Raw genomic sequence first — 243,793 nt, 5'->3', positions numbered from 1 at the left:
GTCATGCTTTCTTTCTTCTGTCTGCCCATTTTCTGCTATAGCAAAAAGATACAGTTCACTGGTTTACAAAATGAATCCCAGAAAGAGAGAGAGAGAGAGAGAGAGAGAGAGAGAGAGAGAGAGAGAGAGAGAAAGAAAGAGAAAAAGAGAGAGATAGTACCAACATTTAGTAACAATTGGTGAATCAATCCATCATTTTTGCTGTCAATAAGTAGTGTACATCATGGTATTCAGTGTTATACTTTATTACTTAAATAACTTAAAATAAAGTACAAAGCTTTTTGTACAAGATAATGTATTACTGACTCCATATGAAAAAAATCACTTGAATCTGGCTATATATTTATTGTATTTCATTATGTATAAATATTAGGTATGGAGACCTTTGTTAGGCAGACAATATCAGTCACTACATTCACAAAAAATATATCATATTTTCAAAGTATTGAAGCAGTGTCTTACACACTTTCACACTAAAAGGGAGATTATTAAACTGAGTGGCTAATCTACTTATGTTTTCAAGTTTTCCAGGGTGTTCTGTAAAATCCAGAATAAACGAGAGCATTCATATTCCTGTTCTGTACCTCTTAAATACTATGTCAATGACTGTTTCTCTTGAGTATGTAAAGGAACAATGTTCTCTTTCCCATTATTCTCATTCTGTTAGAAGATTACCAAAACTTACCATCTAAAAACAAATGATGCATACTGGAGTTTAAGTATAATAAGCATTAAAACATAGTGGGTCACATGGTTCTTTACTGCTACAAAATCATTCTACTTTTGATAATCCCTTGGCAAGAGAGTGGGTTTTGGTTTATTTCCATCAGCGCTAATAATTTACTTTAAGAAAGAATAATAATGATGTTTTTTTCTACTTTCTCAAATTTAGACATACTCTTGATACTTAAGAAAATGTAATTGTGGGAAGCATTTCTTAATGTGTTCAATAATATGTGTCCTCGGTAGCAAAAATTCATTTTCTAGTGCTTCCAGATTCAGCTGTAATTAGTAATAACTGAATCAAACATTTGAAACACACATTTTCTGGCAGGGTAAGTAAATCACACAAATATCATTCCAATAGAATTATGGAATTATTTTAGTATAAGATTTCTTTTAAGAAAGTGATACTGTTACAAAAAACAAAGACCCCATTCTTGAACAGAAGACCACATGCCAATGTGCTCAACTTGATAACACATTTCAAATCAGTTTTGTTTTATTAATTATAATTGCATTATGAGATATGTGTGTTATAAAGCATGCATGTTGCTTCATTCTGAAACTCACACAATTCTCCAACTCAGTCTATAAACAAAATTTTAAAGAATTAAAGGCATGTGCACCACAGTCTGTTTCATTCATAAAATCATACACTTTTTGATAATCAGTCTGTCAAAAAGAAAAGCCATTTTCTGTATGAATCCAGTCATTTTCTTCCGTCAAGTCAAAAAGAGAAAGAACATTGTCAGTTTTTAATTACAGCATCTCTAGAGAAATAAAGTTGAGATTCATAGCACCACACAATGTTATTTACACACAACAACTAAAAAATATATTTTTCTTTCTTTATTTTACATTGTACAAAAACAGTAAAACAAAAACAAAAAAATAGGAAACGAAATGTGAATCAATGAAATACTTTTCCATAAATATCATAGCACTTTCCATCAACTTTTTGATTGGAAACTTCCACTTGCTGAGCTGATTATTGTTCAAGTTCCAGCTGTTACACCACATGATTTGTACTTATATGTATGTGTGGACATTGTTTCTTATCATATGTCAGACATCTACACACAACATTGCTTACAGTCCTTTAGACTCCACAACACACTAGTTCTTTTCACTGCACATCAGATACCCCATCAGAGTCACTTAACATATTAATCTGTCTATGATGGTATCATGAGTTTCAGAATGAAGGATTGTGACTATATGTAAAACTCAAATGGCCACTTTTTATTCAATTATGGTTACTGCAACTGTAGTTAAGTTTGTTGTGGTACACTCAAGAACACCATGAATTTTGGCATAATGGGCTTCTATGGCAGCAACAGCCTGCTCCAGCTCTGAACCACATACAATAGGATTCCCTAAAACAAAATTGACATATGAGGAAAAGTTCAAGTTGATCTTATATTTTTAGTTTTTATAGACAAGAGATGTAAGAATAATGTGACATGAAATTAGGAACTTAACAGAGTGACAATATTTTTTAACTTTATCCTTCCATGCTAACAATAATCTTCTCATGTACAAAAATGTGTAAATCTGTTTCTTAAATGCAGAAATTTTCTAAAACATAATACAAAAATTCCTTAATGTAGAAATACATGCACAGCAATTGAAGAGCAAACAAAGTAAGCCTAATTAAGATATTCATTAAAGCTGACATGCTGATTACTTTCTTATAACATAATACATTATGAAGTTATTTGATGATAATGAAAGCAAGAATGAGACATTAAAATGAGTTCCATCAATTACAACAGTGATATAATGTAAATACTTCCAGATAAAGCTACAGGTGGCAAAATAAATGCACCTCATGATTAATTTAGCATTAAAATTACCCCAGTATTTTTTTTAAATGCCTACAGAGAACCACTGTTGATTCTTGCTGTATGAACTACTACATGACTAGGCAGACATTTGAGACAGGATAATTAGAGCAAGACAAAGTAAGTTGTAGGGGGAAAAAGGCATATCAAAATGTAATCATATCCTTCTCGTGGATTTATGAAAATGTCTGTAGACATCAGCTCCTTTAATGTAAGGAAAAAGTGCCAATTGTATTGCCTACTAACAACAGGATCCCCAGTCAGGATAAAATATTGAAATAAAAGTCAACACACATTAGAAAATATAAATTTGCATGGAACAAACACATGAATCAGTGAACAAGTAAAATTCACATAAAAATAACATGAACAGAACTATCAACAGGATGAAACAGACTAAATAATGTTCTTCAGTTGTTAATTGTTAGCAAACAAACTTCACATTTCTGCTACTCAAAAAATGAAGTCCAGCAAATCTGATCTCTGTCAGTCCTCCCCCAACTCTGCAACCCCTCCCCCCTCCTCTCTCTCTCTCTCTCTCTCCCTCTCTCACACACACACACACACCTACACCTCTACATGATTTTGGATGGACTAACACTATTTTTTCATATGGATTGATTGTGGTGGAAGTAGTGTCGGATGGGTTGTGTAGAGGGAGAGGGAGGCATGGAGAGGGAGGCAGAAGGCAGGGAGAGAGAGACAGGTATGAGTGGCTAGTGTCTCTCAGGGAGGGAGCCAGTTTGCCAGCTAGGAATTTGAGAGGGAGGGGTGGTAAGTACATGGGCTCAAAACATAACACATAATTGTAAGGGCTGGTGGGGAGTGGTGCACACTGAAAGTGGTGCTTGCAAATGAACTGGGGTGGATGACAGGACAGCAGAAGGGTGCAGGATCAGTGTTACCTGATGTTGAGGTCAGGACAATTATGGGTGCGGTCAACCCTGTCCTTGGCAACAGGTTAATAGTGGCCGTCCATCCTGGTGGACAGCTGGTTGATAGTGATACTGACATAAGAAACTGTGCAGTCTTTGTGGCAGAGTTGGACTGTATATGACATGGCTGCTTTCACAAGTGGCCCAGTCTCTGATCAAGTAGGATAACCCTGAGACAGGTCTGGAGTATGAAGTGCTGGGTAGGTGGCTTGCACAGGTCTTACAACTTGATCTGTCACAGTGATATGATCCCTGTGGCCAGGGGTGGGATTGGAAGTGGCATAGGGATGAACTAGGACATTGTGCAGGTTGGGTAAGTGACAGAATACCACTTTAGGAGGGGTAGGAAGGATCTTGGGTAGGATATCGCTCATTTCATAGCAGGATCAGAAATAATCAAAGCCCTAGTGAAGGATATTGTACCGTTGTTCCAGTCCAGGGTGATACTGAATGACAAGAGGGGGACTCCCCCCTGGCTGAGGGTGCGTGACAACATGACACACGAAATCTGTTTGTGACTAGGTTTAGGGCTTATTGTCTGTCTATAAAGGCCTTTGTGGGGCCTTCAGCATACTGGGCAAGGGATTTCTCATAACTGCAGATATGCCAACCACAAATGGCTAGGCTGTATGGGAGGCATTTGTTGGTGTTAAAGGATGACAGCTGTTGAAATTCAAGTATTGTTGGTGGTTGGTGGATGTAATGTGGACATAGGTGTGGATGGAGCCATCAGAGAGATGTAGATCAATGTTCAGGAAGAGGACACCATTACTTAACCATACATCAGAGCTGCATGCCCTCAGGAAAAATAATGGCTGTAGTTTCCCCTTACTTTCAGCCATTTCAGTAGCAGCACAGCAAGGCCTTGTTGGTTGATATTACACAGCCAGATCAGACAATCATCTAGATTTTTGCCTCTGCAACTACTAAACTTCAGGAACCACTTGTTTGTCTGGCCTCTCAACAGATAACCCCCAATTGTCCTTGCACCTATGGTACGGCATTCCTCTATTACGAGGTGCATGGTTCATGGAGTGAGTGGTGAAGGGAGGGGGGGGGGGGGGGAGGGGGGCATGGGGGCATCGAGCATCAATGTGTATTGTGTATGTAAATGGTTAAGAGTTAGAATTCTCTGTGACGACAGATAGAATGACCAATGACATGCATTAGTGGTATTCACGTTCAGTGTTGTTACCAGACCCGTTATGGTATACAAAGGGCACGAACAACATCAGATGTTGACTGATCACTGTGAAAATCACGGAGATGCTGCATATTTGTTTGAGACAGTTTTATAGCATCTGATGGAGTTCGAAAAGAGCCTCATTGCTGGTCTCCATTTGGCCGGTTGGTCAAATCATGCAGTATCCAGATTTGTGGGAAATTTCTATGTCAGTGGCCAAAAAGTGGATTTCATGAGAATGTGAATGTAGGCACTCTCATTGTCAAGGTTCTGATAAAATATGTCTGACCACTAGAAGAGAGGCTTGCCGCATTATGCGCTAGGCCCATCATAACCCCTCCAAATATGCCTATCATCTGAGAACAAGTTCTGGACTCCATGAAACATTCTGTGTCATCCCACACCATTGCTCAGAGACTAGCAACAGCTATACTAGGGAATTAACATCCCAAGCACGGGCTGCCATCAACACCAAACAGCTGCATTTGGAGTTGTGCTATGACCAGGATGCATGGACTGCTGATGAACAGTGTTTGCACTGTGTTCAGTGATGAATCACAGTTCTGCACTACCCAGGATGGCTATGGTTGGTGAGTACAGCCTGGGGAGAGGTTCCATTCTGTAAATGTTTTGGAGGGCCACAGTAGTATAACTCCCAGTGTCATGTTGTGGGAAGCCATCAAGTATGACCTCCTGCTGGTAGTGACTGAGGGAAGTTTGACTGCACACATAAACTCTGTCCCATTGCCAGTATCTACTATATCAAGGACCATTTACAATAGTTGTGGGCCAGTTTGCACTAGGAGAGGATACACCAGCTTTATGACACCCTTTCCAACCAAATCAATACGTGCAACCACGTCAGTGGTAACGCTACATCATACAGATAAATGACCTCATACTTCCAAGTTCTTTTTAAATTTGAGTCAAATTCATAATCATTGAAAGAATTTTACACACCCTCTCAACAAATGTTAAATTTCATTTCTTTCCCTCCTCCCCTTCTAGGAGCACTCCATAATGAGACTGGCAGTGTGTACTTTTGCGTGTACTACATAAAAGTGCTTTCTGTATGTTGCTTGTTGATCTACATATACATACACACTCCACAAGCCACTGTGTGATGTGTGACTGAGGGTACCCTGTACTACTACTGGGGTACAGGATATTGTGTGAGAAAAGAGAAAGCTGTAATTAAGTGTAACCTGCACTCTTTCCAGGTCACTTGGGACTTTGTGCTGGGTGACGGATCTTTAATAAATACAAGCTAAGTAAGGGGCCAATGCTGAAGAGTATCCTTTGTAGAACTGAATTGGGATTCCATCCGGGCCTGGTGACTTACTTGTTTCAACTCTTTCAGTTGTTTCTCTACACCAGATATGCTTATTACTATGTCCTTCACATGGGAGTCTGATTGATGGTCAAATGACGGTATGTTTGTACAGTTCTCTTGCAAGAACAATCTCTTAGCATAAAATTTAAAACTTCTACTGCTATAGCAGACTGGTCAACAAGTGGCCGTATAGAAGTCTTAGCCCTACTTAACCATTTTACTTAGGGCCAGTATTATCTTCAGTTTTCACCTAGACCTTTTGCTGGCTGCTTTGCACATAGATCTTTTCAAAGATGCTCGAATCGCAACCAAACTTTGCCTGTCATCTTTTGTGCATTCTCTTTTGAACTGAGAGTACAACAGCCTTTGCCTCCTCAGCATTTTCTGAATTTCATTGTTAAGCCTTGGTGGGTCTTTTCAATCCTTAATCCACTTACTAGGTGCATAGTTTTTGAATCTTGAATCTGTTTAAACTTTGCCCATAATTCCTCTACATCCATCTTATTGAAACTAAGTTATGTCAGTTCACTGTCTAAGTGTGATGTTAACAACTACTTATGTGCTCTTTCTAGCAGAAATACTCTCCTAGACTTCTTGACTGAGTTATTCACTTTTGTAACCACAGTTTCTATAATGACATCATGATAAGTAATCCCGATCTCTAAACAGACACTGCTTATAAAGTCCAATCCATTTGTAGCTATAAGTCTAAGATATTTCCATTGCATGTGGGCTGCCAAACTAGCTGTTCAAGATGGTTTTCGGAAAAATGTTGAAAAATACTTTGCAACACAGTGTGTCTGTACCCCTGAAATGAATCCATAGATGTCCCAGTCTATATTCTTAGGTTACAGTCTCCTCCAACTAGTATTGCATAATCTGGGTGTTTAAGATGCTACAGACCATAGACTTTCTTTGAGTGACTCTATAACTGTCACAATGGAATCAGGTGGCTAATAAAAACATCCAACAATTAACTTGATTATATGCAACAGATAACTGCAATCAAGCTCAACTTTGAACTCAACAGAGACAATGTTTTTGTCAGTTCCAATGAGCACTATCACTCTGATGGCATCTAATCTGTCTTTCTGATATATGTTCCAAGACTCACTAAATATCTCAGAGCTTTCTACTTCAGGCTTCAGCCAGCTCTCGGTCCCAAGAATAATTTTAGCATGAGAACTTTACTGAGGGGCAGTAAACTTGAGAACTTTACAATTTACTGATAAAATTTTGGCAGGCAAAGTGTCTTTGCTCTGAAAACAGTCTGACTTCCCTTTCTGGATAATGACTATGAGTGTTCATCAGAGTGCCTCAAACTACTGCCTGGCCTAAAATATTACCAAGGGCACTCCACAAGTACTCTGTTACCCAAGTAACTGCTTCCGTATGTACTGCACCCATGACCTATCAAGTGGAGCCTGACAAATCCCCACCCTATAATGCAGGTCTAGCAATCTGCTGTCTAGACTGCCACAGAGTCAATGAAGCCTTTAGTTGAAATCATACACTCGACTCCAAAGCAAAGGACCTCAGTCTACTCTGAGAACAATGCTGAAAATTGTAAGCCATGCTAAAACCCTGTGCATGAGGCCAGCAGCTTTCACTACATCCTCCAGCCACCTGTATGAACTGAGGATGGCCTCAGAACCCATGCAACAAATGTCATTGGTTCAGACGTGAGCCACAACATGCAAACATCTGCACCTTGCACACTCAGTAACTGCAGGCAAGGCCACCTCCATATCTTAGATGAGGTTCCCAGCAGACAAACAGAATGCAGATTGTCTTTATTTCCAGATCTGAATGCTATCTTTGTAAGGAACTCGATAATGAGCCTAACATTGGAGCTGCCAATAATTAGCAAACCCCTGCCCACTTGTGCCTGCTTGAACTCTGCTGAAGTAATGGCCACATGTTCACTCACAGGGCAAATAGGCAAGGCCAGTCAGTCAGTCTCTACATTGTCCCTCCATCTCGAGTGATGCGAACAGGTTACCACCGACCATTCACTCTGCTGTGAGGGTGAATACACTGCAATGGGTATATTAGGAGACGCCTTACCAGCAGATCCTATGGGTAAAACAAGCAATAGCTGGGGTGTCCCATAAATATGCCAAGTTCTCCACTGCCCCTGCACCCTAAGGTAACAGCCTGAAGGTGGCTGACCATAGCCAAAAGCGCATAAAGCTGTTCACAAACTGCAGCCCACTCCTCTTGCATCTGCACACAGTATGCACACATCCTACCCATCGTAGCACCACTAATTGAGAAGGTAAACTATACAAGCCAACAGAACCTAGATATGCAACCCACCAGGTTAGCCATGCGGTCTAACACACTGCTTTTCAGGCAGGAAGGCATGCCAGTCCCAGGCACGAATCTGCCTGGAGGATTAGTGTCAAGGTCCAGTGTGCCGGCCAGTCTGTGGATGGTTTTTAAGGCGGTTTTCCATCTGCCTCGGCGAATGCAAGCTGGTTCCCCCTATCCCGCCTCAATTACACTATGTTGGTGATTGCTGTGCAAACACTTTCTCCACGTATGCTTACACCATAACTATTCTACTATGCAAACATTGGGGCTACACTCGTTTGGTGTGAGACTTTCCCGGGGGTAGTCCACTGGGGGGGCCAAACCGCACAATAACCCTGGGTTCGGCATGGGGCGGCAGTGGGGTGAGTGGACTGCTGTAGCCTGTTGTGGGTTTGTGAGCCACTAAGGGCTACAGTGGGGACGAAGCCTCTCCATCATTTCTAGGTCCCCAGTTCTGTACACTACAATACAATAGATATGCAACCTATTACCCTCCTGATGTGTCACTAACAGATGCTGATACATCAATGAGATGTGTGGCTGGCTGTTCAGAAGAAATGAAAATTGCACTACAGACTGCCTGAATGTACACTTATAGTTACAAAACATGAGATTACACCTCACAAATAGAAAAATGTGCTCAAAATTTAAGACCAACACTAGTAGTAAAATACAGGAAAAGCTGAATATGCAACTCGCTGCTCTGAAGATGTAAACAGGACACAGATGAGGGCTTGACTGACTGGCTTACTAAATGAACAGACACTTGGCTTCAAAACAAAACAAGTGAGTAACCACTGCACTACAGACTGAATGAATTTAGACTTATAAAATATGAGATTAAACCTCCTAGACAGAAAATGATTTTATTCTCCTAACTGGTATTCCATTTCAGTATATACGTTTTGCTAATGAATTTTAGCATGAAGACATCCAACATGTCTTTGCTGTGGGTACATACTATGAAGGCATCAATAAAATTGCAGTACCTTTTATTGGCTGTTTGAGGTCACCATAGGTCAAACATTTTTTCACACAAATTGGCAACTGTTAGACTATGGCCAGGAGCAGGGGACTATAAGTGGGTACCAATGATATCAATGAGCTTGTGGAAAATCACAGCCTAGAAATAATGACTGAAGAGCTAATGGAGTTGCAGTGTGTTTCACAGCAGAAAGTTGTGGAGAGGAGTTCATCAGAGGAGGAGGAGGAGAGGGAGGTGCTAACAGCAAAAAACAGCAGTCTTCTGGAACAACAAGAGAAATGATGAAAGCTTGGGAATCAGTTACATCGTACACTGAAAATTGTCACCCCAATAAAGCAGTGGCTATGTGCACTACAAATTAATTTGATAATAATGCTGTGTCATATTTTTGCCAAGTGTTGAAGCATCGGCTGAAACAAATGAGTACAGATAGCTTCCTAGTAATAAAGAATAAGTTATGTCTCATGAATAATAAAGCACATAATACTGTATGTATAATTTTCTTTGAATAAATGGTATGAATAAGATAAAACTTGCTGTGTCTGTGTATGTGCGGATGGATATGTGTGTGTGCGAGTGTACACCTGTCCTTTTTTTCCCCTAAGGGAAGTCTTTCCGCTCCCGGGATTGGAATGACTCCTTACCCTCTCCCTTAAAACCCACACCCTTTCATTTTTCCCTCTCCTTCCTTCCTTCCTGACGAAGCAACTGCCAGTTGCGAAAGCTTGTAATTCTGTGTGTGTGTTTGTGTGTTTTGTTCATGTGCCTGTCTGCCGGCGCTTTCCCGCTTGGTAAGTCTTGGAATCTTTATTTTTAATAGATAAAACTTTTAGTAACTTTTCTGCATGGAACACATTATCGTATTTTATATTAATTTTTATGAGATGAGTTGTTTTGCTTAACAAGTGTTCCAAACTGTGAGTAAGATCTTGGAATGAATTATGCTTGCTTTGTAGGGTTACACTGTATAAAATTCCTTTTAATTGGAGACAAGTAACAATAATTTGAATAAAGAAACTAACTGTTAATATCTGTTTAGCTGATCACAAAAGGAGTTGTTACATTGGAAAAACTGATAAGTCAATCACAGCATTAATACGCTTTACACTTTACAGGTCATGAAATAATGAAAATTAGCATTTTAGCCAACACATCACATGACAGCCAACAGAATGCCCTCTTGTAAAGTAACTGTGTCCTGTTATTTGTTCCTCCAGAATAACATGACTTTGCTGAACTACCAAATTTAAGTGTAACAATAACACACGAATGAGTACTACTCTGCTGTTACCACAAAACATTCTAAAAAAAACAAACAGTACTCATACCTACATCTCAATAAAAAAATTAGCAAACTGTGTGAACATGTCACAAGCATGTCAATCAGATTATTTAAGGAAAAACTGCACAGCTTCTTGTTAGCAAACCCTTTCATTCTTTAGAAGAATTTTTACAAATGCCAAGTACAACAATTTAAATAATGTAAATATGTATTTTGTAATACTAATAAGTACATGGACTGATGAAGTCTACTGCATGCATAAATGCTGAATGACTAATAAACAATCTGTATCTGAATCTGTGAACTGGTCATCCTGCACCGGACTGTACTAGAGAAACAAAATGTACCTTTTTTTGCTGCTAAACCATGTGCATGTCCCTATGACCATCATAGGTTATTTTATTTAGAGCAAAGAGATTAGGTGGACAAGTTCTGACCTGACCATCACTACATTCGGAATTGTCGTTGTTGTGGTCTTCAGTCCAGAGACTGGTTTGATACAGCTCTCCATGCTATTCTATCCTGTGCAAGCTCCTTCATCTCCCAGTACCTACTGTGACCTACATCCTTCTGAATCTGTTTAGTGTATTCAATGAAAAAGCTCAGGAAACACTTAAGCATGTATGCCAATGGATAGAGACTAATAAATTAACCCTAAATGTAAAAAAAAAACAATAGTATTAGCTTCCACTTAAACAGAACACCGAACAGTAGCAAGCTAAAAATTAATGACGAGCACATAGAATGTGTACCATCAACAAAATTTTTAGGCATGCATGTCGACTCTCAACTAAATTGGACCAAGCACACTGCGGTACTTGGAAAGCGAATAGCTTCAGCATGCTATGCACTTAGGATTATAAATTCAGTGTGTAGTAGCCGGTGTACTAGAACTGCATATTTTGCGTATGTCCACTCTATAATTAGTTATGGCATAACCTTCTGGCGATCAACAGAGCAGAACAGACAAACAATATTTAAGTTGCAAAAACGGGCCGTACGAATCATAACAAAAAGTAGCAGTAGATCCCATTGCACAGAGTTATTTAAATCTTTGGGTATATTGATAGTTCCGTGTGAATACATTTTGCAGACAGTAATATACATAAAAAGACACATTGACCAGTTCCCGATAAACAGTTCCATACATGTACATGACACCAGACACAGACAACACTTAGACCTCTATAGGAAAAACAAATCAAAAACTCAAAATAGCATGTTATATAATGGAATTAAATTATACAATAAACTTCCACAAGGGATCAAAGACATAAGCAAAATAGATAACCTGAGGAAATCGCTAAAAAAATATCTCTCGGAAAAGTGCTTTTATACTGTCAATGATTACTTGAGATGATGTGAATGCATAGAAATATGTAAAAATTAGCAACTGTGTCATTAAGTGGTTTAAAAATGCATCTTGTTATAATATTCATGAATTCCGATTGTGACAATTATAAATTTGTGTACCTATTGTATATACTCATGTTGACAACATCCATACAATCCTGATTGTCTACAGATGGATAAATAAATAAATAAAAATAAATAAATCTCTTGGTCTCCCTCTATGATTTTTACCCTCCATGCTGCCCTCCAATACTAAATTGGTGATCTCTTGATGCCTCAGAATATGCTCTACCAACCGACCCCTTCTTCTAGTTAAGTTGTGCCACAAATTTCTCTTCTCTCCAATTCTGTTTAATACCTCCTCATTAGTTATGTGATCTACCCATCTAATCTTCAGCATTATTCTGTAGCACCACATTTCGAAAGCTTCTATTCTCTTCTTGTCTAAACTATTTATCATCCACATTTCCCTTCCATACATGGCTACACTCCATACAAATACTTTCAGAAATGACTTCCTGACGCTTAAATCTTTACTCGAAGTCAACAAATTTCTCTTCTTCAGAAACCCTTTCCTTGCCATTTCCAGTCTACATTTTATATTCTCTCTACTTCAACCATCATCAGTTATTTTGCTCCCAAATATCAAAACTCATTTACTACTGTAAGTGTCTCATTTCCTAATCTAACTCCCGCAGCACCCGATTTAATTCAACTAAATTCCATTATCCTCGTTTTGCTTTTGTTGATGTTCATCTTATATCCTCCTTTCAATACACTGTCCATTCCGTTCAGCTGCTCTTCCAGGTTCTTTGCTGTCTCTGACAGAATTACAACGTCATCGGCAAACCTCAAAGTTTTTATTTCTTCTTCATGCGTTTTAATTCTTACTCCAAATTTTTCTTTCAGAATAAAGAATTTATTTATATGAGATTTTTTTGCTTCAGATTATCATTTCTGACATCTCAAAGAATACTCACCTTTCCTTCTAGGAGTCCACAGAGGTAGAGACAATCCAAAATGATAAGTGGCCAAATTAATAAATTTTAATAAGCTTGGTATGGTACTAGATATTGTTTCTTACGATGTGTAGATGACTGCCTTCTTAGTAAAATATTATATGCAGAGTCAAAGTTTGGGAAATATGAAGCAAATCATGAAGGAGAGGATATCATCATGTCAAAGATTGGTGAACTCTACACTTTTTTAAAGGTAAAACAAAGAGATTTTACTAATATGATCAAAAACTTTGAAATGTGTTTAATGCTTTTATGAACTAAGGGTGAAAAAATATAAACATATTGTCTAAATTGTCATCAATATGAATCAAATGATGATTTGCAGTAGACAATCTAAAATCAATAAATTTGCCTTGTTACCTGATATACATGTATAATGAAGCACGTATTGTTCTCTCTCTCTCTCTCTCTCTCTCTCTCTCTTTTACACACACACACACACACACACACACACACACACACAGGCACAGAAACACACACACACACACACACACACACACACACACACACACACACACACACACACACACACACAAAATCTTGTATATATAATTAAAAGTTTTCTTCTTACCATCAACATATATCCTAAGGGTGTCATAAACACCAAACCTTCGACACCTAGTGTGTGCTATAAGATCCTGGCCGACAGTTTGTATCTGGTTGTGTGATAAATCAGCCCAACACAGAACTGGAAGTCCATGGAAGTCTTTTTCTAGGGCCGTTAGCAAGTTATTTGAAACATACAGAAACTCCAAAGCTGGAAGAACAGTCTGAAATAATAGGAATTTGCATTTGATAAAATATTAGAAATAATGCATGATCTTTACAATCACAATTATGATAAACAGCACATCTATAATTTTTACAATAGAAACTATCATATCTGACAAAAAAAGTTGAAATGTTTCAAGCTGAGAGTTGAGAAAGTGTAAATGACTTTTTTTCCCATGACATCATTCATGAGACCATGGCAGATGAACACTCAGGAGATTTATTGATTATTCATTCATGAATTAGTCATGTAACTTTGTTTTAGGTCTTCAGTCCAAGGACTGGTTCCTTACAGCTTTCACTGTTAGTCTACCCTGTGCTTGCACCTTCATCTCTGCATAGCTACTACGACCTACATCCATTTGAACCTGCTTTGCATACTCAAGCTTTGATCCTCCTTGATGGAAAAGACAACACAACACATAATTTAAGCTTTCAGACAAAGTCCTTCTTCCATAGTAGAACACACACACACAGTCACGCATCTCACATATACACAAAGTGTCCACGGGCAATGGTCATATGTGAGTGAGCTGTGAGGATGCGTGTATTTTATCCACCCTGGAAACAGGGCTTTGTCCAAAAACTTAAAGTATTTGTAGTATTCCATTTCACTGTGCTGACTGTGATTCGATGCCTTCACTATGTGGTGAGGAGCAAACTATCCTTCCCAAATTGTTGTTATTCCATCATGAGATTTCCATTCTTTAATACCCCTTTACAATTTTTATTTCCCATAGTTTTCTTAGTGTTTTTTAATGTACATATATAGCAATCTACTGCACTGACCGTGCAGCTACCAAGGTGCACTTTTCCCAGTTACCAAAGTAACAATTCCTTGAAGCCTCAAAACGTGCCCTTTCAATTGATCTCTTTCTTTTAATCATATGGTGCCATTAATATCTTTTCTCCCAAATGCTATTCAGTGCTCCTCCAGTCTACCCATACAGTCTTCAGTGTACTTTGAAATCTTGTGTTCATTTTTGTCTGCACTGCTTATCATCCACATTCCACTTCCATATAAGGCTACACTCCATAACTCCATACTTTCAGAAAAGATTAAACTTATATTAGATATAAAAACATATCTCTTTTTCAGAAATTCTTTTCTTGCTATTGCAAGTCTGCATTTTATGTCTTTTTCTACTTTGGCTATCATTAGGTATTTTTCTGCCCAAATAGCTAAACTCATCTACTACTTTTAGGACTGACTGTATGAACATCTGACCGAAAGTCAATTTTAAACTTAGTTCAGAAATAGAACCCAGTTCGAGAATCCATGTTGTATAACATTAAACTTGCATCAACTGAACAAGGTTCAGTGTTGAGCTAAGTGAAACTGATTTTTCATAAAGAGTGTGATAATTTAAGCAAGAATATAAAAAATATTAAGTGTCTATCCTCCAATAAAATAAATCATCTTTCTGAAGTGTGTGAAAAAAATCATCAGTGGTGATTTCAGTATAGACTTTAGCAAACCCCATAAAGTAAGAACAGAACTACTGAAAAACTTTATAGATACAATTAAATATACAAGATCTGTTCACAACATTACATTAATCAATTTTTAATCATTAACATGGCTAATTTTTTAATACACATTAACCATTCATAGTTTCCTATAACTATCATAGTAGTGCAAAAGTCACAAATGCTAAACTTTGAATGTGCAATACAAAAATTTGTGTGTGTGTGTGTGTGTGTGTGTGTGTGTGTGTGTGTGTGTGTGTGTGTGTTTTAGAGAGAGAGAGAGAGAGAGAGAGAGAGAGAGAGAGAGAGAGAGAGAGAGAGAGAGAGATTTGTTTGAGATAGCATAAAAAGTTAAGTAAAACAAATAAGTTGTAGTCACCTTTTCGTTTGCATTTTGGCACAGTGTACAGAGACAATCTTATATAATTGTTTTCATTACCACATAATTAAGTAGAGTTTATACCTTGTTTATATTTTCAGAAGATGGTGTAAATTTTAATTTTTTTGGTTCAACAAATTTATGCACATAGTTTGTTGACATATGCAGCTGTCTATAGACCAGATTTTTGTAAACATGCTTTCCTATTTCTTAGTAATTTCATTAAATTATTCTTTTCAATTATTTATCATGTGTGAAAAATGACATATTTACCATACAACTGTTAGTTTTAGGGTGTGCTGTGATTAATACTGTCATTTTATCCATTAGGGTGATTGGAATTTTGTGGGAACTGGAAAGGTAAATGAGGTCCTCAACGGTTTTGCAGATTTTGAAATAGAGGTAGGAAGACAGCAGAACAGGAAGGGGAAATTTCTGCCCTTTAGGCTGAATTAAATAAGACTAGGAAGATCTGGACAGGTTAAGGAGACAGAAGGGTAAAGAGTGATATCAGATATTGCAACAGGTAACAGAAGGAACAGTCATTGATTTAATTTCGCTTTTGCCATCATTCTCAAAATTTTTAGAAAATGTAATATACAAGCTATTTCTTAACTATCTGATTGCAAATAATAATACTATTATAAAAGTAAAGTTTTAGATTTATAAATGGTTTCAATATTGAGACAGCTATTTACACTCACAGCAAAAATGTACTTAATTTGTTGTACAATAAATTACAGGCTATTGATATCGTATGTGATATGTGAAAGATGTTTGAGTGTTTAAATAATAATATCCTTTTAAGTAAATTAGAATCCTGTGGCGTAATGAAAATACCAGAAAACTGTTCAAATTGTATCTCTTTGACAGGAAATAAAGGATTTAAATTGTGTAAAAATTCCACTATTAAACTATAAATTATCATCCAACTGGAAACTAATTTCCTGTACATAAAACAAGTTTCCATCTTACTACCTGAACTTTTCTTCTGCATAAATGACTGATGTTTTCATCACTAACATTACCAGTTTGTTTTGTTTTCAGTTGATACAAACATTGCAGTAAATAACAAATAAAGTACAGTTTAAGAAAAATACTGTCAATGACATTTTCATGCCCATTAATGAATGACTCCTTGGCAGTTCTTTGTCGCTAAAATTTGAGAAGGTGTACTATATGCAGTTCAGGACCTGTAAAGGATTTCATCCATATACTTGTCTGAAATATGATGGCTAGTAGACAGAAAAGGCTGATGGTGTTAAATTCTTGGGATTAAATCTTGATGATAAATTCAACTGGGAGGAGCACACCACAGAACTGCTGAAGAGCCTAAACAAATCTTAATTTGCAATGCAGACTGATATAAAAATTTAAAAACCTCGTTCACTTTGCCTACTTTCATTTGATAGCATCATAAAGGGTCATCTTTTGGAGTACTTTATTAAATCAAGCTAAAATTTTCCAATTCAAAAGGTGTGTAATATGGTCAAACAATGGAAACACCAGGTAGGAATATCAATACATGTGGGTGTCATTTAATTGTGCCCATCTACAACTTGACATGTCTTTTTTATGGTATGTAATATGAATTATTTGTGGTATTAACTCAAGAATACCCTCCAGAAGCCTGATCAAAGAATTAGGGCTTCCAAATATATTTATTTATTAAGCATGAAAAATATATCTATTTTTCAAACCTAAAACTCAATTCATTGAATCAATATGAAATAAGACTGATCTTTAGAGAAATTTAATACAAATCATATGCAGTACATTTGACCAAAATGACCATATAACAGCTTGAACACAAAAAAATGTACATGATTCCAACAAAACAGACAGTCAGCATATCATGCTTGACAATAAAAGTGAAGCACACAAATCGGGAACAGGAAACGAAATAAAGTTTCATGGGTTGAGAGGGTATGTGATGTTATTCCACTAATCACAATATCTGTCAAATTTACAAAGAACTTGCCAATATTGGTAAGACATTGCACCCTCTCTGGCGTAGATGCATGCACTGTTTCAGTCGAGAAGTATGTCATAAAGCTGTTATATTCTCCCCTGAAACAAGCTGTGTCACACCTGTTGTAGCTGGTCCTTGATGTCCTGAATACTGGAACTGAGGTGGAGTTGACATCCAAGCTGGTCCCACACATGTTCTATCAGTGACAGACCTGGGAAACTTCCTGGCCATAGGAGGACCTCACCTTCATGCAGATGATTCATAGAGACATGTGCCCTGTGTATACAAGCATTGTCCTATTGAAAAATGAAACAATGATACTATCACATGAGAGGTAACACATGAGCACGCAAGATGTCCACGATGTGCTGTTGTGCTTTCATAGTTCCCTCAATCATTAGTAGCCATGACCTGAAGTCATACTTGATAGTTTCTCACACCATGATGCCAGGAGTAACATGGCTGTGCCCTTCCAAAGCTCTGGATGAATGGAACCTCTCAACAGATCACCACCATACTCACTGATGCTGGTCATCTGAGAGCCAATATAGTGCACAAATGTGATTCTTCACTGGGCAAAACCTACATCCACATCTATACTCTGCAGAGCAGAGGGTATGTCCCAATGTACCAGTTATTAGGGTTTCTTCATATTCTATTTATGTATGGAGCACAGGAAGAATGATTGTTTGAATGCCTCAGCGTATGCAGTAAGATTTTATCCTTGTGATCCCTGTGTGAGCAATATGTCATTGAAACTTTGTCAATAGACTTTTATGGGATAGTTTACATCTATTTCCAAGAGTGTTCCTGTTAAATTCCTTCAGTATCTCTTTGACACTCTCCCATGGATCAAAAAAACCTATGACCATTAGTGCTGTGCTTCTCTGTATATGTTCAATATGCCCTGTTAGTCCTGTTTGGTAGGTGATCCACACACCTGAGCAATAGATTATAGTCAGAAGAGGGGCTAACTCAGCTGTAAATTCAGTATAGACTCTGACAGAGATTCTGCCAGGCCCTGGACCTCTGTTCAGTTTTAACAATTTCAGCTGTTTCTCAATACCCCTGACACCAATACTTATTTCATTCATCTTTTCAGTAGTATGAGGATTAAACCGGAACAATTCTCCTGGTTTTTCCTTTGTAAAGGAACATTCACAAATGGAGTTAAGCATTTCAGCCTTTGCTTTGCTACCTTCAGTTTCAATTTCAGTTTCTGTCTCATTCCTTATGCTCTGTTTTGTACTTATTATACAGTAATCTCTGTTTCTTTAGAAGTTCTTTACAGTGACTGTGTACTATGGAGGCTCCCTCCCATCATGAGCTGTTCTACTGTGTACTCACCTATCCAATGCATGGTCAACTATGCTTTTAAACTTGAGCCATATTTCCTCTATGTGCTCCTGCCCTGTGCTGAAAGTCTCATGTTCCTCACTGTGATATGACATTAGTGATTTTTTTATCTAATCTACTGAATGTATATCTTTCTGCTTGTTTTAGTTGTTCTTTGCACTCTGGTAATCACTGTTCCCACAACTAGGTCATGGTCACTAATAGCAGTTTTGATGTGGACTTCCTCAAAGAGGTCAGGTCTATTTGTTGCTATTAGATCCAATATCTTCCCATCATGAGTAGGGTTCTTAGCTATCCATTCAAGATAGTTTTCAGAGAAGGCATTTACTAATGTTTCACAGGATGTTAGCAAGCCCAGAACTAACAAAACTGTAATTTTCCCAATTAAGTGCTGGGTGATTAAAGTCTCCACTGATGATTAAAGTATGTCTGGGGAACTTCATACAAGTGAACTGAGGTTTTCTTTAAGGTTTTGGTTACATCAGGAGACGAGTGTTGCGGATGATAGGAGGACCCAATTATCATTTTATTCCCACCCTTGATACTGAGTCTTGCTCAAACAATCTCACATTTAGCTTCAATTTCTTTCTCGTTGGTTTTGAGTTCCCAGTCTGCTGTGACCAGTATACCTCCTGCATTTCCCATTTGCCTATCCTTTCAGTATATACTTAAATTTTACCCACAAATCTTGCTGCTATCAATTTCACACTTCATCCCGTCATCAACAGTCAATGCTGTCCAGTCATGGCACCAATCCAAACACAGCCTTTTGTGTTGTGGTGTTAATAGCAGCCTACACATGGGATGGTAATTCCCTAATCAGCTACTGCTACTCTCTGACTAATGGTGTGAGATTGCACAGAATATTGCAGGAACTCCATAACTTGTTCTCAGACAACAGACACAGATGTGAAGATGTTAAGAATGTGCTTGGTGCACAATGTATCAATCCTCTCTTGTGGTGATCAGATGTAGTTGACCAGAATCTGAATGATAAGTATGCCTGTCCCCACATTCCCACGCAGTCTGACACTGGGCCACTGTCACAGAAAAATGTATCAATATTATGGATACTGCCTGATTTGACCAGTCAACCAAACAGACACCCACTATGATTGTCCTTTTGGGTCTATCAAGTGCTAATAATACTATCTTACATGAGTATGTGGCATCTTCATGTCTCTCACAGTGATCACTCAACATATGATGGTATTCATGCCCCTAATGTGACCTACCAGACCCAGTAACAACGTTTAACATGAACAACTGTTATGCACTCTGGTCGCTGTTCTACCTGGTACTGGGCATTCCTTTAATCTGCCAAAGTTATGAACATGTGCGAAGCTAATTTTATATCTAACCATGTCTTTTGGGTGCTTCACTTTTTTTGTCAGGCAGTGTAGTTGCAATAATGCTTCCTAAGACCACTGTAAGTTAAAGATAATGAATAATGCAGGAGATCAGGTGATTAGATTATGGTTTGCTAGAAAGATTTGTAGATCATAAGGCTACTGGAAAACAAGCAGGAAAATTATAGAACAAGAAAAATTATAAAATTTTAAATTGTGTAATAGAAACAAAACTATGCCATACACACAGAAAATTAGGTAATAAAACAAATGCATAAGAATCACATGGGACAGTATTATCTTACCTTTTATCCGTATCAGGTTACAGTTCATTAAAAGAAAACTCATTAATGATGTCTTCTGCAGACCCCTTGTCTAGGTCTCAAACAGAAGCCTGACAAAGCTTTATAACTAAAATATAGTACAGTAATTATATTTATTACTTATTAAACTAATTTAACAGTAGCTTCAGAGCAGATATATCTTGTTATCTATCTCTCTACTACAAGTAGTACCAAATCAGAGATCTGATGATAAATTTTAACACTTTGTTATCCCCTTTCCCCCTTTTCATCGTATTCCCCCTTGTCAACCCATGGCTGTATTTATAAATCATAGACTATACACATATATTCTCAGGTAAAAGTAGGACATACCTTAGACGTTTCTTCTAAAGTAGTGAGTCGATTGAATGAGATGTCCAATACTTTCAGTTCATCCAGGTTGATAAGATCATCAGGAGAAATGGTTTCAATTAAATTATGGCTTATATTTAATTTCTGTAGGCCATGAAGCCCCATCAGGGATCCATCCAGCGCTGTGAGTAGATTGTATTCTAACCTAAGTTCAGCTACTCTTGTTTCCAGCTCCACAAGGTTTTGCTGCAATTGTTATTTAGTTAAATAATATACTGTGGACAGTATACTGAATGGACAGTGAAATTAAAGTTCTCATCTTATTTGAATATATTACAGTTGCATTTTATTAATGATATTAGTTGAGTTAAATGAGTAAGAGAATGACATCTTATGTTCTCCCAAAGTTTAGAAGACAACAAAAATTTCATGGTTTTACTATGGTATTTTAACATAATCCCAACATTCTCAAAGGTCTGATGTAGTACTTATGAGTATTTTATTTGAAGCAACTCAAAAGAAGCCATTGGAATAATAAATAGAAATAAAACAAGGCATTCATGCAAACCCTCCTTCACAGCACATAACATACAAGTGGTGCATAAAAATGTGGGAATACCAAAAACATAACACTTTACCAGGCCTAATACAGCATAGAAAACCCACTGACATTCAGAACAGATTCCTGTCATCTCAGAAGGATAACTGTATGTACTGCTTGGTTTTCAAAGGAATCTTATACCATTATTTCCGCAAAATAATTGCAAGTTCAGGTACTGATGATGGAGGTGGATAGCAATCATGTGGCTCAATAATATTGAGATTTGATGACCGTGGTGGCCAGGAGAGGTGCTCACAAAACCAATCCTGGCCAATGCAAACTATGTGTACAGGAGCCCTATCATCTTGGAGCACAGCATCATTAACGAGGAACAAACACTGTATCATGGGACGGGTCTGATCAGTCAGAGTGGTCACATAATCTTTGGCAGTAATGCTTCCTTGCAGAACACCCATGGAGGCAGTGGAATATTGCTGCCAAACTCATCACCAAACCTCCTACATATTTCATTCTTGGCACATAAATTCAACCATAAGTTGGATACAGTGTGCAACATGCCTCATCTTACCAAATGACTTTTTTCTGTTGTTCCATAGTCCAGGTTTTATGACTTTCGGCACTACATTTTCGTATTCGGGCTTTTGTATCACTGATGCTTGCACTGCAATTCCCAGGTTTTGGAGCTCCCATCACATTATTTCAGCGCTGAAGGGATTCATGAGTGTGACATTCAGTTCTGCAGTGACCTTTGCAGCTGTCATCCTCTTATTTTTCATCACAATCCTCTTCAATGACCATATGTCATAATCACTCAACGCAAACTATCACTCATGTTGTAATTTAGCAGATGATGTGTTTCCAGTTTTCCTGTGTGCAGTGTAAATCTTTGATATGGTCCTTCTTGAAACACCAAACACTTTGACTACCTTTGTTATGGTAGCACCCACCATACCAGAACTAAAAATACGTCCATGTTTGAAGTCACTTAGTTCCAACATAACGCACTCACAATGACACAGAACACTGTTCTGTCCATGACTGACACTTACAACACATTGATGACATTGCACAGATGTTGTTTGTGGTCAATAGCTGTGATGTCCATGGCAATAACACCAGATTTAGTGAAAAATTTCTTACAAGTCCTACAAATAACAGAATGTGGTAGAAGGGTCTGTGACATAGAGGTTTGAAGCTTTTTAATAAGCTCCTTGTGAAAATAAAAGCTGTTTTACATGCAAAGTTGTTTAGACAGTCCCTAAAGTTGTATTTATAGTGTTGCTGTTTCTACTCATTGAGTGAACACATGGATATATAAATTACAATGTACAATGTCACACATTTATTGCTTTATATATGTGCTACCATAGTTTTTATCACTTTTTAGAGTTATTTATGTGTAACACAATCAATTGATGTATTATTATGTACTGTTTATATTTTTGCATATTAACACTGCATTGGTATTTTCATATTTCATAACCAGTGTCAATTTTGTGCAAAGTTTTCATGTTTATTGGCATTTTTTAGCTACTTAAGGGAAAAGATCCTACACATGATAAATACCAAACATTTTCTGTTGTTACAAGTACCTTATCTTCATGTATTTTTGTACTGTATATTAATCATTTTTTGGCATCAGCCCATGCCTTTGTAGAAATGCAATGTAAGATTTTGGGTCTGAATAAATCAATAAATCACACTTGGAAGTGGTAAATTTTGTTGCAATGACAAAATAAAGTTCTATGCAATCAACAGTTGTGGAAAGGATAGATTGCTACTCACCATAAAGATGACAAGTTGAGTTGCAGACAGGCACAACAAAAATACTGTTACACATTAAACTTTTGGCTTTAGCCTTTATCAGAAAAGAAAAACGCACACTCATTCACATAAACAAGCACATCTCACACAACAACAAGAACAACAACAACAACAACATCACACACACACACACACACACACACACACACATGTCCACTATCTCTGGCTGCTCAGGTCAGACTGAAAATGAAACCTGTCAAATAGGAGACACAATCCCTGGTGGAGTGGGAAAGGGGGAGAGATAGCAGGACCGAGGGGAGGGGGGGGGGGGACAGTGATCCTGGCAGAGTGTTCAGGGCGGACAAGGCTCTCTGATGTATCATCGGGAGGCAGTGAGAGAGGGAAGGAAAGGAAAACAGTGTGCGGAAAGGAGAGAAGTAGAAAAAGGGTGCAGTGGCAGAGAGAGCAGTGCAAAATGAAGGTGAGGGGACACGAGTTGGGAGGGGCTGATAGACGTCGTATCAAGCTTGTTGAACACTGGCATTCAAATTACCTTCTGCTTTCCATGATGATGTGGAGTACAGAACCAAAATGAGCTATCCACATACTCATGAGTGCTCACACTATGTTTCAGCTGAGATGTCAGGAACTGGTGTTGTCTCTGGCCAGTAGCGATGACTGTTAAAAGATACTGCTGGGTGTCAGAGGTGAGAAGGGGACCAATAATGTCAATATAGATGTGAGTGAAAACTCCCTGTAGCCTTAGGGAAAGTACTACCAGAAGCATGGGCATGCCAGCCAACCTTACTGCACTGACTAGAACACAACAATGGGCCCAGCTGTGGCAGGCTGAGTGGAAGCAGGACGCATGTAACAATGGGTAACAAGCCTGATAGTGGCCTTAATGCCAGGTAACACAGGTTGTGGATGCTGTCAACGGCCTGCTGGCAGAAAGTGAGTGGTAGGAAAGGTCAGGACTTGCCTTTGGAGGTGCCACAGAACAGTCTTGTATCTGTGTCAGTGATAGGGACATGATCCAGTCAGAGGTCAGTGTTTGAGGCATGGCACTAAGAGTCCAGCCCTGTAGCAGCCTCTTGTGCTGCAGCAAGTGTGGTAATATCAATCCAGCCAGAGATGTTAGTGACTTGTAATAGACTATCAGCAACATTCTAGAGGTATGCCAAATGTATGTGCTGAACTGAGGGATGTATTTGAATTCACAGAATAGTTTGGTAAGAAGTGATTGCTGGTCTGCTGAAAGGTGTATGTGATGGGTTTGTGATGAGTAGGTATCATAAAGTTCCTAGCCTCCATTGATGGGTGAGAGTAACAGATCACCTTGTAGGTGGCAAGCATCTCACTGTCATAGGCACTCCACTGATGTTTTTTAGGTGTGAGCCTCTTTGAAAACAAGGCCAGCAGTTGCCATGAACCATTGCATTGTTGCTGCAAGGCAGCATTTGAGGTGTTCTGGCTAGTGTTGATCACCAGTGTCAGCTGGGTGTCAAGTGTTGAGTGAACCAGAAGTGCAGCATTGGCGAGGCTGTCCTTGGCAGCAGTGAAGGCAGCATGAGGGTCTGCCCAAGGGGTAGGACAATTGCCCTTAGTGTTAGGACCAGAGAGAGCAACTGTAAGTGGCTCTTGATAGGAGGATGTGCCAAGGAGGTGATGGCGGTAGAAGTTCAGCATTCCAAGGAACCAGAGGAGTTCTAGAAAAAATTTTGAGTCCGTAATTTCCCAAATAGCCATATCATTTTCCAGGAGGGGAATGATGGAGTCTGCACAGATCTGGTCATCCTGAAATGTCCCCTGGGAGGCACCAAAGATGCATTTGGAAGCGTTAATGATAACCCTGAAATCGTTCAGCTGTTGAAACACTGCAGACAGATGCACACAGTGTTGTGGCAGTGAAGAATAAAATACCAATATATCATCAGGACACGTGAAGTAAAAGAGCAGGTCATGTAGCACACTGTTGATGAATTGTTGTCATGCCTATGTAGCATTCTGGACACCCTATGTCGTGTAAAATGATACGAAGAGCCAAGATGTCTTTGGGACATCTTCCATGATGACTGGTATTTGTGTGCATGTCTTTATCCAGCAAAAGACACTGAACACTTAAGCACCACTGAAGGCATGGCTTAAGTCATGAAGGTCTGCAATCTGATATCTATCTGGGATAATGCATGCATTAAGAGCAGGATGATCACCGAAGGGTCACAAGATGGGTCTTTCTTTGTTACAAGTTTGAAAGGAGAGGACCAGAGCCTGTGCAAATGACCAATAATGACATCCTGAAGCATAGCCTCAAATCTGGCTTTAGCAGAAGCAAGTCATTCCGGTGCACAATATCGTATTCTGTTGAGAACTGGAGGGCTAGTCGTTGTGTGGATATGAAGGACTGTGTTGTGCAATAGCTCTCATGGTGCTCCAGACAGACATGTAATGAAATGGAAAACAGTCAAGAAGCTCCTGGTACTGCCCTACATCAACAGCATGGATGACCTTCAGCACCAAGTATTGCACAGCATGGTGAAACTGAATAACTGAGCAACTGGAGTCCGTGATGATGAGACAAGAGCCACCAATGTCAGTGAGAAGCCAAAATGTGCTCAGAAATCAACACCAATGGTTGTCTCTATGACATCTGTGATGGTGAGTTGACAGCTGAAGATGCGGTGCAATCCTAGGTCCAGTTGCATTGGATAGACACCACAGATGGTGACAGATGAGTTGTTGGCAGCTGACAGCCGAAATGGTGTTGTTGGTCAACACACTGGTAGCAGCATGTATGGATTGACCTGCAGGTTGGAACCAGTGTCTATAAGGAAATGCTGACTACCTTTCTGTCTGAGATGAACAAGTGCTTTGAAGCAGCATGGCATTTGTGCACACTCACTTGTGGATGCTGCTGGCATTTGGGTTGTTGCCTGGAGGGCAGTAGCAGGAAGCTTGCTTGCCACATGTGTGGTGGTACCAACACATAGCAGTTTGGTCTTCTGCATTGCAATGGTTTAAAGTGTGCCGTTGAAGGTTTGGCAGTGTGGGAACAGCAGCTCATTGGGCGCAAAGAGCAGATACTTGACCATGAGGGCTTCAACCTGGGCTGAAAGCAGCTGAGTTCCTGGGGGGGTGGGGGGGGGGGGGTCATGGTGGGCACCAACACATTGCAGTTCATTGTGATGGTAGCATAGTTGTCATGTCAGAGGTGACACTGCTAGTAGCGACATGAGTTGAACCTGAAGACAGGGCCACAGTGAGGACTTTTTGACCACTGCGTTGCCAAGACCACTAGTTGTTGCAGTAAGAGTGATTCCTGAGTTGTGAGGATGGCACATGCCTGAATAGGCAGCCAATTCAGCCAAAGTACATGAAGCAGTTCATCTGGTACTGTGCCAGTGTTGACCATGCTGTGTAGGTGGCAGGGGTGCCGTGACATATTTCTGTAATTGGTTTCATTGCTAGTAATGACCCACCAACATATGCTCTCAACTTAAAATATGAAGAGGCAATGTATGAGCTTCCTTTTGAGATGATGGTGTGACTTGGTTGGTGAAAGTACAGTGATGATGTTAGCAACCTCAATAGCACAGCACTGTTCAAGTTGGATGACAACATTGACAACATAAGTGTACTTTGTATGTTCCAATATCATGCCAGGGCAATGGAAGCTGGACTCAACCTGCATGAACCAGAGGGCTGCGTGGGTAGGCCAGAAAGGTGGCACCCAGGCGGTGTCATGGGAAACTATATAATGCAGCTCACTGGATGACGATATGGCAGCAATGTCAGCAGCAGTGGCGTGATCAGCAGAAACGATGTTGATGTACCATGCATGCAAAACAATTGGTCTTTGCAAACCACTTTGGCATAATTTACATAAGAAGAAGAATAGGCATGTGCTGGTACATGAAAGACACAATTGTCGATTAACAGTTACTGATTGCATAATTAGTACAAGAAGCTAGACACAGAAATGTTCGCAGCACTGTCTCTGAACATTACCCATTGTGCGGGTGATCACTTAGTCACTGAACATGGCCTGGCACTTCAGCGACCACTGAAGATACTAAAAAGTCTGATGCTAGGGCAACAACTGAAATCACAGCATATCCCATCACACAAGCAACCACACTATTCATCACGTGGGTGATCACCAAATCATAATACGTCCTGTCACACAAGCAAACACCGATAATGTGGACTTTTGACACACAGCTATCTTAGCAATTCTGTAAGCCCCAAGCTTGCAACAGCCATATGCATAGCAGAAAGTTTCTCCCTTGACATGTTACTTCCATCCACAGCTGTCAATCCTGCCATGTGACCAGATACCTGCACACTACAGTCACCAGCTACTGGTAGAGAACAATAGCTAAGTCAACAGTGAGAGTTCCACTGAGCTAGCCTCAACCAGTCTCCTTCTCCTCGCAGCATCAATATCAGTTCCCAATCAGTGCTCACACCACTATGGACATGCCAAGCGGTTAGGCATACCATGAAATCCTGAGAGAGACCTGTGCTACCCTGTCTCTACCCCTGCTGCACAGCTGCGTGTGTAATGGTGGTTTGTATCACATCTTCTGCTGAAGACTATTAATTCTGCACCTCGAGTAGGAATATTGTTGCGCTGGTGAAACTTGGAGATGAGACTGCCACCTTGCTTGGTATCCTCCTGTTCTACGGCATCATGCCTTTTTCCATACCAAACATGCAAATGAGTGATTTTATTCAGAATTTATGAATTTCAAGACTATTTCATGTGTCTGTTTGTACTTGCATAATCAGTGATAAGATGTGTTGCTTGACCAAGTGTAAACATTATTCTTTCTGTGGTGCCTAACAAACATTTTGCATCACAAGCCATCTGTTATGTATGTTTTGGCATCCTTCATGCAGCCTAATGTCAAAGGCATCCCCCTCCATCCAAACTGATTCCTCACTGCAAACGGCAGCTGCTCTGACACCAAACAATGTAATCACCGACTGACCACGTGCCTCATGGAACTGGAATACAGCAACCTCAACCTGCAACGTGCAACTCCTGGCAATGCTACCATCACTGGCCCAGCCACCAGCACCCGAATCCAGGTCAACGCTCTGCCGCCATCCCTCCCTGCCTTCATACACTGACTCCCATTGCCTCGCATGTCACCGCCACTCTGTCTGGCCATGCCATGGCTCACATACTGCCCTTCAATTCACAGGACATGGACCTGTGCTTTATTTGGGTGGACATCATCTTCACCTATTGTGGTATCACCTAGGACGCCATCAAGTTCACAATGGTGATCAGTCGGCCAAGCTGACACATGCATTGGAGGTCTGTGACACCACAACTGCTACAAGACTCTCTGGTGCTACCTCTTGACAGAACACATTCCATCTTCCGTCGTAAATGTAGCATGTCCGGGTCCTCCTTTCCGTCTAGCTGTGCAGGGACTGGAAACTCTCACAATTCCTGCCTCACCTTCAAAGCCTGACAGAGCCACACATTGTCTCCAATGGTTTCCCATACAACTTCTGGCTGTCTCACCTCCTGGCCCAGATACAGACAGCTGTGGCATCTCACGCTGACCTCTCCCTCACTGAGCCGGCCACGGTGGCCGTGCGGTTCTAGGCGCTGCAGTCCGGAACCACGGGACTGCTACGGTCGCAGGTTCGAATCCTGCCTCAGGCATGGATGTGTGTGGTGTCCTTAGGTTAGTTCGGTTTAAGTAGTTCTAAGTTCTAGGGGACTGATGACCTAAGGTGTTAAGTCCCATAGTGCTCAGAGCCATTTTTTTTTCTCCCTCACTGATGCCCCCAGCCTCATTGCTCTGGTCCACAAGACGCTGGCCTCCCTACCTGCAACTGCCACTGCCACATCCCAGACTTACCCCCACCTGGCACAGCCACTCTGTCAACCACCCCATTTCGATCCCCTCCCCCCCCCCCCCCCCCCCTTCTGCTCAATGTACTGCTAATGACATCACCAGCCACTCCTGTCCCCACTGCCCTGCAGCACAGCGCACAGCAGCTGGGAGTATATGACATCCTCGCCCACCACAGTGCTGCCTTGATTCTGATCATTACAGCCCACACAGCCCCACAGCTCCAGCCACTAGCACAATGATGACTACCACAGCTGCAGCCAAAGCTAACCTGCTGTCCCCTCTCACAACACATTTGGACTCTGCTTGTATCAAGAGCATTTCACCCAAACACCAGCAGCCCATGGGATTAAGTGTGTTCAGTTGTTGCTTGATCTCTCAGCACTTGTTTGTCCATGATACTTGTTCTGTCACACCATTCCTGATCAATAGAGATTCTCAGTTGTCTATCTTCCCGTGGTGGCCTGTACAGCACCCTAGCACCGCCTCAGTCATCCTCCTTATGACAGTGAACAATTTCATGATTGCCAGCTATGGCATACATGACTGCTTCCTTGACCTCAGCCTGCAGTGGGACTTCCCCTGGACATTCACCATTCTTGACGTCACTGACTCGATTAGCAGAGCAGACTTCATCAGATACTATCTCCTGCTTCCTGATGTTGCAAGCTGGCACCTCACTGACAGTGACATAGGGAGGTCAACGAAGTGCACCACTCACTTTGCTATTCTGAAGCAGGTGGCATATTCTGGCCCCTCCACTACATCAACATCACCTCTGGAACACCTATCTTCTGCTGGCCAAGATGCTTACCACCACACAAATTCAAGTTCACCACGGCTCAGTTTGACAATCTGCTGCCATCAGGTAATCAACTTGTACGTTAGATACGGACAATTCGAACACTGATGACCCAAAAAAGGACTCCATCGACTTAATTTCCTATTTCAGCAAGGTGTTGGCCATCTCATTCTATTAGAATCATTCTGACTCTCAAGCACAAGCACACCCCACCAGCAATTTCAGTTTTCTTGCTATAGACAAAAGTTCTTCACATCATAATCCATTTGTCTTGCATGTTTTGGCAGCCTTTGTGCTACCTAGTGCCAATGGTATCCTCCTCCACCACAATCAATGTCTCATCAAATGCGGCTGCTGCTCCAGCACCACACAAAGTCATCAGGCTCAAAATGGCTCTTGGCACCCATGAGGAACTAAAATAATGCACCTTCCCCTACCGATACCTGATGCCATTTTTATGTGGCTGCAGCTGAACACTGGCTGGAGCTACAATTTTCAGCAGAATTGACTGTATCAAGGCTTACTAGTTGCACCCAGGTACATCCATCATCACACCATTTGGACTCTATGAGGGCACCTTTATAATGTTCAGATTACATAATGCTGTCCAAATGTGGCAGCGTTTCTTGGTTGGCATGTTGTGAGGCTTCCTTGCTGTTTCACCTATCTGGACAACATACTCAAGTTTTCAGTGATACCAAAGAGGCACTGCGAGCACCTCTGCAATATTTTCGAACACCACATCATCAACACAGCAAAATGTGTTCTCGGGGCTAGTGAGGTGGTATGCTTGGGCCATGTCATCTTCTCCATCAGCTCACGTCACCTGCCTGACAACGTACAAGCCATCCTCGATTTCCTGTGCCCAGAGACATTCAAGGGCCTCCTCTGCTTTCTCAGAATGTTAAACTTCCTCTGTCATCATCTGAGGGTTGTCACTGTTATGTAGGGGGAGCCTCACACCACTGCCCTCCATGGCGAATGAACAAAGGTGAACAAACTGGTGCCTTGGATGCTGCAAATGGAAGACAGCATCTCTACTGTACACCTTCTCCACCACCTCATTTGCCGTTGTGGTCAATGCCAGCCAGACAGCCATCAGTTCCTGCCTGCAGCAGCATGGCAGCATGCCTGATGGCTGCCAACTTTCTTCTCCAGCAAGCTTTCTGCTGCTTAAGAATTCTGGGGTGCATATAAAAGAGATCACTGTCTATGAGGCAATCAAATACTTCCGGTCATCAGTGGAGGTCTACTCCAAGTACAAGTCCATAAAGTTTGCCCTTGCAAAAGTATTCGACCAGTGCTTCCCATATCAATGGCAGCTGTCATTCATATCCAAATTTACTGCCGACATACACCGACTACCTCAGCTGCACCTGCACCACTATCTCACCCATGGATTAGGAGGCACTTAGCACCACCCAGGTGTGTGACCCACAATTCACCCACCTCTGCCTGGATGCCTTTCCTAGACTCCAACTTATGCCAGCTGCAAGCTCAGACAACAACATCTGGTGTGAATATTCACTGGCTCACTGAGTCCATTTCTGCCCACTACTGTCCACAAGATCCCATTCGAATGGCTGCATAACCTGGTACACCCCTCTGTGTGTGTGTCTGCTGCTCTGATGATGCAGTGTTTCATGTGTCCAGGTCTTCAGAGGGACTGCAGGACGCAGGTCAACACCTGCCTCAGCTGCCAATTACGTGCCCCGTTGCCACCTATCAAGATGCTTTGCCCATGTTCATGTGGCACTCCTCAGCCCTCTGACTTCTTCTGACTGCAGTCATTACCTCCTCACCATGGTAAACAGTTTCACCTGAGACCTGAGGCAATGCCAATACCCAACATCACAGCCACCATAGTAGCTGCCACCTTCATATCCACACTGGTCGCCCATTTCGGCTGCCCACACCACGTCACTAAGGGCCACGGACACCAGTTTACATCCACCAATTTCAAGTGGTAACAGACCTCTGTGGCACTGCCATAACAACAGGTACACCACTGCCCTGCGCCTGATATTCCACGGCCTACACGTTTCTCACAAGGGTGACAATGAGATGTCTGCCACTGACCTCATTTATGGCCAACTGCTTGCCATACCAGGGACTTCCTGGAGCCCACCACCTGCCCATGGATGATATCATCCCTGATTTCATTGTCTACTTGCTGAACTGCATGGCTCACCTGCAACCTACCCCGACCCAGTGCCACAGTGAACACAGAGAACTCATTCACGGCAACCTCACATCATGCACACACACAATGCTGTGCATCGGTGCTCACCAGTCCCCACTTCATCTGCACTACTCTGATTCCCACTGGGCTCTGGAGTGGGACTACAAGACATTTATGTTTCAACTCCATGGCATCCCTACCATCATTCAGATTAGCAGGCTCAGGCCTGTCTACACACTGCCCAGTTGCACACCACCCAGCCTGATCGCCATCCTCGTCAACATCCCACAGATGCACACTGCCACCACTGCTGACATCGCTGCCAGTGCCACCACCTCTGAAAATGCACCAAGCACCCCAACTGCTGGAGACCCCTCAATGCTGGCATACCCCACCATAACTGAGGACACATGGGGAACCCACCATGCTATACCGGAGCCTCCCTGACTGCCCGGCTGTTGACAACATAGATGCCAGACCCCCCCCCCCCCCCCTCGCACAGTGCCAGGCACGTGCACTTTCGGCTGTCAAATGTCAAATGAGGCCATCTCTCCTCACAGCCAATCAGCAATGATGCTGTGCCCTTGCCTCAACAGCACCGTGTTGGGAATAGCTCCCAGTGCCTGCCCACCACTGTGTGCATGGCATTGGATACAGGCTCAGGGCAACCTGGCCTGGGCCCCGCCCCCCCCCCCCCCCCAACCCATGCACACTGGTGGCTTACTCATCACTTACATCAGCTGCCAGTCCTGCACTGCTACTGGCTGCCATGCAGCAAACCAATGCTACTAACAGTTGGCTGCTCTGCCCACTTCACTCTCACCGCCCTTAAGTCTGCCACCTGCCTGCGTCACATGACGAGCAACCACAGCATCAACACCACTGCCTACATCCTTATTGCATGTACAAGACATGAAACCCACTGGTACCAGCCTTCAAGTGAGGGTGGGAAGGGGGGGGGGGCAGTGTGGTGACCTTTTTCCACATAACTATCTCAGCAGTTCCATGCGTCTATAGCTCACAACGGTCATCTGCTACGACAGCGAGTTTCTGCCCTCAGTATTACTTCTGTCCCAAGCTGTTGATTCTATCCTGTGAATAGATAACTGCACACTATGGTTGCTGGATAGCAGGAGAAAACAATATCTTGGGCCATAGTGAGACTTCCACTAACCTAGCCTCGACTAGTCTCCTTCTTCTCCTCGCAGCATCAACATAGGTTCCTGCTCCACACTCACACCACTACACACTCATCATGTGGCAACACATACCATGAAGCATTAAGAGACACCTGCACCATGCTGCCTCTACTCCTGTTATGCAGCTGGACATGTAAATGGTGTTTTGTGCCACTTCATCTGTCAAAGACTATTAACTCTGCACCTTGCATTGGAATATCGTTGTACTGGTGAAACTTGGGGATGAGACTGCCACCTCACTCAGTGTCTGCCTTTTCTACTGCGTCATGCCTTTTTCCAGCACCAATCATGCCAGTGAGTGACTTTATTCATGGCCCACCTGCATAGAAGCAGTGCATGCTACGGTTGACACTGTAAGTTCACAGGTTGGTTAAAGTGGTGGTAATGTGACTGGTTATTTTCCTCCAAGTACTCATGTAATGTTCCACAAATGTCATTAAATTTATTGGCAATGAGAAGGAGAAAGGAGTGAAAGTAGCAGAGAAGGCAACGGAATATGCAAGCAAAATGTTTTAGGTTCAGTAGCTCAATACAAGGAGCAAAGTGCACATAATAAACATTCAATTGGTGATGTGATAAATATTTTATTAGACAGCAATTTCTGTTATATTATGGACAACAAAAGAAAACACTATCTGTGAAAAACCTCCACAGCTTTTGTTACGCTGAGCTGGACTTCAAGGGTAGCAACGAAACTGAGAATAATTGATCTGTCTATGGGATTTGTTTTTAAATGGTATCAGAATAAATGAGTCATTATTTACAAATTAAAGGACATTGCTACATAAGATGTTTATCAAAAATGGAAATATCAGAATTAAAGTAAACTGTAGTTTAGATGAAATGTGGAGTTATAAATATTACCATGTGAATAAACATTTGCATGAATAAACATTTGCAAACAGGCAGTGTGTCTGCCATGCAAAAGTGCCAGTTAATTTTGAATTTGTTGTGCATGCAGGTAATGAAATGGGTCCTGTTATGACTCAAAAGCAGCACACTGAACTAACATTTAGAAATGGATAGCAAAAATTTTAAAAAAATATATAGAGGTCAGGCTTATTTCTCAGTTACCTCCCAGAAGTATAGTCTTTTTCATTAATCCCCATATTACAACAAGCAGAAGAATAAGTCACTTTTCTCTAGTTCTCTAAAAATGAAATACAAGCCTGGCTGGCAAGTCATCACAAACATTATAATGCATCTAATGAGAGTTGAATATTTGGTATGAGCTAAGTAATGCCAGCTTTCTCTTGTTTATTTCATCAGAAACATTTTGCAAGAGAATGGATTTTTTTGACTCCAATTGCCACTATATGATCCACAGTCGTAATATGTCAAGCGTCTAACTCTTGGAACTGGGAGAACTAATGACTGATGTGTTAACTGCTGTGAACTTAGAAGCTTAGAAAAGCGGTATGTCTCATTAAAAATGTGTGTGATGAGTACTGGAGACGAGACACTTTGACAGATAAGGAAATTTAAAATATAACATTAATTTGCATGGATTCACATGAGGAGTCATCATTATTGTCCATGCAACAAACCAGCATACACAGCTGAAGAAAGTAGCTCCATCCCTGTGGAAGGTAGTTAAACAGATACTGCCAGCAAATCATAATAAACTGCTAAAGAAATTGAATATAAATATACCAATGTCTTGTTGCTGTTCTTGTTCTAAATGGGAACTTAAGTCAGTGGCAGTATAGTACAATGCTCAATAGTGTTGATCTTTGCTGTACTGGCTGTGTTTCATGCACCATTTCTGTTCCAGAATTCATAAACTGTAATGCTCAGACAGAAAACACAGCACTAGCTAGGCAGTGTCAAATGTAGTATTAGGTACTGACAGAGTGGTTGGGTAGATATATGCACTTGCAGCTACCTTGTAGATGATCAGCAGTCATCTGTAAATGACAGAGATCCACAAAGGCAGTCACCAGCAGATGTGTATGACATGATAGTTTTGGGGAGTACCTAGTAAACGCTGCAGGAAAGCAATAAATAACTTCTATACCTCTGGCAATAGTTAGTTTAACACCATTCACAGCACTGGCACAAAGGCATGTAGCTTATGATACCATTCCACTTATGAGAACACTGTAGTGTACATTGTCACTTCCTTTGCCTCCTTTTTACTCAGGTGTAAATGCAATGGTATTACTACCCTGGAAGGCCTTCAGTTCACTTTGCTGGGTAATATAAATTTCATGATATACATTAATGACTTACCATTCCACATTGATGAAGATGCAAAGTTAGTTCTTTTTGCTGATGATACAAGTATAGTAATAACATCCAAAAACCAAGAACTAAGTGATGTAATTGTAAATGATGTTTTTCACAAAATTATTAAGTGGTTCTCAGCAAACGGACTCTCTTTAAATTTTGATAAAACATAGTATATACAGTTCCGTACAGTAAATGGCAAAACTCCAGTAATAAATATAGAATTTGAACAGAAGTCTGTAGCTAAGGTAGAATTTTCCATTGATGAGAGGTTAAACTGGAAGCAACACATTGATGGTCTGCTGAAACGTCTGAGTTCAGCTACGTATGCTATTAGGGTTATTGCAAATTTTGGTGATAAGAATCTCAGTAAATTAGCTTACTATGCCTACTTTCATTCACTGCTTTCGTATGGCATCATATTCTGGGGTAATTCATCGTTGAGTAGAAAAGTATTCATTGCACAAAAACGTGTAATCAGAATAATTGCTGGAGCCCACCCACGGTCATCCTGCAGACATCTATTTAAGGATCTAGGGATCCTCACAGTAACCTCACAGTATATATATTCCCTTATGAAATTTGTTGATAATAATCCAACCCAATTCAAAAGTAATAGCAGTGTGCATACCTATAACACCAGGAGAAAGGATGATCTTCACTATGCAGGGTTAAATCTGACTTTGGCACAGAAAGGGGTAAATTATGCTGCCACAAAAGTCTTTGGGCACCTACCAAACAGCATCAAAAGCCTGACAGATAGCCAACTAACATTTAAAAATAAATTAAAAGAATTTCTAGATGACAACTCCTTCTACTCATTGGCTGAATTTTTAGATATATATATAAAAAAAAAAAAAAAAAAAAAAAAAAAAAACTTAATCATTAGTGTCATGCAATATTTTGTGTAATGTAATTTCTTGTACAGACATCTTTTATTAACCTGACACGTTCCACATCATTACGAAGTGTCGTATTCATAATCTATGGAACAAGTATTAATCTAATCTAATGAGAAAAATAAATAAATAAATATAAAAGCTGTTTCTCTTTGGGATATGTGGTATTCCTGACATATTTTGTGGCAAGAACAGCAAATATTTTCAATTTGTTACTGGATGTAAGGTCTGCCTGTTATGCAAACACTGCTTTTTCATATAAACACAAACATGTGCCATCATCAGTGGGTATTCTTAATTCAGTTCCATAAAATGTAGACAGAACTGAAAGAAGAAAACCCACTGAGGTTGATACAATGGTTCTGGAATATGTCTGAGCTTATAAGAAAAAATGGTTGGTTGTGTAATGGATGGACCTTATATCCACTAATTTTGTCTACAAACACAGATACTAGAAGAGCAGGGTTTGTAAGTGGTTGAATCTGACAGCTGGCAGAGTTCTTCTGCCAGATAATCCTTGCAGTTCAAAAACAGCAGTGGTGGAACTATTGTCAGTAGGTAGGATTACAAGGTTGGGATGAAGTTTAATGTCGTGGATTGCGATTCTCTCTGCAGATGTAGGATTAGTTTACATGTTGGGGGATTTATGGAATGACGGTGACACAAGGTTTGAGGTTTAGAAATTCTGGAAAGTTAACAAAGGAATTTTGGAGACAGTGGGGGTGGATCACAGTTGGATGGAGGACTGAACTGAGTCAGCCAGTGTTCAACATTGGTCTTTGGTTGAGTGTGACTTGTACGGTTGATGATGAAAACATGTTTCCACTGTAGGGGTCAGGAGAAGGAGAGAACATCTTTAACAACTTTGTTACCACCAACCCTACCAATAAGACTCAACCAAAAAGCAATTTTGAGTCCTGCCTGACCCAGTTCACTCCTCCATCATTCCCACTGCCCCCAGATCACCCCCTGTTAACTTTCCCGAATTTCTTAACCTTGGATCTTGTCTCACCATCATTCCTCGAATCCCTCAACATGCAAGCTAACCTTACATTTGCAGAAAGAACCATAATCTATCACCTAAAAACTGACCCTGACCTGCTGACAATGGCTCCACCAATTTTCTTTTGAACTACAGGGATTACCTGGCAGAAGGACTCTGCCAGCTGTCAGATTCATCCACCTGCAAACCGTACCTCAGTGACACCTTTCCAGAAATCCAGCAGGATCTTCAGTCTCTCCTCAAATCCTTAGGCCTTTCCAAGAATGTCTCCCTGGAGTCCACTTCTCTCCTCACTTCTACTACTTCTTGCATTTGCACTTTCTACATGCTTTCTAAACTCCATAAACCCAGCCACATAGGGTGCCCCATTGTGGCCAGTTACTGTGGCCACACTGAGAGAATTTTTGCTCTTGTAGAGTAACTCCTTCAGCTTATTACCTAAATCCCACCCTCCTAAATAAATGATATCAACCATTTCCTCCATTGGCTCTCCACATTTCCTGTTCCTTTTGCCACATGGTGCCCTGCCCATCACTACTGATGCCAGCTCTCTTTGCACTAACACATTAATGCCTATGGCCTTTCCCCTCTTCAACGCTACCTTTCCCAGTGCCTGATGTATTTCATAACTACAACCTGCTTTCTAGTTGCCATGACCAACTGTGTCCTCAGCCACAGTTATTTCTCCTCTGAAGGCATCACCCACAAAGAAATCCAGGGTATAGCTATGGGAACCCGCATGGCACCAACCTATGCCAGCCTAGTCATGGGCCATCTAGAAGGATTCTTTCTATCCACTCAGAATCCCAAACCCCTCACCTGTTTCAGATTCATGGATGACATTTTTGTGATCTTTATCAAGGGTGTGGACACTTTATCCACATTCCTCAAAAACCTCAATAACTTCTCCCTCATTCACTGCACCTGGCTCTCCTCAATCCAACAAGCCACCTTCCTCAGTGTTGTCCACCCCCTTAAAGATGGCTATATCAGTACCTCTGTCAATGTCAAACTTACCAACCAACAGCAATACCTCCACTTCAACAGCTTTCACCCACTCCATATCAAAAAGTCCCTTCCACACAGCCTAGCCACCCATGTCCATTGCATCTGTAGTGACAAGCAGCCCTCTCAAAATATACCAAGGGTCCCACAGAGGCCTTCACAGAGCTTAATTATCCTCCCCACCTTGTACAAAAACAGATCCCATGTTCCTAATCCCTCCAGTCGCCCTCCATCTCCCAAGTCCCACTGTCTGATCACAGAGGAGCATTCCTCTTGTGACTCAGTGCCACCCAGGAGAAGAGCACCTGAATCACGTTCTCTGCCAGTGTTTTGACTACCTCTTGCCATACCCTGAAATGAGTAATGTCCTAACCATTATCCTTCTTACTCCAGAATTCTGCCACCTGCTGAACCTGCACAATATCCTCATCCATCCCTACACAACCTGTGATCCCAACCTCTTACGCCATGGCCCATATCACTGTAACACACCTAGATGCAAGACCCATCCCATACATCCTCCCACCACCACCTACTCCAGCCCACTCACAAGCATCATCTATCCCAACAAGGGCAGGGCTACTTGTGAAACCAGTCATTTGATCTACAAGCTGAGCTGCAACCACTATGCTGGATTTTATGTGGGCATGACAACCAACAGGCTGCTGTTTGCATGAATGGCCACCAACAAACTGTGGCCAAGAAGCAGCTGGACCACCCAGTTTCTGAGCACACTGCCCAGCACAATGTTCTTCATTTCAGTGACTGCTTCACAGCATTTCTGAATTTGACAGGTGGGAATTCTCCCTACAATACATCCTAGGTCCCCATAACCTTCCTGGCCTCAGCCTTGATTACTCATTGTCCTTTACCCACCTATCCCTCCTCTGTTCCTTTTCCATGACTACACAGTCCTCTATTCCACCAATGCACACACAGTCTTTTTATTCTCTCATCTTCCACTGCCCCCCCCCCCCCAATCTACCCACTCTCCATCTAACCTCCTGACTGGACCTACCTACCCCATCCCCTCATCGTCTTGTCCCCATATGTTCCCACAAGCAGCACTTTACCATCTCCCACTCCTACACACTGCTCGCCCCAGCCTCCTCCTTACCCACACCACCTAGTTTGCTTCCCTCATAATGCACTGCTGCTCACAGTCTGGCCTCAGGAGCCAGAGACTGTGATCATGTGTGTGGTAGCTGTATTTGCTTGAGTGTGTATGTGTGTGTTGTCTATTCTGATGAAGGTCTGTTTGGCTGAAAGATTTTTTGGCAGCCTTTTTGTTGTCCCTATCTGTGATTCACTCAGCATCTCCACTATATGGTAAGTAGTAACTATCCTTTTCCTATATTATCATTATTCCATCCTGGATTTTCCATTGTTTTATTAATATTACATTTCAAATAATGGCTGAAAGCAAGGGGAAACTAAAGCTGTAATTTTTCCCAAGGGCATGCAGCTTTACTGTATGATTAAATGATGATGGCGTCCTCTTGGGTAAAATATTCCGGAGGTAAAATAGTCCCCCATTCGGATCTCCGGGCGGGGACTACTCAAGAGGACATCATTATCAGGAGAAAGAAAACTGGCATTCCACGGATTGGAGCGTGGAATGTCAGATCCCTTAATCAAGCAGGTAGGATAGAAAATTTAAAAAGGGAAATCGATAGGTTAAAGTTAGATATAGTGGGATTTAGTGAAGTTCGGTGGCATGAGGAACAAGACTTCTGGTCAGGTGACTACAGGGCTATAAATACAAAATCAAATAGGGGTAATGCAGGTGTACGTTTAATAATGAATAAAAAAGTAGGAGTATGGGTAAGCTACTACAAACAGCATAGTGAATGCATTATTGTGGCCAAGATAGACACGAAGCCCAATGATGAAGAAATTGAAGAAATGTATGATGAAATAAAAGAAATTATTCAGATAGTGAATGGAGACGAAAATTTAATAGTCATGGGTGACTGGAATTTGGTAGTAGGAAAAGGGAGAGGAGGAAACATAGTAGGTGAATATGGATTGGTGGTAAGAAATGAAAGAGGATGCTGCTTGGTAGAATTTTGCACAGAGCACAACTTGATCATAGCTAATACTTGGTTCAAGAATCATAAAAGAAGGTTGTATACATGGAAGAAGCCGGGAGATACTGACAGGTTTCAGATAAATTATATAATGGTAAGACAGAGATTTAGGAACCAGGTTTTAAATTGTAAGACATTTCCAAGGGCAGATGTGGACTCTGACCATAATCTATTGGTTATGAACTGTAGATTAAAACTGAAGAAACTGCAAAAAGGTGGGAATTTAAGGAGATGGGACCTGGATAAACTGAAAGAACCAGAGGTTGTACAGAGTTTCAGGGAGACCATAAGGGAACAATTGACAGGATTGGGGGAAACAAATACAGTAGAAGAAGAATGGGTAGCTTTGAGGGATGAAATAGAGAAGGCAGCAGAGGATCAAATAGGTAAAAAGACGAGGGCTAGTAGAAATCCTTGGGTAACAGAAGAAATATTGAATTTAATTGATGAAAGGAGAAAATATAAAAATGCAGTAAATGAAGCAGGTAAAAAGGAATACAAACATCTCAAAAATGAGATTGACAAGAAGTGCAAAATGGCTAAGCAGGGATGGCTAGTGGACAAATGTAAGGATGTAGAGGCATATCTCACTAGGGGTAAGAAAGATACTGCTTACGGGAAAATTAAAGCGACCTTTGGAGAAAGGAGACCACTTGCATGAATATCAAGAGCTTTGATGGAAACCCAGTTCTAAGCAAAGAAGGGAAAGCAGAAAAGTGGAAGGAGTACATAGAGGGTCTATACAAGGGTGACGTACTTGAAGACAATATTATGGAAATGAAAGAGGAGGTAGATGAAGATGAAATGGTAGATATGATGCTGCGTAAAGAGTTTGACAGAGCACTGAAAGACCTTGGTCGAAACAAGGCCCCCGGAGTAGACAACATTCCATTAGAACTACTGACAGCCTTGGGAGAGCCAATACTGACAAAACTCTACCATCTGGTGAGCAAGATGTATGAGACAGGCGAAATACCCTCAGCCTTCAAGAAGAATATAATAATTCCACTCCCAAAGAAAGCAGGTGTTGATAGATGTGAAAATTACCGAACTATCAGTTTAATAACTCACAGATGCAAAATACTAATGCGAATTCTTCACAGACGAATGGAAAAACTGATAGAAGCCAATCTCGAGGAAGATCAGTTTGGATTCCGTAGAAATGGTGGAACACGTGAGGCAATACTGACCCTACGACTTATCTTAGAAGAAAGATTAAGGAAAGGCAAACCTACGTTTCTAGCATTCATAGTCTTGGAGAAAGCTTTTGACAATGTTGATTGGAATACTCTCTTTCAAATTCTAAAGGTGGCAGGGGTAAAATACAGGGAGCGAAAGGCTATTTACAATTTGTACAGAAACCAGATGGCAGTTATAAGAGTCGAGGGACATGAAAGGGAAGCAGTGATTGGGAAGGGAGTGAGACAGGGGTGGTAGCCTCTCCCCGATGTTATTCAATCCGTATATTGAGCAAGCAGTAAAGGAAACAAAAGAAAAATTCGTAGTAGGTATTAAAATCCATGGAGAAGAAATAAAAACTTTAAGGTTCGCTGATGACATTGCAATTCTGTCAGAGACAGAAAAGGAGTTGGAAGAGCAGTTGAACGGAATGGACAGTGTCTTGAAGGGAGGATATTTGATGCACATCAACAAAAGCGAAACGAGGATAATGGAATGTAGTCGAATTAAGTCGGGTGATGCTGAGGGAATTAGATTAGGAAATGAGACACTTAATGTAGTGAAGGAGTTTTGCTATTTGGGGAGCAAAATAACTGATGATGGTCGAAGTAGAGAGGATATAAAATGTAGACTGGCAATGGCAAGGAAAGCGTTTCTGAAGAAAAAAAATTTGTTAACATCGAGTATAGATTTAAATGTCAGGAAGTGGTTTCTGACAGTATTTGTATGGAGTGTAGCCATGTATGGAAGTGAAACGTGGACAATAAATAGTTTGGACAAGAAGAGAATAGAAGCTTTGGAAATGTGGTGATACAGAAGAATGCTGAAAATTAGATAGGTAGATCACATAACTGATAAGGAGGTATTGAATAGGATTGGGGAGAAGAGTAGTTTGTGGCACAACTTGACTAGAAGAAGGGATCGGTTGGTAGGACATATTCTGAGACATCAAGGGATCACCAATTTAGTATTGGAGGGCAGTGTGGAGGGTAAAAATCGTAGAGGGAGACCAAGAGATGAATACACTAAGCAGATTCAGAAGGATGTAGGCTGCAGTAGGTACTGGGAGATGAAGCAGCTTGCACAGGATAGAGTAGCATGGAGAGCTGAATCAAACCAGTCTCACAACTGAAGACCACAACAACAACAACATTTCAAATCACAACATTCACCTGTGCATAGGAGGTGCTTGCTTGTGTGAATGTGTGTGTGTTTTCTTTTCTGAAGAAGGCTTTGCTGAAAGCTAAATGTGTACAGTCTTTTTGTTGTGCCTATATGCAGGTCAGTGTGTCACCTTTACAGTGAGTAACAGTCTATCCTTTTCCCAATATTGTTGATATTCCAACCTGGAGTTTCCATTGTTCGATATTCCTGAACTGATAAGAGTAAGCCTACATGTTTCCTAAGGTGCTCTATATTTTTGTGGCTTCAGTTTTGTTTAAATATACCTGCAAAAGTGCTATGTAATATATGTAGAAGTAATATGTAAACTGAAGGTCAGGTGCATCAAGACATCTGTGAAATTAACGGTGATAAGTGAAAATGTGTTCCCAACCAGGATTCAAGCCTGGGATCTCCGCTTATTAGACAAGTGTGTTAACCACTGCACCATCTGGGACAAAGTGTTATTGCAACTGCGCGGACTATCTCAGTGTGCCTCACAACCAATTCACATTCCCATCAAGTGCCACCTATCCACAGTCCCTGTCCATTTCCTCCATGTTCACTACTCTGAGATTATCACTGGATGTCAGACATAGTTGTGCATCCACACTGAAGAAGTTGGATCCATTGTCCAGCTAGGTGAATCAATTGTATGAATGTGTGGTGTCTGTCCTGTTGGACATGTCTGGAAGAACAGACACCACACATTCAGGTAGTAATAGTAGCAGTAAATGAACTATTATAATATTATGTAGCATTACAGGTGCACATTAATGAACAAAGTTAGTGTAAACAAGATTAGTCTAAAAAACAAATAGAGACTGGGCAGTTGAAAAGTTTCACATTGTTAGCAATAGGACTGCTTTGTAAAGGAAACATACATGGTGATTATGATAAAGATCTGAAATAGCACGTCCATTTTAACTTTAGCAACATGTATTCACTTAGTTTTATCAACTTATGTAATGACTGAGTTCCAAGAATTCACAATACCCCTTAACAATATGAGATAAGCATATGGGAGACCCAAAAATAACATTAATGGGAAATAAGTACTTTGTTTTTACAATCAGACAACAAACATACATACTGAGATATATAACCTCCAATGGCAGTGGAACACAGGAAAGATTACACCATTTTGTAACCTGAAGCAAAATGCCATTGAAACAAATTTACTGAAATGAATGGTGTCAGTAGGTACAGAATCGATGAAAATGTGATGAAATTATAGCAGTGAAATCCACTAAGAAAAGCCATATCAGCAATGTAAAGGATATGCCATGTCTATTTAAATTCAGCAAATTTAAATCAGTTCCAAAAATTTTCAATGACAGGATAAGCAGTGGTCCACCACCACACACCCAATCACCAAATGATACTGCTGCTGTTCCCATGAACCTCACAGGGGAATCTCCAGTTGTAGACTTTGGAAATAACAGGAAGGAAATATCACTGACATTGAGAAGTCTTGCAAGTCATGCTAGGATTATGTAAATCAATAAGGCAGCTGCTCATGATAAGTAGGAGATATTTGTTCAAATCTTAGTCTGACAAAATTTTCATTTGCCATCAATAAACAATGAAAGATCTGAGATTGAATATCCCAATGTCGTTTGCTATGACATATTCCAGATATAATGTGTTGACAAATTAAGCACAAAATATAATTAGAAACAGGACACAAGTTGTCTCTTATATAATTACTGTAACCATTTTAAATGATTGCCACTGATCATTTCACCTGTAAATGCTTATGTACCAGGAACAACTCATTTACCTATAAAATGAAAATTATCGTGAGAGATCATCAACCACAAGGAGAAGGTGAAAAATAAAAAAATAAAATACCTACATTACTAATAGGATTATGTCCAAGTTAATGAACCTAAAATGCATAACAGAACAAGACCTCAATTTTGACCTTCTGTAGTTCCTAAGTAACATAAACCAGTGAAATGTCAGCAACTTTGCTAGTACAAAATGAAGGATGATTAGGGCTGAACATATCATTTTCATAAGGATCATTAAGGAAGAAGTATTTATTCAGTTTGAGAAAAATGTAGTATGAAACGAGCAGTGATTTTGTTGAAGGAGCTGTCCCTGCTTTTGACTAAAATGAGGCAAGCACAGAAAAAGTAAATCAGGATAGCTAAATGTGATTTGAACATCACTTTCCCTAGTTATAAGTTAAAAAAAAAAAAAAAAAAAAAACCACACAACCCTGTGCTAGACTGAAGCATTTGTCGAATCAGATGAATCCCTAGAGACATTTTCCTTTTACAACATTTTAAAAACCATAAAATGGCTCTGTGCTAAATTGAAGCAAACATCAAATCAGAACGAACTCCTTAATAAAGTTGTACCAGCAGGGCAGACTTTACTAAGGTCTCTATAGATTCATCTGATTTGTTGTGTACTTCGGTCTAGCATCCTGACCTGAGCTGTTGGAGTTGGTGATCATGTGTGCATGAGGTAGGCTCGCTTGTGTGTAGGAATGGTGTGTGTTTCTCTTTTTCTGATTAAGGCTGTGGCTGAAAGCTTTATGTAAGTGTCTTTTAATGTGCCTGTCTGCAACTTAATGTGTCTTCTTTATGATAAGTAGCAATCTATCTTTTCTTTCATTGCTGAAAATTCCTACCTGGAATTTCCCTTGTTCGACAGAGCAACTTTATGGTTTTTAAAATGTTATAAAAGGAAAATTTTAGGATAACTTGCACATGCCCCATGAAGAAACAAATTGTCAATAAAAGAATAAAGTACAACAAAGACCATTTTTAATTCAGATATTCTACACACAGTTGCTGTACCAGATGGGCTACTGGACTGGAAAACATTTATTAATCATACAGTTTGAAACAGCATTTTATACAGTAGAATATACTCATTCAATCAAACTAAGAATTTAATTGGAGAACTATTCTTGGACATGAACTAACATGCTACTTTTACATAAATGCTTCTGCAGGTCCCTGATATTTTAACATACGAGATGCACAATTGCAATAATGATGAATATTTACTGTGAACAACAAAAGTCCTCATGTTTCAGACTCTAACTTTTTGATAACAGAGATATACTGTGAACAGTGCATTAATGGTGTAATCTACAGCGGAGTTTGTTGCCTAGCATGATTCAGAATACATGTCAGATATGCTAGCTTATGAATATCATAAAGTAACTGGAATATTCATCTCTTTTTTCCCTTTTTGAGTAGCATTTGATAAAAACCGGAAAATGCCTGAATGGGAGAGGCATGTATTTGATGAGGTGCTTGCAGTACTTGCACTTTTGGCAGTTGAGGATGCAAACAAAGGGAACCCAGAGATAATATCATGTATGATAGTGAGAGCTGAAAAAACTGAAGTTTGTAAAAGTAAAACACAATAACACAATGTTATATATGGAGAAGGAGAGTGGGGGGAGGGAGAGGGAGGAAGGGAGGGAGGGAGGGAGAGAGAGAGAGAGAGAGAGAGAGAGAGAGAGAGAGAGAGAGAGAGAGAGAGAATCCTGCCTTAGATTTCATTTAATTGTGCCAGAACTTGTCTTGAGACTATTAAAGTGCAGAACGTATTGGCTTACCAGTAAGATCTCTTAACACTTTTATTTTCTAATTTGTTAAATTCTTCAAATTATTTTGTAGTACATGCAATTGTGTTAGAAGCATCAATATTTGCGTACTTACTGTCATTGGACCACTGCTTAAATGCCTTATTTGATTATGAGAGAGATCAATAACTCTGAGGTTTCTCAGACCTGTAATCTCCCTCAGTGTCATGTTCTCAAAAAGATTGTGTGTTAGGTTCACACAGCGAAGGGACCTTAGTGGAAGAAGTGATCCATTCAATACTGAAAGGCAGTTGTGTCCCAACTGCAGATCTTCCATATTTTCAAGATCCATAAATTCATCTGATGAAAGCTGAAAATTTTACCACATACAAATATAATAGAAGTATGATGCATAAGCATGTAAATTAATAAAAGTAAAAAAAAAGAATGCAAACAGGAAAATTAAGAATGATAATAACAGTGAAACTTCCTAGCAGATTAAAACTGTGTGCCTGACCGAAACTCGAACTCGGGAGAGTACTTGCCCACAAAAGTCAAAGGTCCTGAGTTTGTGTCTCTGTCCAGCAGACAGTTTTAATCTAACAGAAAATTTCATATCAGTGTACACTCCGCTGCAGAGTGAAAATTCCATTCTGGGAATAATACCAGTTTTGAATACAGTCAAAAGTGGGGCAGCACTGATAGATGTAATGAAGATGAAAAGGTAACAGGTGCGTAAATGGGTTTCAGCTGATTGAATGTAAGTCAGAATGTAAAACAAGACAGAAAAAGAGGCCACAGGGAGAATAAGGTAACTCAAGGCAAGAGATTAAGGCAGTCTGTTCAGCACAGGCACAGGTGGACTGGGGTGAGGATATGGTTGGTGGGCAAAGAGCTGACCCATAGGATTGAAATGTCATGACCACATGCCTGCAGGCATGAGTGGCCACTCATGCAGGCACAGAATGTGTGCAATAGAACAGCCTGCACCTGCCCACAGGTGAGCTGACAAGCACTCACAGGATTTCGTACCCCCATGAGGCAATGCTGGAACAGTCTGGCTTAAGGTGTTTCATTTCAGCCTTTGCAACTAATAAAAATGTGTTTATATGTTACCACATACAGTTCATTTCATTCACTTAAAGCATGGTCAGTGATTGAATTTTTGTCTGATTTTGCTTAAATTCAGAAGTGAGATCATCATGGATATGATTCAAATAGTCTTGCATTTGGCACCGGTGTTTATGATCTTATATCATTCTGACTTGTAGCATTACACATTTTCTGAAGAAGAACCTGACTGTAAACTCCAACATCAATGTTTATTTAGATTTTTTTAATTACTAGCGATTATCTTCATACACTGCGGAATGTTAGCAAATGTAATAGAATATTTTTATTCACTTTTCAGTATTTATCTTATAATTGGCTTTGTCGGAGTTTACAGTGATGTCAAGTTTTATACAATAATCAATTACATATACATGAAATGACTAGCTTTTTTAAGTACTAAGGGGTTTTCTTTGTCACTCAGGAAAAAACATGTATTACAATGATTAGTTTCCGGGAATTCTTCAGTTGAATAGAATTCACTATATTTCAGACGACTGTAATATGCTCTTATTATTATATTTATTTAGTGGTACTGTATGAGCTGAGTATGGTAGCTTATTGACAAACCTTATACCCAAGTATTTACAGTTATTATGGACTATTGCAATCCAGTTAGTGACTATTTCTGGTGTTGTATACATGCATACCATATCTCATTTTGAATTTTTCCGGATTTTCTCTGGCAGATATCACACACACAAGCTAGGTAATGTCATTATGCTAAGATATTTAAAGTGGTTCTTGCAGAACTGTCTGGGTGATAGTCTTACTAAATGTCTGATTATCTTCTACTGTCATCTGCAAATACACTTAGCACCTGAGGAATTGTCCCAGATCAATATTCCATACTGAAGATGAGAATGGAAGAAAGCAAAATATGACCGGAGCAGTAACTGATTGCTCACACTGTTCCTTAATATATACATTAAAAAAGTACAGAAGCTAGTTTGCTGCACAGATAATTTGTGTGTTCTTCCTAAGAATTTAATGTTAATGGTGCAATTTCTACTTACATTTTATTTCAGAAAATGTGTATTGCTGCAAGTCAAATTGATTTTAGGCAAAACATCAGTATCAAACATAACAATACATGGAAAATGTGCATGCCCATAACACATTTGGATGGGATGTAAGCAAAATCAGATGAAAAATGCAACCACTAATGATGTTTTAACTGAATAAAACAAATATGTATGATAAAATAAATATAGATTTTTAGTAGTTAAAAAGATGGATTTGATATGCCCTAAATAACTGTACAGCAACTATGGACATCATGGCCACACAAACGAAGAATATCATGCCAAGAGTGATACACAATATGCAGAGAACTGAGATGTAGTTAATATAACACTCATTCTTGCATTTTATTCATGTTCTCACTGTAGAATGCATCACTTGATCATGTTTCCCTTCGCCTTTCTTTTAAGCTCTTGTTTTTTTACACCCAACACCAGAGCAGTAAACATTTTCTCCATAGTTTTGAGATATAGTTTTTCTAATAAAGATATATCAGTTTTATTAGAATTTTATGAATCCCATGCATACAGCTGTTTCAACTATCACTGATCATATTCTAAAAGTATTTCTTAATATTCAGCTTACCTCTTTGATCTTATTGTGGTCAGCATGCAATCTTTTTAGTTTTCTTAGTTTCTGTAATGTTCCATTGAAGCTCTGTATTTCATTTTTTGAGACAAAGAGACTCTCCAAGTAAATATACTTTCGAAGATCTTGTGGCAATTTCTGGAGCTTGTTGTCAGATACATGTAACAGTATTAGTTTTGCTCCATCTGGTGGTAATTCATCTTCCAAAGAAACCAACTGATTCTGATTTAAAAAGAGCCATTCCAGATCATTCAGGTGCCTGTCATGAAAGTCAATTTGTACAAAGTGTATCAAGCTTAGGGGAATCATTAAAAATTTGTTTTCAGAATATATAAATCTATTTAAAAATTATCTTTGAAACTAATACTAATTAAACAAGTTCCTGAAGTGTTTCTGGAACTGTATACACTTGCAGTAGATATACCTATCCTTTACACAAGCAACATAGTTACTTTCACATATAAATTGTGATAAATTATACACAATGCAGACATTTGATCTCAGAATAACATTCTTACACTTACAAGTAACCCTTTGAAAAACTTGCCCCATGCACTCACCTACTACCACTTACTCCAGCCCCACTGCCTGTAAACTCTGAAACATCAAAGGCAGAACAACATGCTGAATGTGCTCTACAGTATGAGTGTGCCTGCTACACCACATGAGCCATTTTGATCTCTCCACCCATACTGGTTTCCACGGACATTGGAGATGGGAACTTATTCTCCAACATGTCCTCAGACACCGCTGCCCTCTGCCCTCCCAGACTTAATTTCTCTTAACCTACACCCCCCCCCCCCCCTCCCCCAGCATCGCTCAGTCTCTCTTTCTCTCTCTCTTTTGTAGTATTTATTTATTTGTTTACTCTGTGACTTTTCTCTCTTTTTTATCTTCATTTTCTCCTCTCTCTCTCTCTCTCTCTCTCTCTCTCTCTCTCTCTCTCTCTCTCTCTCTCTCTCTCTCTCTCTCTTTCTCACCTTTTTATGTTTAACTGTCTTCTGTTCCTATTTCCTCCTAACTTGAATTGCACTGTTCATTTCACTTTCCATTTTTTTCAATTTTATTCTGTCTTTAGCTCACAAACTATCCTTTCATTACATATGGACTTAAGCTGCCAAAGTGCTTATCAATGTATTATCTCTGACTTCCTACTCTTTCTATCCCCTTTATTTTCCCTTATACTTATGACAGGTAAGTCCTTCTAAACCTTGGGTCTTTGTGACCTGCCATTTATTTTTAATCTTACCCGACTTATTACCTTTCCTAACCAGGTAATCTTCCATCAGACTTCAGACACAAGCTACCTCTAATCAGTGTGACAAACAGAACTACTTTTGAACTGTGATGCATTTCATGTGACACCCATGTCAACTGTGTCACAAATGGTGGTTGGACAGTTGCTCACTTCACATCTGGCTCCACCACTGGCCACCCACTCCACACATGGCTACCAACTTCACAACTGCACCCTGAGTACAGCATGTCATTTTGCCTCTGACACTGTTTCGTTCAGCTGCAATTATGCTGTTACCACATGCCCATCATGATGTGCACTGACTGACCTCTCAACTTAAACAGTTGATGTTTCACCCAGAACAATCCACCCTCTGGTGTGCAGCTATGTAATGCGTTTCAATACCAGAGGCATTCTGGATGATGATACCCAAATTATGACTTTAATTTGCCATCTGGCAGAACACACAGACCACATCAGTGATGTCATACTCACACTACCCACTCAAAATAAGTACAAGACCTCAAAACTGACTCTTCTGCAGTGCATGCCACAGACACCAGAACAGCAATTAAAACAAAGCTGGAAATAAGTTCAGCCAAAATTTTTTCGAACAATCTAACAGTGTTCAGAAAGGATAGATTAAATACAGTTGGTGGTGGAGTATTTATTGCTGTCAGAGGTAGTGTGCCTTGTCGCGAAATTGAAGTAGATATGGGTAGAGGTTATACCTGACAATTGTACTAAACTGTTAATTGGGTCGTTTTACCGACCCCCCCCCCCCCCCCCCCCCCCCTCGACTCAGAAGATCTAGTTGCCGAACAGTTCACAGCACAGAAAACTTGAGTCTCATTTCAAATAAATACCCCGCTCATACAATTACAGTCAGTGGTGACTTTAATCTACCCTCAACATGCTGGAAAAATGATATGTTTAAAGCCGGCGGCAGGCATAAAACATCATCCGAAATTAAACTGAATGCTTTCTCAGAAAATTATTTTGAACAATTAGTTCATGGGCCCACTTGAAGTTTAAATGGTTGCAAAAGCATACTTGACCTTTTAGCAACAAATAATCCTGGCCAAATAGTGAGTATGTGACGGATACAGGGATTAGCAACCACAAAGCAGTTGCTGCTAGGCTGAATACCGTCACACCTACAACCATCAAAAAGAAACGCAAAGCATATATATTTTTAAAAAACTGATAAAAATGCTCTTATCGCCTTTTTAAGAGGCAGTCATCACTCCTTCCGATCTGATCATGTAAGAGTAGAAAAGTTGTGGAATGTTTTCAAAGAGATAGACAGCAATTGAGAGACACACTGCATGATAGCAATGGTGAAGTCACTGATGACAGTGCCACTAAAGCAGAGTTATTAAACACAGTTTTCTGAAACTCCTTCAACAAAGAAGATGAAGTAAATATTCATGAATTCCAATCAAGAACAACTGCCAAGATGAGAAACATAGAAGTAGATATCCTCAGAGTAACGAAGCAGCTTAAATCACTTAATAAAGGCAAGATTGTATACCAGTCAGGTTCCTCTCAGAGTATGCTGATAAAATAGCTCCATATTTAGCAATTATATACAACCATTCACTCACAGAACGATCCGTACCTGAAGACTGGAAATTGCTCAAGTCAAACCAACACCCAAAAAGGGAAGTAGGAGTAATCCGCTGAACTACATGCCTATATCACTAACATCGATTTGCAGTAGGGTTTTGGAACATATGCTGTATTTGAACATTATGAAGTACCTTGAAGAAAATGATTTATTGACAAATAGTCAGCACAGTTTCAGAAAATATCGTTCTTGTGAAACACAACTAGCTCTTTATACTCATGAAGTAATAAGTGCAATTGACAAGGGATGTCAAATTGATTCCATATTTTTACATTTCCAGAAGGCTTTCGACACCATTCCTCACAAGCATCTTCTAACCAAACTGCGTGCCCACAGAGTATCACCTCAGTTGTGCAACTAGATTCATGATTTCCTGTCAGAAAGGTTACAGTTCGTAGTAATAGACAGAAAGTCATCAAGTAAAACAGAAGTAATATCAGGCGTTCCCAAAGGAAGTGTTATAGGCCCTCTATTGTTCCTGATCTATATTAATGACATAGGAGACAATCTGAGTAGCCATGTTAGATTGTTTGCAGATGATGCTGTCATTTGCCGTCTTGTAAAGTCATCAGATGATCAAAATGACTTACAAAATGGTTTAGATAAGATATCTGTATGGTGCAAAAAGTGGCAATTGACCCTAAATAAGGAAAAGTGTGAAGTTATTCACATGAGTACTAAAAGAAATCAGCTAAATTTTGATTATGCGATAAGTCACTCAAATCTGAAGGCTGTAAATTCAACTAAATACTTAGGGATTACAATTACATATAACCTAAATTGGAAGGATCACATAGATAATATTGTGGGTAGAGCAAACCAAAGACTGTGATTCATTGGCAGAACACATAGAAGGTGCAACAGGTCTACTAAAGAGACTGCTTACACCACGCTTGTCTGCCCTATTCTGGAGTACTGCTGTGTGGGATACGCATCAGGTGGGACTGATGGATGACATCGAAAAAGTACAAAGAAGGGCAGCTCATTTTGTGTTATTGAGAAATAGGGGAGATAGTGTCACAGACATGATATGTGAATTGGAGTGGCAATCATTAAAACAAAGGCGTTTTTTGTTGTGACTGGATCTTCTAATGAAATTTCAACCACAAGTTTTCTCCTCTGATTACAGAACATCCTGTTGGTACCCACCTACATAGGGAGAAATGATTATCACTATAAAATAAGAGAAACCAGGGCCTGCACAGAAAAATTTAAGTGGTCATTTTTCCCTTGTGCCGTTCGAGAGTGGAACGGTAGAGAGATAGCTTGAAGGTGGTTCATTGAACCCTCTGCCAGGCACTTTATTGTGAATATCAGAGTAATCACGAAGATAAAGATGTAGATGTAGAAGCAATATATGAGGAGCAACTTGCAGACAATATGTCATCCCAGATTTCACATCCGATGCATACAACACTTGATCCAAGATGCAGCTCTATGGACATAGTGAAACTTCCATCGCAGTTATATATGGCAATGATCGCCATGAGGTAGATCCACTTGAAAAAGAAAATCAGTTCTGGCCAACAGGATGTTTACTGTGATGCAACACCATCAATGAATAAATGCCTCATGAAATTCCATACCATACAGTGGGTGACCACGGTCAAACAACCAAGATCACTAACTCACCGCAAACAGCTACAACAACATACAAGGACAACATCACCATGCCCCCTCAGGAGGCAACCTGGGCCAACTACTCACACTACTGCAACATCAGCTGGCAATGATGGGTCAAGTGCCACTGTCACCTCAAAGCTGGTACCAAAAGTCTGCTGCTGCCACAAGGAACTGCCATCAGCCTTGAGAATTCCCAGACTCCACACATGGGTTCACTAGACCCACTATTCCACATTAAATCAGCAAATGAGCTACAACTGCCATGTATGTATCAAACACATGCCTCACAACCCCCACCTCTGGGGGGTAGATTGTATGTCTACAAATAACAACAGAGGCATCTACTACCTGGTGGAACAATGGGACAAAGGCTTGTCCCACTATGCGTGAGGTTGATGTATTTATGTGCTCTGAATATGTTCAAGGAATGGGTAATGACAATGGATCTGTTGAGAATGCATCAGTGGTACCTTGACTGCCATTCAATTTTGAATGCTCTCCACACCAAAAATGCAACACTCCGACAGTGTAAAAATGACCTGTCTGCTGCTCTCACTCTGGCGTGTGAGCACTACTTGAACCTTGTGCATACCCACCACACAGCTGAGGACAGGTGGAGTGAGTGTGACCATACTCACCCTGCCGAGCCCCTCCCCGTTTTCAGGTGTCAGTGCACCCAACACCTGGACACATCTCATGCAACACAGGTTAATGAGGATGAGTAGGAAGAACAAAACCGTAATGTTAGGATACAGTATTACCAGTGTCCTGCATGACACAGTCAACTGAATTAAATATCTGGGCATAATGTTGCAGAGCTTTATAAAATTGAACGAGCATGTGAGAACTGTGGTAGGTGAATGGTTGACTTCAGTTTATTGTAAGAATTTTAGGAAAGAGTGGTTCACCTGTAAAGGAGAGTATATATATAGGATGCTGGTGCAACCAACTCTCGAGTGCTGCTTGAGTGTTTGGGATCTGTACTAGGTTTGATTCAAGGAAGACATTGAAGCAATTCAGAGGCAGACTGCTAGATTTGTTACCAATCCATTCGAAGAACACATAAGTGTTAAGGAGATGCTTCAGGAAAGTCAACTGGGAATCACTGGAGGGAAGGTGACATTCTTTTAAAGAAACATTATTGAGAAAATTTAGAGAATCAACATTTGAAACTGACTGCCAAACGATTCTACTGCCACCAATATACATTGCACACAAAGATCAGAAACGAGAAATTAGGAATAATATGTAAACATATAGACAGTTGTTTTTTCCTTGTTCTATTTGCAAGTAGAACAGAGAAGGAAATGACTAGTAGTGCTACAGGGCACCATGCACCATACCGTGGTGTGTGGAGCATCTATGTAGATGTTGATGTAGATGTAGCACAGCACACTCTGCATTACCAAGCAGTGCACGAACCCAGGCGCCCCTTTCATAGCAATTTCCTCAAAGTCAAAAGTGCAACAATGTGCAATCCACATGGCCTGGTGAACTAGATTCTAATGACTGCTAGCATACCATTTTGAGACAAAGTGTGCCATTTAGCCCCAGCCCAGTGGCTGACAGGCTGTTGAACAAAGGAATAGTCTGCCCTTTGGCAACATGTGGGCATCACTGATAAAGCTTGTGTGGAAGAAAGATGGAACCATCAGACACTGGGAACAACAGAGTTGTCAACTTCTGAACAGTGTATGGTAGTTAGCCAATAATAAATATTCAGGACTTCATGCAATCAGACGCAGGTGCCACTATCTTTAGTCTGATGGACTGTAAAAAGGCGAACCTCCAGCTTTCCATAAACCTAAATGACGTTGCAAAAACGGCAATAATCACACCATTTTGTTTATTTGATAACCTCTTCATGTCATGCAGTCTGAAGAATCCAGCCCAAATATGGCAGCACTTCATAGATGGGAGACTTTTTCAGTTCAACTTCTGCTGTACCCACTTAGATGATATCCTAATTTTTTGTTTTTTTCAGCCTTACCCCCGCAACACAACCAGCACCTCAAACAAGTTATCACTGCCTTTCAGGATGGTGGCATGGTCATTAATGAATAGAAGGCTGAAGGCTTCCTATGGCATATAGTAAATGCCACAGAACCAAACCTACAGCTGACCAACCTAATCTCATCAAACAACTTCCTTTAACTTTGAATTCCCCTGAACTTTGTCGCTTCTTAGGGATCTTTAACTTCTATAAGTGTCATCAACTGCAAGCAGAGCCAATAAAAGCACCCCTAATGGTCATCCTCACTAGCCCAAACAAGCAGGGGAAAAGACAAGTACTTTGGACCAATAAAATGAGGGATGCATTTGAACTTGCTAAGGATCATCTAAGCACAGTGTCACAATTACCAATAATGTGTCAGTAGTGGATGCCCATAAGGACACGACACTGATTTTGAACACAGCCTGCATACAGTGAGCTGAACATGTATGTGTGCTACCACACAATGTTGATAACACTTCTGTATCATCTAGTTTGTCACCAGACAATGCCCTCACAATCATCTGCTCAAGAGTTCTGACTTGAAAGATGCCACACCCAGCAGTCCACACGCTTGTGTGAATGCATCTCTTGATGTACCACTTCCTCTGCCATAGCCCATAGAACCACACACCTACTCCAAATCCTGGTATGGCCACATCAGATGACTCCCACACCACCTGCTACCTTACCGTCTATATGGCATTAGCATTGCAGGAGAACACCTCTCCAAGAAATGGTCTGGCCATGTCTCACTTATGCTCATGTCGGGGTATGACTCATTAGGCACACTTCTGCAACACTTATCTGAGAATTGATCCAGTCATGTCCTGCATGTGCACCTACCATGGCATGACCTGCATTATGCTTCTTTGAGTTAAGATCCTGCTGTGTCCAGTCCTTGCCCGAGTCACAGCACGGCTGGCACTCACAACTGCACACACCACACCAGACAGTTGATGACAGCTGCTCACAGCTGCTATGCATTACAGAGAGCAAGGAGGGCAGCCTTTGTGGGGATACTCACATAGATAGTGCTGCTTGGAAGTGTAAGTATCACTGGGCAGGGATAGTAGGGATGCCAAACAGGAATATCAGTGCAATAAACAAAGATTTCAGTATGCCGTGAGACTTGCACCAAGCAAACAAGACTGTGAACATTTACTCCACTCCCTTTCATGTAATGTGATTGCTTGGATCCCATACACTTGAACAACATTTCAGTGCGGGCTATAAATAAGTTTTGTGTAAGTTGCCCCTTTCACAGATGTTCCAAGTATCTCCAGGGAATCAGTAAATTATGTTTCAGGTTTTTGTTTTGTCATAATAAAAATCTCTTTGTTGAGTGTTAAGCACTTCAATTCTTAAAGGAGGCTTGTAATACTTGTAGCAAACTCCAGAAATTAAAACTGAACCAGAAAGATTAGTTTAAAATTATTTGTTTATTGTTATGCAACACATTGCATCAATCATAATGCAACAACAATGTGAATGCTGCTTTCAGGCATAAGATGAGTTAGTTCACTGTTCATAAGCAGCTAGGAATTGCCCAATTGCCCTGACTACTGTCATGTGGCCAGCAGAGACCGTAAAGGAATGTATTGGGGGGCTACTGAGACATGTGTACCAGAGATACTAAAGTTAGCTCAAGTACAACCCAATTATGTGGACACTGTCTGCTTTATGTAAGAAATGAGTATTCACATTGAGAAACTTTCCAGATTAATTAAAACAGCATGCATTGTGCCCCTGGTAAAGAAAGGGAGTGCAGAAGACAGGTAACCACAAGCTGATTTCTCTGCTGTCATTTGTCTCAAAACATACCTGTAGAGAGATTAATGAATTATTTGACTGGTGCATAAGTTCACCGCATTTTAATTTTGCATGGTACTCTGCTTGCTAAGGACCTATTTATCAATTTTATTTGTAGATCACTTTTGCTATTTAAGTTTACATATTGTCATATTGTCCCTTGAGGATAGTGAGTGGAGCTTTGGATGCTAGAAAGTGGAATGCCAAGTGGAGAAATCAGAACTTTTCCAACATATTCCTCTGTTTGCATTCAGTAGGGGGGGGGGGGGGGGGGTGACAGCAGTAGAGGCAGCTAGAAACATTTGTGCCATGTCTGGTGTCAGAAGGCACAGTAGTTGAATGTGCGCCAGGGTTTATGGTCCTGGATATCCACTAGGGGTCTCTGTGCTCTGGTGTGTTCCTGCATCGTGAGCCTCACAGTGTGAGTGTGCCACTCTCTGTACCATGTGAAGCCTGCAGCCAATTGCGTTTCCTGCAATCATGTATTCAGGCGTCCGCGTGGCTCTACACCGGCAGTCTGGTATTCGCTGTGGTTTGCATGTGCATCTCAGCTGTACTGTGTTCCAGTTCCTTGTGTGGAGGTACGCACTGTCATTGCTTGGATTGTTCCTTCATTGTTGTTGTCTCGCCACAATTCTCACCTCGTGTTATGTCCTGGTTGGTCACAGTGCCTGTCATCCCCTACTTGTTTGTCTGTCTCGGCTGTCCATTGTTAGTGATACCTCCAGCAGCTCCCCCGCCTGTTGGCTTCACATCTCCATTCTCTGCCGAGCACTGCTCACTGGTTGCTCGTGGCTATAACATCACGTTTGGAGATAATGCCATTGTGCACAGCACAGAGAATTGTTTTGACTCTTCACAATCAGGAAGGCCTTCGGCATTCGATGAAGTTTGTTTAAACACATCAATTCATAATGATCCATGTCAATGTACTCAAGAACTAGCCAATGTGATGAGCTGTGATCATTCCATAATCATGAAACATTTTCATGCAATGATGAAGGTTCAAAAATCATGTGTATGGATACCACATGCTCTAAGCCAAACTCACAAAAACCAATAATATGTCAGTAGTGGATGCCCATAGAGACACGGGACTGATTTTGAGAGGCCATATGGGCATCTCTACTTGCTCGTCATCAATTGGCTCATGAACAACAATTATCATTCATGTCCTGTATTGTTACTGGTGACAAGAAATGGTGACTTCATGCTAACATAATGAAAAGAAAGGAATGGCTGAGTCCAAAAAAAACAGCAATTCCCTGTACGAAGTCCTGTGTGCATTCGCAAAAGATAATGTTATGCATCTGGTGAAACAGCAATGGTTTGAGGTAATATGAATTGCTTCCCCAGTGTCATCATCACTACTGTTATTTATTGTCAACAACTGAGATGTCTCACAGATCCAGTCCAAGAACAACGATCAGGAAGACTGTGTGAATTGATGCTACTCTGCTCTAACACCCACCCACATTCTGCTAGACTGACAAAAAACGCTATAAGGAGCTGGGTTGGAAAGTCATTCTGCATTCATCTTATTAACTGATCTTGTGTCCTTAGGTTTTTCACATTTTCCACTCTCTATCGAACAACCTTCGAGGAACTTCTTTTCTAGATGAAAATGTGCTCCAAACATGACTTGATGAGTTCTTTGCCTCAAATCCATATTATTTCTATAGTCACAGAATCAGAAAGTTACCCCACCATTGGCAGACTTGTAAAAAGTGAAGGAGAATGTATTACTGATGATTTAAGTCTCTGTTATGTGTATCTGCTGTGTTGACTAAATGTATGGAAAAATCCTACGTACCTATGCACTAACCCAATACTTGAATCAATACAGCACCTTGAGACAGAGCTGCTCTAGTTGCATCCCTACGAATTATATTTTTCTGTTTTTAATTGCTATTTGGTTCCGGTTTTCTGTAACATGTATATGTAATGTAGCCACAAAAACCATCTAATTATTATTTGTATCAGATTTCATTCCACTTCATTATTGCAGTCATATTCTCAAATGAGCTGACTGCAAAAATACAATTTGTTTTCTCTAAAATCATGTTTATTGAAAGTTATGCTAATTAAAATTTCTTCTACAGTAAGTAACAGCAAATTTCATGTGAGTTAATGTGTGTTTATGGGCTTGGCAATGCCAATAATCAGAAAGACTGGTATTCTGACCAGTAATGTAGTTCAGTACTTTGAAACTAATTAACTTACAAAGCAAGGAACATTAAAGTTTGTGACCTGTTACATTTTCCATGGCAGATTTTGCCTCTGAGCTTGTTTGATCCTGACATTTGCTACTGTACTTTTGTGACTTAATTTTTATGCACAAAGTGCCATGCCTCACAAATTGATGAAACCATTAACAAAGATTTTTGTATAATTTATCATAATTTTCTATATTGTGCTTGTACGTGCAAATGAGGTATTTCCAATGCAGAAGGTTAAAATGGTTTGATAAATTTTTCTAATTTCCTGGACCACCACATATTTCACAAAAAATTACTATTAATACTTATAGTCCATTCTGAGTAGCAAACTCTAACAGTCTGTCTAATGATAATGTAGATTCAGATATCACAACATGTCCTTCTGCCAGTCTTTATAAGATCCATTCAACCCCCATAAAGTTGGTCTGTGGGAGCCATACCCTATGCTAACATCTCTGCATGACTCTTATAACTATTAACATGCGAACATTTCTGTGAAAGAACAAGCATTCGCATCCACAAAAACTTAGTAATATCAGTGCTTCAGGACCCAATGGTGAATTCTCTAATGCAGGTTTGTGATTATTTTGATTAAAATGTGTTGCAAATATTAGAAAAGTTGGACCTTCATTGTCAGCGGAACATGTGAATACTATAAACTATGAGTTTTATTAAGGACTGGACCAAGTAAAATAGCTCTTTGTCAATTTTTTTTAACAGATTACTGCACGCCACTGTGTTTACTGTAATGTATTATGCAAACATAACTTTAACCCCCCTCCCCTTACCGACCTCAATAATTTCATCTATGTGACTCTTAGAGCAACTATTGATTCCTGGACAGTATTTCTAAAAAATATGCTTCAACATTGTCATAATTTATCTAATAAACTCCACCACTGGACTGCTGTTGGATGTGAGAGCTAACCTGATTTATCTGCTACTTGCATTACAAAGCTAAGGAACAGGTTATCATCCCAACAAGATGACATTAAGTATAATAAGTAATGAACCCAAAATTGTGGAGTTGCATACGTTATTAAGTAAACACCAGCCACTATTCATTACAGTTCTCAGATTCATGACTACAGAATAGTGTGCTGCCAAAGATGCAAATAAGAAAAGAAGACAAAAATTAGGTTGGTTATCTTGCACCCTTTGTGAATCAGTTTGGGTTCAGCAGAGAAATACAGACTCAGCCATAGTAGAATTCACAAAAATGGCATTTAATGCTCTTGACAAGGATGAGCGTGTCACAAGCATGTTCTTAGACTTTGCCAAAGCTTTTGATACTGTTGACCTATGAAACAAGCTAGAATCATTAGGAATAAGAGGTGCACCTAATGCTCATTTCCTGATCATGACTAGCTTATAGAGAATGAAGGGTAAAGATACCACAAACCTCAAATAAGGTGAAAACTGGTTAGAACCAAAATGCACTGATACTAGGACCAATGCTATTCTTGATATACGCAGTTGGTTTTCCCAAAAGTGTCACTCAGGGTGAAAAAATTCTCTTTTCTGATGACAGCCATGTTATAGTCACTGATACAACAAGAGAAATCTTGCAGAGAAAGGAAACAAAATCCTCAAGGAAGTTTGCAATTTGTTGATATGCAATGAAGTTATATTGAACACACATAAATCTAAGATCATGTACTTCTATTTGAAGAGTGAAAATGACATAGTTAATTTAAATGTAGGTGATAGCTCTATAGCTCACACAAGAAATACAAAATTTCTGTGAATAAATATTAATTTGCAGCTGAATTGGTGTGAACACACAAAATACTTGCAAACAAATTATCACCAGCATGTTACACTCTAATAGTTCTGTCAATAGTTTGTAACAGCCAGTGTCTTTAGTTATGTACTATTCATCTGGACAATCAATTGTTAGCTATCAAATTCTTTTCTGGGGAACAAATGTACAATTTATGAACACAGTTTTCAAATTACAGAAAATGGCCCTAAGAACAACAATGAAAAATAGTAATTGGCATCATTGTAAAGATATGTTCACAACATTGGGGATTTTTACTACACCATGTTAGTACACCTACCAATTCATTTAGTACATACAAAAAATGTTGATAATTGCAGATGTTCATGGCCATGGAGGAAGATCTAGAATGAACTTACATTTACCTGAAAGGAATACATGTAAAACTCACAACAGCATTTTCTACCAAGGAATAAAACTGTACAATAATCTGCCCAAGAAGATTAAAGAGATCATTAAAACCATGTTATTTCAAAAGGCAATTAAAAAGTACCTGTTAAACAGCACATTCTATACATGGAGGAATTACACAAATTAGATGTTTGGTAAAAAATGTAATCCAAGTATATAACAACAATAAAAAATCTCTACACATAACAAAAATCTCTACACATAATATTCTCACATTATTGCACTGTTTGCTTTTTTCTTTCATGTAAAACATTCTCCAAAGCATTATACTGTATCATACCAAAACCATATCCTTTTACTGAGCTTAATATCTCACTCATACACTTGACTGTGAGTGCTATCTGAGTGGTAGATCTGGGGATCCTGTACAGGGGAGAACTCAGGATACACCCATCCTATTAATCCTTTACGCTCTGTGATGTAGACACAGGGCATCTACGTGCACTCTTATTTAAGTCACCGCTGTCCGGGCAGCAAGCATGCCAACTCCACCTGACACAGTCCTTATCCCACTCAGGCTGCAGTGACAGCCACAATATAGTTAGCCTGAACAATGTAACATGTAAGTAAATCTGTGTGTGTGTGTGTGTGTGTGTGTGTGTGTGTGTGTGTGTGTGTGTGTGTGTGTTTGTTCGTTTACTCTATAAACAAAATTTCATACAAAAGCTGGTAACATTCTCAGTCTTCTTGTACGCTTTTTGACAAATCAGCACCACAGCTATTTGGTGAGTTGTTAATTTTACTCCTTAAGTTATTTATATTCTATGATAGACTCTCCATTGATTACTTATGTAAGTATTACTATTATTATTATTGACAGTCCACTGAAATATTTAGGTAACTTCTTTCATGAGTACAAATAAAGTCCTTTACAAAAATTTCTCTCAATGTACCGTCAAACGGGATGATTTCGGACACCGGGGCGAATTCAGACAGTATGGCTTATTTGCTCTTTGCCACAGCATAGAAACAAAGAGTTACTTATTTTAACGTCTGTGCGCCAGTTATTTTAAGCACAAGATTGCATTTATCGTAAAGTGGAAACTTTCTATTGTTGCACCAAGTGGGAAGTTATTGTAACTGCAATTGTCAACGCACTCAGTAGCTAACAGGGTTGAGACAATTTCTGTACAAGTTTGTCGAGTTTCTCGTGCAAGGTTATAAAATAACGACGGTTTTTGTAAAACTGTGTACTGTGTGGGGTGATTTTGGACAATGCCAAGAATGTGTAAGAGCGGGAGAGGTGCTAGAGTACAGTGTAATTATGACCCAGAACTTTTAGTTAAAGCTGTTCATGATATTCATAGTGGTAAATTATCGTACAGAATAGCATATGATTTTTATGGTATACCTAAATCAACCCTACAAAATAAAGTGCAGGAAGTGCATCTAAAAAAATGGGAGAACAGCCAGTGCTAAATTACTAAGAAGAAGAAGAAATGTCAAAGGAAGGTATATTGAGGGCTGCACATTGGGGATTTCCCTTCACTAAATTGGATATTAGATATTTAGTTAAAGGTTACCTTGATAAATCTGGCCGAAAAGAGAAGAAATTTCATAATAATTTGCCAGGAGAAGAATGGGTGCATTTATTCCTCAAACGACCATCAGAAGATCTTTCCATTCGCTTAAGCAAAAATATTAAACAATCTCAAGCAGAAGTGAACAAAGAGACTGTTAAGATGTTTTTCTCCAATAAGAAGGCAAAGCTGGAAAATCTCCCCACCTAGCAACATGTTCACCTATGATGAAACCAACATGTCAGGTGATCCAGGCTACATAAAATGTGTAAAATGTCACCAAAATCAAATAAAATGCGTGTAGAACTTTAAAAAAGGCAGTAACTGTCCAAATTTGTCCTCTATATACTGTAACTTTGGACAGAGATTTAAAAAACATGTTTGTCCTAAATCACCCCAATCCATGGGGTGACTTCAGACACTTTATTTAACTGTCTCAGATAAATGTACCTACACATACATTTTCTGGTTCTGGGATATTTTATTCATTACATATATACCCTACTACTTCCATAACAATCAATTTAATCTAACAATATGTACAAAAGTTACAATCAAAATAATGACAAAGCCATCTGAAATCACCCCGTTTGACGGTACTCATAATGAAATGAATTCTTACCAAAGAATGCAAAAACTGGTAGAAGCCAAACTTGAGAAAGATCAGTTTAGATTCTGGAGAAATGTAGAAAACGGTAGGCAATACTGACCTCAGGACTTCTCATAGAAGATAGGTCAAGGAAAGGCAAACCTATGTTTATAGCATTTGTAGACTTGAGAAAGCTTTTGACAGTATTGACTGGAATACTCTCTTTCATATTCTAATGATGGCAGGAGGAAGATACAGGTGCAAAAGGCTACTTACAATTTGTGACAGAAACCAGACAGAGGTAACAAGAAAAGCGGTGGTTGAGAAGGGAGTGAGACAGGGTTGTAGACTATCTTTGGAGGAGACAAAAGAAAAATATGGAGTAGGAATTAAGGTCCTGAGAGAAGAAATAAAAATAGTGAAGTTTGCCAATGACACTGTAATTCTGTCACAGACAGTCAAGGATTGGGAGAGCAGTTGAACAAAATGGACACTGTCTTGAAAGGCAGATATTAGATGAACATCAACAAAAGCAAAAAGGATAATGGAACTAATTTGAATTAAATCAGGTGACACTGAGGGAATTAGATTAGGAAATGAGGCACTTAAAGTAGTAGAAGAGTTTTGCTATTTTGGCAGCAAAGTAACCGATGCTGGTTGAAGTAGAGATGATATAAAATGCAGTCTTGCACTGGCAAGAAAAGTGTTCCTGAAGAAGAGGAATTTGTTAACATCAAATATAGATTTACGTGTCAGGAAGTCTTTTCCAAAAGTATTTGTATGGAGTGTAGCCATGTATGGAAGTGAAACATGAACAATAAACAATTTAAACAAGAAGAGAACAGAAGCTTTTGAAATGTGGTGATACAGAAGAATGCCAAAGATTCAATGGATAGGCCCTGTAACTAAAGAGGAGGTACTGAATAGAACTGTGGAGCAGAGAAATTTGTGGCACAACCTGTCTAAACACAGGATCACCGACTTATAAAAGATATTTAGGTGACACATACTGGGCATCTTTCCCCAGGAAATTTTCTAAGTTTTAGATGAAAAATAGTTAGTTTTAAAGTTTTTTAAAGCATTTTAGAGTCATAAGATCAGTGAATATGTAGCTAGCTCTGAAAAGACTGAAATGATATTTAAATAAATACTAAACTATCATTAAAAAAATAAAACATAAAATATTGCTGTCACACAGTAATAGAACTTTGATTAATAAGTGAAATAGCTAATTTAAGCTTACTTTGAATAAGGCTCAGGGTTCATTAAATAAAAACAACATCTCAAAGTTAATGCTTTAATACGGTTAATAAAGTTAATACAGTATGCCTATTACTTTCAGTCAAAAAGTATGTAAATAGTAGGTTTTAATTGGGTCTTACACCCTAAAAATATTTAAGTATTTGAAAATAACTAATGACGTACTATAGTAATATAGTAATACAGTACTAAACTAGTATTAATACTTAAAACTGAAAATTTAACATTATGCATGTAATTAATTCCCTATTTTATAAGGATTTTTAATATTGCTCTAAATGCCATTATTAGGACTAGAGTGTCTTTAGAAAGGTGCAAATGTCAACCGCCTGACTGGTTTACTGAAGTTGTTGATGACTGATCGGATATCCAATTCATCCAAAACATCTTCGTGGGCATGAAGAACAGCCAAGTTGTTCAATCGCTTCTGTCCCATTGTTGATCAGAGATATGTCATCAGACGTCTAAGGGTGCCAAATGACCGTTCTGGTGTTGCTGTGTGATTGGAACTACTTGGAGAAGTTTAATGCACTTCGCTACTTCACATAACATTTCTCCAACTGCAGGCTCTTGCGTAAAGTACTTTCTTACATCACACATATTTTTTAAGACAAGTTGTTTTTTATTAGCGATACGGCTAACATACTCAAGTGTAAGCACAATGTCTCAATGTCTAAGACATTTTTGAAAATCAGTTGATTTTTTCAAATATCAACCATCTGACTGGTTTACTGAAGTTGTTGATGACTGATCGGATATACAATTCATCCAAAACATCTTGGTGGGCATGAAGAACAGCCAAGTTGTTCAATCGCTTCTGTCCCATTGTTGATTGGAGATATGTCATCAGACGTCTACGGGTGTCAAATGACCGTTCTGCTGTTGCTGTGTTATTGGAACTACTTGGAGAAGTTTAATGCACTTCACTACTTCACATAATATTTCTCCAACTGCAGGCTCTTGCGTAAAGTACTTTCTTACATCACACATATTTTTTAAGACAAGTTGGTTTTTATTAGCGATATTGGCTAACATACTCAAGTGTAAGCACAATGTCTCAATGTCTAAGACATTTTTGAAAATCAGTTGATTTTTCCAAATTTGTTTAATCTCTATCTACTAAAACAAGCACTCTTGTTCATGTAATAATTTCAAGTTGAACAAATATATTTCAAGGAAGACGCAATACATGCAAGTCACAGATCAAGTACACAGAGTAAGACGTGTGCACACTTTAACAGTTAAATAATAACTGAGTCCAAGTCTAGCGGCTGCTGGCTGGCAGGCCACTTAGGTGGCGCTGCTGCTGTATGGCTGGCAGACAGTGCCGCATGTAGAGGACAAGCGTAACTGCGCGGCGGCACTTTGAAAGATCGGTGAGTCACAACACTTTTCCCCCCTTTGAATTTGTTGCACAGGTCTTGATGGAGGTGGCCTGTAGATTGCTAATGTCCATAGGTGTTGTTGGACTGGCCGTAAAGTCGTGAGGAGGAGGCTTCCCGTATGGATGGAAGTGTCCCCAATGATAACGGGTCGAGATGACAGGAGACGTGGGGGTCAAACCTGCTGGGGCCCTGTGCACCAATCTGCCTGTTGCGGCAAGTCCGGTTGTTATGACAGGAGACATGGGCGATGTGTCTGTGTCCGTAGGAGAAGGAGGTGAGTAGAGTTACTCCAACAGTTGATGGTCATCTGGTTCCTGCATGGGCACGTCTCTTGGTGGCGTCAGTTCTTGTGCTGGCACAGATATGATGGTGAGAGGACTGTGTTGTGATTCCAGTATCCCAAGCATCAGGTAGAGCCGAAGGTGGTTTAGCAGCATCTGGAACAGGCGTTGCCGGCACACGAGTCCGAAGCTGGTCCAAATGACGCACTGCAACACCCGTGTCCGTCCGGATTTCACACAGGCGTCGGCCATGGTGTCGTAAGATGTGGCCAGGACTCCATTTTGGCCGCCTGCCATATTCCTGTACCCATACAAGGTCGTCGGCGGTGAACCGGTCAAGCGAAGGCACCCGTGGCCGTGAGGTGGAAGGCCACAGAAGATTAAGTAGCATGCAGGGCTGTCGGCCATGTAAGAGCTCAGCCAGGCTGTGGTTGCCCTTGGGGGTGAAACGGTAAGAAGCCAGAAATTGGAGAAGCACACCATCAGCAGAAGAAGTCAGGAGTTTCCTCATCTGAGCCTTAAATGTGCGGACCACTCGTTCAGCCTCACCGTTTGATTGTGGATGGAACGGAGGGGCCGTGACACCATGACGGGCACAAAAATCCGCAAAATTGGAAGAGGCAAATTGCGGATCATTATCAGAAACAAGAGTAGAGGGAAGGCCTTCAAAAGAGAAAATGTGAGCTAGAGCATTGGTGGTTGCCGCGGTGGTAGGCGACGTGCAATGGGCAATGAAAGGAAAGTTAGAGTAGGTGTCAGTAACGAGAAGCCAATAAGTACCTAAAAAAGGTCTCACGAAGTCAACATGATACACTCCCAGGGCTTCTCAGGCGAAGACCACGGTGACAAAGATAACTTCAGGGAGGCGGCCTGTGACGCACAAGGGCCGCAGGCAGCGACCATGTGTGCGATTTCTGAGTCAATGCTGGGCCAGTACACATGAAGCACGCCAGAGATTTTGTGCAAGAGACACCCCAGTGCCCTTGGAGAAGGAGGCGCAAGACCGAAGCACGCAAAGATGCAGGTACCACAATATGCGGTGAAGCATTTTCAGTGGAAAGGAGGATAACACCATCCCTAGCCATGAGGCGGTAACGCAAAGCGTAGTAGTTCCGCAACAGATCAGAGGTCTTAGCGGACCAACGATCTGGCCAACCCTTCTGAAGACAGCGTAAACCCAGGAGAGGGTAGGGTCTGAACCCGTAGCAGCTGCCAGTCGGTCTCCGGTGATGGGGAACCCGTCCACAACCCGCTGCTTGTCAACATCCAGGTGGAAACACAAAAGTTTGTCCCTATCGAATGCCATATCAGGACCCATGGAAAGGTGAGACAGTGTATCAGCATTCGCATGTTGAGCCGTCGGCCGGAAATGAATTTTATAATTGAAATGAGACAAGTAAAGAGCCCAACGCTGGAGGCAGTGTGCAGCCTTGTCGGGAAGTGACGTTCAAGGATGAAACAAGGAAACAAGTGGTTTGTGATCTATAACAAGATGAAATTTGGAACCATAGAGAAAAACACCAAACTTATGAAGAGCATAAATAATGGCCAAAGCTTCTTTTTCAATTTGAGAATACTTTTGTTGGGCATCCATGAGCGTTTTGGAGGCAGAAGCAATGCGTTGTTCAGAACCGTCAGAAAAACTGTGTGCAAGGACTGCACCGCCCCCCTTTCTGAGAGATGACCCTGGGAAGAACAAGATGTTGGTCAGGTTGATAAGTAGCCAGGCACGGGGCCTGTTTCAGCATAGTTTTCAATTTCTGGAAAGCCTCATCGCATGACGCGGACCAGTGAAAAGGCACGATTTCATGCAACAGGCGATGCAACGGCTGAACCATCGAAGCAGCAGACAGTGACAGTTTGCTGAAGCGGATGAATACCATCCCGAGTGAGTTGAAACCCCAAGTACGTGATAGACACCTGAAAAAAATTTGATTTCTGAAGATTACACTTAAGACCGGCAGTCTGTAAGACATGAAAAAGTGTGCAGAGATTTTGAAGATGTTTGTCAGTGGTGGAGCCAGTGACAACAATGTCGTCCTGGTAAGTTATACAACCAGGGACAGTGAGCAATAATTGTTCCAAGAATCGCTGAAAGAGAGCAGGGGCGCTGGCAACCCCGAATGGCAATCGTTGGTATTGATAGAGGCCGAAAGGCGTGTTAAGGACCAGAAACTGCCAGGAAGCAGCGTTAAGAGGAAGTTGATGATAAGCTTCTGACAGGTCAAGTTTAGAAAAATATTGGCCTCCAGCAAGTTTAGTGAACAATTCTTCAGGTCGAGGCATTGGGTAAGTGTGAATAAGGCACTGAGCTTTGAAATTGCCACAGAGACGAATATCATTTGGCTTAGCAATGACAATGACAGGAGAGGACCACTCACTGGAAGTGACAGGAAGCAAGACCCCTGAAGCAGTGAGACGATCCAGCTCCCATTTGACCTGATCACAAATGGCCACAGGAATGGGCCAAGCCCGAAAAAACTTAGGCCGAGCAGTGGGTTTGAGCATGATATGAGCTTCAAAGTCGTTTGCACAGCCTAACCCAGGAGAAAAAAGGGACAAAAATGTCGTCGACAAGGAATCCAATTGAGCACAAGGAATAGCATCAGAGACGATATTGACAGTCATCTATGGAGAACCCAAAAATGCGAAAGGCTTCGAAACCAAATAGATTCTCCTCCACTTTACTTACTATGGTCGACCACAAATATGGGAACAATGCAAACAACAGATTTGTAAGATACTTCAGTATCAAATTGTCCCAAGAGAGAAATCTTCTGTTTATTGTAAGTCCGTAATTGCCTAGTGACAAGTGACAGGATTGGAGAACCCAACTGAAGATACGTCTGAGAATTGATGGTAGTGGCAGCAGAACCAGTATCCAACTGCATGCGAACATCTCAACCAAGTATTTGGACAGTGAGGAATAACTTCCCCGAAAGGGAAGAAGTACTATTGACAGACAACACAGAATCAGAATCAGCATCATGTTCATAAACATCATGTATGCGGTCGGATTTGCAAACGGATGACACATGACCCTTTTTATTGCATTTGTGACACACGGCCCAACGTTGTGGACAATCTTCTCGTGAATGTTTCGTAAAACACTATGGACATGAAGGAAGTTGCCATGGGTTTTGCTGCAGTTTCTTAGAGGTCTGTTTACAGTTAGGCCGAGGCTGCGCTTGGGAGTGTACTGTAGCCACGTCGGCCGGTGGGGACATGCCACACGCTTCATCAACATTGCAAAGAGGTTGTATTTCCCCAACGTCGCCCCATGCCTCTATTTGCCCTCCAGCGGCGCGAGGAATTTCAAAAGACTGAGCGATGGATAGGAATTCATGTAGAGTCAGATTTGCCAACTGAAGGGCACGTTGCCTAACTTCTTTGTCGGGCGCCGATCGGATAATAGCATCCCGTACCATGGAATCGGCGTAGGATTCTTTGTGAACTTCAGTAACAAATTGACACTTTCTACTGAGGCCGTTAAGTTCAGCAGCCCAAGCGTGATAGGATTGATTCGGTTGTTTTTGACAATGATAAAAGGCAACACGAGAGGCTACCACATGTGTTTGCTTTTGAAAATAGACGGACAGAAGTGAGCACATTTCAGCAAAGGACAAAGATGCAGGATCTTTCAAAGGTCCCAATTGCGACAACAACCGAAACATTTGAGGTGAAATCCATGAAAGGAACAGAGACTTACATGTTTGATCATCCGTGACATGAAATGCCAAGAAGTGTTGTCAAAAACATTTTTCGTAATCAGACCAGTCTTCCGCCGTCTCGTCGTAAGGAGAAAAAGTAGGTAGAGACAACGACGAGAGACACCTCACATTTGATGCCATGACAAAATCATGAATCACATTTGTTGTGAGAAACGTTTGCTGTTCTATGAGACCTTGCAATATTTGCTCTAAAGTAGCCATGGAAACATGTGGGTCAACGATGGAAAAGAAAAATCACTACCTCGTCATAATAACTTCAAGTTGAACAAATATATTTCAAGGAAGACACAATACATGAAAGTCACAGATCAAGTAAACAGAGTAAGACGTGTGTACACTTTAACAGTCAAATCATAACTGTGTCCAAGTCTAGCGGCCACTGGCTGGCTGGGTGCTTAGGTGGCGCTGCTGCTGTATGGCTGGCAGACAGCGCCGCATGTAGAGGACATGCGTAACTGCGCGGCGGCAGTTTGAAAGGTCGGCGAGTCACAACAGTTCAACTGCATTGACCTATGTGAGTCCAGTTGAAGCAAACTGCTCAGTAATACAATATTGCACAGTTTCACGAACTTCAATATAAACAGCTTTGTAGTATTCCTTCGGGGTTTTGAAAGTGTGCAGTGAGCTGGCTTCATTGTTTTCATACTTCTTTGGTATACTTCGATTCCGAGGAAGCAAAGGATCATCAACTTGTGAAGGTTTTTCTTTTAAACACAATTCCTGAAAGTGTTCAAAACTATTATGCCTTCCATTCAATATACAAATCAAGCCCTCATATATTTTTTTCCAGATCAGCAACACTTAGATGAGGGCATTGAATTTTTTCATTGACATCCTCTACATGGGTTCATTGCATGGCAATAAAGATGTAAAAAGAAATAATACTTGAATTGTAACATTCACTCAAGGTAGACTGCACATTTGTAACCTGCCTCTGTTTTGTCCCCTGCAGAAAATGTTTTGGAAAAGCATTAGAAGACTGTCTACAATTGCTAAGTTTAAACAGTGAGCAGTGTGGTCCACATAATGTGCTTTTGGTTGTATATCTAAAACTAACTTTTTTAGTCCTTTGAACTTAGCTCTCATATTTGAGGCATCATCATAGCACTGTCCTCTTAAGTTATCCACTGACGAATCAAGATGAGCAAAATTGTCTTTTAAAATACTAAACAGAGTTTGTGATTCAGTGTTTGGGGTCGCATATAAACCAATAAAGTCTTCATTGATGATAAAGGAATCATGGAACGTATGAATACAAAACGACACTTGCTCATGAATCGAAGAATCACTTTTTTCGTCAACCATGATAGAAAAATGATCAGTCTTCTTGACTGAAGCCAATACCTTTCTCAACACAGAGTTTCCTATTAGATCAATTATATTGTGGGATGTCCACTTATACAATGAACTCTCTAACCAATCTTTAAACTCAGGTATGTTATTCTTTCAGAGTTCCAATAATTAAAAAAAAAATTCGAGTTTACAGCTATGTGCCCTCTAATTGCTAGTCCTTGTCAGCATAGAAATTGCACAGTAGTAAAAACTGTCTCAAGAGCTAAACAGCCTTTCTTCACATCACTATCTAAGTGTTCATTGAATTGGGAGGCCACACTTCGGTTAATGATAGAATTTAGTTTCAGAACACCTGCTTTATGTGTAAACGTATTTTCATGAATACAGATTTTTCCAAAACCTTTTTGCAGTTAGAAAACCATATGGATGTAAATGAATCTTCTTTTTTTTTTGAAGAAAATTGTAATAGATTTTTAGCATCTGCCTCTTTGCAGGTTTTGCAAAAACTTTTTCAGTAGGTGCTTCATATTCTAGCCATGTATATTTGATCAACCAAGACTTCTGACATGGTTTTCCCTTACCAGATTGTCCAGGTTTCAGCTGTGAACGATTCTCGCTGAAGACAACAAAGCAATTGATGACACAATAATTGTTGGAGGTTGGCTTGCAGTATCATCAACTATGAAGTTTTGGTAACAAACTGATCCATTGCAAACTTAATTCACAATGCACTAAGAGACTAAAATAAATGAATAAAATATAGTCATAGTTCCAGTCACTTCTGCTCCAGTCCTTTTGATGTCACTGTGACTGCAGCACTGGCCCGCCGGCAACAGACTTTACCCAAAGGTTCAAGCACCGGGACAAATTCTACGTGTGCCCGCAGCACCATAACAGTATCATGATTCATATCACTTGTTTTCAGTTAACCTGCTTACTACCTTGATAATTATTTGTTTTACCTCATTACTGGATGTTTTTTAAAGGGTAACTATCATCAGACAAGGAAAATAAAAAATTCCAACATAATTTTGTGAGTTTAAAAAGCATAATATAACTAGTAACTTTCTTAAAGCGAATTTTTGAGGGGGCTTGGGCTCCCTCAGGCAACATAGTGTTGGCACCTGCGCCAAGACATGAATACAGTAAGCAGATTCAGAAGGATGTGGGTTACAATCGTTACTCAGAGATGAAGAAGCTTGCACAGGATAGAGTATTATGGAGGGCTGCATCAAACCAGTCTAGGTCTGAAGACCACAACAATGACAACAATTAAATGAAATGATCATATGGCATTATTGCTCAGGAGACTTCTTTTGATGTTGTTTGGCTGTCTGGTGTGAGTCATTCTGTTTGATGCCAATTCGATGACTTGCGTCTCAATGAAGATGAGATGAAATGATGTGGACAACACAAACATCCAGTCCCTCAAATGAAACAAATTTCTGACATAACCAGGAATTGAATATCAGCTTAATGACTAAATAATATCTTATATCATGTAAATAAAATAGAAAGAAACTTCCACATGGGAAAAATATATTAAAAATAAAGATTCCAAGACTTACCAAGCGGGAAAGCGCCGGCAGACAGGCACAATGAACAAAACACACAAACACACACACAGAATTACTAGCTTTCGCAACCGATGGTTGCTTCTTCAGGAAGGAGAGGGAAAGACGAAAGGATGTGGGTTTTAAGGGAGAGGGTAAGGAGTCATTCCAATCCCGGGAGCGGAAAGACTTCTCTTAGGGGGAAAAAAAGGACAGGTGTACACTCGCACACACACACACACACACACACACACACACACACACACACACACACACACACACACACACACACACACACACATATCCATCCACACATACACAGACACATGTAATATACATATAATTAGAGAATATAAAGCAGATGTTGTATGGCATTTAATGATAAAATCTGTTTATCATTTTGTTATTTTAAATATCTGTATGGATAATTATGTACCACTCAAGAACTGTATGTATTACATTTGCTATTAGGCAGTAAATGGGAACGAAACTCATTACTCATTGTAAAGTGCCATTTGATTCCTACAAATACTATGTTGCTCTTGTTGCTACAATCATTGTTCTTTGTATTCAACATACTTGCCTACATTTATGGATCTATGAAATATGGGTACCATAACAAAAGTATAAAAATTAAACTTTGAATCAAATGAAGAATCAAAAATGACAGTGCTCTTCTTTAAGGACCATCACGGAATTTGCTTCGAACAATTTGGGGAAATAATAGAAAAACTGTCAGAATTGCTCAATGGGGATGCAGCTCATGCTCCTCTTGCATGCGAGTCCAGTGTCTTATACATGATGCTACATCAACTGGGTACAATGGAAATGACTGAGCTTGTTACTAACAGGACTTTTCAAATCTTTACAAAATACACATAGCTGACAGGATGGTCCAGTTACTTTCACTCATTTCAACAGATATTCAAAGTTTTAAGTCATGAAATCATAAGACCAGGAAAAGAAATTCTTGAAGTGGCCAGATTCAAAATTTATTATTATTTCACCTATGTTTGTACGAAGTCTAAAGTAAATATTTTGGAACAATTTTTTCTAGAAACACTTTCCTCCTAAGGAGCTAATTCGCCGGCCACTGTGACCAAGCAGTTCTAGGCACTTCAGTCCAGAATTGCGCTGCTGCTATGGTCGCAGGTTCGAATCCTGCCTCAGTCATTGATGTGTTTGATGTCCTTAGGGTTGTTGGATTTAAGTAGTTCTAAGTCTAGAGGACTCATGACCTCAGATGTTAAGTCCCATGGTGCTTAGAGCCATTTGAACCATTTTTGAGCTAAACTCACCAACAGTAATCAATACTTTCTACCCTTAATCTCTTGATAGAATTATGCATAATTTGTGAAGCTGCCACAGTGACATGAAATAGATAATCAGTTTCTAAGTAAAATGGTTTTTACAGGTAATATATTTCACACATAAATACTGATTTTCAATTTTTGAAATCTGACAGTTTACACGTGAAATAATAGTATAGCATATTGTACAAGGGGAAATGGGAATGACAAGTGAGTAATATACAGTATCTGAATCATCAGGTGAAAACAGAATTTATTTAATACCTGAGGCTTCCATTTAGGCTCTCAATTCTGTTCCGTCCAATATGTAGATGGCGAAGAATGTAAGGTATGCAGTTCTTTTCCAGTTTTGAAATCATATTTCCTGGAAGAAATAAATGCTGAAGCTCTGGAACACTCTGCAAAAAAAATTAGTACTGGTATATTACATTTCACTTCACTCCAGTTAGTCATGCAAAGAGCATAATATTGAGAAAACAATGTTACTGCAGTATTCTGTATGAAGAGTAGAAAATGAACAAAAAACAAATTATTAATCATTAATACGAACAGTATTTTATCAGTAGTCATTTCAGTATTGCTGAACTCCACGACAAAAGCTATTGTGTTCATCATTGTGACTTACAGCACACATAATTTCCTCTGTTTCCAAGACAAACTTGGTGAGTAGTATGAAGACTTAAAACTAAAATTGGCATTGGTGAAAATGACAAATTTTATAAGACTGAGTGCAGTGAAACCAAAATCTGTGTTCTCCAGAAAACAAAAGCTAATTCCATACACATAGATCAGTAGTTACAAAAATAACTGCAAAGCTAGTCAGATAATTTATGAAATGAAATCAACACTCCACTTCATAGCAAGTAAAACATAACAGAATGTGCAAGTAACTGACTAAGTGAGGAGAACTTCTTGAGTTTCCATCAGAAAATTCATTGACTAGTCTTACAGACTTTCTGAAGAACACAAAAATAACATAAATATGTAGTTAGATTGGTACCTGCATGTGGGATGGATCATAATGTGAAGTCTTGTTAGAGGAACAAGTCAGTTTGCAAAAATAATTCATAGTTTTTTTTTTAGTAAAGAATATGGTAACCTGCTAATCATTTGCATGATTGTAAAGCTACTTCTTTACACACACACACACACACACACACACACACACACACACACACACACACACACACACACACACACACAGTATCTCTGAGATGAAAGTGTCGCGACATTAATAATACCTGCATTCAATCATACAACAATGTCGTAGTATTTAAAATAAGAAAATAATTTTAAAAATTACAACATGAAAGAAATAAGGTCACCCTGCACCTCTATGCATATCTGTGCTAATGACTCACTCTACACACAGCTGTAGTATTGACTATTTAAATATCTTGCTTAATGTTTTCCTTTTACTACAAAATTATTACACTCACATTCCAGTGTCTAACAGAAAACTGAGAAGTCTAGTTTTAAAATAAAATCAAATACACATTTTTATTAGTCAATATTTGAACAAGTTATCTAATTATCTAGATTCTATGATTGAACATTTCTGCTAACTGCATGAAAGATAGACATGCACAATGTAAACAGGTCTGATAAGTATCAGTGTGGTCATGTAATTATAAAGCTATACAGAGGATACTTAATGCAAATAAAGGAGCAGCAGGGCTGTTCAAAGAAGAAACTTTCTTTTTAATTTTACCATAATTTATACAGTAGGAAAGTTCTGGTAGAATGCCAATAATTTAGGAGCGAAGGAGACCACTCATCAAATAGCAGAAGTTTGCTAGCTTTCGAAACAAATTGTCTGTCAAGTTGTGCTACAAAGACACACATCTACAAGAATATACAATTGTCTTTATATTGTGCCAGCTGGAAACACAATGTGTCTAACTGGCACCACGTAGGGGTGCAGGTTTGTGTGTGTGTGTGTGTGTGTGTGTGTGTGTGTTTGTGTGTGTGTGTGTGTGTGTGTCCTTTAGCTTGACAAAGGATTTATAAGCTAGGGAGTTTTCTTTCTCTTTCTCTTTTGTGCACACCTGTCAATTACTCAATGCTTCTGCTATTCCATGAGTGACCTCCTTTAATCCTAAATTATTTACAATACTTTATCGTATTTAGTAATAGTTACTTATTAACACAGATTTTAACAGCTGTTCCACTTTGTTAATGTACACTTTCAGTCTATCCATATCCATAGACCTTTTCCTTCATTTTAATTCATGAATGAATGAGTAAGTCAAGGAACAGTTGTTGCTGTAAGTAACCTCTAAGCTTAGAGTAAGGTGATACCTGTTATTCAAAAATATGTAATTGATAAGCATAGCTGATAAGCAAAACCTGCACAATTAACTGGCAGGGCAACTGATTTTTGAAGCAGCATCTATTATGTTAATAGTATTAGATTCCATCATAAACTTTCAATTCACAAACAGAATGTAATTAATGAAAATGAACTGTTGATAAAGCACACTGCAGTATTTTCTTCTTCATAATTTGCTTTTGTTTGATATCTTGACTAACTCAATTTTCCTGAAGTTTGTCTTTCATGATCAAAGATCAAACTCACAACTCAGTGAATGAAGGAAGGGCTGCATAGTGTGAATTGTGTGTGTGTGTGTGTGTGTGTGTGTGTGTGTGTGTGTGTGTGTGTGTGTGTGTGTGTGTGTGTGTGTATTTCTTTCTCCTTACTCCTGTATGCTTGTCAATCATTTCACACACTTCCACCAGTCCAGCTGATCTCATTTCATCTTCGGTTCTACAGTGTTTTCTTGATTTCATCTGCAAAGTACTTTTAAATTTTTCCTAAAATTGCACCTTGAAAACAATGAAAATTAACTACGGAAAGTCATTGCAGTTAACTTACCTTAAAATCATTTTCTAATACAGTACTGATTTTGCTTCGGCCCATATCAAGAGTTTTCACATGTGGCATACGTTTTAGCACATATTGTGGAATTTCAGGCAATGCATTGTCAGCCAGACTCAGAAATTCAACCCATTCAAGCCCATTGAAAGCTTCATCATTTAGCAAGCTGAAACAGAAAATGTAATTATTTGGATGTCATTAGAGTGGTAAATCTCTTTTGTAATGATAAAATGGCTCAAAAGGACTAATACATCAGCCAATAAATCTACAATGATTAAACAGAATATTAAGATGTCAGTTGAGTTTGGTGGCAAGATTGCAATGTCACAGATCTGTGTTCATTTTGTTCATAAGATACCATTCTCTAAAGGTTCTAAAACTACTTTTTTTATATATAAATGAAGTGATCCATTTCAAGACATACCATACCAGGCCACAAATACCAAATTTTATAGTTAATACAAAAAACTTATAATATCTCAAAGAATTATGGTTACCCAGTCACTTCTATGCTTGTATAAGAATTCTGTAATGAATAAGAACTTCATATGCCAGATGTTAAGGGGCAAGTCATCCTCTTGCTCCCACCCTCCCCCCATAGTGGACAACAGACAAGCAGCAAATATCTACCAGCCCATGAATTAGGGGCAACTGAACCACAGCTCATGTATACTTTTAAAAATACTCTTTAACTTTTAATTCCTATATCAGTGTAATGAAAATGGTGAAGTAATTTAAGGATGGATTTCAAATTCCAAACCTTTTAGCAAGAGATACACTAGTTACAAGGAATGAATGGGAAGTAACAATGGACTGACAGTGCACAAACAAATTTCAGTGTATTCTTAATAACATGCTATGAGAACTTGAGATGTCAGCCAACAGACAAGGTCACCCTGCACGCTTTTGTGCTGTACATGTCCGTTCACGTTTCCACTTCACTATCACATTGGAAACAGTGGCCCTGTGGATGTTTAGGAATGTGGACATCTGGCATACAGATGTATAAAACAAGACACACCCAATCACCTGACCACGTTCGTGGTCCGTGAGTTCCACGGAGCACACCATTCTGCTCTCTTACAATATCTAATGACTGCTGAGGTCGCTCATACAGAGCACCTATCAGTAGGTGGCAGCACAATGCACCTAACATGAAAAACGTGTGTTTTTTTTTGGGGGGGGGGGGGGGGTCCGGATACTTCTTTTGATCACATAGTGAATTGGCTGCTAGGCTGAATCAAAACTGACTGTGGAATTATTTTTCTAGAGTTTGAGGCCATGGTGCAGTCCAAAAAATTCCACAGAGGTCAAAGGAAGAAATAGGTTGCTTCTTACAGTACTCACTGGAAACGGGGACGCTATTCCTTTTTCTGAAGGTACTACAATTACTGAGAACAGAATTCAGTCAATTATCTCTGCTTCGGTTAACGTTATAACAATAGCAGGAGACTGCTCTATACAAAACGCTTTCCCTTTTTTATCCGTGATGTGAAATGCTGTGACAATCGCCTGAACATTATTGCTAACAGACTTACGTTCCATTCTATACTTCTTTATGACGTATGATGGCCATTAGTCTTCATTGTCAGGAGTTGTTTTCTGAGGTGCTCACTGGATTAGATTTAATATTTCTGGAAACGATAAAATATAATGTCCCGTGTTTTAGTGGCAATGTTGTAGCAGTGAGTGACAGTACAATTATGCTTGCTTTCCTTACTTCTTGGGCAAGTCAGTTCTCAGTAGAAAAGCAGCATTAATCGCACACGAAACCATTGCTACTTCGAGATTGCAACTAGGGACAGTGTCCGGTCTATGGTCATCTCTTCCCAGTGACACAGCGAGCATCCCTTGCTGAAAGCCAGAATACACCAACCTCTCATTGTACCAACCGAGCTTTGGGAGCAGCAGAAGAAGCGTCTGGAGGTGCAAGTAAATTCCACATTCCCCTCTACCTTTCTTGCTTGCTTCCTCCACAGGCGCTCCTAGTTACAGTACGAAATCGGTAGAAGAAGCAAGGCAGTTAATGGAAGAGGCCTTACCCACACCATTTGATACAACTGAAATTCCACCCATCACTACTTCTGAAATTAGGAAGATAATAAACTCTCTTAAGAATAAAAGCTCGCATGGAATTGATGGAATTTCCAGCAGGATGATAAAAGCTTGTTCCCAAGAAATAAGTGGGATTCTTAGCCACATATGTAATAGCTTTCTGAAGCAGGGTATTTTCCCAGATAGACTGAAGTATGCCATTGTTAAACCACTGTATAAAAAAAGGGATACTTTGATGTCAACAACTACCGCCCAATCTCTCTTCTGACTGCCTTATCCAAAATTCAGTAAAAAAAGTAATGTAATTGTAGAGTAGCTTCACACCTTTGAAAAATAAAGTTTTAACAAAATGTCAGTTTGGTTTCCAGAAAGGTTTTTCAACGGAAAGTGCTATATATACTTTCACTAGTGAAATATTAAATGCTCTGAGTAACTGGAAGTCACCCATTGTGTCACTGGTTTCTCAGATATCCATTTAAATGTTGAATTGACAGTGGTGTGCTTTAAGCCCTTATGGATCTCAGCTCCTCATCTGTATTCTAGTCAAGTGATCCTGTTGGTAGACATTACTACCTGAGTTTAATCATTTCCACTAACGGCACTTTGTGCTTGGAGTTGGTTGTTTACCATGCGAAAATCGGCTTTCGTATGTGGTGTAAACACGAACTACGTTGAATCTATTTTCAATGCTAACAGGAAAGTAAAGCTGTGAGGATGGGTCGTGAGTTGTGCTTGAATAGCTCAGTCGGTGCCGGCACAGTAGCTCAGCGTGTTCGGTCAGCGAGGAAAAAAAAAAAAAAAAAAAAATGTGAAAGGCTCAAGAACGGACTGAACTTCAACGGATGTCAGGATGTCACATGCTGTCCGCTACGACCAAGTACAGCGAACAAAATACAAGCTGGCACAGGAGCTCAGCGTGTTCGGTCAGAGGATCCTCTGTAATAAAAAAAAAACTGAGTTAATGGATGGACGACGAACTGAAAAGGGTGTCTTGCGACATCCGCTCCGAGCAGATGCAATGAACGAAAACAGACAAAATGAGATTATTAAAAAAATAAAAATAAAAAATAAAAACAACAAAGGAAGAAGAGGAACTGAAGTTGATAACGTAATCCTAGTCGGTCAATACGATTTAAAAAAATAATAAATAAAAAAAAGAGGGCTACATGCTCTCTGTAATAAAAAAACTGAGTCAAGGAATCAACGATCAAATTGAACCGATGTCTTGTGACGTCCGCCCAGACCAAACGCAACAAACTATATCGAACAAAATGGTAAAAAAAAGAAAAAAGTCGGTAGAGCACTTGCCACGTCAAGCAGCTTTCCAAGGATACGTTTTATGCTGTGCGTTACGCGCATGGCGACTGGGCGATAATATGGGACGACAGCTTTATTGGCGCATTAACTTTGACAGCACTGGCCAGCCAGCCAGCTGGTCCATTAACCTGCCGTGGATGTGAGCAGTTGCAATTCAGACGTAAAAAGGGACGTCCAGAGAAACAATATAGCTTCCAATGTCATTTAAATTTTCAAGAGAGTGAAATAATATTGACAAAACTCTAGCAACACTGTACGCTTCTTAATCGTGGCAAAACTCCAGCAACACCGTACGCTTCTTAGGGACCAGACGGAAAGCATAAGATTCTCTCTTTCTTAGTGTACATAGTATAACAAACAAGAGTGACAAAAATTCCTAGCTTAAACATAGTGTAATTTTTCTGAGCAAGCTATGTGTGTCGCAAAAGCACATTGCAAGGATTTTACCGTACAGTTAAATTTTGTAGACACTAAAGGTATAACAGTCGCGACACTCCGTCTTGTCTTTTGTTGCCCACTGCGATAGCAGCGCGCCAAGCGGGCAGTAAGAGACACTTCCAAAGCGATATCGCAAAGTGTGAACACTTTTGTTTATACTAATTTTAACTATAGTTTATACAATAGGGAGCGTATGTAGTGAAATAAAAATCGACAATAACTAAAAAATGACAGCACATTCGTCATTCCTTAGCTTCCTAAGGACGCTGGAAAGTCTGAAATGGCACTTTGAAGTAGTAATCAGCAGCAGACGTGACTTTTTGCAGAAAGACATCGTCCATCTACTCAACGTCGCCAAGTTTTGTCCAGACTGAAATACCTTCAACATTTAACATACACTATTAAGCCAACACACCTGCAGTTGAAGTAAAAGCCCCACAGACATGATAATAACATGTCAAATGAAATAAAAGTTTTCTCAGCACCGAAAAACTCAATTCCACAACCGGGAAGACTCTTTCAGCATATTCGCCTTTGAAGCAAAAGCAATTACATTTGCATAAATATTCTTGGATTACAAAGTCGAGTGAAGTGTAAAAATGGGTAAACCGTTAGATTCCATAAAAAGGTTTGAAGTGACAGCGAAAGTCCCTATCACAATAAGAACATACAAAAGAGAAATATATGCTTCTCATGCATGAAATGTGTGCTTATACTCTCTAAGCTGCAATTATACAAAAATTCGAAAGTATTTCTTCATGAGTAAGTAGTAGTTTATGTCATTTAATCAACAAGATTTGGCTCTTTTTACATTTCTTTCACAACAATTTAAGTCCGCTCCCGGTAGCTGAGTGGTATGCCGGCACGGTAGCTCAGCGTGTTCGGCCAGAGTGCTGGTTGGGTTCTGTAATAAAAAAACTGACTGGAACGACGTCCGCAACGACCAAACACACCGATTAAAAAAAAAAAAAACGCCGTGCGACTGGCTGACAATCCCAAGGGCCCGGGTTCGATTCCCGCCTGGGTCGGAAATTTTCTCCGCTCAGGGACTGGGTGTTGTGTTGTCGTAATCATCATAATTTCATCCCCATCGACGAGCAAGTCGGCGAAGTGGCGTCAAATTGAAAGACTTGCACCAGGCGAACGGTCTACCCGACGGGATGCCCTCGCCACACGGAAATTACATTTTTTTTTACAACAATTTATGTCTCTTGGTAATCTGCTAATGCATGGAATGCGAAACATAACACCTACTTCGTTAATTAAGTAGAAAAATAAATAAAAACAAGCAATGTCATTACGAAGAATGTAGCTATCTGCTTTCTCACCGCTTGGAGAGCTAATGTCGCTCCAGTTGTCAAATGGTAACAGCTTACGCACCAGTGTCGTGACTGTATTTAGTAGATTGTGCTGCGACTTTACACGATTTTCAGAATAAAAACTACATAGCTGAAGTGTGATTAAAAATACGTTGATTAGAATGTCTGAAAGTTTCATTTACTGTAACTTTGTAATAAGTTACCGAATACATAAGTAACATCCAAAAGTGGAGCAACACCAGCGTCGTGTGCCACAGCTTCTGACCAGTCACCGCATTTGTTTTTACTTACATCAGGTCCATTCTTATAGTAAACAAAGTATAGCGTCGTGGGGACGTCGAGATTCTGCATGGTGATGAGGATGGCTCTCCTGTACCTATCTATTCCATAATAGCGTGACAGTCGTGGGATCTCGACCAATGTGAATAGCAATATCGCGGCGCAATAAACCACAACTTCAATAGGGCTTGATATTGCCGTTGTCCTAGACGCGCTGGTAGACGTTTTCCTTCTTGCACGACACGTAACACAATCTACTCAGTAAATAACAAACATTCAAACGCGTTGACCCATGTGAAAATTCGACCGTCCCTTAACTTTGTCTTCTGCTAATATTTCGCATGCAAACCGTTACAGCCGCAATATTTGCAGACGACCAAGTTTGGTTACGACAGAATTCCTGCAATTTTATGGATAAAGTAATATGCCCTGAGAAACATGAAGATTAAAACTCAAATGCGTTTTTTGAATGAGAAACCTGATGTGTAATCTGTCATCATAGGCACAATGCTGTATGATTACTGCTACCTACTTTGTGCCGTTGTGTTCAAGTTCAAATCATTTGCACATCCAAGTACACTTCACTCCAGTTCGACGTTTGTTGCTTGCTGCCCCGTGGCTTAGTGAACATAACTGTCGCCCGGGTCACAACATTTCATTGCCGCCGTCCCCACCGTCCTCGGCACCCGAGGTACGATTCTACACTTTATTAGCGCTCCCTCTCCTCCGCCCCCTACAGAAACACATATAGTAAGACGGTATAACATATAGAATTTACTCTACTAATAATATATTTTCCGGAAAATCTTGGAGACCATTTCGCGCCCCTTTGCAAGTGGCGTCCGGGACATAATAGACCTCCTTGCCCCCCCCCCCCCCCCCCATCCCCACCCCCAACCCCTACGCCACTGATGGTGTCTTCTACATCTACATACATACTCCGCAAGCCACCGTACGGTGAGTAGCTGAGGGTACTCTGTACGACTACTAATCATAGAGCGAGGGAAAAACGAATATCTGTATGCCTACAAATGAGCCCTAATTTCTCGGCTCTTATCTTCGTAGTCTTTATGCGAAATGTACGTTGGTGGCAGTGTAATCATTCTGCAGTAAGCTCCAAATGCTGGCTGTCTAAATTTTCTCAGAAGTATTCCCCGAAAATAGTGTCGCCTTCCCTCTAGAGCTTCCCACCTGAGTCCGTGAAGCGTCTCCGTAATACTTGTGTGTTGTTTGAACCTAGCGGCAACAAATCTAGCAGCCTGTCTCTGCGATGCGTTGATGTCTTCCTTTAATCCGACGTGGTGCGGATCCCAAACACTCGAACAGTACTGAAGGATACATCGGACTAGCGTCTTATATGTGGTCTCCTTTTATAGATCACCCATACTTTCGTAGAATTCTACCAATAAACCATTTCATGTCGCTTTGCAACGTTACACCCACATATTTAAAGACGTCACTGTGTCAAACAGGACCCTACAGTTAATGTATCCGAACATTACGGTTTTACAGAATTAAGTTTTCCGTGATTTCCATAAATCGCTCCAGGTAAATGCCGTGATGGTTTCTTCGAAAGATCACGGCCGATTTCCTTCCCCATCCCTGACACGATCCGAGCTTGTGCTCCGTCTCTAATGACCTCGATGTCGACGTGATGTAAAATCCAATCTTCCTTCCTTCCTTCCATTACGTGTTTGCTTATCGTTTTCATCCACATTACCTTACATTTTTCTACATTTAGAGGCAACTGCCAATCATCACACCATTAAAAATTTTGCCTAAGTCATCTTGTATCCTCCTACAGTCATTCAACTTCGACACCTTGCCGTACACCACAGCATCATCAGCACAGCGCTTTCCCGGCCGTTTTGTCAGTATGCGAGACCGGAGCCGCTGCTTATTAATCAAGTAGCTCCTCGGTTTGCCCACAAGGGCTGAGTGCACCCCGCTTGCCAGCAGCGCTCGGCAGTCCGGATGGTCACCCATCCAAGTGTTGGCTCAGCTCGACACCGCTCTAACTTCGGTGATCTGACGGGGACGGGTGTTACCACTGCTGCAAGGCCCTTGGTGATTTATGAGGTCACTTGATAATTTAATCTCAGGTGCTCCCCGAACAACACTGTCCCAACAGCTTAACCCGCTCGCCAGAATCTCTGTGCTTATTCCACAGGATGACCATTGCCAGATGCGGCTGGTCCCGGCAGAGGTTCGAGTCCTCCCTCGGGCATGGGAGTGTGTGTTTGTCCTTATGATAATTTAGGTTAAGTAGTGTGTAAGCTTAGGGACTGATAACCTTAGCAGTTAAGTCCCATAAGATTTCACACACATTTGAACCATTGCCAGAACAATGTTCTTTAATAGCAGATCTGCTCGGCAATTGTAAGCGTGTGTGACGCTTATGCTCAGTACACCGGTCTCCGTGGTCATGATGGTCTGACCAATATACGACATCCCACAGCAGCAAGGGATATGGTAGATACCCGCCTCACGCTAACCCAGATCATTATTTACAGACCCCGCAGAACACAGTCAGTCGTATTGGAAATACTACATGCGTAAAGCAAAACGGTCGTAGACTTAAATGTCACCTCTTTATTTTCATCGTACACTCTAGTCACGGCTAGTCAGTAGCGCAACGCGCGTCAAATTCGTCTTTCTAAATATGAAGAAACCATTATGAAGAATGATCCCAATTGACACCGGAAAGACAGATTAGACGGGCGTTGCGCTGTAGATCAACCGTGAATCGAATTTACGGTGAAAGCAACGAGATGATACCTAAGTCTACGACTGTCACCTGAGATCATTCTTCATGATAGTTCCTTCACGTTTGCTCTATATTATTGCAACACCAGCTTGATGCTGTGTAAGGTCATTGTGTATGATAGATGGTCTTCTATACTTATTGTAGTGTTGTGGGCTTTCGAACCATCTAAGAGAAAGATGAATTGCTTTTTCATCTAACGTTTTCTCCTTTTCTTCCTGTGATGATGGTCTGAGAGACAAAACAGGTAGAGAATAAAGGTTTATTTGTACGCTGATAGTTAAAGATGCTGTTCTTTAAATACGACACTTTTCGATCTAACCAAAAGTTTAACCCCGTGATGCACAGAATCTAATAGCTAAAAAAATTAACTTCAAACACAAATTTAAATCATGAATGGTTAACAACTCCTTCAACTCCACAGAAAAAATTATGGATGCGTAATGTGTGTTTGAGTGTGTCTGGTGGAGGGGGAGGGGGAGGGGGAGGGGGAGGGGGAGGGGGAGGGGGAGGGGGAGGGGGAGGGGGAGGGGGAGGGGGAGGGGGAGGGGGAGGGGGGGAGAGAGACAGACTGAACATCCGTAAGTACGAAATAGTCGTACCTGATAGTCTAGCGGTAAAACCGAGAGTTTGCGTGATCGAATTCCGGCTGGACCAGGGATTTTTCACTTTGACTTTTAACTCATCCTACACCACTAAACGATGTGAGGACTCGCCGGAAACAACACGTGGTTCGGGTTCCACTGTAAACTGTGGGTCTCCTTTCCCCGGATTGTTAACTGGGGTAGGTCAGGGGCACGCAAGTCGCCGATGTGGCGTCCAATTGAAAGTTTTGCACCAGGTCAATGACCAGTACGAAATTATGGCTGAAAACCATATCAACCAAAACCACTAAAAATAAAAGCAAAACATATCTCTTTAAAACTGCAAATAAAACTTCGCTTGATGCCTTCCTAAGAGGGAGTCTCCATTCCTTCCGAGCTAATTATGTAAGTGTAGACAAGATATGGCTCAAATTCAAAGATATATTATCGACAGCAGTAGATAGATTCATGCCGCATAAGTTAATAAGAGGCGGGACTGATCCATCATGGTATACAAAACACGTCAGAACACTGTTGCAGAAGCAACGAAAAAAGCATGCCAAATTCAAAAGAACGCAAAATCCCCAAGACTGGCTAAGTTTCACGCAACCTCGAAATTTAGTGCGGACGTCAATGCGAGATGCTTTTAATAGTTTCCACAATGAAATATTGTCTCAAAATATGATAGAAAACCCAAAGAGATTCTAGTCGTATGTGAAGTACACCAGAGGCAAAACAAAAAACAAAAAACAAAAAAACAGTCAATACCGTCACTGCGCGAAAGCGATGGAAACGTTACCGATGATGGAGCCACTAAAGCGGAGTTACTAAATACAGTTTCCGAAATTCCTCACGAAAGAAGACGAAGTAAATATTCCAGGATTCGAAACCAGAACAGCTGTTAGCATGAGTGACATAAAAGTAGATATCTTAGGTGTTGCGAAACAACTCAAATCACTTAAGAAAGGCAAGTGTTCCGGTCCAGATGGTATACCAATCAGGTTCCTCTCAGAGTATGCAGACACAATAGCGCCTTTCTTAGTAATCATATACAACGGTTCACTTGGCGAAAGGTCTGTTCCTAAAGAAGCCGGCCAGTGTGGCCGAGCGGTTCTAGGCGCTTCAGTCTGGAACCGCGCAACCGCACGGTCGCAGGTTCGAATCCTGCCTCGGGCATGGATGTGTGTGATGTCCTTAGGTTAGGTTCTAAATTCTAAGTTCTATGGGACTGATGACCTCAGAAGTTAAGTCCCATAGTGCTCAGAGCCATTTGAACCATTTTTTTGTTCCCAAAGACTGAAAAGTAGCACAGGTCACACCAGTATTCAAGAAGGGAAATATGAGTAACCCACTGAATTACAGACACATATCACTGACCTCAATTTGCAGTAGGAATTTGGAACATATACTGTACTCGAACATTGTGAATCACCTTGAAGAAAATGACTTATTGATACATAACCAACACGGATTCAGAAAATATCGTTCTTGTGCAACTCAGCTAGTTCCTTATTCCCATGGAGTAATGAATGCTGTCGACAAGAGATCTCAGATCGATTCCATATTCCTAGATTGCCAGAAGACTTTTAATACCGTTCCTCAAAAGCGACTATTAATCAAATTGTCTGCATATGGAGTATCGTCTCAGTTGTGTGACTGGATTCGTGATTTCCTCTCAGAGAGGTCGCAGTTCGTAGTGATAGAAGGTAAATCATCGAATAGAACGGAAGTGATATCTGGCGTTCTGCAAGGTGGTGTCATAGGCCCACAGCTGTTCCTGATTTATATAAATGATCTAGGTGATAATCTGAGCAGCCCCCGAAGATTGTTTGCAGATGATACTGTAATTTATCGTCTAGTAAAATAATCAGATGATCAATTCCATTTACAAAATGATCTAGAGAGGATTTCTGTATGGTGCGAAAAGTGACAATCAGCACTGAACAAAGAAAAGTGCGAGGTCATCCACATGGGTCCTAAAAGAAATCCGATAAATTTTGGGTATACGACAAATCGCACAAATCTAAGGGCTTTCAATTCAACTAAACACCTAGGAATTACAATTACAAGCAACTTAAATTGGAAAGACCACATAGATAATATTGTCGGGAAGGCGAAACAAAGACTGCGCTTTGTTGGCAGAACACTTAGAAGATGCGACAAACCCACTAAAGAGACAGTCTGCATTACACTTGTTCGTCCTCTGTTGGAATAATGCTGCGCAGTATGGGAACCTTACCAGGTAGGATTGACGGAGGACATCGAAAAAGTGCAAAGAAGGGCAGCTCATTTCGTGTTATCGCGCAATAGGGGTGAGAGTGTCACTGATACGATACGCGAGTTGGGGTGTCAGTCACTGAAACAAAGGCGGTTTTCTTTGAGGCGAGATCTATTTACGAAATTTCAATCACTAACTTTCTCTTCCGAATGCGAAAATATTTTGTTGACACCCCCCTATGCAGGGAGAAATGATCATCATAATAAAATAAGAGAAATCAGAGCTCGAACGGAAAGATTTAGGTGTTCCTTTTTCCCACGCGCCTTCGAGAGTGGAATGGTACAGAAACAGTATGAAAATGGTTCGATGAACCCTCTGCCAGGCACTTAAGTGTGAATTGCAGAGTAACCATGTAGATCTAGATGTAGATGTACAACTGGTGGGAGGTAAGCGCGTATGTATCTGACATCATCAGATGAGGGAGACACAGCGACGCGTATTATCTCTTAAATATTTTAATGATCTTAATCACAACATAATGTAATAACAACTAGGTGACAATCGGCTTCGGTCGACTAGCAACCATCATGATATCATGCTTACAATGTAATTCGTATCTAAAAATAGTGTTAACAAGCACAACATCGTCACTAAGCGTAACTTGCCAATATACAAAAGCTGGTCACTAAGCGTGACTGTTAGCTTGTAAAAGCAGTAGGAGACTGGTTCAGACGACTGTTTTACTCTTTATATGTGTACATTGCATCAGAAAACGCTTTTTAACGGTACTGGACAACATGAAATATTGTTCTGTTTTCACACCATGTACCTGTTTCCTCTTCCGCTCTTTTTCTCGGCATCACCAAAGCAAAATGAGTTTCGTCCGAGCTCCACAAATTCGAATCACATACTAATATTTGTACTGATGTGGTTGGAGGCGAAAGGGGTTTGGCAAGTTTGCAGCAAAGACTTGATCACGCATGCGTGTCAGACTTGCAGCTATATGTATGGCTGCCTCAAGTAACCAAGTTTAAATCCATGTGCTGCCATATACTCTTTTCCATTATTTTCTTAATTATCCAGCAACTCATGAATTTGTTCTTCATGAAACACCACATGAGATGTTTTCAGCAATCTCTTTTTGAATCTTAGAAAAGGAGACGAACACCACGTCTCGCGCTGCCTGACGTTAATTCCAGCGCCGCAGTCGGCAGAATTTCCGTGGCAACCTGCGACTACGGCAGTGGTCAGACTGATAGCGACTGGGCGAATATACGGAGCACGTACCAGAGCTAACAACTCTCAATGGGGCTGGATCAGTTTCTCACGTTAAGGAAGAGCGAACGTGACATAACTACACATCGGATCCCGTCCTTGACTTCCACGTACCCAGGGTCTATCATGCGTCATGCACAGCGTCCAGTTTCCATATTCGTGTTCCAATCTTTTTGAATGCGCAACTTCCCTCACATACCAGCATCTTGACGTGGGAGCAGTGAAACTGTTTGACTGTTAAAATAAGTTAAGAGAGTATATAATCACTCATTACTTTGGTCTGTTGTGGACACACTATTTTTCACAACAATGTAATTCCACAGAAAGAGATGGCACATGGGCAAGCCATCTTCAGAGCTGTAATAATATGGATTACATTGGCTAATTCTCAAGGTTTGCATTAAATAAACACCTCATAATTGAGTACTTGTAAGCTACGGAGATGGCTGAAAGTAGCCGGTACCGGCCATAAACAATTCTGATTAGCACCCTATCACACTCACTTAGAGACCAGATCGTGGGGACCGATCTCAACCATAATGTAGACAGAGTACCTAGTGCGCTACATTACACTTACTTTCAGCGAAAAGAATACAAGCGACAACGAGCGCAGGAAACGAATAACTCAGCAGACAGTGTTAGCGAACAGACAACACTAGTAGTAGTAGAAGATGGGACAACAGCGGCACTGACGAAGACGGACCGACAGAGAATACAGACTAAATTTAAACTATTAACAGAGCATAGATGATATATTAGAATTGCTAACTTCTAACGAGGATGAATGCTATAGCTTAGGCATGGAACAGTACCTCCCACTACGTTATATAAATACACATATGGTAGATGTCTAAGGAACCTAAAATAGTATATTTATAAACATGGTTATGATTAAACGTATCCATGTATGCCGCCTAACAATAAAAATGATGCACTCAGAAGTAAAGGTATGTCAATGCAGCTTCGTAGACGTACAGACGATAGGAGTGTGTGTAAATGATTAGAATTGCAATTCTCTACAACAGGCAGAACGGCACCGGAGTGCATTAGCGTCTTTCGTGTTTAGTGTTGTTACAAGGTTTAGTACGTTATACTAGGCGCGTGAAAAGCATTAGATGTTGAGTAATCACCGTGAAGGACACGGAGATGCCACTTCTCGTGTGAGACAGCGTTACCAACACATGAGAGGGTTTGAACTGTGGAGACCTGACAGGGATTTCAGTCGACCACTTCTGAACACCACTAGGAGAATCGCGGTAGTGCCCACCAAACATATCGTAACCCGTTCACAACTGCGCCTGCTATAGAAGAAAAAGTAATGGCCTCCCTGCCCATATTTACGAAATAGATTCGCATTTTGCGAATCTCGACTGACGTCAGCTATTTGGGACACAAGAAAATATTGTTCCCGACCGGCAAACGAACGAGAATTCCTCACTTATCGCGAGTGGTCACCTTAACCACTTCGGCTATCCGTGCACGTCTCAAGAATATTATGGAATCCACAACCGTTACATTCGCGCATTTCGTGATTTCTGTACAGGAAGCGATAAATATTTTATCACCATTTCAACCCGTCGAGGCGTGGATACGTTATTGATGGTTACAGCGTCTGTGTTTGTAAGGCGTCCGTATCTTCATATTACATTGTTATGTGAAGATGCATACACATATTAAACACAGACTGATGCATTATCTCCATACTTAACAATCATATACAACCGTTCGCTATACGAAAGGTCCGTACCCAAAGACTGGAAAGTTGCACAGGTCACACCAATATTCAAGAAATGTAGTAGGAGTAATCCACTCAATTACAGGCCCATATCATTAACCATTAGAACTATTGACAGCCTTTGGGGAGCCAGTCCTGGCAAAACTCTACCATCTGGTGAGCAAGATGTATGAGACAGGGGAAATAAATACCCTCAGACTTCAAGAAGAATATAATAATTCCAATCCCAAAGAAAGCAGGTGTTGAAAGATGTGAAAATTACCAAACTATCAGTTTAATAAGACACTGCTGCAAAATACTCACACGAATTCTTTACAGACGAATGGAAAAACTGGTAGAAGCCGACCTCGGGGGAGATCAGTTTGGATTCCGTAGAAATGTTGGAACCCATCAGTTAATACTGACCCTACGACTTATCTTAGAAAATAGATTAAGGAAAGGCAAACATACGTTTCTAGCATTTGTAGACTTAGAGAAAGCTTTTGATAATGTTGACTGGAATACTCTCAAATTCTGAAGGTGGCAGGGGTAAAATACAGGGAGCGAAAGGCTAATTACAATTTGTACAGAAAGCAGATGGCAGTTAAATAAGAGTCGAGGAGTATGAAAGGGTAGTAGTGGTTGGGAAGGGAGTGAGACAGGGTTGTAGCCTAACCCCGATGTTATTCAATCTATATATTGAGCAAGCAGTGAAGGAAACAAAAGAAAAATTTGGAATAGGAATTAAAGTCCATGGAGAAGAAATAAAAGCTTTGAGGTTCGCCGATGACATTGTAATTCTGTCAGAGACAGCAAAGGACCTGGAAGAGCAACTGAACGGAATGGAAGTGGTCTTGAAAGGAGGATATAAGATGAACATCAACAAAAGCAAAACGAGAATAATGGAATGTAGTCGAATTAAATCGGGTGATGCTCCAGGAATTAGATTAGGAAATGAGACACTTAAAGTAGTAAATGGGCTTTGCTATTTGGGGAGCAAAATAACTGATGATAGTCGAAGTAGAGAGTATATAAAATGTAGACTGGCAATGGCAAGGAAAGCGTTTCTGAAAAAGAGAAATTTGTTAACATCAAGCATAGATTTAAGTGTCAGGAAGTCGTTTCTGAAAGTATTTGTATGGAGTGTAGCCATGTATGGAAGTGAAACATGGACGATAGATAGTTTAGATAATAAGAGAATAGAAGCTTTGGAAATGTGGTGCTACAGAAGAATGCTGAAGATTAGATGGGTAGATCGCATAACTAATGAGGAGGTATTGTATAGAATTGGAGAGAAGAGAAATTTGTGGCACAACTTGACTAGAAGAAGGGATTGGCTGGTAGAGTATATTCTGAGGCATCAAAGGATCACCAATTTAGTATTGCAGGGTAGCGTGGAGGGTAAAAGCGCAGAGGGAGACCAAGAGATGAATACACTAAACAGATTCAGAAGGATGTAGGTTGAAGTAGGTACTGGGAGATGAAGAACCTTGGACATTATCGAGTAAGATGGAGAGCTGCATCAAACCAGTCTCTGGACTGAAGACCACAACAACAACAATCGTTAACGGTCGATATGCAGCAGGATTCTGGAACATATAATGTATTCCAACATTATGAATTAACTCGAAGAAAACGGTCTATTGACACACAATCAAGATGGGTTTAGAGAACGTCGTTATTGTGAAACACAACTAACTCTTTATTCGCATGAAGTGTTGAGTAATACTGACAAGGGTTTTCAGATCGATTTCGTATTTCTGGATTTCCGGAAGGCTTTTGAGACTGTGCCACACAAGCGGCTTGTAGTGAAATTGTGTGCTTATGGAATATCGTCCAAGTTATGTGACTGGATTTGTGATTTCCTGTCAGAGAGGTCAGAGTTCGTAGAAATTGACGGAAAGTCAACGAGTAAAACAGAAGTGATTTCTGGCGTTCCTCAAGGTAGTGTTATAGATCCTTTGCTGTTCTTTATCTATATATAAACGATTTGAGAGACAATCTGACCAGCAGTGTTAGGTTTTTTGCAGATGACGCTGTCGTTTATCGACTAATAAAGTCATCATAAGATCAAAACGATTTAGAAAAGGTATCTGAATGGTGCGAAAATTGGCAGTTGACTCTAAATAACGAAAAGAGTGAGGTCATCCATATGATTGCTAAAAGGAATTCGTTAAACTTCGGTTACACGATAAATCAGTCAAATCTAAAGGCCGTAAATTCAACTAAATGCCCAGGAATTACAATAACGAACAACTTAAATCGGACGGAAAACATAGAAAATGTTGTGGGAAAGGCTAACCAAAGACTGCCTTTTAATGACAGGACACTTAGAAAATGTAACAGATCTACTAAAGAGACTGCTTACACTACGCGTGTCCATCCTCTTCTAGGATACTGCTGCGCGGTGTGCGATCCTTACCAGATAGGACTGACGGAGTAAATCGAAAGTTTCAAAGAAAAGCATCACGTTTCGTACTATCGCGAAATATGGGAGTGAGTGTCAATGAAATGATACAGTATTTGGGATGGACATCATGTGGTGCATTTTTCACTGCCCTGGTTAATCTCTCCTGGGTCCTTGAAATCAGGGAGTTTTGAGTGGGACACCCTGTATGTCTAGGTAAGAGGAGGTGCAATGTCTTGCAGATAAGTGGACCCATACTGCCATCTTCTTTGTAAATTTGACCTGACTTTGTAGTCACTGCAATAACATCACTTACTCTTTCGACCCGTGAAGTTTCATTTCGTTTCCTCCTCCCTTTCTGGGTGCTTCATGTTATTTGTCAGGCAGTATTCATTGGACAGTAACATTACATTGTAACGCAAGTAACGCAAATGTAGAATTGAAGGTCAACACACATTGCTGTGTAGAGTAGATGAAAGATGTAGAACAACAGCGAGGGGCTCGAAGTATTGCTGAGGTGCTTGCCCTTGGGTGACGAGTAGTTGTAGACTGGGCAGTGGCTGCCCAGGGGCAGCGTCTGTATGGAATGCTCTCTCCTGGGCAGTATCTGTGGTGGCAGTGTAAGAATCTTTCCTGTTTTTCTATCTTATTAATACATAAATTGTTAATTTTAAGCATTTTCGATTCGTAATTAATTTTGAGTTTCTAAGTGTATAAAACTGCAACGTTTGAAAGGTTTATGTAGTAAGGAGAAAGCCACCTACTTTGTACGATACTGGAACATTTTATAGATCACTTCAGCTTGTATATTGGAAGACTATTAGAAAAACACATTGTCTGCCACTTACATCACGAAGAAACTTTAATTATAAAAAATAGCTTGCCCACTGTATTTGTAATGTATCGATTTACTCTAATGTATCGATTTACTGAGATATAATTTTCCATAGCATGAGTTTATCAGTCGTTTGTGTAACAGATCGACTGCAAAGACGTTAACTCCTATACCTTCGTTAGTAATGCTTGGACACATGAAAGTATCAACAACAAAAAAAAAACACTCTTGAGTAAAATAGCTCGCTCTAGGCACAACAGCTGTAGAGGGGAGAGCAAGTCGTAGTCGAGTCTTGGGCGAGATGTATCGGTGATTGGTTGACTTCGTTGAGGAGCTCTGGATCAGAGCAAGAGGCTCCGTTTTCAAGATGAGAAATTTTGGGAAGTAGAGAGTAGCTAAGAATTGAATATTACTAGACAGAAGATTTGTGGAATTCGATTTTGACGTAGATACGACCCAGCAACCGAAAAGTGTTTATGGCATTGCTTTGCACGCATTTAGCGATTATTGTAGTTTGTTAATTTTCATTGTTAAGTAATTTCGAGTGTTAGGTACAGTAGACGATTTATCAGTCATATGTCCAAGGTGTTGGCAAGTTCAATTCACTTCTTTAACTAAAAGGAAATTTTGATTTAATAATTTAAAAGTAAAACTGATAGAAATTTTATACTTCAATATGCTTAGTGCCTGTGATAGGGTTAAAAAGAGTAAGTAATTTTATTAAAAGAGTTTAAATGTTAGCTTTGCAAGTTTGAGAAAATTAAATAAGTTCTGATTTCATTTTATTTTTCATTTATAATCAGCCTCTCCCTTTTCTTAAATGATATACATTTCGAATGCAATGAGTCCTAAGAGAATTGTTAGAAAATGAACAGAACGACGAGTGGATAGGGTGTTGCCTTTCTTGACAACTGGTAAATTATAGCACGCGGCACAGCGCTCTTGTCTTTCAGCTTATTATGTCACAACAGCCTTCTCATTGACAGATACGTTGATACAGAACAGAACCGAGCGTCCGTTGCAGGTAAGATATTATGAGGGCATAATTATAGGACTCAAATGGAAGGAAATTTCTTTGTTGCGTACAGTGAAATAAATTAGACGAGAATACCTTCTCCATACACAATGTATAACCACTGTGAATGAGCATTTCCGGTACACGGCTAGTTCATTTAATAGTGTCAATGTTCAAAATTTCTTTCATTAGAAATTTCCAAATGAAATTTTCATTTTATTAGATACTTCCCACGATTTACATCGTTAAATATTTTTGATTAGATACTTTCACATTGTTAAAACACTAAGAAACCTAATAATATTGTGAAAACTCGACCTATTCAGTCACTAGGTAGCATGCCAGATATAAATGGCAGCAAATAAATTAAAATAAAATAAAGATTAAGCCAGACTTGATTCTTTGATGTCTGGAGCTTTTCGTGACACGACTTATGCCCTTAGAAAATGTCGGCGATTGTTTGAAACAGAGGGTGAAACGTAGCAATCAACATCCCCATGATTTGGTCACTGTATGGGATCTAGTCATCGATGAGTGGTTCCAGCTGCTTGTGGCATATCTGAAGAAACTTGTGGACTTCATATCGCCAACTTGAGGCCGTTATGAAGGTTGGGCCGGCCGGGGTGGCCGAGCGGTTCTAGGCGCTACAGTCTGGAACCGAGCGACCGCTACGGTCGCAGGTTCAAATCCTGCCTCGGGCGTGGATGTGTGTGATGCTCTTAGGTTAGTTAGGTTTAACTAGTTCTAAGTTCTAGGGGACTGATGACCTCAGCAGTTAAGTCCCATAGTGCTCAGAGCCATTAGCCATGAAGGTTGGAGGTGACAGTTTCTTTGCCCAGGGTGCTTAGATTCACAGAAGTATACGGCAGTCTCACAATCGCACCACTCTGCAGCCAGATTCATCATCTCCCTTGTGAAAGGTACTTAGTTGTTTCGCATACCTAACTGTATATAGAGTCTCGCGTGCAACACAAGCGACGTGTTCCCAGTGCCTGGGAGGCAGCGGCAAGCTCTGACGGCCGCATCTGATTCGGCCCTTTCCTCGGACCGTCGCAGGTGGTGTATCGGTTGAAAGGGAAATGTATGATTTGTTCACTGCATTGGAAAGAAATTTGAGAAAATCGTTGCGCCACGGTACACTTCAGATTGGGCTGTCAAGAGCATCTCGTCACAGAGCTGTGCATGAACTTGGCCTCAGTGACCGTGGTTGGGGCAGCTGATCGGCTGCTTTTAATACGTTTTCCGACGATTTTAACACTGTAACAATAAATGCAATAAATTCGTGTGTGTGTCATTTGGAACGATGAAACCTGCTTTATCTTACCGTAGAAGGTGGATTACGACATAATAAAATCAGCAGATATACGAACAGTCATTCACCGTGCTATATCCGAGTACAGATAAGTCGGAGTTCAAACATTACACGGAGCACACTGCAGAGAGCCTATCTTGTGCTGTCTACATGGTCACCGATAGAGGAAAGGAAGCGCACTGGTAGCTGCGAAGCTCTGCGCATTGCGTGGGCGAGACTCGCGGCCGTCGCACGAGTCCTACTCGGCTTCCGTCGAGAAAGTGTTGATCCCTAGTGAAACACAAGTGGCTAGATTGAAAACAAATGTTCAAATGGTTCAAATGGCTCTGAGCACTGTGGGACTTAACTTCTGAGGTCATCAGTCCCCTAGAACTTAGAACTACTTAAACCTAACTTAACCTACGGACATCACACACATCCATGCCCGAGGCAGGATTCGAACCTGCAACCGTAGCGGTCGCGCGGTTCCAGACTGTAACGCCTAGAACCACTCGGCCACCCCGGCCGGCGAATTCAATGTGATTCGAGTGTTAAAGAACAGTTTTTCAATAAATGGGGTTGGAAGAATGTATGGCCACTTACCTTTTTGTTTATCCATGAGTGGCAAATGAAGCCTTAAAAATCCTCGTACAGTTCTCATTTACATACCTATGTGAGACCAGATCCTCCACACTAGCCATCAAGAAATTCGAATACCGCAGTAGCCAGAGCATTGAAAGAGACGTTAGATATGCTTTAAGTAGTTTAAAACAAACCATTCAAGTGCTGCTGGAAAAATAACCATTTCAACTGTCTCACTGATGCTCTGAATTTTTCTTGGACTTTCATCACATAAAAAAGTTGGATGTTGAAAGTGTTGTTCAAGTAAAAAACAATACCACTAGGTATTTAAGTCATCAAGACAATTCTATTTTGGCCATAGACTCCTTTGAAATACTATAGTTTTGTAGTTTTGTATTCCTCTACATTCTATAAAGCTCTTTTACTTGACTGTGGATTGCAGATTATTGTCAAATAATATTTTATCGAACATAGGGGCAAGAGACATTCTTGGTTGCAAAAAGGGGGGGGGGGTGGTACCAGGTAGAAAATGATGAGAAATACTGCCCCTAGGAAAGGGGTGGTTCCATTGTCGCCCTTTGTGCCAACACCTGAGCCCTTTTTATGTCAGTTCTGAACGGTGGTCTGTCTGAAATGTTTTCCTCCACACTCATACGAATACGGTGTATTTCAACGCTGGCATCTCTGTTCTGACCTCCATTGCAGAGGCGTCAAGACAAATGGTGAAGTATGGGTGGCTGATGTCCACAGTGTCGTTGGGCAGAATTGTGGTGAAATTTGATGCCAATGTGACATCACTAACCCACGTTAAACCTCACATAAACTTCTGAGCTCTGGTCTTTTTTCTGATGTGTCAACACATTTCTGTCTGAAACGTGACCGAGCCCACGGTAACGTCACAAGGCGCCACGATTTTGCACTATTGCAGAGGAAGGTTTGTAGGTACCTTTGAGGCAAATTTCAAACCGTTTACTTATACTGAGAACATTTCAGGTCCTATCACTCTTCCTTGGGGCACACACCACGTCATTTTCCTTTCTGTAGAACATTCGCCGTTCAGTATAAAGTACTAAATTCTAGCAGTCAAATATCCCTGAGTCAATCACGTATTTACGAAGATACTCTACATTATCTTATTTTGCTTAGTACGCTCCAATGTCGACGTACCACTGTGCTGTAAGGATACCGTGGATGACAAAAAAAAAGGGGGGGCGGTTCTGCTATGAAGTGAAATGGCTCCCTAGACCATCACTCCTGGTTGTCGGGACGTATGGTGGGCAACAGTGAGGTTGGTATCCCATTGGTGTCTGGAGCTTCTGCAGACAAGTTTTCGCTGGTCACGGGAATTCAGTCAGAAGCGGGACTCATCACTTAAGATGATTTTACTCCAGTCAATGAGATTCCTGGCCGTAGCATTATGGACAGGGCCCTCCAACCAGCTCGGGATTTTGTTCCAACCAGCTCGGGATTTTGAGGCTCTAAAGCGCCAATTGGGCAGAATGTGGCATGATATCTCTCAGGAGGACATCCAACAACCTCTATCAATCAGTGGCAAGCTGGGTGTCTACTTGCATAAGGATCAGAGGTGGACTAACGCGTTATTGACTTGTCCAGTTTGTGAAGCTCATTCTCTTGCATAAATCATCCATTTTTTTCTGAAATAGTAATCATTTATTTGTCTGCACTCATTAGCCAGGGCTCTTTTTTAGCCCCACAGCACTACTTGTTGTGCAAGAAACTCTCGATAAATGTGAGTTAGGAAAAGAACTATTTCCGCAGCGAATTCATTGTCAAAACTAACTGATATTCGAACAGGATCATGTGCCCTTTTCGCTTTAAGTAGTCTTAATTGCTTTTCAACGCCCAGGGTGCTAACATCGATATGTGGCCGATCAAACAGGGTTATGCGTTTCTTGACCACTGAAACGCTTAAGTGTGGTTCCACAGAGTCACTTACAATAGAAAATAGTTCTTCTGAAATAACCAGCTGGGAATTAAGACTGTACCAAATCTGTACTAAGCTGAACCAAGTACATCGTTGTGGCTTGAGAAGAAGGAAAGAAATGTATGGTTTAGCGTCGCTGGAGAGGGCCTACGAACTCGGATAAAGGGGAAGGAAAAGGGTCGGGTCTCCTTCAGTGGAAGTATCTGGTATGTGCCTTAACTGATTTAGGAAAACCATGCAAAACTTAAATCTGAGGGTGTCGGACGGGTATTCGAATTCCACTGCACCTGAATGCGAGACCAGCGTTTTAATCACTGCGTCCTAACTCTATCTCGATTAGCAGACGGTAGAAACGAACGTTAATCTTAAGTGCGTCTCAGAAAAGGGCAGAAAAATTTGCTTCTCTCAATATATGTAAGTGACTGAGCCGTAGCGGCTCGGTTTGCCGGCCTAACTACCTCTGGCACCGGGCTCGATAGTCACCTCCCTTGTGACTTATCTTGGGGTTTCCTGGTTGAGGTGTGGAGGCTCGGCTCGGAGGCAGTGAGTGGTGAACGGTAGGTGACAGAGGGAGGAGGGCTGGAGCTGCAGTGCCTGGCGGCGGGGTTTGGTTGGGCCGATTTGGGTTTGACAACGCACGTATCAGCCGGATTGCCGCGTGACTTGTCGAATGTTGGACAGCAGCTACAGAAGGTGACGAAGGTCCTGCCCAGGAGCTCTGGTGACGGGGGTCTCCTTCTGTTATTTGAAAAGGAGTTAAAAGGATGACTGACGGTGGGGAGAGTGCATTGTAACATACTGCCTGTTGATATTCTGACGCTGTGGTTTTATTGTTTAAAGGAAAATTGGGGCAATATTATTTTGTCTTGTTCAGTGAATAATATGTATTTGTTTGTTCTGCAGTGTGCCTTGGCTTGAGAGTGACCAATACCAATAGTTGTTGGTGCGTCTTCTTTGAAGCCATATGATTCTGTTAATTGGTGTGCACCGGCTTGGGGGGGGGGGGCGATGTTATGAATTGAAGTACTACCACCGGTGAGTGGCACTGTACCCGGTGGCAATGTCATGGTGCTGTATATGAACTTGAAATCTAATACTCATTTAATAAAGTGTATTTATTCTAACCGACGTTGATGTTTTTTAGTCATAATTGAATTACGTAGGGCTACTACTGAATGAAATTTTCTGCTTTGCTTAAACTCACCTTAATTAGTGTTTCTTAAGGCGTTTTAGCAATACTTATTCATGCCTCAGGGGGTTTAATTGCAACTGCTCTGTTTGTATCTGGTCCTTGTCAGTTATATGTACTCGCTTATCATCTTACCTAGACAGACGCGTATGTATTTATTGTATACGACCAAATCCATTCTAATTTTCTCTGTCAATCTTAGCAAGGTTTCAAGTTTTCCCTGACCTGACAAAGGCATTGTGGAGGCATATATATATATATATATATATATATATATATATATATATATATATATATATCCATTCTAATTATCTCTGTCAGTCTTAGCAAGGTTTCAAGTTTTCCCTGACCTGACAAAGGGCTTGTGGAGGCATAATATATATATATATATATATATATATATATATATATATATATATATATATATATAAGTTTGGCTTTAAGTACTTGTTTTATCTGAGGTTACGAGTTTTATTTATCTAGGTAAAGCGAGTCTCATCATTTGTTAGTGTATACTCTGTTATTGTTTGAGGGTACTGCCTCGCGTGTGATTTATGTTCACAGTTGATTCCAAACACGCGAGTCTACCTTAGTGATTGCAGCCGTGACTACTGGGCCGCTACCTTGGCGGCATCCTGCCCAACTCCCGACGTCGAATTATTGACGCTGGGGCGCTTTGCCGCGTCGTCTGCCATACCTAGCAAAAGTTGAGTAGTATTCTTGTCCCTTGGAGCTGTACTTGGGTTGAGCGACTGCCGCCAGAGTTGTAGGCTGTGCAGTTTAGCAGGATTAACTCATGATCTTCTGTAAATTATAATCAAGCCGTTGGTCCTCTTACTGTCCACAAAAGAGAGTGTTCAAATTCTCTACTAACTGTTCTTCACAAAATCGGATGTACTCTGTATTTGGTAAATGTAGTTTCCCTTCACTGAATGAATCACATTTCATTCTTACTGTTTATAAACTCAGATGATATGTGTTTACTGAATACTATTTTCTTTTGCTTATATTGGTAAATTTCAGTAGTTTGTCACTTTATATGTCACTATAATTATGATGATTTTCATGTTGTTATCAATCTGGAATTTAATTGATGAGTATGTTTTTCTTAAATAAATGTTAATTTGGTGAAAACAAAGAACTATCTCATGGGTCTCCCTTCCACGTGTTTATGTTTGATCCTTTCCATTGCTGAACCTGTTACTTGGGCCTCAATGACGTAATGGATAATGTCAACAATTCCGCGTGTATGCACAAAAAAACATAGTATCTCTAGCAATTAACGCGAAATCCTGAAAGATTAAAGATAATCAATTGACTGAGGTAAACTGAGACTTCTTATAAGCACGTGTAAAAAATGTGCGTAACTTGCTGACTGTGATAATTCACTAGAGTCACTCACAATATGCTACAATTTCGGTTAACCGACAAAAGGGGTACGAGATAACCACCAAAATATTGTTGTAGGGGAATCAAACATCAGAATAAAAAGCTGAACTTGCTTTTATTTTAGATAAAATCTGAGTACTGTTTTCTCACTCTCAGTTATACGCAGGGGCTTCAAAAAGTAAGTTACGCATATCGTTCCACGGTAAGACAAATGCGCAACAAGAGTGGCGCATTGTCAGCAGAGAACATATTCCGGGTTCCGCGTAGACACAGTTCTCCTGCGGGACGGATAACAGGTGCATCACAGCGTGCGTGGCAAATTGTGCAGCAACTGAAAACTTACTCCAAAGCTGAAGTACGCGGGACAGTTCGACTGTTGTGGACAAAACGTCTAAATTGCGCATAGATTCACCATGACATTCGGGCAATGTAAGTACCAAATACGTCGCGTCCAGCCGCAGTGACGTGCTGCCAACTACCGCGTCGTTATAATTAAACTTTCCCTATTTAACGCGTTATGACGCGGAATCTAATTACCGTACGAGCACCAAACTTGGTAGCATTAATTTCCAGAGTATGGGGTACATAATTACCATGTATCACGGCACGATCGTCCAGTTCGAATTATGGCCACCAGGTGCCACGGTCAGTCATTGTGATTCATAGTCTTACATACACCTGAGCAGTGCACTTGTTGACGTGTCAACATGAGCTTGGACAAAAGGAGCAGAGCATTATTAGTGAAATTCTATTATCAGATCAACAGTAATGCTGCAGCTGCACTTCGAGAATATCGCCGGCTGAAAGGATTGCGGAAGTGTCCTCTTTCTCCATCTGCTGTGCGGAGTATGCTGAAGAAGTTGGAATCAACTGGAGAACTAGGCGTTGCTCCGGAAAGAGGCCGGCAACCGGATGCACCACAGGTGGTTGATGAAATCGCTGTTGCTGTCTCAGACACCGCTGTGCAATTTCTGATCGTCAGGCATTGCGCGTGCTGTGTCGCGACAGTTAAAAATCCCGTGGTCCATTATACGGAAGGTGTTTCAAACCAGTCTCAAATGGTATGTGTCAAGATCCATACCGTACAGCAGCTTGCACCACAGGACACACAACGACGTGTTGACCTCGCTCTCCACTTTCTGGCAAGCATTGAAGTTGACGAGGGCTGGCCCTGGACCATCCTATGGACAGACGAAGCTCATCATCCTCTGACGAGTGAGGTGAACACACAGGATTGCCGTGTGTGGGATATTCACCTCCAGTCACTGTGCATGAAGTTCCTCTGTATGGCTACATTCGTCATTGGCCCATTCTTTTTTTAACTGGTTGGTGCTCAAGGACCAAAGACTCGTAGTGTATCTGGCCAACATTACTGCGCTATGCTTCGCCAGCCAACACGTGAAATAAATTTTGCTTGTTACTGTTTCGCCGGCCGGGGTGACATAGCGGTTCTAGGCGCTTCAGTCTGGAACCAAGCGACCACTACGGTCGCAGGTTCGAATTCTGCCGCGGGCATGGATGTATGTGATGTCCTTAGGTTAGTTAGGTTTAAGTAGTTCTAAGTTAAAGGGGATTAATGACCTCAGAAGTTAAGTCCCATAGTGCTCAGAGCCATTTGAACCATTTGCTATCTGAATTTGACACTTTCGTCGTATGGTCACTTGGGGGTAATAGAATGACAGTATGATCTCCAGAGAAACAGAAAGGCAATATCACCTTCAGCATAACTGAAAAAAATCGAAGGTTGAAATCAGGAGCCATAATGGTTCCCTTAGCCACAGGATTCCGCGACTGGTGCCTGCATGAGTGAAATACATCAGAATATGACACATGCAGATAGATCAGTACGTTTCTTCTCGACATCGGAAATGTCGAGACAATTGTATACTTTTGACTGAAGTGATATGTATCGGCAGCTCATATTTTAGGTTTAAGGCGCAGAAGAATAATTCACTATCTTATTTCTCAATCGCACTGTCGTTCACTTGCAGAGTAAGCACGCAGCACTGTGAAATTTATGAAAGTATAGCAGAGAATACCGTGCAGTGAGAGGACAGACTTTTAATTTCAAAGTAGTTTCTACACTTGGGTTATTTCTGTACAACGATGCTAGGAATACAACGCAATGCTCGGGTGCAAGGAACTCTATCGTAGATTATTTTTCGTTCTCAACTAACTCATAATTCATCACGTAGTAACCAATACCAGTTCATTGCTATCTATTTGTAGATGTTGTCGGTAAACAATACTCCACATGCCACTTCTGTGACATCGATATTTGCAGAATGGAATCCATTTTTGGACGGCCCTATGCCGATTTTCTCTAATACAAGAGAAAATGGTTACTTCAAGCTTTAATATTGTTGGCATTTCATCCATGGAACTGTATTGAATTTCAGGAACGAATTTTGATTTTGTTCATAATAAGATAACCAGTTACATGAACTGAAAACTTCGGAAGAGCGCACAACTCTAAGGTTTACTGTTTTACACCACACAATTGTCGTTTGGCGTCATCATGTGAGTTACCGTAGACTAAGATTTTCTCTCCACTGTAGCTGTGACGCAGAGAACACTAATAGTATCAAACTATGTTCAGGAAACGCTCTGCGCTCACTTTCTAGAGCGGCACTAGAACAAAACATCCAACGGGAATATGGAGTTATTGCAGCTAAGGTGGTGTCGAACGTTTGCAAAATATCTATTACATATGTTTAGCATCGTATGGGTGTACGACTGCGTCCAGTGTCAAATAAATTCATTGGAGCAATAGTTGCTGAGGTTATGTTGATATATTTTCAGGAGGACATCGACGACCCTTCGGTTCCACAGCGTTTTGTATAGTCGCGGTAGTGCTACGTGACGCCATACTAATTGCAGCATTAAACTGTAATTTTTGAGCAGCAATGAGCACAATCTGATATTTTTTATGAGCTATGTATGTTACAGCCTGCTTCTGGGTCCTGCTTCCCCTCGTTACGCCTATTACTTCAATATGCACAATTGCTTTGTGAGTCCGTATGTCACCAAATGAACTATATGACTTCTTGCGGTAATCAGAATTTTGTTCCAGCGGGCATCGCACGCCACGCGAACGTCTTCATCATTCTGTGATAACCTTCAGACTAAGGAAAAGGCAATCATTATATAACTCGGAAGTCCTTTTGACGGTCTATTCTGTCTTCAATGTGTGAGGGATGTAGAAACATTCCAAACCCGTATTTCCCAATAGTTGAAGTGTTTGATGACGTTAAAATATGCTGAACGCGAAGGTAATTGGCAATGACGAAGGCTACAACTAAAAATGTCGACATGTAGTAACAGATAACAGCTTAGCTGAACGATCTTAGTAAGCTTCAGCAATTTGTTTCATTAAACTTCAACCATAAATGATTAGAAAATCGTACATATGGACGGTTAATGTTGTCTAAACACCAGATTCGTTGAGATAAAGTTATTATATTCAACGTATGCAAAGAAATGTATTTGGCACTCTCCTGAAAAAGAATCTTCTTTAATGTTTTTATTCTCTGAAAGAGAAAACTGAGTGCCAATTCCTTTCTTAACCGAATTACAACCAAATGTTACACAAATATAGATGAGGCTAAGAAAGTCAAGACAAATGCCAAGTTTCTACATTCATTGTATTTTTATCGGTAACTGAGTCTCTTCCACACGCCGGAGATTACTCATGCCCAAGTCCGAAGAGAAAAAAGTATAAAAAAAGAAAGTTGTCGCTTTTGTTGAAATATACTGGATTTTTCGAAACAGGATCTGAACGTCAGAGGAATTTGTTGTCTTCGAGCAAGCAACAAGTAATAAATTCTGAGTAGCGAATGGAAAAAAAATGAGAAACTGGAACTGGTAATGGCTACAGGCATCCTATTTTACTCTGAAGTTCTGTTGTCGACTTTTAAGACTCGGAAGGAGTGCAGAAAGATTTTTTCGTGAGCGGAGAACATATCAGTAAATTTGGGTTTCATGTTGATACTGTAATGCTGTTAAATCTAATTGCCTAACTTGTGTCAAACGGAACGATAAGTTAAAATTATTTCAGTTTTTCAGTAAAGAATCTTGATGTACCAGGACGACATCCTAGGATCAGTAAATTCCAACACCGTTAAATGTTCATTGTTTGTCTAAATCCACACACAAAGTGTGTTAAAAAAGTATTCCATATTTTCAGAGGTGCTATGGTGGACAGAAACAAGACGAAAGTGTCATTAAACATGTGCTCTAAAACGCTTACCTTAACTACTATGAGCACTTTTCATCTTCGTTACTGTGAAACTCGTTTCTTTTACTGCAAGCTCTTTTGCGATAAACAAATGAGAACACACTGATCTGTTATTGTCTATGAATATGCGGTAAACATCTGTTAGTCTTGTTATTGTATACCGTATTGATAGTTCTGGCTAAGTACAAAGCATAAATTAGTTCTAATGGAATCAATTTGTGTTTTAATACGTTTGTGAAACACTTTACGTACTTTAGATTGTAATTTCATATTTCCGCTAACGAGCACAAAATTGCATCTACAAGAGCCTTTTTTCTGTTCAACTTTCGTCATGCATTTAAAGTTCCAAGACCGCAATTACGCATGCTCATTTATAATTTCCTCGAAATGGAGGGCGTGCATAAAAGCTCATTGCTTCCCGATTTCTGAGGGTATCTTTTGCGCTTGCTTGCAGACGACACACGACAGACACAGTGGGGGCCCATTTGTGACTCGTTGTGTAATGTGTTGTGGCTATGCTTTAAGGTGATTTAGATGCAACAATGTCTTTTGACTTCAATGAAAGAGTGCTGAAATTTGTAGCTGATTACAGGCAAAGAGAAGTCATATGGAATTGCACTATTAGAGATACGTAGAAAAAAATTTCAGTTGAACGTCAAGTGTTACATAAAAAGTCTCCAACCATATCATTGTAAAAAATAAGATAAGTTGTGAAGTAGGAAAACAGAGAGGAAGAAGCCTAGAAATTTATGAAAAGTGCATATGGAAACTGTGGACGAATATTCGTGTTAAGGCGACTTCATAGCACAACAGTTGGGAAGTCTAACATCTCAACAAAAGAAAACATGGGTAGTTGGAGTTCCTCAACAAAATACAAGAAATTGAAACGAAGGAGATTGATGATGCAAAAAATACACAATAGGAAAACACTGCCTCCGTACTATTGAATTCTGCAATCTATGGTATTACTGAATTGGTCGAGTACGAGGATTTTACTCTAGATATAATGTGTTTTGATTGAGTTTGCGTAAACAACTTTTTATAACAAAAATACAAATGAAGTATTGAAAGTCTACTACTCTTCACAAAACGTCCAATAACCTATTTTGTTTTCACGAACACTCGCCGAAATGCTTTGTATTGAAATGCGAAATAAATAGCTCAAACGGGCTTATAAGTTGCCAGCTATGGACATGTTATTGTTAACCTTATAGTTGCCCAAACGGAAAATCTGAAATCTCAGTGTGACCTTCTGAAATTTGCAAACCGGCACTTTGTATTTCTCATACTTTTGTTATTTAGAGACTGTTTTGCTCATATTCGTATTGTGTTTTTTTTTTCTTCTGCTGTCTCCTGTCACACACTGCTTGAATAATGAGGCAACATGTGGAACAACTAGCGTACGTACGTGCGCTCTTTCTTCTAATTTTCGTACGTGCGCTTTTGTTCCCGTGCATCAGCGTTGCGCATGAGGACAGAAGCACCGCGTGGACACAGTTCGACGGAAGCCTGTTTCCACACGGGAAATGGCAAACATGATCTTTAGCGATGTCTCACAAGTGCAGGTCGTATATAATAGCAAGCACATTGCATTAGAAGCTCTACTAACGACAAATAAATCGCATAATTCTCACCGTTGTTCTGCAACTTCGCTACTGTTGCAAGTCTTTTCCTCAGATTTAGTGGTCCACAAAGTAATTTCTGTTTCCTCTTGCATCCTCCTTTTGCCATTACAATTCTTTTCCTAATTTCTGTTGAGGAAGATGAAAGAAGATTGGAGGCACTAGAGATATGGATAAGGAGAAGAATTGAAAAAGTGAGATGGGAAGACCGAGTAAGGAATGAAGAAATATTAAGAAGAGTTACAGAAGAAAGAAACATGCTGAAAGTCATCAGACAGAGAAAACGGAATTGGATTGAACAATGTTTGAGGAGGGACTGTTTATTGAAGGAAGGAATAGAAGGAATGGTGGAGGGAAAAAGGGGAAGCTGAAAAAGATGATATCAAATGCTGGATAATATCAAAGGAGACAAATATTCAGAAATGAAAAGACTGGCTATGGACAGACAAAAGTGGAAGAGGCTTAACCCATGGCAAGACCTGTCTTAAAGCCCAAGTACAGAAGTTAACGCAATTCTCATAATCCGTTCTATGCAGCTCTTGATGGAGAGAGATGTGTTAGAGATAGAACCTATCTCGATGGAGAATGCGTAGGACACTTGCCTGACTCATAACACTCCCTCGTGAGATTTGCCGAGAGCTGACGTGCAAATCAACTGCAACAAATGCAACAATTAATTTAGTCCTCTTCTGTCGTCACTTGTTTCCCTGGGAGTGTCAAACACTAACTGACTAGCAAGTTGCAATGCACTCGAGGAAGCAAGCAAACGCTAAGCAAACCTAATAACATTGTACTAGTAACTATACAAGTTGAGTAGCACAAACAAATGTCGATGTGGAAACTTTTCAAAATACGATATCTCGTAAACGACTCGCACTAGAATCCTTCAACGAACACCGCTAACATTCTACTTTACCTTACGTTTAGTTTTTTAATGTCACTAGGCACTGTTATAGTTTAATAAGTCACAGGTGCAAAATACTAACGCGAATTCTTTACAGACGAATGCTAAAACTGGTAGAAGCTGACCTTGGGGAAGATCAGTTTGGATTCCGTAGAAATGTTGGAAGACGTGAGGCAATACTGACCCTACGACTTATCTTAGAAGAAAGATTAAGGAAAGGCAAACTTACATTTTTAGCATTTGTAGACTTAGAGAAAGCTTTTGACAATGTTGACTGGAATACTCTCTTTCAAATTCTGAAGGTGGCAGGGGTAATATACAGGGAGCGAAAGGCTATTTAAAATTTGTACAGAAAGCAGATGGCACTTACAAAAGTCGAGGGACATGAAAGGGAAGCAGCGGTTGGGAAGGGAGTGAGACAGGGTTGTAGCCTCTCCCCGATGCTATTCAATCTGTATATTGAGCAATCACTAAAGGAAACAAAAGAAAAATTCGGAGTAGGTATTAAAATCCATAGAGAAGAAATAAAAACTTTGAGATTCGCCGATGACATTGTAATTCTGTCAGAGACAGCAAAGGACTTGGAAGAGCAGTTGAATAGAATGGACAGTGTCTTGAAAGGAGGATATAAGATGAACATCAACAAAAGCAAAACGAGGATAATGGAATGTAGTCGAATGAAGACGGGTGCTGCTGAGGGAATTAGATTAGGAAATGAGACACTTAAAGTAGTAAAGGAGTTTTGCTATTTGGGGAGCAAAATAACTGATGATGGTCGAAGTAGAGAGGATATAAAATGTAGACTGGCAATGGCAAGGAAAGCGTTTCTGAAAAAGAGAAATTTGTTAACATCGAGTATTGATTTAAGTGTCAGGAAGTCGTTTCTGAAAGTATTTGTATGGAGTGAAACCATGTATAGAAGTGAAACATGGACGATAAATAGTTTAGACAAGAAGAGAATAGAAACTTTCGAAATGTGATGCTACAGAAGAATGCTGAAGGTTAGATAGGTAGATCACATAACTAATGAGGAGGTATTGAATAGAATTGGGGTGAAGAGAAGTTTGTGTCACAACTTTACTAGAAGAAGGGATCGGTTGGTAGGACACGTTCTGAGGCATCAAGGGATCACCAGTTTAGTACTGGAGGGCAGTGTGGAGGGTAAAAATCATAGAGGGAAACCAAGAGACGAATACACTAAGCAGATTCAGAAGGATGTATGTTGCAGTAGGTACTGGGAGATGAAGCAGCTTGCACAGGATAGAGTAGCATGGAGAGCTGCATCAAACCAGTCTCAGGACCGAAGACCACAACAACAACATATTTGCACAAGAAGTACACTTTCTAAGCATTATTACAACCTTTTTATTTGCTAACAGTACTAGCCCCTGACTACCAAACTATTCTGTGAAAACCGCACATCAATAGCACTTCCCGTTTCCGCAATATTTTAGGTCATTCGCCTTGTATACGTCACAATACGAACAATTAAGAAACCTGCGTTGGCTAAACGTTTCATATAACATGAGTTCAGTACGTTCGGATCATCGAATTTATTAGTGTTTTTTCACGCCACGATAGTGTGGCACTGCAACGGCTCTAAAATTGTCTGGTGTGATATTCCCAGTCGGCCGACTGATACGGCGTTAACAACAAACAGCCGCGTAATGTTATTGGCAACAGTCGCTGCACGTTCTTTAGCGGCGTGATTTCAGTCAGCTGAACGAGATGGTTTCGGTAGAGTGAAGTCATGCGCGGTCTGTATCATATGCGGGATGAGTCTGACACTCTTCTTCCGGCAGCAAGACGGCTACGTTGCTGGCCATTTTCCCGGTGTGGTCGACGCTTTTCGGCCATGGCGGCACAGCACGTCTCCGGCTGGACCAGGAGTCTTCTCCAACTGCAGATAGGCTGCAATTTAGAGAGCAGGTAGTTTTCAGGAACACAGGGCACAGATTTCACTGGGTGCAATTTTGATATAACCGTTCACTTTATCAAGTAATACTATTCTTTCGCTGCCGCGGCGCGTGATGGCATGGACACCACGAAACAATGAAAGCACAACGCTTTCCTTCACGAGCGCTCTACTGCCGCCACAATTCATTGAGGCTGGTCTGGCCAGCTGCATCACTCATTAGGAAAGGAAAGTCATACGCGCATCTTCATGCTCGTGCAGTGTTTAGGAAAGGAAAGTCAAACGCGCATCTTCATGCTCGTGCAGTGTTTAGGAAAGGAAAGTCAAACGCGCATCTTCATGCTCGTGCAGTGTTTAGGAAAGGAAAGTCATACGCGCATCTTCATGCTCGTGCAGTGTTTTTTAAACTATTCCACTGGAGGAGTCGACACAGAGGAGAATGCTCACGATTCTTCAGATAAACGCTGTGACATGTTTGAATAAATAGTGGAATCGTTAAAAAAAATTATAAGGAATACTTAGGACCAAGATAACCATATTTTCAGACGGGTAAGTGCAGCGTTCATTTTACATGAAACTTTAAATCCTTCAAAGCGACAAAAGATTGACATTAAAAATATTGTTACTGGAGGATTTTTTTACATTTAGGAAAGTGGAGAGAGATATTGCGAGTGGAACTTTTTTGTTATGTAATTTGGCAGAGATTCCCGTATTAACCGCTTATGTACAATTAATACTGTAATGATGTCGCTGTCTGTGCACTCTGAAATTCCTGTGTGTGAAGAAACAAAGGCACGTAACAACCTTAAGTTAACGGCTGTTCTGAAGCTAAATCTTTGCTATCAAGCTTTTCACGACAGTTTATCGTTAGTCTTCCAGACAGCTTCGACAGCAGTAAGACGGCACAACGACACTTTTGAGGCGTGTGTCTTTACGATATCAGACAGATCAAAGTTCAGGGCAGCCAACACGTGAAATAAATTTTGCTTGTTACTGTTTCGCCGGCCGGGGTGACATAGCGGTTCTAGGCGCTACAGTCTGGAACCTCGCGACCGCTACGGTCGCAGGTTCGAATACTGCTTCGGGCATGGATGTGTGTGATGTCCTTAGGTTAGTTAGGTTTAAGTAGTTCTAAGTTCTAGGGACTGATGACCTCAGAAGTTAAGTCCCATAGTGCTCAGAGCCATTTGAACCATTTGCTACTGTTTCGTACTTCCACTGGAACAAACATCAGCTTTGGGATAGAGTGGTGTAAACTGTAGTTTGTGAAACAATCTCTCTCGTGTTAACCCTTAACCGTAAGTCCTGCTACACTATTAGACTTGTTAGTTTGCACAATCCATAACATCAATTAAGATCGATTTTCTACTCTAAATGCGATAAGAAAATATCTCATTATTAGCGTAACTGACGGGAGCAACAATTATTTTCACTGTCTTGAAAAATATGCCTGCTGGAACTGCTGGAACGGAGCCAAGTTATAATTAGTAGTCTAATCCCTACAGATACAGTACTGATAAAAGAAGATTTTCGCAGAAGAATATGATAAATTATTATTTGCAGCTGACGTTCATGGGACATAATTTCTTTGAGAGGGATACTGTTGTCCGAGAATAGCTTACGGCAAAAAATGACAGCTGCCAGTCCTCGTACATCATTGTTTGTGCAAGTAATTGTGGACTAATTACACTTAATTGAAAAAATATTCTTTTTTATCAGAGCTAGACTGAACGGTCTACTTAAGGCTGCGGTTAAGGAAAACAGCCGCGTCAAAACTTTATTTACGTCGGCCTATGAAACTTCGCATCTTGAGAAATATGTCAGATAAGTAGGTCGGGAAGTTCCTATGTGTCGGTCTACCGACTGACTCAATGGTGAGTAAGCGACAATATTCGATTCCACTTCTTGTGGTCTTAAAGACTAACAATACGAGTGATCGAGAAGTACGCATTTATCAGAAAATTGCAGTTACGTGGTTTCACCTTTTAACAGCCAGAAAAGTCGAACTCATATCGCAAGAGATACTATTATTACCAGATTTTTCGTCAGAATATGGATGAGGAAATAAGCCAATTGTTCAACATCGTACATTGTAAATTGTAATTTTTACACGGAATGGCTAAAATACTGATTAAGGTAAACCTTCGGTTGGATAAAGAGTCAACTTCGGCGTACCCCTCCTACTTTCAGGGAGATGCATTCTCTTACTTTCTCTCGTTGCATGCTAATACACGATGAAACAAACACAACAATACAGGAAAAACTTAATCCACGCGTATAACGGACCAGGACGAACCGAGATATCTATTTCTCTCTTATAACACATAACACATAATTCACTTGTCGGATGATGACAACTGTAAAAGATTTTTGTTTAGACTTTGACAATAAACGAATGCGTGATTCCACACTGGTTTAAAATTCATAGCTGTGTGAACTGACGTAGTTGATGAAGAGCCCTCGCACTTCCAGCCCGTTTGTACCGTTGAGATACGGCAACGTTTCGACTAGAGATAACGATGTAGTTCTACATCTACATCTACATCTACATGGATACTCTGCAAATCACATTTAAGTGCCTGGCAAGGATTCATCGAACCACCTTTACAATTTTCTATTATTCCAATCCCGAATAGCGCGCGGAAAGAACGAACACCTACACTCCTGAAATTGAAATAAGAACACCGTGAATTCATTGTCCCAGGAAGGGGAAACTTTATTGACACATTCCTGGGGTCAGATACATCACATGATCACACTGACAGAACCACAGGCACATAGACACAGACAACAGAGCATGCACAATGTCGGCACTAGTACAGTGTATATCCACCTTTCGCAGCAATGCAGGCTGCTATTCTCCCATGGAGACGATCGTAGAGATGCTGGATGTAGTCCTGTGGAACGGCTTGCCATGCCATTTCCACCTGGCGCCTCAGTTGGACCAGCGTTCGTGCTGGACGTGCAGACCGCGTGAGACGACGATTCATCCAGTCACAAACATGCTCAATGGGGGACAGATCCGGAGATCTTGCTAGCCAGGGTAGTTGACTTACACCTTCTAGAGCACGTTGGGTGGCACGGGATACATGCGGACGTGCATTGTCCTGTTGGAACAGCAAGTTCCCTTGTCGGTCTAGGAATGGTAGAACGATGGGTTCGATGACGGTTTGGATGTACCGTGCACTATTCAGTGTCCCCTCGACGATCACCAGAGGTGTACGGCCAGTGTAGGAGATCGCTCCCCACACCATGATGCCGGGTGTTGGCCCTGTGTGCCTCGGTCGTATGCAGTCCTGATTGTGGCGCTCACCTGCACGGCGCCAAACACGCATACGACCATCATTGGCACCAAGGCAAAAGCGACTCTCATCGCTGAAGACGACACGTCTCCATTTGTCCCTCCATTCACGCCTGTCGCGACACCACTGGAGGCGGGCTGCACGACGTTGGGGCGTGAGCGGAAGACGGCCTAACGGTGTGCCGGACCGTAGCCCAGCTTCTTGGGGACGGTTGCGAATGGTCCTCGCCGATACCCCAGGAGCAACAGTGTCCCTAATTTGCTGGGAAGTGGCGGTGCGGTCCCCTACGGCACTGCGTAGGATCCTACGGTCTTGGCGTGCATCCGTGCGTCGCTGCGGTCCGGTCCCAGGTCGACGGGCACGTGCACCTTCCGCCGACCACTGGCGACAACATCGATGTGCTGTGGAGACCTCACGCCCCCCGTGTTGAGCAATTCGGCGGTACGTCCACCCGGCCTCCCGCATGCCCACTATACGCCCTCGCTCAAAGTCCGTCAACTGCACATACGGTTCACGTCCACGCTGTCGCGGCATGCTACCAGTGTTAAAGACTGCGATGGAGCTCCGTATGCCACGGCAAACTGGCTGACACTGACGCCGGCGGTGCACAAATACTGCGCAGCTAGCGCCATTCGACGGCCAACACCGCGGTTCCTGGTGTGTCCGCTGTGCCGTGCGTGTGATCATTGCTTGTACAGCCCTCTCGCAGTGTCCGGAGCAAGTATGGTGGGTCTGACACACCGGTGTCAACGTGTTCTTTTTTCCATTTCCAGGAGTGTATATCGTTCCGCACGATCTGTGATTTCCCTTATTTTATCGTGCTGATCGTTTCTCCCTATGTAGGTCGCTGTCAACAAAATATTTTCGCTTTCGGAGGAGAAAGTTGGTGACTGGAATTTCGTGAGAAGATGCCGTCGCAACAAATACGCCATTCTTACAATGACGTCCAGCCCAAATCTTGTATCATTTCAGTAACACTCTCTCCCATATTTCGCGATAATAAAAACGTTCTACTCTTCTTTGAACTTTTTCGATGTACTCCGTCTTTCTTATCTGGTAAGGATCCCACACCACGCAGCAGTATTCTAAAAGAGGACGGACAAGCGTAGTGTAGGCAGACTCCTTAGTAGATCTGTTACATTTTCTAACTGTCCTGCCAGTAAAACGCAGTATTTGGTTAACCTTCCCCACAACTTTTTCTATGTGTTCCATCCAATTTAAGTTGTTCGTAATTGTAATTCCTGACTATTTAGTTGAATTTACGGCCTTTAGATTTGACTGATTTATCTTGTAACCGAAGTTTAACGAATTCCTTTAACCACTGATGTGGATGACCTCACACTTTTCGTTAATTAAGGTCAACTGCCAATTTTTGCACTATTCCGATATCTTTTCTAAATCGTTTTGCAATTAGTTTTGATCTTCTGATGACTTTATTAGTAGATAAACGACAGGGTCATCTGCAAAAAACCTAAGACGGCTGGTCAGATTGTCTCCCAAATCGTTTATATACGTAAAGAACAGCGAAGGGCCTACAACACTACCTTGGGGAACGCCAGAAATCACTTCCGTTTCATTCGATAACTTTCCGTCAGTTACTACGAACTGTGACCTCTCTGACAGGAAGTCACAAAACCAGTGACATAACTGAGATGACATTCCATAAGCACGCAATTTCACTACAAGCCGCTTTTGAGGTACAGTGTCAAAAGCCTTCCGGTAATCCAGAAATACGAAATCGATCTGAAAACCCTTGTCAGTATTACTCAACACTTCATGCGAACAAAGAGCTAGCTGCGTTTCACAAGAACGTGTTTTCTGAACCCATCTTGATTGTGTCAATAGACCGTTTTCTTCGAGGTAATTCATAATGTTCGAACACAATATATGTTCCAAAATCCTGCTGTATATCCGCTTTAACGATATGGGCCTGTAATTAAGTGGATTACCCCCTTTACCTTTCTTGAATGTTGGTGTGTCCTGTGCAACTTTCCAGTCTTTGGGTACGGATATTTCGTCGAGCGAACGGTTGTATATGATTATTAAGTATGGAGCTAATGCATCAGCTTACTCTGAAAAGAACCTAACTGTTATACAGTCTGGACCAGAAGACTTGCTTTTGTTAAGTGATTTCAGTTGCTTTAATACTCCGAGGATATTCACTTCTACGTTACTCATGTTGGCAGCTGTTCTCGATTCGAATTCTGGAAAATTTACTTCGTCTTCTTTTGTGAAGGCATTTCGGAAGGCTCTGGCAGCACTGCCTTCGATAGTATCTCCATTGCTATCCCGCAGAGAAGGCGTTGATTGTTTGTTGCCAATAACATACTTCACATACGACCAGAATCTCTTTGGATTTTCTGCCAGGTTTCGAGACAAAGTTTCGTTGTGGAAAATTGTTATAAGCACCCCGCATTGAACTCCGCTCTAAATTTCGAGCTTCTGTAAAAGATCGCCAATCTTGAGGATTTTGCGTCTGTTTAAATTTGGCACGTTTGCTTCGTCGTTTCTGCAACAGTGTTCTAACCCGTTTTGAGTAACAAGGAGGATAAGGTCCGTCGTTTGTTAATTTGTTTGGTATAAATATCTCAATTGTTGCTGATACTTATTCTTTGAATTCAGTCACATCTGGTCTACACTTATATATTATTAATTTGGAAGGACTGGAGAATGACTCTCAGAAAGGCGCCGAGTGAATTTTTATCTACTTTTTTGAATACGTATATTTTTAGTTTATTTTTGGAAGACTTAGGAGTTACAATATTCAATCTCGCTACGACAACCCTGTGTTCACTAATCCACGTATCCGTTTTGATGCTCGTTATTAACTCAGAATTATTTGATGCGAAGACATCGAGTGTGTTTCCATAACAGTTTACTGTTCGCTTGGGTTCATGAACTAACTGCTAGAAATAATTTTCAGAGAATGCGTTTAGCACAAATTCGGATGAGTTTTATTCAACATATATTTTCGCCGACATATCGAGGGTAAATTAAAGTCACCACCAACCATAATCGTATGAGACGGGTACGTGTTTGAAATGAAACTCAAGTTTTCTTTGAATCTTTCAGCAACTGTATCATCTGAATTGGGAGGTCGGTAAAAGGGTCCAATTATTATTTTATTCTGGTTGCCAAGAATGACTTCTGCCCATTCTAACTCACAGGAACTATCTACTTCAATTTCGCGACAAGATAAACTACTTTTAACAGCAAGAAACCCGCTACCGTCAACATCGTTAAGCCTATCCTTTCGGAATACCGTTAACTTCTACGCAAAAATTTCAGCTGAGCTTATATCCGGCTTTAGCCAACTTTCAGTGCCTATAACGATTTGAGCGTCAGTAGAACTGATGTCAAACAAAAATAATCAAATTTTGTTTTCTAGGGAGTAATTATTCTGTGTTCAACTTGACGTTCGGAGAGTTTTCTTTTGTAGGGACACATTTATATGTGGAACATTCTAGGCATGATGACGTGGGACACATAATTTCGTTTCCAAACCCACGGTTTGTCTAGCTGTCATATCAGATTTACGTAAAAGTAGGACAAAACGCTAGACTCGTATTCTGGAGGGGTAGGACTTGAAATCCCATTCGGACCCAAAATTTGGACGTTTCCGTGGCTTCCCTAACCAATTTCTGGCGGGTTCCGGTATGATTCCTTTAACATTCCCAATTTCTTAGTCAACGTTGTCCACCTGAGGAAGTACATCATTTGAAATAACCTCACCGTCAACAGATAGTTAGTCAAATTGGCTATTTTCTATTCACACCCACCAGGGTAGCCGTGCGTTTTGAAGCGCCGCATTCGGGACGAGGAGGTGCGCCGGCCCCAGTTCGAATCCGCGCGACGGATTAACGACGAGGGTGGTTTTTCTCATCATCCGACTGGGTGGCACCGGGCTGACACTCAAGTTCCGCCTCAGTTACACGATTTATAAAACTTTCACACGCAGGCAGTTGGGTACACGCGTTCCGTTCCGAGGGATAACGGGGTGGCGATAGGAAGGGCATCCGACCACCCCTTAAATTAACCGTGGCAAATTCGTTAACAACCAAGCTGACCCTAAGCAGATGCGGGACAAAGGCACAAGAAAAAGAAAAAGGAGAAGCTGTTTCCTATTCATGGGTTTGTCAAACAAGCGCGCAGACGTGTCAACAGAGTTTATCAAAATAAACCTCAGTTCTGAAGCAGCTGTCGTGAAGTATTTTGGCATTAGCTGGAATGGCTAGCAATGCAAACAATGCATTTCTTGCATTGAAAAAAGAAACAAGACACTGTCCCTGAAACTATCAAATATACTCAAATATACTAAATCTAATGAAAGTTTATTAAAGTACCACAACGGCGGGCATATATATCGTCTGTGGAAGAATGAGAGAATTTCGATTTTTATTTCATTGCACTCCCGTTTTTATGTTATGCGTAGAATATTGAAATCCTTCTTAAGGTCTTTCTGCGAAATATATGGCTTGGGAAAAGCAACACCTCAACAATTTTGGTAATTGCCAGTGCTCTTTTGTTTTTATTCATATATCTTTTGATTGTCGTTTCCACAAATGTTGTGGAAACCCACGATGCAGTGAGAAATCTCTTTCCCGCAAAACCTGCGCAGCGAAACAACACAATTTCTCTAAAACATGTCAAGTACAGTATAAAACGTCAGAGTTACAACGGCCAAGTAATTTGACAAACTAACGAACTTTGTTAAGCTGTTTGATCGTTTACAGCGGCTTTTGGAGTTGGAGCACAAGCACAGATGGGGGAAGAAAAAGGCCGTATCCTCTTGAAAAGTGCCATCCCCATCTTCACGTTAACATTTTGAGGAAACTACGGGAAATTTAAATCTTAATGCTCGCAGGCGAATATGAGCTACCACCCTACCGAACACTAGTCCACCGTGTGAACTATGTTACATCGCTTGGTGGCTAGTTACTACTTCGACAGGATGCTCTGAATGCATTAGCTCTTATCCTCCATTTCTATGTGATAAGACTTCTGAACACTTCAAAACTGTTCTAAAACGTAGATCTGTGTGTAAGTGCCTTACTACAAATCTAAAGGGGTTCAATCATCGATCGGTCCTTGGATTTTTTTTTGTCGTTTGTCTCTAATCATTTTGACAAAAAGTGCCTGCGAAAATGGTTCTGATTCTGTCGGTGGCAAACCCGTTTGATATGCTCTAGGACCATCAAACAGAAACGAACCGGAAGCAGTAAAATGAAAACCGGTGAAGGATCGTAATGCCGTTGCCTACGGAAGAAGGTGAGGTCCCCACGAGAGCGCTGAGGCCCCAGTCTCGCCGCTAGAGGGGCATGGGCGCACTCCCACGTGACGACAAAGCGAGCACGTGCGTGTCGACCGCACTCGTGCTGCTGAAAACGGAGAAACGGAGGCTTCAAAAGCAGAAAAAGTGGCTGTACTGCGTCTCCTTGTGGCGGAAGGAGGGATCACATTCATTACACCAAGTGAAAATGTTGTTTCATACGTTGTATTCACAACGTACCTTAATTACAGACCTACCCTGTGTCCTAATTCTAACCGGCAGCTGTAACTCTTAGATATCTGTCGCTGTTATGGGGATTGTTTAAAGGCTAACTTCTGAATTGACACGATTTTTCTGCTCAGTACTCTACACTCTCTACAGTCCTTGACATATTTTCTGTATGAAGACTGAAATAAATTCACCACTGTGTTATTGTCAAATAGTGCTCTTTGTGCATTTTCTTAGTTCGTTCATTAGTGTCATCGTAGAAGCGACTTTTGAAGTTCTGGTGGGTCCTTCACCCATTAACAGCGGAGTTATCCTGTGGCAGCGTATGTGTACTCGTATCACGTATTGGCGATCCACATTTCATCGTAGATTCTGTCTAGTGCAAGCGTTCCCAGACGATGGTACGGGGCTTACTGGTTGTACGTAAGGACATTTCAGATTGTACACGTACAAGTAAATAAAACACATACCGGTATAACTAAAATTACTCTTTTATGGTACCTTATTTTTAAAGTACGGTGATAGAAAACCGACTGATAAAAGTAGCATCTGTATAATGTTAAAGAAAATGAATTTACCGTTTGTTTCGGACTGTATCTAGGGCACAGGAAAGTCGGATTGTACCCTACCCATCCCTCCCTTCGTTAGTTGTTGCTGCCTTGGCCGGGAATGATTAATCTGTTTTGATGTTGGCGATATTTTGATCGAATCTTTTCGGTGGTTATTCGAAAGTTTTCGTCCCGCTTTGCGACTGCTACTAACTTCCGCGATATACCAATGAGTGGATCTGGAGTAGTCATTAAGTAGTGAACGGTTACTGTTTATATTGTTGCTTTGTTGGGCGTTACGTCAAATGGCGCCTCTGTCTGGAACCGAGTCGGTGGTTATTCGAAAGTTTTCTTGCCGCTTTGCGACTGCTGTTAACTGTCGCAATACACGAGTGAGTGATTCTGGAGTAGCAATTAAGCAATTAACGGTTTACTGTTGTTATTGTTGCTTTGTTGGGCGTTACATTAAATGGCATCGTGGTACGAAGAGAGCGTGCGTCTGAACTGGTCTGTGCGTATTACACTACTGGCCATTAAAATTGCTACACCAAGAAGATGACGTGCTACAGACGTGAAATTTAACCGACAGGAAGCAGATGCTGTGATATGCCAATGATCAGCTTTTCAGAGCATTCACACAAGGTTGGCCCCGGTGGCGACACCTACAACGTGCTGACATGAGGAAAGTTTCCAACCGATTTCTCTTACACAAACAGGAGTTGACCGGCATTGCCTAGTGAAACGTTGTTGTGATGCCTCTTGTAAGGAAGAGAAATGCTTTCCATCACGTTTCCGACTTTGATAAAGGTCGGATTGTAGCCTATCGCGATTGCGGTTTATCGTATCGCGACATTGCTGCTCGTGTTGGTCGAGATCCAATGACTGTTAGTAGAATATGGAATCGGTGGGTTCAGGAGGGTAATACGCAACGCCGTGCTGGATCCCAACGGCCTCGTATCACTAGCAGTCGGGATGACAGGTATCTTATATGCATGGTTGTAACGGATCATGCAGCCACGTCTCGATCCCTGAGTCAACAGATGGGGTCGTTTGCAAGACAACAACCATCTGCACGAACAGTTCGACGTCGTTTGCAGCAGCATGGACTATCAGCTCGGAGACCATGGCTGCGGTTACCCTTGACGCTGCATCACAGTGAGGAGCGCCTGCGATGGTGTACTCAACGACGAACCTGGGTGCACGAATGGCAAAACGTCATTTTTTCGGATGAATCCATGTTCTGTTTACAGCATCATGATGGTCGCATCCGTGTTTGGCAACATCGCGGTGAACGCACCCGGCGTGATGGTATGGGGTGCCATTGGTTACACGTCTTGGTCACCTCTTGTTCGCATTGACGGCATTTTCAACAGTGGACGTTACATTTCACATGTGTTATGACCGTGGCTCTACCATTCACTCTATCCCTGCGAAACCCTACATTTTAGCAGGATAATGCACGACCGCATGTTAGAGGTCCTGTACGGGCCTTTCTGGATACAGAAAATGTTCGACTGCTGCCCTGACCAGCACATTCTCTAGATCTTTCACCAATTGGAAACGTCTGGTCAATGGTGTCCGAGCAACTGGCTCGTCACAATATGCCAGTCACTACACTTTATAAACTGTGGTATCGTGTTGAAGCTGCTTGGGCAGCTGTACCTGTGTACGCCATCCAAGCTCTGTTTGACTCAATACCCAAACGTATCAATGCAGTTATTACGGCCGGAGGTGGTTGTTCTGGGTACTGACTTCTCGGGATCTATATACCCAAATTGCGTGAAAATGTAATCACATGTCAGTTCTAGCATAGTATATTTGTCCAATAAATACCCTTTTATCACCTGCATTTCTTCTTGGTGTAACAATTTTATTGGCCAGTAGTCTACAACGAGATGATTCTTGACTATTATAATTGTGATGTGAAGTTTAACTTGATTGGTGTCATATACGTAGTTGGGTTTTACGTTAACCATGAAGCGATTTTTAAGCTTCTGCGAAAGCTTATTACTTTTGAGTGTCACATTCATACTATTTAACCGGCACGAAGCAAAAACCTTATGAGTGTTGTCAGCACTGAGCAAGATGACGAAAATTATTCTCCCCATACCGTGCCTCACCCCTGCGGCAGTCGTCGCTCAACTTTCTGCACTCCTCTGCCCAACTTCAGGGTTCGTTAAAAAGGGAACAAGCTGTAGTGGTACCCCCAAATTTCAAAAAAGATCAAGTGGTACGTAGTGTCAAAAAGTCTGGGAACCTCTGGTGTAAGTGTATGACCAAACACCAGGAGGCGTTAATGGTAGAGGCAGTATTCCGAAGCGAGCGAGCTGGCGCAGTGGTTAGCACACTGGACTCGAATTCGGCAGGACGACGGTTCAAACCCGCGTCCGGCCATCCTGCTTTAGGGTTTCCGTAATTTCCCTAAATCGCTTCAGACAAATGGTGGGATCCTTTGATGGGGCACGGCCGACGTCCTTCCCTAATCCGAGGGGACCGATGATTTCGCTGTTTGGTCCCCTCCACAACCAACTAATCGTTTTCTGAAAGTCATCCAGGTGTCCTTGACGAAGAATGTTGAAGGCGTCTGCCACTCACCAGTTTCGAACTCTTGAAGTACGTGCTGCAACGCATTGTGGACAAATACCGATCTACGATTACGGACTCAACTGCCGGCATTGGTTAACAGTGCGAAACACAAACGGCGCAGTTGTTTGAAATTCATCTGAGTTACGGGAAAATTTATTAACACCGCCATATTAACCAAAACTGCAAGGAAATCGTGAACTTGATACCATTCGACAAGGACCCCCCGTTGCAGTTTCAATTGCTGTCTTGTTCCTAAAGCGTCATCGATTCCACTGCTAATCGTAAGCATGGATTCTGAGAATGGAGGATTCCTTGCTACGGTTATTGTTAATGACGCTTTGATAGACAGCACTGGCTCTTGTGTATGTGCTGAAGCATGCAATTTACGCAACAAGTGAGCTGGAAACTTGATCTCCGTGGCCTTCCTTATCCGAGCAGAGATTTCTTGTTGTCGGCAAAGGCTGACGCAAAGCATCGTGATACTAAAATCAAGAGTAATGTACACATGCCAGCGAGGGAATATTGTCCTTAAGATAAAATTCGTCTCGTGAACGTTCTAGCGCGACTGACGGCAGCTGGTAAACACATGTTTGATTAACTCAGTTAGTGAACCGTGTCTGGAAATGTTAATGCCTGTTTACTTCACATCTTCTGCATGAAGTTTTTAGTAAGCGTTTATGGAGCCGCTACATACGCAGCGGTTTGCAGCTGTCATTCCTGTGATCTCTCGTGTAGGATGCTACAGTCGATGCAGACTTTGATGCAGAAACAATAAAAAAACAAAATTTGTGTCTTAAACGATGACACCTAAAATGCTTAATGACTTGTAACAAATAAATTGCTTTGCAGAACATAATTATAAATCACAACAGGTGCAACACAGTACGATAAAGTATAAAACCAAACATAAAAAAATAAACAACACAACACACTCCTCGGTGAAATAAACTATATCTGTATAATTTTGGGATATCCTCAAATACAAATTCCCAAGTTACTTTGGAACTGCAGCTTCACAATCGATAGTATTAGATTAAATAACAAAAATTTAAATTTTTCTATTCAAGTTAGTAGTCCCAGGTTAAGCTACATCCATGTTATTTCTCGGTTTTTGTCAGCAATAAAGTCTTAATAAGTTTTAATGACAAAAATCGTGTTTGTACTACAGCGATGGTTAAATTTCGCTGCCTTTTTAAAGTATTTTGCTTAATTTTTAGTTTAAACCAACGTGAAGGGTGAGCTCTGCTGTGGTTGTTCGCTTATGGGTTAACATGATGTTAATAATTCTCTGATCGTGTTAACCACATTTAATTGAATACTACTATACAGATTGAATAGTAACAAAACCGACAAATTGCAGGATCGGACTCTCGATTGGAAATGGAGGAAAAAGGTCCCATGAACATGTGTCCGGAAATACATCGTTGCCAAGGTAGATGCCACTGACGAAAGACATCCTCTAACCCCGTGCCATGCGTTCCATGTGTTTTGTAGGATGTGTGACTGACGCAGCGTACTGTCAATAGGACTGATGACAGAAATCCCATAATTGTGAGGGTCTGCTGCAAAAACAATCGACAAAATACATCTCATACAGGGAAATCCGCGTCTGATAATCCTTACACTCGTTGCAAGTGATAGGGATAGTAGCGGTCGCCGTGCAGGATAAACATAAAAGTACTTTATACACTTCTGGAAATGGAAAAAAGAACACATTGACACCGGTGTGTCAGACCCACCATACTTGCTCCGGACACTGCGAGAGGGCTGTACAAGCAATGATCACACGCACGGCACAGCGGACACACCAGGAACCGCGGTGTTGGCCGTCGAATGGCGCTAGCTGCGCAGCATTTGTGCACCGCCGCCGTCAGTGTCAGCCAGTTTGCCGTGGCATACGGAGCTCCATCGCAGTCTTTAACACTGGTAGCACGACGCGACAGCGTGGACGTGAACCGTATGTGCAGTTGACGGACTTTGAGCGAGGGCGTATAGTGGGCATGCGGGAGGCCGGATGGACGTACCGCCGAATTGCTCAACACGGGGGGCGTGAGGTCTCCACAGCACATCGATGTTATCGCCAGTGGTCGGCGGAAGGTGCACGTGCCCGTCGACCTGGGACCGGACCGCAGCGACGCACGGATGCACGCCAAGACCGTAGGATCCTACGCAGTGCCGTAGGGGACCGCACCGCCACTTCCCAGCAAATTAGGGACACTGTTGCTCCTGGGGTATCGGCGAGGACCATTCGCAACCGTCTCCATGAAGCTCGGCTACGTTCCCGCACACCGTTAGGCCGTCTTCCGCTCACGCCCCAACATTGTGCAGCCCGCCTCCAGTGGTGTCGCGACAGGCGTGAGTGGAGGGACGAATGGAGACGTGTCGTCTTTAGCGATGAGAGTCGCTTCTGCCTTGGTGCCAATGATGGTCGTATGCGTGTTTGGCGCCGTGCAGGTGAGCGCCACAATCAGGACTGCATACGACCGAGGCACACAGGGCCAACACCCGGCATCATGGTGTGGGGAGCGATCTCCTACAGTGGCCGTACACCTCTGGTGATCGTCGAGGGGACACTGAATAGTGCACGGTACATCCAAACCGTCATCGAACCCATCGTTCTACCATTCCTAGACTGGCAAGGGAACTTGCTGTTCCAACAGGACAATGCACGTCCGCATGTATCCCGTGCCACCCAACGTGCTCTAGAAGGTGTAAGTCAACGACCCTGGCCAGCAAGATCTCCGGATCTGTCCCCCATTGAGCATGTTTGGGACTGGATGAAGCGTCGTCTAACGCGGTCTGCACGTCCAGCACGAACGCTGGTCCAACTGAGGCGTCAGGTGGAAATGGCATGGCAAGCCGTTCCACAGGACTACATCCAGCATCTCTACGATCGTCTCCATGGGAGAATAGCAGCCTGCATTGCTGCGAAAGGTGGATATACACTGTACTAGTGCCGACATTGTGCATGCTCTGTTGCCTGTGTCTATGTGCCTGTGGTTCTGTCAGTGTGATCATGTGATGTATCTGACCCCAGGAATGTGTCAATAAAGTTTCCCCTTCCTGGGACAATGAATTCACGGTGTTCTTATTTCAATTTCCAGGAGTGTATTTATATGGATATGGTGTCTGTTCTTTCGGACATTTAAGTATATAGTTCTGGAAATACCGGCCATGGCCTACTTCTTCTGTGCGGATGCACACATATTACCCTAACTCTTACGGGGCTTGGTAAGAATGTCATCTACGAGTAGTGAGTGTGTTGGGTAGGGACACTGCGAATATAGTGTGTGGACATATAAGGTGAGAATGTGGATCTCGCGGGAGGCGTGCGCGAGATAGTCCATGCAGTCGCAATATCATCTGTGCCCTCGGTGGCTCAGATGGATAACGCATCTGCCATGAAAGCAAGAGATCCTGGGTTCGAGTCCCGGTCGGCGCACAATTTTCACCTGTTGCCGTTGATATATATCAACGCCTCTCAGCAGCCGAAGGTATTAATATATAATTCTAATCGTACTTTGGCTTGCACCATGTTGGCGAGCCACTTGCCTGGAGCTTGTACTAGGGTTCTTCTCAATATCCTGTAGGAATCTGGTATACGGACAGTCCGCCGCCTCTCTGCATGTTTGTCCGCCTGAAAGGACCCATGATCACACAAACGCCCAAAAAGGGCTGGAAATGTTGAGTGATTTTGTTGGTGTCTGCGAGAATACTTGTTTTAGTGTAGTCCTGCTGCCTCTCGGTCGTTTCTATTTGCTTGGACGTAAACAAACACCATCTCGGCTTTTTCCCAACATGAATACCGGATCACTCTGCTGCTTACAATACTGTCGTTCGTCAGAGCCATCTACCGCGACAACGATGCATTTCCAGACACATGTTCATAGGAGCTTTTTTCTTCCATTTCCAGCCAGGAATCCGCCTCTGCTATTTGTCTGTTTTATTATTGTTCACCCCATATAACGGCTGCCATGTTTGTTAAGGCAGTGATGCTTTTGAAACACGGTCGTACATCTACACCAACGTGTTTCGTGTACCGTGTCCACGTGGTTGGTTTCCACGGTAGCTCTTAACATGCGGACACTCCTATTACACAAATTTTAACTTCGTCATCTGCAAAAACACTGTAGACTATGTCCTAATTACTAGTAGCAAATTTCGGAGTTTTGAAATTTTAAACATTGTTATAGGCTGAAATCGAGCAAATTGCAAAATGTACGTATAGCAACGTCGGCTGCATAAAACTGTTGTCAAATTGACTATGGTTTCGACAGCTCTAAGCCGGTCTTTATCAGGATAAAAATTACATAAGATTACATGTAATCAAACCATAGGTGAAAAACATCTGAGCAAAAATGCTCTTGTCAAATTGAAATAATCAGAAGAATTTAATTTTTATTCTTGTGATGGTTGGTGTATTTGTAGCCGGTGCTTGAGAATTTTGAACTGATTCATGTGTAAACTGAGTCATTATTTAAATCGCACCAAAACAGGCATATTTTTTCATTATTTGCAGGTTGAGTGTGGTAGATAAACCTAGCGACCTGAGAAAAAATTACTAATTTTGACGTGAATATTCTTGTGGAAGAGTTGCAGACATTTGACAAGCAGTCGGGGAAGGGGATGGCACAGCTTTATTATTTCATTTGACAAAGAAGGGGTAGTAATTTAGTCAGCTTAACATTGTCCTGTCGGAGTAAAAACCACTTCAACATAAATTTTTGGATGTTAGTATATTTCATTCTTGAACGATCTACATTTAAACTTTGGTTGTACTGGGCGCCTATATTATTGCAGGAAATTGTACTGTGCAGCTACTGATGGAAAAGTGGTTCTAATACGTTTGCAATGTTAGTAACCTGCCCCATTCTGACCACAATTTTGTTTTAGGGCAGAATTTTCATGATGTAAGTTAAAAACAAAATTATGAGAAGGCATCTGTTATGTAGTAGTTAGTACTGCTCATTGTTGGAAGCGTGCAGCTTCGATTCCTCGTGATTCCTAGAGTATATGCTGAAAACGATGTCTGAAACAAGCTGGATTTAGTCAGTCTCCCAAGTTCTGTCGCAGTTCTAACCACATAACAGAAGCGGCGTAATCACATATCATCCGCTGATAACATCAGGTGAAAACCAACAAACTCCCTGCAATCCCTTTACTTCAGTAACGCAGTAGATAACCAAACGAAATACACTCCTGGAAATGGAAAAAAGAACACATTGACACCGGTGTGTCAGACCCAACATACTTGCTCCGGACACTGCGAGAGGGTTGTACAAGCAATGATCACACGCACGGCACAGCGGACACACAAGGAACCGCGGTGTTGGCCGTCGAATGGCGCTAGCTGCGCAGCATTTGTGCACCGCCGCCGTCAGTGTCAGCCAGTTTGCCGTGGCATACGAAGCTCCATCGCAGTCTTTAACACTGGACGTCAACCGGACCGCAGCGACGCACTATGCACGCCAAGACCGTAGGATCCTACACAGTGCCGTAGGGGACCGCACCGCCACTTCCCAGCAAATTAGGGACACTGTTGCTCCTGGGGTATCGGCGAGGACCATTCGCAACCGTCTCCATGAAGCTGGGCTACGGTCCCGCACACCGTTAGGCCGTCTTCCGCTCACGCCCCAACATCGTGCAGCCAGCCTCCAGTGGTGTCGCGACAGGCGTGAATGGAGGGACGAATGGAGACGTGTCGTCTTCAGCGATAAGAGTCGCTTCTGCCTTGGTGCCAATGATGGTCGTATGCGTGTTTGGCGCCGTGCAGGTGAGCGCCACAATCAGGACTGCATACGACCGAGGCACACAGGGCCAACACCCGGCATCATGGTGTGGGGAGCGATCTCCTACACTGGCCGTACACCTCTGGTGATCGTCGAGGGGACACTGAATAGTGCACGGTACATCCAAACCGTCATCGAACCCATCGCTCTACCTTTCCTAGACCCGCAAGGGAACTTGCTGTTCCAACAGGACAATGCACATCCGCATGGTTCCCGTGCCACCCAACGTGCTCTAGAAGGTGTAAGTCAACTACCCTGGCCAGCAAGATCTCCGGATCTGTCCCCCATTGAGCATGTTTGGGACTGGATGAAGAGTCGTCTCATGTGGTCTGCACGTCCAGCACGAACGCTGGTCCAACTGAGGCGCCAGGTGGAAATGGCATGGCAAGCCGTTCCACCGGACTACATCCAGCATCTCTACGATCGTCTCCATGGGAGAATAGCAGCCTGCATTGCTGCGAAAGGTGGATATACACTGTACTAGTGCCGACATTGTGCATGCTTTGTTGCCTGTGTCTATGTGCCTGTGTTTCTGTCAGTGTGATCATGTGACGTATCTGACCCCAGGAATGTGTCAATAAAGTTTCCCCTTCCTGGGACAATGAATTTACGGTGTTCTTATTTCAATTTCCAGGAGTGTATATTTTAAGTCTGGTCGATGTTACACAGATAGTGGGGACTGGATTCGGAATAATCTCGTAGGAGCCTACATATGCAAGATGCAGGCATATCGGTCAAGCAAATGTTTTTAGTAACAGAAAAGAAAAAAAGCTTCCTTATTTTCACACAAATAACTTCTTTTATATAAAGCATACGGTTCCTCTGCGTATTCGCCGCGTGTTGAATTTCTCTGTTTAAGAGACGTGAGTGGGTCGCACCCTGCATGACGTATTTGAAAACGCACATTATAATTCCGCAGAGATGGAGAAAGATCCACAACAATGCGTGGAGGAATCATCCTGTGTACCGTTACCCCCCCCCCCCCCCCTCTGTTTAAGATTTTCCGGTACCTCTCTATTCCACACCACACGAATAAGTACCTCGTGGTCCTTTCCTCCCCCCACCCACCGACACGAAACCATTATTTGTGAAATAATTCACGATAAATTATTTCAATTAAATCTATACGGCATGAATCAATATCACAGTCACAAAATACAGTCACAAAAATTTGTTTGACGCAACAAGTCCTATGGCGTGATAGTCGTTGTCACTAAGAAATTTTATTCCGGTTCTATATGGGACTGGACGAACGTCACAAGCGAGATCCTACACGAAATTTCAGACTAGTTGAATAGTTGACCTGCTAAGTAAACGCGGTAGTCAGAGAGGAAGAGACATGTGCTGTGATAAACCTTTTGTATTTCCTTTATGTTTTCGTCATCTTTAAAGGCAAAGAGAGAAGATGAAGCGGTAGCCCATCATAGAGCCTATGCTTACCGTCATGTATTTTTTAACTTTCAGTTGTTAAAAAACAGAGGATTTTTTTCTGGTGCCAGTAGGAGGAAGGAAGGATTCGCGCTCAGCTAGTGAACGAGTGAGAAGCACGCCATTTTTAGCGAGTAATCGTAGGCCGCCATTTTGGGGTCGCTATGAATTAAGTGAGGAGTATGTATTTCATATGTGCACCGTTTAGAAAAATACAGTATTGTTTTATTAACAGAAAGGTCGTGTGAGTTGTTATTTCAAATAGTACAATAATTACAAGAACTGAAGCCCACCTGTGTACTTCGGAAAATTACGAAGATCCGATAAGCTTAATGGGAACACGGTCAAGACTTCAAAGGTGAACACGGCGACCAAACGTAGCATTATAAACAATGGTAAGCACAGATCTACAGCGGAGAAAGAAACTACTTCGCCCTGCAAAATAATGTGAACTAATACGAAATTATTTCCAGGCATAGCTCAGCTTATTGTGCTTGTCATTCATGCCGAAAAATTAATCTCATTAATTCAATACATTTTAAAAAGCTACGCATTTCAACATTTTATTATTATCTATTCCATTATTTTATTATATTATAAAGTGGCGACCGTGACAGTACTTCTTCTTGATTAGATAGCAGAATTAGCTGCTTTGTGGGTACCTGATAGAGAAGTTCATGTCGAGCGTGTCGGGAATAAGTTTCTTTATTTAGGGAGACAGTATAGTGCGCAGAAGATAACGCGAGCGAACATTCCTTACAGCCTGCAGTCCATTTCTAATACAGTACTACAAACACGTAGAACGCAGATCATCAAGAGAGGGCGTTCTTCGGGAACAATGATGGGTAACTCGTCCACGACCGTATCGGATCTCGGACGCTCTACACTCATTGTAAGTGACGACGGCACTGTCTATACGGATAAGCCAATTTATAACTGGATGTCCCCTTGCATTAATGTCTGGGATATCATACATGTTAGAATGTTGTGAAACCTAAGCTAGTAGATTTGATGCTTTGACATTGACCTTATTGCTCATGGGATTCGCTTTGATCCATGTCTTCGGCCTAGACCACGTATGTGTTACATTTCCGACACGGCAAACCACATTCAACAAAGCCAACTATTCGTACATGCTCTAACTTCGTAACTTGGTCGAGAGGCGACCTTTGGCGTCGACAACGCGTATTGACGTTTAATGGGACAGACAATGGTTCACGAATTAAAAACTTTTTAAGGCCCTTAGTATGTGCAGTTAACACTGCCTTTAAGGGTACTTGTTACCACAGCAGGCTCTGTGATAGCTGCCAGTTTAATGTCACACCCAGCCTGATTTGAATGGCCTGCAAGAAACATGTCATTCGCCAGTTTCCTTCAAGAGATGCATTTATCAGAAACATAAGTGAAAAAAAGTATTAAATGTGGAACCATTCTGACATAAAATACTGTAAACTGTGAAAATGTTCTGTAAATACGAGGTGTGTTTCCGTTTTGAAATTCTGCCACTGCAGCGCCACGGTCGGCGTGTGGCGTATGTGCGCTGTGTACCGCACTTTGTTGGCAAACTACAGACGCGTCATTCGGCGTATTTGCGTTTTTTTGTGATTATTTGAAATGGCTTCTCCAACTGAAAATCCCTCCGACTGTGAAATTCGCGCTTTAATTCGTCTTCTTAGTACTAAAGGCATGAAAGCGGCTGAAATTCATCGTCAGATTAGTAGAAGTGTATGGAGAAAACATTATCAGTGATGAGACGGTACGGAAATGGGTGAGAGATTTTAAAGATGGCCGTACTAATGTGCATGATGAGGAACGAAGTGGCGATCTTCAGCCATTACTGACTGATTCCGTACAGCACCGATCTAGCGCTCAGTGACTACCATGTGTTCGTGTATTTGATGAAGCATCAGCGCCACGACGACGACGAAAATGCCAAAACGACTGTGTTGCAATGGTTGTCTAATCAGGCGGGATATTTCTACGAGGATGGTTTTCAAGGGCTGATTTTTCAATGCGATAAGCGCCCCGGTATAGTGGGAATTATGTCGAAATGGGGATGAAAGTACAGGGTTTCATGTAAAATTAAAATTGCTAAGAAAAGTCTACTTGTTTTATTTTTATTTCAAAACGGTACTTTTAAAAATAATGTCTCGTATATAGGTACAAACATGCAGCTGTAATTTGAATCATGCAGTATATGAGTTTAATATTATATGTGTAAGGCCGCTATAATTTCGCACCTTACAAGCACTCATCTACACTTTGCCGTGATTTACAAGCAGAATTAGGTTTCATCTGATAGGCTGTACATCGTATTTAGGAGTATTTAAAGAAGACTGACAGTGTCACATACACCTTGTAAATAGTTGTTAACGCTTATTGTATGGAAGGTGTCGGGGTATCTTTACTATCAAAACGGCGTAATGAATGATTGCCTATACCAGTAGAGGTTGGAACGCCAGTGGAAATGAAACAGCAGGCGTAGCTCAAGCCCTGGGTGGAAAAGTCCGCACAGGTGTGTTGGTCCTGCTTAACACAGGAAGCAGCCAAGATGGACGGTCGGGGCACCTGAGCGCTGAAGTACAAATCAGCGGCCGCCGGCACGTATTGCAGCGGGGCTGGGAGGATAAACAGATAATACTTCTGAAACTCTGAAAATCTTGCACGCAGCAGAGAGGAACGATGAAGCGTTACTTCGGAAATCACGCAGGTTGGGTTATTTCCGGGGATTTTTACTCTGAGAAGCGTACCATTGTAAGTATTCCTAATTAATGAGGATAGGTATTTCCTTGCAAACTTTCCGTGCTGGACGACGAAAGATTAAAATATGGTTGGTAGGCGTTCGGAAGAATCTGTAGAAAGGGAGAATATTGCGTGGTTTCGAGAATATGTTTCGCCTTCTGCAGTTATGGGGAGGGGAGTCGGGGTTTGCTGGGAAGCCAGCGGTGGAGAGAAAGAGGTCTTCCGTTTTGAGCGCCCGTGTCTGACGGTCGCTCAGTATCAGCTTCGTTGCTACAGATGGACTTGCTGTCTTTGCTCTCAGGAGATTTTATAGTTTGAACAGATTGGCGCTGCACTGTTGCGAACTAATACGATTCTGGACTTCGCCTCCAGATAGGGAGTCGTTGTTGAGTATTCAGCGTTCAGTGATTGAGAGCACTTTTTCTGCCTATACTCACATTGAGACGTTATCTGAACTCCGTCCTTGTGGCTGGGAGTTCGCGTTTCTCGTCTGTAGAACACAGAGAGGAGAAGACAGTATTAGATAATACTAGTCAGAGGAGCGTCTTCTGCCGTCCTAGAGTTTGAATCAGTTTTTTTTTGTTTTTTGTTTTTTTGTGGCTGTAGTTCTTCCGTTGTCGCAGACGTGTATGAGAACAATCACTCCGACACAATGGACGCAGTACATACGGTGATACGGCTGGTTGCTTCGGCTTATTAGGGATATAAAGCTAAACAGCTGTGACCACATAAATTTTATTTCCACTGAGATTGCACACCACTGCAGATCATCTTTGAAGGTAGTGTCTTGTACTGTTTGGTGCGTAGATAATGTTAGTCATCTCTCATTATTTATATTAGGTCGCGTAGCCATAAAAAAGGGGCAGATTTGGGCAATTGATCAATCATATTAGTTAGGAAACTCTTTTGTATCTCTTTGTGTCCATTGGACACTGATATATAAACATTTGTAATATATAAAAGGGGTTATAATCTAAAATAAATGTATAATCAGAAACAGCATTTATCATTTTGTAGTTACTAGTTACCTTAAACATTCATTTATGTTTATGTTGTAATTTATATGTTAAAGAGCAAGAAGGAGGAGATAATCTCACCATTAAGAGATCCTAAGATCTGCTTCAGGGGATAATCAGACAAGGCCAAATCTCCATTTTCGCGTTCTGTATTTCCCATTGCCACATTCATTTTACACCCGCCTGGAGTAGCATCTTGGAAATGAAGAAAAGTGTAGAAGCGTACTAAAATGTGTTTTCATCGATTCAAATGATAACAAAGGTTTCAGTTTTAAATTCATCCTGCACTAAATTATATTCGTTTTTAATAGATGTAAAAATAACAGCTACCTTGTTTCACTTATAGCGTGACAAAAATCTGAACATTCATACAATTAAAATAAAGCTGTGGTCCACTGAAAAGGAATTTTTAACTCCAGAATGAGTAGAAAGTTACACAGATCAAGCGTACTGGCTAAGGGAAAACAATGTACACTTTGTAAATAAATTCTTATATTGTACTTTTCAGCTCTGAATTGCACAAACAGAATCACTGCTGACACCGAGTTTGTAGCAAGTCATCACCACGATCTCTTTATAAAAAAAAACCTCTCTGTAAAGTAGTAATTAGCAGGGAAATGAACAATAGAAAGGTTTGTTATCACATCTTAATTTGAGAAGTTTAATAGGAAAATTGTCTCACGTCCACAAATTAGTTAATAGTAATGAAGAACTTGATAATAACAACAATAAAACAGTAACGTAATAGAGAACAAATATATTACATTCAAGAAAATTTTTCTGATAGTAAATTGCCAGTTATTGTACAATATTTCCCATTACACATGATACATTTTTGCAATACATGACAAGTCTTATGATACATTGCAACGAAACTCGAAAGAGAAGTTCAACGTTTTAGGCGGCAGTAACTTCTTTACTCATTAGGCATTCATTTGCACTACAGAAAAAAAAAACAATCTGGTGGCGTACCTCAATATGGTTGTGTTTACACATATATGGTGAATTCAAGAGCACAAAAAGAAAATGAGAGTGTACAAACGGCTGGTTATTTTATTTACTTCCTCGGGAAATACTTTGATGCTAATAAAACTTCATGCCCCGTAAGAATTTACTATGACTTGGGGTAAGCCGAAGGCTGTTTAATGTCGTGCTGTTACACTGCAGCGGATAACCTCGCTCTGGAACTTTGCCATGAGGCGATCAACAATAACATCTATCTCTCTTCTGACAGTTCCTTGGCATTCTTTTTATCCATAAACGATTAGTTTTATCTTTGATGTGAATTAATGCCGCGCCTCTGGGTCTCGACCACCATCCTTAATGAAAATGTCAGAAAAATTACGAGGCACTCTGATGACACATTATGCGCAGCGTTATAACGCTCATGCACTGCACAGACATCTGCAGCTTATCTGCATAAAGAGAAAAACGACTTTTTTTTAAAGAAACAAGTTTTCGTGATTTAAGGAAACTGTTCATCCAGTCGTGGTATAAACACATTAAGAATGAAGATAATAAATGCCCTTCGTAATAACATAAAGAATCTCTTATTAATAATATGTAGCTACAAGTTCAAGATTCTTAAAATGCTAATGGATTTTTTGGTAACGTATTCTCGTTAAATTATTCTATTTGTACGAAGTTTCTGCTTCAGGTTACAGTTCTGAGAACACCATGTCTAAATGAATAAATGTCCCAAGCTATCGACAAGCAGGAATGAGTCATTTGAAATCACATACTTTTGCATTCGTGCTAGTCCAGGAGGATTAATTACATTTGACAAAACGCCACAACGTTTGGTACCCAAAGACTATCACCTACAATGTCATAAGACAACTGCAGAAAACACATGTGCCTCTTCTGCGTGCCATGTGATACCACGACGTTTCGGAAATAGCGCAAAACAATGAGGACGGATTTCTACCAAAAGTACAGTTTTAAAAAACACCACATCTCGCTGCTTCAGAAATTAGCATCAGATTGGAGGCCCCAAATCCTTAAGCGTTCTGATCACATATACTGCACTCTCCCCCTGCAAGAGAAGGCACCAACTAGTTCACTACACGCATGTTGCTCGAGGCTGAAGCGGAGACCCTATTTCTCACCATCCTCTTAGTTCTGACGTCGCATTATAGGCCTTCCATCACATTACAGCTGCAAAGTAATTATGAAGGATGAGTGATTCCCAAATGACGGTATGATAGGGATAAGATTGAGATACCACTTCAAACCATGGGTTGTGAACCGAAGGATGTCATTCACGAACAGCCTGGAAATCAGAAAGCCCCGGACCCTCATTGTCATACAGAGACAAGATCTCAACAGCCGAGTGCGTGTGTACGACAAAAGGAATAACAACTTGCGTTGACACGCCGCCTTCGATGACCTCTGCTTGGGCAGGACTTTAAACCTTGCTCCAACCAGCAGTTCGACACGTGCCCTGCAATATCCGCCAGTCGTATAAAACAATAATGAAAATACTGAAGTAACAGAAGAAAAATCAATCAGAAACGAAACAGACTTTCCTTGCTCTACTATAAATACTGACGCCGAAACTAATGGGAAAGGCTAAAAGTTTAGTAAGAGCACAACACATCTATTTGTCTTACATTAAATACGTTGATTTCCAGGAAAACTTTTATTCCTACGTTGATTTCCAGGAAAACTTTTATTCCTTTCCTTTTAAATCTAAACTTGTTTTATTTGGCCGGTTTACTTCAAATTTTTACACGTTACTCTAATAAAGGTCCGAACAGAGATGAGTTAAATGGTTCAAATGGCTTTGAGCACTATGGAACTTAACTGCTGAGATCATCAGTCCCATAGAACTTAGAACTACTTAAACCTAACTAACCTAAGGACATCACACACATCCATGCCCTAGGCAGGATTCGAACCTGCGACCGTAGCGGTCATGCGGTTCCAGACTGTAGCGCCTAGAACCGTTCGGCCACTCCGGCCGGCACGGAGATAGGTTACAGATATTTTCACACATACACACAAACACAAACTCACACACAAACAATATATCAAGGATGTCGCATGAAAAACCGGCCCTGAGTAGCAGACTGCTTATTAATACCCGCCAATTGTCATCTATTGCTTCGAAGTTGTTGCTTGCACTTGCTTATTTTTTATTTCTTTATTATCTAAATACTATAACCTTATATATTTATTGTTGGATCTGGCGGGGAACAATTTGAGGGTAACTGGTGAGTAGTCTGTACTCGGGGCCGGCTTTTAGTGTGGCATGATATTAGTTAAATTGTTTCTCCCATATATATTATTTCAGTTATGTGTTATTCTAGACACTGTTTTGTTCACTTCCGCAGTCGGCTCTAACAGAATACAGAAATCTGTATTTATGGCTTATTAGCTTATGGTTAGAATACTACTACGAAATCTGAAACATCTTAAACTTTGTAATCCTTCGCGCTCGCAGGCTGAAACTACGCAAAGTACTGTCACTAAGCAACTATCCCCAAAGATCCAGCAACTGGAAAAGTCTCGCATACCCCGTATATTAATTATGCCAACATATTTATCCATTCATTTTAAGTGTCTTCGTTCTAGGTTTAGTTTGCAATAATAAAAAACCAGGCTCAAGGACAGGAGGAGGAAATGGACATAGAGGGCTGGGGGAGGAAATGGACATAGAGAAGGCGAAGGAGGAGATGGAGTGAGAGAGGGGGAGGAGGTCACAGACAGTGACAGGGGGGGGCCATGGACAGGGAGAGGGGTCAGGAGGAGATTAGGACGTATATCCACTTCCCATACATATTTAGCAATTGGGAGTTCGTTAGTTAATAGTAAATTCACAACTTTTGCAGACATTCGGATGTCTATAACGAAGTACTAAGTGCACGAAAGGTGCACAAATATCAAGTTAAATTATGATAGAATTTCGGAGTGGTGCGAAATCTGTCAACTTGCTTTAAATGTTACGAAGTGTAAAATTACGGACTTCAAAAAACGCTTAAAACGTAGTATCCTATGACCACAAAATCAGTGATCACCATCTACAATCAGTCAATTCATACAAATACGCAGGGGAACAATTTGTGGGGACATGAAATAAATGACCACATAGGTTGCATAGGTCGCTTCATCTACGCTGCTGAAGGTACGCTGGGAAGCCCTTATACATCTCCATACAGTTCCGATCTTTCTCCAGTTTCAGCTCAGTTTTAACTATTTCAGGTAGGGCTGTCTTTGAGTACGACTCGAACTGTTCGAACAGTTCGGGAAATCTCGGGTTCTGTTCTATCTCTTGATCGGCCCGTGATCTACTGTCTTTTGCTGGTACTATATCCGCGACCTACATTAGCGTTAGTATGGATTTAATAATGTAAACAACTGCGAAACACGGATTAAAATATCTTCTAGGATATATGTCATATGTAACAACGGCAACTAATGAATAAATAAGAATTTTTAATCATGTTCTGTCGAATCCTCGAGCTTTCTCTCGGCCGCGATCTTCTGAAGTCTGATGGTACTATCTCCAAGACGGGTATTTCCGCTGTAATTTATTATCGCTATACAATTAAAGTCAGTTTACCATGTTTTATTTCGTTTGTTAGACAGTTAATTGTTGGTTAATTTTCGTAATTGTCTCATTTGAATGCAGAAATGAGAAGCCAATCGGCCAAGTACTTTGAAGTAAATCGGTCGAGTATTGATGTTTGGTAACAATGTTTCTCCTATAAATCCTATGTTCGCACAAATATTCAATAGGGGAACGTGTAGGAATTTGAAATAAATCAGCCAAGAAATTTCAGAGATTTTTGGTAACAAACTTTCCCCTCTATGTATTGATTATATATACATGTTTCAAGTTTGATTACGAAATATTTTGTAGATAGTATTCTACCTCTTGTCTTGAAGGTGAAGTATGCAAAATTTCATCAAGATAGTAATGAAACTGTAGATTTGTATGAACTACAAATAAACAAACGGACACTCTTCTTTCTATACACTGAGGTTACAAATTCATGGGACACCTCCTAATATCGTGTCAGACCTCTTTTCACCCGTCGTAACGCTGCAGTTCATCGTGACATGGACTCAACAGGTCATTGGAAGCACCTTGCAGAAATTTTGATCCATACTGCCTCTACAGCCGTCCATAATTGCGAAAGTGTTGCCGCTGCAAATTTTGTGAGCGAACTGACCTCTCGATTATCTCCCATAAACGGTCGATGAGATTCATGTCAGATGATCTGGATGGCGTAACCATTCGCTCAAACGGTCCAGAATGTTCGTAAAATCAATCGCGAATAAGTGTGGCCCATCACGTGGCAAATTATCATCCATAAAAGTGCCATCGTTTTTGGGAACATGATGTGCATAAAAGGCGGCAAATGCCCTCCAAGTAGTCGAACAGAACCATTTCCAGCCAACGATCGGTTGAGTAGGACCAGAGAACCCAGCCCACTCCACGTAAACACAACCCACACCATTACGGAACAACCACCAGTTTGCGCATTACCACGTTGACAGTTTGTGTCCATGGCTTCAGGGGTCTCGAATCCTAGCATCAGCACTTACCAAGTGATATCGGGACTTATATGACCACGTCAGGGTTTTCCAGTCATCAAGGGTCCAGCCGATATGGTCACCAGCCAAGGAGAAGCGCTGTTGTGGTGTTGGGAAAGGCATTCGCGTGGGTCGTCTGCTGCCATAGGCCACTAACGCCATATTTCGCCTCACTGTCCTAACGGACACGTTCGTCGTACGTCTCACATTGATTTCTGGATTATTTAACGCAGTGTTGCTTGTCTGTTAGCACTGAAAACTCTAAGCAAACGCCGCTGCTCTCTGTCGTTAAGTGAAGGCCGTCGGCCACTGGTGAGAGGTAATGCCTGAAATTTGGTATTGTCAACACACTCTTGACACCATGGATCTCTGAATATTTAATTCCTTAATGATTTCCGAAATAAAATGTCCCACGCGTCTAGCTCCAACTACCATTCCGCGTTGAAAGTCTGTTAATTCACGTCGTGTGGCCATAATCGGGTCGGAAACCTTTTCACATGAATCACCTGAGTACAAATGACAGCTCCACCGATGCACTGCTCTTTTAGACCTGGTGCACACGACACTACCGGCATTTCTATGTGTGCTACTCTGAGCCTTTTGCCACCGTTGTGTATGTAGAAAGGGTTGTAGTATAGATGGGATAAAACGTTACATATAAAATATTTAGGTTTATTTATCGACTGTCAGTTTGATCTGAAGTGGAGTTGTTCTTGAGTTTACATATTTTAATATTTTAACTGTGACAGTGATTTGTTGACTAATTGTACAGTAACGCACGTATTTGCAAATGCTGAATATGACGGTATTGATTTTGTATGTGTTTTGTGACGGAAACGCTCATTCTGCTTGTGGAGCAGTGTTTACTCGTAATTTCTTTAAACTACGTGAGAGTTGCTCTGTGCCTAGCAGTCATATTGCATATGAACAGTATGGATGAAGTGGAAAATATTACTCAGCTAGCTAGAATGAAATTTTCACTCTACAGCGGAGTGTGCGCTGATATGAAACTTCCAGGCAGATAAAAACTGTTTGCTGGACCGAGACTCGAACTCGAACTAGAGTCTCGGCCCTGCACACAGTTTTAATCTCCCAGAAATTTTCATATCAGCGCACACTCCGCTGTAGAGCGAAAATTTCATTCTAGAAACAACCCCCAGGCTGTGGCTAAGCCATGTCTTCGCAATATCCTTTCTTCCAGGAGTGCTAGTTGTGCAAGGTTCGCAGGAGAGCTTCTGTGAAGTTTGGAGACGAGGTAATGGAGGAATTAAAGCTGTGAGGAAGGGGCGTGAGTCGTGCTTCGGTAGCTCAGTTGGTAGAGCACTTGCCCGCGAAAGGCAAAGGTCCCGGGTTCCAGTCTCTGTCCGGCACACAGTTTTAATCTGCCAGGAAGTTTCGCTGAGCAAGCTCTTTAACAAGCACAAGCCAAATCCCTACGCATAATAGTGTTTCCCACATTAGCAGATGGCACAGGTGCACGGCCTCTATTCTTATCATTTATAGTAGATTCAGCAGCTGCGAGAACGAGATGAAGTTAGACGATTGGAATTTAATCTTTGGCTAACTGCAGATCGCCGCTAATCCCATTAACAATGTTTACTAATGAAGGCACTTTCACTCTTGACGGTATAAATAATAGTCGTAACTCACATCGGTTGTCCGACGAAAACTTATCGTTTTCGTTGAGACACGTTTTCAAGAAAGTTAGTCTCTAAAAGTATGGTGTGGTATGATAGACAATCAGTTGACTGGGCATGTTTCGTTGCTGCATCATCTTGCATGACTTATTATCTAGACTTTTTTGTAAATGACATTCCAGCATTATTGGCGGAAGTTTCTTTGGCTACAACAGTGGGTACACGTTCTTCCAGAATGACGGAGACGCTGCACATTCCAGTCGTCTGGTGACACCATGTAACTTAACATTTCCCGGAAGTTCGATAGGAAGAAATAGTCACGTTTCTTGTTGCCAAGGTCCCTGGACCTTAACCCTTTAGATTTTTGCCCGTGGGAATCGTTGAAAGACGAAGACTACAAAGAAAAAGTACAGACGTGTTTTGATAGGATTATGAATAGTGTTCCCCTAATAAAATCGCAGCAAGACGGCTTCAGAAGAGGAACATGTGATGTCAAGAGAATTCGTAAGCGCATTCAAATTGGAAATGGAATTTCTGAAAATCATCTTTGAACGTAATCATTTACCTTTGCTTCTGACATCCTGTGAGTATTTTTTAGGGTTGCAATGTAAAAGCTGTACCTCTGTAAATATTGGACACATGTTACGCGGAATTTCTTGTTCGAATTAGTCCATACTACCACCTCCTAATATACTAGGGGAAGTCAAAAAGTAAAGGGACTTCTGCAGTTTCTCGCCGTAGGGCTTGGTAACACTGCTAGTATTCAGGGCTTAAGTACTGTCGTTTGCAACACTTCCATGCAACATGTCGCTCTTATTTCCGCATTAGTCGCTGAATTGTATCAGCTCGTAAACATAGCAGCTCCACTGTCGATCTGCGCTAAGGAGGAAAGGAGTGCAGTGAGTAGCTTGTGGAAGGTGTTAAATCTGCGGAAATTATTCGTCGAATGCAAAGGCAATATGGTGACAGCTGTTTATCGCGAAGAAAGATCTACAAATGGAAAGAGCGCTTCAAAGAAGGATGAACTTCTCTATGTGACGAGGGAAGATCGAGCAGTCCATCGATGTCAACAACTGAGGACAATATGCAAGTCGTTGAGCGTATGGTGATGGAAAACAGATGAATCACCGTGGACTAAATCGTCAATACTTTACATATCAGTCATGGTTCAGTGTATTCTATCTTACACTGTAGAGTAAACTTTCGGAAAGTGTGTGCAAAGTGGGTTCCGAAAGAACTGTCAGCCTAACGTAAGGCGCAAAGGATAGACATCTCTGGTAAGCATCTGGTTCGTTATCATAGCGAGGAGATGGAATTTTACAGAAAGTCGTTACTGTAGACGAAACGTGGGTGCATCATCACCAGCTGGAAAGTAAGGCAGCGAACTTGGTTTGGAAACACCCATCATCACCAGAAGTTACGAAATTTAAACGTCAACCATCAGCTGATGAGATTATCCTAACACTATTCTGGCACCTGGAAGGTGTGGTACCTGTTATTTCACCCCAACAGGCGAAACTGTGAACAGTGAGAACTATTGTGATGTGTTGCGAACTAAACCGAAACCTGCAATCAGATCCAAGTGATATGGAAAACTGCGAAAAGGTGTCATCCGATCCGGCCGCGGTGGCGTGCGGTTTTAGGCGCTCAGTCCGGAACCGCGCGACTGCTACGGTCGCAGGTTCGAATCCTGCCTCGGGCATGGATGTGTGTGATGTCCTTAAGTTAGTTAGGTTTAAGTAGTTCTAAGTTCTAGGGGACTGATGACCACACATGTTAAGTCCCATAGTGCTCAGGGCCATTTGAACCATTTTTAGTGTCATCCGGCAGCAAGATAACGCTCGGCCATGTTCTGACAAATGGACGGCCGAAACAATAAAGGAGTTGGGATTCGAATCGTTGGAACACCCGATATACAGTCCAGACCTGGTTCCATCGCTTTTCATATGTCTGAATGATTGAAGGAAGCGATCAGTGGAAGGAGATTTGCTACCGATGCAGAAGTGATTGATGTGGTACAAAATTGGTAACAGATGCAACCTAACAACTTTTTCTGACGAATTCAAAAAAATTGCGAAATGTTGGACAAAGTGCGTTGAAGTGCAGGAAGATTATGTACAAAACAATGTATGTTTGAGTTTTATGTTATTAGAATAAATATTCTTTTTCTCAAAAGTCCCCTTTTGACTCCCCCTCGTATTTACTGTCCTACCTGAAATGAATTGCAGGTCTTAGACAGTAAGAAAGAGGAAAGTAAAATTTACATGGATCGTCAGTACCATATAGATGCTTGGCATCATTGCTGTCTTTGTGCTAACAGCTCTGCACGTTCTTGATGGTTCTGTCTAATGGAGCCGAATACCCATATAAACCGCAAAATGGGCTATTCCGATATCGTAAAGCGTTGCCTCTGAGTGTGACAGTTGCCTTCGTGCGCAGTGTCTATCGCAGGCCAAGTCTTCTAGTGGATTTCAGTTAAAGTTTTACAAGAAATAAATAATTGTTTCCATAAAAATTAATTTTTAATATCGTACGTATTTAAATCACACTAAAATGAATAAATTAATTGCTCCAAGCCGCATACAGATTCCTAACATCATATACATCGACAGAACTAAAATACCTTTATTGTATAATTTTAATAACTTTGAAAATACTTGTAAGATTTAAAACGAAAACGTGGGACGTATGCAAAAGATAATAGTAATGAGGTGTTCTATTCACGAATCAATTATATACTGCATGCGCCTCACTTTTTTCGCTTTAAATATTACAAGTATTTTCACAGCTTTTAAAATTTCACAATCACTAATTTTTACGATTTTCTGTATGGGGGGGGGGGGGGGGGGGGTAGGAATATGTATGGGACTTGGAGAAATTATTTTATACGTTTCAGTCCGACTTAAAACATGATATATTAAGAATTGATTTTATTTAAATAATTATTTTCTGTTTTTTAATATTGTGTGTGGAAAACTTTTCAATCGATTTTAAACATTTTACTGAAATTACGATGAAGTAAATTTCACGTTTATTTCAGTTGCGCTTCACTTGAGTCAACCAATTTTACTGCTTCCTTCTAAGGATATCTCTCGAAAAAACCATGACGTTAAAAAAGAGGAAGATTTATGCTCACACAGAGGCTTACCAGCAAACGTTCCTCCCACAAACTATTCCTGACTGGAACAGGAAAAGGGGAAATGCCAGTGGTGCACAAGGTACCCTCCGCCACCCATCAAGCAAGAACGCGAGTTAATATTACATTGCCACTCAGTTCTGAGTTAAGTTGTAAGTCTGAAGTCTCTAGCTCTTAAAATTACCTTAAAATCAATTGCAAAACTTGTATCGTACAGACGACTAGATAGACAAGAGAGCGAGTTAGTAAAAACTTGGTAAAATGAGTCATGTAAAGACAAATTTGGTTGAAATTGCTACAGACATCCCTGAGCTATGCTTCTACATCACCCCTTTCCACCCCACCCTAGCTGCAGGGGTGCTATGGAAACTTTTCTGACAGAGTAATTTTTTGCCAGGTTGGAAGTGATACGTGTGCTCAGTTTTGTAGAAATTGATTCAGGGACTACAGAGGTGCTCCTATAAATAGAATGTATCATCGCAGACTCTTTCTTCAGCAATTATACACCAGATAAATTGGTAAGAGATTGCACTGATCTCTCATGGTACACAAATAAATCAGAACACTGTTGCAGAGGTAACGAAAAAAAGCATACCAAATTTAAAAGAAAGTAGAATCCTCAAGGCTGGCGAAGCTTTACAGAAGCTCGAAAGTTAGCGCGGACTTCAGTGCGAGATGTTACTAATAGTTCCCGCAACGAAATTCTCTTTCGAAATGTGGCAGGAAATCCCGAGAAATTCTGGCAGACCAGCCGCAAGAAGCGATCAGTACCTTCACTGTGCGATAACAATGATGATGTTATTGATCACAGTGTTACTAAAGCAGAATTAGTAAACACGATTTTCCAAAATACCTTCATTCACCAAAGACGACAAAGAAAATATTCAAGCATTTGAATCGAGAATTACTACCAACACGATGAACGTAGAAGTAGATATCCTCCGTGTAGGGAAGTAGCTTAAAACAATAAAGGCAAGGCCTCCGGTCCAGATTGTATACCAGTCAGGTTCCTTGCAGAGTATGCTAATACAATAGCTTCTTACTTAGCAATCATATACAACCGCTCGCTCTTAGAAAGAATCGTACCCCTAGATCGGAAAGTTGTACAAATCACACGAATACCCAATAAAGCAAACATGAGTAACCCACTGAATTACAGACCTGTATCACTAACGTCGATTTACAGCAGGTTTCTGGAACATAAACTATTATCGAACATCATAAATTTCCACGGAGAAAACGATTTATTGACAATCAAACTATAATGATTCAGAAAATATCGTCCTTGTGATTCACAACTAGCTCTTTATTCTAACGAAGTAATGAGTGCTATCTTCAGGAGGCATCAAATTGATCCCGTATTTTTAGATTTCCGGGACACTTTTGACGCCGTTCCTCACAAGCTACTTCTAACCAAATTGTGTGCCCATGGAGAACTTCGTCAGTTTTGCAACTACACTCCTGGAAATAGAAATAAGAACACCGTGAATTCATTGTCCCAGGAAGGGGAAACTTTATTGACACATTTCTGGGGTCAGATACATCACATGATCACACTGACAGGACCACAGGCACATAGACACAGGCAACAGAGCATGCACAATGTCGGCACTAGTACAGTGTATATCCACCTTTCGCAGCAATGCAGGCTGCTATTCTCCCATGGAGACGATCGTAGAGACGCTGGATGGAATCCTGTGGAACGGCTTGCCATGCCATTTCCACCTGGCGCCTCAGCTGGACCAGCGTTCGTGCTGGACGTGCAGACCGCGTGAGACGACGCTTCATCCAGTCCCAAACATGCTCAATGGGGGACAGATCCGGAGATCTTGCTGGCCAGGGTAGTTGACTTACACCTTCTAGAGCACGTTGGGTGGCACGGGATACATGTGGACGTGCATTGTCCTGTTGGAACAGCAAGTTCCCTTGCCGGTCTAGGAATGGTAGAACGATGGGTTCGATGACGGTTTCGATGTACCGTGCACTATTCAGTGTCCCCTCGACGATCACCAGAGGTGTACGGCCAGTGTAGGAGATCGCTCCCCACACCATGATGCCGGGTGTTGGCCCTGTGTGCCTCGATCGTATGCAGTCCTGATTGTGGCGCTCACCTGCACGGCGCCAAACACGCATACGACCATCATTGGCACCAAGGCAGAAGTGACTCTCATCGCTGAAGACGACACGTCTCCATTCGTCCCTCCACTCACGCCTGTCGCGACACCACTGGAGGCGGGCTGCACGATGTTGGGGCGTGAGCGGAAGACGGCCTAACGGTGTGCGGGACCGTAGCCCAGCTTCATGGAGACGGTTGCGAATGGTCCTCGCCGATACCCCAGGAGCAACAGTGTCCCTAATTTGCTGGGAAGTGGCGGTGCGGTCCCCTACGGCACTGTGTAGGATCCTACGGTCTTGGCGTGCATCCGTGCGTCGCTGCGGTCCGGTCCCAGGTCGACGGGCACGTGCACCTTCCGCCGACCACTGGCGACAACATCGATGTACTGTGGAGACCTCACGCCCCACGTGTTGAGCAATTCGGCGGTACGTCCACCCGGCCTCCCGCATGCCCACTATACGCCCTCGCTCAAAGTCCGTCAACTGCACATACGGTTCACGTCCACGCTGTCGCGGCATGCTACCAGTGTTAAAGACTGCGATGGAGCTCCGTATGTCACGGCAAACTGGCTGACACTGACGGCGGCGGTGCACAAATGCTGCGCAGCTAGCGCCATTCGACGGCCAACATCGCGGTTCCTGGTGTGTCCGCTGTGCCGTGCGTGTGATCATTGCTTGTACAGCCCTCTTGCAGTGTCTGGAGCAAGTATGGTGGGTCTGACACACCGGTGTCAATGTGTTCTTTTTTCCATTTCCAGGAGTGTAGATTCGTGCATTCCTGTCAGAAAGGACACAGTTCGAAATAACTGACAGAAAGTGATCGGGTAACACAAAAGTAATATCTGGCGTTCCCCAAGGAAGTGTTATAGGTCCTCTGCTCTTCCTGATTTACATAACGGAATTAGGAGACAATTCGAGCAGCTGTCTCAGATTGTTTGCAGATGATTCTGTCACTTACCATCTTGTAAAGTCATCAATGATCAAAAGAAATAGCAAAACGGTTTAGACAAGATATCTGTATGATGCAAAAAGTGGCAATTGACTCTAAATAACGAAAAATATGAAGTCATCCGCCGGCCGGGGTGGCCGAGAGGTTCTAGACGCTTCAGTCTGGAACCGCGCGACCGCTACAGTCGCGGGTTCGAATCCTGCCTCGGGCATGGATGTGTGTGATGTCCTTAGGTTAGTTAGGTTTAAGTAGTTCTAAGTTCTAGGGGACTGATGACCTCAGGTGTTAAGTCCCATAGTGCTCAGGACCATTTTTTTAAAGTCATCCACATGAGCACTAAAAGGAACCTGTTAAATTTCCGTTACACGATAAATCACACGAATCTAAAGGTTGTAAATTCAACTAAATAATTAGGGATTTCAATTAGGGATAATTTAAAAATTGGAACGATCACGTAAGTAATGTTGTGGGGAAAGAAAACCACAGACTGCGATTTATTGGCAGAATACTCTGAAAATGTAACAAGTCTACTAAATACACTGCTGAAACTACGCTTGTTCGCTCTCTTCTGGAGCATTGCTGTGCGATGTGGGATAAGCATCAGGTAGGACTGACGGAGGAAGTTGAAAGAACGGCAGCTCGTTTTGTATTATCGTGAAGTAAGGGAGAGAGTGCAACGGATTTGATTCGTGAATTGGGGTTGCAGCCGTTAAAACAGGCATTTTTCGCTGCAGCAGGACCTTCTCATGAAAGTTCGATCACCAACCTTCTCTTCAGAGTGTGAAAATATTTTGTTAGCGTCCACCTCTATGGGGATAAAAGATCATCATAAAGAAATGAGAGCTCGCAGTGAAAGATTGAAGTGTTCGGTTTTTCCGCGCTCTTTTCGAGAGTGGAACGGCAGAGAAGTAGCTTGAAGGTGGTTCGATGAACCCTCTGCCAGGCACTCAGTTGTGAATTGTAGAGTAACCATGTAGATGTAGATGTAATTTACTCACATTGCGCCAGTAGGGGCTATGACGCAATCTGCTAAGCACAGCAGTCGTGCAGGAACTCCAGTTGGTCAGGTGATGCTCTATGTTATGCTTCTTTGTCTCTCCGTTTTCATCACAACCTCTCCCCTACGCCAAGTATGTGACCTTTACCCTACACCATTGCTTTGTCATCCAGTTTTGAGCTCTGTTTAAAATTTCAAGTCTCTAAGTCTTCGGGAAGGTAGTTGAAAATCAATTAGGAAATAAAAAAACGGGGAGATATACAAGAAAGCAACCCCATAAAAATGTAAAAATTAATGGTAAAATTAATGCACAATACTACACTATATAGTATACTATGCTAAATAAGTGGAGCTTGTGGCCGCCAGGGGACACACGGCGTCTGCTGTGGCCTCCGGCGGTCTCGTGGCAGTAACATAATAAGAGAATCACTCAGAAGAATCGACGTGGAATGAAGTGGGAAGTAATGTACTGACGAAGGAGGAGATGCGTTTGAAGTTCTCTAAGACGACAGATAATGCGATATAGACACAGAAGTAGAGAATTCAGCGGAAGAGGTATGGACATCCCTAAAATGGGCGATAACAAAATCTACACAGACCAACATAGGTAGCGGCGAAAAAATCATGGGTAACAAAAAAAGACTTCAACTGATCGAAGAAAGAAGAAAGTACAAAAATCTTCAAAACAGACGTGAATACAACAATATAATTCACTTAGTGTTGAGATAAACAGGACGTGCAGGAAAGACAAGGCGAAATGGCAACAGAATAAATGCGAAGAAATCGAAAAAGAAATGGTCATCGGAAAATTGATTCGGCATACAGACAAATAAAAACAGACTTCGGTAAAATTAAATGCAAAGATATCAACATTAAGGGTGCAACAGGAATTCCGCTCTTAATCGTAGGGGAGAGAGTGGACAGATGGAAAGAGAACATTGAAGGCTCCTGGGAGGGGGAGGACTTCTCTGGGGGCGTGGCAGAAGAAGAAATGGGAGACGATATGGAAGACATGGGAGATTCAGTAAACGACTATTCAAATTGGTGAGACTGGAGACATACAATCACTCTTTCGAAAAATTGTCATCCTCTCTATCCAGAAGACAGAAAGGGTATGTAGATGTCAGAACTATCGCGCAATCAGCTTAACAGCTCATGCATCGAGGTTGGTGACAAGTAATTTGACGACCTGTTAGATGACTGTCAGTATGGCTTTAGGGGACGTAAAGACACCAGAGAGGTAGTTCTCAAGCAACACTCGATAATGGAAGCATGACTTAAGAAAAATCGAAACATGTTCAAAAGGTCTGTCGACATTGAAACAGCGTGGGACAATGTAAAATGGCGCAAGCTGTTCGAAACTCTGGGGTAGATAAGAGTAACCAATAAGGAAAGGCGAATAAAAATTAAAGAATAATAATAACAAAGCTAAAGAAGTGAAGAACAACATAGAGATTGTAACGGATATAATTGCAGATATTTTTATATGTGGTACCTTAGTATGTACACATCAGTGCGTTGGTTGTATTTCCTCTGTGTCGAGCTGTCTTCCCACAAACACTTTACAGTTTTTACGACCTGATGATTTCTGCATAGTCTGCGCCAATAAGAAGACTACGCCTGTCAATACAGACTAGCCGTTTTGCGTCCATTCATTCATACTTCAACAGCTGACCAGTTGACCAGGGGAAAATAAGCATTAATGGCTTGCTCTTGCCACATATACCTAAAGCTTCCAACCAACCTTAAAATAATCGACTTACAATGGCTATAATTATTAGCCTGCAAGTGATGTAAACACTGATGCAACATTGCTCAGTACACCGTCCTCAGTCTCCAATAGAAATATCCGCACTTATACCCGTTATATTCTATATAATGAATAACAAATTAAATAATAATATACAGAAGAACGGAAAAGAAAACTAAGGAGCTGTTAGATAGTCAGATTAGCTATAGAAAAAGGAAAGCCACCAGAGAGACGATTCTAACGCTGTGCTCGATAACGAAAACAAGAGTAAATAAAAATTAGAACACATTTCAGTCTAGGTCGAATTAGACTTTTAAAATGGTGCCAAATGTTCGAAATAGTCAGGAAAATAGGTCTCAGCCATGGGGAAACATGGCTGGTATGTAATATGGCCAAGAATCAAGACGGAACAATAAGAATGGAAGTCCCAGAATACAGTGTTCAGGTTAAAAAGATAGTAACACAAAGGTGCAGTCTTTCGCCCCTATTGTTCAGTCTATATATCGAAGTAGCAGTGACGGAAATGAAAGAAAGGATCAAGAATGTGAAAGGGTGAAATAATACCATTGTTAAGATTCGCTGATGGCATCGCTATCCACAGTGAAAGTCAGAAAGAAATGCTGGACCTGTGGAATGGACTAAAGAATCTAAAAAACACACACTTACAGATTGAGAGGAAACCGAAAAAAGACGAAATTGTGAGAAATGGCAGAAATGAGATTAGCCTTGAACTTGACATTAAAATTGGGAACCACGAAGTAAACGAAGCGAGGGGATTCTGCTCCCTTGGAAGCAAAATAATACGTGACGGACGAGGCAAGGAGGACATAAAACGCAGACTAGCACAGGGCAAAGAGGGCATTTCTGGCCAAGAGAAGTCAGATAGTATGAAACACCTGCGTTATTTTGAAGAATAAATTTCTAAGAATGTACATTTTGATCACATCATTGTCGATAATGAATCAAGAACTGAAGGTAAAATAGGGAATAAACGGATCGAAACGCTAAGGAAAAATGTTGAAAATTAAGTGGACTAATAAGATAAAAAAAAGGAGGTTCTCCGGAGGATCGTCGATGAAGGGAATATGTGGAAAACACTGACAAGAAGAAGGGAAGGGATGATAAGGAATGTGTTATGAAATTAGAGAATAACTTCAGTGATAATAGGGGATACCGTAGAGAGTAAAAGCCGTAGGAGAAGGCAGAGAGTGGAGTACATCCAACACATACGTGACGGTGTAGGGTACGAGTGCTGCTACAAGATGACGGACTTGCCACTAGGGAGGAATTCGTGGTGGACCGATCAAACCAGTCAGAAGCCTGATAAAAGAAACCTAGCGGATGTAGTCGAAAGTCCATCTGAACTGTTCGCAAATGAATTTGTTGAACATAGAGAAGACGCAACGCTAGAAAACTGTAGAGAAAAGCAAGAAGATCTGTAGAGGGTCAGCACTTGATACAAATCTAACACATTGTGCATAATTAAACGGGGAGATTCGTTATTATATGATTACACGATTGCTAATAAATCACTAAAACAGCCATATCCATCAAATATCTTGGAATATTCGTGTGGAGTGACGTAAAGTGGAGCGACCACATTAAATTTGTAGTAGGAAAGCCAGTTACCAGAGTCAGTGGGAGAACCATCAGGAAGTGTGTACCACCCATGAAAGATATAGCTACAAAATCATTCCAGAATGAGATTTTCACTGTGCAGCAGGGTGCGCGCCCCCAGGCTGTTGCTACGCCATGGCTCCGCTTTATCCTTTCTTTCAGGAGTGCTACTTCTGATAGGTTCGCAGGAGAACTTCTGTAAATTTGGAAGGTACGAGACAAGGTACTTGCACTCCTGAAAGAAAGGATATTGCGGAGACATGGCTTAGCCACAGACTGGGGGATGTTTCCAGAATGAGATTTTCACTCTGGAGCGGAGTATGCGCTGATGTGGAACTTTTTGGCAGATTAAACTTGTGTGCCGGACCGAGACTCGAACTCGAGACCTTTGCCTTTCGCGGGAAAGTGCTCCACCATCTGAGCTACCCAAGCACGACTCACAGCTTTGCTTCTACCATTACCTTGTCTCCAACTTCCAGACTTTACAGAAGCTCTCCTATCTGAGTTACCCAAGCACGACTCACGCCCCGTCCTCATAGCTTTACTTCTGCCAGTACCTCGTCTCCAGCCTTCCAAACTTTACAGAAGCTCTCCTGCAGGAGAGTTTGGAAGGTTGGAGACGAGGTACTGGCAGAAGTAAAGCTGTGAGGACGGGGCGTGAGTCGTGCTTGGGTAGTTCAGATGGTAGAGCACTTGCCCGCGAAAGGCAAAGGTTCCGAGTTCGAGTCTCGGTCCGGCACACAGTTCTAATCCACCAGGAAGTTGCAAAACCATTGTTTGACCCATACTTGAGCACTGATTGTCAGTCTGGGACTCACATTAGATAGAATACAAGGGACCTTCAATAAGTAATGCAACAACATTTTTTTCTGAATGCAGGTTTGTTTGATTCAGAATGCCAATATACCATATTATTCCCCACTCTTTTAGCTACAAAACCCTATTTTTCAGCATAATCTCCGTTCAGTGTGACTCCCTTACGCCACCTTAATGAGAGGACCTGCTTGCCCGCATGGTACCACTCCAATGGTGGACGTCGAAGCCAACGTCTTGCTGCATCAATAACTTCCCAATCATCCAAGTACTGTATCCCGCGGAATGTATGCTTCTTCGTTGGACCAAACAGATGGAAGTCGGAAGGTGCGAGATCCGGGCTTTAGAGTGGATGAGGAAGAGCAATCCAATGAATTTTTGTGATCTACTCGCAGGTGTGCAGAACTGTACGATTCCTCGCATTGTCGTGGAGAAAGAAAAGTCCATTTCCATTTTTGTGGCTACGAACTCGATGGAGTCGTTTCTGCAGTTTCCTGGGTGTAGCACTGTATACGTCAAAGTTGAGAGACGACATCAAACAGAGTAACCGTTTCAGAGCCCCAGAAGACCGCCGCCATGACTTTACCGGCTGTGGGGAGGGTTTTGTTTCCGTTCGAAGTGATGAACCCACGTTTCATCACCTGTGACAGTGTTCGACAAAGAACGCTTACCGTCAGCCTCGTAACGCACAAGCAATTTCGCACAGATGGTCCTTCTTTGCTCGTTTTGGTCTTCTGTTTGGCGGCGAGGAACCCACCGGCACACATCGTTGAGCACCCCAGCAGTATTACCAACAGATACGACCAACTGAGCAGCGAGGTTTTCGACTGTGATCCATCGATCTCCTCGAATGAGAGTGTCCGCACGTTTCAGCATTGCAGGAGTCGCAGCTGTGTGCTGCCGGCCGGCACGCGGGAAGATGACAGACCCTCACTCAACGATTCACCGTGCTTTTATTCACTGCCAGGTATCTGTAGACATTCTGCAAGCGCCTATGAATATGGGCGATACTCTGGTTTTCCGCCAAATAAAACTAAATTACAGCTCTCTAGTTGGGTCGCACCTACGTTACAGTCGCCATTTTGAAGTCTATATATACCGTGGCAACCTATCGGCACTTCTTGAAACTGTAGGGGATGAAGCAGGAGTATGCCACTATGTCCCACAAAAGATTCCTAATTTTTCAACCGAAATTGGCCTGCAAAAATAATTTGTTGCATTAGTTATTGAAAGCCTGTCGCAGATAGAGGAAATAAAGAAGATCCAAAGAAGAGAAATGTGTATTGTTACATGTTCATTTAGTAGGCCTGAAAGCGTCACAGCTATGCTCATCTTACTCCAGTCAAAAACTCTACAGGAATGGCGCTGTGCGCCCCCTTTGGTTTAGTGTTAAAAGTGCGAGAGCGTACTTTCTTAGAAGAGTCAACCAATAAATGTTTTCCTCGTATGTACACCTCGCGGAAACACCACGATCGTAAAATTAGTGACATTCGAACGATCATTTTTTCCCACGCACCATTCGCTGCTGGAACAGGAAAGGGGAGAAGCGACTCTGGTGTACACAGACACACGCACACACACACACACACACAAACACACACACACACACACACACACACACACACAAACACACAAAGCAACTTTGCCGAACACCATTAGAAGCCTTGCGGAGAACAGACGTAGATGTAAAGACATTTAAAAGCATTGAACAAAGGAGGTGGTAGACGTTAGTAGAGGTAGATGCCAGAGAGAGGGAGAGAGACAACAACGCGGGAACTCGTAGTTGATGCAAAATAGTGCTCAGCCGAAACGAACCACGAAGAAGAGTGATCTGAGTCAGACGAGAGGAGAGATTTTGTGATGTTGCCTTCCGTCCGCGCGAAGTGTTGCTGGAGGTGAGCGGGCGCTTCCGGAGCATGCGCTGGGGCCGGCCGGTGCGCGTGGCCTCAGAGCTACCTTGACCGGCGTGACTAACAGGTCGAGCCGGGAGCTGTTACGTCACAGCTGCCTGCCTCATTGAAGCCGTTAAGCGGCGGAATTGCTCTTGGTTGCTGAGCTTTTGCTGGATACTGCCCGTCAGTACCGTCCTTCGCCATTTTTCAGCAGAAAGCTAAGAAAATCACATTGTTTAGTGGAATTCTGTAAATATTACTTATCGTCAATACGAGTAGTAGTCATTAGGTTTTAATTATCACATCGAAAAATAAACTTATTTGATTAATTTATGTTTGTGTTTATGTGCAAGTCTACAGTCCTTCCACATGTAATTGAAAACGTATGAAACTTGTCTGATATCCAGAAATTTATAATCACTGAACTGTTCTTTAGATTTCTTGTTTTGAATTAATTTATATTTATTTACTCTCACGTTTACAGTGCTGCCCACCTGTCTGGTGCCAAGGGTATTTTGTATGACGGTCGCATCTCCCCTTTCCTGCTTATCTCTAAAATGTGTTTCCACATTATTTTTAGCTATCGACGTAAAGTGCGGAAATTTTTCGCAGAAAAAAAACTTTTGTCTCGTGCAAGATATTTGCACTCTCTTTCCAAGTAAACGAACAGTGACCAGGGTCTCATGAATCAAAGACTAATGCGGTTTTGTAAATTCATTATTCATCGAGATACTGGCCTTAAATGTTTTTTAAAATGAAATTGGGGTTTTATGCCAGAATAGGAAATCTACAGTTAGCAACACAACTCTCTTGTAAGTCTGACAAGCAATTACGGATTAAAAATGTGTTAAATACGCACATTTTTGTGTTGTTTAGGCGTTTGAATGGTTCACCTCTTGTTAGTTTATGTCGGTCTCCACGGAAACTAGCTCCGCCGAGGCGAGTGACAGTGATATTTACGTCACTGTCAACGCGAATTGATGTCTCACTGCATATGCGGGCGAAAAGGCCCTTTCAGTTAGATTACATTTTATTTCTTACTACTTATGTTTAAACATTTATAAAATCTGACTTTCAAACATGACTTTGTGTCTCAACCTGGCAACGTAGGCTTCCGTCCAGAGTCAGCAAACAGTAAAACATCACTTTTAAGAAGACTCTAAGTCAGATACTGTATGCACTACGTTTTATTTGAGGGGCAATCTGTTCTCTACAATCGACGAAATAATTCTAACCACTTGTTTGCTAAATCATTTCGTTTAATTAAGGTTTTTTTCAATGACACTTGTGCAAAAGTAAATATCATGTTTTTAACCAGAAAACTAAACACGTAGGCGTAGAAAAGAAACATGTGGTGTCCTGGAAGTCACGGCACCTACGTCAGATTCAAATGTGACTTCTAGTTGTTAACACTTCTGCTTCTGCTACCTGACCTCAAGATCCAAATGAACCGTTGGTGATATTTTCCTTAATTGAATGATGCTCCAACCCATGCAAAATATATCATCTCTCACACAATCGAATGCTTTTCGTTCATCAAAGAAAATACTTATTGTCCGTAACTTACAGTTTAGTCCTACAAGTGCCTCACACGCGAAAGAATAAATGTATTTTTTTGTTGTTGTATCTTTCCTTAAGTCAAAACGCATACCTGACATCAAATTATAATATTTTCTACGACGTTTAATACTCTCATATAAATTGCTTTCTTAGAAGAGAATGATAGCAAGGAAAATGGCCTGTGACTGACTACATTATATATACTGACGAAAAAAATCGCAGAACCAGAAACGAGTTGTACGACACAAACGAAAGTTGGTAGGCGTGTTTCTAAATCTGAAAGATGAAGTCTTTTCAAATTTTGTGACAGTCGCATAAGGGTGGCGCTAGTAGTACCACTATAAGAATGCAAATCAGAGTTGCTTTAAATACACCCTGTAACGGTCCTGAGCTGTAGTTACCTTTGAGATTCCACTTAGTGACTTGATGTTAGTCAAGAATGCCTTTAAGGCGACAAAGACGCCGTTAGTAACACCTCACCGAGTCTAGACAAGATCGTGTATAAGGGCTGCGAGAAGCTGGGTGTTCCTTCTGACACATTGCAGAAAGACTAGGCAGGAATGTAGTCGATCTACATGATTGCTGGCAACGGTGGTCACGAGAATTTACATTCCCAAGAAAACCGAGCTCCGGCTGGCCACGTGGGACTGCCGAGAGGGAAGACCGTCGTCTTCGGCGTATGGCTCTGGCGCATCGTACTGCATCTGCAGCAGCACCCTGAGCAGCAGTTGGCCAAACAGCGACACAGTGCACTGTTACAAATCGATTACTTCAAGGACAGCTGCATTCCACTGATTCCAAACCATCACCATTTGCCACTTCAATGGTGTCAAGCGGTAGCTCATTGGAGGGCAGGGTGGAGGCCGTTTGCGTTTGCTGATGAAAGCTGGTTCCGCCTCGGTGCCAGAGATGGCCATTTGTTGGTTAGAAGCAGGCCATTTGAGAACGTGCGTTGGACCTGTCTGTGTGTTAGACACACTAGACCTCCCCTGGAGTTACGGTCTGGGGTGCGATTTCGTACGACTGCAGAAGCATTCTCGTGGTTGTCCCACGCACCCTAGCTGCAAAGCTGTACGTCAATCTCGTGATTCGACCAGTTGTGCTGCTATTCATAAACAGCATTCTAGGAAGTGCTTTCCAACAGGATAACGATCGTCCACATAACGCTGTTGAAACCCAACATGCTCTACAGATTGTGGACTTGTTGCCTTGGCCAGCACAATCGCCAGATCTGTCTCGAATAGAGCACATGTGGGACGTAATCAGACGACCACTCCAGCGTCATCCACAAACAGCATTAATCGTCTATCTTTTGACCGGCCAAGTGCAACAGCACGGAACTCCGTCCCGCAAACTGACATCCAGCACCTGTGCAACACAATGCATGCAACGTTTGTATGCTTGCATTCAACAATCGGGCGACTACACCGGTTATTAATGTACCAGAATTTCACATTTGCAATGGCTTGTGCCGAGCTTACATTAACGGGCTGATCTTGAAATCACTTCACTGAAACATGTTACCTAGGTAATATATTCCGTAATTTCATTACTCTACATTAATTTTTTTGGTATTAAGATATTTTCTGTCAATGTTTTTCTCCCACTTTAGAATAAGGTACCTTATTCTGAAATGAATTAAAAACAATGAAATGAAATATGTATTTTAATATGGATGCTATTAATAAGATGCAATGGAACAAAGTGACACTGGTCTGAATGTAAGTTGAACGTGTAGTGTAATGAATAATTCGTGATAACTAAACATTTGAGACAGCGTGAGGTTCAAAGATTTCCTATTTTTCACAAGCAGGTACCTTAGCCCTTAGGGTATCTCAATGTGCTCTTCAGCATTTTTGGCTATTTATATGAACTTGTCAGTCTTGTAGTAACTTCAGCAAAGAATGCTGGAATCCAATAAATCGATGTACTTTCAGGAGTATCCACTATCTGATCAAAAGTGACCAGGCATGTGTTAGCGGACATCAAGGTGGGATGTGTCCACCCTTCACGTTTATAAGGGCTTGAACTCTGTGGATGAATGGTGGCCCATTCTTCCTCAAGAGCCAAAACCAAAGAAGGTAGTGATGTTGACACCGGAGCATGGTGCGAAGTCGACGTTCTCATTCCGAAGATGTTCCGTTGGATTCAGGTCAGGCCTCTGGGCAGGCCAGTCTTATTTCAGGAAATATTGGTCCACAAACCACTGCCACACAGGTGCTGCTTTAGATAAGGCTCATTACAATACTGATACAATCATCGTCTCCGATCTATTACGCTGCTGTAGTCGGCAGGTGTGGCCGAGCGGTTCTAGGCGCTTCAGTCTGGAACCGCTACGACCGCAGGTTCGAATCCTGCCTCGGGTGTGGATGTGTGTGATGTCCTTAGGTTAGTTAGGTTTAGGTAGTTCTAAGTTCTAGGGGCCTGATGACCTCAGATGTTAAGTCCCATAGTGCTCAGAGCCATTTGAACCATTGAAAGCAAACTTGATTTGCGTCCTCATAGCTGTGCTACTAGCGCCACACTTATGCAACTGTAATTTGAATAGACTTCATCTTTCGGATGTAGAAACACGCCTACTAACATTCGTTTATCTCGCACAAATTTTTGGTATTAAGATTTTTTTCCCCATCAGTGTATTAATCTCGTCACTTTCAGACCATTACTAACGAAGTTAACGAAAACAGACGACAGATTATTGTTTCGGGAATAATGCTGAGCTCGACATACACTGATATTTTGTCTAAATGTCTTTCATTTATATGATAAACTTGTTAGCCTTGCCTTGGTGCACAGCGAATGGAGATTATCATGGAGAGAATATGTCAACAACAGAAATCCATGACGGTACTTCATACAGCAACTTGCGTCATCCTAGTGTCGCAGTGCCTCACTCGATGACCTCATAATTTGATAGCACACTTATCATCTCACTCAACCACACTAGCAAATACATTGACGGAGGTCGAAAGTACCGCCCCATGGACGCCTTGACAGAACGGTACGAAACTGATACTCTACAACTTCCACGCCTGTGGAATACGTTGATTAAAATACGATCCTTATGCAAGCTTATTTTTGGTCCCATTCCTACAGGTGAAGAATGATTCTGAGTGCATGATGCATATTTGGCAAGTCTAAAACTAATGAAACTTTTCATCTAGAGAACGTAACACAGCATGCCCAGAGTACGTACAGCTTATCGCCATCTTTCGGACTTTTGAAAAAGATTGAATCATTAGCATGAGGGCCCTGGTGAAAAGTCACAGGATGCTCCGATTCTCGTGATCTGTACCGCTCCAATTCTTGAAATCAAGATGTACAGAAATATTATATACTGAGGTGACAAAAGTACTGGGACAGCGATATGCACATGTAGAGGTGGCAGTAGTATAGCGTATACAACGTATAAAAGGGCAGTACTTTGGCTGAGTTATCATTTATACTCATGCGGTCCGTGTGAAAAGATTTCCGACGTGATTATAGCCGCACGATGGGAATTAAGAGATGTTGAACGCGGAATGGTATTTGGAGCTAGAAGCATAGCACCTTCCATTTCGGAAATCATTAAGGAATTCGATATTCCGAGATCCACAGTGTCAAGAATATGCCGGGGATACCCAGTTTCAGGCATTATTTCTCAGCACGGGCAAAGCAGTGGCCGAAAGCCTTCGCTTAGTGACTGAGAGGAGTGGCGTTTGTGTAGACTGGTCAGTGCAAAAAGACAAGCAACACTGCGTGAAATAACCGTAGAAATCAGTTGGACGTGCGACGAACGTATCTGTTAGGACAGTGAGGGCAAATTTGGCGTTAATAGACAGCCGAAGAAGTCATGGACCCAAGTTGTCAACAAGGCACTGTCCAAGCTGTTGGTCGCTCCATAATGGTGTGGGCTGTGTTGACATTGGATGGACTGTGTCCTCTGGTCTAACTGAACCGATCATTGACTGGAAATTGTTATGTTCGGCTACTTGGAGACAAATTGCAGCCATTGATGGACTTCATGTTCCCAAACCACGATATCATGGCACTGGCCCACAGTTGTTCGCGATTGGTTTGAAGAACTCTCTGGACAATTCTAGCAAATGATTTGGCCACCAAGATCGCCTGACATAAAGCCCATCGAACATTTATGGGACATAATCGAGAGGTCAGTTCATGCACAACATGCTGGACCAGAAACACTATCGCAGTTTTGTATGGCTGTAGAGGCAGCAGGGCCCAGCATTTCTGCAGGGGCTTCCTACGACTTGTCGAGTTGCTGCACTACGCCGGGCAAAAAGAGGTACTCCATAACTTTTGGTACGTCAGTGTACAAAAAAACAGACCCGACCCTAGCCTTGATTTGCTTTTTCGGTTGTTTTCTACATCCCGCTAGGTGAATACCGGGCTGGTGCCCAGCTACCGCCTGTGTTACACGAGTGGCAAACATTTAGAAAATTTCGCACACTTTCACACGAAAAACACAACGCACGGACAGTTGGCGTACATATATTCCATACTGGAAAGGGGGGCAGGGGGCAGGAGTAACAAAATGGCAACAGGAAGGGCGTCCAGCCATCCATTAAATTAACCATGGCAAATCCATTAATAATCACCCGACCCTGCGCCCATGCGGGACAAAGAAACAAGAAAAAGAAGATTGTATGTGAATATAGGACTGGTTTGGGAGTAACTAAAGGGAGGCTAAGTGCTCGGCACTAAATGTCAAGAATGGTAGACCCTCCTGCCATAACTTCCACCATTGGAGTACCAGTTCCGTTAAGAACCATGCCGATTCTCGCCGTCGCGGAACAAAGACACAAGACAAATAGGAAAATTTTATATGAATAAAGGGCTGATTTGGTAATAACCACACGACCCTGAGCCCATGCGGGACTAAAAAAAAATAAATATTGTATGTGAATATAGGACTGGTTTGGGAGTAATTGAAGAGAGGCTAAATGCTCGGCGGTATATGTCAAAAATAGTAAACCCTGCTACCATAACTTCTATTACGAGAGTACCAAATGGCATATTCAAGCATTATAATGCAAAACCCCACCCTGCAGTTCACACCACAAACGGTGTGAGGACTGTACGGACCTTCGGCTGTTCTGTCAGGTCCCCCTCCCCCCCCCCCCCCCCATTTTTCTCCCAGGAAGCATGCATCCGATATTATCGTACCTCGTACACCATGATTATGAACTTCAGTTCCGAATAAAGTGGAAGTTTAATCGGTATGATGGATTTTGCGCTAAAAAGACTGGGTCACGTGTTTTGGATAGCCCTTAGGCTAGGGATCATTTGTATATGCAACAGCAGGATTGTCTTAGTGTCACTATCCTACAGTAGGGGACCTAAGTATGAATATTATACACTTCCTCCTGCTTAAGAAAGCGGAACGGATTGGTTGGTTCTTTTTACGTCTGATGTGGTCTACGTTGAGATTGATGGGACTTATGGAGGCACCATTAATTCATGGGCGGTCCGTCGGAAAACCACACAAAATTTTTTTTTGCCCCTACGATATTTTCGCTATCACCAGCGGACCAGAACCCAGGCGAAGATTACAAGACGGCTATGTACTACAAATGGTTGAAATTTTTACGACATATTGCTAAGATCTCTAGCTCGAATTACCTTGAAAATTTTATTGGTAGCTTTATCGGTTTCCAAGATATCGAGGTTCACAGTTACGCCATTTCTACACGCCAAATCTAAATAATAAAGAGCCGCACCAAACGGCTCATATTTTAACCGTATGTTCTCTAGGCATTTATCTAGAAGTGCCATCTGCCTGTTTTCAAAAATCTTTATCTGTTATCGAGAAACACTCCAAAAACTTGCTCTTTGGTATTAAAACCAAGCCGTGGATTTCTAGACGGCTATGCACAGAAAATGGCTGTAATCTCTACGATGTATTCCTAAGATCCCGGTCTCGAATAGCCTTGAAAATTTTCTTCGTTCCTTTATCCGTTTTCGAGATACGAAAGTCTCAACGTAGCCTAGTAGTACTCGTAAAATACTCTTGTAAATCCCGATGTGAGGCGAAAACGTAGTTATAAAGCGATGTACCATGGAGAAATATGTTGTAAAGTATCCTGTTATGATCTGGAAACGCCATGTTGTAGAACTCAAGCACATGAAAAAGTTTTTGGACGAAAAATCCCGTCTCAGGTGTAAAATTAGTTTGGCATTATTTCAGTCTCACATAAGTAAACTATCAGAATGTTACTGAGCAATACATATGTTTTCGTGTGAATTACATGTCCTGCTCCAGCAGGGAAAAGAAGGAAACCAGCGGAAAAATGCTCATATTGGAGCACATAAAAGGCTAATATGCTGCTGTATAAAAGACTCTATCTCAAAGTAGAATACCAGCTGTCTCATTGTACCTCCTTCTGCACCTTCAAAAATTTTCCCCGAACTTTTGGTATGTGAACATACTCGACCTTTATTATACTGAGATAGAAGAAGACAGCTGCGGTTTGGAAGAGAGACGGAAAAGTAATGAAAACCGGAATATAATAGACAGTGGCTGTGGTATAGAAAGAGCGAAGGAGACAATGACAGTGCGAGAGAAAGAGAGGGACACAGCGGCGGTGCAACATATTTGATAATAACAGAACTGTGCAAGAAAAAGAGTGAAGTGGGATAGGGATAAAGAGAAGGAGTAAGTGTAATGGGTGAGAGCCAGTGGTGATGAGAGACACAGTATATGACAATGAGAGCGAGGAAGAGAGAGACAGTGACAGGGGGTATAGACAGCAGCAGTAGGAAGGAAAGAATAAGATATCATCAGTACGAGAGAACCAGAGGGAGGCAGTGACAGAGAGAGGAGACTGAAGTGGTAGGACAGAATGGAAGTTACTGTGGCTGTGACAGGAGACAGCGATAGAGAGACACAGAGAGATAGTGACAATAAGTTGGGCTGAACCAGTGAGTGAGAAAGGGGAGCTGAGAGTGGATGTGTATGAGCGATGGACTAATGGGGCGTGTGAGCTACGGTTAGTGGAGCTTGTGGAAGTTTGAGGACAGTTGGTACCCTACTGTTCATAGTTTTTTTTAAAAATAAACAGGAACAAATTCGCATTTTCGTGCTCCGATAGGGACATTTTTCTGCTGGGCTTTTAATACCCGTTTTGTGATGAACATCTACATCTACATCTACATCTACATAAATACTCCGCAATCCACCATACGGTGCGTGGCGGAGGGTACCTCGTACCAAAACTAGCATCTTCTCTTCCTGTTCCACTACCAAACAAAACGAGGGAAAAATGACTGCCTATATGCCTCTGTACGAGCCCTAATCTCTCTTATCTTATCTTTGTGGTCTTTCCGCGAAATATGAGTTGGCGGCAATAAAATTGTACTGCAGTCAGCCTCAAATGCTGGTTCTCTAAATTTCCTAAGTAGCGATACACGAAAAGAACGCCTCCTTTCCTGCAGAGAGTTCCACCAGAGTTCCTGAAGCATTTCTGTAACACTCGCGCGATGATCAAACCTACCAGTAACAAATCTAGCAGTCCGCCACTGAATTGCTTCTATGTCCTCCCGCAATACGTCCTGATAGGTATACCAAACGCCCGAGCAATACTCAAGAATAGGTCGTATTAGTGTTTTATAAGCGGTCTCCTTTACAGATGAACCACATCATCCCAAAATTCTACCAATGAACCGAAGACGACTATCCGCCTTCCTCACAACTGCCATTACATGCATGTCCCACTTCATACGCCCAAATATTTAATCGGCGCGACTGTTTCAAGCGCTACACCACTAATGGAGTATTCAAACATTACGGGTTTCTTTTTCCTATTCATCTGCATTAATTTACATTTATCTATATTTAGAGTTAGCTGCCATTCTTTACACCAGTCACAAATCCTGTCCAAGTCATCTTGTATCCTCCTACAGTCACTCAACGACGACACCTTTCCGTACACCGCAGCATCATCAGCAAACAGCCGCACATTGCTATCTACCCTATCCAAAAGATCATTTATGTAGATAGAAAACACTTCCCTGGGGCACTCCAGATGATACCCTCACCTCCGACGAAGACTCACCATCGAGGACAACGATTGATAAATATCAGACAGGATCTGTTACTATTGATTATCCGTCTTGAGCTGGCTGCAGTTTAATTAAGAAGAATTACACCAGACGCGTTTCGCTTTTATCTACAAATTGGATACATACGTTTGCACATTTTTCTTCCCATGGAAGATGCTTTATAAATAAAAGCATAACGCGTCTGGTGTAATTCTTTTTAATTAAATTGCAGACATCTCAAGAGGATAGTAACAGATTTTAACAGCTGCTGCGGAAGATGAGCATGCAAACAAACGTAATATCGGACAGGAGCCTCACGGTGTAGCACTTTCCATTTCCGCGTGCGTTTGATTACTTTATGCAACTGGCGGGCGGCGCGCGCGTAACGGGACGGCGCGCAGGCGGAAGGAGGGCCGGGCGGCCTTGCGAGGTCTCGAACCCCTCCCCGCTGGCGCCGGCGCCGCCGCCGGCCGGCATTCCCACGGCGCGACCACGCGGCGCCGCCGCCTTCCAAATACGGACATCGGCCGGCAGCGCCGGTTGCGAAGCACGGCCGCTCTTCGCGCCGGCGCGCCGCTGCTCGCCAATTACCAACCACCCAGCCCGTCTCACCCGCTAGTTTTTGTTAATGCGGCTACTGCAACATTCGAAGATCACGTGTACGCCCGAGACACGATACGGCATTCCTCTTAGTGGGTGGATGCAGGACAGAGAAGAGTGGAAATTTCAGCCGTTCCAAGTGCCACTCTCTCATAAAGCCTGTTTTCAGTGCTGTTACGTTCTCCGTTCTCTGTTGCATTTCCCTAAACTTGTTTCAAGCGCTAAATCGTGGAGAAAATACGGAAATCTGCAGACTATCGCGTCCGTTGTCAGTGAAGTTAAAATACTCTGCGTTGTTAGTTCGGCAATATTTCTTCAAACAAGCGACGTTTCGAGCCCTCTGCTGGGATCTTCTTAAGGATATTGTTGTGTCCACTGTAGACTGGGCACTGTCAGAGACCAGTGTTGCCTTTGACACTGGTCTCTGACAGTTCTCAATTTGCAGTGGACACTATAAGATCCCGAAGAAGATGTCAGCAGAGGCGCCCAAACGTCGGTAGTTTGAAGAAATACGACGCGATCTAACAACCCACAGGATTTGAACCTCCATCGATAAAATCTTTAAAACTTTCCGTAGTGGATTACTCACGGTCTTTGCTCCAAGCAGTGGTAAGCAGAGCACATGTAACCTCCGAGGGAAGAAAAATCCTCTGTACTGGAAGGACATAATTTGGGCTTCAAAAAGAGTAAAAATGGTCCAGAAATGAGCAGAAAAAACAACACTTCTGGAAAATGTTATGAAATCCATCTTTTTCTCAACAACACAAGGATTTCTACAGTAAACTTTGCAACCTACTACCGTATTGTCTACGAAACAAATGTCAATACTGAAAGACTTTGTCTCAAAAAATGTTCAAATGTGTGTGAAATCTTATGGGACTTAACTGCTAGGGTCATCAGTCCCTAAGCTTATACACTACTTAATCTAAAGTATCCTAAGGCAAACACACACACCGATGCCCGAGGGAGGACTCGAACCTCTGCCAGGACCAGCCAGACTTTTTCTTTCGAATTTAATTTTGATACTCTCTTCTAAAAATTGAAAAGATATAAGACATGGCTTTTGTTGACTACAGTTCCACTAGTTAAAACATTACTGCGGTATTCCTGTACTTGTATTATGTCAAATAAAACGTAGTGCCTCAGTATAAATGACATTTCAAACAAAACGTACTGTATATGAATGCACGGTCTCTGTTGTCCGAAAGAATAGACACTACGAATTCATATATTTGATTCGCCTCGGTGGGCAATGAATACACAACCTTCAGTGCGGATGCAAAATAATGTTGATCTCCATTGGGAATCTAAAACAGAATAAGCGTGCATGGAGGACATGAAAGTGGACTGCGAACAGGTGGTGCTACGTAGGAATGTGGGCGGCAGGGGAGCTCCAGATATCCTCCACGCATTTGAGATAAAGTCTGTGTCTGAATGGCGTGGTCATTAACGAAACTAGGAGATCCTGAGCTCGAGTCCCTGTCCGGCACACATTTTCGTACATTGCTGCCGATTCCTCATAAAGTCCTGATGCAGCTGATATTATCAGTTCCTTTCCTCCTCCCCCCCTCCCTTGAATTTTCATAACAAAAACTTTCTTATTGGCACTTAGAACTGCAAAGTTCTCTGGGAGGGCACCTAGAACGTTCTTAACAAATCTTTTTATTTTCTCATTTGTCTCGTTATTTTGTGGTATCAGAACACCTTCTGAATTTTTTCCTTACAAATAAGCTATGTAAGAAAGAAATATATTGATTTTTGTTTCTCCTGACAAATGTAAGCTTTGGCAGTTAGAACGTCTGACATTTTCACTTTTCAGTTACATACAGATATCTATATTCTGAACTAAAGAGACAAAGGCACTTTACAACTTAGTTGTATTATGGTTATTGTCATTCATTTTATACCATCAGTCTTTTCAATTGCTTACTCATATCCTCGCAATTATTATAACGTAAATCTGTCATTTAAATATGTACATTGTAATAATTAGGAGGATATGATAAAGCACTTGAAAATGGCTCTCCACCGAAATCAGCTGATAATGTGAAGTAAATAACTGTCATTGTAATGGCGCCAAGGTGGAAATAAATTTGTGTCTGTGGCATCTGATACAGAAAAATATTCTGAGCTGTTAGTGAAGATAAGAATAGTCATCATCCAAACTATGTGAAGAAATCAGTAAGCAGCGTGTTTTGCGATTTCAGAAGATCCGAGGTGTTGTTGTCCTTACATGAGAGCGTATAACCGAAGTGTATCTCTCAGTTTCACATACTTTTCCTCATAAAGGAGCTTTAAGAGATTAACATCTATCGATTTGTAACTGACGAAAAACGAGACACCGAATTCGTGCTTGTACGGCCCACATCATGAACATCTCCATCTCTTTCTCTATTACTTCGCCTCCTCTCACTATTACAGGTACTTAGGAAAGCTGAAACATCATTGACTCGCAAAAAGGTCGCAAGTTTGCGAGTTATTTGACGTGATGTGCTTACTTTCGCGGAGTTGGCGCTCAGCTTTCGGGGCCGTTGGTTCTGGGGACGGACGAGGCGAACGCAGCCGGTATCCATCGATCGGGTTCTGCAGCTTGTATCCCGAGCTTTGGTAAACAGTTTTCTTCAAGTGTATCTAGTCATGATGAAGCGAAAAATACAATTTCAGAGTGCTTCTGTCTAGTTAGTAAGTTTTTGTAGGCATTACGAATTATGCTATGTCTACCACAACATAATTATCATTTGTAAAGTTCAGATGATGCTCTCATTGTGTTTCTTGATAGAATTTAAATTTTCTGCCTTCATTTGTGGCATAAATGTCTGTATGTCATCAGTTCTAACTATTATGTACGTGGTGGTCGGTGCATAATTGCATGTCCGATTTTGAACACTCAGCCGTTAACCACTAATATTAACCATTGCGCTATTTCATATATTGCTTGTGAATTATGTACACATCGCTGGTGAATGTTAAATGCTTGTAGATAAAAAGGTCAAGATTTTTGACTATAAATTTCACTTTAGGCACAATCTAGTGTCCCTTTATCAATTCCTGAGGACCATTGTTATTTCTTCGTCGTGCGCTATTCCATTTTTATTTATTTTTGAATTCTACGTGTGTGTATCGGCTTATAAGTAAGTAACGGCAAATCGCTTTCACAACCCATGCTGCGTGGGATACAGCCCCAGCGAATGCTCATTTCCTGATACTCTCTCTAGCAGCCTAGTCAAGCAGATGAGTATGAGTGCTGTCTTCAACGAACATGAAAACAGCCTCTGTTGCACCAAGGATTTATCTTATCCGTCTGCTTATTGGATGCAATACCAATCTCCTGTACCGATCGTGTAAGGAAGATGTGTAGTGTGCACTGGTTCCAACAGAGGCTAGAAAGCAGGTATTAATGTCCATGGTATTTGAACAACGGATACAATCGCCACTGGATGAGGAGGTGACGTGGTGTCCATTCCCAGCGCGAAAGAAGGATCTGCCTAATATGAATTTTTTCCTTTGTGCTAACATGAAATTGTTGGTGTATGAAACCCCGGTAGAGGCTGAAGAGAAACCAGCCAGTTAGGTTCCAGGAGTCTGTGTCTCTGTTAAACAGAACAACATCTAAATTTGGGAAAGAGAGGCAAAATTTTATGCGCCGTTGTAATGCAAAACATGACAAACGACAGAAATATCTATTTGTAATTTCGCTAGTGCCGGGCCAAAGACTGTATTCAAAACGAAGATGGGGAATATGTAATGAGCGCTATTTTTTTTGTCAAGGTTAGATCAGTCGTGAAATAAAAACCACAGTGAAAATCCGATGAGGGTTTGCGCAAATACGTTGCGGAGTGTCTCTAGTATGCCCGTGGATCGCCTAACGTTGCACTTCTCAGTTCTGTGCGCACAGTGAGGAAGTAAAGATACCTAGCACAATAGTCTCCCATTAAATGTTTTCATGTTCTAGGGTTCCGCCTGATTCCGTGCAACTAAAATAACGTAACTATCACGAATGACAGCAACGTGCGACAATGGTGCAAGAAATTTGAAGTAGAATGAGCAGGCATTCATGACGTCAGGGAAGGAAGCGAGTGTCAGCTGATGATCTTGTTCAGCGAGTGGATCAGGCGATTCGAGAAAATCGTCTACGAAGGGCAATTCAGACCAAACGAAGAGGAATATTGTAGTCAGGCATTGTCTTTCTTCGTGACAATGCTCGGCCTCACACTGCAGCTGCAAGAAAGACTGTCCTATAGCGGTATCCATGAGAAGTGTTAGATCATCCACAATACACACAGGACTTGGCTTCTTGTCTCTGCTCGTATGAAACGCTGGCTATGATAATACGATTTTGGCACAGACAACAAGCTGCAGACTGCGTAGAGAATTGGAGGAAAGCATTGGCGGTTGCCTTCTACGATGAGGGTACTGGAAAGTTGGTACCACGCCACGACAAATATCGAAGACGGAGCGGCGACTACATAGAGAAGAAGCTAGAACGTGTGGCTAAACGTTGCAAATAAAACATTTTTGATTTTCGCTGTGGTTTCCATTTCACGACAGATCGAACTTTACTTTCGTCGCGTCTAGGCTTGTGTCATGCGTCCGGTCTCTGATAGTGTTAATTATTTCCGCATTCAGTGGAGCTTTCTCGTGGGGAAGATACCGAATCACGTGAGTCAACGCCGTGTGGTTATCACCGCCGTTAAGGCGTTAAGACGCCCTACCACTTGTCTAATTTCGACACCGTTTAATTTCATCTCTGAAAGCTTGGGATACTCTGCCTGTACAAGTACGTCCTTAGTATTGATCAGTGGTAATCGCAGTAATACAGCGTATTTCAAAAAAAATATACGTGTTTCGAACGCATAAATTTATTAAATTGTAAGACATACAACTATAAAACTTGGGATACATATTTAGATTACAGATTTTCTATATCTCCTCTACCAACGACATGAACAATATCACACTGTTACTCGAATTCCTCCCATACTCTTGTAAGCATGTCCACCTTCACTGATTTTATGGAAGTACGGACCCAGTTTTTCAACTCTTCTAGGTTCCGTGGTAGTCAAGACCGGTACGTTGGAAAGAAATTTGAAATCGTGCGACATTTTCGTCGAAAATACGAAAGTGGCCAGGACTCTTCCCTTTACACACACATGTGTCCACCAACTATTGATACCTTCTGTACATGTTCCAGGGATCAGTTTGGTACCTGAAACTGACAAGTCTTTGCACTATAATCACGGAACTACGCTTCGCAAACTCGAGAACACGAAATGATTTCTGCTGCGGAGTAGCCATTTTGTAGCATGTGACAGTAAGCAAGCAAACAGAAGACAACCGACATCTAACGGCAATGAATGTAAGCTAGACAGTGTATTCGTTCCTCCAATAACCGAGCCGTAGCGCAGAGATCGAAAGTTTTGACGACATAATACTTTGTAATAGTATATTCTTCATCTACATGGATACTCCGCAAATCACATTTAAGTGCCTTCACAATTCTCTATTATTCCAATCTCGTATAGTGCGCGGAAAGAATGACACCTAATATCTTACCGTGCGAGCTCTGATTTTCCTTATTTTATCGTGGTGATCGTTCCTCCCTATGTAGGTCGGTGTCAACAAAATATTTTCGCATTCAGAGGAGAAAGTTGGTGATTGGAATTTCGTGAGAAGGTTCCGTGGCAACGAAAAACCCCTTTCTTTTAAAGATTTCCAGCCCAAATCCTGTATCATTTCTGTGACGCTCTCTTCTATATTTCGCGATAATACAAAACGTGCTCCCTTTCTTTGAACTTTTTCGATGTAGTCCGTCAGTCCTATCTGGTAAGAATCCCACACTGCGCAGCAGTATTCTAAAAGAAGACGGACAAGCGTAGTGTAGGCAGTCTCCTCAGTAGATCTGTTACATTTTCTAAGTGTCCTACCAATAAAACGCAGTCTTTGGTTAGCCTTCCCGACAACATTTTCTATGTGTTCCTTCCAAATTAAGTTGATGGTAATTGTAATACCTAGGTATTTAGTTGAATTTACGGCTTTTAGATTAGACTGATTTATCGTGTAACCAAAGTTTAACGAGTTTCTTTTAGCACTCATGTGGATGATTTCACACTTTTCGTTATTTAGGGTCAACTGCAAGTTTTCGCTCCATTCAGATATTTTTTCTAAACCGTAGTGCAGTTTGTCTTGATCTTCAGGCGACTTTATTAGTCGATAAACGACAGCGTCATCCTCAAACAACCGAAGACGGCTGCTCAGAATATCTCCCAAATCGTATATATAGATAAGGAACAGCAAAGGGCCTAAAACTCTACCTTTGGGAGCGCCAGGAATCACTTCTGTTTTACTCGATGATTTTCCGTCAATTATTGCGAACTGTGACCTCACTGACAGAAAATCACAAATCCAGTCACATAACTGAGACGATATTCCATAAGCGCGCAATTTCGCTGCTTACTGAAACATCCCGTATATTGCTTCCTTGCTTGAGACAGCGCGAAGCACAGTTACTCTTTACCGCTTAACAGTTTATCAGGAGTCTCATGCTGACGCAACTAACCTAATTGTTGCTCCGTACATGTGTCTACGCGTGGACGTTCCGCGTCAAGAGAACGATGCGAGCAACCGTCAGCTGCGAAATGAGTATGCGTCACGTGATCGAAGGATAAGCCAGGACAGTCAAGATGCTCTCCAAGGTCGCCAGTGTTTGTGTTGTAGTCTGTCTGCGGACGAGGCACGGTGTGAATCAAGAAGCACCTCGCGGTCTGGGAGGCTACCTTTCACTGCGTGTAACGTGCCAGCAATCTGGAACCGTTACCCGACTCCAGGAATTTCAGATGCGGTCCTCGTAGTCTACAAACGACGCCGTCAGCCAAATCCTCGGGGTACCTCAACATTCCTATTCTTTGAATGTCAGGCCCAAGGTCTCACTCTTAGGCCTAGAAATTTTTACAAAGCGCAACGCGCTTCAAATTCTAAATGGCTCTGATCCCAGAGTGGACGTGCAAAATTATTTTGGAAATTTAATTGTAGAAACATTTTTGCTACTTATTAAATCAATATTTTTTCAGCCTCATTCTAAACATTTCAGTTCTAGCAATTGTGATTTCTGACTCTACGTAGTGTTTGGAAAATTTGTGGTAAGGTCTTATGGGACCAAACTGCTGACGTCATCAGTCCCTAAGCTTACGCACTACTTAACCTAAATTAAACTAACTTAATAACTTAAGCTAAGGACAACACACACACCCATTACCCCGGGCGGCACGCAGTGTCTGGTTCAAATGGCTCTGAGCACTATGGGACTGAACTCCTGAGGTCATCAGTCCCCTAGAACTTGGAACTATTTAAACCTAACTAACCTAAGGACATCACACACACCCATGCCCAAGGCAGGATTCCAGGATTCGAAGCGGTCCGCAGTGTCCGTACAGAGCCTTCGGCGACTACCTTTGTAAATATGTGAAGGGCATCATATAGCTTGTTAGACAGCAGATGACGTCTGGTGACAACGGCAACGATCAGAGAAGTGACCACGTAAGTATAGCAAGGAAATAGGAGATACGCGAAAATATTCTAGTATCTTCAGAGATAACAGCTTCCGAAATACGCTAAGAAGAAAAACTTAACGCGATGTCTTTTACTATCGTGTCGGACCTCCTTTTCCCCGGCGTAGTGCAGGAGCTTGACCTGGCATGGACTCAACAAGTCGTTGGACGTCCCCTGCAGAAATATTAACCCATGCTGCCTCTGTAGCCGTCCATAATTGTGAAAGTGTTGCCGGTGGAGAATGTGGTGCACGAACTAGCGTTTCGATTATGTTCCATAAATGGGATTCACGTCGGGTGATCTGGGTGGTCAAATCTTTATCTCGAATTGTCCAGAATGCACTTCAAATCAATCGCGAACACTTGTAGGCGTCAACATGACATTGTTGTTTGGGAACATGAAGTCCATGAATGACTGCAAATGTTCTTCAGGTAGCTGAACATAACCATTTTAAACCAGTGATCGGTTCAGTTGGACCAGAGGGCCCAGTCCATTCCATGTAAACGCAGGGCACAATTTCCCGTCGCCTGGGGTCCAACCGACACGGTGACGACCCCAGGATAGACAGTTGTGCAAAGCCACTGTGTCAGGGTGACGTAGTGGTTAGCACATCTGCCTCATGAGCAAGAGACCTAGATTTGAATCCCGGCCTTGGTAAAAATTCTCATTCGTCGCTTCAGTCTGCATATATACTGAGCTGACAAAAGCCATGGGACAGCTTCTGATCTCCTTTTGTCCGTCTAAGTCCAGTAACTCAACGGGGCATAGACTCAACAAGTCATTGAAAATACCCTGCAGAAATTTTGAGCCATGTTGCCTCTACAGACGTCCTTCATTTTGAAAGTATTACCAGTGCACGACTGACATCTCGATTACGTCCAAATAATGTTTACTAGGAGAATTTGCGAACAATTGTGGCCGAGTGACATGTTTGGGAACATAAAGTCCATGAATGGCTGCAAGTGATCTCCAAGTAGACGAACAAACAATTTCTACCCAATGATCGTTTTTGCTGAACCAGTGGATCCATTCTATTCCCTCTAAACACAGCCCACATCATTATGGAGCCACCACCAGGTTGCAGTGTCTTGTCGACAGCTCAGGTCCATGGCTTCGTGGGGTTTGCACCACACTCGAAAGCTACCGTCAGCTCATATCAACTGAAATCGGGGCTCATCAGGCCACGATTTTCCAGTCGTCTAGGGTGGCAAGCCCAGGAGAGGCGCACAGGAGATGTGCAGTTAGCAAAGGCATTCGCGTCGGTCGTCTGCTGCCATATCTCGTTAACAGCAAATTTCGCCGTGCTCTCCTAACAGAAACTTTCGTCGTACGTTCCACATTGATTTTTGCCGTTATTTCAGGCAGTGTTGCTTGTCTGTTACCATTGATAACTCTACGCAAACACCGCTGCTCTCGGTCGCTAGGTGAAGACCGACGGCTACTGCGTTGTCGATAATGAGAGGGAATGCCTGAAATTTTATATTCTCGCCACACTCTCAACACCGTAAAGCTCGGAATATTGAATTCCGTGACGATTTCCTAAATTGAATGTCCCGTGTGTCTAGCTCTAACTATCACTCCGCTTTCAAAGTCTGTTTATTCACGTCGGTGCGGCCAGCTCTAACTATCACTCCGCTTTCAAAGTCTGTTTATTCACGTCGGTGCGGCCATAATCACGTCGGAAACTTGTCACATGAATCAAATGACAGCTCCACCAATCACTGCCGTTTTATACCTTGTGTACGCGATGCTACCGCCATCTGTATGTCTGCAAGTCGCTATCCCAGGACTTTTGTCACTTCATTGAACGTTTAGGGTTGCGTAAATTCAGTGTGAGAAAGTAGAAGCGTTTATTGTACGACATGTGTCTAGCGACAAGATGGTCAAAAAGAAAGAAGGGAGATTAGGGTTTAACGTCCCGTCGAATACGTGGTCATTAAGAGGAGCACAAGTTCGGATTGTTTCAAGGATGGGGAAGACAATCGGCCATACTCTTTCGAAGAAACAATCTCGGCATCCACCTCGAGCGATTTAGGGAAATCACGGAAAACCTAAATCTGGATGGTCGGACGCGGACCTGAACCATTGTCCTCCAGAATGCGAGTACACTGTACTAACCACTGCGCCACTCACTCAGTGAGTGGTAGTCAAGTAAAATTTCGCAAGAAAGTGTTTTCAGCAATTCGTGTCAACGATGTAAAATGTATGGATATTTTCAGAAAGATGGAGTAACGGGGAACACAGTCAACTTAACACTGGCAAGGATACACCAGTTGTTCGGTAAAGAGAGAAGAGTCTAAAAAGGTAGTAAAAGCGGCTGGCCTCGAAGATCGCCTGATATCTCTCTCTCTCTCTCTCTCTCTCTCTCTCTCTCTCTCTGTGTGTGTGTGTGTGATTTTCGCATGTAGGTATGTAATGAAATAGTTGCCAACACGGGAGGAGCTACAGCAGAGCATTGCAAACGCTGTTGCAATTATCTGTCAGAAATGTTAGACGTGTCTCCCAGTTTGATAAATCGTGCACAGGGCTACACTGACGACAGCAGTGGGTCATTTTCAAGACATACTGTACAGTGCGGTTCAGTTGATCGTTAATTGCATTAACTTTTTCGTGTCAAACTTATAAATATTTACTTGGTCAGTCTTATTCTGCCCACCCTTTCCGGAACAGACATTTCGGCAAACCTACAGCTGGTCACTGACGTTAGCCAAACATATAGGAATTTTATTATTAGTTTCTTGATTTCCGCAATATATAAATTCGGTATGCAAAAAGTACAGCTTTCAAACTGCATAAATCCTTTCAGTACTGTAAATGACACTAACGTTTATAAAGTAATATAAGACTATACTTTACTTCCTTGCCACGCTCCTGGTTTCCCAAACAGACAACAAATGTTATGAGATGTGAAATGGTCACTGAAAAGATAACAGCGATCCATTGTTTGACAGTACGAAAAACCACAACAGTTAACAATATTTTTTCCTGTCTTATACTGTGTGACGATGGTAAACATGGCTATATATTCCATTTGCCTTTTCTGCTAACTTCAAGGATACAGAGCAATCTGCAGATTGAATAAAACGAATTTTTCCGACCATAGACTTTTGTGATTTTTACACGTCTTCACAAACAAAAGAAAGCTTTTGACAGTGTTGAGTGGAATACTCTCTTTCACATTCTGAAGGTGGCAGGGGTAAAATACAGGGAGCGAAAGGCTATTTACAATTTGTACAGAAACCAGATGGCAGTTGTAAGAGTCGAAGGGTACGAAAGGGAAGCAGTGGTTGGGAAGGGAGTGAGACAGGGTTGTAGCCTCTCCCCAATGCTATTCAATCTGTGTAATGAGCAAGCAGTAAAGGAAACAAAAGAAAAATTCGGAGTAGGTATTAAAATCCATGGAGAAGATATAAAACGTTGAGGTTCGCCGATGACATTTTAATTCTGTCAGAGACAGCAAAAAACTTGGAAGAGCAATTGAACGGAATGGACAGTGTCTCGAAAGGAAGGTCAAGATGAACATCAACAAAAGCGAAACGAGAATAATGGAATGTAGTCGAATTAAATCGGGTAATGCTGAGGGAATTAGATTGGGAAATGAGACACTTAATGTAGTGAAGGAGTTTTGCTATTTGGGGAGCAAAATAACTGATGATGGTCAAAGTAGATAGGATATAAAATGTAGACTGGCAGTGGCAAGGAAAGCGTTTCTGAAGAAAAAAAATTTTCTTAACAGCGCGTATAGATTTAAGTGTCAGGAAGTCGTTCCTGAAAGTACACTCCTGGAAATGTAAAAAAGAACACATTGACACCGGTGTGTCAGACCCACCATACTTGCTCCGGACACTGCGAGAGGGCTGTACAAGCAATGATCACACGCACGGCACAGCGGACACACCAGTAACCGCGGTGTTGGCCGTCGAATGGCGCTAGCTGCGCAGCATTTGTGCACCGCCGCCGTCAGTGTCAGCCAGTTTGCCGTGCATACGGAGCTCCAGTGCAGTCTTTAACACTGGTAGCATGCCGCGACAGCGTGGACGTGAACCGTATGTGCAATTGACGGACTTTGAGCGAGGGCGTATAGTGGGCATGCGGGAGGCCTGGTGGACGTACCGCCGAATTGCTCAACACCAGGGGCGTGAGGTCTCCACAGTACATCGATGTTGTCGCCAGTGGTCGGCGGAAGGTGCACGTGCCCGTCGACCTGGGACCGGACCGCAGCGACGCACGGATGCACGCCAAGACAGTAGGATCCTACGCAGTGCCGTAGGGGACCGCACCGCCACTTCCCAGCAAATTAGGGACACTGTTGCTCCTGGGGTATCGGCGAGGACCATTCGCAACCGTCTCCATGAAGCTGAGCTACGGTCCCGCACACCGTTAGGCCGTCTTCCGCTCACGCCCCAACATCGTGCAGCCCACCTCCAGTGGTGTCGCGACAGGCGTGAATGGAGGGACGAATGGAGACGTGTCGTCTCCAGCGATGAGAGTCGCTTCTGCCTTGGTGCCAATGATGGTCGTATGCGTGTTTGGCGCCGTGCAGGTGAGCGCCACAATCAGGACTGCATACGATCGAGACACACAGGGCCAACAGCCGGCATCATGGTGTGGGGAGCGATCTCCTACACTGGCCGTACACCTCTGGTGATCGTCGAGGGGACACTGAATAGTGCACGGTACATCCAAACCGTCATCGAACCCATCGTTCTACCATTCCTAGACCGGCAAGGGAACTTGCTGTTCCAACAGGACAATGCACGTCCTCATGTATCCCGTGCCACCCAACGTGCTCTAGAAGGTGTTAGTCAACTACCCTGTCCAGCAAGATCTCCGGATCTGTCCCCCATTGAGCATGTTTGGGACTGGATGAAGCGTCGTCTCATGCGGTCTGCACGTCCAGCACGAACGCTGGTCCAACTGAGGCGCCAGGTGGAAATGGCATGGCAAGCCGTTCCACAGGACTACATCCAGCATCTCTACGATCGTCTCCATGGGAGAATAGCAGCCTGCATTGCTGCGAAAGGTGGATATACACTGTACTAGTGCCGACATTGTGCATGCTCTGTTGCCTGTGTCTATGTGCCTGTGGTTCTGTCAGTGTGATCATGTGATGTATCTGACCCCAGGAATGTGTCAATAAAGTTTCCCCTTCCTGGGACAATGAATTCACGGTGTTCTTATTTCAATTTCCAGGAGTGTATTTGTGTGGAGTGTAGCCATGTATGGAAGTGAAACATGGAAGATAAATAGTTTGGACAAGAAGAGAATAGAAGCTTTCGAAATGTGGGGCTACAGAAGAATGCTGAAGATTAGATCGGTAGATCACATAACTAATGAGGACGTACTGAATAGAATTGAGGAGAAGAGGAGTTTGTGGCACAACTTGACTAGAAGAAGGGATCGTTTGGTAAGACATGTTCTGAGGTATCAAAGGATCACCAATTTAGTATTGGAAGGCAGCGCTGAGGGTAAAAATCGTAGAGGGAGACCTAGATATGAATACACTAAGCAGATTCAGAAGGATGTAGGTTGCAGTAGGTACTGGGAGATTAAGTAGCTTGCACAGGATAGAGTAGCATGGAGAGCTGCATCAAACCAGTCTCAGGACTGAAGACAACAGCAACCACAATGTCACAAAAAAATTCAGCGACGTAAAGGTGCCAAAATATACCTGAAGATGGCTGTATGACTACTGAAAGGCTTATTAAAATAAATATAAACGCGACTGAGGCATTTCACAGGTAATTGTTTACTTCAACAGTCGTTAACCCTCCTCTTGATCCGACACAGGTCTGAATCTGCTCTCCATTTCACATATTAGCGCGATGCTTGTTTATAATTACTAGAGTTCATACACTATTTCAGTTTCTACAACTCACACGGGTAATGCCTGCAGAATATGCGGAAGTCGTTATAGCCATGTTTGTGCTTTTGGTGCAATATATTCTTATGTTTTGGATATTAAAGACGAGGAGGCTTAATTGAAAAATAATGGCAGCTAAGAGGCATGTTTGTTACTAGCGTGGTAAGATAATATTCTAGCGTTTACACGGGCAGTCGACAGTAAAAGTCCCTGCTTACAGAAAGGTAGTTGCTTCACTGTACAATTACAGAGAGAGAGGAGCAGAGAGGGTCGGATTGAGAGGTGGGTACTCGAAGCTGGCGAGGCTGGGTCGCTTGCCGCGTAGCGCCGGCTAGAGGCCCGTAGCCGGCGCCGGGTCAGCCGCTGCAAACCCGATTCGCGCTATCGGAGCGGACAGCGGGCAGCGTGTCGGGGGCCGAGGGCCGGCGAGCGGCGGGTTATCGCGCCCGAGGCGCCGCCACAAAGAGGCTGCGGCCCCCAGCGGCAGTGGCTGCTAGCCGCGCAGGCGCATACCCACTGTCCACGTGTGGCGCTCTCCTCCGGAAGGAAAGGCTAGTTGGAAAGTGTAAGCGCGAGTCAGAAGAAACCGAAAGTAGGAACGGGGGTGAGGGTGTAACGTCCCGTCGGCATCGAGGTCATTACTGACGGTGCAAAAGATCGGGTTCTGAAAAGACGCGCCAGGAATTCGAGTATGTCCGTCTCAAAGGAACCATATACATCTACGCCTACGTCTATACTCCGCAAGCCACATTACGATGAGTCGTTGAGAGTACTTCTGGTGCCGCTAGCTTTTCCCTCCTTCCCCGTTACATTCACGAAGCACGTGTGGCAGCAGTGACTGTAGGTAATCTTTCGTATCAGCTCTAAGTTCTCTGAATTTCTCGCTGCGGTCATTCCATGAGATGTACTCAGTCATTTCAGAAAAATTTCGAGACTGGATAAATAAAAACAGAGGAAAGTTAAGAGGGTTGTTATACTGCTTCCGTGTTTTATATAGTCTCCCCCTCCCCCGTGCCCTGCCCCCTCCCAAATTGAGTACAGCGCGCAGAAAGTTCATTTCAAATTGTCAGAAAAGTCTTTCTTTAGGACGTTGTTCAACTGGCACTTCACATTGATTTCAATGTCTGCACTTCTGTCGTTTTGTGGTAGCTTCGTACGAGCACCACCAAGTCTCGTCACCCGTGATGATTTTTTCCAGAAAAGTTTTTTCTGCGTTTTGAATTTCAAAGAAGTGGCGGCAGGCATCGTTGTCTTTGTACGGGAGTCAAGGTGTGTAGCACAAACGTTGCATACACTTTTCTCTTCTTCCAAAAATGTTGGAGAATTTCTTGAACAGAAAGATGTTGCTTCCTCGCGATTTGTGAGCCAACAACGTCGACACACTACGGCCGCACGTCCATGACTTAACACTGGACTGGTCGAATGCAACTCAGTTAGTAAAAACTGCCACCGTAGTTACTGCTCTGACGTTGGTTACACGCCAGGAATAAAACCAGTCGCCGGCCGGAGTGGCCGTGCGGTTCTAGGCGCTACAATCTGGAGCCGAGCGACCGCTTCGGTCGCAGGTTCGAATCCTGCCTCGGACATGGATGTGTGTGATGTCCTTAGGTTAGTTAGGTTTAATTAGTTCTAAGTTCTAGGCGAGTGATGACCTCAGAAGTTAAGTCGCGTAGTGCTCAGAGCCATAGCCAATAAAACCAGTCTCGAAACTCTTTGGACGGACTGTGTATGTGTGATGAAGTAATATGTTGCCTCCTCTCTTCGTGCAACGAATGCCCTCGTAATTTCAGCTGTGTGGCTCTCCGTGTTGAACAGCGCTTCTCTGCCACTGTAGTTTATTGAGTTTCTCCGTGACGAAAGTGCGTAGACTTCTACGACCAGAGATAATTAACACAAAAGTTTTCTGAGTCTGGTGCCGCGTCATACTGTCATCTGGACCTAGAGCAAAGCTATTAAAACCAGACCTAAAGTGTCCGTTTTGTTTGTATTCACGGATAGAAGTGACGCAGTGGTTAGCACACTGAACTCGCATTATGGAGGACGATGGTTCAAATACCCGTCCGGCCATCCAGATTTACATTTTCCGTGATTTCTCTAAATAGCTCCAGGCAAATGCCGGGATGGTTCATTTGAAAAGGGCACGGCCGATTTCCTTCCCGATCCTTCCATACTTCGAGTTTCTGCTCCGTCTCTAATGATCTCGCTGTCGACGGGACGTTAACTTCTAATCTCCTCCTTCTGCGTCTGATTTATTCAGTGAGAGTTGTTTTACAATATGGCGCGGCGCTTATGTTCGTCTTCGCAACGCTCTTGCGCCAATGAAACGATCCCGAAACGAAACGTACCGCTCTTCTCTATCTCTTCTATTAGTCCAACCTGATAAGGTCCAGGAATAATGAACAATATCCTACTGATGGAAGTCCATTGTATGAAACAGAGACATTTGGGAAAACAAGTACCTTCATTGTGTCCTGTTTCACAATAAAACAGTACCCAGTTATAGTAGTTTGCTGCCGTGATGTGTATCGAATATCTATTACGCCTTCAAATCTGGATGACAATTCCCGGTTAGTTTTGATGATTTTTGAACAGACTGTTTCTGTACTCGTTTTTGTTTACCTGGGAATTACTAATTAGTACTTCGCAATTGAAGTTTAAAAATATTGCAGATCGAATCCCCAACGAATTATTTCCCTTTTCTCCACCAGTATAGTATGGGGGACAGTCAAATGAAAACCGAACATCCACCGCAACAGGAGCATGTAATGATTCCATTCATAAGTAATCGCCACACGCGTTAAAACATTTATTCCACTCGCAGGCGAGACTGTAAATTCCTGTTTCGTAGACGTCGGTCGGCCGCCGATGGATCTACAACCGCACCCATTCTTGCACTTCCTTGTCCAACTGAAACCGACGTCCCCGCATGTCTTTTTTCAGGTTGCGAAAGCAGCGAAAATAACTCAGTGAAAGATCCGAGATATACGAAGGATGCTGCAGTGTTTCCCAACCAAATCCTTCGTCCGATTGCGCGTTGTGTGGGGGTGGGCGTTATCGCGCAAAAGAATGATTCCGTCCGCCAGCATTTCGACAGCCCGAGGACAAACGGCAAAGCTAACAGTGTAAACATCGCACATCTCTCCCGCCAAAGAAATTCACAGGCGTTCGCACACGTTCCTGTAAGGGCATGATGACTTCCTTCTTCGAATACAGGGGGCCTTCTGCTCGTCGAGTTCGTTGAGCATGGAACCACAATCAATGAGCAGTGCTATGAAGGCACTTTGCAGAGACTGCGATGCGTTGTTAAGTCGAAACGTCCAGGAATGCTGTTGGACAGAACATCATATGGCATGATAATGCCCGCCCCCACACTGACAGTAGGGCGAAGGCTGCGCTTCAGCGATTTGGTTGGGAAACACTGCAACATCCTCTGCACAGCCCGGATCTTTCACCGTGAGATTTTCACGTCTTTCGCGAGCTGAAGAAAGATATGCGTGGACTTCGGTTTCAGTGGGACGAGGAAGAGCAAGAGTGAGTGTGGTTTTGTCTGCCAGCGAGATAATTACCTTAACGCTTGTGGGGATTACTTTTGAATGGAACCATTGCACTGTCCCTATGTAGTGGGAGTTCGGTTTTCATTTGACTGCCGTTATGTAATGTTGTTGAAGTCGCGGAAATAATGTACGTCGCAGAAACAACACATAACTTTCTATTATTTTTTCCAGGCTTGACAGTGAAAGCACTACTGACTACATAAATACAGGTATGCCCGAATCGTTCGGATCAAAATCACACAGTTTTTAAATTGAGTACTTCCAAATAAGGCACTAACAATTGGAAATGAATGTTTAGTTTTTTTATTGACATGAGCAACTACGGTCTCTCAGCAACAACTTAAGCGCGTTGTAACTGCTCAGGCGACAACCGCCAGTCTCAATTATGCGTTATGATATATTCCACTGACAGAGCTGAAACCTTGGTTCCTCGAATCGTTTGAGCTCATTAGTCGCATCGTTTATGATGGAGGGGTAATTGGTACTCTTCAAGTACTCGCCTATCTGTATCCTTCGACGTGTGCAGTATACCGGCTAATTCACAGGTGCTTATTGGTGCATATTATCTCACATACTCCAATACCAACTCCTGAGATTCTACTGTGCGACAGACCTATGTCGAGAACCTCTCTGTGGCTCGAACGACCGAGTTTCTTGGGAGTGTGTATACGTGACGATAAATTTCTTTCAATTCCGACGTTGTTAAAGGAAGAAGAATGGTTAGCGTTTAACGTCGACAATGAGGTAATTAGAGACGGATGGTTTTGTTTGTCGCAAACTCTTCACTGTGCATTTGCTTGTCTTCGGAGAAAAAAAAAATTGGAGATTTGTGGTAAGGTCTTACAGGGACCAAACTGCTGAGGTCATCGGTCCCTAAGCCTACCCACTATTTAATCTAACTTAAACTATGGACAACACACACACCCATGCCCGAGGGAGGACTCGAACCTCCGTCGGTGGAAGCAGCACGGACCGTGACAACGCGTATTTGGAGCACTAGTTTCTCTGTGTTTGGAGAGCGCTCCAGCTTAGCAGCTGTGTACTGAATTAATCAACAGCTGCTTCAATTGCTAATATGTTCTTTATTTTGCATTTCAATCAAGTCGCGGCGGACTTCCACACACGTCGTTGTTTCTGTTCGGGAGTCAAGTGCGGGACAAACTTTGCACACACTTTTCTCTCCTTCAAAACATCGTGGACAATTTTTTTTTTGTAAATAAAAGCCATCTTTTCTTGCTACACTGTATTTTATTTCTCCCAGACGGGTTTCTCCTTTTTTAATTTAAGACATCTTCAGTGGGATCTAGAATGATACAGTTTTGTTTTGTGTTATTTATAGATTATAAAACAGTTCACGTCTCGTTTTTTATGTATATAAGAGATTACTTACAGTTCTTTTCGTTTTTGGTTGGCATCTGCGTTTCCTATCATTTGGTCACTTGCTGGAGATCGCACTACAACTTCGTTTGCGAAACATAAGCACGTTTTTATGTTCCGAAATTTTGTTGCGGTACTTTATTAGACTTCTGTCACTAGTTGTCGATAAGGACAAACAATATGAAAAGTTTAGAAAAGATTTTGGAACGTAAAAACGTGCTTACGTTGCGTAAATGAAGTTGTAGTGTGACCTCCAGCTTGTGACCAGATGAGAGGAAACGCAGATGTCAACCCAAAAACGCGAAGAATTGTAAGTAATCACTTATTTACATAAAAAACGAGACATTAACTGTTTTATAATCTACTAATAACATATATCAAAACAAAACTGTATCATTCTAGATCCCACTGAAGCTGCCTTAAAGTACAAAAAACGAAAGGCGTCTGGGATAAATAAAATAAATTGCTGTAAGGAAACAAATATTACTGTGCTTGCTGAAGAGATTTTCCACGCCACGTAAGCAAACTTGTCATCTTGCACAATGGTTGAACAGAGAGATGTTGCTTCATTGCAATTTGTGGCATAACAAAATAGACACACTGCGGCCGCACATGTAGAGTGCAGATACAGAAAAAAGAAAAAAAATACAGCTTACATTGTGCTGTGGTGAAGCAACGTCAAATATGATGAGAGTAAAAATCGAGCAGATTTAAAATGTATGCCAGATGATGTCACAGACAAACTGGACATGTCATGATTATAAAGATTGAACATTTTCATACATCGAAAGTACTGGCATAATTTAGCTTTAAGAGCAGCTACCCGGTCGTATAGTCTTACACATTAAAGCGTCTTCCTCCGTGGCTTGAAGAGGACCCCCTGAGGATTAACGACAATGGTAGGAGTGCCGGCCAGCCTGTATGTGGTTTTTAGGGTGGTTTCCCACCACAAGCCACTTATTCGATAACCGGCTGGTACCCAATTCACGCCTGATAAGAAAACTTTCTCACACTTGCAAAGAGAATTTAGATGGAGACGGGTGAGACGGGTGGGTGGACTCATTCTGTCCTTGGGGTGGTGTGGGGGATGGGCGGGAGGCTTGTAAATAACAAAAGACTGATGACCTTAGATATTCGGTCTCCTTGAATCCATAAATGCATGTTTCACCTATATTTGCAGTTTCTGATCCACTAGAATATAAATAACTTAAATATAAAAGCCGAAACTGGTCGTGGGCTAAAATTAAGATCGCATTAACAACTGGAGAGGCACTTCATGAAAATGTGATCAAAGTATTTGAGCAATTTTATTGAGTGATTTACACAAGCTCCAGCAAAAGACGAAATCGAAATACAGGGTGAGCGCAAAGTCTTGCCCTGACTGTAACCAGTTATTACAGAATAACCGTTTGACATAATAATTTACATTTGATGTCGTTACATAGGTCAGTGTTACTAGTTTTTTTAAGACCACTTACGTTAGTAGACCTCAACGTGTGCTCCCTTGGTAGCTCGGAGAATGTCGAGGCGGTATACCAATTCCCACCAGGTGTTTCGTAACATGTGATCTGTCACAGTATCCACAGCAGCTTGTATCCTAGCCTTCAGTTCGTCGACGTCAGCAACTCGTGTGCCGAAGACTCTGTCCTTGATATAGACCCAGAAAAAAAAGTCAAGGGGCGTAATGTCTGGAGAGCGGGGTGGCCAGGGTGTTGGACCGTTCCTTCCAATCATCCGATCCGGAAATGTTACATCCAGGAAATCATGCACTATCAAAGCCCATTGGCAGGGAGTGGGGCTAGGGGGGAATACTCCATCTTGCTGGAAAATTATCCATAGTTGATATTCTTCTAACTGAGGGGCAGTTAACTGTTGCACAACGTCTAAGTAACTGTTAGCGGTAACGGATTTTTCAGCGAAAGAAAACGGTCCAAAAACCGCACCAAACATTCGCTTTTTCGCTGTGTCGCTGTAACTGTACAGTAGCATGTGGAGACTCTGAACCCAATATACGGACATTGTGCCTATTAACCATTCCACTGACATGAAAGGTGGATTCTTCAGTAAAACATATGCAATTCAAGTAATAGTTAGCGCCATCAATCCTGTTGAGAATCTCAGTTGCAAATTCAGCACTTGTCAGCAAATCATTCGGTTGCAAGGCCTGCACGATTTGCACTTCGTAAGCATGCAACCTAAGCCTTTCTTGAGGAATCTTCACCACACTTGCTTGCGGTATTTGAAGTTCACGTGATGCTTGACGAGTTGATTTAGATGGACTCCGTTGAAATGACTGCCGAACACGATCAACAGTTGCATCACTCACACGATGCCTGCCAGTTCGAGGGCAATTTTCAACGCTGCCTGTTTCGTTAAACTTTGCATACCATCGCTTTATTGATTTAACATGAGGAGGGCTGCGTCAATGAGGAGCCCCAAATTTACGTAGAACACTGATGGGCGATTTTGTTTCGTCAAACCAAAGCACATATTGCGCTTTGTCCTGCTTCGACGCCATTTCGCCAGCAACTAACGAGACCTAACAGACCGCGTCGGTGTTGTGGAGCACTAGTACCATCTATTGGTCACAACAGCTAGTGACACTAACCTATGTAACGGCTTCAAATGTAATTTATTATGTCAAACGGCTATTCTGTTATAAATTTTTATAATCAGGGCAAGACTTTGTGCTCACCCTGTATTTCATTTTTGAAAGTGCTGAGTATAGGAAATTTCCTAGGTAGCTGGTTGCCAAATCGTACAAGAGCCTCCACATACTAAAATCCAAAACAGTTCAGTGAGCTCATGCCTTCTTTGTTGCAGCGTGAAAAACGTGAAAATTACGGTGTTAAGAGGTGAGAGTATCTACATAAACATTTATACGCAGCGAATCACTATGAAGCACCTGGCAGAAACTTAATTAATGTTTCTTCCCCTTTGATTCACGGATGGAGTGTGAGAAGGATGACAGCTTGTCTAATTTTATTTTTACAATATCCACGGAATAGATAAGTGCCTGAAGAATATCATACTTCCTGCACCGAAAAATAGTTTTTGAAGTGTTCTAAACAGATTCTCGCGTAATGTTCAGCTTCTTTCTTCGAGTGTTTGCCAGCTTAGATTTCAACATTTCTTTTACACTCTCTCTCAGATCACACGTTCTTGTGACCCTTGGCACCGCCTTTCTTTGCAAACGCACGATGTCTCCTGCATTCCGACCTGATATTCGTCCCTTACACTGGAGCAGTATTGGCGCCTGGGCGGTACAGATATTTTGGCTGCAATCTCTATTGCAGCCAACTGCAGTTTCACATTATCCTGCCAATGAATATTAGCCTGCCATTTGTTCACCAACAGCTGAGTCACTATGGTCGGAGTCTACAGTTTCACTCCAAAATATTTATGTGGCATGACTGACGTTGTGACCGATCAACGCTGGACTCAAAGAAACCACACTTCCATGCACTGTAAAGTGCGACATTTTGCACAGTACTAGTTCAGAAAAAGAACTGAACTGAGCTAATTGAGCGGAGAAAAGAACTCTGATCTTCTCAATACGAGACCAGTTCATTGATTACTAAGCCACGTTGCACGAAAAGAAATAGGAAGGAAAGTAAGAGCTCTTCCTCTTGTTGATGTTGAATTTAAGAGAGGTATCTGATTTTCTATCTTTCTTTTCTCCGTGCAATTTTTTGCCTAAAGTAAGTGCTCTAGCTCTAACAGTTGGCTAAAAAAAAGGAGAAATAAAATTGTACTATTGCTGGAATACAATGACAAGTTCTGTAAAAATTCGGATAAAAGGGTCAACCGTCTCAGATGATGAGACCATCCATTACGTAACAGGTGTCGAACAGCTCAGCCGCACAGCGTTTATTCCCCTGAAAGAATGAAAGTTTGATATTGGTGCTAGTTTTCGAAGTACCTAGTGTGTTTAATCTCTTTATTGCTGATACCTCTGAAGGAGTCTGAAAAATATTATCAGTTCCAGCTTTCTAAACGGGAAAACAAAAATTCGCAAGGAGCGTTTGAAGTCGTGTGTTTGACTAGGACGAGAGCCAAAAACATTGTGTATGCAGTCAACGTCGTTGCTATCCGCTCGACTCAAAGCTTCAATCGGGCTCTCTCCCCTACTCTCTCAAATTCGACTGAAAAGTGAAAGCAGATTGGTTCAAATGGTTCTGAGCACTATGGGACTTAACTTCTGAGGTCATCAGTTCCCTAGAAGTTAGAACTACTTAAACCTAACTAACCTAAGGACATCACACACATCCATGCCCGAGGCAGGATTCGAACCAGCGACCGTAATGGTCGCGCGGTTCCAGACTGTAGCGCCTAGAACCGCTCGGCAACCACGGCCGGCTATAAGTAGATTACTACACAGAAATCATAATGTGTGTTTTCTTAATTTGTGTAATTTGTTATATATCAAAATAATATTGTTATTTAGCTGAAGAAATCCGTTGCATATATCCCGAAGAGAATGTTCTTATTATCATAATCCGAGTACTACAGACCATTTGCTCAGTCATTTCTATTTACTGTGTCGAATCAATTGCAATTGTGGGTTTACTTTGATACACTATGTATTCATCTGAAAGTAATATTTTAGCAACCAACTTTTTGGCTACTATCCGGTGAGGCGTGCTGTAACCACAAACAAGCAACAGAAGCACGCCGCTGTGCTTAACTTTAGCCATTTTTTTCTCTTAAAATGAAGGTGGGACTCACTACTGCCGAAATTCATGTACGGAACTTTTGCATCAATCGGTATTGGCAAAATTCGTTGCAACGTGCTTCACGCGGTCTAGTTTATGTTTAGCTTTCATCGCTCCAAAGATATGAGATGAGACTCAGAGCATGTGTAAGATGGCATACAAGTATCAGATTTTTAGGGATTGGAAAGATGCACTGAGAATACAATATTCCAATGAGTTACGAATGCGGTCCACCATCATAAAGTAAGTTTTAGACATTTATATTAATCAGGTGAAAACGTGGAAGCCAATAACAACACCCCGGCTTCTTTTGTCCAGTTAAAGAGCCAATGCTTTGCTGCTAATGACGTCTATGATCATGTAAAAATATTTTTTTAGAAAATTTCTGTCGGTTACTACAATCCGCTGTGGCACCTCCCGTCAACTTCTGTTCATCATCATACAGAATGTTCACTATCAGAGGATTCCTAAGAATCCTGCTTCTCGAGAAATAATTTATGTAGACACACAGCTACTGAGTTTACTATACATATACCGTCTTTGTAGCCACGTAACAGAGCCTTCAGTTTCACAGTAACGTAGTTTTAGTGATATTCTGTGACGAGATATACAGCGAAGCAAGTCATCTCGAAAAAAACAGTATTCTTTTAGCTGATAGGGAACTTCGTTGTCAACAAGAAAGTGGATCACTAGTAAACAGGAATCAACAAACCGACAAAATCTCGTTTCACAACAGCTTTACGTGTCATTTTGAATACGTGGACAGCTGATGAACAAACAGCTATTATCTTGTTGCTAGGAGTACAAAGAACGAAGTTAATACAGGGTAGAAATTTGCGTTACCTCTGATTCAGTTACTTGTAATTTATTCGTTCTTCTTCTTTGTTTATTTTGTTAAACGTGATAAAAGTATCTGATACACTAATGAATAGATGTGGCTGTTCTTACCCATTAATAACATGCATTACTAATAAATTAAATGTTACCTCAATGTTTCTGGGCCACTATTCCAGATGTAAAAATCTGTATCAAACTTGTTTTAGGCAGACTTCTGCTCCTGTGTTGTGCAGTACATGCACCGCGAAGCACAGGATACATGAAGTTTCATTATCAGCTGAATGAAATAGATTTCTTGATTAGCTCCCCCCCCCCCCCCCCCCCCCCCACCATATCACCAGATATCTGAGCTTGCGTTTAAACATTCCTTTTGTTTTCGTTAAAGAACATATCGGTCTTTGTAACGTTGCTCAGAACCCCTTTTTATTTAGAATATTTACTCTGTTACACTAATGATTGTCTCGTAGATATTTCATAACAGAATGTCGCGATTATTTTACTAGCTTTAGCGATACAAAATAGTGATAGACCACTAAAACAGACTAAAACAATTGAACTTTATCTGGCTTGGATCGCTAGTCCACGGTGACACAATATTGCTCTTCGAATTCTACTCATCGTACATCGGAATTTCTGATGAAACGTAGTAGGTAGCATCTCATGATCGAACAGGGCATCGAATGCACAGTTTTTCCCAAACTGTTGCAGGATCACATTAATGGTAAGTAATTGGATAAGAGACTGTCAGGCATATGTCAACTGCGCTCATTTATCACATCGTTTGCGTTTACTGAACGTGCGTTGCCAAATTTTGTCTTTTGCCTGGCACCATTTCCGTTACGAGCGAGAGGCTGAGAATCGTTTACGGCAAACAGCTATAAACATCACACGGTAGATTGTAACGACTAAGTACTCTCGCAAATGAAGCAGTCATATATTTTGGCATTGGACTCTGTCTCGCGAAGTCGCGTCTTGCAGATACTGCGTGTAGCAAAGGAATGGACAAAGAAGACTGCCAACAGTGGGCGCAAATTGATCTAAGGAATATTCTGAACCTAGCACGCTCACTACTCACAATAGAAGGGTTGGGTCATCAAAGACGAAGTACAAACTAGGGTAAATCGGTCGTGTCCTTTTCAAAGGAGCCATCCCGATATCCCGATATTTACCTTCAGCGATTTAGAGAAATTACGAAGACTCTAATTCCGGTTGGCCAAACAGGTATATGAACCATTTTTCTACCGAATACGAGTGCAGATCGATCTATTAAACTACGCAACCAATGATTCAGCCAGAAAAGATTGCTACCATACATTCCTAGGCGAATATGTCTGGTACCTGTTGTAACAGTAATGGGTACTTGAAAAAAAAAAAAGCCTTTCCTTTTTCGTGCTAAGACCTTTTACATTTTGCTACATATTTTTACAGTGTCTATTTAATGTTCCGGAATGCGTTATGCAGGGGACGCGTGTAGGTTACTTCTACGGAGAAAATGGTTGCAGCAGGGAACAAGATTATAGGATGGTGGCAACATAACTGATAGCGCCAACTAATACAAGGCGTTCCAGGAGGAGTGATGAATATTCATGGATACGACAGGAATGATCATTCGAAGCAAAAAAGTCTTGTAAACATGGACTCTAATGTGAATACCGTAAGAACCATGAGCACTTGTTCAGTGGGAGAGATATGTTTCACAGCAGTGAAGGTGAATAAGTGCTCATAAGGTATGCATTGTAAAGCCCATACTTACTACACTTTTTGCTTGGAATCATCGTTCCTGTCATAACCCTGAATACTGACCATTCCTCCTGGGACTTCCTATATTTACCATAGTGCCAAGTAAGTATCTTGTCAAACTTAATACAATCATTCCATCTCAGAAGCAGTACAACAGTGATCTTGACGCCGGTCTGTTGTTGGAATAAACCATACCCCTTTTTGCCATGTTACTTCCTTCTGAATGCCGTCTTGAAGTTCAAAATATTGCTTTAGGAAAAAAAATCAAACTTTATTAATCTTAAAGTATGTTCAAAAAGCACCCACATTGTTCATCAGACTTCCAGAAAGAGACCACAAAATGTTGGAGTATATATACTTCTTCCTGGTTGTAATCAGTTACTGCATGCACACCGTGCGAGGTGGCGCAGTGGTTAGAACACTGGGCTCGCACTCAGGAGGACGACGGTTCAATCCCGTGTTCGGCCAATATGATTCAGGTTTTCCGTGATTTCCCTAAATCGCTTCAGGCAAATGCTGGGATGGTTCCTTTGAAAGGGCACGGCCGACTTCTTTTCGCATCCTTCCCTAACCCGGTGAGACCGATGACCTCGCTGTTTGGTCTCCTCCCCCAAACAGTCCTATCCAATCCGCATTGCATGCACTGAAGTTACATCCAACCGTATGCTTCTTATCTCGATCTATGTGATGTTTCATTAACACTGGATGAATGACACAGGAAGGCTACTAACGAGATTCTCGGTTAGTCTCTTAGCTTACAATCATAATTAAAATTTATGAGCTACACTTAAAGTGCATCATGTATATAGTTAAAAGGGTATAGTGGTGTTGCAGCGAAGTATCTGAATAATGTTGAGTCTGTTACAAAATAGCAGCAGAGCGTAATCGCTATTCATAATTGATGTTTAAAAAATTGGCTTAGAAGATTACTCAGTGATGTTTTTTTTTTCTTTTTTCCAAACATTCGTAATGAGCGAAATATTTACAGGTGTAATATAGATAAAGAATCATTTGGATAAAGTTATTGAAAAAACATTTATAAAAAGCAAGGAAACTGAGGGAATTAGAGCTGAAGAACTATTAAATAGTTTGAGCAACGGCAGAAGTGTTTGATCGAAATGTATTAAAGGAAAGTACAAGGTGACTATACTGCTATATGTTCTGAGGCATCTAGTGTTCGATGAAATGGCTGATTGTACCTCTTTGCACGAGCTGTTATTAATCTAATTTTATTTTTATGACCTCTGTGGGATAGATAATTCGGAGGATGAAGAATATGAGTACTTCCTGACCCGGAAAGAAAGTTTTCGAAGTATTCTAAGTAGGTTTCTTCGATTGTCTACCACTTAAGATTTCGACATTTATTTTACTCTCTCTCTCCAGTCATGCAAGCTTGGCATCCCTTCCTTTGTAAATGCTCTATATCCCCTGTTATTCAAATCTGATATGAATCCCTTACGCTGGAGCAGTACTGGTACATGGGCCATCCAACAACGTGACTATATGGTCGTTTATATCTCTACAATGTTACTACTGTAGTCTGAAAGAGAATGCTTAGTGTTTCGTCACCAGATACAAGCTGAAATGAGTTCCCTAATTTACAGGCGATTTGATTTCTATACTTCCAAGAAGAAGACGATATGGGACCAAGAAGGGAAAAAATTAAGCATATAACAAATCACTTGAAAAGCTGTACACGCTAAGGAGGTCAACACTATGCTATCTCTTGAATTACGAATGTCACTGAATGTTTTAAGGACAACAGTGAAGATTAGTGTAAATAAAAAAAAATTATTTCTCTGTCTTTTCGCTATAATCGATTTAACACATTGCTCACTGTTGTCTTTGTAGTTCCGTATTATGTCATGTTTAAATGCTTGCATCCATGAGATTCACAGAATTTCTGCAGGTCGAATTCGAACTGCACTGACAAAATGCCGGAGATTTTTCAGGGACATTTTCTGAATGTACTGGTATAAGGAACCCATGGGTTTCGGCGACTCTTTACGGAAAACGGTGTAATTAGGATCTTTTCGGTTTGTTACCGCTGTCTCCTTTGTTCCCCTGAAAATGCCTTCACTAGAGTGATGAAGCCTGTAATATGCAATCAGCCAAAGCTAACATGGAAGGATCAGTAGACACGTATGTACAGATGCAAAAGTGCTGTGAAGTGGTTCCTGTCGCTGTGGTAACAGATCAACGTAGCGTCGTTGTCCCACTTTTCTATTGTATTCAGTGAAGCCATTCTTGATCGGTAAATCCATCCTTACTGGTGTGCATCACCGTTAACGTGTAGCTAACACCAACAGAATAATAAAGCCCAGCAATGCTGAAAGAAAGTTTGAGGATGAAGAATGAAGTGGGCATTGCTGTTATCAGCCGCATGTTCGGTGAGTCAATGAAACTGGTTTGTTTCGATATTTGCACACTTTTCAGTGCAATACAGGTACGAAGATAAATCGAGGTAAAAATCACCCGAAATGCAATCACTTTCCTAAGAGCCACCGGAGTCCACAGGACCACGGTACCAAAATATCAGAAAACATCCCCAAACAGCCTTGTAAATTTATAAAATATTTATTACGTCAATATCGCCCAACCACTTCAGATGTTCATATTACTGTTTTCAGTATAATACTGTCATTATCAGACGTGATAATTAAGCCGTAATCATGTTCGCCATGAGATATAAACTCTAGTTTCATCCATTACACATTATAACAAAACTGTTTTGTAGATTATTACATCCGAAGATCGCGATTTGATGCTGAAACAGATAATGTGAACATTTGCAGTAACTAAGTGACCCTTACGTAGTAAGCTGTCATTAGGTCGCATGCTTGCATTTGACAATAGTGAAGACTGATAGCGTCAAGGAGGAGACGGCGGTCTTAATATAATTTATCAAATAAAAAATTTTATTGGAAAAATCTTTTTATGTCTAGATCGCAGTTTTCAGTGTACAATTCCAGGACGATGACTAGTTTCGGTTGTTTTCTACAAACATCTTCAGATTATTCAAATCGTAAAAAGCGGTGAAAATGCATTGGAAAACATAATCATTGATTATAGTCATGCAAAGAAATCCATTTGTATTGTGCACCAACAAGACTATACAGTTAAAAACTTCATCATGAGCGAGCCAGGTTGTAAAGCATAATCTCCCAAGCTGTGGTTAACAAAGAAAGAAAATAGTCACTTGCATCAGTGAAGCTTGCATCACGTGCCCGTGATTTGCAATTGTATTGCAGATATTGTAGTGAGAACAGTATATGGAACGGTACACGAATTGTTAGCCTGGCTTGCAAAGGAGTTATCCAGCGCGGCACGTAAATTAGTCATCTTTATAAAACTTTCACAAGTTGATTAAAAGTAAAATGCCACAAGTCCTCCGTGCCTGGGAAAACTCGTAAGAAGTAACATCTGACAATTCTTGTACCGCTGCATATGCTATTCTCACTATAATACCTGCTGTACAATTGCAAATGACGGGAAAGTGATGCATTTTGTTTTTTACTAATGCAACTGCCGCGCGGGATTAGCCGATCGGTCTCGGGCGCTGCAGTCATGGACTGTGCGGCTGGTCCCGGCGGAGGTTCGAGTCCTCCCTCGGGCATGGGTGTTTGTGTTCGTCCTTAGGATAATTTAGGTTAAGTAGTCTGTACGCTTAGGGACTGATGACGTTAGCCGTCAAGTCCCATAAGATTTCACACGCAAAGTCATCATGCGAAAGTACGGTTTACAACCTGGCTCGTTCACGATGAAGTTTCTAGCTACATACGATTGTGGGTCGGTCCACAATACGAATGCGTTTCATTGCACGACTACAGTCAGTGAATGTTCACCACTTTTTCACGATGTGAACGATCTGAAGTGGTTGTAGAAAACTAGCGAAACTATTCATCGTGCTGTAATGGTTTACTGAAAACCACGGTATAGGCATAAGAAGCATTTTGCAATAAAAATTTTATTGAATATACATTTGACAATAAGTCAATTCTTAATAAACTCGGAAATTTAGGTAGTGAAAGACGGGTTGGACATTTCGTACAGTTTCATTTATTAAGGATGACACTGACTCCGATGGGTAACTGAGGCGTAGCCGGTGCTGCGAACCCACCTGAGGTTGTCGTGGTTGAGCTTGAGGCTGGTGACGGTGAAGCCCAGCTCGTCGAACCTGTGCTGACCCAGGTCGGGCAGGCTGGAGTAGGCGATGCGGAGCGTGACGCGCTGCTCGGGCGCGAACTTTCCGGCGACGGCGTCCCGCACCTGCGCGAACGACGCCATGCGCTCGCAGGCGACCTGCAGAGAGCCGTCGCGCTGCCGGCACGAGCAGGGCGAGATCTCGCGCCGCACGGCGCAGTGCAGCGACGAGCCCACCGTGAGGCCGAGCAGCGTGTACAGGAACGTCGACATGACCGTGGCGGTCCCCAGCATCGCACTGCCGCCGGGCCGCGCTTTCTGGGTCAGGTGACCGACTGCCGCTTCCTCCCTCTCCGCCCGCTGCGCGTCCCTCTCCCTGCTGCGGCGGCGACGACGACGACGCACCTTCGGGGCAGAGTGCTGCGGTGGCGTCCTCGCGGTTCCCACGCCCTTTTCGCCACAGACCACTTGCGGACGGGCACTTGCCGGACGGGCGCGTTCGCGTAGGCCGGTGACGCCGCGCCGAGTGTCGAGCGACGGGCGTCGCGGTGCAACTTTATACGCTTCGTCGGATTCACTCGCACCTCCCCCTACCGCGCCGCCGGAAAGTCCCCTCGGGCGAGTGTACGTGCGTGTGTGTGTGTGTGTCACTGAGCGTCCTCACCAGGGAGTGACACCGCTACGCGCGACGACCGGAGACGGAGAACTGCGCGCCGATCCGTCCTCCGGCAGCTGAGCGGGTAATTAGGGGCCCTCGCGCGCGTCGACGCCGGAGCGGCGCCACCGACTCGTTTCACCGGCGCCGCTGCGGCAGGGCTCCGTATCCGCGGGGGCTCCGTACCGATGAGTCACGCGACATGGCGCGCGCGTGTCCCGGCTCAATGGCGGGGTCTGTCCGGCCGCTGGAGGAGGAGGAGGAGCAGGACCACAAACACGAAGAGGCGGCCGAGATTACGAACGAGAACGGCCGCACCGGGAGGAGAAAAACGGAGGCGGCCGGGGACGGGAATGCCTGCGCGCGGGGCGGGGACGGTGTCCTCGCGGAGGCGCCGTGGAATCCGGCGGCAATCGAGATGGAGATTTATCGGGACGGGCGCCCACGCGCCGAGAGGCGCCTACGCCTCGCCTGCCGCTCTGGAATGCGCCTCTTCTTACGACCGCCTGCGCTCCCCCGGGTATTCGTACGCGAGATAACGACAGCGTTTGGCGCCACTCCCGTCTGCTACGAAACTTCTGCCCGCGCACCGCCACACCGGCACCGCAAAACCTCGCGCCACTCTTCGCTGCCCACCGGACCGAGCTGCGCTGGAAGCCGCTGCTCGACTGCAGGCTCTCCTCCGTGCACCAGACTGGAGACCGCGCTGCATCGGCCGGCCAGTAAAATAGCTGTTTACGGCACCCGCCGAGGCTCCTCTCACCCGCCTTCCCCCCCGCCACACGCCGGCCGCGTATCTCTCCCGTTCGCGGTCGCGGCGGGTAGCTCTCTCGTTTGCATCCAGTGATAACGTCTGACCTCCGCGCCGCCTGCAAATGGAAGAAAAACCCACGTAAACAGCGGCAGCGGCATCACGAGGTCGCGAAGCGGGCGTAGCCGCAGCGCGTCTTCCGCGCCGCCACCAGTCGTCCGGTTATTAATTGCGGCGCCGGCGCTGCCACTGGCGCCTGCCCGCCATTTGTATTCCGCCAGCCTCAGGCGCGGGGACGGCTTTTTTCCTCGCCCCCAGCGTCCACTGCCGCTCGGCGTCTCCTACCGCAGCTTTGCTACCAGCCTCACATCAACTTAATCTTTTCAATCAATTAGAGCTCGAAAAATTACTTGCGTATAAGGTCCGCATGGCAGTTATAAGAGTCGAGGGACACGAAAGTGAAGCAGTCGTTGCGAAGGGAGTGAGACAGGGTTCCAGCCTATCCCCGGTGTTATTCAATCTGTATATTGAGCAAGCAGTGAAGGAAACAAAAGAAAAATTCGGAGCCGGCATTAAACTCCATAAGTAACTGGGAGTCAACAGAATATTTTGGCACTCGGAGAAGAAAGTTGGTAACTGTAACTGTAATGTCGAAAAACGACTTTCTTTCAGTGATTGTCACCGCAATTTGCTTATCATATCCCTATACTCATCTCTGTTTCTAAATAATACAAAACGATCTGCACTTCTTTATACTTTTTCGGTGTTCACCTTGAATCCTGTCTGATAAGGATGTCGTATTACAAAAAGAGGGAAATGCGTAGTGTAGATAGTCTCTTTAGTAGATATGTTGTTCTTTCTGACTATTCTAGCAATAAAACACAACCTTTGGCGACCTTTGGTTCGCCATCTCCACACTATTTCCTGTGTAATGGAACCAACAGAGACTACCACAGTGTTTATATAAAAAAGATTTATTTATTTTTATACTTTTAGGTGCTTGCCAAAGTAATCAGTTCTAACAAATAAAAAGTCACAACGTTTATGCTATGAGAGAAATAACTATGCCTTCTGTGAGTCCCTATGAATAAATTGTAAAAATCTTCTTGTTACTAAGGGAAAAAAGATAGTCATGAATAACAGAAGACTTCAAAGAAGGTGAAAAGATTCAAAACGTTTCTCAAGACATAGAAGTTTTCCAATACTTTACTCATACATCAAAGATATCATTCCAACATTTTGCTGACGCCTCAAAGGTATCACCACAGTACTTGATAGTACCACTGAGAGAATTCTGCCTCAGACGTGGAACAGATCCCCTAAACTTTCTACACAGCTGTAAAGAGAATTAATCCATGACTGTACCTAAACACATGACCTTCGATTTTACTGCTAGATTCTTGCTGTTTCTTCAGTGACAGAGTTAAAAAAAAGGAACGTGTTCTATTACAGCAACCTACATGTTACACATTCTCAAAATTTACACGTAAATTTAGAGTTGAGGTTTGGAGATTTGAAAATGTCCTCTGGCAAAAGGTAATAGTCATGTTACCACTGAAGTACAGAGATCACCGACCTGCTATCGATATAAACCCACCCAGGCGATAGCAGCGTCATCTGGCGAGGGAAGACTTCTAGTCAGACACATGCACGGTGCATGTAGCATCAGTGAGCGTTACAACCGTGTGTAGAATGGTGAAGGCGTGCGATCTATTTGAGTTTGACCAAGGACAGATTTTGGTAGCCCGGAGGATCGGCACAAGCATTTCGGAAACTGCGAGACTTGTCCAGTTCAAGGAGTGCTGGTTGAAACCACGTTCGGACGTCGTGTGGTTGGGCGACGACCTCTCATTACAGATGTCGGATGTCGTAGGCTGGACAGACTGGTAAAACATGACAGGCGGCGATCTGTGGGGAAAATAACATCAGACGTTAGTGTTGGGTAGAGTGCAAGTGTGACTGAACACACAGTGCACCGAACACTCCTAACGAAAGGCATCTGCAGCCGACGACCCGTGCCTGTTCCATTGTTAACACCACGACATCGGCAATACGACTGAGATTGGTACGTGAGCATCGACACTGGATGTTGGCGCAGTGGCAGAGCGTTGCATGGTATGATGAATCCCGATATCTCTTTCATCAGGCCGAAGGGAGGGCGCAAATGCGGTGTTTTCCAGGGGAACAGCTCCTTGACACCAGGACTGCGGGACGGAGACGAGCTGGCGGTGGCTCCATTAATGCTCTACGGAACATTCACGCGGGCATCCATGCATCCAGTGAAGTTCGTACAAAGCTTCATGACGGACAAGGAATATCGTACACTGGTTGCAGAACACGTACACCCATTCGTGACGATCATGTTTCACAATGGCAGTGGCATTTTTCAACAAGATAATGCGGCTTGTCACAAGGACAGGAGTGTGATGGAGAGGTTAGAGGAACGTAGTGGCGAATTCCAATTGATGTGTTGGCTCCACAGCTCACCAGATCCGAACCCGATCGAACGCTTTTGAGAGGTGACTGAACGTGACGTCAGAGCTTATCGACCCCTCCCCGGAATTTACTTGTGTGTGCAGATGTGGTGCCAACTCCCTCCTACAATCTAACAAGTCCTAATTGTTTCCATGTCAAGACGCGTCGCCACTGTTGTCCGTGCCCAAAGTGGACGTACCGGCTACTGGGTAGGTGGTCATAATGTTCTGGCTGATAAGTATAAATTAGCCCTATTCATTGTTGTGAAGCTTAGATATTTGTAACCACAGAAAAGTTATAGCTTAGGTTCTCCCATGTCTGTTTCAGTTGAAAACACAGTTGGAGACTTGTAACTAGTCACTTATACTTCGGCGAATTCACATTCATCATGATTTAAAAAACTGTGAAATTGTTAATGACATGCTAAATGCCTCAAGATTTTGATCATGACTGCGTTTCATTGAAGTTACATGTCCTCTGCGTTTACAGCTGATACGAAATGGCTACAATTAGTGACTCTTGCGGTTTGGAGACGTATGGCGAAAAAGGTGACGAGAAAAAAAGTGTACCGTGAGGAGGAAAAAGAGATATTCTCACTGAGGATACAGGAAACTAAAGTCAGACTAACAATTCACTAGTTAAAATACAATCCATTTCTCCCTGACACTTTCTACGAAAGGAACATGAAGACGAGTTTGTTTACATTGATGTTTCTGAAGAAACTGGCAGAACATATGCAGGAAATCGCTGAAGAGCAATAAAAAAAACGTAAGACGATCTTGATGTAATTCCTCCGAGGTGCGTAGCAGGTCGATCCAGCACGGAAAAACATACGGCCTTCTTTCAAGAAGCTGTTATCCTTCACATGTACTTCATCTGGAATACTGCAGTGTCGCTTTGAATCGCAGTACTGTAATCTATGTAAAACGTGTACATTTACCTTTCACTATACTTAACGCCATTCAAGAGCGAAGGTGCCTAAGATATGAGTGTTTTCCTTTCCCCATTGCAAAGGGATGCGATGGGGAGTTGGAACCTATATGAATTGCGAGAAAATAATGTCAATAAATTGCCTGTTTAGATGGCCATTTCCATAGAAACAATTATATAACAAGTATTATTTGTTTCGTACAGCAAATTAAAACAGTTTTTCACCAGAAGCTTTTCCCTTTATTAGTAAGGCATCAGCAGTGGTGACTCGTGAAAATATTGCACACACAGTATGTTTAAACATTTTGGCTCCTATAGAGTTAACAACAGTTCTGCTTCCGAATGTGATATTTTGTCGCATTACTTACGGTGTTTATTGTTCCATTTTATATGTTTAAAAGGCAACTGTTTCTCCCTTTCATGATAGCAGTGATTCCAGTGGATAATATTTTGATTTCATTTCCACTGTTCACTCTTTTCGGTTTCTACAAGCACATGTTTTCTTTACTTGCATTTGGTTTCTAGTTCATTTCATAAATCTGTGTTGCAAGTTTAAGTCTTCAGAGGATAAAAAAGTCGTATTTCTACTTTATAAAATATTCCAAGACTCACTGATGACCAGGAACATCTCTCTCTCTCTCTCTCTCTCTCTCTCTCTCTCTTTCTTCACAGCGATCACAGGCCCTGTAGACCACGCGCTGCATCAAAGATCTGCCTCCACCGCCTTCTATCTCTCGCAGCTTCTCTCTACCCTGTGCAAGTTCCTAATGTTGCGATGTCCTTCTCTGTGTCATCTTTCCACCTTGTACTGGGTCGGCCCAATGGTCTTGTTGCCTGGAGAGTTCCTTCAAATGCTTTCTTGGCGATTCTGTTGTTTTCCATTCTAGCCACATGTCTAGCCCACTGCAGTCTCCTACTTTTTAATTTCTGAAAACAAAAAAAACAAAAATAGGAAAGAGAATAAGTGCAATGATAGGTCTTTAAGCAATGAACCTGCTTTAGAATTTAGAAACTGATAATGATTTACAATGGTGACACACAACAGTGAGATCATGGCTGTTGTATGACATTAAGATGTTTCTCTGGATATTCTTGTAAAGATACGATGTGTGCTGTGCTATAGTTACTAAAATTCTCGTGAGGTTTCCCCTCTCCCCTGCCCACAGAACACACGGACACAAAATATAAAATTTTTGCCAAATTCATGAAATAAGTGCTTCCTAACTGAAAAAGATTGTTGATAGTAAGATTGATTAAGTAGGTTTCCCTAACACTTTAAGCGAAAGCTACACGCGAAGTAATACTGACGAAACTGCAAACAATACATTTAAAAAAAAAGGTGCGGAAATTTTTCGTTTTACAAATTCGTTCTGCACACTGAAGACCTAAAGAATGAATTCTCTCAAACAGATATAAACTTAGTTAATGGGGTGCTGTAATTCACCTATGTTCGGTAATGATGCACAATGCACAACGTGGTATAGATGATAAACAAGCATTGGCTATGAAGAGAGTAAAACCGTGATACACAAAAAAGAAACCGAAGGATGCGTCACATAAATATCTGGATGTTATATTCGCAAGCACATAATTTTGCATCTGTTAAGAACAGCTAGATTTAGGATCGTCCACTCTGCTTCTCAATAGACCGTACATGAGGCAGCCGAAGTGCTGGGGACAATAATTCGCGGTAAAGTTGACCTCAAGTGTCTTTGTAGGAAACCCCTGCGTGGAGAAAAATGTCTACCGCAGAAAGGTGTCACAGGAAATCCCTGTGCGACGTGATCAGCAAGGGACAGGGCCAAGGCGTCCTCATGCCTAATACGTGTCGCTGCTGGATAAGCAATCTGGCCGCCTAATGCGCGCTCGTTCCACTGCTGGAATGTCTGGACGTGTCGCATATCAATGGCCCGACCCATTCATTCTGGGTGGCTGCTGGATCGATAATACTCCCCACGTGAAGGCCGAGCTGATACAAGAGTGGAATTCTGTTAGTTTAAAAGAGAGGCGTACGTTATATTTTCACTCCAAAGGAAGGAAATCAAGACATTCCTGCGAAAGTGAAAACAGAATCATAATATAGGTTTTTTTCGATTTAGTGGGTAAATTGCAGTACAAGGCCAGAGAACATAAAAGTAGCACAAAGAATTTGTGACGTCTAGCTTGTGAACCTGGTCGATAATTTGCCTTACGCGTACTGTTGTTTCCTTACAGTTAGCTCAGCGTTGGTTCCCTTAGTTGGATTAAATTGATTTACACATAATATTCTATGTATGCCATGTAGAAAGAAATGCTTTTGTATTACTCAGGTTACAAATTTTTGAAATGTGACTCATAGGACAATCATCAGAAGTTTTATTTTGGGATGGGTTGTTTCTCAGCAGACAAACTTCCGCTAGATTCCACGAGTTACCTACTTCAGTTCTCCTGCTTGCAGTAATAAATGAAGCTGCCGTTCATTTCATCACGTCTGCTTTATATAATACACTGGGACACAATAGAAAAATCTGAAAGATGGACACGAAATAAAAGAATCTCACTGATAGAACAGTTACCAGAGTTAAGGCTGAAGATCGTGAGCTGTACTAATATCATGTAACGACCGGAACGGAATATTTTGCATTATTACTTTGGGTTACGCATTTCATTAAATGAAAAGACGAAACATATTAATGACGACTGTTTACAAATACTTTCGATAATTACTATTCAGGATACTGGGCGTTCTTTTCACGCTCCACCGCGCACAGATGGGGAAACTCGTGGTTCTAGTAATGTTCTACATGCAATCTGCACTGATTCGTAGCCTGCTAGCGTATACGTAATTGTATCTAGGTGTAACGGGAACACGATTCTCCTGTTGGAGAAGGCGCACCGTTATTTAGACGGCTGTAAATTTACATCGATATACGCTGCGCAAATATCGAGATGCTTACCCGTTTATTTATCCTACCTATTTCGCAAATGATGCATTTAGATGAAACTGACGTCTGCAGTAAGAACTGGATACGTATCTTCCTGTCAGTTGCTGTCAATGTGCAGTCTGACTTAGTCCCACGACATACTTTCGAAATCAACGCCAGGAAGTTGCAGCAGTTCTAACTAACAGAATAGTCCATATCGATCAGACGTGTAGTTTTTCTGTGAATAAAAAAAAGGTAAATCTAAAACTGAAATAAAAAATCGATAGGCTTTTAGTTTATTCACTTCACAGAATTAAAAGGTGTCGTGTCCTATAGCGACAATATCGACAAGTCACAACTGGAGTCAGTTAACTCATACAAATACCTGGGTTTAAAAATATGTGGGATCTGAATGCAATCACGTAGACTCAGTCTAGGTAAAGCAGCCAACAGACTTCGGTTCACTGGTAATATACTGAGAAGATACGGTCAGTCTACATACGAGATTACTTACAAATCGCTCATTTGTGTAGAATCCGTTCCAAAAAGGTCTTAACAGGCAATATAGAATGTATACGCACAAGTGCAGCACGAATAGTCATAGATTTGTTCGTCCTTCGCGAGAGAGTTATGGAAATGCTGAAAAACCTGAAGCGCCAAATGCCTGAAATCAGACACAAAGTTTCAAGGACCAGTATTAAGTGAGGAATCTGGTAATAAACTACGGTCTTCCAAGCATTGCGCCCGTAGGGAGCGCGGAGACAAATTTAATCTCATTTACCCTGTGCACACAGGAATTTAACAATCATTCTTCTCGAGCTCCATACGTGAATGGAAGAGGAAGAAACCCTAATATATGGTACAGTGACAAGTAGCCTCTGTCACGCACTTCACAAAGGTTAGCGAAACAATGCTGTAGACGTAGATCAACAGCGTAATATGTCAGTTGGTTTAAATATAATATTAACAGCACTTATGTTATGAAATTTTTAAGTGTCCTTGATAAACCTTAAATCTGACGACTTGGTTATTTTATACATGACCAACGATAGATGTCACAGAGACATTAATACGAAATTTATGTGTTTTTGTTTTTATTTTGTTCATTGTTAAACAACTAAAGGACACACCCAGACATTTCGTAGACCCGTCAAAAGCGAGGAAGGAGATGGAAGTGGCAAGGCATTGGGCTCCCATATGGGAGAACGGCACTCCAATCCCCCAATCGACAATGTGAATTTAGGTTTTCCTTGTTTTCCTAAATACGCATAAGGCAAATGCTGCGATGTGTCCTTGGAAAAAAAAACCACTGCCGATTTCCTTCTCCATTCACGGTTTGTGCTCCGTCTCTACCGACCTCCCCGTCGAATGCCAGTTGTAGGCACAGGACTCTGATGATGAGACGTATCTGTAGTCACTCGTTAGAAGGAACTAAAGCATTTTGAAGCATTTGCATACGTGATTGTGGAATATTCAACCAATTTGGCGTGGTTCCAGTTCCGTTCTTGGACTGGCATGCCAAGTGTTCGTCTGCGTTATGCGTACGAATAACATGTGTTCTTGTGCAACACAGTGTTGTATTTCATATGTGTAACGTGATAACAGAACAGAATGCAGAAGGTGAAGTTTGTGAATTCAACAGGACCAGATGTGCTATCGACCTTAACCATCCTGTACGACGCCCATATCGTCTAAATAGCGTCACGTGACCACTCTACATAAGACGTTTTGGAGAGATAACAGATTTACGTTTTCCGTGATTTCCCTAAATCGCACAGGCCAATGCCGGGGGCCGGCCGGAGTGGCCGTGCGGTTCTAGGCGCCACAGTCAGGAACCGCGTGACCGCTACGGTCGCAGGTTCAAATCCTGCCTCGGGCATGGATGTGTGTGATGTCCTTAGGTTAGTTAGGTTTAAGTAGTTCTAAGTTCTAGCGGACTCATGACCTCAGGTGTTCAGTCCAATAGTGCTCAGAGCCATTTGAACCAAAGCCAATGCCGGAGTGGTTTCTTTGAAAGGGCACAGCCGATTTCCTTCCCTATCCTTGACGTTCTCTAATGATCTACATGCTGACGGGACGTTAAACCCAATCTTGCTTCCTTCCTTCCTTTTGGAGATATTTAGGGCTAAGGCCAGGAACTGGCGCAAAGTTTGTTGAACAGTTAAAGTTACAGCACCCCCTTTTCCCTTTCCGGTTAACTGCTGATGACGGAAATTACTTCACTCAGAAGAATTCGAATCATTTACCTACAGCATACTTTTGCGATCTCGGACACAGTGTAGGTTGTGCCTGAACCACAGTTCCTTTTTTCATAGCCGCATAGAGCGGCGTGACTATAACAAGAATCTTATAATGTTGTCTCAGTCTCTCTTTTCAGTAAAACTCTTAGTGACAATGTCCTGGTATGGAACAAAAATATGGTTCATTTTAGCCGCATAAATCTCGAGAGCAAACTGAGGAGCCTTTCTTAATTTAACACGATTAGAGACGAGAAATAGTAAAATTAGCGCAAGGAAATTTCTGAACAGAAACAGATATCACGAAAGAACAGTTGTTTTTGGCTGTTGAAGACCAATAAAATCACATAAGCAGCCTGTACCAAGAAACAAAAAGAGATAATAAGTACCCTGTGTTTCACACCTTAATAGAATATGGGGAATCAATATGATAGATGTGTCGTGCGTTCTCCTAAACCTCGTCTTCGAAAGTTAATGACCTACGCTTCATAACATCACCATCTAGTGATTTATATCCTGCTTATAAAATACTTTAGAATAAAAATCTCACATAACGTGTGGCTTTCACGGATTTAGAACATAACTGATCTACGATCATTCAACATTGTCCACAGGTTGTGTTTACCATGTTCCCTGAAAATGCAGAAATGGCTTAGGCGTGTTCATTGTCTAACTTCTACGACAGCTCGAACTGATGTATCGTACTTACACTTAGCTCTGCGCCATTGCTTCATAACACCCCATTTATCTAAATGACCCATTATTGCCATCTTCCTACTCCGGTGCACGTTACAGTCCTTTGGACTGTAAGATGAGTATGACAGTTATTCACCGATCAAAACCGGAACGGACTGGCTCTGCACAACAACTCTTCTGAAGTTAACGGTGTAATGACAGCGAGATCGCTAAAGGCATGTCAGGAGGCCAAGTAAGACCATGCTGCTGTTTCAAGGGCATGTGTATGCAGCACAGTAGATGCCGTACAACTGATAAACAGAAAAACACCTGTGAGAGTACGTCGTCGAAACCAGTTAAAATAATTATCAGAATCGACGAAAATAATGAAACATTTTGCTATAACTCCAGAGGATAGTCAGCTCTTGTTGGTATATATTAGAAACAAAGAACACTTTTAAGTTATCCACGTCCATAAACTGAAAACTGTTTATTTTTAACTGTTTAATTAAGAAATTAAAAAACTTTTGAATATATTACTCGCATGCTATAAGAGCATAAACTTTCACAGCCGGAGAACATTTTAATAAAAGTCTCTGGTATTATAACTGCGTCATAAGTGTACAACAACCAACTGTTGAGGTGCTGCTACAGCCGACATGTCGGCAATTTTATTACAGGGTATGATGTAGTCACACGCTTAAACAATTTTAGTTTCCTTGCATGCTATTCACACTTAGCCCTACCACTCAGCATTTTGCAGACTACAGTAAAAAATGTAGCAAGCGCGACAGCAACGCGAGCCACACAGGTGTAGCATCCATAAAGAAATATTGTTACAGGCTAAATCCGTGTGCCCATAGGTCTAGAGGTATCTTCGATTTTATCTTTGGACTATGCGTTCCAAATAACCTGTAAGTACGATGACGTCCATGTTTCTAGTAAATCATAACTATTTGCAGTACAGTGACTCGAACCTGTGTCTCTGAACCACCTGAATATATCAGAAAAAAGCAGAAAGCGTCATTACTTCATTAGCTCTCTGCTAGATTTACAAATTAGACGACGCGATATTCGAAAGGAATGAATATCACAGTTACTGCACAGTTGACATTAGCGGCAGATCACTGAATCAGCTGAACAGAAATCGGGAGAGAAATCAACTTTGGCTTTCTTAAAGGGAACATCCCTGCATTTGCTTATCAGAAGTGTCGTCTAGCAAGATAGGCCAAATTTTATTGAATACCTGCAAAACGATTTAATGACATCGCCTGAGACATTTTACACATGACGCAGTTATTATCAACGAAGTACCATCTGAAAAAAAGTGTGCAGATACTCAACCAGATGTTGATAAGACCTAAAAATGGTACAAATATTGGCACTTACTTTAAATATTAGAAATGTAAAATTTTGCGCTTCACAAAACGCAAAACATAGTATTTATGTCTACAACTGGACTTCACAAAAAGCAGTATGTAGTATCCTAAGACTACAATGTTTATGAACCACAATTAGAATCAGTCAACTGATACAGTACAAACACCATTACAGGGGTATATGAACTAGAACGATCACATAGACTCGAGTATAATAAATCAGATGACAGACCACGTTTCAGTGATTGGACGACGGGAGAATGTAGCCAGTCTGCAAAGGAGGTAGTTTACGAAACATCAGAGTGACCTAATATTGCCCTAAGTTGGGGCATTCATATCAGATAGAGCTCACAGGGAATACTGAACGCATACAAGGAAGACCAGCACGAATTGACACAGGTGTTCTTGGAGATGTGATTCGTCTGATGTGGCCAAATGAAAGGCTGTTTGTAATGTGTCATACGCGTTTGGCTTCTTCTTATTTGTGGTGCATCTTCACTGGCAATTTGTGATGTTATTACTGCAAATGTGTCGTCCTGGAATTGTACATAGTTGGCCTGCGTACCCAGGATGCAATAATTCGTTAACAATGGGAACGTGATTGACTTACCCAAATGATTTTCACGGATGACGAATGTATTGAAGAGCATTTGTGTTTGGAGAAAACGTTTGGTGCCTAAGTATATATTTTGCAGCAGAAATTTATCAAAAACAAGGGAGATATCACACTATTCTATACAGGTATCTTACAAAGCTACAATGCCACTGCTATATACGAACCATCGTCCATTCTATCATCAGTTTGTTTTCAAAGCCGCATTTGTACCATTATGTCATTTCTGTCATATGCAACACAGCTATGGCCAAATTATGTGGCACTTCAAAAACGAAATTCGTCGCCGTCGTCTTACATACACACGTTAGAGATATGCTTGTTCCATTTTTATGAAGTTTATATCCATCCTTTCCTTGATCGAACTACTGTGTATCTCTCCTTCCATTGAGGTTGTAGCTCAGAAATTTGTTTGGAAGTTTTTCGTCTGTCATTCTCTTCTCGTTATTTCCAGATGTCTTTGTATTCAGCAGTCCACTCTTTTTCTGCAGCCTTTCACTCTCCTCAAGAACTCCATTTCTACTGATCGTATTTTGCTGTCATCTTTCTTTTTATTTTCCAACTCCCATACGACATTAACGATATTGCCATAGTTGTATAACATTTTATTTTATGTTTCTCAGGGTTTTGTTGTTAAGTGCTTTGTTTTATTGTTCTGCATATGTCGTGAAGTATGTACAGCTTTTCATCTATGTCATTATCATGTTCATAATCCCCACTGTTGCCCAGAAATTTAAAAAGCGACACCAGGTATTTCATTGTTGGTTGATATCTCCATCCGTATACGGTATTTACCTTGAAAGGCCACAATTTTGGTCTAATATAGATTCCACGATTTTACTTTGTGCAGTCTTTGCTTTAGTCGAGTACCTATAAATAGTGTGCAATTAGTGTAAATATACACTCCTGGAAATTGAAATAAGAACACCGTGAATTCATTGTCCCAGGAAGGGGAAACTTTATTGACACATTCCTGGGGTCAGATACATCACATGATCACACTGACAGAACCACAGGCACATAGACACAGGCAACAGAGCATGCACAATGTCGGCACTAGTACAGTGTATATCCACCTTTCGCAGCAATGCAGGCTGCTATTCTCCCATGGAGACGATCGTAGAGATGCTGGATGTAGTCCTGTGGAACGGCTTGCCATGCCATTTCCACCTGGCGCCTCAGTTGGACCAGCGTTCGTGCTGGACGTGCAGACCGCGTGAGACGACGCTTCATCCAGTCCCAAACATGCTCAATGGGGGACAGATCCGGAGATCTTGCTGGCCAGGGTAGTTGACTTACACCTTCTAGAGCACGTTGGGTGGCACGGGATACATGCGGACGTGCATTGTCCTGTTGGAACAGCAAGTTCCCTTGCCGGTCTAGGAATGGTACAACGATGGGTTCGATGACGGTTTGGATGTACCGTGCACTATTCAGTGTCCCCTCGACGATCACCAGAGGTGTACGGCCAGTGTAGGAGATCGCTCCCCACACCATGATGCCGGGTGTTGGCCCTGTGTGCCTCGGTCGTATGCAGTCCTGATTGTGGCGCTCACCTGCACGGCGCCAAACACGCATACGACCATCATTGGCACCAAGGCAGAAGCGACTCTCATCGCTGAAGACGACACGTCTCCATTCGTCCCTCCATTCACGCCTGTCGCGACACCACTGGAGGCGGCCTGCCGATGTTGGGGCGTGAGCGGAAGACGGCCTAACGGTGTGCGTAACCGTAGCCCAGCTTCATGGAGACGGTTGCGAATGGTCCTCGCCGATACTCCAGGAGCAACAGTGTCCCTAATTTGCTGGGAAGTGGCGGTGCGGTCCCCTACGGCACTGCGTAGGATCCTACGGTCTTGGCGTGCATCCGTGCGTCGCTGCGGTCCGGTCCCAGGTCGACGGGCACGTGCACCTTCCGCCGACCACTGGCGACAACATCGATGTACTGTGGAGACCTCACGCCCCACGTGTTGAGCAATTCGGCGGTACGTCCACCCGGCCTCCCGCATGCCCACTATACGCCCTCGCTCAAAGTCCGTCAACTGCACATACGGTTCACGTCCGCGCTGTCGCGGCATGCTACGAGTGTTAAAGACTGCGATGGAGCTCCGTATGCCACGGCAAACTGGCTGACACTGACGGCGGCGGTGCACAAATGTTGCGCAGCTAGCGCCATTCGACGGCCAACACCGCTGTTCCTGGTGTGTCCGCTGTGCCGTGCGTGTGATCATTGCTTGTACAGCCCTCTCGCAGTGTCCGGAGCAAGTATGGTGGGTCTGACACACCGGTGTCAATGTGTTCTTTTTTTCCATTTCCAGGAGTGTATTTATCAATTTCAATTCCTAGGTAATTCCCAAATTCCAACTCATGTTTAAAAAAGTGGACGGAAGAGAAACCTACGTCCAACTCCTTGATTCACAAAGATATCTGTAAATACAAAAGCAGAGCAAAGGGGTTGACAGATAATACGAAAATACGAATCGTAATGGAGCACCTTGCTCAAATCGCACGGTTTTATGAGGTATAAGACGTCAATTCGGATCACTGTCTATTAGATCCAACAATTAAATGCAAACAGCTCGGGAAGCATACGAAATACATCTTTTACGAAATGACAGGCTAATAAAATAGATTAAACCAATTTTTAGTAAAGTTACAAAACCGTCAAAGTTGCAGAAGAGTTTGTTTTTATTTAAATGGTGACCGATTTCGGACCTTTATAGCCCAATATCAAACCAACCACATAAGTCCTACCATAGCAACGTAGAGTGTGTACGCTGGCCACATTGCTTGTATGAGTGCCTGAGTGCAAGATACTATTTGCTTCCTGTGCGTATGCAACAAAACGATGGTTCTGCAGCACTGGACAGTCGCACGCAAGTAGTATCTCTCGCTCAGCCATTCATACAAGCAATGTTCCCACCGTGCACACATTATGGTGTTATGGTAGGACTTATGAGGATTGTTTGATAATGGAGTACTAGTCACCACTTAAATAGAAATAAACTCTGCTGCAAAGTTGACGGTTTTGTAATTTTACTGAATCATAGTGAGCATGCTGGAAATAGGTAAACCAACATTATCAGAATTAACACATAGTCATCTTATTGGTAAATAATGCCACCATATGAAAATCTGTATAGAAAATACAGAAAAAGAAACAGCGAGGGAAAAGAAAGAAAGTGCAAAACAGAAGAACATTACGAATATGAAATGAAAAATTAGAAGCAACTTTAAAAGAGGAACAAAAGTCATATGAAGTGGTCTTGCAAAAGAAAACGTGACGACAGAAAAACACTGCATACAAAAGCGCCAATTAAGCATCTTTTTGCACATATTCAACACCAACATTGACAACAGTATAAACGAAATACAATCACTATTACTCGTATATAACGTAATGAAACACATAAACCAGCTGGAAAAAGGTATAGTAAAGCTGAATATAATTGAAGAAGACCACTGGATTAGGCATTACTAAGAGTTACGCAGACAAGGTGATGGGAATATGGTAAGTTTTGATGAGGTAAAAGACAATTGTTACTATAACACTAGCTGAACTACAAGACACGCTAAATTCAGAAAAGTTTCAGGAATAAATGAAACAAAAGGTGGGCTAATAAAGTACGATGGAGCTTCTTTTCATCTCTGATTCCTGCAACTTAACATATGCTGGCAGAGGGGTCAAAAGTTCGTGGAGCGCGGAGTACGTGATCTCTCTGTTCAGAAAAAGCATAGTAGCGATGTAGGAACTGTTGAACGTTGTGTACAATGTCTACTCAAAAACATTGGAAAGTAGGATAACAGATAGAGCTGAGGCACTTGTTCAGGAAGAAAAGAGCTTTCGTGTAACAGCAACACTTTTACAATGAAACAACTCATAGAAAAACAAGGAAAAATTAATCTTAAAACCCACATTGCTTTTCTGGATTTTCAGAAAGCTTTTGATCGAATTCCTCGAATAAATTATGGACTGCAATGAATGACAGTAGCTACCTGCAACAACTCATGGAGCAATCACAAGAGAAATTGTAAACTTCAATTCAACCTATGAGCATGGAACAAATATCGCTTTTCAGCAGGAAAAAAAAGACAGTGGTGACTGCAGTTCAAACCTATTTAGCAAATTATGTTTACAGTTACTAGCGAATTGAGACAATTTTTAGTATGGCTACAGATGTTGAGCGGTTAATTACCTGATTATACGACGCTCGTTCAGTAAGTAATGCAACACATTTTTCTTCGGCCAGTTTCGGTTGAAAAAGGTGGAATTTGTTGTGGCACATCATGGATATCCCCGCCTCAGCCCCTATAGATTCAATAAGTTCTGACACGTGCCGGCGCTATACGTTGCCTCCAAAATGGCCTCTCTAACGGATGTGCGTTCTCAGCAGAGAGCCGTCATCGAGTTTCTTTTGACAGAAAACCAGAGCATCGCAGATATTCAGACGAGGCGTCTGTCATCGTCGCAACAAGGTCGTTCAAAACTGTCCAATCCGTCGCGTGCAGGCATGCCGCATACAGCTATGACACCTGCAACTTGGGAAGGTGCGGACACTCTCATTCGACGTGATCGATGGATAACAATCAAACAACTCGCTGCTCAACTTTACATCTCTGCTGGCAGTGCTGACACATACGTCCATCAGTTGGGGTACTGAAAGGTGTGTGGCCGCTGCGTTTTTAGCAGCCTAACAGAGGATCATAAATAACAACGAAGGACCGTCTGTGCGGAATTGCTTGCACGTTAAGAGGATGATCGTGACAATCTTTTTCGAACATCGTCACAGGTGATGAAACGTGGGTTCATCGGTTCGAACCGGATACAGAACGACAGTCCATGGATTGGCGCCACGCCACCTCTCCTCTGCAGAAAAAGTTCAAAGCCTCAGCCCATAAAGTCATGGACACGGTCTTCTGGGACTCTGGAGGGGTTATTTTGTTCGATGTTCTCCCTTATAGTGCAGCTATCAACCCTAAAGTGTATTACTACTCTCAGGAAATTGAAGAAATGACTTCAGCGTGTTCGTCGCCACAAAAATGGAAACGTACTACTCTTTCTCCATGTCAATGCAAGTTTGCGTTCTAGAGAGGAGCTCACAAAACTTCATTTCACTGTTCCTCGTCATTCACCCTAAAGACCGGATCTCTCACCATCCAACTTCAAATTGTTTGGCCCAATGAAGGATGTACTCCGCGAGAAGCAGTACGTGGCTGATAGTAAGGTTATTGGGACAGCAAGACGTTGGCTCCGACGTCTACCAGTAGAGCGGTATCGTGCAAGACCACCTAGACTACAGGCCTGCGCGCACACTTGTGACGTCACATACTGATGGCCGGGTCTGTATAGGAACGCTCCTGTTACGCACTCTGCAGCTATACGAACTCAACGAGTTTCAGAGCTGAGACCGCATAGGGATTCTCGTGCTTTCCTCTTCTACATGTCCTTGTAATGAAAGTATGGAAATTTATATCATTGCATAAAGTAACTGAACTAAACTGACCTATGTTATTTCAAGATGTAAAATTATTTTGACGATTTGCCTTAAGTACGCGTCTCTAGGCTTGAAAGCAACCTTTAATTTTAAATTCTGTTTTTCACCTCAGGAGCTACGCTTTCTTGCAGTAAAAAATCGGCAATATGCAACATCAAGCAGACGTTTTCGGTTTTAAATAAAGCGGCTGGAGCTCCTACAGAATTTAAGAATTTGTTTCCCTGGTTATTTTCGTAAATTTTCCTCACCACTTCAAAATTTGCTGACCTCACACGAAACATAATGTTTACTAAATCAAAAAACCCGAAAAAATATTTTATTTCCCTGTTTATTCAGAGCTTTAGAACCCTAAACATGAAAAGACTGTTTCTCCTACATTCTTGATTGAAATTCGTGTCACAGTGTGCTGTTAATTTAATCGTAATGCACTTCCCTCTAAATTCTGCTTTCTATACTGCTTAATCTGTCGAACACTGAATTCATTAAAGCAATTTTCTAATGTAGTTAACTCAAATTGAAATTTCCGTATAGCTGTATATATAAAGCTGAACAAAATCATTCTATAGCTCTTCCAAATAAAATTACTGGAAACTCAATAATCTGGTAGGAATGATAAGGAATACTAAACATTTTCGAGCCACATTAATTAATATAACTATTCTGTGTGACAATAGTTGCAAATATGAGAGACATTTCACAGCTAGCTTCGTATTAACCTCGCGGCAATGGTCCAAAATTAAGAAACAAATGATACTGGTACATGATACATAACTACTTTTAAAAACAATTGGCAAATTTGGTGCAATGGAAACAAATAACACGCTAAAAAAATTTATTTACTTACCCTTGAATGATCCTTAGACACAAATTCCTGTCTGGGAATAGCTGCAATCCAGCGATTTTTCAACTTCACACATTTGGGAAATCGAAACATGTGCACTTTCATGCCTTTTTGGGATTTATAATTTCCCAGGCAAAAGGAAACGCAGCACTTCTATCCCATACTTTGAGGAAATGTAGACGAATACTGTATGAAATATATATCACTTTCACGTGTCACACACTTTCAACACAACATACACGCCAACAGGACTGCCGACTGAAGATAAGATGGCCAACAGTTTGTAACGTCAGGTGCCAATATGGCCGCTGTGCGTAGGCCTTGTGTGTGTCTAGAAGGCTTTGTATCGTGAGGGCAAACAGGCCCTCGCAGTAATGTGGCGTAAGATCGTCGCACTGAACGGAGATTGTGTTGAAAAATGGGATTTCGTAACTAAAGGAGTGGGAAATAATTTGGTACACTGGAAACCTGAATAAAACCAGCGTTCTTTCAGAAAAAGTGTTGCATTACTTATTGAACGCCCCTCGTATGAGGCCACCAGACCACGGACAGCATTTCCTGGTGCCTCTGTCTCTCACCAGGCGTACGGCATTCGGTGAACTGATGGTACTCTCAACAACGAATGTCGTCACAATGGAATCCCACAAACCTATACGGTATACTTCATTCAGCACTGTGTTCCTTCCAAACCCTAGGAGACACAGACCGATGACATGGCATCCCAAGTCTTCAAATATTGCCCTTGCATCCACCTTACACTTCGGAATTAGTCTCGTATTTATGGTCTTAATTTCAGATACGCTTTGTATTCAATCAAATGTGCTTCCATGAATGTGGAGCAATTCCAGAAAGACAAGCTGCTCATAAACGGGCGTCGCCGCAGTGTGATTAGAATCCAGCTTGGATTTCATTAGGTCATTGCTTTATTGAAAAACGGTACGGTTTTAATGTTCATGGCAGCAAAAAAATTGCATCGTTTATATTCAATGTCTGCCTATACTAACTATGGCTCTTTCAGAAAACAACTGTGGCGCTAGTCTCCTCTGAGGCCACCAGGAGCTCCAGAATCCAGAGAATGTACGACTGATAGTGATGGGAATTTTTATGGTTAAATTGGCGCTGAGCACTATGGGACTTAGCTTCTGAGGTCAGTCTTCTAGAACTTAGAACTACTTAAACCTGTCTAACCTAAGGACATCACACACGTCCATGCCCGAGGCAGGATTCGAACCTGCGACCGTAGCGGTCGCGCGGTTCCAAACTGTAGCGCCTAGAACCTCTCGGACACTCCGGCCGGCTTTATGGTTCACTCTGTGAAACGTTTTATGTCTTACTGTATCTAGTCGTATGATGTTTCATTCACGATAATATACAGACCAACACCCAGAAAGTTACGTGTAAACCAGAAATATAGATAACCATTAGTCAGTCACTACAAAGGATGGACTATTAGGGTGTAATTTCTTGTCGGTAATGGGGTCATATATAAGAATCACAATCTCAGATGGGATAAAGATGGAGGAGTAAATCTACTGTTTTTTTTTTTTTTTTTTTGTTAAGGGACCAGCCAGACATTTGCCTCCAGTAATTTAGGGAAATCATGGACAAGATAGCGTCGGTCGTGGGGGAAGCAAGCGCTTTTGCTGCCTAGTAAGAGTGGCGAGTTGACGGAAGGGAGGGACTTCCCCTAATCTGTGTACCAAGCCCCAAGTCGAAACTGGCGCACCTTGTGTGTGTGTTCGTGGCACAGGCCAAGAGCTGCAAAGATGTGTAACGCAAAAATTAAATATTTTTATAATTTTGTTATTAGTTCATAGAATGTTGTATGTAGATGTAAGAAATACACTCCTGGAAATGGAAAAAAGAACACATTGACACCGGTGTGTCAGACCCACCATACTTGCTCCGGACACTGCGAGAGGGCTGTACAAGCAATGATCACACGCACGGCACAGCGGACACACCAGGAACAGCGGTGTTGGCCGTCGAATGGCGCTAGCTGCGCAGCATTTGTGCACCGCCGCCGCCAGTGTCAGCCAGTTTGCCGTGGCATACGGAGCTCCATCGCAGTCTTTAACACTGGTAGCATGCCACGACAGCGCGGACGTGAACCGTATGTGCAGTTGGCGGACTTTGAGCGAGGGCGTATAGTGGGCATGCGGGAGGCCGGGTGGACGTACCGCCGAATTGCTCAACACGTGGGGCGTGAGGTCTCCACAGTACATCGATGTTGTCGCCAGTGGTCGGCGGAAGGTGCACGTGCCCGTCGACCTGGGACCGGACCGCAGCGACGCACGGATGCACGCCAAGACCGTAGGATCCTACACAGTGCCGTAGGGGACCGCACCACCACTTCCCAGCAAATTAGGGATACTGTTGCTCCTGGGGTATCGGCGAGGACCATTCGCAACCGTCTCCATGAAGCTGGGCTACGGTTACGCACACCGTTAGGCCGTCTTCCGCTCACGCCCCAACATCGTGCAGCCCGCCTCCAGTGGTGTCGCGACAGGCGTGAATGGAGGGACGAATGGAGACGTGTCGTCTTCAGCGATGAGAGTCGCTTCTGCCTTGGTGCCAATGATGGTCGTATGCGTGTTTGGCGCCGTGCAGGTGAGCGCCACAATCAGGACTGCATACGACCGAGGCACACAGGGCCAACACCCGGCATCATGGTGTGGGGAGCGATCTCCTACACTGGCCGTACACCTCTGGTGATCGTCGAGGGGACACTGAATAGTGCACGGTACATCCAAACCGTCATCGAACCCATCGTTGTACCATTCCTAGACCGGCAAGGGAACTTGCTGTTCCAACAGGACAATGCACGTCCGCATGTATCCCGTGCCACCCAACGTGCTCTAGAAGGTGTAAGTCAACTACCCTGGCCAGCAAGATCTCCGGATCTGTCCCCCATTGAGCATGTTTGGGACTGGATGAAGCGTCGTCTCACGCGGTCTGCACGTCCAGCACGAACGCTGGTCCAACTGAGGCGCCAGGTGGAAATGGCATGGCAAGCCGTTCCACAGGACTATATCCAGCATCTCTACGATCGTCTCCATGGGAGAATAGCAGCCTGCATTGCTGCGAAGGTGGATATACACAGTACTAGTGCCGACATTGTGCATGCTCTGTTGCCTGTGTCTATGTTCCTGTGGTTCTGTCAGTGTGATCATGTGATGCATCTGACCCCAGGAATGTGTCAATAAAGTTTCCCCTTCCTGGGACAATGAATTCACGGTGTTCTTATTTCAATTTCCAGGAGTGTAGACCGAGTAAAATCTAATAAGCAGTTTCCACTAAAATCGCTATTATTCGTAATTTCAAACCTGGGAGGGAAAAAGAGATACAAAGCTGAAATTATGCGAACAGAGACACAGAGCCCATTCACTGTTTTCCATGTAAGAAAACATCGCAACAGATACAATTAATACGATGTAAGAGTAAAATTAAAATGAAATGTTCCTTAAGTATAGAGTTACAACAGGAAAAGTTGCAGAGACGGTACGATCTCAGCTGAAGAAGTTATTAATAGCTTAGTGTGCAGGGATGGAGCATTTTGAGAACAGAGGAAGGGGCACTGGCATTTTAGCAACGATCGTTCCGTTTCGCGGTCCGTTACGCACCGAACAGAAGCTATTAAAGCAATCCGAGAACTACCTCGTAGTTTATTCGCTCAAAAATCTTTCATCAACAGCGAGCGTCGCTGTGAAATAGGTCAGTGTCGACCTCAGCGATGAAGTGTGTTATGGTGTTACCTGCAACCGCGAATGGGAGCCATTGCACGGCTATGTAATAGTGCATTTGAATGAAAGTGATAAACTTTAAAATCGAGTGTTTGTAGAACTGTTATACGCGAACTGCATACATTTGAGATGCCTCTTTCGTTTCGATCTAGAGTGGTATGTGCGCTTTCTGTCGTATTTATTTTAGTTGGGCCACAAACAGTATTTTGAATTAGTTTCAAAACGGTAATTAACTCTACAGAGGTCGCGCTCTAAAAATAAACGTAATTGGTCGCATGGTTTACGTGAGTGTGCAATTTTCTCAAGTAAAAAAAAATGAAGGCGTTAAATTTTGAAATATATTTTAATGAATTTTTTATTCGTTACCCATATTAATGTTTGTTAAAAATTATCAACATAAAGTAAAAGGATTTCCTCCTATATGAGTAAAAAAATTATAACAGTACAACACAATTTTAACTAAAACGATGTCACAGGCTTTGACTTAGTTTAAAAAAATACACTGTCTGAAGAATTCTGATGTGATCATGGCTTTCATAACAAGATATACAAGCTACACTGGATGATCAGAGCAAATGAATTTATTACACGCATTGTACATTTTTCCAGTACTTCTATTTCGTGGCCTTCCGCATTCGTAGCAGCGGCCCATAGAACTCTACTGTGGCGTTCCCGATGTCGACGACGCGGAAAACACTGCAGTCGTTGTTGTAATGCGCAAATGGAACGGTTTATCTGACGTCCAAAAGGGCTTATCATTGGCTACCGGGCTAAGGGTGTGTTGTATCCTGCCTAGTTGTCAAAGATGGGGTGTCTAGTAAACCTGCTTCACGGATCGCTGGACAACAACTCAAGTAAATCGTATTAAAGAGTTTTATTACAAAAGGAAATGGTTACAAAACTTTACTTTGAGAACTACAGATGTGCCACGAGCAACGAGCGACCGACAAAATAAAAAAAAAATGTTCTTCAGTATATACAATTCCAAGTCTCTGGGCTCAGTGCCTAATGCCGGTGCGAAGTGGTCGCGACCAATCGGGAGCGGCGCTTATGTTCTCTTCGCCTAGAGGCCGCTGCTGTCGCGTTGTCGTCCTAGAGAGGTATCGGTCAGCCTGCTATTGGCTGACGTCTTCTTCGCGACGCCTCTCTGCTCTAACGTTCCCGACTGCCGATGCCGGCGCTTGACTTTACGCCATAACAGGGTGCGTGCATTTCTGAAACAGTTAAGTGTGTGCGTGCCGCCGTGGTTCAAGTATACTGTGCCCGGCAACATGGGGCTATCCAAAACCGTAACTGAGGAAATTGTGTAACACCAAGAGCTACACATGAGAGGGGTCAACGACGGCTGCGGAGATGTGAACGAGCGGTTAGACGTGCAACTGTTGAGCAACTGACCACCTGGGTGAACCAAAGGGCTACCAAAAATGTCTCTTTAAGGACAGTTCAACAGAAGTTGCTGCATATGGGCCTCCGCAGCAGGCGTCTGGTTCAGGCACCCGTCCTGACTGTTGTTCATGCGCAACGAAGGCTGGAACTTGCAATCCAGTAGAGCAACCGGACGTCCACCGAGTGGCGACAGGTGGCCTTTTCAGATAAATCATGTTTTATGCTCCATCGGACAGATGGCCGTTCCCGGATTGAAACACCCTGCAACAATCGTCGGAAGGGTCCAGGCCGCTGGAGCGAACTTTATGGTCTGGGGAAAGTTCTCATGGCATACTATGGGTGATCTCGGCATTCTGGAAGGCACAGTGGGCAAACACAAGCGTGCATCCATCGTTGGGGACTATGTCCAACCCTACATGCAATTTGTATTCCCTCGGAACGACAGCATCTGCCGAGCAGTACAATGCAACGTATCATACAGCTTGAGGGCCTACATGCGAAGAGCATCAGGATGAGTTTACCATCAAAGTGCCTGGGTTTAATCCCAATAGGGAATCTGTGGGACCACCTCTATCGGCTGTTTGTGACATGGATCCTCAACCGAGAAACCTAGTGCAGCACTGGAGTCGGCACGGCTCCATATCCGTGTCGGTACCTTCCAGAACCCGTTCCTGCAGATCTAGATATGGGTTTTACAAATATTGACTGTGTAAACGTGAGTGCGTTACGTATTTGAATAGCTCTCGACATAAATAATGGATGTTGCGTTACTTCAAGCTATTAACGGGACGTTTACTATTTTTGGCCCGAAAAAAGCATGTTCTTTCAGAATATTTTTCTCGGGATGTGTTAGATATCAATGTCAAATTTAGTCAAAATGTTTATTGATATTTCCTCTACGAACTGGAATTTTTTCGGCCGGAAATGTCGAAGAGCAAAGGCGGAAGTGCCGTCGGAACGAAGCAAAATTTCGATGTAGACCTTCACGCGCGGTATGTCACAGGTCAGCCGGATCGTCTGAAATCAAAATTGAGTTAGAGAAGTATATAAGATTCTTTAGTAGTTGAACCTCGCTTAAGTTATTTGGACCCTAGGAAACAATATGGCGGCCATTTGAAAAAAAAGGTTTTTTCATCGATTTTTCGAATTCGTCGGCCAAGTAAAAATATTTATAGTAGATGGATCGGATTAAAGTGGTACAACTCCTAGACAATTTAGTTAGCTTCGTCGGAAACAAAGAATCATGCCAATCGGTTCAGTAGATTTGAAGTTACCATACCGCGCAATAAAAAAAAACGTCATTTCGAGAAAAACGCATTTGAAGTTTTGACTACACATAAATGCAATATTATGGGACGTACGTTCAATCTGCTAGTCCGGATCCATAAACTAGTCCTTCCTCTTCCTCACAGAAGCCGTTCCGCTCGATCTGGGCCATCCTGCGCTGCTCCAGAGCCGTTCGCACATCCGGTGACCTACGGTTTTCGGCCGCTTGACTCCTGTGGTCTTCCGAATGCTTGGCGAACTGCATCGAATAGAGTCCCAGGGTGACGTCCATCGTTCATGGTATTCAGAATTGCTGAATACTATTCGTTAAAGCTGCTCACTGCCAGGAATGTCGCAATCTCCACAGTCTTCGCACCAGAATGCAAGTACTTGCGGCTAACTTCCAACCACACACGTTCAAACTTTCATTTGAATTTTGTGTGTTTCCTCCCAAGCACCGGTACAATAACTCGTCCTCCGAAAGAATAAAACTGGTGCGTGAGAAAGGCCGATTTCAGGCAGTTGCAGTTTTTTGTTCAACCGTGAATAACAAACATATCCGTCCCGTATTCGGATAAACCGGTTCAGAGGTGGGTTCTAAACACTTTTATGGATCCAAATATGCAATTTTAAAACATCGATTTTTTTGAACCAAAAGATAGTAAACCTCCTCTTAACTCATGATATGGAATAATAACACAGTGCGTTTGTTACAGGTATGTAGTGTACTACAACCTGTTTACGGTAACCTCAACAATTAGCCTTCCTCATTACGATCCGCTTCCTCTGTTACTTCAATTACTTAAATGTGACTCCGACCACAGAACAGTGGAGATCAAGGTAATTCTCCCACCTCCCTCCCTCTCCCTCGTGATATCATCACCATATCTAATGTGAATTACATCGAACAGCTCTAATGCGGTATGCCCTCTGGGAAAGGTAACCTCGACAGAATTCTCATATTCTAATGTTCGCAAAGTTAACGTACCTATAAGAAAGTAGACCCTTGACATTGTTTTCGATGACATTAGACTGTTGGATATTGGCACCGCGCATTTACCTCTTAATCCCACGATTCGGACTTCTTGCTGTAGCTTTCTTCCGAGAACTGGCTGCACACTGCGCCTCTTGGTACAATGTAAACCTATATCGTATTCGTCGCAGGTGACGCCTGACATTTGCTTCCTCGCATTCGTAGCACGTTCGAGGGCTCTCGCTGTAGCGTCAAGGGGTTTTTCACATCAGACCTACCAGATATGTGACTAACACTCAGGGACAATGTACGGCTATTGGCAATACAAAGCGACCGGCGAAATTGACGGCAATCTGCCAGATATAACGGCAGAGGTGATGCACACACCTGGCTGCGAGATCAGTTAACGTAAAAAATTATCAACTGGTGCTGTGTTAGACGATAATGCTATACCCAATAATTAAATGTACACTAGCATAAAGTCATGCTTAGTATTTTGACTGACACTAGCTTAATAAAAACGTCATAAAAAGTAGTACCATTGCTTCTGAGATTCGGTGTTCCGATAAGTCCACGAGATCTCAATGAAGCGAATCTGTTTTATCTTCCACATACTACTAGCAGGAATGATATTAAACCGTGAAAGAGCAGAATTTAATCACGGCATACGTTTGATTTAAGAAACTTCCTGGCAGATTAAAACTATGTGCCGGACCGAAAATCGAACTGGGGACCTTTGCCATTAGCGGGCAAGTGCTCTACCATCTCAGTTACCCAAGCAAGACTCACGACCCCTCCTCACACCTCCAATTCTGCCAGTACCTCGTCTCCAAACTTCACAGAAGCTCTTCTGCGAACCTTGCAGAACTAGCACCCCTGGAAGAAGAGTTTCTGTGAAGTTTAGACAGCAGAAGACGAGGTACTGGCAGAACTGAAGGAACGATTCTGAGTCGTGCTTGGGTGGCTCAGATGGTAGAGCACTTGCTCACAAAGGCGAAGGTCCCGAGTTCAAGTCGCGGTCCGGCACACAGTTTTAATCTGCCAGGAAGTTTCATACCAGTGCACACTCCGCTGCAGAGTTGAAAATCTCATTCTGGATTTGGTTTAAGAATAATGAAAGAAGTGACCTGAAGACGACGGTTACAGACAGTCTATACAGGTTGTCTTTACCTAAATTTCCTCATTTCAATTTGCTCCCAACACAAAATTAAGTGAAATAAATTTAGGTCCTTCTCAAAAATATGTTGTATGTCAAGTTAAGCTTTGAAAAATTCCGACATCAAATCAAAAAGCTTCCATGTGAGGTCCTGTGGTGACGCGAAGAATGTCTAAGTCTGTGTCCAGCTTCCATCAAGGTCCATTGCAACATGTCCGTAGGAATGGTGCCGATGACTTCCACAACCGACAAAAGGTCTTGAAGGGGTCTCGCACTGCGGTGGCGAACACGCTGCCCCTCATGTAGTCCCAGAGAAAAAAATCCAGTGGTGTGATGTCAGGAGAACGTGGAGGCCAATTCACGGGTCCATAATCCGGTCGGTTAGGTCAAGCGTTTCACATGCAAACCCATATCGCCGTTACCTGTCATTGATCTTTATGGGCTGCAGAATCATGCACCTTGCACGAGTACAGACGAAACCGCTTTTTGAGGATCATGTGAATAATTTACACGTGACATCTGAAGTTCCTGTGCAGGCTAACGAATTGATTTGCGTGGACTGCGTTGGAACGCTTGGCGGAAATTCTCAGCACGTCTTCAGAGAAATGCCGACCACCTGCAAGCCGCTTCAGAATGCTGCCAGTGCCTAGAAATTGAATATGCCATGCTTTTATCCTCTTGGCATCTGGTGCTAGTTTCCTGTAAACAGATATAAACTGCCTTTGCACCATAACAATGGATTTAACCTCTAAGCACCAAAGCACAATTTGACCTTATGCTGATGACGCCATTTTCGCTCGGACGGACAACAATGAAACAATGAAGACGCGCCAAACGTTGACAAAAGTTAGACAGCAACTTCAGGTCCCTCTGCACCCTATGGACAAATCCCACCTGAACAAAGAACGATTTCTTATTCTTAAACCGCCTCAAAAATAATACATTTCGGTGTGGACACCATGTATAAAGGTAATCAAGAGGACTCCTCCAGTAGGAGCCTCTTGGAACTGGAATGTTGACTGCCAGCACGCCTTCACACAGCCATCTGTTAAGAATAGCTGGCGTACTATTCATAATTACTAGTCAGTCAAACTAGTATAGCCATTAAACAATTTGTGTAAGCATAAACTTTATACCTTGTTCGAAATTCTGAAGGTAGCAGGGCCAAGTATAGGAAGGGAAAGGTAATCAAAAACTTTCACAGAAACCAGACTACAGCTGTAAGAGTCGAAGGACATGAATGAGAAGCAGTACTTGAAAAGGGAGGGAGACACGGTTGCAGCCTATCCTCGATGCTACAGTAATATGCGCATTAAGCAAACAGTAAGGGAAACCAAGGAGAAATTTGGAAAGGGAATCGAAGTTTAGGGACAAGAAATAAAAAGAAGCTTGCCGATCATATTATGATTCTTTCAGATTCGACAAAGTCTTCTGATGAACAGTTGAACTGAATGGATAGCGTCTTGAGAAGGGGTAATATGGTGAACATCAAAACAAGTAAAACAATGATAATGGAGAGTAGTTGAAGTGAATCTGGCAATGCGGAGGATATTAGGATGGGAAATGAGACACTATCAGTAGTATACGAGCTGCGCTGTTAGGGCAGCAAAGTAACTGAAACTCCTAGAAGTGAAAAGGATATAAAGTGCAAACCTGCAACTTCAAGAAAACCTTTTCTAAAAAGGGAATGAATTTAAGGTGCACTAGTTAAGATGATATGAAGAGACGTGCACAGGATAGACTAACATTCCGAGCTGCGTTAAACCGTCAACAAGAGACATTTTGCAGACTTTGCAGAATCGCACTCCACGTAAGGAATCATATCACTAGGAAACCATCGACAAATTGCAGTGGCTTTGTAGCGGACTAAGTAAAAAGTTAGAGCAGTTTGTCTTCGACTCTTGGACCAAGACCACGGATACTGGAATACACGGTAAGGGTTATGTGCAGGCGGGCTGTGAGCTTAGACCTCACCGTGAACACTCTCCCCACAGCGCACTGCGTTGAAGCTTACAGAGACTGGCGCACACATGTTTAGCTCATATGCAGGTATTTTCCATGTTTTAGTGTATTATTGTTATTGTTATTATTATGATGAAGGTTTATAATAATCAAACTATTTTATATATATTCTGTGAAATGCTAGTGTAAAACTTCTATAGGACGTCAAAATCTTTCACTATCTCGGAGGTCACGGTTATTTTTCTGTGGGAAGAGTGTCACACCGGCTTAAACCACATAGACCTACAGCATGGAAAAAACTCGTGCAACATCATTTTAAACTCTTTTAACTGTATTAACAGATTTTTTGTTCTGGTGAGTTATATTACAACTCTTTTCACTTTTTCAGTTTTTTTCTTTGTCTTTGTCTTTGTCCACTCTCAGTTCACCTTTACATTTTTTTCTTCTTGTTGATAGCTTTCATTCTATGTCCTTATGAAACATATTACTGCACAGTCCTCCATTTCTGCATCCTTTCCATTTATTATATCCTTTAACCTTACAAATACTTTTAGGCTATGATCAATGAAATTGCCTTGGAACTATTGAAATTCTCTTCACATTTCATGGAGAATTCTATAAAACTTTCAGTTTGCTTCATTACAGATTCTCTGGAAATTATTTGAAGCCAGTTCTTTTCTGAAACATTTGCATGTCAGTTAGTTTACTGTAGAAATGTGGTAACTGAGGATGTTTGTGTTTATATGTAACATATCCTACAATGATTAAGAGCGCAACATTTTCCTTCAAATCTCAACATTTTCCTCTTCGCATTCGGTGCAAATTTTCAAAAAATTCTCCCTCCTCTGAAACAATCTCTTCAACTTAATTGTTATTGCATTCACTTTCTCGTTTATGATATGTCTTGCTTCTCAGAAGATGACGGTTCTCCAGACGTATCTCGATTTTCGGCCGATCTACGAGCATGAACATTTAAAGTATCAAATTATTTATTCTCGCATGTATTACCTGATGGGATGTTGCTAGCTTTCATAGTAGTGGTTGTTTTCAGAGTTAACGTTTTAGCTAGTAATAATTTCTTCATTAGTTCATAGTATGTTTACCTGTAAAATTTCTTATTCTTCTTTACAGTAGCTTCTTTTTTGACCCGAATACTTCTCTCATTATTAGGCTTATTACTACGCATTAATTTGTAGACTGAGAGTTAGAACAGCATTAGTCTTCAACTTGCGTTTCGAAGGACTGTTCAACAGTTCACTTTTTTTCAAATACCTTTCATAATCTGAATCAGTAGAACGAATTGAACAGCCACGAGAGTTTTCAGCTGAAAACGAATTTGCACATTTACAAGCACTCATCTATTTTCGTTTCATCTCATTGTATTTAGTAAATATTTGAAACTTAATCTCTAACTTACTTACATGTCTGCTGTGGTTAATACAACTGGCGATCGTGCTGCAAACCGTTATTTTTTACTTAAAAACTTACTCTAAAAATTCGTAAATACATGGGTAATTATGGTGTAGCTCTGTACTCAATCAGCAGTCACTAACAAAAATTCACACTGCCGTAAACAACCTGGTTTTCGCTCGTAAACATAATTACAAGACACTACGGTATTGCAATTGTGAGCTACTGAGGTCTAGTTGGGTTCACTTTGACGTGAGCAGCGCGGCATGCTACTGTGAATACACCTCGTGAGCCCTACCGTGTGTTCTAGTACCCGTGCCGTAGACCTTACCACGGTGTAAAGTGCATGGCGGAGAGTACAACACAACAATACTATCGATTTTCCTTCCTATTCTATTTGGGTACAAAGTGAGAGAAAAAAATTACTCTCAATATGCTTCAGTAAGTACCCCAATGTCTCTTATTTTCTTCTCATGATCCGTATACGATATATACTATTGTGGAAGCGTAACGGTCGCACAGTCTTTTCCCTATACAGGTTCTCTAAATTTACACAGTACAGTTTCTCGAGAAGCACCTTATCCTTCTTCCCAGGATTCCCATTTAATTCATCTAAATTTTTTCTTACATTTATGTATGGGCTATACCGGCCGGTTTACGACCCTATCAGTGTGCCTCTGAATTAGCTCGACCTCTATTGTCATGCGAACCAGATAAGGACGTCAAACATTGGATCAATGCACTAGAATTGGTGACACAAGCGTCTTCACTGCGATTTCCTTTACAGATGCATTGCATCTTCCGGAACCGTTCTAATAAATCGAACTCTTCCATTTTCCTTTCATAAAACTAATTTTTTACGCGATCATCCTATTTCATACCGTTTCTTAGTATCAAATTTAAATATTCATATAATATGACATGCTAAAGCTGTTTTCCACTAATATTATTATCTGATACTGTCTGATTCCTTATCTTTGCTACTGTTTCTTGATCAAATCATGTTTTTGCGAAGATACTTCCTACGATATTATCTTGATTAGTAGTTGACAGTGTGGCACACTGTCGAACGCCTTTTGGAAAGCTATGAAGACGAAATATTGAATATCTGTCACCCTCCTCCATTGTTTAAAAATATCACGTGTGATAAGCGCAAGCTGTGTTTCACACGAGTCGTTTTCCCTACGTAAGCACCGATTCTTTCAGCTAAGCTGGGTTTTCTCAATGATCATCATAATGTTTGAGCGTAGAACATTCTCTGGGATTCTGCAACAGATTTTTTGCGATATTCCTCTGATTCCGTGGGGGTGTCCTATTTTTTACCCTGAATTGTAATGATCTGCACTCTTTTCCAGTCACACCCAACTATTTGTTGTGCAAGATTTTCTCGATTATTTGAGGTAGTAAAGAAGCTATTTCTGCACCGTATTCAATGTGCACACTAACCAGGGACTAGAGTAGCGCCTTCAACTATTAATCAAAACGTTCTGGGTCCAAGGTTCCAAAACAGCCACTGTTAAATTTTGAATCACAGGAATGACACCCTTGTAAAAGTGAGCGGAGGGGTGGGCAGTAGTTTAGGGCACCCTCCTATCCTCGTGGTGGGATACTACCCCTAAAAGGCGGTAAAATCAGCAATGATCAAAGGCATGAGGATGCAGTACGCAACGGAAGTCACTGCATTAAAGACATAATGTGTATCCATAGGACATGAGAACACTAACTGAAAAAGCATCATGATGAACTGTACATTGGCAAATGATTCCGGACTAGTCACCCATTCGGGTCTCCGGAAGAGGGCTGCCAAGGAAGGAGGAATATGATAAGAAGATTGAATAATCAGTGAAAAGGTAACGTTCGGAATATCAGAAGTTTGAACGTGGTAGGAAAGCTAGAACATCTGAAAAGCGAAATGCTAAGGCTCAATCTAGGTATTGTGGGGATCAGTGAAGTGAAATGGTAAGAAGACGATGATTTCTGGTCAGACGAGTACAGGGCAACATGAACAGCAGCAGAAATTAATGGGAGTCGGATTCGTCAAGAGTGAGAAAGTGTGACGGTTCAGAGGTAGTTTTCGTCTCATCAAAATTGTCAGCAAAACCAATACCGACAAAAATAGTTCAGATACACATTCCGACGTCACAAGTAGAATACGGGGACCGAGAAAGTATATGAGGATACTGAACGCACCAAAAATGAAAATCTGATAATTACGTGGGAATGGAATGCTGAAGCAGGGAAAGGAACAGAATAAAGAATTACGGGAGAACGTGGGCTCGATAGCAAGAATGAAAGGTAAGAAGGTCTAATTAAGTTCTGCTGCCAGTTTAATCTAGTAATAGCGAATATACTGTTCAAATAACAAAGAGGGGGAGGTTGTTGTTGTTGTTGTCTTCAGTACAAAGACAAGTTTGATGCAGCTCTCCATGCTACTCTACCCTGTGCAAACCGCTTCATCTTTGAATAACTACTACAACCTACATTTGGTTCAAATGGCTCTGAGCACTATGGGACTCAACTGCTGTGGTCATTAGTCCCCTAGAACTTAGAACTACTTAAACCTAACTAACCTAAGGACATCACACACATCCATGCCCGAGGCAGGATTCGAACCTGCGACCGTAGCAGTCGCACGGTTCCGGACTGCGCGCCACAACCTACATTTTTCTGAACCTGCTTACTGTATTCTTCACTCGGTCTCCCTCTACGATTTTTGCCCCCAAACTTCCCTCCAATACGAAATTGGTGAGCCTTTGATGTCTCAAGATGTGTTCTGTCAATCTATCCTTTCTTTTGATCAAGTTGTGCCGCAAATTTCTTGTCTCCCCAGTTCTACTCAGTACTGCCTCATTAGTTACGTGATCGAACCATCTAAGCTTTAACATTCTTCTTTAGCACAACATTTCGAAAGCTTTTATCTTCTTTTCGTCTAAACTGCTTATCGTCCATGTCTCCCTTCCATACATGGCTACGCTCCAGAACAATACTTCCAGAAAGAATTCCTAACAATTAAATCTATATTCGATGTTAGCAAATGTCTTTTTTTTTCAGAAATGCTTTTCTTGTCATTGCCAGCCTACATTTCATATCCTCTCTACTTAACCCATCATCATTTATTTTTCTGCCCAAATAGCAAAACTCATCTACTACTTTATGTGTCTCGTTTTCTAATCTGATTCCCTTAGCATCACCTTATCGTCCTTGTTTTGTTTTTGTTGGTGTTCATCTAATATCCTCCTTCCTCCTTTCGAGACACTGTCCATTCAGTCCAACTACTCTTCCAAGTCCTTTCCTGTCTCTGACAGAATTACAATGTCATCGGCAAACCTCAAAGTTTTTATTTCTGCATCCTTAGTTTTAATTCCTACTCCAGATTTTTCTTTGGTTTTCTTTACTGCTTGTTCAATGTACATGCCGATAGGCTACAGTCCAGTCCCACTCCTTTCTCAACCACGGCTTCCTTTTCATACTTCTCGACTCTTACAACTTCCTTCTGGTTTCTGTTCAAGTTGTAAATAGCCTTTCGCTCCCGGTATTTTACCCCTACTACCTTCAGAATTTCAAAGAGAATATTCCAGTCAACACTGTCAAAAGCGGTCTCTAAGTCTAAAAATGCTATAATTGTAGGTTTGCCCCTTCTTAACCCATCTCGTAAGATTAGTCGTAGGTTCAGAATTGCCTCGCGTGTACCCACATTTCCCCAGAATCGAAACTGATCTTCCCCGAGGTTTGCTTCTACCAGATTTTCCATTCTTCTGTATAGAATTCGTGTTAATATTTTGCAGCCACGACTTATTAAACTGGCAATTCTGTAATTTTCTCACCAGCCAGCAACTGATTCCTTTGGAATTGGAATTCCCACATTCTTCTTGAAGTCCGTGGGCATATCGCCTGTCTGATACATCTTGCACTCCAGGTGGAAGCTTTTTATCATGTCTGGGTCTCCCAAGGTTATTAACAGTTCTGACAGAATATCGTCAACTATTGTGACCTTGTTTCGGCTTAGGTCTTTCAGAGGTCTGTCAAATTCTTCTCGCAGTATCATATTTCCCATCTCATCTTCATCTACGTCCACTTCCAAATTTATAACATAGCCCTCAAGTTCATCTCCCTTATATACAGGGTGAGTCACTAACTATTGCCACCAAGAATAACTCCGAAAGTATGATAGTAGCTGAAAAGTTTGTGGGACTAAAGTTGCATGGAACAACGGGGACAATAATATGACGTTGGTGTTTTGTTGCTAGGAGGGGTCGCTTCAGAGATATGAAGGTCAACTTTGTTTTTCTAAATGGGATGCTATCGTTTCGTACTTATTTTCTGATAGCGGATATCGAGATGGACACGCCGTATTAGGCGAATATATACTATTTGCACAATATACAAGAGAGAATTATCAGAGCATGTGGTTCAAATGGCTCTGAGCGCTATGGAACTTAACATCTGAGGTCATCAGTCCCTTAGAACTTAGAACTACTTAAACCTAACTAACATAAGGACATCACACACATCCATGCCCAAGGCAGGATTCGAACCTGCGACCATAGCAGTCGCGTGGTGCCAGACTGAAGCGCCTAGAACCGTTTGGCCACAGCCGCCGGCTATCAGAGCATGTGCGTCGATAAGTGCCGAAGTGGTAAGGAATACCACTGAGTCCACGATAAGAAGATTGTAGCACTGATACCAATGGTCCTCATTTCGAACACCTTCTGTAAATGGACATTCCTGCCACCTTTGTGACCTTCGTTGACCTTTCAAAGACATTACTGTGACACATCATTGGATTCGTCTCGATATCCGCTATCAGAAAATAAGTACCAAACTATAGTATCCCATTAAAAAAAAAAAAAAGAACAAAGTTGACCTTCATATCTCTGGCACAAAAAAACAACTTCATATTATGGACCCCGTTGTCCCATGCAACATTTGTCCACAAACTTTTCAACTACTATCATACTTTTGGAATTATTCTGCCACGCGGAGTGGCCGAGCGGTTTGAGGAGCCATGTCATGGACTGCGCGGCCCCTCCCGCCGGAGGTTAAAGTCCTCCCTCGGGAATAGGTGTATGTGTTGTTCTTAGCATAAGTTAGTATGTAAGACTAGTTACCAATGACCTCAGCAGTTTGGTCCCATAGGAATTCACACACATTTGAACATTTGGAGTTATTCTAGGTGGCAGTAGTTAGTGCCTCACCCTGTAGATCCTCTATATACTCCATCTACGTTTCAGATTTCCCTTCTTTGCTTAGGAGTGATTTTCCATCTGAGCAGTTGTATTCGTACAGCTGCTTCTCTTCCTGTAAAGGCCTCTTTAATTTTCCTGTAGGCGGTATCTTTCTCCTAGTGAAATATGCTTCTAAATCGTTACATTTGTCCTGCTGCTTAGCCATTTTGCACTTCCTGTCACTCATTTTTTTTAAAACGTTTTTATTCCCTTTGGCCCGCTTCATTTGCTGCATTTTTAAATTTTCTCATTTCATCACTTAAATTCAATATCTTCTCTGTTATCTAAGGAATTCTACAATGGTTTGTCTTTTTTACCTCTTTGCTCCTCTGCTGTCTTCACTATTTCGTCTCTTAAAGTTGCCCATTCATCTTCTACTGCATTCCTTTACCCTGTTCTACTTAATTGTCGCCTTACGCTCCCTATGAAGCACTCTACAACCTCTGATTCTTTCAGTTTGTCCAGGTCTCAGCGCCTTAAATTCCTATCTTTTTGCAGTTTGCTCAGTTTTAATAAAGTTCGTACCTAACAGATTGTGTTCAGAGTCCATATCTGACCTGGAAATATCTTACAATTTAAAATATAGTCCAGAAATCTCTGCCTTGCCATTATATAATCAATCTGAAGTCTTCCACGTATACAATCTTCTTCCATGATTCGTAAACCATACGCTCTGTGCATAATTCTACCAGGCGACTTTCTCTTTCATTCTCTTCCTCCAATTCATATTCACTTGCCATTATTCCTTCTCTTCCTTTCCATGCTATCGTATTCCAGTCCCACATCACAACTGAATTTTCATCTCCATTAACTGTCTGAATGATTTCATCTCTTCATGAATTTCTTCAGTTTCTTCATCATCTGCAGAGCTAGTTGGCAGGTAAACTTGTACTACTGTGCTAGGAGTTGGCTTCAAGTCTGTCTTGGTTACGATAATACGTTCACTGTGCTGTTTATAAAAACTTACTCGCATTCCTACTTTCTTATTCATGATTAAATCCAGTCCGGGATTGCCTTCTTATTCATTATTAAATCCACTCCTGGATTGCCACTATTTGACTTTGTAATTTAAATCTGTATTCACCTGACAGAAGTCTTATTCCTTTTGTCACCGAACTTCTCTAATTTCCACTATATCTAACTTCAGCTTATCCATTTCCATTTTAAATTTTTTTAATCTACCATCCCGATTAGGGGATCTAACATTCCACGCTCAGTTCCATAGAATACCAGTTTTGTTTCTGCTGATAATGACATTCTCTTGAGTAGTCCTCGCTCGGAGATCCGAATGGGGCACTATTTTACCTCCAGAATATTTTCCCAAGAATGATCCATCATCACTTAACCATACAGTACAGCTGAGCGCTCTAGTGAAAAATTACTGCTATAGTTTCCCCTTGCTTTCAGATGTTCGAAGTACCAGCACAGCAAGAGGAGATATAAGTGGTAAAAGCCGAGAGACACAGGAAGATTCCAGCTGAATTACATTATTTGCAAAAGGAGATTCCGAAATCAGATATGAGACTGTAAGGCGTACACAGGAGAAGATGTAGATTCAGATCACTATTTAGTAACGCTGAAGAGTAAATGGAAGCTTAAGAAAATCGCCCTGAAGAAACTCTGTGAAACAAGTGGGTTATTTGAAGTACTATGGTATGAAAGAGTGCGTTTAAAGTTCCTTACGTTTCCTTACGTCTGTAGATATTGTGGTAATGAATACTGCAATAGCCAGTTCAGTTGAAGAGGAGTGGAAATCTCTAAAAAGGGCAATCGCAAAATTTGCACAGACAAATATGCATACAAGGAAGGTAACAACGAAGAAACGATGGTTAACAGAAGAAATACTTCAGTTGATCGACGAAAGAAGAAAGTGCAAACATGTTCAGGAAAGTACCGGAATACAGCATTACAACTCACTTAGGAATGGAATAAGGAGGAAGGGTGGGAAAACCGAGACGAAACGCGTGTTGGAAAAATGTAAACAAAACGAAAAAGAAATTATCGTCAGAAAGACTGATACAGCATGTAGAAAGGTCAAGACAACCTTCGTGAAATTAAAAGTAAACGCGACAACATTACGAGCGGAAAAAAAATTTCACTGCTGAACGCAGAGAAGGGAGCGCGTAAGCTGCAAAAGTACATTGAAGGCCTCTATGAAGAAGAGGAACTGTCTCTTGGCTTGACAGAAGAAGAAATGGGAATCAATCTGGAAGTCATAATGGATCCATTTCTAGACTCAGATTTTAATCTAGCTTTGGGAAACCTGAGATCAAATTCCTTAGGATTACTTAAGATCATTGAGGGATATGTCAACCAAACGACTATTCAAGTTGACTTCTAGAATCTTGCGAAACACCATGATAAATTTGAAAAATTATCATCCACAAAATCCCGAAACAGTAAAGACACACACATGGGAGAACTATGCTACAATCACATTAACAGCTCATGCATTCATTATGCTGACAAGAACGATATATAAAAGAATCGGAAAATATAGACTGTTAACTTATCTATTTGGCTGATAACGTAACTAGAGAGACAGTTATGACCTTGCATATGATTATGGAAGTGGGACTTAAGAAAAATCAAGACACGTTCATAGCTTTTGCTGACCTAAGAAAAAGCGTTGACAATGAAAAATGGCGCAAGATGTTCGAAATTATCTGGAAAATGAGAGTCAGCTGTAGTGAAAGACGGGTATATACTATGTGTATAAGAGAGGAAAAAATGGAAGACCAAGAACGAAGTGTTCGGATAAGAAATAGTATAAAACAGGGATGTAGTATTTCGCGCATACTGTTTAACCTACACATCGAAGAAGCAATGACGAAAATAAATGGAAGATACAGGATTGAGATTTAAAGCCAGGGAGAAAAGATATCAATGATAAGATTTGCTGATGACATTGCTATTCTCAGTGAAACCGAGGAAGAATTGCTGGATCCGCTGAATGGAATGAACAGTTATATGAGTATACAGTACGGGTTGAGGGTAAACCGAAGAAAGTAATGAGAAGTTGCAGAAATGAGATTAACGATAAACTTAACATCATAACTGGAGTCAGCGAAGTGAAGGAATTTTGCTACATTGGAAGCAAAATAACACATGATGAAGGAACCAAAGTGGTCATAAAAAGCAGACTAGCAAACGCAAATAGAGCGTTCTTAGCTAAAGGAAGTCTGCTAGTATCAAACATCGACCCTTAATATAGCAAGAAATTTCTGAGAGTGTATGGTCGGAAGTGATGTATGGGCTGTGAGTAAATCGGAAAGAAGATAATAACCGTATAAGAGTGTTGCAATTTAGACTGACTGACAAGATAAAGATGGGGAGGTTCTCTGCAGAATCATTGAGGAGAGAAACATGCGAGAAACATAAATAACGGACAGAATGATCGGACATGTAAAAAAAAAAAAAAACCATCCGTGGTATTTGAAGGAACTTTGGAGGGAAAACGGTAGAGATCATTCACTCCCCTCCCCCCCCCCCCCCCTCCGAACACACATATCTATATACATACTCTATGTGATAAAAAGAACCCGGACACTCCCAAAAACATAGGTTTTTCATATTAGGTGCATTGCGCTGCCACCTTATGACAAGTACTTCATATCAGATATCAGCGACCTCAGTAGTCATTAGACATCATGAGAGAGCGGAATTGGGCTCTCCGCGGAACTCACGGGCTTCGAACGTGGTCAGGTGATCGGGTGTCACTTGTTTCATACGTCTGTACGCGAGATTTCGGCATTCCTAAACATCCCTAGGTTCACTGTTTCCGATGTGAGGTGAAGTGGAAACGCGAAGGGACACGTACAGCACAAAAGCTTACAGGCCGACATCGTCTGTTGACTGACAGAGACCGCCGAAAGTTGAAGAGGGTCATAATGCGTAATACGCAGATATCTTTCCAGACCATCACACAGGAATTCCAAACTGCATCAGGATCCACAGTTAGGCAGGAGGTGAGAAAACCTGGATTTCACTGTCCATCGGCTGCTCATAAGCCACACATCACGCTGCTAAATGCCAACGACGCCTCGCTTGGTGTTAGGAGCCCAAACATTGGACGATTGAACAGTGGAAAAACTTTCTGTGGAGTGACGAATCACGGAACACAATGTGGCGATCCGATGACAGGGTGTGGGTATGGCGAATGCCCTGAGAACGTCATCTGCCAGCGTTCGTAGTGCCAACAGTAAAATTCGAAGGCGGTGGTGTTATGGTGTGGTCGTGTTTTTCATGGAGGGGCCTTGCATCTCTTGTTGTTTTACGTGGCACTATCACAGCACAGGCCTACATTGATGCTTTAAGCACTTTCTTGCTTCCCATTGCTGAAAAGCAATTCGGGGATGGCAGTTGCATATTTCAATACGACCGAGCACCTGAGGCGGAGTGGTTACACGACAATAACATCCCTGTAATGGACTGGCCTGCACGGAGTCCTGACCTGAATCCTATAGAAGACTTTTGGGATGTTTTGGAACGCCGTCTTCGTGCCACGCCTCACCGACCTACATCGATACCTCTCCTCAGTGCAGCACTCCGTGAATAATGGGCTGCCATTCTCCAAGAAACCTCCCAGCACCTGATTGAACGTATGGCGCCGAGATTGGAAGCTATCATCAAGGCTATGGGTAGGCTAACACCATACTGAATTCCAGCACTGCCGATGGAGGGCGTCACGAACTTGTAAGCCATTTTCAGCCAGCTGTGTGGATACTTTTGATCACATAGTGTATTTATAAGCAACAACCATTACAATCATCTCTCAGAGACGCACGGTACAGAAGTGATCATGGGTTATTTACAGACTCAGTTTAAAGCACTAAAGGTAAGAACGATGGTATAAAATGTAGGCTCGACATTATTGTTCACGCTAGGACTGTAATGAAAAACCTGCTGACAAGGCTGATTGGAAATGTACTTCAATGTGTTGATAAATTGTTCGTAAGTATAATTGTTACATCTAGTTGAAACTATTAAATATTTGATATCAAAAAACCTTGTTGCATAAATTTCTCAACAATTCATCAATTAGCAATTTCTTGCCGATCAGATTGCCATACCAACAATTCCATTTTTCATTATTTTAATGTAAAGAAATTTTAAACAGCAGTGAAAATCATTTTTTGAACGCGATCTCCTTTCAACGTTTGTTACGCAAGCGCTTGACTGGGAAAAAATTATCTTCATTTTATTATCTGTTGCTATGTTACGCAGACTACTATTACTCTGCGGTTCATTCAGCTGTCTTAAGCCCAGCTGTCTGGGTTGACTGTTTTGCGTAATATTATTTAGATTTGATAGCGAGCCTTTCGCTTCTTTGAACAGTATGTAATAAGAAAACTGTCACATTTTTTACAAAGAGCGTAACGCAAGTGGTTCAATGAATTTGTCGGAAATCGCACTTCGTTCAGGAACTTTTGTCGAAAGCATTTTGTTCTCTTTTGTAAACACATTTCTGACATAGATGGCCTCAATTTATCCAGTCCATTCTTATCGCATTTTAAAGGCTTTGCTTGATTTTTTTGTAACTGTTTGATTTTCCTTCGATAGCATGGCTGATAAGATCTGAGTATTGCCTTGATTCTAGCAGGACAAGAGGAGTAATCCTCCGTTTGGGAAGTAAGTAATATCTTTGCTTGAAATGGCTCAGGAACCACGGATGTCCTAAACCAGGATGTCCAGAATTGGTTCTGTAGCCAGTTACCATTCAATCAGTCTCTGGCATCTTCGGTATCGCTCCAACTCGCTCCTCAGAAGTGTGGCAGTGTTGCTGGAGGTACATATTAAATAATTTCCGTAGCAACATCTGTGATGAAAACCGATTACTGAAGACTCTCTGCGGGGATGGGTTGGAAACCAAGTCTAAGGCACAGTTAAGTCGCTCAGTCAATGGACAACGCTATTCTCATAAAAGTACACCAAGAATTCTCACAGGAACACATTCATCGTTGTGAAGCGTGCAGAAAAATGTACTGAGTTCACTGATTCTCATCGTTAAGAACAGAATTGATTATTTCTATCGCTGTGTACATTTAGTTAAGAATAACTAGCCTATCAGTTGTTTCCCCAAGACTTCAGCATGTTGTCATGAATATTCCAATTGAATTAAATTTATTGAAATGGAAATTATGTAATTAATTTGGATGGAACTCAGCGACGTGGAATGGCATAAGTGAAATCTGTTCATAAATCCTGAACCTGCAATACAATGAGTACATCGCAACAAATGAAAACTTCTAATAGACTGGGGGGAAGGGAGCAGTTGTCTTAACCAGTATAACTACCACCAGGCCGGACTGAACTTTTCATCGCTATTAACGTTTCCATCCCTTTCTTCCAAATTATGTTACGTGTGTCCGCTTTGTTCAAGTACGAGAATTACAGGATCATATTAGACTAGCGGTGCGCATGATGATGTATACGTTCGCTAGAGAGAATCACTAGTGATGAAGCTTCTACTAAAAACCAATATTAACAACACATCAGCTATCTTAAGGAACATGAGGCCTGATGAAAGAAATCATTTTGCAATAAATGTGTCTAAAGAAACCATTTTACAATAAATGTGTCTATTGTTCTCCAAAAAGCGAACGTCCAATCAATAGTACTGAGACTGCCTACATTTATTTATAGCACAGATTCGTTTATCAGTTTTGAATATGCAGTTCGCTACCTGAATTGACGGAAAAAATCATATTGACTTCCGCGTTTTGTGATGTAGAATCACAGCAGCCACTTCCAAATCAATCTGAAACCACCTCATTTCTGTACGCTGTGGTCTCTATACATGCTTCGTCTCTTGAACCGGTTGTCGATTTCCCTCTCAAGTCCGGTCAGGTGCAGACAGTGCCTCTGCTGGTCATTGAGAGCTACAGCTCCAGACAGGTAATGGATCCCTCAGAGAAATATCAGACATATCGGAAAATAAGGCTTCCCGCGCTGCTGTGTCTCGTCTGGGATGTGTAGAAGGCTCTGCCAGCGGTTATTGAACACAATGTGTGCAATCGTCTGCAAATCGTAGTTCAAGTCGGCACGAATGGCGTTTGCTGCTTGGGTTCTTAGGCCATCCACGGTTCCCTCAGGCGTTTGGCAAAACTGATGAGGGCACCTACCATCTCACACAGGTGCAAGCTCAGCTCGCTCTTTGTAGCATCGTACCCAGAGTCGGTCGCGATCCTATGGTTTGGAGACGAGTGGGAGGTCTAAACCGGAGATCAGACGATTCTGCTACGATATCGGATGCGAATTTCTCGACCTCTATCAACTGTAGAGCCCCGCTCAATAACTCAGGCGTGCACTGCATAAAAGTGGCCGAACTGGTATCAAATTAATTAACTGGTCAAATAATCCCCCCTCCCCCATGGTGACGTCAAGGGTTTTTCCCAGCCTACCACACCTCTGAGAAATCCCTACCCTGCCCCTCCCCTGCCTCACCCACAAAAAAGTGTGAGAAATTCAGATTCTGGCGCGAAAATAGGCGACTTGGACTACTTTCATTAACCTAACTCCTCCTCCTCCGTTCATATGACGTCATCCACTCTCCACCACCACCAACCACGGGAAATGATGGGAAATGGTCAGTGTCTGTCAAACTGCAGGAGAGCAAGGGTACGTTAGTGTACTTAATTTATTTTTGGTGGGAAGATGAAGTATAGATTGATCCAAATTAATAACTTATCATTAAGATCAGTGCCAAACACATCAATAGATATAGTGCTACACTATCACCACCTGAAATCTGCTCAAATAATATGTCACACAAACCTGGCGTTATCTTGCTGCAAAACTTCGAAACTAGTAGCAGCGCCCTCGAAATAAACAGTAACTGTACATAGAACGATCGCTTCACCTACAACACGAAATAAATAAATCTCTGTAACTCTAACCAGGATGCTCATCTCGTCTACGAGTCGAAATAAATGAAACACTGAGTGGGCTTAGTTTATATCAGCTGCTGGAATCAATGGCGTCAAGGAAATTGTTTTTTACTTCCCTTACTTTTCGAGGCATAGTTCTACAATGAGAAATCCACACTAAATCCACACTGGTATCCAAGCACAGACGGGAAAATCAGAACAATTACATATCTAAAAGTTCATGACATATTTCGAAACCCACAACAGGTCGCGAAAAAAGCGTAGACATACAGCAGATTGGATGCCTAAAAAATTCTCCTAGTATTCTAAGCACTGTCCTACATATGAGAAAAATGGCAGGAATTTTCGAAGTCCTACAAATTCTGGTCTGGAGATACTGTAAGGCCAGAACGGTGGGTGGGGGACATTGTCACACCTGTCCGAAACAGAGGAGACTGGTCTACGTGGACCTGTCTCTAAACACTCGAACATAGAAGACATCACTTGACTCTCTTACATCATGCAACTTTCCATAGATGCCTTGTTCTGCTCCTGTCTTGTTCGAACCAGTCTGTAGAGACTCCTATGTCCCCCACAAAGGTTGGCCTTTGACTCTCTTATGTCATGGAACGTCCCGTGAATGGGGCATCCTGATTGGTTCTTATTGAATTTACCAACCTATATGCTGCTATTGGTGTGGGAGCACTGTCCGCCACCGTCTACAGACGGACGAATTACAAGAATTTCTGCGATAAATTGTCTTGTGCAGATCTAAAAACATGCGGCTGTCATATTACATTGACAGTTAACAAAACTAGTCTACAGGTCAATAAATATGGAAACTATCGCCCAAGACATTTAGTCAATTGCACCGTTCTGCTACTGTCGAGTAAAGCTTGAATTTTTCGGTGTGAAACAAATTCCCATCCAGGCTATATCACCACAATCATTTATACCACCATACCATATCGCTGAAGTAAAAACATAATTTGTATCCTACACCACACAAAATCATCACTTCTGCATCCTGCATGTAGCTGTCGACCGTCAGGCACTCATGCATATACCATCTGCGCACACAGATCCAAAAAACAAGAACATGCACCGTATATAGTCGCAGAAGCAGATATCCCCTGCGAAGTCGGTCAACCACCGCAGCCAGCGGTCACGAGGCAACTGCTCTTAGGATGTCAGAAATAAATGGATCAGTCTCCAGAGTTCACGATGAGTGCTGCGCCATCATACATTGATGTGATAGATAGTGGCTAATGCTATATTCTCATCCGTACTTTGTCCTTGCGGTATCGCTGGAACGATTTGCGGTTCAATTGTTGGTGTGTATGCTGGAGTCCAGTACTGACCTGCACCGTGCTGTTTGAAACTCTCGGTGCACTTCCGTTACTCAGAGCCACCACAACAGAGAGAGGAATAATATGGAACGATTTTAATATACTCGAACGAACATGTAATTACCCTCTTTCATCCACATTTTTATTGTAATTTCCTCGATTTTATGTATTTTCCATCAGTTTTCACAATTGTATTGTGATTTCCTCAATTTTAAGTATTTTCCATCAATTTTCTCGATTTTATCAGGTTCTTCCGTGATTTCAAAGCATTTTACTCAATCACTCGAGTCCAAAAGGACGGCTCTCGATGACTTCTCACGTCGACAACACGTCTCATCGCTTCGACCTCATATTCCCCTCTCCTCACACCTAATTAATACGTATCGCATAAAAATATGAGGAGACACGGCTGTGCTGGCTGGATGCTTAGTGCCTCTCCGCCGTTGTCGGAGTGAGCCTCCAACGCGGACACCCGTGGGCGGTAACCAGCGCCAGGCTGATGCAACCGGCACGTGTCACATGAGGAGCGCGTGGAGGGGTAACAACCGTGCGTATATGGCGCTTTTCACATTACTGGTAATTAGCTACAAGGCCTCATGAGAGACCCATCCTTAATTCTTACATCCCTCCAAGCGCTCTGAAACATATGTACACTACCGGCCATTAAAATTGCTACACCAAGAAGAAATGCAGATGATAAACGGGTATTCATTGGACAAATATATTATACTAGAACTGACATGTGATTACATTTTTAAGCAATTTGGGTGCATAGATCCTGAGAAATCAGTACCCAGAACAACCACCTCTGGCCCTAATAACGGCCTTGATACGCCTGGACATTGAGTCAAACAGAGCTTGGATGGCGTGTACAGGTACAGCTGCCCACCACAGTTCATAAAGAGTAGTGACTGGCGAGACAGTTGCTCGGCCACCATTGACCAGACGTTTTCAATTGGTCAGAGACCTGGAGAATGTGTGGCCAGGGCAGCAGCTGAACATTTTCTGTATCCAGAAAGGCCCGTACAGGACCTGCAACTTACTGTCTTGCATTATCCTGCTGAAATGGAGGGTTTCGCAGGGATCGAATGAAGGGGAGAGCCGTTAGTCGTAACAGGTCGGACATGTGTCGTTCACTGTTCAAAGTGTCGTCAATGCGAACAAGAGGTGACTGAGACGTGTAGCTAATGCCACCCCATCCCATCACGCTTGGTGATACGCCAGTATGGCGATGACGAATACACGCTTCCAATGTGCGTTCACCGCGATGTCTCCAAACACGGATGCGACCATCATGATGCTGTAAACAGAACCTGGATTCATCCAAAAAAATGACGTTTTGCCATTCGTGCACCCAGGTTCGTCGTTGAGCGTCAAGGGTAACCGCAGCCATGGTCTCCGAGCTGATAGTCCATGCTGCTGAAAACGTCGTCGAACTGTTCGTGCATATGGTTGTTGTCTTGCAAACGTCCCCCCCCCCCCCCCGCCCCTGTTGACTCAGGGATCGAGACGTGGCTGCGCGATCCGTTACAGCCATGCGGATAAGATGCCTGTCATCTCGACTTCTAGTGATACGAGGCCGTTGGGATCCAGCACGGCGTTCCGTATTACCCTCCTGAACCCACCGGTTCCATATTTTGCTAATAGTCATTGGACCTCGACCAAAGCGAGCAGTAATGTCGCGATACGATAAACCGAAATCGTGATAGGCTACAATCAGACCTTTATCAAAGTCGGGAACGTGATGGTAAGCATTTCTCCTTCTTACACGAGGCATCACAACAACGTTTCTCCAGACGACGCCGTTCAACTGCTGTTTGTGTATGAGAAATGGGTAGGAACTTTTCTCATGTCAGCACGTTGTAGGTGTCGCCACCGGCGCCAACGTTGTTTGAATGCTCTGAGAAGCTAATCATTTGCATATCACAGCATCTTCTTCATATCGGTTAAATTTTGTGTCTGTAGCACGTCATCTTGGTGGTATAGCAATTTTAATGGCCAGTAGTGTATATCGGTATCTAGCTCATATATCAACACATGGTGAAAAAAAGGTATTTTTCGAACGTTAGGACGCGGCCCTCCTTCGTTTGTAATAGTGCTCTATAGTAAACGAAAATCTCGTTAGAAAACGTTTTATTTCCTAACATCCAGTGGTATAAAAGTTTGGGAATACCAACAAAACTTTAACATTCTCGATGGAAACGGGAGTTTAGCTACCCAGTCTCGTCAAATGGCATAGTATCCATGTACACGAAATTCACCTTGGTATTTAGCGTAAATATAGACACGCACACACACACACACACACACACACACACACACACACACATACACATACACAGCCGCGCGCGCGCACTGTAAAAAAACAATCTTTTCCGGGCATTACAGCGTGTATAAAGGTGCACTACAGCAAACGAAATTGTGTATGTCTTGAAACAATGCGCTACTCCTTCTGGGTTATTTCATAACATCCGGCGGTATTAAAGGTCGGAAAGCCATCCAACTTTACGCACCATAACGATTGCGTTTACTAACTATCCTGTAGTCGTCAAAGTGCAGCGTAAGCTACTGGTTTGAATACACGGTTAAAATAAGGAGGAAGACAGTACCCCAACCCGTGAGCCGAAGCTCTTCGCACTGTTGTAAACTAATCACGTTTCCGCATTTCTTTTTATTATCAGCAAACATCTTCTTTTCTACTGCCCCTCACAGTTGATCTTACATCATGTGACGTCGAGTTTCGGGAAGGGTGTTCTGTCATCAATAAGAAACTCTACCTTCCAGCATCCTACGAACACGCAGACCATACCTTGCGCTAAAAAATGTCTTCACTTTCCAGTGTGTGAGCAACACCTCAGCAATATGTAAACAGAAAGCCGTGACCTAAACACACGACGTAACCCAGAATAAACTTTCCGTGCAAAAATATGCAGCGGCAATTATACATAACCCCGTCAACATTCTAAGATGCATTCCCCTCTCTTTCGACACTGACTGATGCTGTTCCTGAATCACCCACCACAGCGAAGTGGAGAATATCGCTTTCCTCGCAGATGCATGATTTAATCACACTGGAATGTTTCTGGTGGGACACCAGCGATCAGTTTGTTCCAGGACCCTCTTGTGTTGTGGGTAACATCCTCTTTTTGGATACATCTGTACTATGATAGCATACGTTGCACCGAGTTACCAAACTATTGTAAACAATCAAATGATGTCTCCTCGAAAACGGAACGTACAATTAAAAGCGGAGTTCATCTCATTCAGAAACGATCAAACCTCATCGGATTTCATCTTCCATATTTTATCAGTAGAAACACCGCCTCTCGAGCGGTCTAAGGCGCTGCAGTCATGGACTGTGCGGCTGGTCCCGGCAGAGGTTCGAGTCCTCCCTCGGGCATGGGTGTGTGTGTTTGTCCTTAGGGTAATTTAGGCCGTTCGAAACGATACTTAACTGGTGTGTGGACATAGTTTTTCGGACACTATACACCTATAAATGATAAGGCTGTTACGCTGTTGGAATGTAATGTTGCTGTGGTTAGCGCTCCCACATATCACCAGGCGTGAGCAGGAAGCGATCAGACTACCGTTCCTGTAAAAAAATATTACGTACGACTAACCGTAAGGGGAGGATACATTTGATGAGGATAATTGAGAGTTAAACGCATTGACGAGTATGTCCGACCGTAATGGGTGATTGATTCATTTAGTAAACAACTACAGAAAACACCAAAGTAAGGGTTCAAGTGGGTCTGCTACAGTGTACAAAAAGAGCAACCAACACGGCTGTGACATTATGGATACGCAGAACGTCCTGTCATCAGCTCCTCTAAGCAGACCCTCACCTTTTCTTCGTTGTACTATCTACTGAATTGTTTATTATAGCACACCAATCCATATCGGTTATGTCTTTCCAGATCTTTCGTCCGCGGGAGTGCTGTTGATTATCACATAGTGCCGGACACCTGTGCTCTACAACACTTGTTTGAGTCTTGGCGGGATGCACCACCCTCTGGGAGCGCTGACTGAAAATTCACGCAGTCTGTTCTCGAATCATTTTGGCTGGAAGCACTGAATGTCAAATAAATTCCTAGAACAAAGGAGAACCGAGGCATGTAGCCGGTGTGAGTGTGTGGACATACCATAATTTTTTCGGACACTATACACATACACAGCCAAACAAACTGATACACCTGCCTAATATCGTGTAGGGCCCCTGCGAGAACGCACAAGTGCCGCA

At 42.0% G+C, this 243,793-nt stretch overlaps 1 protein-coding gene across 1 annotated transcript; it reads right to left on the bottom strand.

The window, feature by feature from the left end:
- Positions 1-224: 224 nt before the first annotated feature.
- On the bottom strand, positions 225-195,868 carry LOC126275497 (leucine-rich repeat and death domain-containing protein 1). Its single transcript, XM_049977203.1, has 8 exons — positions 194,239-195,868; positions 77,636-77,804; positions 75,025-75,158; positions 49,128-49,389; positions 46,546-46,779; positions 20,927-21,151; positions 13,545-13,743; positions 225-2,099 (listed from the first exon to the last, which is right to left on the bottom strand). The coding sequence occupies exons 1-8, from the start codon at positions 194,553-194,555 to the stop codon at positions 1,966-1,968; spliced, it is 1,674 nt and encodes a 557-aa protein (XP_049833160.1). The 5' UTR covers positions 194,556-195,868; the 3' UTR covers positions 225-1,965.
- Between the last annotated feature and the right edge of the window lie 47,925 nt (positions 195,869-243,793).

Source organism: Schistocerca gregaria, chromosome 1 (genome assembly GCF_023897955.1).
Source record: "Schistocerca gregaria isolate iqSchGreg1 chromosome 1, iqSchGreg1.2, whole genome shotgun sequence".
Taxonomy (NCBI): Eukaryota; Metazoa; Arthropoda; class Insecta; order Orthoptera; family Acrididae; genus Schistocerca; species Schistocerca gregaria.
The sequence above is the reverse complement of the archived record's forward strand: the minus strand, read 5'-3'. Positions and strand labels throughout refer to the sequence as shown.

What these genes read in the sequence shown, in the direction of transcription:
- LOC126275497 (XM_049977203.1), bottom strand. Translation starts at nt 194,555, where the DNA reads ATGCTGGGGACCGCCACGGTCATGTCGACGTTCCTGTACACGCTGCTC. An exon ending in CTCAACCACGACAACCTCAG is followed by an intron (nt 77,805 to 194,238) that starts GTGGGTTCGCAG and finishes TTTCTGTTTCAG; the next exon opens with CTTGCTAAATGATGAAGCTT. An exon ending in AGCCTAAATGGAAGCCTCAG is followed by an intron (nt 49,390 to 75,024) that starts GTATTAAATAAA and finishes CTTTCATGACAG; the next exon opens with GCACCTGAATGATCTGGAAT.